We start from the raw sequence: 227,979 nt of genomic DNA on the forward strand, positions 1-227,979 counted from the left end.
GAATATGTTTCCTACCGGAGTTCAATGTTAAATTTGAAATACAATCTGAGGCAAAGAGAACCAGCTTCCCTCACAAGCCTTAAGCGAGCCCTTTGTGCTTGCCAGCCTTCATTGAGTGCACGGGTTGCCCTAGTGATGAATGTCCTGCTTTGTGTGGTCTCAGCATTTTTTCCTGGAGAGGCTGTTTTAATGAGAAGGTGAATAGAGGGGGCTTCTTTTGAAACGAGGATAAGAGGAGGGCCACTTCTGAAAATGCAAGCATAATGGTGCCATTCCTTATCCCAGAGATCTGACAATCCCCAGAGCCTGCCTCTTCCCCCCTCCCCCTCTCTCTTTCTCACACTTCTCTTCTTTTGGCTAACTAATGTTTTGGATTAGTCTACGGTCTCAATCCCCTGGAATTTTCTTTTGAGAAGAAAGAGTAACCAACCAATCAGATCTCATCTTGTCACTCTGGCTTCATCTTCTTTCCTCCAAAAAGGGACTATTCTTGGTGTTTCAGAGAAGGACATACCCGTGCTCCTCTCTCCTACCTATTTAAAAATGCTACACTTTTTATGGATTTACCCACACACTGAGAATAATGCTGCAGCCTGTTTGAACACTCTTTCCCTTCAGGATCCATTATACAGGGCAGGAGGGGGAGGAAACCATGTAATTGCTATATTTTAGGACTCACTTGGGGCTGGCTTTGATTGAACACACAGTAAACTCTACTCTCGATTATTCATGTTAATGAAAGGAATAGTAATTCAGACCATTCACATTGTTTCTGAATTTGAAATATGTTGTGTGAGTTGTTTTTTTTCTTGTTTGAAAGCAGTAGTCAGTGGTTTACTTAGAAAAACAGTGAAATTTTTTGTGTTACCAGTGTTTTTGGTAGGCAAAATTATGAGAGACACAATTCTCCTCCTCCCTCCCCCCACCTCACCTGCCAAAAACTCCTCCTGCCTTCACATTATATGCTCCTTTTTCTTTCCCCTAGGAAACTAGTGACTGGGTGGGGTTTACTTGACAGGTAACCAACAAAGGAGCATACTGTCAGATATTCACATTTAAATAGGAGTCAAATTCAAAAAGGTAAGGAACCAAAAATGAATATTTGTATAATATTCAGTATTTGAAGAAATAAAGTTCCAGGATGGTAGGCATTTATTATTATTATTATTATTTTAATGGTATGTGTTCTTATTTGTGTAGTTTACTACTATATCCCCCATGTTTAGAACAGTGCCAGGAATATAACATGTAGGAATTTCTGTGGACCAAATGAATGATAAAACCTTATGCTTTTCAAGACACTTTTTTTCATATAATTTTTTGTATTCCTACAATGTTTATAGAGACATTATAATTGTTATTATTAAAATAACGAATTCTTGGTATATACCCCCTTTTTGTTAATGCATACGTGACTAATTCCTTGTGTATTTTAAATGGAATATAGAAAAGAGCAAATAATTTTTTCATAGATAGTCTCATTGAACTTTTGTTTTGCACTTTGCCAGTTTGTCAAAGTTTTCATCATGTTTATGGGAGACAGCTTTTCTTTGGGGATAAGTGGCAAAATAGTAGACTGCTCATGGGCTGCTTCTATCACTCGACCAAATCTGTGACATGTGTGTGTGTGTGTGTGTGATAAATCATACAAAGCAATAGGAATCTCACCTCAGCTATGCTCACTCCAGCCTGTTCTTTTAATAAATAGAGTTAAACAAGACCTTTGAGCTCTGTGCTGTTAGTTGAGAAGAAACCAGAAAAAGGTCAAAACAGAATGTCTCAGAGAAAGATGAAATGGCAGTAGAATATTCAGGTTGATAGCTTCTGATGCCACCTATGAGGTAGAACTTGATTTGGGATTGGAAGCTCTCTGTGTGTGTATATTATGCTAGGGAAGTGAGCTCATTGCTTGGCTCTACAGTCAAACCAGGGTTGAGTACCAGCTTTCTCACCAGCTTTAGATATGGAGCAATCTGTTTAGGCACTCTTTGGCTTCTGCTTCCTCATCTTGAAAGTGATGATAGTAATAGTATCCACTTTATTGGAGGAGTTAAGTTTTTAAAAGTTTGCAGAGGACTTAACATCACACCTTGCACACACACAATGGTTGACTCTGATGAACACTCTGAGTACCTCCTGTAAGACAAGAATTATGCTAGAGACATACAGACCTGAAGATGACAGCAGAGTAGGCAGACACACGACTCCTAGCGCACACCACCAAACTGGATTACAAACTAATTTATGAACAATCAGTGTGAAAAACCAAATCTGGACTACAAGGACAGCTCTCAAAAATGAAGGAGCAAACCATGTTTCATAGGACATACTCAAGCTCACTCCATGCTTCCTGGTGCTTTAGCACAAGGGAATGCCCCCCCCCCTTTTTTTGTATTTTTTCTTTTATTTATTTATTTTTTGTATATTTCTGAGGATGGGGATGGGGAGGCAAGCAGACAGACTCCTGCATGCGCCTGACTGGGATCCACCTGGCATGCCTACCGGGGGGAATGCTCTGCCCATCTGGGATGTTGCTCTGTTACAACTGGAGTCATTCTGGCAACTAGGGCGGAGGCCATGGGGCCATCCTTAGTGCCCAGGGTGTATTTGCTCCGGTGGAGCCTTGGCTGTGGGCAAGAGGAGAGGGACCGGGAGGGGGGAGAGGGGGAGGGGTGGAGAGGTAGATGGGCGCTTCTCCTGTGTGCTCTGGCCGGGAATCGAACCCGGGAATCCTGCACACCAGGCCAATGACTCCGACGGGTCTACCATATCATGCTTTTTACTTAAAAAAAAAATTTACATTTCTTTTGAAAGCTGATGAACAGGAGACACCTAATCTACCTTCTTTATTAGATCTAGCTAATAACACTGTTCTGTCTTTTGTCCAAATAGCTCCAGATATATGGAAAAGATTTATATAGGCGGATGGGGATCCTCAAACCCCTCAGCGAGATCTTCTGAGAATGGCTTTTAAGATACCTAGAGGCAGAAAAAGCCCAATAGAGATCAGGGGGAACTACCAGCTTTTAGGATACACCCTTAAAGGCTCCAACACCCCAAAGGGGTCTCATAGGATGCCATCTGGGTCCTGCTTCAATAGTGGAAAGAAAGGTCATTGAGCTAAAGCCTGCCAGGCTTACACACCTCTGCTGTGAGGAAACAGGGACACTGGAAGGTGGGCTTCCCCCTCGCTCCTCTAAGGGAGGGTTCAGTCTCTTCCAGGCCTGCTCCAGCCACCTATGACCTAACCTTGCCCAGAATGCTGGGGTTTGCCACTGAAGGCTGAAGGTGCCCAGGGCCGTCGACCCCATCTACGACACTGTGGACGAGCCTAGGGTACTTCTTCCAAGAAGCAGGTAAACTGATCTCATTTGCACAAGGGCCACTTAACTATGTTTTGCCTGAATAGTCAGGTTCTTTATTCTTCCCTCAAAGATCTCTGTTGTGGGTGTTGATAGTCCTATTTTCTGCTGCTTTGCTTAATATATAGTGTTTCCTTTATTCCTCCTACCTCAATGCCCCACTCATATTTCAGGCTGGGACCTACTCTTAATTTAGAGCTCTCTTTCCTCCTTTTGCCAACTTGTATTATGAATTTACCTTTGCCACCCAGCTTAGTGTATCCCAAGGTTCTCTTTACCAGGCCACAGTCACAGAGCTCCAGGGAAAAGCAACCTGGTCTCAACTCTCCAGGCAGAGGAGAACAGAAGCTCCATATCCACGCATGCTGCAAATGGCTTTTTCCAGTCTACCTGAATCATTACCAGCTAGAAGCAGTGGTCATTGGGACTTGGACATGAGCTGCAAAGTATAGAATGGTGACAACAATTCCAGTGCCATACGGACTTTTCCTGTGGGGAACTTTCCTGGACTCCTGCTCCCTGTGACAACTCCTAACAGACTGAACTGTGGTTGGGTTGCATTTTTCAGGGATTTGGCATGGTGAGGGGGCCAACTTGGACTTGGGGAACATGTTAAGGACACTACTCATTTATGGATTCTTGCTGTATTGACCAAGAGTTTGCTTAAAGGCTTTTAATCACTGTAAAAAAAATAGAGGACTGGATGAAGAAGATGGGGCACATATACACCATGGTATATTATTCAGCTAGGAGAAATGGTGACATTGGATCACTTATAGCGGAATGGTAGAGTCTTGGTAGCATTGTGCGGAGTGAAATGAGCGAATCAGAAAAAAACAGGAACTGCAGGATACCATACATTAGTGGGACATAAAAGCGAGACTGAGAGGCATGAACAGGAGTGTGGTGGCTAAGGGGGGTGGGGGGAGGGAAGGAGGGAGAGGGGGAGGGGAGGGGGAGGGGTACAGAGAGAACTGGATGGAGGGTGGCAGAGGACGATCTCTCTTTGGGTGATGGGTATGCAACATAACTAAATGACAAGATAACCTGGAAATGTTTTCTTTGAATGTATGTACCCTGATTTATTGATGTCACCCCATTAAAAAAAACAAAAAAAAAAACAAAAAAAACAAAAAAAAAAAATGAAGGAGCAAAGAAGAAGCCACAACAAACCTGGTAGGGAGCGCCTAAATATCCCCTGCTTACAGGAGCGGGGGTGGTGGTGGTGAGGCTGAGAGCCCAGAAGGGATCTAACTCCAAGGAAAAGAGCAGTAAATACTGCTCACAGCCAGTTGCCTGGCGACCAGAGAATGAGGTGTGTTGAAAGGGTGGGATTGTCTTCCAAAAAGAAAGGGGAGAGAGAGAGAGACAGATGGTGAGGGACAGAGGAATGCAGGGGGCGACCTGAAAAGCTGTCTGATCCAGGGCTGGAAGTGGCCATAGCTGGAGGAGGGGTTGATCTTTTCACAAAAAAAAGTCAAAGTGCTTCCAGGTCACAGATCTCTAGCCATCTCTCCAGCTCTAATCAGTGCAACAAGAAACAGCTGAAAACAAGAAGTGGGGAGGAGGGCCAGTAACTCAGATCTTCATGGAGATCAGAGATACACCTCCCCCAACTGAAGCTGAGAACACAACCCACCCCCAAAGATATTAACTGGCAGAAGAGGACTTCAGAGTCTCAGGTTACACCCACTGCATTCCTGGATACAGTTTCAAATAAGCCCCTTGCTGAGATCAGCAAACAAGATAATCACCTGTTAAGAAAACAAATAAATCAAGACATCAAAGTGGCCCAAATCCGAAATTGGATTACAAATAATAGCTGATGCCAACCCAAGAAGCTAGAAATAACATAATTGAAAACTGGAGGCAGACAACACCAAGCCTAGACTCAACCAGCTCTATAAACAAAACACCCAAACACACAGATATAAGAAGAAGACAGAGAAGTGCAATCCAAATGAAACAACAAGAAAAACATCAAGGAAATGAACTGAGTGATAAGGAAATAACCAAACTTCCAGATGTGGAGTTCAAAATAATGATTGTAAGGATGCTTCGGGATCTTAGAACAACAATGGATGGTCATTATGAACACCTAAATAAAGAAATAGCAAGTATAAAAAAGGATATTGAAATATTAAAAAAGAATCAGTCAGATATGACAAATACAATATCAGAAATGAAGACCACAATGGAAGGAATTAAAAACAGGATGGATACAGCTGAGGATCGAATCATTGAGTGGGAGGACAAGTGGAATGAAGGCATGAAAGCAGGGAAGAAAAAAGAAAAGAGATTAAAAAAAATCTGAGGAAACTCTTAGAGAGCTCTGTGACAACATAAAGAGAAATAACACCTGCATCATAGGGGTGCCTGAAGAAGAAGAGAAAGAACAAGGGATAGAGACTTTGTTTAATCATATCATAGCTGAAAACTTCCCTGAATTAATGCAAGAGAAACTCTCACAAGTTCAAGAAGCACAGAGAACTCCATTAAAGAGAAACCCAAAGAAACCTACACCAAGACACATCATAATTAAAATATCAAAGCTAAGTGATAAACAGAAAATATTAAATGCTGCTAGAGAAAAAATGACTATCACTTATAAAGGAGCCCTCATAAGGATGACATCAGATTTCTCAATGGAAACACTTGAGGCCAGAAAGAAATGGCAAGAAATATTCAAAGTAATGCAGAACAAGAACCTACAACCAAGACTACTTTATTCAGCAAGGATATCGTTTAAAATTGAAGGAGAAATGAAAAGCTTCCCAGACCAAAAAAAAACCTCAAGGAATTCATTACAACCAAACCAATGCTACAGGAAATGTTAAGGGGCATGGTGTAAACAGATCAAAGTGGGAAAAGAATATAGCAAAAGAGGAATACAGCCTTAAAGAATAAAATGGCAATAAACAACTACATATCAATAATAACCTTAAATGTAAGTGGATTAAATGATTCAATCAAAAGACATAGGGTAGCTGCATGGATAAGAAAACAGGACCCGTACTTATGCTGTCTAAAAGAGACACACCTGAAAACAAAAAATGCACATAGACGGAAGGTAAAAGGATGGAAAAAAAACATTTCATGCAAATGGAAATAAAAAAAAAACCTGGGGTAGATATACTTATATCAGACAAAATGGACTTTAAAACAAAGGCTATAGTAAGAGATAAAGAAGGACACTACATAATGATAAAGGGAGCAATCCAACAGGAAGATATAACTATTATAAATATCTACACACCTAATATAGGAGCACCCAAATATATAAAGCAGATTTTGATGGATATAAAGGGCGAGATCAACATCAATACTATAATAGTAGGGGATTTCAATACCCCACTAACATCACTAGATAGATTCTCAAGAAAGAAAATTAACAAAGAAACAGCAGACTTAAAGGACACAATAGATCAACTCGATTTAATAGATATCTTCAGGACCTTTCACGCTAAAGCAGCAGAATATACATTGTTTTCAAGTGCTCATGGTACATTCTCTAGGATAGACCACAAGTTATGGCACAAAAGTGGTCTCAACAAATTTAAGAAGATTGAAATTATATCAAGCACTTTCTCTGATCACAATGGCATGAAACTAGAAGTCAACCACAACTGAAAAACTCAAAAATTCTCAAACACATGGAAACTAAATAGCAGGTTGTTAAATAATTAATGGATTAAGAATGAGATCAAAGAACAAATAAAAAATTTCTAGAAATGAATGATAATTAGCATACAACAACTCAAAATTTATGAGACACAGCGAAAGCAGTACTGAGAGGGTAGTTCATAGCACTACAGGCACACTTTAAGAAGCTAGAAAAAGCTCAAATAAACAATCCAGCATCTAAAAGAACTAGAAAAAGAACAGCATGTAAAGCCCAAATGTAGTAACAGGAAGGAAATAATAAAGATCAGAGAAGAAATAAATGACATAGAGGCTAAAGAAACAATACAGAGGATCAATGAAACTAGAAGCAGGTTCATTGAAAAGGTAAACAAGATTGATGAACCTTTAACTAGACTCACCAAGAAAAAAAGAGAGAGGACTCAAATAAATAAAATCAGAAATGAGAGTGAGGAAATAATAACTGACACAACAGAAATACAAAGGATTGTAAGAAAATACTATGAAGAACTGTATGCCAAAAAACTAGACAACCTAGATGAAATGGACAAATTCCTTGAAACATACAATCTCCAAAAATCAATCTGGAAGAATCAGAAAACCTAAACAGACTGATTACACCAAATGAGATCAAAACAGTTATCAAAAAACTCCCAACAAAGAAAAGTCCTGGGCCAGATAGCTTCACAAGTGAATTCTACCAAATATTCAAAGAAGAACTCCTATCCTTCTCAAGCTATTTCAAAAAATTCAAGAGGAAGGAAGATTTCCAAGCTCCTTTTATGAGGCAAGCATAATTCTGATTCCAAAACCAGGCAAAGACAATACAAAGAAAGAAAATTATAGGCCAGTATCCCTGATGAATATAGATGCTAAAATCCTCAACAAAATATTAGCAAACTGGACCCAACAATATATGGAAAAAATCATACACCATGATCAAGTGGGATATAGTCTGGGGAGGCAAAGCTGGTACAATATTTGCAAATCAATCAATGTAATTCATCACATAAACAAAAGGAAGGAGGACAACCACATTATAATTTTAATAGATGCAGAGAAAACATTTGATAAAATTCAGCACCCATTCATGATCAAAACTCTCAACAAAGTGGGAATACAGGGAACATACCTCAACATGAAAAAAGCCATCTATGACAAACCCACAGCCAACATCATACTCAATGGGCAAAAATTAAAAGCAATACCCTTAAGATCATGAACAAGCAGGGGTGCCTCCTTTCACCACTCTTATTTAACATAGTCCTGGAAGTCCTAGCCACAGCAATCAGACAAGAAAAAGAAATAAAAGGCATTCAAGTTTGAAAAAAAGAGAAAAAAAGAAGTAAAACTATCATTATTTGCAGATGATATGATATTGTATATAGAAAACCCTAAAGTATCAGTCAAAAAACTACTGGACCTGGTAAATAAATTCAGCAAAATGGCAGGATATAAAATTAATACTCACAAATCAGGCATTTTTATATGCAAGCAATGAACAGTCAGAAAGAGAAATTAAAGAAACAATCCCCTTCACTATTATAACCAAAAAAAATAAAGTACCTAGAAGTAAATTTAACCAAGGAGACTAAAGACTTGTACTCAGAAAATTATAAAACATTCATAAAAGAAATCAAGGAAGATACAAACAAATGGAAGCATATACCATGCTCATGGTTAGGAAGAATAAACATCATTAAAATGTCTATATTACCCAAAGCAATTTATAAATTCAATGCAATACCAATTAAAATATCAATGACATACTTTAAAGATATAGATAACATATTCCAAAAATTTAAATGGAACCAAAAGAGAACACAAATAGCCTCAGCAATCTTAAAAAAGAAGAATAAAGGGGGAGGTATCACACTTCCAGATATCAAGTTATACTACAAGGCCATTGTACTCAAAACAGTCTGGTACTGGCATAAGAACAGGCATATAGGTCAATGGAACAGAACGAAGGACCCAGAAATAAACCCACAGCTCTATGGACAACTGATATTTGACAAAGGAGGCAAGGGCATACAATGGAGTAAAGACAGCCTCTTTAATAAATGGTGTTGGGAAAACTGGACAGCTTCCTGCATAAAAATGAAACTAGACCACCAACTTACACCATTCACAAAAATAAACTCAAAATGGATAAAAGACTTAAATGTAAGCTGTGAAACCATAAGCAAATGGGACTCTATGAAACTAAAAAGCTTTTGTACAGCCAAAACAATAAGAACAGAATAAAAAGACAAACTACACAATGGGAGAACATATTTGACCGTATGTCTGATAAGGGGTTAATAACCAAAATTTATAAGGAACTTGTAAATCTCAACACCAGAAAGACAAACAATCCAATCCAAAAATGGGCAAAAGAAATAAATAGACACTTCTCCAAAGAGGACATACAGATGGCCAATAGGCATATGAAAAAACGCTCAACATCACTAATCATTAGAGAAATGCAAATTAAAACCACAATGAGATATCATCTCACACCAGTCAGAATGGTGCTCATCAACAAAACAACACAGAATAAGTGCTGGCGAGGATGTGGGGAAAAGGGAACTCTCCTGCACTGCTGGTGGGAATGCAGACTGGTGCAGCCTCTGTGGAAAATAGTATGGAGATTCCTCAAAAAAATTGAAAATCGAACTGCCTTTTGACCTAGCTATACCACTTTTAGGAATATACCCCAAGAACACCATAGAACTGTTCCAGAAGGAGAAATGCACCCCCATGTTCATGGCAGCATTGTTCACAATAGCGAAGATCTGGAAATAGTCCAAGTGTCTATCAGAGGACGAGTGGATTAAAAAGCTTTGGTACATATATACTATGGAATACTACTCTGCCATAAGAAATGATGACATCGGATCATTTACAATAACATGGATGGACCTTGATAACATTATACGGAGTGAAATAAGTAAATCAGAAAAAACTAAGAACTATATGAACCCATACATAGATGGGACATAAAAATGAGACTCAGAAACATGGACAAGAATGTGATGGTTAACAGGGGGTGGGGAGGTGGGGAGGGGGCGAGGAAAGAGAGAGAGGGGTTGGGGGAGGGGAGGGGCACAAAGAAAACCAGATAGAAGGTGACGGAAGACAATTTGACTTGGATGAGGGGTATGCAGCATAATCAAATGTCAAAATAATCTGGAGATGTTTTTTTTTAACACATGTACCCTGATTTATCAATGTCACTGCATTAAAATTAATAAAAATAATATAAAAAAGGAATTATGCTAGAAAATTTTTTATTTTATTTATTTATTTATTTATTTATTTATTTATTTATTTATTTATTTATTTATTTTGTTGAGAGTAGGGGAGACAGTGACGCAGACTTCCATATGTGCCCTGACTGGGATCCACCTGGCAACCCCACTGGGGCTGATGCTCAAATACCACGTGCTCCAATGGAGCTGTCCTCAGCACCCAAGGCCACACTTAAACCAATTGAGTCACCTGCTGCGGGAGGGAAGAGGGACAGAAGGGGGAGAAGGAATCAGGAAGAAGCAGATGGTTGCTTCTCCTGTGTGCCCTGACTCGGAATCAAACTCAGGATATTTATACGCCAGGCTGACACTCTATCCACTGAGCCACTGGCCAGGGCTTCCAGAGAATTCTTGCATACTCTGTAATTTAATCCCTATAGCAATACACTCTACCCAATGAGAAAACTGAGGCATGTAGAAATTACATAACACGCTCAAAGTTACACAGCCATTGGGCCACTGGGCATTTGTACTTGTGTCCATTTCTTCACATTATTTCATGTGGTTTTCTTGGGATTTCAGTGACCAAACAGCTTGAATCCATTTCACAGCTCTGATCCCTAATAATAAATACCTCTTCTTAAGTTTTGGGGGAGGTAAATCAAAGGGAGAGGTCTCTGGACATCTCTCTTCCTTAGTGTTGTTTTAAATAGTGTGCGTCTCTGTCCTGGGGCTTGGCAAAGCTGAAACGACACTTCCTGAGAAGAAGCTTGCCCTGACCATCCTGTCTGGGGCTGTGATTCAGCCGTGCCACAGCCCCTATCACAGCAGTGTCACAAATTGAAAATGTATGTGTACTCATTTGTGTCCTTGTCCATTACTTCCACTGCACGGGAAGGGAGGGATTATGCTGTGCTCATTGCCATATCTTCAGCCCATGACACAGTGCTCAGACGTGAGGGGGGCACAATGCTCAGATATGAGGGGTGCACAGTGTTCAGACGTGAGGTTTGCACAGTGCTCAGACATGAGGGGGGCACAATGCTCAGATATGAGGGGTGCACAGTGTTCAGACGTGAGGGGGGCACAGTGCTCAGACGTGAGGGGGGCAGAATGCTCAGATATGAGGGGTGCACTGTGCTCAGATGTGAGGGGGCAGAATGCTCAGATATGAGGGGTGCACTGTGCTCGGACATGAGGGGGGCACAGTGTTCAGACGTGAGGGGGACACTGTGCTCAGACGTGAGGGGGGCACAATGCTCAGATATGAGGGGTGCACTGTGCTCAGACGTGAGGGGGCAGAATGCTCAGATATGAGGGGTGCACTGTGCTCGGACGTGAGGGGGGCACAGTGTTCAGACGTGAGGGGGACACTGTGCTCAGATGTGAGGGGAGCACAATGCTCAGATATGAGGGGTGCACTGTGCTCAGACGTGAGGGTGCACAATGCTCAGATATGAGGGGTGCACTGTGCTCAGACGTGAGGGGGGCACAATGCTCAGATATGAGGGGTGCACTGTGCTCAGACGTGAGGGGGGCACAGTGCTCAGATGTGAGGGGGGCACAATGCTCAGACATGAGGGGGGTACAGTGCTCAGATGTGAGGGGTGCACTGTGCTCAGACGTGAGGGGGGCACAGTGCTCAGACATGAGGGGGGCACAATGCTCAGACATGAGGGGGGCACAGTGCTCAGATGTGAGGGGTGCACTGTGCTCAGACATGAGGGGGGCACAGTGCTCAGACGTGAGGGGTCACTGTGCTCAGACGTGAAGGCGGCACTGTGCTCAGACATGAGGGGTGCACTGTGCTCAGACGTGAGGGGTGCACTGTGTTCAGACGTGAGGGGTGCACTGTGTTCAGACGTGAGGGGGGCACAATCAATACAATAAATATTCAACTGATTTACAAATGAAGAAGTACAACTCTAGTGAGAAGGCTGTAGTCCTGGAAGGCAAGCATTGTATTGGAGCAAAATATTGCCAGGTTTTCAGTAATAGAAGGTGGGTGTGGGAAATAAAAGATGCTTAGATCCTCTGCCAGTAGGTCCCTGTCATGCACTTTTGATGTCAGGAGGGAGATGTCCTGGTTCTTTTGCCAGGGAATGGGGCCTTGAAGTGCAGCCCCAGGCTAACTATGTCCCCACTCAGCTCCCGCTTCATGCTCATTAGCTCCACTTCAGAGCCGGCCATAGGGAAAGATTAATTTAGTGGCCAAGCTTAATAAATAGATGCTCTGGCCTTACATTCATGCCCTGCTCTCAGAGGCTGAGAGCTCACTGCAGTGCCAGTTTCAAGATGTCAAGGGCGAGCAGCTGGGCTTGGGGGAAGTGCAGAGATATTTCTGCTGAGTCTTTGTTCCCCAGCCCACCTTGCAGTCACCCAACCTGCTGCCACACAGGAAGAGCCTTCAACATCCATTTCTCCTGAAACCTATAAACCACACTCTGGACCGGGTCGCCTTGCCAGGCATTGCCACACGTACGGTAAGGCCTCCAAGCACAGCAGGCCATGCTTGCCGAAGATGTGTTGTCAGGAAATTTTAATTTCGTCACCATGTACACATTTTTTTGGTCACTGCATAGCATCGATGTACGTAATCTGTTCCTTCTGCAAAACCTTGGCAGAGTTCCCATTATGGAGGAAGCTGGTTTCCGGGCAGTCATCTCCAGAGAAAACTATGTGTGAGGTGCTAGAAGGTAAACAGCACCGTATCCGCAGGGGCTGAGGTGACCTGAATAAGTTCCAGGGCAAAGCCACATAGTGCAGAACCATGGCGGTATGTGAAGGTGCCCATGTCTCTGTGTGACTGTAATGTATAATTAATACCGAGCTAAAATAAAACTCCTGGGTGAAAACAGGCTGGCAGGCCGAACAGGCTGAGGAGTATTAACCGCTAAGAGACAGCTTGTTCGTCACAACCCTAGCGCCCCAGTGCTTGTCCTTTCGATGGCTGTGTGCCTATGTTTTGTTCCTTTTGGCTGTTAGTATTTTAGCCTTGAGGAATAAAGGCTTTGTAGCTTATCCACATCTCCCCCTACCCCTGCATCCCAGGAAGAAATCTTTGTGTCATTTAATCCTGTCCTTGGGCCACTTAAGGACAGTACTGTTTTTCCAGATAATTAATTTCTGTCAACTGGGGAGACTCACAAAACAGGGCATATGCATCCCTTTCCTGGTGCGGTCTTTCTCTCTCCATGGGCACTGATTTTGAAACCAAAAAAGTGCATTGACTGAGAGGACTTCTGGCTCATGCTCACAGGTACTGCTCACAACACCCTTCATGTGCTTTTTGACCTTGAAGAGAGGCGACCTTGATTGATAATGAAAGTTTGGTTTTTGGAGCAGCTTTTAAAAATAAGTTCATTCTTATTTTTCAAGCCCAGAGTGCACGTTAGCCTCTGCATTATGATTTGTGCTTAATGTACATTACTGAAAAAATTAGTGAAAAGATGGTTTTTTACTCCTCCAATTGACTGAAACTCACTGACAGGCTTGAGCTAAACTACCATCTGGCAAGACATAACCTCTGAACTCCCACTTTACTGTTCTCTACACACAGACCCTCTGTTCCTGCTTTTAGATGGGTGCTCTACCTTTTCCTGCTAATGGTTATAGAGTAGTACAAATTCTGCGTGCATGTCTTTCTTCACCCCTCAATCTTGCTATTCCCCATTTGGGCAATGATCTTATTCCTCATTAGTTTTAATAGCCTCTAGCTCCTGGTTTCAAAGGAAGTTTTCCAGTAAACTCCCAGAGCATCTTCTAACAGGAGTGGTACACACTAGTCAGGGCATCTTAGCTTCTCCTCTTCGAAGTCCTATGAGATGGGACAGAGAGACATCTAATTAACTCTCAGTATCAGCAGTAGCAAGTATTAGCAAGTAATTTTCATCCTCTCTTGTCTGTGTTCTGCCTTTATCACTGTGATCTTGAGCAAGCTATTAAATCAGAACCTTAGGCTCCCCATTTGTAAATGGGGAGACAGAAGCAAAGTTTAATCCCTGAGTGTTGGAGTGGCAGAGTGCCCAATACAGATGAAAATCTTCAGTTTATTTTCTTTTATGTCCTCGCTGAAGTAGGAAAACCAATACTGAAGGTGCAAAAATATGCATTCTGGAATTGATTAGAGCATATATTTAACTCACAGGAATGTCCACTTGACAAAGTTGGTTGGAATCCTACATCAAGCCTGATGGTATTAAATTTTTGATTTTGACAATAGAATTCTTTCCATATTTTAATGAAAACAAATGTTCTGAACACATTCAAGGCGTCTACGGCCATACCACCCTGAATGCGCCCAATCTCGTCTGAACACATTCAAAGAGCTCCTTTTTTTAAAAAAAATTTTATTTAATTAATTGTGTTTACATAGATTCTAGGGTCACCCCGAATGCATTCCCCCACCCCCTTATTCCCCTCAACATCTCTCTTGCCCCCTCAAAGAGCTCCTTAAAAAAATTTTATGTAATAATAATAGAAAATAAAGTACTAAAATACTATCACAAAGTATTATCATTGGCTAAGTATGGTTATTATAATTTTTAACTCACTTATAAAATTTAGCAAATTAAATGATAAATGATAATGGGCCAAGAGTGTCTATGAAAATAGTTTTAGGATAATAATATGGTTGGATGGAAGAGCTGGAGTTGGTCTTGCCATTGTGCTTGCATAGTGTAATGCCAGTGGCCGAAGCCAGGCAGGTCCACATTGGTTTCGGGCAGATGGTAGAGAAACTGCAGAGCCGGAAAGCGTTGAGCCACTCCTGTTTAATAGAGTCTTGCAATGGCAGACAAGCAAACAGGAAGGGAAAACCACTTCTCAGGCAAATGAACAGCAAAGTGGCCCTTCACAGTGGCAGGCAGGCAATCCGCAATCTGCACCCTGAAGACAAGCACCCACAGCCTTACATAGACTGTACACACATTGTGTTGCCATGTGCTCACACACTCATCAGGCAAAGTGCTTGCAGCTGTTAAACCAGCGAGTAAGCCTAACATTTCTCTTCCCCCCAATCCACTCCTTTAGGGTTGCTTGCCTCACAATCTACACAACAGGTATCTTCCACAGTAGTTCCTGTGCGAGAAGTGAGGTAGATTACATAAACAGACTTCAGAAACAGCACAAGTTATACAATAAGTACAATAATTACAAAGGCACCCTTCACAAAGTCTCCCTGAGCACTCTTCCCAAGGAGTTAACTGGAGACCCAGCTCTATTCCCCTACCCTACGGGAGGTGGAAGGGCCTATATAGTCCAGGGCTGTGTCCACTGAAGAAAATGTCCTTGGTGTGTCTCTGCAACTGGATGGGAGCAGCTTCCTAGTGTAGGAGGGCCTCCACAGGTGCCATACCCTCCTCCATCAAGGTCTCTTATAGTACTGTCCATAAGAAGTGTGTCCATCCAGCAAAGGAGCTGGTGCACCCTCTGGTTGCAGTCCAAGAGTCCATTACACCACTCAGTGATCAGTCCAAAATAGCCCAGCTGTCTGTGCAAATCACCAAGGTAAAGGCCCATTACAGGCAACTAGCCACACAGCTCTTTATTAAAGGACCTCAGTGCCTTTCCATAGTGCTCTGTCCATTGCCACAAGCCCCATTTAAACCCCTCAGAGGTCCAAGCTTACAGGATCTGGTGGAGTCAAACACATTCAAGGCCTGTGCCGCCCTGACAGTTCTTTTAGCTGCTGCTGCTGCAAAAAAGCACCTATTCTAATGCCAATACCTGCTGCACATTAGAAGGCTATCAGTGGATTGCCAATTTCACATGGGCTCTTCAGCCCCTGGCCCATCCCTGTTGGACTGTCCCTCAACCTTCCCCTTATTCAAACTGGATAATGGGTCTTGGAGATCATCCTCTCCCTCATCTGTCTCAATCAAGTAATCCTGCAACTGTGAAACTCGAACACCAGCCATTTTATTCACAACTGCCAGTGTCGCCCACTGTCCTCGCTTTTTCAGTAGCTAGAACCTCTGTTGTGGCTCAAGCTGTTGCCAAAACTGTAACAGGACTTTATTAACCTTCCATCCAGTTTCTCTCTATCTGCCCTGGCCACAATCAAATCTACCCACATCTGTTTTGGGGTAACCTTTACAGGCTAATTTTTTTTGTTAGTCGTGTGTGTGGGGAGGGCGGGCGGAGCATGGGCAGCAGCCCGCACAGCGTTATGATTCCATGCTGTCCCCAGTGCCCCCATATTTGCTACCATCTGTGTAATTGTGTTGATGGGCTGCCCCACATAGGGGCCCCAGATAGCCACTAGTGACCCAAAAAGTTCTGATGGGGGGCTGCAGAGAATAAGGTCTCTCATCTCTGCTATAAACACTTCCCCATCTGGCCCACGGGACCTCGGGTTGAAAGCAGCATTCTTCATACCTAGTTCCTGAAGGACCTGAGGCAGCTTCGTATATGTCTGCCACCGACTCACTGCCCCTGCAAGACTCCAGCATTCTGCCAGACTGTACAGATAGCAGCCATCACTCATTCTTATAGGGTATGGTTTCCTGGGTCATCATGGCAGTTCTGAAGATGCTGCCTCAAGAAGGAGTATGTGGTAATGGTGGCCAATTTCTCCATCTCTATCCTGGAGAACATGATGCCATCCACCCCTATATCCCACAACCGCAGCAAACAGGCTGCCAGGGGCTCAGTGGGTTTCTGTTTGAATTGCACCCCAACTCCATCAGCTCTGCCTAGTTGTAGGGCAGGACCACAGAGTGCTCCTCTACCTGTGGAGGGGGTTGTGCCTGTCCCTGAGGTGCTCTTGGCTGCTGGGTTTTTACCTTCTGGGTGACCACCGGCCAGGCTCTGAGTCTATGGATGGCAGTTTCAGCCTGAGCCTCCTCCTCAGAGAAGTCAGAAACAACTACAGTGTATCCATAAAGTCATGGTGCACTTTTGACTGGTCATAGGAAAGAACAAAAGATGATAGAAATGTGAAATCTGCACCAAATAAAAGGAAAACTCTCCCAGTTTCATACCTATTCAGTGCAGTTCGATGTGGGCTCACACACAGATTTTTTAGCGCTCCTTAGGTAGCTATCCCGTATAGCCTCTACAGACTAGTCACTGACTGATGGCCTACCAGAACGGGGTTTCTCCACCAAACCGCCAGTTTCCTTCAACTGCTTATCCCACCGAGTAATGTTATTCCTATGTGGTGGTGCTTCATTATAAACGCACTGATATTCACATTGCACTTTGGTCATGGATTCGAATTTAGCGAGCCACAGAACACACTGAACTTTCCTCTGTACCATCCACATCTCGACTGGCATGGCCGTGGGCTGCTCTGCTGTATACACGGTGTTATGTCATCATCTGCGCATGTGCACATGCTGTCACATCATCCTACAGAAACTGGGAGGGTTTTCCTTTTATTTGGTGCAGATTTCACATTTCTATCGTCTTTTGTTGCTTTCCTGTGACAGGACAAAAGTGCACCATGACTTTACGGACACACTGTACAACTGCTGACTCATAGTCACTCTGCCAGCACGGATGCAGCTCCGTCTTCATCACCTACTTTAGCTCCTGTGGCTGCTGGCTCTTGGCCTGAAGCTGAGATTTGAGCTCTTGAATCCACAGTTGTTTCTGTAACAACTGTCACTGCCAATGTTCAGCTTCTAGAGCAAACTGGAGCTCACAAACCCATAATTCCTTCCTCATTGTTTCAGTTCCAGGTGCCGTTGGTGCTCAGCCTGCATCTCACATTGCAGCTTTTGAGAGTGATTGGCCTCCTTTTCCAGTGCTAATTCCAGGTCATGCTGTCACTGGTTCTCAGCCTGTAGCCTGACCTGCAGTTTTTGAATCTGCAACTCTTTCTCCTGTGACTCTTTCAGCTCATGCTGTTGTTGGCCTTGAGTCTGCAGCTCATTCTAGATGTCTCGAACTCAGACTATCTCTTGCACAGAGGTCTCGATTTCTTCCCACAGGGCTTTAAAAAACACCCAGCCTACTGTCCCCAAAATGACAGCCATGAGAACAGCCGCTCCTCTACCCTACCCTTCAAGGTGTCAGCGGCTCCATACAGATCTTATCCAAGCCGTGCCCACTATGCAAGACGTAATGCCGGTGGCCAAGGCCAGGCAAGTCCACACTGGATTTAGGCAGACAGTAGAGAAACTGTGGAGCCAGAAAGTGTTGGGCTATTCCTGTTTAATAGAGTCTTGTAGTGACAGATGAACAAACAGGTAGGGAAAACTATTTCTCAGGCAAACAAAGAGCAAAATGGCCCCTCACGGTGGTAGGCAGGCAATCCACAATCCAGCATCCGTAATCCGCCATCTGCTCTGAGGACAAGCAACCGTAGCCTTACATAGACTATACACACATGGTGCTGCCACATGCTCATACACTAATCAGGCAAAGTGCTTGTAACTGGTAAACCAGCGAGCAAGTCTAACACAGCTGTTTTCCCCATACATAGCAAGCCTACTGTCTTTGACATTATGTTTGCATAGCAAACCCAGACTGCATATTTATCAGTGATGACTTTGATGTTGATGAAAATATAGGGCTCTTTTTAAAGCTTCATGTGCATAGCAAGCCCAATATCATTATTTAATCGTATGCTTATTGGGGGCTTTAAGTGTATTGTTAGTCAGTGGTAGGGCTGCAGTTCATGTTTGCCACCACTGTAGATAAATTCTCTCCAAAATATATTTAGAGTTTCTGTTTTCAGTTTAATTTGCTTAAAATATAATGTTAAGATTAGACACATGCAGAATTCAAATGTTGCCTACTTCACTCACCACTAATTTCCAGACTTGAAATGATTTTTCTCTTTGCAGAAACAAGGTGTTTGAAAAAGTTGAGAATTGCAAATGTGATATCAGAGTTGTGCACAGGCTGTGATTTCTTTCCTAAGACACAAGATGTTTGCAGGATCTGTGATGTTTGCTCACTTTAAGTTTGGATACTTGAATAATCCAAGGCTTTTCTAATTCTGTATTGAAGAGACAGTAAAATTATATTATTTTTCCTGTTTTATGAATGACACCATTAGCATTTCAAAGGAGCAGTCATGTTCATCAGGGAATAAGGTTAGATCTTGCTTTTAGGTAGAATTCCTATATGATTTGATTTAAGGTTACTCTATCCCCCATATATTTTCATTTGGTTATCCACAGTGCCTGAAACCCTAAGATATCTCACATCTTAGCGTAAAATATGAAAATGAAAATGTAATCTGGAGAAGTGGCAACGTCTACACTAATTTCGCAGATTCAGATTTATATGGCTTGGACTCCATGTGACTATCCTGGGAACGACATCTACATTTAACTCTATGGGCATAGTAATTAAAACTTTGTATAAATAAAAATGACTGATAGCACAGACTACTCTTCAGTACTTGTAATATGGTTATTGATTTTATCCATTTAGTTGACCAATCATATTAATCAATTATTACTGTCTGTAAAAGTGGAAGATTTAAATATCAACACTAAAGTATAATTTGTATTTTTTACACTAAACATTAGCTGTTACAACTTTTACTGATCACTTCTCTTGATCTGTGCATAAATAGTCACCAAGAGACTTCGTTTTCAGAGTAAAAAACCTTCCGAAACATTTACATGGAAGATAGTGAAAGTAGCTTAGAGGAGGCTATCTTTCTTGGGTTTTCACTCAGATTATGGAGGAAGCAATGCAGAAAAGATGGGAATTAACTAGAAAAAAGGGCAGGCACAACTTGCCAGGCGCTTGCTGTGACCTAGGGACTGCATTCAGTGCTTTCCTTCGTTGTTTGTTAGTGGGGGACTGCATGTGATATGATAACTTACATTTGTTCTTCTCTGAGGCTGTCATGTCTTAGGTCAGTTAGGTCCTTGCACATTGTTCTCAGGTTGAAATTCTCACATTAGATTCATTGTAATCATTTTGGGTTTCCATGAAAAGTAAGGCCTAAGACAAGGACTTGAGCTCAGGCTGTTTATTTGGGTGATGATTCCAGGAAACAGACATAAAGGAGTGAGAAGAGTGGAAGCCAGCATGAGGATGTAATATCCAGGGCATTGCTATAGGCAACGAGGGCTCGATTCTGCTGACTTGATGGGACATGCTCAGGCTGCTCCTGAGGATAGAAGGCTGGGGCATCCACTTAGTGGCTTTTGTACCTCACTGGCTGAGGATCCCAGAGGGTGTTTCCTCTCCTGCTCTTCTAGACCAGACTATGCCTGTCTGTGGGCTGAATGGGTACCTGCTGAGTCAGAGAAGATCCTGAGAAGAAAGCAGAAAGGCATGCTGATTATATCTGAGGTGGGACGCAGAGAGAGGGTTTAGTCTGAGCTTTCATGTGTTGTCTACTGCAGAGGTCTTAAAATCAGAGGACACTGTGACATGGTGTACCTAAGGAGTCTGCTGTAATGCTTGCTCTGGTTTCTGCAGCACTCCTCTTGCCCATTCATTCATTCATTCATTCATCTATCTATTCAACCAAATGCACTGTTTTAGCACTAATTTATCCAAAGTTATATGCTAAGCTCCAGGGATGCAATGGGAAAGCAACACATAATCCTCATCTTGAAGAAGCATATATTTTATTGAGGAAACAAAAGCTCATAAAAATTAGCAAGAGTCAATAGAGAGTTTATAAAAGCAACAAACAGGGACATTTAAATTTGTCTTGGAAGAGGTAAGAATCTGCTTCTTTAAGAAGCAAAATTTAGGGCCCTGACCGGTTGGCTCAGTGGTATAGTGTCGCCCTGGTGTGGGGAAGTCTTGGGTTCGATTCCCATCCAGGACACACAGGAGAAGCACCCATATGCTTCTCCACCCTTCCCCCTGCTGATTTCTAAAAGTAACTCACTCCTGAAGATGGGTAACACCCAGGGCATAGATGCATCACTATAAGTGACTCAACTTTCCTTTTAATGGTTTAAAATCAGAGTTTAGACTAAATCAGAAATCTCTTAAATGCTTACAGATGGATGACTGATAAAAATGTTAGAAGTGGATTTGGTGGAAATCTCTCTAAGAAGTACTGAGGACTGGGGCAAATTGAAGAAAATATGCCTTGTCTAAAAAGAAAAGCTAATGTTCAGTCCCAGGTGAGTTTCCCTGCAAAAAAGAGGACCCAGTATTACAAAAACTTCCTTCATTAAAAAAAAGTTTTTTTTTAATTTATTTACTTATTTATTTTTAATGTGAACTGACCTGGTTTTTGAATTTTAAAAAAAGATTATTTTTCTTTTTTTGCTCTGGCCGGTTGGCTTACCTGTAGAGCACTGGCCCGGCATGTGGAAGTCCTGGGTTCAATTCCTGGCCAGGGCACACAGGAGAAGCGCCCATCTGCTTCTCTACCCCTCCTCCTCTCTTTCCTCTCTATCTCTCTCTTCCCCTCCTGCACCCAAGGCTCCATTGGAGCAAAGTTGGCCTGGATGCTGAGGATGGCTCCACGGCCTCCACGTCAGGTGCTAGAATGGCTCTGGTTGCAGCGGAGCAACACCCCAGAGGGGCCGAGCATCGCCCCCTGGTGGGCGTGCCAGGTGGATCCCGGTGGGGTGCATGGGGCACATGCAGAAGTCTCTTTGTCTGCCTCTCCTGCGCTTCTCACTTTGGAAAAATACAAAAAAAAAAAAAAAAAAGGGAGGAGGAGGAGGAGGAGGAGAAGGAGAAGGAGGACAAGGAAGACAAGGAGGACAAGGAGAAGAAGGATAATAATAATAATAATAATAATAATAATAATAATGGGAGGAGGAGGAGAAGGAAGAAGGAAGAAGGAAGAAGGAAGAAAGAAGAAAGAAGAAAGAAGAAAGAAGAAAGAAGAAGAGGAATTTAAGGTGATTTTCAAAACCTGGAAGGTAGACAATTAGACCTTACTGTGACTGGCCTGAATGGTGGTCAGTAAAAGTTAGCTGAACTGGTTGAAATTCTGACAGTTTTACCTGTTGAAATTTAGTCTTTAGCAATTTCAAAGTATTCATTAAATGTTAGAATTAGTTTTCTGCCACACTATGAATATTTGGCAGTGAAATTACTAGTTAAGGTACCATTTCCATACTATGGCTACCTTTTCTCAATTGCCATTTTATTTTTTTGAACCTGAAAAAAATTGTGAATAACATCCCCTGAGTTGTTGATTGTTGAACTTTTAAGCAACTTTGAAGCAAGCAAATGCCAAAAAGAAAACCCTTCAAGGAGGCAGGGATTAATTAGGGGCTGCAAACTGTCTGTGCTTAGTAAGGTTCCATAAGTTTCTTGCTGTTTGAGTTGGTTTTCTAGGTTTTCCTGCATTGGGGTTTAAACCAGAAGCAGTTCTGGCTGCGGGTGTCATGTTATAGAATGCCCAGGTGTGCTCTCCACAGTGCAGTCTCAAATGGAGCCTGTTTAGCATTGCTGGCTGCTGAGAGCCGTTTAAGCCTGCATGTGAGGTGTCAATTTCTGCCTACTGTGGGGAATTCTTCCCGAATGGTCCTTGCCTGGCATCTTGCCCCAACTAAAATGATGTAGTACAGTCCTTTTAATCTGGGCATGGGGCCAGCATGACAGGAACATAGTTCTCATGTGGCAGAGAGAGATGGACGGCACGGGGTGTACATTATCTCTCCAGTCACTTACAGATTCTAAAATGGCAGGATTATACTAAAGAGTGAACATTAGTGTTAATGATCTTCCCTTGTGCCTTCATATGGAGAGAAGATTCCCTGATATACATGGAGAAATCCATTCATCACTTAGGTTGTCTTTTCAAAAATATAAATTAAGTTCCCACAATGTGCTAAGCACTGATGTGAGCTGGCATATGGTGGTGAACAAGAAGGACATACAAGGTCCACAGAAATGACATACTCCTGGGGGAAGATGTAAAAGAAACAAACAAGCAAATAAGCAAGAAAATGGCCAGATGGAAAGTCCTCTTTAGAGAAGAAAAGTAGGGTGATGTGATGGGGAGTTTCATGGTGGATTTTTTAAGGGCTGGCTTGTGTGGACAGTTGGACCCAATTAGTGGAGCTGCAGAATGGTGGGGGCATGAGAGTGAAAGTCTAGGTGATGATGGATAAGCTACATTAGTGACAATGTCATTACTATGATGTGGACATCATCTATTGGGAGAATGTGAGTAATCAGCCTGCTTGGACAGGGTGATCAATAGGGTATGAGAGCAAAGGAAAGAGCAAAAAGTACTTTTGAATTGGAAGTATAAGCCTCTGAGTGGCACCAAAGTCCTGTGGTGTTTCAAGCCAGAGGGGCAGTCCCACTTGCTGGTAAGAGGCCAGGGTAAACTTCTTCCCATAAGGGATACCGTGTTGTGTGGGTTGGAACACAAGTTGCCAGTGCTGAGCCTCACTGGGGTGACTGGGTGACAGACTGAGAGGCTCTCTAATTCAGGTGTCTGACTCCTCTTCACATAGTCTGTTATCATCCTTTCTTCGAGGGTCTATTCTCATTGCACTTGCTGCATGCATTACTCCGTCCTTGAGGGAAGATTCATGAGTCAAGAGATGCCTGATTTTCCCACTCTATATATACACCGGCTATGAACTGCAGACACATAAACCAGCTTTCTGTCACCTCACATGGTACAGCAGCAAGCAAATTGTGAATATTGTTATTTAAAAAGTATATTATTAGATGACATCAGAGTAATGGCACGGTAGGAAGCAATACCAATAAATCTCCCCCAAAACTCAACAAGATCTTCAACCAGAAACAGAAAAACCTATCCTTGGAGCCTCCAGATGTTTTGCAATACACCTGAAGGTATGGTCGAGCGAAAAATTGGCTAAATATATAATCAAACCCTGAAGGAAATAGGGAGGAAGAAATGCTCTGCCTTTATCACTAACCTAAATAGGGCTGCCTTCACTGAGAACTGAGAGTATAGAAACTAAGGCAGGCAAAGGGGGTGAATAAATCCAGGCTGCGGCACAAACGGCCGAACCAGGCTGTGGCACGGAGATCCAAGCCGAGGAAAAACTGTGCTTGTGGCAACCCAGTCAATACAAGCTAACACTTGCACCAAACCCAGACAAAGAAAGACAAGTAGGGCAGCCATTTTCCCCGATCTCCTGGTCGGCACGTGCAGATAGTGGGCGAGAGATTCCTTCGAAAGCCCCGGGAGTGGGCGCCCGTGTTATCCCACAGAGAGGCAGAGTCAGAGGCCTTTGTGTGGGCTGAAAGCGGAATCTCCGGGCCACCCCAGAGCCCTGAAAAAGCCACGCACGGGGAGGGAGTGAAAGCCAATTCCAACGCTGGAACTTTTCCGTGCAGGCGGGGGTTTCACTCAGAGTGTGAGACTGCCGGCCTGATATCCTGGTCTGTGCGTGCAGATAGTGAGCAAGAGTTTCCTCCAAACACCCCGGGAGTGGGCACCCGCCTGTGTTACTGGACAGATTGGCAGAGCCAGAGGTCTTTGAGTGGGCAGAAGCCCCTCCTGATTATGCTAGCAGCTCTGACTGACTGAGCCTTACCCAGAGCCCTGTGCTGAGTGGGAATAGAGCAGGGAGTTGCCAGCTCTTTGAGCCACTTACTATCCAGGCAGAGGCAGCAGCAAACCAATAGCCTGGATTATCAGGCTACTAATTGAGGAAGGAAAGACTAGGAGAGAGGCTCCAGGAACACAGACTCTCTCACTGTTGGAGCCTATAAATGCTAATGAGCCTCGACTGCCAACGAGACTGAAGCATAATACATGACATCACCATAGAGACTTATCAACTGCAAACCTCTACCTGAGCGTGCCAAAGGGGCAGAACCCGGGGTACAGAATCACCAACCAGGGAGAGAGATAGAAAAGAAAAAGCAAAAAGATAACCTCTCAAAATCAGGAATAATCCGCAGACTTTATAACCTATCCCATTTTATTATATTTGTTCATTTGTTTCTCTTATCTTTATCTTTGATTTTTTTTTTCCTCCTCCAATTTGGTGGTTTAACTCTCTGCCGGTGTTACTCTCTCCTCTCCTTGAACTACACTACCCATAAGTGTTACATCTCCCATTATCTCTTCTTTCCTCTTCCTTTCTCTCTATGAGGGTTGCACTCCAAAACACTTAACTCTCTCTCTCTCTCTTTTTTCTTTTTTCTTCTTTTAGTGGTTCTCTCTTTTTTTCTCTCTCTCTCTTTATTTCTCCCTCTATATTAATTTCTTCCTTTCTCCTTTACGTCTCCTCTCATTCAAACCTCAATAACGAACAAATTATCTTATCTGGGACTCAAACTTATGCTTGTGGCATTTTGGGGGATTTTTACTTCACCTTTTTAACTCACTAGCAGTGCTCCCATCCATGGCTCTCCATTTTATTTAGTTCTTGTTCCACTAAATACAATAGTAATTTTTTAATTTGTCCCCCCATTTTCCTGTTTCCCTCTTATTCCTCTCATCATAACTCTTACTCAACCAACACCTAAAAGCAAATCATTTTATTCTTGACCCGAATTTTTTTATTATTTGCTTTTTGTAGGTCCATACCCCCCCTTTTTTTTATTTTTTGCTCCTTTACTACTTCTCCCCAATTCAGGCCCTCCATTACAGGCATTGTTTGTTCTATTTAGTACAATATAATTCACAGTTCACCACAAGATTTTCTCAAGAAAGAAGGGAGAGGAAAGGAGAGGAAAAAAGGAGGGGGGGAATAATTTCCTTTTTTAAAATTTTTATTTTATTCTATTTTTCTTTATTTCATTATTAATTTTTTTTAAAAAAATAAACAGCTTTTCAATTTTTTATTTTTTTAACTTTTTATTCTTTATTAAATCTAATTAATACTGTCAACAAAACCACCCTCAGATGCCGTTAAGGAAGAGAAAATCAAATATCATGGATACAAAAGAAAGAGAGGTAACACAGAGAGATGAGGAAAAATCTATGGAGAAAAAATTTAATATATTGGAAATCTTGGAGCTAAATGACAGAGAATTTAAAATACAAATCCTAAAAATACTCTGAGATATACAAGAAAACACAGAAAGGTGATTTAGGGAGCTCAGAAAACAACTCAATGAACACAAAGAATATATTTCCAAGGAAATTGAAATTATAAAAACAAATCAAACAGAGAGGAAAAACTCAATTCACGAGCTGAAAAACGAGGTAACAAGCTTAACTAATAGAACAGGCCAGATAGAAGGTAGGATTAGTGAAATAGAAGACAAGCAACTTGAGGCACAACAGAGAGAAGAACAAAGAGACTCAAAAATATAAAAAAATGAGATGACCCTACAGGAACTATCTGACTCCATCAAAAAGAATAACATAAGAATAATAGGTATATCAGAGGGAGAAGAGAGAGAAAATGGAATGGAGAACATACTCAAACAAATAATAGATGAGAACTTCCCAAGCCTGTGGAAAGAACTAAAGCCTCAAATTCAAGAAGCAAACAGAACTCCGAGTTTTCTTAACCCCAACAAACCTACTCCAAGGCACATCATAATAAAATTGGCACAAACCAACGGCAAAGAAAAAATTCTCAAGGCAGCCAGGGAAAAGAAGAATACAACATATAAAGGAAGGCCCATTAGATTATCATCCGATTTCTCAACAGAAACTCTACAAGCTAGAAGAGAGTGGACCCCAATATTTAAAGTCCTGAAAGAGAGGAACTTTTAGCCACGAATACTATACCCATCAAAGCTACCTTTCCAATATGAATGAGAAATAAAAACATTCACAGATACAGAAAAGATGAGGGAATTTATCATCAGAAAACCCCCACTCCAGGAATTACTAAAGAGGGTTCTCCAATCAGATACAAAGAACAAAAACAAAAACAAAAAACAAAGCCACAAGTAAAAGCTCCAAGAAGAACACAATAAAACCAAATTTAAACTGTGACAACAACAAAAAGAAAGGAGGGGGGGAAAGGATGGAGATTAACAGTAGCAAAGGACGATGGAGTACAAAAGTACCCACAAAATAGTGCACTACAATGAACAGAGTACTGAAAAGTAACCACCATTGAAAAAACCACCACAGAAGCACATGAGATAAAAAAGATAGCAACAGAGGAAAGATGTATGGAATACAACCAAATAAAAATAGAAGATAGAAAAACGAAAGGGAAGGATCAAACAAGACACAAAACTAACAGAAAGCAATCTATAAAATGGCAATAGGGAACTCACAAGTGTCAATAATTACACTAAATGTAAACGGATTAAACTCACCAATAAAAAGGCACAGAGTAGCAGAATGGATTAAAAAAGAAAATCCAACTGTATGCTGCCTACAAGAAACTCATCTAAGTAACAAGGATAAAAACAAATTCAAAGTGAAAGGCTGGAAAACAATACTCCAAGCAAATAACATCCAAAAAAAAGCAGGCGTAGCAATACTCATATCTGATAATGCTGACTACAAGAAAGCAAAAGTACTCAGAGACAAAAATGGCCATTTCATAATGGCTAAGGGGACACTGAATCAAGAAGACATAACAATTCTTAATATATATGCACCAAACCAAGGAGCACCAAAATATATAAGACAGCTACTTATTGACCTTAAAACAAAAACTGACAAAAATACAATCATACTTGGAGTTTCAATACACCGCTGATGGCTCTAGATCAGTCATCCAAACAGAGAATCAATAAAGATATATTGGCCTTAAACAAAACACTAGAGCACCTGGATATGATAGACATCTACAGGACATTTCATCCCAAAGTGACAGAGTATACATTTTTCTTCAGTGTGCATGGATCATTCTCAAGAATTGACCATATGTTGGGCCACAAAAACAACATCAGCAAATTCAGAAAAATCGAAGTTGTACCAAGCATATTTTCTGATCACAAAGCCTTGAAACTAGAATTCAATTGCAAAAAAGAGGAAAAAACCCCCACAAAAATGTGGAAACTAAACAATATACTTTTAAAACATGAATGGGTCAAAGAAGAAATAAAGTGCAGAGATCAAAAGATATATAGAGACTGATGAAAATGACAATATGACATATGAGAATCTATGGGATGCACCAAAAGCAGTGATAATAGGGAAGATCATATCACTTCAGGCCTATATAAACTAACAAGAGAGAGCCCAAGTGAACTTCTTAACTTCACACCTTAAGGAACTGGAAAAAGAAGAACAAAGACAACCCAAAACCAGCCGAAGAAAGGAGATAATAAAAATCAGAGCAGAAATAAATGAAATAGAGAACAGAAAAACTATAGAAAAATTAATAGAAGAAGGAGCCAGTTCTTTGAAAAGATCAACAAAATTGACAAACCCTTGGCAAGACTTATCAAGGAAAAAAGAGAAAGAACTCATATAAACAAAATCCAAAATGAAAGAGGAGAAATCACCACAAACATCATAGATATACAAAGAATTATTGTAGAATACTACGAAAAACTTTATGCCACTAAATTCAACAATCTAGAAGACATGGATAAATTCCTAGAACAATACAACCTTCCTAGACTGAATCAAGAAGAAGCAGAAAACCTAAACAGACCAATTAGTAGGGAAGAAATAGAAAAAACTATTAAAAACCTCCCCAAAAATAAAAGTCCAGGCTCAGACGGTTATACTAGCGAATTCTATCAAACATTCAAAGAAGACTTGGGTTCCTGTTCTACTCAAAGTCTTCCAAAAAATTGAAGAAGAAGCAATACTTCCAAACACATTTTATGAGGTCAACATAACCCTCATACAGAAACCAGGCAAGGACAGCACAGAAAAAGAAAACTACAGACCAATATCTCTAATGAATACAGATGCTAGAATACTAAACAAAATATTGGCAAATCAAATACAACAACATATTAAAAAAATAATACATCATGATTAAATGGGATTCATCCCAGAATCTCAAGGATGGTTCAACATACGTAAAGCGGTTAATGTAGTACATCATATCAACAAAATAAGAACAAAAACCACATGATCTTATCAATAGATGCAGAAAAGGCATTCAATAAAATACAACACAATTTTATGTTTAAGACTCTCAACAAAATGAGTATAGAATATCTCAACATGATAAAGGCCATATATGATAAACCATCAGCTAACATCATATTAAATGGCACAAAACTGAAGGCTTTCCGCCTTAAATCAGGAAAAAGACAGGGTTGTCCACTCTCTCCACTCTTATTTAATGTGGTGCTAGAGGTTCTAGCCAGAGCAATGAGACAAGACAAAGAAATAAAAGGCATCCAGATCAGAAAAGAAGAAGTATAGGTATCACTTTTTGCAGATGATATGATCCTATACATTGAAAACCCCAAAGAATCTACAAAAAGACTACTAGAAACAATAAGCCAATACAGTATGGTCACAGGATACAAAATTAACATACAAAACTCCATAGCCTTTCTATATGCCAACAATGAAACATTTGAGAACGAACTCAAAAAAATAATCCCCTTCACGATTGCAACAACAAAAAATAAAATACCTAGGAATAAATATATCAAAGAATGTAAAGGACTTATATAATGAAAACTACAAACCATTGTTAAGGGAAATCGAAAAAGATACAATGAGATGGAACAATATTCCTTGCTCTTGAATAGGAAGAAAAAATATTATCAAGATGGCCATATTACCCAAAGCAATATACAAATTTAATGCAATTCCCATCAAAATTCCAATGACATTTTTTTAAAGAACTGGAACAAGGAATCATCAGATTTATATGGAATTATAAAAAACCCCAAATAAGCAAAGCAATCCTAAAGAAAAAGAATGAAGCTGGGGGCATTACAATACCTGACTTCAAACTATATTATGAAGCTACGACAATCAAAACAGCATGGTATTTGCAGAAAATTAGACATTCAGACCAATGGAACAGAATAGAAAGTCCAGAAATAAAACCACATATATATGGTCAAATAATTTTTGATAAAGGGGCCAACAACACACAATGGAGAAAAGAAAGCCTCTTCAACAAATGGTGCTGGGAAAACTGGAAAGCCACATGCAAAAGAATGAAACTGGACTACAGTTTGTCCCCTTGTACTAAAATTAATTCAAAATGGATCAAAGACCTAAATATAAGACCTGAAACAATAAAGTACATAGAAGAAAACATAGGTTCTAAACTCATGGACCTGGGTTTTAAAGAGCATTTTATGAATTTGACTCCAAAGGCAAGAGAAGTGAAGGCAAAGATAAATGAATGGGACTAAATCAGACTAAGAAGTTTTTGCTCAGCAAGAGAAACTGACAACAAAATAAACAGACAGTCAACTAAATGGGAAATGATATTTTCAGACAACAGCTAAGATAAGGGCCTAATATCCTAAATATACAAAGAACTCATAAAACTCAACAACAAACAAACAAACAATCCAATAAAAAAATGGGAAGAGGACATGAACAGACACTTCTCCCAGGAAGAAATACAAATGGCCAACAGATATATGAAAAGATGTTCATCTTCATTAGTTATTAGAGAAATGCAAATCAAAACTGCAATGAGATACCACCTCACACCTGTTAGATTAGCTATTATTATCAAGACAGGTAGTAGTAAATGTTGGAGAGGCTGTGGAGAAAAAGAAACCCTCATACAGTGTTGGTGGGAATGTAAAGGAGTACAATCATTATGGAAATATGGTGGTTCCTCAAAAAACTGCAAATAGAACTACCTTATGACCCAGCAATCCCTCTACTGGGTATATACCCCCGAAACTCAGAAACATTGATACGTAAAGACACATGCAGCCCCATGTTCATTGCAGCATTGTTCACAGTGGTCAAGACATGGAAACAACCAAAAAGCCCTTCAATAGAAGACTGGATAAAGAAGATGTGGCACATATACACTATGGAATACTACTCAGCCATAAGAAATGATGACATCGGATCATTTACAACAAAATGGTGGGATCTTGATAACATAATATGGAGTGAAATAAGTAAATCAGAAAAAACCAAGAACTGCATTATTCCATACGTAGGTGGGACATAAAAACGAGACTAAGAGACATTGATAAGAGTGTGTTGGTTATGGGGGGGGAGAGTAAAAGGGGGAAGGAGAGGGAGGGGCACAAAGAAAACTAGATAGAAGATGATGGAGGACAATCTGACTTTGGGTGATGGGTATGCAACATAATTGATTGACAAGATAACCTGGACATGTTTTCTTTGAACATATGTACCCTGATTTATTGATGTCACCCTAGTAAAATTAATAATAATTAAAAAAAAAAGCAAATAGCTTCTCATAGTTAACAAAAATTACACTAAATAAGTCATTAGAAGTTAAATGGGATGACGTCAGAGTAATGGCGGAGTAGGAAGCGATACCGATAAATCTCCCCCAAAACTCAACAAGATCTTCAACCAGAAACAGAAAAACCTATACTTGGAGCTTCCAGATTCTTCGCAATACACCCAAAGGTATGATTGAGTGAAAAATTGGCTAAATATATAACCAAACCCCGAAGGAAATAGGGAGTAAGAAATGCTCCGTCTTCCTCACTAACCTAAACAGGGCGGCTTTCTCTGGTAATTGTGAATATAGAAACTGAGGCGGGCAAAGGGGGTGAATAGATCCAGGCCCCCGCAGCAAAAACGGCCGAACCAGGCTGTGGCTCAGAGATCCAAGCCGAGGAAAATCTGATCCTGTGGCAACCCGGGCAATACAAGCTAACACTCGCGCCAAACCCAAACAAAGAAAGACAAGCGGAGCGGCCATTTTACCCGGTCTCCTGGTCGGTGCGCAGTTAGTGGAAGAGAGATTTCTTCCTAAGCCGCGGAAGTGGGTGCCCGTGTTGCCCCACGGAGAGGCAGGGTCAGAGGCCTTTCTGTGGGCTGAGGGCAGAGTCTCTGGGCAGCCCCAGCGCCCTGGGAAAGCCACACACGGGAGGGAGTGAGAACTAATCCCAACGGTGGAGATTTTCCGTGCTGGAGGCTGTTTCACTCAGAGGGAACCACGGCCGGCCTCATATCCTGGTTTGCGCGCGCAGATAAGGAGTGAGCGATTCCTCCGAGTGCCTCGGCAGTGCGCGCCCGTGTTATCGCAGAGAGGGGCAGAGTCAGGGGCCTTTGTGTGGGCCAAAGCGGAGTCTCGGGCCGCCCCAGCGCCTTGCAAGAGCCGCACACGGGGACGGAGCGAGACTCAATTCCAACGCTGCAACTTTTCCCTGCGGTTGGGGGTTTCACTCAGAGCGTGAGACTGCTGGCCGGATATCCTGGTTGCAGACAGTGAGTGAGAGTTTCCTCCAAGCGCCCCGGAAGTGGGCGCCCGCTTGTGTTACCGGATAGAGTGGCAGAGCCAGAGGTCTTCGAGTGGGCGGAAAGCCCACCTGATTATGCTAGCAGCTCTGACTGACTGAGCCTTACCCAGAGCCCTGTGCTGAGTGGAAATAGAGTGGGGAGTTGCCAGCAATTTGAGCCTCTTACTATCCAGGCAGAGGCAGCAGCAACCCCATACCTGGACTATCAGGCTACTAATTGAGGAAGGAAAGACTAGGAGAAAGGCTCCAGGAACACAGACTCTCTCACTGTCGGAGCCTATAAATGCTAATGAGCCTCGACTCCCAACGAGAATAAAGCATAATACATGACATTGCCATAGAGACTTATCAACTGCAAACCTCTACCTGAGCGTGCCAAAGGAGCAGAACCCAGGGTACAGAGTCACCGACCAGGAAGAGGGAGAGAAAAGAAAAAGCAAGAAGATAACCTCTCAAAATCAAGAATAATCTGCAGACTATATAACCTATCCCATTTTATTATATTTGTTCATTTGTTTCTCTTATCTTCATTCTTGATACTTTTTTTTCCTCCTCCAATTTGGCCGATTAACTCTCTACCGGTCTTACTCTCTCCTCTCCTTGAACTACACTACCCATAAGTGTTACATCTCCCATTATCATTTCTCTTCTCTTCATTTCTCTCTATGAGGGTTGCACTCCAAAACCCTTAACTCTCTCTCTCTCTCTCCTTTCTTTTTTCTTCTTTTAGTGGTTCCCTCTTTTTTTCTCTCTCTCTCTTTCTTTTCTCCCTCTATAGTAGTTTCTTCCTTTCTCCTTTACATCTCCTCTCATTCAAACCTCAATAACAAACAAATTATCTTATCTGGGACTCAAACCTATGTTTGTGGCATTTTGGGGGGTTTTTACTTCACCTTTTTAACTCACTAGCAGTGCTCCCATCCCTGGCTCTCCATATTATCTAGTTCTTGTTCCACTAAATACAATAGTAAGTTTTTAATTTGTCCCCCCATTTTTCCATTTTCCTCTTATTCCTCTCATCATAACTCTTAGAAAACCAACACCTAAAAGCAAATCATTTTATTCTTGACCCAAATTTTTTCCTTATTTGCTTTTTGTGGGTCCATACGCTCTTGTTTTTTTTTTTTTTTTTTTTTTTTTTTTTTTTTTTTTTTTTCTTTCTCTCTTTTTTGCCCCTTTATTACTTTTCCCCAATTCAGGCCCTCCATCACAGGTATTGTTTGTTATAACTCACAGTCCACCACAAGATTGTCTCAAGAAAGAGGGGAGAGGAAAGGAGAGGAAAAAAAGAGGGGGGGAATAATTTCCTTTTTTAAAAATTTTTATTTTATTTGATTTTTCTTTATTTCATTATTAATTTTTTTTAAAAAAAACAACTCTTTTCGATTTGTTATTTTTTTATTTTTTTTTAACTTTTTATTCTTTATTAAATCTCATTAATACTATCAACAAAACCACCCTCAGTTGCCATTAAGGAAGAGAAAATCGAATATCATGGATACAAAAGAAAGAGAGGTAACACAGCTAGATGAGGAAAAATCTATGGAGAAAAAATTTAATATATTGGAAACCTTGGAGCTAAATGACAGAGAATTCAAGATAGAAATCCTAAAAATCCTCCGAGATATACAAGAAAACACAGAAAGGCAATATAGGGAAATCAGAAAACAACTCCATGAACACAAAGAATATATGTCCAAGGAAATTGGAACTATAAAAACAAATCAAACAGAGATGAAAAACTCAATTCACGAGCTGAAAAACGAAGTAACAAGCTTAGCTAATAGAACAGGTCAGATAGAAGAGAGGATTAGTGAAATAGAAGACAAGCAACTTGAGGCACAACAGAGAGAAGAAGAAAGAGACTCAAAAATTAAAAAAAATGAGATAGCCCTACAAGAATTATCTGACTCCATCAAAAAGAATAACATAAGAATAATAGGTATATCAGAGGGAGAAGAGAGAGAAAATGGAATGGAGAACATACTTAAACAAATAATTGATGAGAACTTCCCAAGCCTGTGGAAAGAACTAAAGCCTCAAGTTCAAGAAGCAAACAGAACTCCAAGTTTTCTTAACCCCAACAAACCTACTCCAAGGCATATCATAATGAAATTGACACAAACCAACAGCAAAGAAAAAATTCTCAAGGCAGCCAGGGAAAAGAAGAATACAACATATAAAGGAAGGCCCATTAGATTATCATCAGATTTCTCAGCAGAAACTCTACAAGCTAGAAGAGAGTGGACCCCAATATTTAAAGTCCTGAAAGAGAGGAACTTTCAGCCACGAATACTATACCCATCAAAGCTATCCTTCAAATACGAAGGGGAAATAAAAACATTCACAGATACAGAAAAGATGAGGGAATTTATCATCAGAAAACCCCCACTCCAGGAATTACTAAAGGGGGTTCTCCAATCAGATACAAAGAACAAAAAAAAACAGAGCCACAAGTAAAAGCTCCAAGAAGAACACAATAAAACCAAATTGAAACTGTGACAACAACAAAAAGAAAGAGGGGGAGAAGACGGAGATTAACAGTAGCAAAGGACGATGGAGTGCAAAAGTACTAACAAAATAGTTCACTACAATGAACAGGATAGGGACCCTTTTCATTACTCAAAGGTAACCACCATTGAAAAAACCACCACAGAAGCACATGAGATAAAAAAGATAGCAACAGAGGAAAGATGTATGGAATACAACCAAATAAAAACAAAAGATAGAAAAACGAAAGAGAAGGATCAAACAAGACACAAAACTAACAGAAAGCAAGATATAAAATGGCAATAGGGAACTCACAAGTATCAATAATTACACTAAATGTAAATGGATTAAACTCACCAATAAAAAGGCACAGAGTAGCAGAATGGATTAAAAAAGAAAATCCAACTGTATGCTGCCTACAGGAAACTCATCTAAGTAACAAGGATAAAAACAAATTCAAAGTGAAAGGCTGGAAAACAATACTCCAAGCAAATAACATCCAAAAAAAAGCAGGTGTAGCAATACTCATATCGGATAATGCTGACTACAAGACAGGAAAAGTACTTAGAGACAAAAATGGCCATTTCATAATGGCTAAGGGGACACTGAATCAAGAAGACATAACAATTCTTAATATATATGCACCAAACCAAGGAGCACCAAAATATATAAGACAGCTACTTATTGATCTTAAAACAAAAACTGACAAAAATACAATCATACTTGGAGACCTCAATACACCACTGACGGCTCTAGATCGGTCATCCAAACAGAGAATCAACAAAGATATAGTGGCCTTAAACAAAACACTAGAGCACCTGGATATGATAGACATCTACAGGACATTTCATCCCAAAGTGACTGAGTATACATTTTTCTCCAGTGTACATGGATCATTCTCAAGAATTGACCATATGTTGGGCCACAAAAACAATATCAGCAAATTCAGAAAAATTGAAGTTGTACCAAGCATATTTTCTGATCATAAAGCCTTGAAACTAGAATTCAACTGCAAAAAAGAGGAAAAAAATCCCACAAAAATGTGGAAACTAAACAACATACTTTTAAAAAATGAATGGGTCAAAGAAGAAATAAGTGCAGAGATCAAAAGATATATACAGACTAATGAAAATGACAATACGACATATCAGAATCTATGGGATGCAGCAAAAGCAGTGATAAGAGGGAAGTTCATATCGCTTCAGGCATATATGAACAAACAAGAGAGAGCCCAAGTGAACCACTTAACTTCCCACCTTAAGGAACTAGAAAAAGAAGAACAAAGACAACCCAAAACCAGCCGAAGAAAGGAGATAATAAAAATCAGAGCAGAAATAAATGAATTAGAGAACAGAAAAACTATAGAAAAAATTAATAGAACAAGGAGCTGGTTCTTTGAAAAGATCAACAAAATTGACAAACCCTTGGCAAGACTTACCAAGGAAAAAAGAGAAAGAACTCATATAAACAAAATCCAAAATGAAAGAGGAGAAATCACCACGGACACCGTAGCTATACAAAGAATTATTGTAGAATACTATGAAAAACTTTATGCCACTAAATTCAACAACCTAGAAGAAATGGATAAATTCCTAGAACAATACAACCTTCCTAGACTGAGTCAAGAAGAAGCAGAAAGCCTAAACAGACCTATCAGTAGAGAAGAAATAGAAAAAACCATTAAAAACCTCCCCAAAAATAAAAGTCCAGGCCCTGACGGCTCTACCAGCGAATTTTATCAAACATTCAAAGAAGACTTGGTTCCTATTCTACTCAAAGTCTTCCAAAAAATTGAAGAAGAAGCAATACTTCCAAACACATTTTATGAGGCCAACATAACCCTCATACCAAAACCAGGCAAGGATGGCACAAAAAAAGAAAACTACAGACCAATATCTCTAATGAATACAGATGCTAAAATACTAAACAAAATACTAGCAAATCGAATACAACAACATATTAAAAAAATAATACATCATGATCAAGTGGGATTCATCCCAGAATCTCAAGGATGGTTCAACATACGTAAAACGGTTAATGTAATACACCATATCAACAAAACAAAGAACAAAAACTACATGATCTTATCAATAGACGCAGAAAAGGCTTTCGATAAAATACAACACAATTTTATGTTTAAGACTCTCAACAAAATGGGTATAGAAGGAAAATATCTCAACATGATAAAGGCCATATATGATAAACCATCAGCTAACATCATATTAAATGGCACTAAACTGAAGGCTTTCCCCCTTAAATCAGGAACAAGACAGGGTTGTCCACTCTCTCCACTCTTATTTAATGTGGTACTAGAGGTTCTAGCCAGAGCAATCAGACAAGACAAAGAAATAAAAGGCATCCATATCGGAAAAGAAGAAGTAAAGGTATCACTTTTTGCAGATGATATGATCCTATACATCGAAAACCCCAAAGAATCCACAAAAAGACTACTAGAAACAATAAGCCAATACAGTAAGGTCGCAGGATACAAAATTAACATACAGAAGTCAATAGCCTTTCTATATGCCAACAATGAAACAACTGAGAAGGAACTCAAAAGAATAATCCCCTTCACGATTGCAACAAAAAAAATAAAATACTTAGGAATAAACATAACAAAGAATGTAAAGGACTTATATAATGAAAACTATAAACCATTGTTAAGGGAAATCGAAAAAGATATAATGAGATGGAAGAATATACCTTGTTCTTGGCTAGGAAGAATAAATATAATCAAGATGGCTATATTACCCAAAGCAATATACAAATTTAATGCAATTCCCATCAAAATTCCAATGACATTTTTTAAAGAAATAGAGCAAAAAATCATCAGATTTATATGGAACTATAAAAAACCCCGAATAGCCAAAGCAATCCTAAAGAAAAAGAATGAAGCTGGGGGCATAACAATACCTGACTTCAAACTCTATTATAGGGCCACGACAATCAAAACAGCATGGTATTGGCAGAAAAATAGACACTCAGACCAATGGAACAGAATAGAAAGTCCAGAAATAAAACCACATATATATAGTCAAATAATTTTTGATAAAGGGGCCAACAACACACAATGGAGAAAAGAAAGCCTCTTCAATAAATGGTGCTGGGAAAACTGGAAAGCCACATGCAAAAGAATGAAACTGGACTACAGTCTCTCCCCCTGTACAAAAATTAACTCAAAATGGATCAAAGATCTAAACATAAGACCTGAAACAATTAAGTACATAGAAGAAGACATAGGTACTCAACTCATGGACCTGGGTTTTAAAGAGCATTTTATGAATTTGACTCCAATGGCAAGAGAAGTGAAGGCAAAAATTAATGAATGGGACTACATCAGACTAAGAAGTTTTTGCTCAGCAAGGGAAACTGATAACAAAATAAACAGAAAGCCAACTAAATGGGAAATGATATTTTCAAACAACAGCTCAGATAAGGGCCTAATATCCAAAATATACAAAGAACTCATAAAACTCAACAACAAACAAACAAACAATCCAATAAAAAAATGGGAAGAGGATATGAATAGACACTTCTCACAGGAAGAAATACAAATGGCCAACAGATATATGAAAAGATGCTCATCTTCTTTAGCTATTAGAGAAATGCAAATCAAAACGGCAATGAGATACCACCTCACACCTGTTCGATTAGCTGTTATTAGCAAGTCAGGTAATAGCAAATGTTGGAGAGGCTGTGGAGAAAAAGGAACCCTCATACACTGTTGGTGGGAATGTAAAGTAGTACAACCATTATGGAAGAAAGTATGGTGGTTCCTCAAAAAACTGAAAATAGAACTACCTTATGACCCAGCAATCCCTCTACTGGGTATATATCCCCAAAACTCAGAAACATTGATACGTAAAGACACATGCAGCCCCATGTTTATTGCAGCATTGTTCACAGTGGCCAGGACATGGAAACAACCAAAAAGCCCATCAATAGATGACTGGATAAAGAAGATGTGGCACATATACACTATGGAATACTACTCAGCCATAAGAAATGATGACATCGGAACATTTACAGCAAAATGGTGGGATCTTGATAACATGATACGAAGCGAAATAAGTAAATCAGAAAAAAACAGGAACTGTATTATTCCATACGTAGGTGGGACATAATAGTGAAACTAAGAGACATTGATAAGAGTGTGGTGGTTACGGGGGGGAGGGGGGAATGGGAGAGGGATAGGGGGTGGGAGGGGCACAAAGAAAACAAGATAGAAGGTGACAGAGGACAATCTGACTTTGGGTGGTGGGTATGCAACATAATTGAATGACAAGATAACCTGGACTTGTTATCTTTGAATATATGTATCCTGATTTATTGATGTCACCCCATTAAAAAAATAAAATTATAAAAAAAAAAAAAAAAAAAAAAAAAAAGAAGTTAAATGGATGTATAGGTTTTACCTCCAGTGCTCAGAGGAAAGGAGAATGTTGAATGTTGAATAAATACTTTCTAAATAAAAAAACAAAACAAAACAAAAACTCTCATTAGGATTGTGTAATTTTTCATTTCTCTTGGAAATATTTCCTCATATTTTTGTTTATATATTTTCAAACTATTTTGTGAGGTGCCTATAGGTTCAGGATTATGATTATTTCTAGTAAATTTCTTTTATCATTAGGAAATGTTCTGCATTTCTTGTGTAATGCTTTTAAAAAAACTTTAAAACTCTTTTCTGATATTAAGAATGCAACTTATTTTTAGGAAGTCTTTTGTTAGAACATCTTTCTATATAACTTTAGTTTCTGTTTTTGGAGAATCTTAAGGTTAGATGTTTTTCTTGTTATCATAGCTTGATTTTTAATAAACTCATAATAGTTTCAGTATTTTATTGTAACTAATTTGCTTGGTTTGTTCTGCCATCTTAAATTGTGCTTTCTAGTTATTATACTTTTTTCTTACTTTGCTTTTTCTTCTTTTCTACATCTATTAATGAATAAAGTTTTCTTTATTCCTCTGTTCTAGGTTTACAATAATGGACTCTGTTTGTACTCTTTCAGAATTTGTCCCTACATTTTAAATATGAAGGTTTAGCAAAATATAAGTCTTATCAAACTCTCTGGCAAACTCTTTGCCTTTATATCATTCAATAATAGCATTATTAAATATACTACTGTTGATTACTTCCTCTTATATCCAATGCTGATGTTGCTTGTTTATTTTAGTTCTATTTTTTAAATTTGGCTTCTCTGAGAAGCAAAAGCCAAGGCCGGATTAGGTGTGCAAGAAATTAATTGTAGGAAATAAAAATAAAGAGGGTGGGAACAAGAATAGACAGGGAGAGACTTCAGACCATCATGCAAGGCAGACAGCTGTGAAGGGAGAGAAGAAGTATTTGATAGGAAGAAATGTAGACTGCATCTCGGTCTATTTTGATGAGGAGTTCCTAAACAAAAGTTACCCATTAGAAGAACTGCATGTTGAGAGGGAATGACCTGACTCTAGTACTCCTGGGACTGGGGAGTATTCAGAGTAAACACAGTCTGAATCCAGAGGTTCAGTAGCTGGGAGTATTGGTCAATTAAGCTCTCCTCAACAGAATATCTTAAAGGGAGATAAGAGTAGCACACCTCCATGGGAATATTGGGCAGATATTCACAAATTTGTTTTCTACATTGCTAATTCTTTCTTCAGTTCTGTTTGATTTGCCATTAACCGTTGAATTTTATGGTCAATGATTAAAATTTTTTTTTAGGGGTTATTTTTGGTTGGTTGGTTTTTTGCTTTCAAATCTGTTGGTTTCCTTTTATCAGTGTCTAAGTCTTTTCTTGTAGTTTCTATACCTTTTAAATCTCACATTATTTTAATCATGCTTATTTTATAATCTCTTCTGTCTGCCTCTCACTCATCTTGGATACTTCCCTAACATGGGTCATACTTGGGAACTCGTCTTCTGTTGCTACTGTTCTTTTCTGAGGGAACCCAGGGCAGACTAATTTGCTGCTGCCTGATTCTCTAGAGATATTTTGGCTCATGATACACTTACCTTAATTCTCAGCTTGGAAATTCTTATATTACTCAGTATAGGAAAGTCTTACGGTTTGAATGGAACTCCAAATGCATGTGTGGGACAATCTTGGGTATTTGACTTCTTATGGGATATTTCTTTCTCTTGCTTATAACAAGATTTTTCTATAATTCTATTGGAAGATGGGCTGAGTTTTTTTAGTCTTTCTTCTACTGAGAATGCAGATCTTTAGGGGCCCAGGTTTATACAAGACCTCAGTTCTGATTTCTGTTTCACATTGTCCTACCCCTGTATGTGAATTACAGTCAACTGCCAGAGCCATCGGTCCCATTCCCAGGTCCATCTGCTTCCCATACCCTTGCTGTGTCAGCTTATACTTTACTATTTTGATTTTATGTTTCACCTTTGTTTCTTGGATTTGGGGGATATCTCTAACTCTCATAAGATTTTAGCCATCATTTAAAAAAGATTTTTATTTGACTTTTCGAGTCCTTGTAGCATGATAATTTTTATGCCATTCATTCCTCTGGGTTGCTATCTCTTTAACCTGACTTATTTTCTACTCTGTCACAGGGTGAATTCTCCAGAAGCAGATGCTGAGGTAGAGTTTGGCATCCAGGCTGTTTAATTGGGAGTTAATCTGTGAAAGAAAGCGGGGAGCAGGATTGGGCACCGGAAGTCCTTCCGTCGGCAATGTGGGCCTGACAAGCCTCGGCCAGCCCTGTGGGGAGCTCTGGGGTGAAACTGCTTGTCAGCGGAGCCAGAATGGCGGGGCCTCTCCACCCCTGCTTCCCTGCTCAGTCACCAGGTGCACACATCCTTGGAAAGGGAATGGCCATGAGGAGGGGTGCTGCCGTTCAAGCGCATCCTGAAAGTGCTGACAGCTGGAGCTGCCTACTGACCACACTTTCCCACAGCTGGACAGCACGTTCTTTCTTGAAGGGGTTCTGGATAGCACAGTTTTGCATCTGCCACACACTCTGGGAATGTATAATATTCCATATGTCTCGCTATTTTCTTTTTCCTTCTCTAAAGAATGTAAGCTCTGTGTCAATGCTGAGCCTGGTCTGGCAGACACCAGAACCGATCTCTGTGAGCGGAGGGGAATGAGCTAGGATTACTGGGGCAGGCCTAGACTGTGATGTGTCTTGAAGAGCAGGGGGAGAGTTTGGATTGATTAGCTGGGGCAGTAGTCTCTTACTGCTGTTATAACAAATGACCATCCACTTAATGGCTTACAATAGCACACATTTGTTATGTCATGGTGTTGTAGGTCAGAAATCTGGTGTCTTTGCTCTGAAATCAAGGTTGAGATCAAGGTGTTGGCAGGGCTGGAGGCCTTGGAGGAGAATCTGTCCCTAGCTCATTCAGATTATTAGCAGAATTCCTTTTCCTGCGACCACAGGGCTGGTCTGTTTTCTTGCCTGTGACAGCTGATACTGTCTCTAAGCTCCTTCAGGCTACCTGCATTCCTTGTCATCTGACCTTCATATCTGAAACAATAACATTGGGTCCTTCTCAAGTTGTGAGTCTCTCTGACTCTCTGTTCTGCTGTATTTCTTGTTTCCAGCCTGAGAAGATCCTCTGTTTTTAAGAGCTCCTGTGATTAGACTGGGCCTACCTGGATAACCCAGGAGAACCTCCCTATTTTAAGATCTGTAGCCTTAGTTATATATGCCAAGTCTCTTATGTCATATAACACGGCGTGTCGCAGATATCTGATGTGGACAACTTTGGGAAACGTTATGCTCCCCACCACTGCTGGGGAGCAGAGGTTTTAGAAGTAGGTCCTGCCATGATAAAAGTGGCATTTTAGGAAGATCTTTCAGCAGTCAGGTAGAGAACGAATAAGTCTAGGGAGACAGTGAGAAAGGATGATGATCTAATAGGACAAGAAGCCATGAGGGCAATGATAGTAAGAATCGGGAACATGTAGACGTCAATGAAAGCGTGTAGGAACAGCTGACCAGGTCAGCTGCCGTATGTGTGGGAGGTGGGAGGTGTGGTGGATTACACAAAATGTTGTATGTGAATGGTGGTGAGCCTGGTGTTGAGCAGATCGGGTTCAATATTCTCAGCATTGTGTAAAGCTGCATAATCCAGACCATCACAAATTTAGGAGAGTTTCTCTACACAGAGACAGGATTTCATGGGCTATGACTGTACATACATATATTGGTTTTCATTTTTGACCTGAAAACAGTCATTTAGAAATTTTGAACAATAAGATACCAATTACCTACTTATCAGATATTATATCTAATTATCAAATGATTATATTATTATCCTATAGAAACATAAGTGCAGATCATCCAAAATAAATTTCTAAATTCTAAATTACATACCTTTGACTCAAGAATACAGTTTATAATTCTAGGCAGCATACATATCTTCCACAGTGTGCTTTAACTAGGTTGATATAAAAATAAGTCTATATTGTCTCAGTATGAGTAAAATGGTGACTGGGGGATTTCCTTCCAAATCACATTAAAGGGAAATCAGCTTAAATATCAATTTTTCAGGAGAAAACATACATAGAGCTAATAGAGAAACAAAGATGAGTCACTGAAGGGTGTAAGATGAGCCTTTCCAGGTATTACCTCAGTTGTCACCTGCTTTCACCAAAAATCCCAGGCAGAACTAGAAAAAAAGCAATACAGAGAACAAGTGATATCCCCTAACAGAAAGGTCATGTTTCTTTGTTTTCAGTACTGAATTCTCCAGAGTATCTGGCATGAGCTGGTTCTTGGCAGCTTGCACGACCGGGGATTCTTCTTTTAACACCTGCAGGCCTTAACCTTCATGTCACTCAAGTTCCTCTTGTAGAAGGGACAGAGCAGTCTGAAGCAGAGAATGGATTGAAAAAGGGTAGGACATATTTGGGGGAGTTGGATCAACCAGAGTGTCTAACTACAGAAATCATGTGCTTCTCAGTATATGGTGGATTTGCTCTGCTTTCATTCACTGTTGCTTCTTTATCTCACCTGGAAATGCCAATTTTTATCCTATTAGTGGCTTTCCATGGGGGTGACCAGATAGGTTTTATGGTTTCTAAAATGACAACAAGCAACTTTGCCTACATTTATGGGCAGAAAGAACTTGTTTTGTGACTGAGACTGCAAGAGTTTGGGAAGGTGAGGGGAAAGAGAGCAGAGGCACAGCTAGCTCGGCCAGGGCAGAGGGGACGTACTATTTGGTGAGGGCTGGGTATAATCCAGGCACACCGTCCTCCTGATACATGTACGCACAATGCTGCAGTCTGTGCAGACGTGGGCCTTTCCCGGGAGCTTCTTCAAAACTCTAAACGTTATGGAGCAGTAGAGTTCAGACAGAGAATTTAAAAAAGCAAGGTAAATGGGAAGCAAGGTAAATCCTATCTGAAAACAGTTCCTAAAGCATTCACTAGTGGGACAAGGGCAAGGGATGAAAAAGAAAAACTTCTAAAAACAGTTTTCCTTTTCTGAGGGCATCAAATTAAAGAGATAGTGAGGCTTCAGGCAGTGGGGAGAAGGAATGTTACATATTGAACATAAGTGGTGCAAAAGGCTTTAGAAGAATATGAGCCTTGTTTGCATATTTTCTGGAAATGTATCAAGGAGAGTGAGTGCATCTCTATGTGTAAAAACTTCAACCAAAATAGATTATCTGAGTGAAGGAGGTATTAAGGGAGTTGGCTTGCCTATTGACATTTAACTCTTATAGAGGAAAATATACATTGGCAAGAGCTTTGGGGAAAGAAGTGTATCTGATTTTCAACCACAAGAAAAGGCAACAGATTCAAAGCCAAGGACTATTCCTGGATTGAACTTTCATAGCGCCTGAATTTAGCCAGCTGGAGAAATGATTTTATTCCCCTTAGAAAAAATTATTTAAGCTTTCCCAAGGCAAGCTTCTCATTTTGGTTTTAAATCAGGACTTTACTGTAAAGTAGGCTTTCTATGAATTTGTCTAAGTAGCCTCCATTTTTCAGCACTTCATGTGGGTCAAGGGGGTGAACTTGTCCCTCTGCACTTAGCAAATGGTGTTCCTGTCTTAGCAAGTAGTGAGGGGAATTTTGACAAAGATGTGAATGATAGTGCCCTAGATCTATATAAATCATCAGGAATGTAGCTCAAAAACTGAACGCTGAGTAAAAACGCGAGTGGTAGAAGAATATGTACAGTGTGTTATTTCTGGGTCCATATATAAGCATGAAAAATTTGAAAAAATTATGTATATTGCGCTACTGGTTGCCTGGTGTGGGGGAGTTGCTGGTGGGGCCGAGAATACAGAGGAGACCTGAGAAACGAGGTTGGTGGTTGTCAAGGAGAACTTTATTCCTTCCATCCCCCCTTCCTCACGCCTTTCCTTCTTAAGATAATGCAAGCTAAGTTGCTTGTGCAGTTTTATTTAAAATTACCCACACTGAAAAAGATATTGGAGCAATTGATTCTCTATAAAAAGTTATTAATCCTGGGATGGATTGTAGGAATACAGATATTATTTTTTCTGTGTTTTAGGAAAATAAAAGATTATTTACTGAATATTAGTTGGGTAGATAGATAGATAGCTTAATGTGTGATGTATTAAAAAGCCAGTATTAACACTGGCCTTCTATTTCCCTACCAGGTAGTCCTCAGCAGCAAACAGGAAAAGAAAGGAATGAGAAAAATGATCCAATTTATATTTAATATTCCATACTCAGGGCAAGAATAAGGACATGGAAACACTTGGGAGAGAAGATTAAAGGTGAGAAGAAAAGACATAAGGGATGAATGGTGCAGGAGGAGACAAAGTGGAGAGAGTGATGGGGGACAGGCGAAGATATACATGTGTCACAAAGCAAGTCAGTTACATTAAAAGTCAAGCCAGTTGGTCAGTATTTTTAAAAACAAATAATGTGATGAAACCCATGGCCTAGAAAATTTGTAGTGTGTGTCAAGTAAATGTCATCCAAATACATTGAGCTAAAGTGTGGAGAAAATGAGTCTGTAATGTCAGCTCGACCTGAAGCCTGTGTATCATACATTTGATGAAAACATTCTTTGGTGCGCCCGCGTTTTCTGTTAAATGAGAGGCTAACAGAGTGTGGGAACATGACCCACCCACAGAGGCTTTGATCTGCAAACATAGCTGTCACCGTTACAGGAACAGATACTTCTTTCTAATTAAAAGGCAGTTTTTGTCTGGAAAGTTCCCCTCTAACAATATGTAGACCAAAGCAAAAAATATTAATAGGACTGGTGTGAGCATGAAGACATGGCCTTTGTAACTGATGGTCTAACTGTCCAGATCTCCTAAGCCAAGGGATATAAGCGAAGCCACGTCAGGGTAAGCCACGGTGGCAGGGAATGCGTATGTGTTGGATCACTTTTTCTCCTTTCTATTTGCATTTCCATGTTCTTCTTCTCTCTGCCTGGGCCGTTTCCATTTAATCTCAGTGCTCCAAATGAAAATAGGCTCACATTTATAGATTTGGAGTCTGTCCTGATCTACTTTCCCCTTCCCTTAACTGGTCATTTACTTTCAGTGATTTATGGAGAGAGAAACGCGGCCCTGGGGCTGAGAAAAGACATATGCCAAAGAAAGGGGAGGAGCTAACAGGTTCTAGTGAGAGAAGTCTCTTCGGTGCTTCAGTACGTCCTGCTGAATACTGAGCCTCAAGTGGGCTACGCACTGGTGACTTTGAGTCCCTCCTTTGCGGTGAGAGCCGAGCTGATGTTTTGCTGACCAGAGCAGACACAGAGCTGCTCGTGGCGAGTAGTAACTGAGCTGAATAAATCAAGCCTGCAGAAACTGACCTGGTTTTTGTTGTTTTTTTTTTTTCCCGTAGAATTTTGTAATCCCCTAATGGAGAGATTTTGAAATAAAAGGGTAAATATGGTTTCCTGAAAACAATTAGAGGCTCTGTGATGCAGTCATCTCTAATAATAAATGTGAATTCTTTGGCAAAAATAAATATGAGATTTTATTGATAAACTGATGTTTGCACAGGAACACTAGACCATATTGACTTGAATAAAACATTACGTGGTTTAATTAAATCATTAAGTCCACCCTCAGTTCCATTTTTCAAAAGACGGTCAATGTAAAAATAAAATGGTTTCTCTTTTTAGCTGCTTCTCTTTTCTCTATAATTCATTAAGATGAGTCTATAGATTGACTTATTGCTCTTCTGCCATAAAGCCCCTTGCTGCCATTTCAGAAACATGGCACTTTAAGCAGGATACAAGGAGGTATTGATCTTAAGGTGACATCTTCCTTCACTTTTCATAAAAGGTGTTTTTTTTTTTTAGAAAAATCTATAAAATGTGTATAGTGCAGAGGTTTAAGTCACAACATTATAATAATGCTACTGAAATAATTGTTAGCTTGTTCCTCTGAACTACGGGGAAAACTTATGAAGGTATGTGAGCAATTTTAAATGTATATAATACTAGTCATCATATACTTTTAAATTAATATTTTTAAAAGTAATATGCAGAGATAGTTTTTAAAATCAGTAATATCAGAAGACTTATAAAGGGAATTACTAATTTTCTGTTTAAACCTACCTATGCTGTAGTTCCCCTCCCCAGAGGTAGCTACCTTTTCTTACACACACACACACACACACACACACACACACACATATACATATGTATACATACATGTTATATATTTATATCTATTTATATTTATAATATATAATATATATATAATGCTGTTTTAGCCTGTATCTTCTAGAAAACAGTTTAACTCAGGGATCAATGTTTTGATACTTTGCTTGGGCAGAATAAGCCCAGGTAGGTGAAGGTAAGGACAAGAGGAAGTGAGGCAGAGAGAGCTACAAAGCCATTTAATACATTACTTCTGCACAGAAATCCAGCCTGATATGGGGCATGGGGAGTTGGAACATCAGTGGGGTGAGGAGCATCTATACAGAGTGTGGCCCAGCATGAGGTCTCTAAGTCTGAGCAGATGAGCTTTCATTCTCCAGGGCAGCTTTTCACTATAGGCTGCTGGAGCCCAGCAGGATGCAGAGGGTAGTGAACTGATGTAGGTTCTCAGAGTCTAAATGGGGTAAGGAAGGCTTCTGTGTGATGAGAAATATTGGAGTAGTTTCCTATGGCTGCTGTAACAAATGACTAAAACCTTGGTGGCTTAAAACAACAGAAATGAATTTTCTCACAGTTCTGGAGGTCAGAAGGCCGAAATCCGTTTCAGTGAGCTGAAATCAAGATGTTGGCAGGACTGCATTCCTTCTACAAGATATAGAGGAGAATCTACTTCTTTGCTTTTTCCAGCTTCCAGAAGCTGCCAACATTTCTTGGCTTATGGCCCTATGTCACCCTGGTCTCTGCTGCCACTGTCATATTTCATTCTCTGATTCTGATCCTTTTGCCTTTCTCTTATAAGGACCTTTGTGATTATTTTGAGCCCACCTGGATAATAGTCGATAATAACTTTCCAGTCTCAAGATTTTAAAAATTAACTATATCTACAAAAGCTTCCTTCCTTTAAAAACAAAACAAAACAAAACAGAACAAAAACTTTATAAGGCAGAATTCACAGGTTCCAGAGTTAGGATATGGATATCTTTTTGGGGAGCCATATTTCAACCTACCACTGACATATACATATACTTATAAATGTGTTTGTGTATACACAGAGGGCCTAGCAGCCGCAACACCCCAGTATCAAAGAGAACAACTAGTAACTAGATCTGGGCTTCAGTTGTAGTTTGAGTTTTCCAGGAGGCCTACCCTGAGACAGACTTTCACACCTGCTTTAGCTGGGCTGCCCAGGGTAGGATGTGATCTTGGGCAAGTTGGCTATGTGTAGCTAAGCCACTCCCTGAAGTGGCTGACAGCTGACAGCTGACAGCTGACAATACTCTTACTTTCAACCAAAAGGAAGCCTTCTTAGAGAAATGGCTGATTTCAGGATGGGGCAGGGAAAATACAACATGAATCTGGAATATCTCATTGCATCAGAAAGTAAAAAGTACTCAAAGTGTGATGTGGACAAGATCAACCAGACACAGAGCTAGTTTGAAGGAACTCCCCTTGACCAAATCTGAGACAATTTAAATATCAAAATAAGTAATGAGAATATGGATTATTGCTCATTGGATAACATCAGAAATCATGAGTTCATACTGACATAAATATATAAATAAGTAAATACGCAAATACATTTAAAAGTTGATGAGGGAGGGATTATTAAAAGTGCCTTTCCACGAATTACATACTTACTAATTATAGGAGATAAAGTATAAAGTTGCAATGGAGAAACTCGGCAAATATCACCTAGTTCAAGTGATCAAAGTGAACATTAGTTATAATGGTGCAAACAGAGATTGCCATTTGGTCAGACACATTAGAATACAACTTTTTGTCTGTGATGTTTTTCATCTAATCATGAGAAAATATAGAGCAACCAAAATTGATGTTAATGCTACCAAATAACTGTCCTGTAATCCTCAAAAAAACCAAGTTCCTGAAAGTAAAAGAATTGTTACAGATAGGAGATGGAGGAAGAGATGTAGCAATTAATGAAACACATGATTCTGAAGTGGATCCTATTATATATATCCTATTATATAATGTCCTATTAAAGGACATTATTGGAACAATTGGTGAAACTCAAATGGGGTCTGAGGATGAGTTGGGGGCAGTATATTAGTGTGAATGTCTTCAGTTTGATGGTTACATTGCAGTTGTGTAGTGAATGTCCTTGTTTGTAGGAAATGCATATGAACATATGTGAGTGTGATAGTGCATCATGGCAGTGACTTGTTCTCATATGATTCAGAAATAAATTTCTTTGTACCTTATTTGTAAATTTTTTGGTAAATTTTAGATTGTTTAAAAGAATTAAAGTTACCCCTGACTTTGCCAAGCAGCTCATTTGCATTGCTTCTAGACTGGTTGTTAGTCCTCTCTTGGGCAAAAGGGCAGGGGGAAGGAAGCTGATGGTAAGTGTAAATAAAGGGATAAAAACATAAGGGGAATATGATGGCACTGAAATCCCACTCATCCCGAGAACTTTCTCCCAAGATCGAGAATTTTCATTCAGCTCCACTCCTCTCTCATTTCAGCTCCGATCGCCCTTACCACTGCAACAACAGGCCACTGATCTGCTGTCGGTCATTTTATCCCCAGCGCCCGGCACACGGGAGGCTCGACTGCCATTGAAAGAATTAATTAAAGGTGCCCGCTGGAATGAAGTCAGCAATGCAGTCTTAGAAATAAATTAGTTCAACCTTCATTTAACATTCCCCATTAGTATGAGAACTAAGCAGCAAAGAATTTTTGTTTATTTTGCTCTCTGTGTGTTATTTTGAAAAGGATGTTTTTATTTATGGCTCCTTCAGCTGTACACATTTTCATGAACAGTGTCCAGAAATGAGCTTCCTGAAGAATTGCTATGTGGCAGGTTCCTGTATCCGGATCTCTTACTCTTACCTGCTTGAGAGAGTTATTATCATCTCTCAAGAATTTTTTTTTTTTTTAATATTTTTCTGAAGCTGGAAACAGGGAGTCAGAAAGACTCCAGCATGCGCCCGACCGGGATCCACCCAGCACACCCACCAGGGGGCCACGCTCTGCCCACCAGGGGGCGATGCTCTGCCCCTCCGGGGCGTCACTCTGTCGCGACCAGAGCCACTCCAGCGTCTAGGACAGAGGCCAAGGAGCCATCCCCAGCACCCGGGCCATCTTTGCTCCAATGGAGCCTCGCTGCGGGAGGGGAAGAGAGAGACAGAGAGGAAGGAGAGGGGGAGGGGTGGAGAAGCAGATGGGCGCCTCTCTTGTGTGCCCTCTCCGGGAATCAAACCCGGGACTTCTGCACGCCAGGCCGACACTCTACCACTGAGCCAACTGGCCAGGGCCAAGAATTTATGGAAGAAGATACTTCTCCAAATTCTCTTCAATGTGTGACTCCAGATTAAAGGACTTTTCTTGAGAGGAAAACTTAATCAGTTTTACCCCTGCCAGAATCTCATTTGCAATGCAAACCTCCTTCATTATAAACCCTGAATTCAAATCCTCATAACTAACACTAAAATTCTAATAACAACTAACTTATTGATTTTTCGTTGCTGATCATTGTGCTAATCCTCATTATGTGGTAGTTTATTACTACTTACAATGGTACTGTAGGACGCATACCTTTTTTGTATACATTTCATAGTTTATAGACAGGTATGATACTGAGTTTCTTCATGATCTCAGCAAGTCTCTTACCTTTCTTATGTCTCTGTGTTCAGTACAAAGCACATACTTGACCATGTGACAAAAGGATGTACTAAATGTCGTTTGCATATGACATAATCGACCTATGATTTTAGGACTTGTTCTTTGAGTTATTTTTATAATGGCAGAGAATTTAAAAAACAATGAACAACATGGTCTTTTGAGAAAATTTTCTGTTGTAAGGGTGCAATTTATGGCATTGGAAAAGAATAAAGCTAATTCAATCATGAAGGTACTTAATCTATTAAAACACCATTAGCATTGCAAATAATCAACTGAGCCACATAGTTGCAGGGTAAAGAAAAAAATGATTTAGCACACAACAGTTCGTTATCCTAACACTGTTTTATGACAGCGTTTTTTATCAGTGGAAAAGTTCTGGGAACTGAAGCGAGTCAGAATCCATTAGCACCCAGTTCTATCTACTCTCATTGAATGTTCACCTTACCAAGAGTATAGGGGTTAGATAGTGTGAAAGAGATGTCATGCAAATTTATCCCATTTTATTTTTGAACTATTATAATTAGTTGAAAGTAATGATGAAAAATTTATGTCATCGCGAAGTTGAGCAGTGGTGCTTTAATAATAGCTAGTCAGGTGAGGTTTGATGCCACTCCATCCAGCAAAATATTTGAGGCCTCAGTGCTTAGCTAGAACAATGCTTACTTTTAACTAAGAATTTGCTATAATTAATTCAGTCATGCGTCCCTTTTCAGTTTACCTCAGTGATGATGTGAAGCCCAAATCCCCGGGGAACTATTATTACTACCTCTCTGTAAGGGGCTCCATATGTTTGCCCCTTGGCTCCTTGTGCTTCCAGACCTCCTTCTCCAGGATCAGAAAACTTCTGCAACCTTTCTTTTTGTTCACTTGTTTTCCTTCTTCCAACAGAAATCCAACGATTCCCGAAGAGGCCTCTTCTTACCTTCTGTATCTCAGTTTAATGGAGAGATCTTCCCTGCCCATCCTATCTGACTAATGTTATCATTCTTCTTCTCTCTTAGAATAAGCTGATTATTTTCTTCCTTGTGCTCATCACTATTTTCAAATTCATACTTATGTAATTCATTTATTTATTGTATTACTAGTTTAATGCTCCACAGGAGGGTCAGCTCCACAGTGAGGACCGAGACCTTATCTATCAAGCAACTGGTCTCCTGGGCCTGACATATATTGAGAATGAGTGAATGATCACAGAAGCTAAAAATTTGAATACATTTTAAAACTGATTTGATCTTTTGACTAAATATATGGATGCTGAGGTCATAATTTTTTACCTGGTGAACTGAGTATTAAGCAATTAGATGAAGGCCTGCTGCTGTTTTTACCAAAGTTTATTAGGAGAAAAAAATCTATACTGGTTTTTCAGGTGGCTACACTTATTTTACTTGATATATGAAGCATTGAAGCTCTGTAGCAGGACACGATGGAGTAATGATCTTACTTGATGTGGTGTGTTTGTTCGTTCTCAGTAAGAAGTTGAAAATTTTACCTCTCTAGAAATGAATGCACCAATTAGCATCCATCACATCTTGAGCTAAATGGTGTCTACACAACACTGCCACTGCATTTGAAACCAAGTTTAAGAGGCTCCTGAAGTAAAAACAACACAGCCATGAACAGAAAGATGGATGCTCTAGGAGAAAAGAGGAATCTCCAATTTTTAAAGATACTTCTTTTTTCAGGATTGTAGTGAAAGAGGAACCTCCAGTCTGGCCTATTGCAATTCAAGGCACATTTTGTGTTCCATTAAAACCCTGTTATGAAATTAAAAAATGTCTGTATACTTCAGTTAGGAATTACTAATAAAGATTTTTCAAAAAAAGATAATCAACACACACATTCCTTTCAAAAGATCAGGAAGATGTTCTCATGAGAATAAGAAAAAAAAACCCTGAAAATATCTTCAGTATATTTTTGTGGAAATCTATCATTAATTAACAGTAAATATAATAATGCTGATAGAACTAGAACTATATATAACTATATAACTCTATTGGTCCAATTAGTGCCAGATTTCACATGTAATTAACACTCCAGAGGAAGGTGAGAAAAAGCTAGAATGAAAAGTGCATATGAAATTAGAGCTAAATTATTGGATCATTTTACCTTATGTTGCTACAAGGAATAGAGTAAAATTCCCTAGCACAAAATTTTAATTTATCTTACAGCATAGAAAAACACAGCATAGATTATTTAAAAATAAAGTCATAGTTATAGTGACTACAATTGAACAGATTCATTGAGCAAAAAATTTTATTTATATCTACAAGTTGAGAAACTGATGAAGCATAAAGGACAAATATGGATAATTAGTTGGAAAGTTGTTTGAGAAGGGGATTTTAGCAAAATAAAGGATTTGGTATGGTTCATTGACATTCACCCAAGAGATTTCCTGCTTCAAGCTCACATTTACCATATAACACTTCATTGCTTTGCTGCTAAATCAACACTGTAGTGAAGATCATGAAAGGTCAAGATTGAATCCACTGTTTTTGAACAATGTCTACCCAAAAGGAGTCTCTTGTTTTATATTTATAATTTTAAGTACAGATTGCTATACTTTTCTCATAATCACAAACTACATTGTAGCTTACTGTATAATATAGAAATCACTTTAAAGTGTGGGGTAATTAATTCCACTCTTCTCTTAAGAGCTCAAGAAAAACAATAATTTCTCAAGAACTATTGCTTGAGTAAATTACTTTTGAAATATAGTTTAGGGCTGGGTCTGCATAGCACAAAAATAAAGGTGAGGAGACTAAATATCTGAAAAGCTGAATGACTTTTTTTGCAGGCAATACAACTAGTTAGAGAGAGCTGGAACAAGTGTCATAGGTTACAGTTTAACAATGATGGGCAGTGGCTGCTTTGGCTGTGAGTAATGAAGTCTTTTGTCTCAGACACAAGAATCTCATTTCTTCTGAAAGCATCCATGGAACTGTGGCAGGCTAAGTTGTATAGTCATTAAGTTTTATAGTCATTAGATGGAAAGTCTTTGGCATCCAAGTCTCTTCCATACCATTAAATTATTTAAATAGGATAAAATCCTAACCATCAATTGCCTAAAGACTTCATTTTTGGGAGAGACAAGATGGTGATGGAGTAGGCAGATGTACCAACTTCCACCTTCCAGAACCAAAGTGGACTACAAACTAATTTTAAGAACCATCATCTGGAAAAACCAATGTTGGAGAAGCCACACTGAGACTGGTAGGAAAAGTGGAAACGCAGAGAGGGCTGCCCAGCTCCCCGGAGCGAACAGCAGCCCGGAGAGACTCATGTGGTGGGAAGTGACTTTAGCAGAGAGAGGAGGGTCCTGAGTCCCAGGAACAAAGCCCCAGCCTGCAGCCTCAGAGTCTAGAAAAGGCGTATGGACAGTATTTAGCTGGAAACAAGACAGGATACTGTTTGTGAAAAAGAGACTGATTTTTCAGACCCAGGATTCTTCTTAAAGGGATTGCACAGAAAACCTCTCTCACCCCAGGGCTCCGGAGGATGGGGAAAGAGGAGAGAACCAGAGTAGCAGGAAGAGAGTGTAATATAGGAGGCACAGGGAGAAACATTTTGAGAGACAGCCACCCTAACCCCTGGGACAAGTCACTTCCCAAATCTGAAGTGAATATTTCCCCTGGAAACAGCATACCAGCAAAGGGAAGCAGGACACCAGCCAAACAAGCTTTCCCGCGGCACTCAGAGCAAAGTCACTTAGAAGGAGGGAGCTTTCGGGACTACAGTAGGGAGTCTTAGGGTCTGAGCTGCAGCGCCTCCACCCACAAGGCTGAGGGCCAGCCTGAGGGCGGGTGATGGTGGGACACAGAAGCGCAATTCTGTTGGCAAGGGCAGAAGCCGGCTGGCCACCACTGAGGCCCAGGTGTGAGCTCAGTCTTGCCCAGCTGGGGAGCAGGGGACATGCAAAAGTGGTCAAGCCCAGTTGTGGGCCACCTGCAATCCAGCCTGCAAGGGAAGGGCAGGAGCCCTGGAAGGGGCAGAGACCCACCCTTGAGCAAGTGCGCAGAAGCACAGCCTTGCCCCGCCCGCAGAACCTAGGCTTGTGGCCTGACTTGGAAGCTGGCTCCTCCTGTGAGGGTGGAGCCAAAAGCCCAGAACAGGTGGAGTCCCACTACTGAGGCTGGGCACGCAGTACTGCCTGGCCTGTGGAGCCAAGGCTTGCAGCCATCCCACAAGCAGGCTCCTCCTGCAGGGGTGGGGTGAAAGCCAAGGCCACAATGGTTTGTACCCCCGAGCACGTGATCAGAGCCACACCTGTGAAGGAGAGGTGGAAACCACAGCAACAGCCCCAGTGGGCAAGCACTGGAAACACCCATACCCGAATGCCCTAGGCAGCAACAGCAGAGGGGATGGCGGGTCTGCAGATAGACCACACCTAGGGAACACAGAGACTACACCCAGTGGACTCCAGTGGCCAAAACCTTCTTTTACATAGACAAAATGAGAAGGTGGAGAAATGCAACACAAATGAATCAAGAGAAATCCCCAGAAAAGGACCTGAATGAGTCAGATATAACCAAATTACCAGATGCAGAGTTTAAAATAATGTTTATTAGGATGCTCAAAGATATTAGAACATCAATAGATGGTCATTACGAACACCTAAATAAACAGATAGCAAATATTAAAAAGGACATTGAAATAATAAAAAAGAATCAGTCAGAAATGAAAAATACAATATCAGAAATGAAGAATGCAATGAACGGAATTAAAAGCAGGATGGATGAAGCTGAGAATCGAATCAGTGAGTTAGAGAACAAGATAAATGAAGGCATGGAAGCAGAGCAGAAAAAAGAAAAGAGACTCAAGAAGTCTGAAGAAACTCTAAGAGAGCTCTGTGACAACATGAAGAGAAATAACATCTGCATCATAGGGGTTCCTGAAGAAGAGAAAGAACAAGGGATAGAGACTTTGTTCAAGCATATCATAGCTGAAAACTTCCCTCAATTAAGGCAGGAAAACATCTCACATGTTCAGGAAGCACAGAGAACTCCATTAAAGAGAAACCCAAAGAAATCTACACCAAGACACATCATAATTAAAATACCAAAGCTAAGTGATAAAGAGAAAATATTAAAAAGCTGCGAGAGAAAAAAAGACTATCACCTACAAAGGAGCCCCCATAAGGATGACTTCCGACTTCTCAACAGAAACACTTGAGGCCAGAAGGGAATACCAAGAAATATTCAAACTAATGCTGAACAAGAGCCTACAACCAAGACTATATCCAGCAAGGCTATTGTTTAAAATTGAAGCTGAAATAAAAAGCTTTCCAGACAAAAAAAAACCCCTCAAGGAATTCACAACAACCAAACCAATGTTGCAAGAAATGCTAAGGGGCCTGTTGTAAACAGATCAAAGGAGAAAAAGAATATAACAAAAGAAGAATACAATTTTAAAGAATAAAATGGCAATAAACAACTACATATCAATAATAACCTTTAACATAAATGGCTTAAACGATCCGATCAAAATACATGGGGTAGCTGCATGATAAGAAAACAGGACCCATCCATATGCTGTCTACAAGAGACATACCTTAAAACAAAAGATGTACATTGACTGAAGATAAAAGGATGGAAAAAATATTTCACGCAAATGGAAATGAAAAAAAAGCTGGGGTAGCAATACTTATATCAGACAAAATGGACTTTAAAACAAAGACAATAGTAAGAGATAAAGAAGGTCACTACATAATGATAAAGGGAGCAATCCAACAGGAAGATATAACTGTTATAAATATCTATGCACCTAATATAGGAGCATCTAAATATATAAAGGAGACTTTGATGGATTTCAAGGGCGATATCAACAGCAATACTATAATAGTAGGGGATTTCAATACCCCACTAACATCACTAGACAGATCCTCAAGAAAGAAAATTAATAAAGAAACAGCAGACTTAAAGGACATACTAGGTCAACTGGATTTAATAGATATCTTCAGAACCTTTCACGCTAAAGCAGCAGAATATACATTCTTTTCAAGTGCTCATGGTACATTCTCTAGGATAGACCACATGTTAGGGCACAAAAGGGGTCTCAACATTTTTAAGAAAATTGAAATCATATCGAGCACTTTCTCTGATCACAATGGCATGAAACTAGAAATCAACCACAACAGAAAAACTGAAAAATGCTCAAACATTTGGAAACTAAATAGCATGATATTAAATAATGAATGGGTTAACAATGAGATAAAAAAAAAAAACATTCCTAGAAATGAATGATAACGAGCATACATCAACTCAAAATTTATGGGACACAGCAAAAACAGTCCTGAGAGGGAAGTTCATAGCATTACAGGCATACCTTAAGAAGCTACAAAAAGCTCAAATAAATAACTTGACCCTGCATCTAAAAGAACTAGAAAAAAAACAGCAAGTAAAGCCCAGAGGTAGTAGATGGAAGGAAATAATAAAGCTCAGAGCAGAAATAAATGAGATAGAGGCTAAAGAAACAATACAGAGGATCAATGAAACTAGGAGCTAGTTCTTTGAAAAAGTGAACAAGATCGATGGACCTTTAACCAGACTGACCAAGAAAGAAAGAGAGAGGACTCAAATTAATAAAATTAGAAATGAGAGTGGAGAAATAACAACTGACACAACAGAAATACAAAATATTGTAAAAAAAATACTATGAAGAACTCTATGCCAAAAAAGTAGACAACCTAGATGAAATGGATACATTTCTTGAAACATACAATCTTCCAATAATTAATCTGGAAGAATCAGAAGGCATAAACAGATCAATTACAACAAATAAGATTGAAACAGTTATCAAAAAAACTCCCAAAAAAGAAAAGTCCTGAGCCTGATGGCTTCACAAGTGAATTCTACCAAATATTCAAAGAAGAACTAACTCCTATCCTTCTCAAGCTATTTCAAAAAATTCAAGAGGAAGGAAGACTTTCAAGTTCCTTTTATGAGGCGAGCATAATTCTGATTCCAAAACCAGGCAAAGACAGCACAAAGAAAGAAAATTATAGGCCAATATTCCTGATGAATTTACATGCTAAAATCCTCAACAAAATATTAGCAAACTGGATCCAGCAATATATATGAAAAAAATCATACACCATGATCAAATGGGATTTATTCTTGGGAGGCAAGGCTGGTACAATATTTGTAAATCAATCAATGTGATTCATCACATAAACAAAAGGAAGGAGAAAAGCCACATTATAATTTCAAGAGAAGGAAGATAGGATAGACCTTTATAGAAAAAGCATTTGATAAAATTCAGCACCCTTTCATGATCAAAACTCAGCAAAGTGGGAATACAGGGAACATACCTCAACATGATAAAAGCCATCTATGACAAACCCATAGCCAACATCATACTCAATGGGCAAAAATTAAAAACAATTCACATAAGATCAGGAACAAGGCAGGGGTGCCCCCTTTCACCACTTTTATTCAAAATAGTTCTGGAAGTCCTAGCCACAATAATCAGAAAAGAAAAAGAAATAAAAGGCATCCAAATTGGAAAAGAAGAAGTAAAACTATCATTATTTGCAGATGATATGATAACTGTACATAGAAAACCCTAAAGTCTCAGTCAAAAAACTACTGGGCCTGATAAATGAATTCTGCAAGGTGGCAGGATATAAAATTAATACTCAGAAATCAGAGGCATTTTTATGCACTAACAATGATTTGTCAGAAAGAGAAATTAAGGAAGCAATCCTCTTCACCATTGCAACCAAAAAAATAATAATAATAATAAAGTACCTAGGAGTACATTTAACCAAGGAGACTAAAGACTTGTACTCGGAAAATTATAAAACATTGATAAAAGAAATCAGGGAAGATACAAACAAGTGGAAGCATATACTGTGCTCATGGTTAGGAATAATAAACATTATTAAAATATCTATATTACCCAAAGCAATTTATAAATTCAATGCAGTGGAGTAGGTTTGTTGGGGTTAAGAAAACTCGGAGTTCTGTTTGCTTCTTGAATTTGAGGCTTTAGTTCTTTCCATAGGCGTGGGAAGTTCTCATCTATTATTTGTTTGAATATGTTCTCCATTCCATTTTCTCTGTCTTCTCCCTCTGATATATCTATTATTCTTATGTTATTCTTTTTGATGGAGTCAGACAATTCCTGTAGGGCTTTCTCATTTTTTTAAATTTTTGAGTCTCTTTCTTCTCTCTGTTGTGCCTCAAGTTGCTTGTCTTCTATTTCACTTATCCTACCTTCTATCTGGCCTGTTCTATTAGCTAAGCTTGTTACCTCGTTTTTTAGCTCGTGAATTGAGTTTTTCCTCTCTGTTTGATTTGTTTTTATAGTTTCAATTTCCTTGGTAATATATTCTTTGTGTTCATTGATTTGTTTTCTGAGCTCCCTAAATTGCCTTTCTGTGTTTTCTTGTATATCTCCGAGTATTTTTAAGATTTCTATTTTAAATTCTCTGTCATTTAGCTCCAAGATTTCCAATATATTAATTTTTTTCTCCATAGCTTTTTCCTCATGTATCTGTGCTACCTCTCTGACTTTTGTATCCATGATATTCTATTTCCTTTTTCTTAATGACATCTGAGGGTGGTTTTGTTGATAGTATTAATGAGAATTAATAAAGAATAAAAAGTTAAAAAAATAAAAATAAAAAAGAATAAAAAAATTTATTATTCCCCCTCCCTTTTTTTCCTCTCCTCTCCTCTCCCCTCCTTTTTGAGAAAATCTTGCGGTGAACTGTGAATTATATTGTGCTAAATAGAACAAAAACTACCTATAATGGAGGGCCTGAGTTGGGGTGAAGTGATAAAGGGGCAAAAAATGGGGTATGGACCCACAAAATACAAAAAAGAAAAAAATTTGGGTCAAGAATAAAATGATTTGCTTTTAGGTGATGGTTGACTAAGAGATATGATGAGAAGAATAAGAGGGAAACAGGAAAAAGGGACAAAAAAATTAAAAAATTACTATTGTATTTAGTGGAGCAAGAACTAGATAAAATGGAGAGCCAGGGTTGGGAGCACTGCTAGTGAGTTAAAAAAGCGAAGTAAAAAAAACCCAAAGCACCATAGAGAAAAATTTGAGTCCCAGATAAAATAATTTGTTCATGATTGAGGATTTAATGAGAAAAAAAGTAAAGGAGAAAAGAAGAAACTAATATAGAGGGAGAAAAAAAAGAAAGAGGAAAACACAAAAAGAAGAAAAAAGAATAAAAGGAAAGAGAGAGAGAGGGTTAAGGGTTTTGGAGTGCAACCCTCATAGAGAGAACAGAAGAAGAAAGAAAAGATAATGGGAGATGTAACACTTATGGGTAGTGTAGTTCCAGGAGAGGAGAGAGTAACACCGGCAGAGAATTAAATGACCAAATTGGAAGAGGAAGAAAATAATCAAGACAAGAAGATAAGAGAAACAAATGAACAAATATAATAAAATGGGATAGGTTATAAAGTCTGTGGATTATTCTTGATTTTGAGAGGTTATCTTCTTGCTTTTTCTTTTCTCTCCTTCTTTCTGGTTCGTGACTCTGTACCCCGGGTTCTGCCCCGTGGCATGCTTAGGTAGAGGTTTGCAGTTGATAAGTCTCTATGGCGATGTCATATATTGGGCTTCAGTCTCGTTGGCAGTTGAGGCTCATTAGCATTTGCAGGCTCCGCCAATGAGAGAGTCCGTGTTCCTGGAGCCTCTCTCCTAGTCTTTCCTTCCTGAATTAGTAGCCTGATGATCCAGCTATGGGGTTGCTGCTGCCTCTGCCTTTGCATTTAGTGTGGAACTTCTGGAGGCTCCAAGGATAGATTTTTCTGTTTCTGGTTGAAGATCTTGATGAATTTTGGGGAAGATTTATCGGTATCACTCCTTACTGCACCATTTCTCTGATGTCACTTTAAATTCAATGCAATACCAATTAAAATACCAATGACTTACTTCAAAAATATAGAACTCATATTCCAAAAATTTATATAGAACCAAAAGAGAACACGAATAGCCTCAGCAATCTTGAAAAGGAAGAATAAAGGGGGAGGTATCACACTTCTGGATTTCAAGTTATACTACAAGGCCATTGTACTCAAAACATCCTGGTACTGGCATAAGAACAAGAATATAGATCAATGGAACAGAACTGAGAACCCAGAAATAAACCCACACTTTTATGGACAACTGATATTTGACAAAGGAGGTAAGAGCATACATTGGAATAAAGACAGCCTCTTTAACAAATGGTGTTGGGAAAATTGGACAGCTACCTGCAAAAAAAATGAAACTAGACCACCAACTTACACCATTCACAAAAATGAACTCGAAATGGATAAAAGACTTAAATGTAAGGCGTGAAACCATAAGCATCTTAGAAGAAAACATAGGCAGTAAGCTCTCGGACATCTCTCGCAGCAATATATTTGCCAATTTATGTCCACGGGCAAGTGAAGTAAAAGACAGGATAAACAAATGGGACTTTATAAAACTAAAAAGCTTTTGCACAGCTAAAGACAATAAGAACAGAATAAAAAGACAAACTACACAATGGGAGAATATATTTGACAATGAGTCTGATAAGGGGTTAATAACCAAAATTTATAAAAACTTGTAAAACTCAATACCAGGAAGACAAACAATCCAATCAAAAAATGGGCAAAAGAGGCCCTGACCGGTTGGCTCAGCGGTAGAGCATTGGCCTGGCATGCGGGGGACCCGGGTTCGATTCCCGGCCAGGACATATAGGAGAAGCGCCCATTTGCTTCTCCACCCCCCCCTCCTTCCTCTCTGTCTCTCTCTTCCCCTCCCGCAGCCAAGGCTCCATTGGAGCAAAGATGGCCCCGGGCGCTGGGGATGGCTCCTTGGCCTCTGCCCCAGGCGCTAGAGTGGCTCTGGTCGCGGCAGAGTGATGCCCCGGAGGGGCAGAGCATTGCCCCCTGGTGGGCAGAGCGTTGCCCCTGGTGGCTGTGCCGGGTGGATCCCGGTCGGGCGCATGCGGGAGTCTGTCTGACTGTCCCCGTTTCCAGCTTCAGAAAAATACAAAAAAAAAAAAAAAAAAAAAAAAATGGGCAAAAGAAATGAATAGACACTTCGCCAAAGAGGACATACAGATGGCCAATAGGTATATGAAAAATGCTCAACATCACTATTCATTAGAGAAATGCAAATTAAAACCACAATGAGATACCATCTCACACCAGTCAGAATGGCGCTCATCAACAAAACAACACAGAATAAGTGCTGGCGAGGATGTGGAGAAAAGGGAATCCTCCTGCACTGCTGGTGGGAATGCAGACTGGTGCAGCCACTGTGGAAAACAGTATGGAGATTCCTCAAAAAATTGAAAATCGAACTGCCTTTTGACCCAGCTAGCCCATTTTTAGGAATATTCCCACAAAAACACCATAGCACTGTTTGAAAAGAAGAAATGCATCCTCATGTTTATGGCAGCATTGTTCACAATAGCGAAGATCTGGAAACAGCCCAAGTGTCTGTCAGAGGACGAGGACGAGTGGATTAAAAAGCTTTGGTAAATATATACTATGGAATACTACTCAGCCATAAGAAATGATGACATCGGATCATTTACAACAACATAGATGGACCTTGATAACATTATACTGAGCGAAATAAGTAAATCAGAAAAAACTAAGAACTATATGATTCCATACATAGGTGGGATATAAAAATGAGACTCAGAGACAGGGACAAGAGTGTGAGAGTTACAGCGTGGGGGGGAGGAGAGGGAGGAGGTTGGGGGAGGGGAGGGGCACAAAGAAAACCAGTTAGAAGGTGACGGAATACAATTGGACTTTGGGTGATGGGAATGCAGCATAATCAAATGTCAAAATAACCTAGAGATGTTTTCTCTGAACATATGTACCCTGATTTATCAATGTCACCTCATTGAAATTAATTTTTAAAAAAATAAAAATAAATAAATAAAAATAGTAATAAAACAACAGCCTTTGGAAAATAAAAAGACTTTATTTTTCTGGAAATTCAATTCTTCCTTCCTCTCCTCCACTCCAAACAAACACAGCTTTAGGGCTACAGAGCTCCTGGAACCTATTTTTTTTTTATATTGTAAACCCACCTTCTTGGTCGTGAGTAATTAGCTTCTTTTAATTTGATGAAATTGGTATTGAAAGAGAGAAATCATTCTCTCACGGGACACTGGACCTGAGAACACACAAACTTGAAGCTCTCAGCTAAAGTCATGTTCCTTCATGTGGATGAGAAAGCAGAAAATATGAGTTTGTACAGAATTTATAAGGTGACATCTGTCTCAACCTGCCTGAGACATTGCCTGCTTATATCTGTTGTCTCTGTATAATAATTAATAGTTTCTTTTCTCAAAATGTCCTGATTTGGAAGCAAAATTATGTGGTTACCTTAATCACTCAAGACTCTGATGGCAAATGATAGAAGCTTGACCTGAATAGCAGCTGCCTAGGTATTTGAGTACCATCATCCCATGTAGGAGACACCACTTTCAAGCATTTAGAAAGAGTAGAGGGATGGCATTTATGTACCTATCTGTGGGAGAAAGTGCCTTTGACTGGAAGGCTTCTATATCTCATCTTTGGCAAGGTGGAAGCTCTGTTTTTGAGGTCAGCTCTCCCATAAGTGCTGCTATATAGGCCTTTGCTGTTACTGGTGCTATGCAGAGTAGATCACTCTAACAGATATAATTGCTACAAAGGCCATTTACACTACGCCACCCTCTGGTCATAGACTTTACGAACATGCAGGTTAGGCAATCTTTGCGTGTGGATGCTGACAAGAGGGTATTACTGTCATTGGAATATTTGACTCCCAATCCATGCATTCATTCTCTATATCAAATAAAGTCAGGCTGCAGGGAGAAAGAAGAATGAAGCAGATGGACGACAAGCAGTAGAGCAGAGAGAGATGATACCTTGGGTTTTTGTGCTCCAATCCCTACAGAGGCTATCTCTGAGGCACATTCTTGCTTTTAGTTTCCACAATAAACCATGATTTCCTCATAATTATAATACCTTTATGCTTAAGATATCTCTAAAATCTTTCTGTAATTTACAGTCCTCAAAGCCTTAGTGCAACTCAGAACCTGTTATTTCATTAGCTTTTATATCCTGCTGTGGACGTGTCTTCGAAATAAGCAATTGGGAGGACTAGAATGGAAAAAGACAGTTCCACTATGTTAGCCAAATCTCTATAGAGAAAGCATTTATTCTTGATTTGAGGGTGGGGGAGTTTATTTCAAACCCAGGAAGAAGCTTGAGAGGTGATTTGGAGTCAAGGGATCACAGAGATAATTCTCTCAGGCTGAGTGGGTGAAGCAAAGAAAGAAATAGACTGATTGCTTCTAGTGTGCCCCTTCTACAGGAACAAATTACCATGTCTTTGATGTTTATTAATTTATCTTCACTAAATGTAATTCCTAAGTACAGAAAAGTCCATGGGTTTTCCTTATTGTGTGCTCATTAAGAGAGCAAATGAGGCAGAACAAAAACTGGAGTTACACCAGCACTACTTGGGCCTGCAGGGAACTTCTGAGAACAATTGGGACTTCGTTTAGGGCTTCTAGGAAAGCTGATGGAAAATCTTTCAAGTTTATCAAGGAGTGGGGCTAGAAGCGTCTGACAACTGTAGACTGGTCTTTGAGGTTCTAAATAGGCAATATTATGCTGCGTAGTATTACTCAGAAATGCTTCATAATAGACTCAGAATGCCTGAGACTATATGTGGCCTTCTCTTCTGTTCACTTGAGAAGAAAACCCTGATGGAACTCTCCACCCTCCCCTCTGTAGGTAGTGAGGTGAAGGAGACATGACATATTCCCTCTGAAGCTGCCTACAGAGATAGGTCTGGATATAACCAGCAGACAGTCTTTGCTAATGATACTTATAATCATATTGAGAGTGCATGGAGGCTGCCCACGGGTCCTGTGCTTTACACACACTTTTCACTTAATTTTCATAAACACATGTGATAGATGCTGTACTAATATTCATTTATAGCTGAGGAAGCTAAAATGAGGGGAGTTCAAGTCACTTGCCCCAGGTCACAGACAGATGTGAGAAAGCTACACTTTGACCTCGGAACCTTTGGGCTGCAGAATGTATGCTCTGAACAATTCGTTCTGCCTCTCTTTCATGGTGGTTGGCTGGGTGGAAGCCAGCGCTTGGTCCACAGTAGATGCTCAGTGTGAACATTTATTGACTGACTGACTATTGGGCTCATGGGGGGTGCTTCTTGATTTGCCAAATGGTGGGCTAACTAAACTGTGCTGTCAGACACTGCAGATGTGGGAGGGGGCCCCGCACTGCCCCCCCTGTTTTATCTACTGGAGATGGAAACTGTGTAGGTCCAGGGAAATGTTCTTAATTTTAGAAAATAAGAAGTTCTTTCTGGGTCACTTATCCTGTGAAAACCATATAAAAAGTTTCAAATCCTCTCCACATAAAAATACTCACACACTTTTTTTTTTTTTTGCTTAATGCTGGGATTCTTAGAACATTCTAGGAGTAACAGTAGTTTTTGAGGAGCAACTCTGAATATTGAATGTTGATATCTTTCACTTTCAAGTGAGTTATATGAGTGCTTCATTCAGATAAACTCTTTTTCACATTTTATTGAGGGAGTTGTTTTGTTTTTCTCCTTCAGGGGACAGCTCTGTGCCAGTGTCACCACTGGCTGTGGTCACTAGTTGGCTGTACAATTTCTGCACTCCATGGTGGGGCTCCAGGAACACAGAGCGGCTGCTGGGCAGCGGCCATGTACCATCCAGGTTTCTGACATGCACATTACTGATGAAGCCCCAGCTGAAAGACCTCATTATTATCATGGTAAATACTGGGAGAACAAAGGAACCTTTCTCAGAACAGAGGGCTATCTGTTATTGCTAATTGGTTATTTTTGATTATGGTATTAAGTTGGCCAGAGAATTACAGCATGTCATTTTGGGTATGAGTTCATTTAGACAGCTTCTCTTAATATGGGAACTAAATGGCACATGCTTACACACAAGCCTCCTTTATTTGAGTTGTGAGTGACAGCTGCAAACTGGAGCCGCCTATTTTCAAAATTTTTTATTTACTGATTTTAGAGAGTGAGAAAAAAGGAGAGGGAGAGAAAAAACAAACATCGGTTTGTTGTTCCAGTTATTTATGCAGTGAAAAAATGACTCAAATTTTGATATCTTTTTTACATTTAAGATTCTTTGGAAAAGGATATAATTTGAATTAACATGAAGTCCTTCCATGCAATTGTGGAAATATAAACATGATTTATTGCTAGAATTGATGTGTTTCAGTTCTCAGCCGAAGACTAGAAGGGCTTGGTGACTTTGGGAAGTGGGTGGTTGCGTTCTCTGGGAAAATACGCCATATTCTTGGGCACAATGAGGAGCTGAGGGATGGATGGAAACAATGGTGGCTGGAGATTAGGCTCAGTTTTAGTTCTGCATTAACAACCAATGTGATCTGCAACAGACAACCACCTTCCTGAGCCTCAGCCGTGAAGGAAAGGGGTTGAGTTATAAGATCCTTGTGAGCTCTGAAATACTATGATTTTATGAAACAAGATTTTAATTTTTTTCCTTTTGCGTTGCTGCAGAGCACTTGACTCGGACAGCTGAACTCCCGGAATTGTGTGTTCATGTTCCATTAGTGAGGGCATGGGGCTTCCAAGTGCATCACGTCTTGGATACGGATAGGGATTGTACCCCTGAGAAATGACCTCAATGGTTAGAATTCACTTTTCAATTACTCTGAATGTTATTTTCCATATTAAGAGCAGGACATTTTGGTTTATTTTGTGTTTGCCCCTTACAGAATGATAAATAGGTGAAATGTTCAGGTAATAATAAGACGCAGGCCTTTGCATTTTTCTCCCCTACATTTAGTCTAACTCTTTAGTTGTTTTATTTTTATATTGATAATTAATTATTTTCTTTCATCTGGGAAGTCCTGGAAGTCACTTGAAATAGTTGATTGTAAGATGACCTAACAGAGAGGACCTTGTTTAGCTGAATTATTTATTCATCATTTAAGTGACTTTATTTCCATGATCTTAATTCTCCCAAATAACAGCTTCCCACATCATGGCGTGTAGACATTCTAAGAAGTCCATAGCTAAAAGCACAGAGTGGAACATTTAGAAAAGAATATAAAAGAGAAAATAAAATAAATCAACTTTTATTGTATTTATGCTTTCAAAAGACAGTAGTGTGGGGCGTACTATATTTTGATGCTAACATGTACAGCATAAGGGGGATAAAGCTGAGGGGAAGTATTAATGCTGTTGATGTAAGTTGTATTATTTGAATGTCACATTTGATTGGGTGCTTTAGTTCAAAGACAAAATTTTAATCTTATGACAAAGTTTTACCATATTGGAGAAACATGCATTTGAAACGCTATGTAATAATAAATGTTTTTGTTTACTCCCACAATGATGATTTTGTGGATCTTTTAAGATTAGGGTTCCTTTCACATTCTGGTCTCCTCTAGAGGTCTGTTAATGAAGTCTTGAATAGCTTGATGCAAAGGAAGCCATTTTTTGATAGACATTTTTAGAGCTGTAATCCAGCTGCAGAAATAACAAAGCATGACACGTCACTGAAAAATCATTGCACTCCAAGAAGGTGAAATGTTACAAAATCACTTAATTTACTTTCTAATTGTTTCCCTTGGTTATTTAGCTTGAAATTAATAAGGTAAACAGTGCTCCTTAGGTTTTGGATTGAACAAAAAAATAAAACACCAAATAAGAAATATGCAATTGTAGCTATGAAGTAAAACAGCATTAATATAAATAATAAGATTAGAAGAGGGTACAGTGTTTGTAAATAGTGAATAAAAAACCCATAGGACTTCAAAAATATTAGTTTCTATTTAAATTTAAAGTTTAGTTGATCAAACATATAGCAATCTAATATTGACATTAGGACAAATATTTCTGGGTCAAATTCTTGAAACTACAGCAAACTCTTCAGTTTACTCTCCTTTCCTTTCCTCTTCTTGAATAATGTTAACAAAATGTGTGTATATAACATTTATTCTAAGGGTAGTTAATAGGCTTCTTGTTTGTTTGTTTTTCAATGGTATGGGTCAGGTACGCTTGTGTAATGGGAGTTGTGGAGAGTTAACCAGAATTCTTTCTAAGAGAGTATCCTAGCAACATTAATAAGTTACTGTGCTTTGTGACTATCTAAGAGAGGAACATGATTATATCATTTCCTAAACTCATTTTCTTTGAATGGGGTATCTTGTGAAACCAGAGTTCCATGAACTATGCTTTGTGAAACTCTTGCTCTTATGCTCTGAAATATTTGTGTAGTGATTCCATATTGTTTCCTATTGATAATACCCACTCATGGATTTGACAGTGAGACCAACTATTGAAACTCTTCTCTAGAGAAGCCAGTGGGTTTTATCAAATAGGAGTTAACTTTGTTTCATTGACCTTTGTCCTATGTGCACCAGTCGGAGCTTCACCTTCAAGAGAACCATCTTAATCTGCCACCCAGATTATATAGCACAGCCTAAGGAAGAAGATCTTGGTAAAACATCCAGCAATTTTGTATTCCTTATCACCTCGCTCTAGCTCACCCTTAGGACTGAGTTAAACAAACAGGATTTACGTAACAGAAGAGGTACAGGGATATTCTTTGTCACCTCCCCAAATGGTCACTTGTTGGAGATCCTGAAATTCTACTTTCAGAGTTTTATTTCTTTGGGTTAAAACAGTGTATCTAGCTCTTGCAAGTGTCTCTAGAAATTTTACCATGTCCTCTGTTTTAATAAATTACTGTGAAATTTTTTGGATCCTTTTTATTAGTAGGGAGGAAGTGTCTGTATGAGGTAAGGAATTGATCACCAAGCAGTTGGTGGGCACTGGCTGTCTTAGGGAGTGGAGTTAGGACAGGGAGACTTGAGAAATGCAGGAAGACACTCTAGGTACCAGACAATATTTCCTCTGCTCTATGGTTTTGTCTTTGTTAATTTTATTGTTTTTCCCCCAGAATCATTATGCACCAAGTGCCCATTTGTACGTGTCAAGTTGGATACTGAACATATCAAATTAGATGTTTAAGTCCTATGTCCTTCAATGGCTTATGAAAAAAGCAAAAAAAACTGACCAAATTCAGGTGGACAGATCAATAAGAGCTATGTTAAAGGAGGTGAAACAGCAAATCTGTGAATTAATAAATTACAGTCTTTATAAATTTTTCATGTTGGAGCCTGATTAGGTCACTGCTTTGGGAAAAACTGTGAACTCCTTTTTCATTTGAAAATAATACTTTAAGAAGAGTCATCTTCTATTCATTGAAATAAAAAAATATCCTGGGTAATATTAACTGGAGACTATGCACAAAAAAAGGGAGCGCCTTAATTGAAGATGTGGGGTCGAAGTTGGAAAATAAGAGTAAGTCTTCGCTACAAAGGCCTTTGTCGAGACTGATAAAGAAGAAGAAATATGCAGATCTTGACTTACCGTTGGTTTTCTGTTTTATTTTCTGCACAGAAATAAAAAGTCTTGAACTCTTCAGATGGAGGTTTGAGTTCAATTACTGATTGCTTGAAACTAAGGGTCTTCTCATTCACCCTATATCCTTGCAGATATAAGCCACCTATAGAAGGTGAAAGAAAAAAACAAGTGAGGAGAATAGAGAAATAGTTAAGGTGGAGAAAAGGAATCTAAAAAGGTATCAAGAAAAATATTTGCATCTGAAGGAACCTCTAGTCTAGCAGTTCCGTTTTACAGATGAAGAAACTGAGACTCTAAAAGAGTACAGAGTTTAAAGTCATCCATTAATGATGAATGGCAAAACTGGTGATAAAGTTTAGATTTACTGGTTTTTCTCTTTGTAATTTTCTCAGTATATGTTCAGTGTTGAGTTCTGGTTTTCTGTGGGCCGAAGCTAGCCTCTTTACCTGAGGGACACATTTTGAAATAACTTTTTCAGTATCGAAGACTGACACCTGCAATATCACATTAGAGGAAATCTAATAATATTGACTAGGCAGAATGATTAAGGCATCCTTTCTGAAGAATGGTGAAGACTGCCAGCCGTTTCTAAAATCAACGTAGATTCTCACCTTCTTCGTGCATATTTAATGCAAAGCACATTTAAAAGATGAACCCACAAGGTGATGTGAGGGAGCCAGCTGGAATTAAAACGAGAGTAAATGACTGGTTTTAAAAGATAATTTCCTCCCCATGGTCCTTTGAATCTCTGTTAGTGGTTATATATTGCTTGGCCTGAATTTTCTTTCCATTATTTGGGGGTTTAGGGGAGGCCATCAGTCTAAAAGAAGTTGCTGAATAATCAAAATGCTTGTGTGTGGTTTTTTATGGTATTTTGATGCTGTGAAGGAACCTGGATTTCATGCAGAGAATTCAGGTAACATCATTAGCAGCGATGATGAGATGTTTAAACCTCTCTCTGGCTTTTGCTAACTCTTGTTCTTGTGCCCCACCTCCTGCTAGGAGCTACTTCAGTGCACTGTACTAACTAACGTTCGAGTTGGATTTTTGCTACTCTGCACTATAACTACTTCATGCTCATGTTAATAAGGGACTACCAAGGGATATTTTGATTCTTTTGAATATGGATGGTATCAACATATACTGGCAGGAAGTCTTATATTTTTCTTTTTAAACAGAATGAGTGGCTTTTGGACATTAGACATTGGTGAGGGGAATTGTTTATTCTGTAGGGAGATTTAGATATAATATTAAACAAAAACATTTTTTTTAATTTAAAAAGAGTCAGTTTTAGAACTACTAAAAAACATGCATTTTAGAAATGGCTATATTTTTTTTCTTTAAGTAAACCCCTGTAAAATGGTTTTTACTCAAATAAGAGAGTGACTTCTCTCTTTGTACTACATGTATCAACTTTAGTGTGATATAATTTATGCATCATAAAAACACCCATGTAAAGTATATAGTCAATGATTTTTAGTGTTTTTATAGAGTTTTGTAACCATCTTTATAATCTAATTTTATAACATTTTCATCCTTTCAAAAAGAAACTCCATATCCATAGGTAGTCACACCCCCTTTGCTGCCCATCCTAACCCTAGGCAATCCAAATCCACTTTCTGTTTTTATAGATTTGCTTTTCCTGGGACACTTAATATGAATGAAATTATACAATATGTGATCTCTGTGACTGGCTTCTTTCACTTAGCATGATGTTTATAAGTTTCATCCATGTTGTATCATGTGTCAGGACTTCATTACTTTTTATTGTAGAATGATATTCCATTGTACGTATATGCTACATTTTATTTATCCATTCATTAGTTGATGCACAATTGGGTTTTCTTCCATTTTTCTTTCATGAATAATGTTGTTATGAATATTCATGTACAAGGTTTTGCATAAATACATGTTTTGGGGGTATATACTAGAAATGGAATAAGCAATGAGCTAGACTTTTTAGGACTGTTGGGTACTTAAAGACATATCATTAAGACATTTTGCTGTCTTAATTTTCTGCTCCAAACTATTGTACTATTCTGATTTCTGATGACTTCCTGCTTGTGAGATTTTCTTTTCTCATCTGTTTGAGCAGATATGAGTATCTCCCCTATCCCTACCCTTTCTGAGGATAGAAAATATTATCCAAAATGTATCTGCTACAAACAAGAAGGTTATCTGACCCCTTTTCTAACCAGTTCTAATGTAGAAATGATTGGCAGTAAATACATCCAATTATAACCCAATTATCTCATTTGAGGTGACCTCCTTGGGCTGGTTTCTGTTACTGGGAAGCCGCAGTAAATAGCAAGATGGAACAGTTTTGGACAGAGATTTTTCCAAGAACTGTGCAAGCATTACATGTTCCATTTGTTGCAATAATGTAAAATATATCATTTTGAAAAGTGCTCACAGACCTTGATGTGATTTATTCAAGGACCATAGTTAAAAGTCACAATTTGTTACCTCTAGCTTTTGCAAGAGAGAGAAGGGGGAAAAATCATGTGTGGTGAATGACAAGGGGCTTCAGGCCTGTGAAGAGGCACTTGACTAAAGGGCTTCTGGAATACCCATGTAGGACCTTTTAAATATTAGTAGGCACAGGCCAACCAGTAATCCATGTTGTTAAAGGACCAGCACTTTCCTTGACTGTAAGGACTTCAGGGAATTGTCTAGGACAATTTCTCTAACTCCCACAATACATATTAGAGGCATATTTATTTAGCTGAAAGTAAAATGTGGGATTAGCATCTAATGTGATTTTTATAGGACACCTGGGGCATGTTGCCTCTCAAATCTTGCTCTTTGCCCTCATTTCACTGTTATTTTTTTCCTTCTCTTTCTTGTCCTCAGCATTGTCTCAGCATCTCAGGTGAATATTGCAAGAAAGAGCTCATACTAAAATACTATAGAAATGAGAAATATCAAATAAGTTTTCCCAGATCCCTCATAAAGTACATACATCAATGGAATAAAACAAATTAGAAAAATAAAATAAATAACAATAAAACAGAGAAGCAATGGAGTTGCTACAGACAGTGGCCCATGTCTGTAGGAAGTGGTGGCCATGGAAGCCTGGGTTTTAATGAAAAAGCAACTAGTAAGGTCGGCAGCTTATAATGGTAACCAAAAGGAAAGTCTTTTTTTAAGTACTCTGAGATCTGGAACAGAAACCTGACTGTTTAAACAAGCATATATTCAGACATAGTGTTTTTTTATATTACATGTTCCAACTGTTTTGCCTGTGAGAAGTACAGACCTCTACATGTTTTTGTACATTTAGACCAAAAGTTTTGTGAAATGTTATGGTGTATCATCATGTTTTCTATTCAATTCAATTCTATTGTATTAGATACTGGTCACAACTTACTACATTGATGCATGACTCAGTAATGGGGTCAAAACCTGCAATGTAGTAGAAATGGTAATCAAGGTCCATTTGAAGGTTATGACCCTCACAGGGCTGGAGAACAAGGAAATAGACTAGGGTGGAATATGAAGAACAAACCCCATTAAAATTAATTTTAAAAACCCCATTAAAATTAATTAAAAAAAAAGAACGAAGCAGAACTTGGGCAAAACAAGTAGAGGATAAATTTTAGATTAGACCAACATAAAGGTCATTCACTTGGCATCACCCAGAAGAACTGAAAATGAGTCTCAAGACTCTGTATAATCTTTATGAATACAATAATGAGTCATACTCCAAGTATATAATATGATTAAGATAAATGGAGTATTTTAGTGCCTGTACTGTTCATGGTACCTCATGGCTTCAGCCATTCTCAGTAAATTTCTCTGCTGTCCTTATAATGCCTACAGTTCCTCTGATGAATAGTTGGATTGGGTGGGCCCTGGTTATTGCAGTCAGCGTGCTGCTACCCGGAGCACAGAGACTAGACACGCGGCAGCATTGACTGAGTACTCCTTTAAGAAAGTTAGTTTTCTGTCAGGGAGTGCTACACAAAGCATTGCATCTAAATGTTAGGACACAGATTCAGATAGCATTTGTTCACATTTTGCCTCTATCACTTACTAGCTGGGTGACCACTGGATATCAGTGAACTTTTCTAAGCCTTAGTTTCTCCCTTATGTTGCAATAACCAGTTATTTTGCAGATATTAGTTTTAGATAATGGACATAAGTGCTTATCCAAGTCCTGCATGCATTCACTAATGCATGCTGACTTTCCCACTCTAATACACCTGAGCGGTATGATCTAGTCCTCTGAAAGCAGGTGGCTGATCAGGGCAGTGATTCTTGGTGGACAGTGGTGACAGGGTATATTTACTTTGGGAATTTCCCGAGGGAGATGTGGCTAGGCATTAATCCTATCTTGTGTTTTACTGTGCCAGATCACTGGCTGTGAGTGTGAGGTCATGATTGAAGTTAAAATGTACAAGCAGGTTGAGCAGGACTCTTAGAAAAAGGATGTAAATCTCAGTTTAAAATTAAAATCCAGGAAAGGGTAAAGGTTTCAGAAGAATTTCAGCACAGCCACCTTAAAGCTACAGAAGGGTTAGCCACTGATGAGCCCTAGGGGGGCTTCCATGAGGACCCAGCAGCTGTCAGGGTGGGTGTGCAGGGCTGGCAACGAAGTGCACCTTCTGGAGCGAGATGCACACTCAGGCAAGTGGTAGTTTTTATTCAAGGAAGAGCAGAGTCATAGAAAACTAAACATCACAGGCCTCTCTCTATTTTAGAACATGGCCTAGATATACAATTTCTGTTGGAATTTTACTAAGGAAAATGTTCTTGTAATCTATATTTGAGATAATTTGGGCTAGAAATTGAGGACATGTGGAGATAGAAATATTTAAGATTTAAGACTTGGAAAGAATAAAAAGCTTTGGATTAGATGTTGTTGTTGTTTTTGCACCATAAATAATACATTTTCAAGAAAGGAATTAGGTAACTTGTAGAAATTAGGTACCTAGTAGAAATTAGGTAACTTGTTTTAGCTGGCAAGAGTATGACATGGCCAAAAAGCCAGGCATCGATCTGGTCACCTGCGTTCTGGTTTTACCTTTCAGTTGGCTTTTCAATTTTCTAATCTTCCTCCACTATTAAATGAGAGGATGACAAACTACTCACACCTCATGGAAATACAGGGCAAGTGAGATAATATGGTTCATTCATTTATTTGTTAAACATACTTTATATCTCTAAGCACGTAAACCCTTAGATGAGATAGGATTGCTAAATACAGATAAAAATACAAAGTAGAGGGTGGTAAGTGTCATAAGATAGGTGAGTGTGCAAGTTGAGAAAAGAGAGATGCTCATTTATCTGGGACCATCTGGGATTGCTTTGTAGCAAAGATGGCTAGCATTTGACAGACACTTGAAGCATAGGTGGACTCAGGACAATGTGGGCCAGGGAATCAGTAGGTAGAGAATGTTCCAGGGGAAGGAAAGAACTAGCACAAGCAAAGAGATGGGGTCAAAAAACTGTTCAAAAGATGTGTGTTAAGGAAACAGGACCTGACCACGTTTGGGTGGAGTGAAGGCTGCTTGGACACAAGAGTGGAAGAGACAACCAGAAAGGGGGTTTGGGAATGGAGTCTAAGGCCTCAGAGTGCTCTAACGGCAAGTGGTAGTTTTTATTCAAAAAACCCATCTAAGGTTCTGGAAAGATGTGAGAAATGATAAAAGCTGAAAACTTCCAATTTTTCCCAGTTGTCTATTTTTTGTTGTTGTTGTTGGTATAATGTAAGCTATTTAGGTTTAAATTCTGTCTTTATCATTAACTAGTCAAGGGAAGTGGGCAAATGATTTAACCTTGCTAAGCATTAGTTCTCAAATGTGTAGTTGGAATAATAACCCAGCATATAGCATTGTGGCAGTAATTAAATGAAATATTAAGTAAAAATACTTAACAGAGTGACGAGTATAGAAACTGCACTCACTAAACGATAACACTGCTTTTGCTGATACTATTTTTAGTCCATTTCCTAGTATCTGTTTTCCAGCTCTCCAACCAAGACTTTGTAGGTAGGGTCTCCTTTGACCCTTTAAACCAGCGGAAGTCAACCTGGTCCCTATCGCCCACTAGTGGGTGTTTCAGCTTTCATGGTGGGCGGTAGCAGAGCAACCAAAGTATAAATAAAAAGATAGATTTAACTATAGTAAGTTGTTTTATAAAGAGTTATTCTGCCAAACTTAGTGAAAATCCGACATAAAGTACTTGGTAAGTAATTATTATTATATGCTTTAACTTGCTGTAACTCTGCTTTATAAATTTTATAAAGTAAGGTTACTTCCCTACTTTATAAACCTCCATTACTGTGGAACCGGTGGGCAGTTAGAAAATTTTACTATAATACTAACAGAGATACAAAAGTAGGCGGTAGGTATAAAAAGGTTGGCTAAGGAAAGCCACCTAGTGACCGTCTAGCTATTTTAAACTTTTAGAACCTGCAGTTGTCTCTGGCCCCAGGGGTCTGGCAGCACTTTGTTAAATTTCAGTTTGGAATAATCTGAGCATTCAATCCTACACATTTCCTCCCTAGCTATGGAAACTGCCTCTTGAAAATCAGCGTCATTGATTTGGTAATTAAAATGGTTCAGATTTTGTAATGATACTTTAAAAGTCCCAGGTAATGACTGCTTTGGAGGTTTGTTTTGTTTACTCTATTCCCGGCATCAGGTGCTTGAAGCTGTGGATTTAGAGTTGGATAGGAACAGCCTGTCCTGTAAGTGCTTAGAGATGCCATCTCTCTCTTAGTAGCTGAATAATATTCTGAGTCATGTTTTAACACTCTCTAAATGGGAAGGGTGATTAGGTGGAAGGGGATCATTGGATTGTTCATCCTGAGTGGTGAGAAGTGAACTCTGCTTTCTTTGTACTACTTTTGTACCCTGCAAGAAGGTCAGAAATTGTCACAAGATAGCCATTTCCCACTTGGCATGCCTGTCCAGCTTAATTAAACCTAAGTATTAATGCTAAAAAAAAAGAAATTAAATGTCTGAGATTGCAGAATGTTCACTACCGCTAATTATTTAAAGTTATTCATTGGAAAAGTCCAACTGCAAATAAAATATCAATACTTCCTTTTCTCAAAATTACAAAAAGGCTAGATAATCTTTCTTGTAGAAATCAAGCACAATTAGGCCTATTGTCTCAGTGGTAGAGCATTGGCCTGGAGTGTGGAAGTCATGGGTTTGATTCCCAGTCAGGACATACAGGAGAAGCAACCATCTGCTTCTCTCCTCCTCCTCCTCCTCCTCCTCCTCCTCCTCCTCCTCCTCCTCCTCCTCCTCCCTCTCCTCCTCCTCTTTCTCTTCTTTCTTCTTTTCTCTCTCTCTCTCTTCTTCTCCTGCAGCTATGGCTCAAATGGTTCGAGCAAGTGACCCCAGATGCTGAGGATGGCTCCATGGCCTTACTTCAGGTACCAGAATGGCTTGTTTGCTGAGCAACAGAGCATGGCCGCAGATGGGCAGAGCATCGCCTGGTAGGTAGCTTGCTGGGTGGATCCTGGTCAGGCGCATGCAGGAGTCTGTCTCTCTGCTTCCCTACCTCCCACTTAATAATAATAAAAAAATCAGGCACAATTATTTTATTATTAAATTATATTGTTTATAATAACTTATTTTGTATATATGTATTTAATGTATACTATTTAATAAATATACACATTATATATAAATAATAATAAATATAGTAATGAATATATATTTTATATAAATATAACAAATGTATATATTATGTATAATAATATATAATAATTGTATATTTATAGTATATGTAAGTAATATATAATAAATGTATATAGACGTGTGTGTGTGTGTGTATAATAGAGAGCTTTTTATGTGGAGCTGAAGTCACTCTATTGACAATTTCTCATTTGATTTCAACAATAGTACTGTGAAATAGATAGCTGTTTTCATTTTATAAGTGAGAAAAGTAAGTTTTAGGAAGTTAAGAAACGTGCCCAGGGAAAATTGACAGTTAATTTCCTTTTTGTTATTCACTTATCCAAGATTAAGGACACAATGAGAAAAGGGTGGAGTCACTGTTGGCACTGTTGTCATTGTCACAATCAGAGTGACAATGACACTCTGATTGTCATTAGTAACCAAAAGAATGAAGAAGTTTATTTTTCACTTTTCCAGGCAGTAAAAGCATGGGATTAAGGGTACCGGCTCTGGAGATTGTTTGACTGTGTTCAGAGCTCACATCATGGCTTACTACATGTAATCTTGTCATATTATGTAGGCTTTCAGCCAGTTTCCTTATCTGTGAAATAGAAATTATAATAGTACCTCTTCTTTGGAGAATAAATGAACAAATTTGGGTAAATTACATAGCACAAGACTTGGTAAAGGCTCCATAAAGTTGTCATCGCTGTTATTATTATAATTACTATTATTTCATGTAAAAGTTTAGTCCGTACCTGAGGCCTGGGTGGAGCGAATGCTAGTGTAGAAGTACAGGCAGCCATCCTTCAGAATGCAATAGTGCTGGACCCACATGTCTGTGCTCCTGTCCAGTTGGTGCAGAAGGCCCAGGCACTCTGGGTTCTTGATAGCCAGGGGTGGGAGGCTACTGTTGTGCAGGGTAACATCTTCCCAGACATGGTTCTGTGGATGTGGCACAGAGGGAACACCTGAGAAATTGTCCTGTGCCAGTGGTCACAGATTCCCTGAGCCGGGACTTCAGCACCATGGCTGTTTGACTTCAGAGCAGCCACCTGCTTCTATTGCCAATGGGCTCTGAATACTTGAGCAACCAGCTAGAAAACCTGAATTTATCCATTGGCCGTGGAAAATCTCTCCCTTTTCACGTCCATCGGTATCCCTTCCCTTTGACTCCTGTTCTATTGTGAGGAAATCAGAGACCATCAGTGATATATAGAAAAAAAAAAAAAAGGAAATAGCAGACTATTTTGAGTGGCGCTCTCCATAGGATATGTTCCAATTTTCTATTCCACTCACTATTGGGATTATCTTCCCAGCCCTGTTCCTGGTAGGTTCACTATGACTAAAAGCACCCCCTGGTCCATGCCGTTCTTTATCTAGAACTTCCATTTGTGCAATGAAACAAGTTAAATTGCCCCAGGCCAGATTGGGCCTTGGGCTCTCATGGTCATTGATGCAGAAGGCCCATGCTAAATCAAGATCCTCTACCCTGGAGGGCACCCTAGGTCCACTGGCCTGAGAGACTGGTTCTTCCTGGGAACTCGACCTGAGGCATAGGACACAGTGCTCTGTCTCTTTATCAGAACTCCCTGCCAGCACCCGGCCAGTTTCTCTTCTTTATTTGGTTTCATTTTTGCTCTTTAATTTTAACAAGGCATTGCAAAAGATTTCAGAATGTAGAGCTGGCTTTGTTCATTGCTGTGAAGTAGGAACCTGCTGCAAGTTTGGTTGTTCTTTTTTTACTCTGCTCCAGACACTGAATGCATTAGCAGAATAGATCCTTCTGAAAAATATCAGTCTCATTAGGATGACGCATTGAAGAGAGGGACGGGTGTAATGAGCATTGTGTTCCAGGTAAAATGAAACACCAGTCCTGCTGTTTGTCTTGTGATGATGCCAGTGGTTTTTCTGAGAGGACAGTTACAGGGCATGGGGCAGTACATTTAAATTCAAATGATGCCAAATTTCTGAAGTATACCAGAGCCAAATATGTATAGAAGATAACTGATAGTAAATGCTTTCAAATATTCTTTTAATTTATTGATTTTAGTGAGAGATGAATGGGGAGAAAGAGAGACAGGAACATCAACTCATTCCTATATATGCCGGGAACAGGAATCGAACCGGCAACCTCTGCGCTTTGGGAAAATGCCCTAACCAATTGAGTTATCCAGCTAAGTCATACTAAATGCCTTTTGCTTGTATGCCATTTTATGAGAAAATGAACATAGTCAAAGGAAATCTATCACTTCATTAGAAATTATATACATAGTATAAAAATTAAGCGCCTCCATACACACACAAATACACACACAGGTGTATTTCTGAGCATTAGCTCAGAAAGAGAAATATAAAATACCTTAGGGGCTGAAGTGATGACTCAGTTTATAGGTCAAATCTAAGTTAAAAATTATATTCTCCAAGGCTAGGAATCGTGAACTGGCAAGAACAATGAAAGAAAAGTGGCCTGATATGTCTCCATAATAAGGATGTGAACATAAAGCATTGCATTTCTAAACACAAGACACTCATTTTTTAGTAAGCTGCTCAGCCAACAGCACTATCCCAAGCCACCCTGATGTCTTGTACTTGGGAAATGAAAAGAAAACAGCATTGTCTTAACCTCGTGGGGAACTACTGGATGGCTCATTGTGAGAAAGAAATTCCACCTGGCCTGTGACTCCCCACTGAGCTCACGGAGAGAAATGTCATACAAACCTCTGAAAAGGAAAAGAACAGCAGGAACGCAAGCCACCTTGTAGAAGCTGAACAGGAAACCCTGTTGACTTAAAATCCTCTTTCCCAGCTTGTACAGCAGATCTGAGAAGTCCCAGGGATGGCTGCATGGCATCTAACTTGATCCTTGCCCCTCTGAGCAGAAAACCCAAATGAAGGCAGAGTTAACGATCAAAAGCACTTACCTGGTGGACAGGATGGGCTGCTTTGTCCATTGCCTCAAGCCACCTGAAAGACAGTGAAATGAGGGGGGGGGGCTGGATATTCTCCCTGAAGCCCATTATTCAGACAGAACAGTCCCGAGGCTCAGATAGATTTTACTGCTCTAGTTCATGGTTGAAGAACCACTCATCTTAACAAAATTCCTATTACTAGGTGGCAAAATCTTTTTTCCATCAGGCATATTTAAAATAAATTCTTCTTCTTCTTTACTATAGTTTAATTAGTGCCCAAGAGAAAATGCATTTTTTTATTTCACCAAGGTGTGTGAATTTATTAACACCACAAGGCTGATAACAACTAGTGTATAACCGTAAGGCTCTGGCTGTTAAATATGGACAGACTGGTACATAGCCACTGTCAAGTGTTCCTTGGACGTAAGGGCACCATTGGGGCACCAGCAGGGCCTCCACTAGAGAGCGACCTTTCTTAGTCCTGTTTCCTTAGCCATGCACCAGCCTATCCATCCCACCCCAACTTGGCAAGCTTTTAAATTTTCCTTTTAAATTCTTCAACTTCTAATCAAACCATACTGCCTGCTGTTATTTCCAAAGTTTGATTTGTTCCCTCTGCCCTCCTCTATTTCGTTTCTTCTGTCGTATGCTTCTCTGGTCCTATCCCACACCCTGCGTAAAGTCCTCCCTCATCCCCACATCTGGAAACCTCGCCCCTCCCCTCAATTCCCATGCCACCTCTGTCTTCCCCCATAGCACTTCTTCACTTTATTTTGAATTAAAAATATTGAAATAAATGCCCTAAATTCTTAGTTCAGAGCTTTTCGAAAGGTTTAATCATACCAGTCGTCCTAGAGACCTTAAAGCAATCTTAACCATATTAACTGCTGCCCAATAAATTCAGGGCAGGACAAAAATAGGTGTATAGTTGTGAGTATGTGAAACAGATTTTATTTTGTATTTTATTAACTATTATATTATTTTCCATATGAACAAATGTAAACCGCCTTTTGCTTCCCTGTATTTCGTTCGTGAATTGAAATACAATCAAGTTGCTATAACCTTATTTCCTTATTTGTCTTTTAAAGCAACATGCATTTGATACATAATGTTCCCCATGTAGGGACAGTATATTGTTTGCCTAAGATGTTCCAGATGTAAGGCTTTCTTTAAACTTGGAGCTGAGTCCAAATTCTCTTAAAGAAATATTCCATTGACACTAATACCGTTGACCCATTACCTGTTTGTTGTTGTCTCCCTCACCACTACTCCAGTCAACTCTTACCCTAAATTAGCAGTATTTACGTGACTGTTGTCAGCTGACTCACTGAACTGACCAATAATCTCCATTCCTTGAGGATGATACACTGAATAATGATCATGTCACTAAATGCTTTGAGTTTATAGGTTACCCTCTTAGAATGCCTGTACATGTCTACCCTCTGAAGGGGTTGCCTGTTATAGAATGTCAACTGGGTTCTTTCCCCACCAAGTTACATTATTATTGTTTATTTTGCTCACGGCACTGTACTGTTACTTTATTATTGTTTATTTTGCTCACTGCAGTGTACTGTGTTCAACTGTAACCTTACCACATTACTTTTATTCTTGGGACTATCTATCCAATTAGTATAAAACATATAAATTTGGCAACTTTTGAAGAAGCTATATATAAACTGTGGCATTATTGAGCTTTTTAAGAAAAATGTGTAGATCCAAAGTTAATAAGTTAGAAGAACATGCTTCTGTTGTTCAGAAATTTGGTTAGAAATTGGGAAAATACCCTAACCAATTAAAATGGGATGAAAATAAAGAACCAAACTTCTCATATCTACAAAACTACAAGTTATTGACTCCTGCTATAAATGTGCTGTTCCAATCCCAATAATCTATAAGACTGCTGTTCAAGAAGCAGCCCTCTCCCACAGTGAAACTAGTAAGATAAAAGATTAATGAATTACCTTTTCATTTCTTGGTTTGAGGTTGCACAGAAGCAAAAAGTTCTATTTCCAACCTGAGGCACACAGTTAAACACAAATGGTTTTCCCAAACTGCTGTCAATGTCCACTTCTGCACCTTCTAATTTTATTACCTCTAAAGGTGGACATCTTCCTTCATCCTGCAATTAATAAGAAAGAGGTTCAGGGTAGGCTCTGCAACTTAGCAGGAAAGGGAGAAAATGAGAAAGAAAAGGACTGAAGGTTTTTTTTTTAATTGATTGCTTGTTCTGAAATTAAAACAAAACCAAAATGAGTTTTTGTAGATTATGTTTTCCATGATATACTTCATGTAACTCCAAATTTCCAGCTAGCCTCTATTAATATGCATTGCATGTATACCAATTTAGAAAAGTACCATCAATTTTTAATGTTCATTTTTTCTTATCAGAAAAAAATCAAAAGAAATTGAGATTATAAAATATATGTGGTTGGTAGTGACATGAGATCTCTACTTAGTGTCTAATTAACATGTATTTCATGCTCATTGTGTGTCATAGTATGCACTTCTAAATACTTTCCATATATTAATTGATTTACGGATTTCTCCATGTGTAAGACACTTCCATGAATAAGATGCACCTTTATTTTGGAGCCCAAAATTTAAAAAACATGTATTACATAAAGTTATTGAACTCAAGTTTTATTCATCATAAAATTCATACAACTCCTCATCACTGTCAAAACTCCCATCCATTAGCTTATCCTCATCTGTATCTGATGATAAATCACTGTCTTCACATATTGCCTCATCCTCAGTTCCATCTATGGCATTTGAAAGGTCACATTTCTTAAATGACTTGACAATGATCTCAATCTTGATATTATCCCAGGATCTTTTCACCCAGGCACAAACTTTTCCTATAGTTGGTTTCTTCACTCTTCCTGCTGGTGTCAAATTGTCCCCAGAAGACTTCATCCATTGGTTCCATTCATCTGTGATGGTAGCTTTGAAGGGTTTGTTAATGCTGACATCAAGTGGTTGAAGCTGGGATGTCAAGCCTCCAGGCATGACAGCAAATTTTGATTTTTGCTCTGCAGCAATCTTCTTTGTGTTTTTTGTTATGTATGCCCTGAACTAATCAAGCACCAGTAGGGTAGGTTTGCATAAGAGCCTATCTGTCTCCTTCTCCAGACTTCCTCAAACCAGATCTTCATCCCTTCCTGATCCATCCAACCCTTGTCATGAACATGGACAATCACTCCTCAAGGAATGTCTTCTTTTGGCATTATTTTGTGTTTGAAAATCAGCATAGGAGGCAGCTTGGTTCCATCAGCACAGCAAGCTAGAACAACTGTATAATGGTTCCTTTTATATCCACTTGTCTTCCAGTTACAGTTTTCACCCCCTTCTTATCAACAGTTCTGTTATTTAGGACATCAAATTGAAGGCGGACTTCGTTCATATTTGCAATCTGTCCCAACTCAAACTGTTGTGTCTTCTGACATTGAGGGACAAAATGATGAAATTCAAGGACCTTCTGCTCATAGCTTCCAGGCATCTTTTGGGCAAGTCTGGTGAGTTTACACATGCTTAGTCCATTCCGTTTCACGACCTGAAGCATCAATTGTGTTCTCCTTTGAAATCAGTAACTTCTTTTTCATCAGCAATTCTTGCCTCATGCTGAACCATCTTTGTGGACACAGGAATTCTAATTGCCCTTTGCTCTTCAATCCATATCTTCAATTCCCTCTCTAAATCAGGCCATTTTGCTGACTTGCCTCTCATGGCCTTCTTCTGCCGTGGCGTTTTCAGTAGGGTTTCTTCTTCTCGTAGCCAGTCTCAGATTGATTTCTCAGTTGGAGGAGGACCAAACTTACATTTAGTAGCATGATTTCCATTCACTTTTGCAAACTGGATCACTTTTCACTTGAATTCAGCAAAATCTTTTCTGAGCCTTTTCTAGGCAGAACATGGCAAAATGTAACCTATATAATATGCTGGAAACAATGGGAAAACAGTGAGTACAAAGACAACAAGTGTGAAAAAGTGGGAAATGCAAGTAAAAAAACCTACAACCACTGTATTAGATGCACCCAGTTTTTAGACCCCAAAATTTTTGAAAAGGGTGTGTCTTATACATGGGGAAATATAGTATCTTCACAAATGCTCAGGAGCTAGTTACTTTAAAAAAATTTTATGTATTTATTTTTTTTTCTTTTTAAGGAGACGAGAAATAAGAGAGAAAGCGGGTGGGAGCAGGAAGCATCAACTCGTAGTAGTTGTTTCTCGTGTGTGCCATGACTGGGCAAGCCTGGGGTTTCAAACCAGTGACTTCAGCATTCCAGGTCCATGCCTTACCCACAGTGCCACCACAAGATAGGCAGGAGCTAGTTACTTTTGTGTGTGTGTGTGTATGTGTGTGTATTTTCCTGAAGTGAGAAGTGGGGAGGCAGAGAGATAGACTTCCGCATGTGCCCGACTGGGACCCACCCAGCAAGCCCACTAGGGGATGATGCTCTGCCCATCTGAGGCACTGCTCTGTTGCAACTGGCGCCATTCTAGTGCCTGAGGCAGAAGCCATGGAGCCATCCAAAGTGCCGGGGCCAACTTTGCTCCAGTGGAGCCTTGGCTGCTGGAGGGGGTGAGAGAGACAGAGAGGAAGGAGAGGGGGAGGGGTGGAGAAGCAGATGGGCGCCTCTCCTGTGTGCCCTGGCCGGGAATAGAACCCAGGACTTCCACATGCTGGGCCAACGCTCTAACACTGAGCTAAGTGGCCAGGGCCAGGAGCTAGTTACTTTAAACATATCTGTTTTACAAATGGGAGCAGCATAGAGAGAATTAAGAACACTTTTCCTTAAATGATAATAGTTTAAAACTCCATGATAATGTATGTAAGACTAAATCATTTTACATATATTTTGTTATTTATATTTATTTTACAGTAATATCTCAAAACCATCCTGTCTATTATTCATGTCTTTTCTAAAAACAGCTATATTAAGGTATAATTTACATCTCATAAAGTCATTTGTGTCCATCTACATTTCAGCAATTTTAAAAACAAATTTATATAGTTGTGAAACAATTGCCAATAGTATAGTTTTAGCACTTTTTCATCAACCTCTAAATTTTCTTTGGGTCCATGTGCATTCAGTTGCTACCCTTACTTCCCCAATCATAGGCGATTGCAGATCTGTTTTCTGTCCTTATAGAGTTGCCATTTTAGGACATTTCAATAAGTAAAACCATATGCTTTGTGGCCTTTTATAACTGGCTTCTTTCACTTAGTGTAATACTTCCAAGTCTCATTCATGTTGTAGCAGTGATTAGTGCTTCATTTCTTTTTATTGCTGAACTATACAGGGTGGGACAACAGTAGGTTTACATTTATTCATATGAAAAAAAAATAATAATAAAAGAATAAACTCGGTGTTTTGAATACTCACAACTATAAACTGACTTTTGCCCCTCCTTCTATTCTATTATACGCCTATACCTCATTTACTTCATCCCTTTGCAAGTTGACGAAGACTTTTCTTTCTACTTTTGGTCTATTTTGAATAACATTGCAATGCACATTTGTGTACAGGCAGGGGTCCCCAAACTACAGCCCGCGGGCCGCATACGGCCCCCCCCCAGGCCATTTATCCGGCCCCCGCCGCACTTCTGGAAGGGGCACCTCTTTCATTGGTGGTCAGTGAGAGGAGCATAGTTCCCATTGAAATACTGGTCAGTTTGTTGATTTAAATTTACTTGTTCTTTATTTTAAATATTGTATTTGTTCCCGTTTTGTTTTTTACTTTAAAATAAGATATGTGCAGTGTGCATAGGGATTTGTTCATAGTTTTTTTTATAGTCTGGCCCTCCAACAGTCTGAGGGACAGTGAACTAGCCCCCTGTGTAAAAAGTTTGGGGACCCCTAGTACAGGTCTTTGTGTAGCATATGCTTTCTTTCTCTTTGGTAGATTATGAAGAGTGAAATTTCTGGGATAGCTGGTAAATTTAACTCTATAAGAAACTGCTGAGTGTTTTCCACAGTGACTGTCCCATTTTACATTCCCACCAGCAGCGTATGAGTGTCCCAGATTCTCCACACCCTCACCAATACTCTGTATTATTTGTCTTTCTGATAATAGCTATCCTACTGGGTGTGCAGTAGTTTTAACTTGCATATTTCTAATTGTTAATGATTTGGAATCCCATTTAGTGCAGAGATTCTTAACCAATTTTAGAAAATGACTTCCTGGACTTGGCTGGTTGGTTCAGTGGATAGAATGTCAGCCCGGCATGCAGACATACTGGGTTCGACCCTGGTCAGGTCACACAGGAGAAGTGTGCTTCTCTTCCCCTCCCTGTTCCCCTTCTCTCCCTTTTCCCTTCCGCAGCCAGTAGCTCGATTGGTTCAAGCGTTGGCCCCAGTCACTGTGGATAGCTTGGTTGATTTGAGCATCAGCCCCAGACAGAGGTTGCTGGGTGGATCCTGGTTGGGGCATATGTGGGAGTCTGTCTCTCTATCTTCCCTCCTCTCACTTAAAAAAACAAAAACAAAAGCAAAGAAAGTGACTTCCCTTGAGATGCTGATATAAACTATGGATCCCCTCATGCATAAATATATACATATATATATGTGTATGTGTGCATGTAAATACATATGTATGTGTGCTGTACACACATGCAAAAAGTTTCTAGCAACTCATGGTTGAATGGATACAAAGATACTCTTCATCTAATGGTAACATCTCATAGTTGTGTGGCTCTTTAGTTAATAACATATTTTCATGGATTCTACCTTTTGTATTTTTCACAGTAAGGTTTGGAAGCTAATGTTATCCCCATTTTCTAGAGAAAGAAACTGAGGCTCAATGAGATGCCTCCAGGCTACACAGATGGAGGTAGAACATAAACACTGGTCTTTTGGCTCTATCTTCCACACTGCTTCTCTCACATGTCTGCCTTCTTGGGCCACTGCAGTTTGGGAGACTGATGGCTCTTAGAGTCAGCATTTGAAAGCCATTGTAGTCAACATTTTAGAAGTCAGAGTATTTACTGAAGCCATCAACTTTCCTTGAAGAGACAAAGATCTGAAAATTTGATCAGTTTTAGTAAGTTTTAGAAAGTTAGCACATCTTATATAATAATTGTATTTAGCCAATATGATGACATTGGAAACCAAGAGACCATATTTTCATTTGCTTTAATAAGGATAAAGACTTTTCATGACTATAAATAGTGCTTAATTATTTATATCATTTCCCCAAAAGCATCTTAAACTCAAAAATAAAAAGAAAGAAAGAAAGGAAAAGGAAAAGAAAAGAAAAAAAAAGAAAAGAAAAGAAAAGAAGAGGGGAAGCATACATAAATAAAGCCTGCTGAAAATTTTTTTTCTTGTTCATTTTCTAAGAGCCAATACTCATTGAGTCTGCTTGCTTTTGGGCCGATTGTACAGAAAAGATGATATAATAATATGTTGGTCTCTCAGAATCAACCCTATTAGGTCACTCCGAAACTACCAGGTTCTCCCACAACCTTTGCTGTTGTAAAATGAAAGAAAGTACACTCATAGGGCACATGAAACACACCAAGAATAGTATCCAAAGTCACCTTTGAGGCTCTTTCCCCTCTGCTCAAGTTGCAGCTGTGTGAGAAGAATGAATGGCTGGTGAAGAAACTAAATTAAAAAATGAGGGCTATGGTCTCTTACATGGTCTCTATCAAGGCCCAGATTCCATTTTCACTCATCTCCCCTGTGCCTCAATCCCCGTGATGATGGGCTGGCCACGGCTCTAGAGCCTGTGTGGGAGGTGGGGGTGCTCTTGCAGTTGTGCTTACTCAACTTACTCTTTATTTTGGTTTCACCAGCCCAGGCACCTGGAAGCTCCGATCTTGTGGAGATACAGGGGTTGGAAAAGGTTTTCTATTCAGTCTAATTCTAATGCTGCTTGGGCTGTGGTTCCACATTCCCCAATCAAATGTTTTCAAGAGCTAAAAACCAACTAGAATCCTTTTTCTATCTCACAGCCGCGACTTTGGGTTTTCGACTTGTCCTTTAAGCAAAACTTAATCCTCCAGTTTGGAAATAATTCTTAAATAGGCTCTGTTCTATTTCTTCCATCTGGTTCTGCCCAAAGTGTCACTTTTGTCAGTACTGGAAACATTGATGATTTCTTTAAGATCTGGTTTCTCCACAACTTTATATTCTCTTTTCCAAGACTTGAAAAGGTTCTAGCTCTATTTATTATTATTATTATTATTATTATTATTTCTGTGCTAAATCAGAGATCCAGCGGCCTCATGTATGCAGGATTGATTAAAATAACAGGGATGCTGAAGGTATAGCAAGGATTGTTCAGTGAGGTCCAGAAGCTATCTACTGAGAAGAAGGAAACTTGGCTGTCTATGCCAGATGGAAAAGGATAATGTTGACATTGTCTATCATGGAAATAAGATTTCTACAGCAGTAATCCCGAAGGTCACACTGCTCAGCCAAGGGAATGACCAAAACTCAACCCAGAGTGAAATTAAATTCTTTCTTATGAAGAAAAATACACTAGGGACATTTGTGTCTGTCCGCAAGTCGGGCCCTCTGGTAAAATCAAATTACCTACAGGTGCTTTGAGTGACTTGCTTCGGTCAAAATTTTGGTTTGAATGTGCTAAAAATATTTTCTTATTGTGTTTTTTTTATTGTTTCTTTTGTCTAAGAAAAGAGAAAAGGCTGGGACACTATGCCAATATATTTCATTTTATCTGAAGGCACAGTCACGAAAATCTATAAACTGTGGAGGAGGGGAAAAGACATCTTTAGCCATGAGAAATAGCTAATTCTCAGTGGGGAAACCAGAGCCAAGATAAATTTAGAGGGAAAGAAAGCATGTCCTAAAGCAACACACCACATGAAAAGGGGCATAAAATATACATCTAGAGTGCTACATTTAAAGCGAGCAGGTTGAAGCAAAACTGAAGGATGAGTGTCTCTTGAAGCCCAAGTCATGACGCTGAGAGCCCTTTATCTCTGGGCCGCAGTTTGGAAGCACCCTTCCCACCAGTGACGCACAAGCATCACTTCTTGAAAGCTATGAGATGATGGCTGCTGTCCATGTCTTAGCTCATAGAATCAGGAGCGCCGTAGAGCCTGCAAAGGCAAGGAGGGAGAGATACACGGTGCTTTCTCACTCCAGTGACTTGGCTATCTTCATCCTGTGATTAAATAGAAGTCTTGACTCTAGGCACCGCGAGCCCCTCACTACACCCCTTGTGGTTATTACACACAGATATGCGAATATGTGAGCCCCTACTTGTTTATTTTTTTTTATGTTTTCTTTTTTTTCCCCCTCCAGGGAGGCAAGAAAAGATGAGTGAAGGACAAAGAGCACAAGGTAGAGCGCATGCTCGTTAGAGCCGTGCATGTGGGGGGCATGGGTTACCTGTCAGAGCTTCTGGAATTTCACACCTCTCCTTTTGCTTTCATCAAAAAATTGAGACGCTGACGATTTTATTGCCCCCAAAGTTGCAGCGCCTCTCCAGCCTGAACGTGCTACTGTTCTTTCTCTATATTTATAACGCTGCCTGGCTGCCGTCGTGACATCAGCAGAGGCGGCTGGCTGCAAAGTCAGATTTTGTGCTTTTCTCTAAGTTTGTCTGGAGTGGCGAATCGTGTTTTAGGAGTGATGAATACACGCTGGCAGCACCACGCTGTTTCCTGGCACTCGGGAGACTCCGGGCTCCAGTAAGCAGGCAGCTCTGGGGGCTGAAGGGGATCCTCTCACAGACGGGCTTCCTGCTGGAAAGTTAGCCAAGTGGAGGGGTGCCTCTGGGGATGGAGTCGGGGCTGCCCAGCTCCACAGCTCTGGAGAGACCCGTCTGGCCTCAGTCACATGTGTCTCACTTGTCACCATTTTCCTTGGTTCCTAAATTATTCCTTAGAGTACAACAACCACCAAATACTTTCTTCACTACAGAAACATTGTGTAGTAGTAAATGAGTCATACTCATGACCTTGTCCAAGTTGTCAAAAAATTACCAAGTTAACTATAAAATCAAGACATTCTACATCTTAAGCTCTGCAATGTTGTATTTGTCCTACAAGGTGTCTCTCTGAACTCAGTGTATTGCTGGTTTATAGATGGATTAGATGGATTCTATAACCAGATGAGCTGAGTCTGAATTCTCACTGCACACTTATTAGGTCGCTTATGTAACCTTGGGCGAGTTACCTAACCTCTCTGTACCTTAGTTTTCTTACCTGTAAAATAAGGTGGGGTTTTTTTGTTTGTTTTTTGGGGTTTTTTTTTTTTGTGACAGAGACAGAGAGAGGGACAGATAGGGACAGACAGAAAGGAAGGTTGTTCATTGATTGCTTAGTTGTTCATTGATTGCTTTCTCATATGTGCCTTGACTAGGGGGCTACAGCAAACCGAGTGACCCCTTGCCCAAGCCAGAGACCTTGGGCTCAAGCTGGTGAGCTGTGCTCAAACCAGATGAACTCACGCTCAAGCCGGTGACCTCAGGGTTTAAAACCTGGGTCCTCCGCATTCCGGTCTGACACTCTATCCACTGCACCACCACCTGGTTAGTCAGGGTAACTATTTAAACTAAGTTCCTTTATCTGTCTTTTTGTTCCTGCTCCAACAATTTACAGGTTTCACAAACAAGGGAAAAGACTTAATCTCTCAAAATCTCAGTGTCTTTATTTGTAAAAAGGGGGTAACAGCACCTATTTGTGAGGATGAGATCATCTGTGTAATGTGTTCAGCACATAGCTGTTCAATGAAGACTTTCTTTGCCACATCTGGGGTCTACTTTTAGTTTATGTGCAAATAAAGCATCACTATAATGTCTTTCAGACTCAGGGCAGCTGCTCTAGGCTACCCAGCCCTCCTCCCAATAATACCCTGTCTGGGGTGGAGGGAAAAGACAGAAGAGAGGGAGCTCGGTGACTTCACTCTCATACGTTGGATGGGAATTGTGATGATCTGAGTGGTTGAGTGGTTGGCTCAGGTGCCTGGATTCTTGTCATGCAGGTGACAGAGCTCATCAAATGCTCTCTACCCATCACTGAGATTCAGAGGATTCAGTATTCGCCTCTGGCTTCCCCTGGCTGGAGGGTTTCCGCAGCTCAGCTCACGGGTCGGGGCTGCTTGCTTTCGACAGCAAGCACGTACTGCTGGCTCTGCTCCCTCTGGCTGTCGCCCTGACGCTGCCTTTGGACCTCTGCCAAACCCTGCCCCTGCGGGATTAACAGCCAAAGTTTTAAAGGATTGCTGTCCCCTGACCACCCTCTCCCCTTTCGTCTCTCCCACCAGTGTTTACTGAGTGTGTCTGTCCCTTCTGTTGGGCCAGACACTGAGACCCTACAGCTTTAGCTATAGACTGATTTCCTGGATTCACTCCTGACAATCCCTCCCCCTTTCCTGGCCACGTTTTTAGACCATGGGAATTTTCCAAGCCCAGTGTGCCCGTTATCACTCAGGGTCCTTTGACTGGCTCATTCTGCCTCATTATGAAAACGTGACCTGGTTCTCCTGAGGGGGTTGTGTTGTTCTCAGTGGACTCAGATGTTTATCTATACACACTATGGCCTATGCTCCTGCGAAGGAGAGGGAAAGTGGTTCTTTTTCTCCATCTCTTTGCAGATCCCCCACTTTTTTGCTTTTAAAAAGTTGGTATGTGTTATAGAAGAAAGTTTTTGTCCCCCTCCCCAAATTTATCCGTTGAAATCCCAACCCTAATGTGACAGTATTGGGAGAGGATTAGGTCACGGACACTGAACCAACACAATTCATTTTATCTTGTCGTTCAGGCTGAACCCTCTCAAATGGGAAGAGTGGCCCTTCTACCATGTGAGGACACATAGACAAGGTGGAAGGCTATGAATCAGACACCAGATCTGCCTGAGCCTTGATGTTGGACTTCTCAGTTTCCAGAACTGTGAGAAATAATTGTTATTTAAGCCACCAAATCTATGGCATCTTTGTTAAGCAATCTGAATGGACTGCAGCAGGGTGATTAACCTGAAAGAATTTTGTTTTTTCCTTTGAAATATCTCCCCCTCCATCCTTTTTTTTTTTTTTTTTGGTGATGCCAATTTTATTACCACATTTTTCTGAGACATTCAAAGAATTCTGCAGCCATGTTTCTATTAGCTCAAAAAGCTCTAGGGTTGGAAGCTTATTTTTTTCTTATTTTTAAATTGATTTTAATTATTGTGTTTACATAGATTCTAGTGTCCCCCCGTCGTGTTCCCCTCAACATCCTCCTTGCCCCCTTGTCCCCAATGCCCTCCCCGCTTCCCTCTAGGATTTGCTGTCCTGCTCTCTATAATACTGTGTTATGTGTATATAATTTCACCAATCTCTTTCCCTTCTCTGACCCCATCCTCTCATCCCCCGAATCCCCCACCTTTCTATTTCATTCCTCCTGACACTACTGTGTTACAAGGCCTCGGCATCTCACGCCTTTATCGCTCCAGCAGCCTCCTGGCTGAGCTCCTGGCCTGACAACATAGTTTGAACCATCTGATACTGCCCACACAGGGGTTGCTTCCCTGTACTGCCCACGTGCCATTGCCAACATATTGCCTTTCAGCTCCAGATTTATATATACTTATTGCCTGATTGGTGAAAATAGACTGGGGACTTGTTGGGCAGATAAAATATATTATGCTCACTTTGTTAAAGATGGTGCTGCCCACATGGAAGCCCATCTTCCAAGTGATATTAATGTGTGTTGGGGGCGGGCTGTGGGCAGGCAGCATCCTTGTAGCCTGGGCTTGGTTTTAAGACTAAGCCTTGCCCTGGCCGGTTGGCTCAGTGGTAGAGCGTCGGCCTGGCGTGCGGAGGTCCCGGGTTCAATTCCCGGCCAGGGCACACAGGAGAAGCGCCCATCTGCTTCTCCACCCCTCCCCCTCTCCTTCCTCTCTGTCTCTCTCTTCCCCTCCCGCAGCCAAGGCTCCATTGGAGCAAAGATGGCCCAGGCGCTGGGGATGGCGCCTTGGCCTCTGCTCCAGGTGCTAGAGTGGCTTTGGTCGCGACAGAGCGACGCCCCAGAGGGGCAGAGCATCGCCCCCTGGTGGGAAGAGCATCACCCCCTGGTGGGAAGAGTGTTGCCCCTGGTGGGCGTGCCAGGTGGATCCCGGTCGGGCGCATGCGGGAGTCTGTCTGACTGTCTCTCCCTGTTTCTAGCTTCAGAAAAAAAAAAAAAAAAGACTAAGCCTTTCCCACCCTTTTTGATGTGGGCTGGTACAATCCCATCATGCCCCAGATAAGTGACTTTGTATTAGAGACTTCCCTATTTTGTATATTGGATTAAAGGTTTTGATTTCTACACTCTAAAATGGGGGCAGAATAGGAGCTTACTCTCTCGGTTCCTGAGATTAGCATGAGAGAGCAGAGAGAGCACAGCAGAGAGCAGAGAAAGGCCACGTGGAGGAGGCCAGGAGAAGCAGCCAAGATGGTGGAGTGCTGAGGGAGAAGCCAGTTTGTGCAAAGTTTGTTGTGCAGGGAGAAGGAAGGAGATGGGGAACTGTTGGGCAGATAAAATGTATTATGCTCACTTTGTTAAAGATGGCGTTGCCCACGTGGAGGCCATTGCCCAGGTGATATTAATGTGTGTCTCTGTGGGCTGTGGGCAGGCAGAATCCTTGTAGCCTGGGGCTTGGTTTTAAGACTAAGCCTTTCCTACCCTTTTTGATGTGGGGTGGTACAATCCCATCATGCCTCAGATAAGTGACTTTGTATTAGAGACTTCCCTATTTTGTATATTGGATTAAAGGTTTTGATTTCTACACTATAAAATGGGGGCAGAATGGGAGCTTACTCTCTTGGTTCCTGAGATTAGCATGAGAGAGCAGAGAGAGCACAGCAGAGAGCAGAGAAAGGCCATGTGGAGGAGGCCAGGAGAAGCAGCCAAGATCGCGGAGTGTTGAGTGAGAGGCCAGTTAGTGCAGAGTTTGTGCAGGGAGAAGGAAGGAGATGGGGAACAGCGGTGAATAAGTCTGGTGAGCTAGAAACCTTTGATTCTTGGAAACTCGGATAAGTCAGTAGCTTTGTGAGCACTGAATGTGAGTGGGTTTTGGAGCCCAGTGTGTTTTTACTTGCCTGCCGGGTGCAAGCTAGGATTAAAGATGATGGCCCACCAGTTTTTGGCTCCGTTGTTTCTTTACCAACTGTCTGAATCCAATGCGAACCTGCATGGGCCAGGTGGCTGTGGTGATGGTGGCCCTGGCTACTGGCTTTACAGGACTTTTAACATTTTTTTCTCTTTGCCAGCTGGCATGAAGTTACACTTTGACAGTACAGAGCCCCGGAAAGACAGGACAGGAAGAAGGACTCTTCCTCCTGGTTCCTGGGGGTCGGCCCAGAGGAGCCTAGAGCATGTTGCATTTGCCTCCACTCCTTGGCCTCCAGGTCTCCTCCAGTGCTAAGTGCTAGCAGGAAGTGGCCTCCCCAAGGTTTCCCCGCTCTCAGTTTGGGGAGTGGTGGCATACTGGGTAGCCCTAGACAGCCTGCTCTCTCTCCCAAGTTTCTACTCTGCACATCTTTTCCTAACCCCTATGGGGCTGCACATATAGGAAACTTCCCCCTGGCCCAATGCAGACACTATGCTCTTTAGACCTCCCACCTACAGCACTCCCTGACACTCTCTGTACTCCTGACTCACTGCGTACCTGTCCAGCAGTCTTGGATCACCTGCGTGCCAGCAGGTTGTTTGTCCCTGCTTGCGCAAAGACTGTGGGCCAACTCTAGCCCAGCAAAATCCTTCATCATTCTGTGGCTGCAACCAACGTCTCTGATGAGGTCAGAACCTCTACTTTCGAATTTGTGCTTTCTTGGTTGTTCTCCCTCTTTGCTTTAAAATACCATTTAGGCCTGACCAGGCGGTGGTGCAGAGGATAGAGCGTTGGACTGGGATGCGGAAGGACCCAGGTTTGAGACCCCGAGGTCGCCAGCTTGAGTGCGGGCTCATCTGGCTTGAGCAAAAAGCTCACCAGCTTGGACCCAAGGTCGCTGGCTCGAGCAAGGGGTTACTCGGTCTGCTGAAGGCCCACGTTCAAGGCACATATGAGAAAGCAATCAATAAACAACTAAGGTGTCACAACGAAAACCTGATGATTGATGCTTGTCATGTCTCTCCATTCCTGTCGATCTGTCCCTATCTATCCCTCTCTCTGACTTTCTCTGTCCCTGTAAAAAAATAAAATACCATTTAGAATTCTCTTTTTATCTTTATAATTACTTTCTTATCATTGGTTAATAGTTCTTTATATTGAACTTCCTCTGTTTAAATTACTTGTGTATTGGTTAATTTTTTTCTTCCTTCTCTAAATGAGAGGAGGGGAGATAGAGAGACAGACTCCCACATGTGCCTCAGCTGGGATCGCCATCTGGGTCAATGATCTGCCCACCTGGGGCCATGCTCTCAACTGAGCTATTTTTAATGCCTGCGGCAGAGACTCCACAGAGCTATCCTCAGTGCCTTGAGCCAATGAGTCCAAACCAATCAAGCCATGGCTGCGGGAGGAAAAGAGAAAGTCAGAGAGAAGAGGGAGGATAGGGGTAGAGAAGCAGATGATTCTTTCTCCTGTGTGTCCTGACTAGGAATTGATCCCAGGACATCCACATGCTGGGCTGATGCTCTACCACTGAACCAAGTGTCCAGGAACTAATTTTACGTATCAACTTGGTTAAGTTATGGTGCCTATATATTTGGTCAAATACCATTCGAGATGTCACTATGAAGGTAGTTGTTGGGCAGATAAAATATATTATGCTCACTTTGTTAAAGATGGTGCTGCCCACATGGAAGCCGTCACCCAGGTGATGGTATTGGTTGCCCTTCTTGCTTGGGATGGGCATGATTATATTAATGTGTGTTGGGGGCGGGATGTGGGCAGGCAGGATCCTTGTAACCTGGGGCTTGGTTTTAGGACTAAGCCTTTCCCACCCTTTTTGATGTGGGGTGGTGCACTCTCATGAGGAATCCCATTATGCCTCAGATAAGTGACTTTGTATCAGAGACTTCCTTGTTTGTATATTTGATTAAAGGTTTTGGTTTCTACACTATAAGTGGGGCAGACTGAGAGCTTGCTCTCTCTCTCGGTTCCTGAGATTAGCATTAGAGGAGAGAGCAGAGAGGAGAGCAGAGAAGGCCATGTGGAGGAGGCCAGGAGAAGCAGCCAAGATGGTGGAGTGCTAAAGGAGAAGCCAGTTTGTGCAGAGTTTGTGCAGAGAGAAGGAGATGGGGAACAGAGGTGAGTAAGTCTGGTGAGCTAGAAACCTTTGATTCTAGGAAACTCAGATAAGTCAGTAGCTTTGTGAGCACTGAATGTGAGTGGGTTTAGAGCCCAGTATGTGTTTTTACTTGCCCGCTGGGTGCAAGCTAGGATAAAGATGATGGCCCACCAGTTCTTGGCTCCATTGTTTTATTACCCTCTCTCTGAATCCAATGCAAACCTGCATGGCCGGCGGCTGTGATGGTGGCCGTGTGTTGGGCAGATAAAATGTATTACACTCACTTTGTTAAGGATGGCGCTGCTCACGTGGAGGCCGTTGCCCAGGTGATATTAATGTGTGTCTCTGTGGGCTGTGGGCAGGCAGAATCCTTGTAGCCTGGGGCTTGGTTTTGGGATTAAGCCTTTCCTACCCGTTTTGATGTGGGGTGGTACAATCCCATCATGCCCCAGATAAGTGACTTTGTATTAGAAACTTCCCTATTTTGTATATTGGATTAAAGGTTATGAATCTACACTATAAAATGGGGGCAGAACAGGAGCTTGCTCTCTTGGTTCCTGAGATTAGCAGCAGAGAGCAGAGAGCAGAGAGCAGAGAAAGGCCACGTGGAGGAGGCCAGGAGAAGCAGCCAAGATGGTGGAGTGTTGAGTGAGAGGCCAGTTAGTGCAGAGTTTGTGCAGGGAGAAGGAAGGAGATGGGGAAAAGAGGTGAATAAGTCTGGTGAGCTAGAAACCTTTGATTCTAGGAAACTCGGATAAGTCAGTAGCTTTGTGAGCACTGAATTAAGTGGGTTTTGGAGCCCAGTGTGTGTTTTTACTTGCCCGCTGGGTGCAAGCTAGGATTAAAGACAATGGCCCATCAGCTCTTGGCTCCGTTGTTTCTTTACCGACTGTCCGAATCCAGTGTGAACCTGCATGGGCCAGGCGGCTGCGATGGTGGCCCTGGCTGCTGGCTTTTCACCATGGCTACTGGCTTTACAGTAGTTTTTAGTTGTGATTAACATATAAATCAGTAGAATTTGAGTAAAGCAGATGCTCTCTATGATGTGGGTGAGCCTCATTCAGTCAGTTTAAGGCCTTAAGAGAAATAGACTGAGGTCTTTCAGAGGAAGAGGGAATTCCACCTCCAGACTGCCTTTAGACTCCAGCTTCAACATTAACTCTTTACTGGGTCTCCAGCTTGTTGGACTGTCCTGTAGAATTTAGACTTGCCAGCTTTCAAAATTGTATGAGCCAGTTTCTTAAAATCTCTCTCTCTCTCTCTCTCTCTCTCTCTCTCCACACACACACACACACACACACACACACACACACACACACACACCCTATTGGTTTTGTTTTCTCTGGAAAACAGTGATTTCTATCTCCTGCATGGGCCCAGGCTGATAGACTCATGAACATATGAAAACTATCCAATCAAGACTCTCTTGCTGATTCCCAATCCCCTCTATGAACTGATCAAATAGATCCTACCCTATCTATTTGATGTCATTAATAGTTCTCAGTGCCCCAGGAATACACTACTCACTCCTTTTCTATCTGTGCTCAGGTTTCCTTCCTCATTCAGGCCTCCATCTCTTCTTCTTCCATTGGTAGTCCAGCTACCCTTCAAGTCCAACTCAAATTCCTCCTCCCTTGTGAAGTACTTTTTTGTCACAAAAAAGAGAGAATTCTCTCTCTTCCCACAAAGCAGGCCTGTGCAACATAATTGAGTGCTAAATTATATAGTGCTTTCTGTGGTTTGGGGTTTTTTTGCTAACACTTATTGAGACTGAGTGCTTACTATGCACCAGGCAGGGAACTGTGCACTTTCAATCATCTCACGTGGGAGATACTCCATCAAATACTCTCTCTATGGGCCTATGTGTTCCCCCAAGAGTCACCATACAATCAAAAATTTTCTTCACTTTCTGAGAAACCAAATGAGATTAGCAAATAGGGACTATAGTCTATTGTTCTTCAGTAAGACATGATAAGGTCAGGGCACACCCTTTTCAGAAGATAAATGCAGGTCTATAAATGACAGTGAGGACATGTTCCTGTGAGAAATCTCTCTGTGCATTTGAAAATTGTAGTTGCCTGCTAGTTTAATATTTCTAGTAAATAATAAAAAGAAGCCTTTCCACTGAACCTGCCTCCAGTGAGATAACCCATCCTGTGATCCACAGTGGAACCCCAGGGAAGTAATAGAAAGGGTCCAAAAACCATCCCCTCTTTGAGTAGTTGCTGTGTCATGTCCACAGAATTTACTGGAAGAGTCTAGCAAATCCCCTTCGGTCTAATCTCAGGAAAACTTAATGGCTCAGACCTTTGAGAAAAGGAAAAAAAAATCATCAGCATACAGCTAAATATAGTGTAGGTGATGTCTAAATGCCATTTAGCCTTGTGTTGTGTTTTTTTAAAAATGTTTATTGTATTCATTTTAGAGACAGAGAGAGGGAAGGAGAGAGGGAGAGAGAGACGGGAACTTTGATCTGCTTCTTTGTATGTGCCCTGACCGGGGATTGAACCACCAACCTCTGTCCTTCAGGGTGATGTTCTAACCAACTGAGCTATCTGGCAAGGGCTGCCTTGTCTTGAGTAAAGATTAAAATGGCAGGAGATTGTTCTAATTCTTCATGTCTAGAAAAGTCTGCCTTAATACTCCTTGATTTGGGCAAGTGATCTCACTGTTAGGGGTACATTATCTGCATTCAACAAATGAGGAAGTAGGGGCACCTGTGGTTAAGTAATTTAGCCAAGGAAAAACAGCTAATAGGTGGTAAAACCAGGATGTGAACCAAGGCTTACTTAACCACAGCAAAGACTGCCTCTATGAAAGATTTATTTCATACAGGTCAGATATACCACACTGCATGCTTACATTCAGCGTGGAAGGTCAGGGCTGATGGGGGTTTGAATTCAGGCTCGAGTCACCCAGGTCCATCCAGGTACAAGTTAGCAGGGTTGAGGCCTGGATCCCAGTTGTGAGATCCGGAGATGGTGTTCGCAGTCTATTGTTAGATGGACTATTTCGTGTGGGGCTTGAGACCAAGCTCCATCTGAGCAGTCATTGATTTTCCTAGGATAGTAAGCTAAGGCTTTGCTGGATCCAGAGGAAGTACTCACACAATGACCACAGTGAACAATTAGTTATAGAGCCTGGAATGCAGCACCAGTTTCTTCTGGATTAAGTTTCTAGTGTTTTGTTGTATTTCTTCACAGCTATGACATGACCTCTACAGAGACAAGTCTTCCTAGCTCTATGTTTAGAAAACTGTTCCTCTCCTGGGAATATTGTGAAGGCTACTTGCCTGGTGGTTTTGGCCCTCTTTTGGGTTTTGATTCTCAAGGCCCCACCACGATTAAAGACTGGCTCTGGAGGACATGCTACTAAGTACATGACAATGATGACGACGGCCAGAGTCAAAGGGGAGCCTGAATTTGGATTGCAGAAAGATGGTGCTCAGTGCTCTAAATTCCAGTGCTCTGGCCCTGCTCTGCTGCTTAGGGGTACCTTACTCCCTCGATGTTACCCAGGAGTGGAAGAACACTTGTGGGCTACTTAGCTAGATTTAGAGAATGACCATGCAGACTACTTCTACCACTGTTTGCCTTTAATTCAGAGACCTCATTGATCTGTGAATCCTTCCCCCATGCTGACGACAAAGAAAAATAACATAATGGAAGAGGTATTTTAGTCACTGATTAGATGAAGCAGAAGAATTGACTGGGTGTTAATTTTCTCTTCAGTGAAAAAACACTTAATACCTTCATGCTAAATGGTATTTTCCTATGAAATGTTTTAACTCTATGAGCTCTACTTCTATTCTACTCCTACAGATTGAAAAAACAACAACCCAGCTTTATAGCCTAGAGATGCTATTCTTTGGAATTGGAGACTGTGATTTATTGGAAATATAATTGACTGTAACAACAATAAAAATGGTTATTTATAATGTTCTGCCTGTTTAGTTCCAAGGATTGCATTAGTTGCTTTATATATGTTAGTTTATTTAATGCCAACAACATCCCTTTAAGGTCTGTGTAGGTCCTTTTATGACAATTTGAATTATGCAAATATGGAATAGTATTATGCAAATATCAGCACAGAATCAGAAATACTCCCAAACTGAATTAAAAAATCAAAACAGATGGGTCAAGAGAACTCTGTTCACTCTATTGCCAAAAGGCAGCACTTCTTTAGCTGGTAACTAGATGTACCTGCCATTCTCTGTCAAGATAAGTTTCGTATCCCATTGGTTCTTGAGGAAACATTGTTTGCATAAAATGAAATTGTCTTATATTTTAATACCAGAGGGTGCAGTGCAGTACAGTGCATTCTTTGCACATAGTGAGCAATCAGTAAATGATCATTTTGTGGATTTGAACAGGTTAAAAGGGGACTGTGGTCAGAAACAAGCTGGTTCGTCCTTCCCCTTTGGAAATGCTAGCCTGACCACCTGTCCTTTTGTCCTTTCTCATCTTACGTTGTTTCCAGCTAAGGTTGTAAGAGAACTTATTATGTCCAGCTGAGTACCACTAAGTGACTTTAATTTTATCATCTCAGCCTTGCTCTTCGATTCCTTCCTTCTTTTTCTCCCTCTTTCTCTCCTTACTGCCTTCAGCAAAATAGCACACATGTGAGGGCTTTTCATATATAACCTTTTATTTTCAAATAATTGTAGATTCACAGGAGGTTGAAGGTTGCAAAAAAGACTACAGACAGGTCCTATGTACCTTTCGCTCAGCTCCCCGAGTGGTAACATCTTATAGAACCAGAGTAGCCTGTGTGTTTTTGACAGGCAGTACCTCACTGAGTTGAAGTTCTAAGGGAGAAAGTCTATGTTGAGGTGCAGTTACCACCTCGCTGGGCCTCAAACCAGGGCAGGCTCCACGTGTGCCCCGTTGCCAAGTACAGAGCCCTGCAGCAGAGGGATGCAATCCGCATCTTGAAGTTCTTCGTCATTTTGCGTGTGGGTTCCATTTTGTATGTGAAATAGGTGGGACGCTGAGGAATGTGCTGGGGGCTGGGGGCTTTGGCTCCTGGGTGGTTCCACCTCTCTGTCTCTGCGGGACAGCACATTGGCCTCCTGCTCCCTGGCTTCCTCCCAGGACTGGCTTCCTTCCCTGGGGGTGGGCTCCAGAGAGTTCAGCGAGGAGGAAGGCATTTGGTGCCTCTGACCACCTGCACTTGCTCCACGAGTATGCCGGGGGAGTTACTTTGTATGAAATAACAGATACAGAAGACCACGATGAGCCATGACAGAGGTGGCTGAAGAGAGGAGAAAGCTTTTAAACTGCGTTTTGCACAAAGGGCTGACATTTTCCTTTTGTGCTGGGCCACAGAAATTATATTGCCAGTGCTACTTAAAACCATTTTATAGTCCAGTCTCTTATAAGAAAACTAGGCATGGAGATGAATATTTCTCAAATAGGAAGCTTTGACAGAGCACAGGGGAATATTTGTTTGTCAAAGGCAAAAATAGTTCCCACTAAGGCCAGAGCAATCTTCCGAAAGCGCATTCTTATCAACTCAGAGACTGCTCTCAGCCTGCAGTGGTCCGCACTCCCAGAACACATTCCATAGCCCCAGCGTGGCCCTGGGACCTCCATAAATGCCTACCCTCCTCCCATCTTCTGAACGTCAGTGTCCCCAGACCTTGATTCAGATCCATGCCTGATGCCAACTACACACAGTTCGTGCTTTCCCAGCTCTGAGCCCTTGCTTATGCCATGGAATTGGCACCGTGCCCATTTAACCATCTTCGAGGCGGAACTATCGCTTCTCTCCTAAAGCTCACAGACCCCCAGGCCCACCTCATAGCTCAGTCAATTATTTCCTCCACCCACATCATTCTTTCCCTACGTCTTGTGCAGCTAGAACCGTCTTGTGCAGCTAGAACCGTCTTGTGCAGCTAGAACCGTCTTGTGCAGCTAGAACCGTCTTGTTCAGCTAGAACCGTCTTGTGCAGCTAGAACCGTCTTGTTCAGCTAGAACCGTCTTGTGCAGCTAGAACCGTCTTGTGCAGCTAGAACCGTCTTGTACAGCTAGAACCGTCTTGTTCAGCTAGAACCGTCTTGTACAGCTAGAACCGTCTGGTCATTCAGAGGGAAGCTCACTCTCCAGGCAGGATGACCTGAATACCTGCTCTAAGCTAACCTCCATCCCATCCTATCCCATTCCTCTTCTGTTCATTGTATTGATCACTTTTAAAACTAACTTTGCATATTTTTTTTCCGGTTATATGATCATCTCTCCCTATGAGGATAGGGACCTCTTTTGCCTTCTTCACTTCTGTATCCTCAAGCCTAAATTATGTCATGCATATATTTGTTTAATAAAGAAAAGGCCCTTTCTCTCCTCCAGACACTGGAGTGTATTGTATGTCAGATATTGGATACATGGTTTCTCTCTTGTATGCTACTAGCTTCTTGAAGGCGAGGAATGATTCATTCTTATCCCTCACCATTCCTAGGAGAGACCAAGGCTTCAGAAGGTCTTCATTGAATGCAGATAGAAAAAGAAATGGTGTAGAAGTAGAGCACTTCTTTTCTTTTTCAGAACAACTGGACACAGCATTTAGCCAGAGAGATCAAAACTAATTGCAGAACAGTAAGCACATGCTGTTCAGGCATTCACGGTGTCTGTTCCAAGAACCGACTTGGAAAAGATGTAATCAACGAACAGCACACCGTATCCATGTGACCTCTGTGTTCCTCCCAATGCTGTTCTCTTCAGGCAACTGGTTGCCTTGGCGGCCTGTTGGATGAAAAGCTTTCTAAAACAGAGAGCAGGAATGAGGTCTGGTTCTGACGGGAGGGGTCAGAATTGGAGGGCACTTTATGAGCCTCGAGCCTCTGTGTTATTCTTTTAGCAAAGCACTTTGATTTTCATTACCGATAAAAACGGATACCCACAAACCACTTTGGGAATCTAGGGGATGTGAAGTAGGTAGAGTGAGGTATTAATCTAGAGGGTGAGAGGTTTGGGGCAGAAATGAGACCATTAAGTCAAAATGGTGTACATAAAAAGAAAAAAAAAAAAGAGTGATCTGTTTCACTGGTCCTGGGCAAGAACACGAGACCTGCTGACCAGCTCAGCTGGGTTGAGATGAGGTCTCTTAAGCTCTAGGATAAGAGATAGGAGCTGCAAAGTATCTCCCGACACTGGAGAAGAGAGTAATTATGACCCAGGCTGGGGGACTTGGAGGCCAGGCAGGGAGAAAGGGCACGCACCGTTGTGACACGTGTGCACTCAACGCCCTCCTCTCTCCTGCCACAGAGAGTTTCTCACTGGAGATGCTGAGCCTCAGGGCTCAGAACTGGTGCTCCCGCTGCTAAGGTGACAATGAGGGTGGCTCCCTGCCCCTCTCAACTGTGCAAAACCCTGGGATATGGTGCCTCTGTGTTGTGACGATATGTGGTTTCATTCTCAGGGAGAGGTGGAGAGTCAGAGAAGGTGTCTTGGAAGGAAGGGCATATGTGGCACACAGGATGACACAACTCTGTAGACTGTGTGACTCATGAGAATCACACTTGACCCTGAGACATGTCTGCTGGGGCCAGACACCTCCTCAGGAAGCTGAGATTAGCTCTGGGCACTGACAGAAAAAGGTGTGATGAGGTGGATGGCAGAGCTGGCGTGGGGAGGGGACTGTAGGGAAATCTTGCAGGCAAAATCCTGGATGGCTTGGAGGACTGAAGGCTTATGTCAGTCTTCTCCCTGGGATGGAGATGCTATTGTGTGACAGGGCAGCATGCTGGTCTCCTCCCAGATTGCCCCTTCTCTGGGTCTTCAGCGTTCTGGCTAGCGTTTGGGACAGCTCTGGGCTGCAGTGAGAGCACCTTGGGCAGAGGCCACAGCTTGAAATCTGGCCAATAGGAATGCCTCATTGTGATCAGCCAGGTGGGGTCCCGGCCTGCAGGGGACAGGAAGGACCGGAGAAGGGTGCTCAGAGGGGTCTGACAAAACTTCCCCTCCCGTTTCGACTGTGGAGAAAATCATTCTTCTCCTTGTGAAGAGGAAATGCTGCAGAGCCTGGAATCAGACCACAGCACATTCCCCCTTGAAGGCATCCACCTTTGTGCCTGCTGCTATCTCTGACCTTACTTTTGCATTCTTTATGGGAGTACCGAACCAAAGAGCTTGCCTTCGGATTTGTTTAGTCTGGGCTCTGAATTGGTTTTTTCCATTGGCTGGATGTTCCCAGTTGGTGAGTAAATTATTTATTGGTCAAATCAGTCACCTAGTAAAGCAGCACTTGCTTTCTAAGACTGATGACTCCAGTGTGCCAAATAATACCCAGGGGTTCCAGCTTCTGCCAAAACAAAGAATGGTTTAGGAGCTAAGGGAATTTGGCAAGTCCTATAGCCCGACCTCCGTAATATTTCTCCAGAGTATCTCCTTGTCCCAGGTCTGTGCAGCCATCATTCTGCTTGGACAGACCTGCTTTGTGTGGATGCTGTTACAGCAGCTCAGCTGGCCTCCGGCTCTCCCTTTGATCCCCCTCCAAGCTGTTCTCCACTCAGAAGCCAGAGGTGTGGTATTAGCTTCCTATTGCTGTGGTAGTCAACTACCACACAGTTAGTGGTTTAACACAACATAAATTTATTCTCTTACAGTTCTGGAAATCTGAAATCATGTTCGCTGGGCTAAAACTGAGATGCTGACAGGGCTGCATTCCTTCCAGAGGCTGTTTCCCTGCCTTCCCCAGCTTTAGAGGCTGATTTATACCCCGTGGTCATACATTGTTTCAGCCTCTGCTTCCTTGATCACATCTGCTTCTCCAAGGCTGGTTCACTTGCCTCCCTCTTATAGGAATCCTTGTGATGATAGTGAACCCACCTGGGTGATCCAGATAATCTCCCCACTTCATGGAGGAGGTTCTGTTAGTCACTCTACATTCTCACTCTGGGGATTGACTCAAGGACGTAGGCACATTTATGGTCACCAGAGCATCATAAATGAAATTTATCCCTGCTTCCCTTACAGATCAGAGAGAAGTTCTTGATGTGGTCTAGATCAGTGGTTTTCAAATTTTCAACACTTGGAGACTGGTGAAAATAGAAAAATTATTTCTGGGACCACTAAACAAAAATCACCCTGAGCATAAGCAAATTTAACTGAGATTACTGGGTCTTGAAATTTCTGTTGGACAGGTTCGTGGACCAGTGTTGAAAATCACTGGTCTCGGCCCTGGCCGGTTGGCTCAGCGGTAGAGCGTCGGCCTGGCATGCAGGGGACCCGGGTTCGATTCCCAGCCAGGGCACATAGGAGAAGCGCCCATTTGCTTCTCCACCCCCCCCCCCTCCTTCCTCTCTGTCTCTCTCTTCCCCTCCTGCAGCCAAGGCTCCATTGGAGCAAAGATGGCCCCGGTGCTGGAGATAGCTCCTTGGCCTCTGCCCCAGGTGCTAGAATGGCTCTGGTTGCAGCAGAGCGACGCCCCAGAGGGGCAGAGCATCGCCCCCTGGTGGGCAGAGTGTCGCCCCTGGTGGGCGTGCCGGGTGGATCCCGGTCGGGCGCATATGGGAGTCTGTCTGACTGTCTCTCCTCGTTTCCAGCTTCAGAAAAATACAAAAAAAAAAGAAAATCACTGGTCTGGATCTCACTAGCCCAAGATTTGGACTGCCCAAACTCCATGGGTAGTAAATATCTTTATAGGCAGGTAGGAAGATGTAGAGAATGCTAAAAAAAACAAAAGGTTGTCTTAAAATATTGACTGATTGATTGATTACCAAATACCTAGAGGTAGTCTGTCCCCATGGAAGATCTGTCATTTTTAAACAAGAATTACCAATGATATCTCAACCTTCTTTTGTAAAAAATATCCTAGCTGATATGCCCAAGTCATAGATACTCATGGCTTTTTCATTTTAGTGTGAATAACATGTCTGGCACCTACAATATGTAGTCATTTTCTTAAAGACAAGGCCACATAGGTAGAATAAACTAATTATGAACTGGAGATACTGAGGTCTTATGAAGGAGGCTATATTTTTGGCATCTAGAGATATTGGAGGGTAAGAGAGCCAAGTAGAAGAAACAGTGTGAGGAATGGGCCAGGAGTTGGAGGGAAAGGGTGTTTTGAAGTAGCAACAAATGAAATAGACTGGATGGAGCAGAGTGAGGAATGCTATGTACTCACTTATATATGGAAATTGCACTCATGTTGTAGAGACTCTAAATGCCAGGCTGAGGAGTTTGACTTTGTTCTGTGTATACTAAGAAGTTGTTGACATTTTAAAAACAAAATGACATAATTCCTCATTAGTTATAACAAAATATAAAGAAGAGTTAGCATTTTAAAGATGTGACAAATATTTACCATCTGTGTTCCTGAAAGAACCCATTTCTTAACTTCTTTCTGAGAAAGTACTATAAGCTTGTATACAAAGAGTGTATTCCTGGACAAATACAAGGAAAAAAAGACTTTTGTTATCTGAAAGGTTGCTCTTTTATGTTCTACAGAGCTTACAAGAATGTCAACAGAATGATTGTGTATGGTTAAGATGAATGATTTAGATGGAAATTTTACAAAAACCTCCACAAAGAAAAAGCTTTAAAATATGCAACTGTGTTCTAGCTAAAACATAGAATTATGGTAAATTTATCAACTGGTTTCAAATTAGAGCCTATCATTAACTTTAGAGAAGTTGTATTTCATAGAGTTATAGGAGTACGCTGACTTTCTTGCTCAGCCAGTTAGGAGCTGGGTGAGCTTAGGGAAGATGCTTTCCTTTCCAAGCCTTAGTTTTTTTATCTGTAAATGGGCACAAGAGTGTTAACCACTTCAGTGATTTGTTGAAATTAAAATTTTAGTGCTTTAAAGAGTCCTATTTTGTTCATAATAAAACTCAATATATAATTGTCATTTTTACTACAATACTTTCCTCACATTTTAAAATAAAACTTGACAATGAAAAAATAATAATATTTTATATTTTGCTTCCCTATTCCATTAATTTAGTATTTTAAGTTGTATAAGGAATAGATGGTCCTTATTATTCATGGATTCGGTATTTATAGATCTACCTACTTGTTAAAATTTGTTTGTAATCCCAAAACCAAGACTGTAGCACTTTCATGGTCATTAATGAACATGTGTAAAGTTGTAAAAAATTTGAGTTGTCTAATGCCCATATTCTCAGCTGAGGCCACACAAAGCAATGCTCTTATTTTGTAAACAAGTGCCGTTTTCATAGTCTATTTCAGGGGTCTCAAACTCAACTCAGCATGTGGGCCGCAGAGCAAGATCACAGCCGTTGGGCAGGCTGCACTAGGTCTACAAAAGGCAACTGTTACGCAACACTTTTCTCACTGCAGTTGAAAACAAAAAAAAAATCAGTACAACAAGCACAATCGTACATGCAGTTTACTCAGTGTCACAAAACGACCAGAAACTGTAGTTCGCATCACAACTGCTGTTAACTAAGCTAATATCTAGCTAGGATGCTAGAGAAATGAAAAATACAAGTAGGCCCCTAGGCTTACTTAATTTTATCCAAAATATTTTGAACTTCGTGGATTAGTCTGTGGGCCGCACAAAATTGTTCGGCGGGCCGCGAGTTTGAGACCCCCGGTCTATTTAGTACTATGTTCATGTTCTTTGTTGTTTTATGGTTTTGACTGGTGATTTTACTTTTTAAAATGGCCTCCAAACATAGTGTTGAATTGCTGACGTGTTCCTAAATGCAAGAAGACTGGGATAGGCCTCATGGAGAAAAATATCTGTATTACATAAACTTCATTCAAGCATGAGTTATAATGCTGTTAGGCTGTGAATTCAATGTTAATGAATCAACAATGTATATCAAATAAAGTATATTTAAACAGAAACATATACAACAAAGTTATGAACTTATGTGTTGATTGGTTGATGAAAATGTTGTAACCAGAGGCCTATAGGAACCTAACCTTGTGTTTCTCCAAGAGCAAAGATTCAAGTATTCACTACTTCAGCATTTTTAGTTACTTTATAGAATATAACTACTGGGAATAATAAGAATCAAATATACTTTTGAAATTTGTCCTTGTAAAAGTGAGTAGATAGGTGGCATGTTAGTTATTTAATGTTTAATATTTCTGGAAATTTGTTATTTTTTGGTAAATTAAAAACAACAACTTTTTTTCTCTTTTTCTTCTCCAAGTGAGAGGAGGGGAGATAGACAGACAGACTCCCACCTGTGCCTGACCCAGTAGCCCCATCTGGGGCCATGCTCACAACTGAGCTATATTTTTTAGTGCCTGAGGCTGAGGCTCCACAGAACCATACTCAGCACCCTGGCTGATGCACTCAAACCAATAGAGCCATGGCTGTGGGAGGGGAAGAGAGGGAGAGAAGGGAGAGTTGGAGGGGGAGAAGCAGATGGACGCTTCTCCTGTGTGCCCTGACCAGAAATCGAACCTGGGACATCTACATGCCAGGGTGATGCTCTACCACTGGGTCAACTGGCCAGGGCCTATTTTTTGGTAAATCTATGTTGTCCAATTATACTAATTATATTTGATTATGCTTTTATAGCCTTTTATTATAGTTTGCTAATTTTACACTATTAATTTAGTGAAAAAATAATGAAAACAAAATGTCAGAGGCTAATATTTTAATTTTTTTATTCCTTAAATACTTGTTTCAGGCTATTTATAATTCTTAGTAATCCTCAATTCAATTTTTGTTTGTTTAACTTCAATTGGTTGAGCTTTTTGAGTAATAATTGCATTTGTTACTGAAAACTGTGGCATTAATGGAAATCAAGTGCATCTTTTCATTGAAGGAAAAATGTAATTCTTAGTGAAGAAGGAAGGGCTGTGCCCAGGTTCTTACTGTAAAAATTCAGACACAGAAACTCAAGGTCTGTGTGTTCAAAGATTAGCAGGAAAGTCTGGTTCCAACACCATGTTATAATATAGATTTCCTTTCATCTCAGGCAGTTTAATAGTTTATAAAAGACCTGTAGAGATTTTTTTTTTTTTTAGAATTTCTATTTGTTTTAACAATGTTCCTTAAAAAGAAATTATTTTAATGTGTCCAGAGTTATTTTCTAGGTTTCATGTCATTACACTTCTAATTTATTCTTGGCAAACTTAAAGAATTTGTGGACACCACTCTTTATATAATAGCCCACTATGTTCATAAAGACAATTGAATATATTAATTAATAAACTTTGCCATTTAGTCCATGGCCCTGGCTGGTTGGCTCAGCAGTAGAGCGTCAGCCTGGCATGTGGAAGTCCCAGGTTTGATTCTCGGTCAGGGCACATGGGAGAAGTAACCATTTACTTCTCCACCCCTCCCTCTCCATAAAGTATCTTTTGATTCTTTCTCTCTCTCTCTCTTCCTCTTCCTCTCCTGCAGCCATGGCTCGAATGGTTTGAGCAAGTTGGCCCCAGGTGCTGAGGATGGCTCCATGGCCTCGCCTCAGGTACTGAAATAGCTTGGTTGTGACGCAATGGAGCAGTGGCCCCAGATAGGCAAAACTTTGCTGGGTGGATCCTGGTTGGGGCGCATGCAGGAGTCTGTCTTGCTGCCTCCCTGCCTCTCACTTAATTTAAAAAAAACTAAAAAAAAAAAAAAAAGGCCTGGCTGAACAGCTCGGTTAGATCTTTGTCCTGAAGTACAGAGGTTGCCAGTTCGATCCCTGGTCAGGGCACATACAGTAACAGATTAATGTTCCTGTCTGTCTGTCTGTCTGTCTGTCTGTCTCCCTTCCTCTCTCTGAAATCAATAAATGAAAATTTAAAAAATAAACTTTGCCATTTAAACTACTGATTTTTGACAGTTAATTAGAAAAATAAAAAACTAAATTATCCACATGAACTAAGTAAGACTTTGGTGTTTATCCTCTGTACATCTCAGAAACTCAGATGCAAGAGAAATAATAGAACTATTTTTAGACTTTTATCTACAAACACAACAATAAATCAAGCTTTATAAATATTTACTGTATCTCTTAGGCATCATCATGCAGCCTGTATTTCCTTTGTCACGAGTTAGGAAGCTGGACACAAGACTTCACCTCCCAAAAGCAGAGCGTGAGTCCGACACTCTGACATGCTGACTGCAGCCCCACACCGTGAGCTCACTTTCATCATATCACAATGTTAAATTAGCATGTAAAATGTGGGTAAGAGGGTTAAAACTTATATTACCTTATATTTTCAAATATCCTTAGAATACTTTCTAAGGATAGGTGGCAATGCCCATGAAAATCTTTTCCACAACACAGAGGTTTGCTAGTTATGTTTATAAACAAAACAAAACAAAATGCTCACAAGGCAGGTTGGCTGACCTTTTTTGCAATAACAAGTACCTAGCAGATATTTAAAAAAATAAACAGGCTTGATTTGCCCCCTTCAAGATAAAGGTCACATTTTAATGGATAAGAAAGGAACTGCTTTTAAAAGAAACTCATGAAGAAAGCATTTGGGGAATACTGATCTTACTAATAATGACTTAGTTGCCACAAATGGTGAGTTTCACCTATAAAACTCAGATCTCCACATATAAGAAACTTGGAATTAAAAAAAAAAAAACTTCCAAATAAGATATTCTGAATCCATTCGTTAAAAATAGCAAAATGCAACACTGCTGTTAGTTTGCATAAATGAATGACTGACATCAGGGAAGATGGAAATTTACTAGCCAAACTGAAAGGAAAAAGTTTTGCATAATTGGTGGATGGGACTGAAAAATGAGTCGTGATTCAGGAAGTGCAGCCAGTTAGGCAGGCGCTTTTCCGTGTGGATCGCTGCCATCTCTGTAAAGTGCATTTAAGTGATGATAGCCACAAAAACTCTGAGTAAAAACAAACTGAATTCCTGTCTCACAAAGTGTTATATCAAGATTACTTAAAAATAAGGTGTCTCTAATAAGTTGATCTCAACAATATTTTTAAGATGAGAGAAAACATAAAGTATCTTTTGATTCTTTAGTAAATAAGTATTAATATTTATATATTTTTCATTTCATCCTTTTGTATTTTGTGTAAGTTTAATAATGTTAATATATATTATAGAGCAGCATATGAATATAATTTACAAATAAAGTTCCCCATATTAGGGATGTATGTTAAAATTTTTCTGAAAGACTTATGTAATAAATAGCTTCAGAGATTACTGGTCTGAACTACCCATTCTAAAAATAGAAAATTAACATAAATTAGGGGGATTAGATATACTTTTCAACTCTTTAAAAAAATTATTTTCTTAAGGAAGAGTGTTTAAGAAGACTGCCATCTATTATTTGACTATTTAAAAAGAAAAGATTATTTAACACCAGAAAATTAGGAAGGATGTAATTGTAGAAGAAAGGATAAACCATTAAATTGAAAATTTACTTATGAATAATTTATACATTTTCCTTTACTTTGTGTTTCTCTCATGGACTCTTTGAATACCACTATGGAGCTATAGTGATCTGTAAACCCTAATTCTCATAATCACCTTTTTTCCCTCCAAATATAATATGTCACTTTATTTATACTTAAAAAATAATTTATTTCTGAATACTATATGAATGTTTACCTTTTTTGTGACAGTTACCCTCCTTCCTGTCTCCCTGGGCACAGGTCTCAGGCAAAGTATTCTTGTTGCTATCCTTACTGAAACAATGACTTCACAGTGGCCAGAGAGTAAGCATTTTTGCACTTTTCTTTTTAGTTCTGCTTTGTTTTTGAGAGAGAGGGAGACAGGAAAGGAGAGAGATGAGAAGCATCAAGTCATAGTTGCAGCACCTTAGTTGTTCATTGATTCCTTTCGCATATGTGCCTTGACCTGGGGCTACAGCAGAGCGAGTGACCCCTTGCTCAAGCCAGCGACCTTTGGCTGAAGCCAGAGACCTTAGGCTTCAAGCCAGCGACCATGGGGTCATGTCTATGACCCCACACTCAAGCCAGCAAGCCTGCACTCAAGCCAGCGATCTCGGGGTTTTAAACTTGGGACCTCAAGGTCCCAGGCTGATGCTCTATCCACTGTGCCACAACCTGGTCAGGTTTTTTTAGTTTTGCTTTCTAGGTGCTTATGGCCCATTCCAATCCCTTGAATTTTTGGTCTCATACAGGTATGCATTTGGCTCCTCTTCCCTCGGTATATATTTGTCCTACCCACCAACTACTTCTTCCAATTATAAAAATCATTTGAATTCTAAGCTTACCTTTTGTGATACTAGTCATCATTGCATCTGTGGCTCTAATCTTACTGATAAAACTTCATATTCCTGTTTTCTTGATTATTTGTGAAAATGTCAAGTTACCGATTTTCAGATACAACCTCTAAAATCTCATTATTTATTTCCAATAATGAAAGAAACTGTTGATGAAAATTCTGTGCACAATCTTCCAGCAAATTCTCTTTTCATTTGCCATTTAATGTGTATAATTAAAGGAGAGAAAAACTAACAGAACAACATCACAGTGAATTCTCCACAATGTTCTGCATATACATCGTATTTTTTCTCTATCACCAATGCCAGCTCTTAGTCATAGGAAATGAGGTAAATTGAAAGAAATTTTTACAAAAACAAAATCTGTTAAAATTATTCTAGTTTCATCACAATGTCAGCAAAGAAAATATTTACTGTGCTTTCATTTTCAGTGTGTGGCTTAAGCCTGTGCCCTTTGAGAGGTTATGAAACAAAGGTTATCAAATTATGCACATGTGCCAAGATTCTTAAAACACAAGATCATTCAGTAGGAGCACTCAGGGTCATTCCAAGATGAAAATCATGTGTTTTCTGTACCCTACAAATACCCTCTTTTCTATGTTTTAGTCAACAATTTCCTTCCTGCCCTCTCCACATCATTGGATAGTCAACGGGCTTGCCAAGGTGCTTCATGCAGCATTAATTTCCCAGCAGGGACTTCTTCTCTCTGTCTCCCTGCTACCACTTATAAGGAAGTGCATCAGTGGAGACTTGGCCTTCATATTTAAAAGTTGTTGGCTTCTGGTATGCAGCAACAATAAAATGACTAGATCCAGAAAGAGTACAGCATTTTACTTAGCATAGAAATAATTCTTTAAGAAACAACAACAAAAGAGAAATGGAGTTGAGATTGTAGTTGGTTACAGAAGAATTGGCATTCTGAATGTGTATCAAAGAAGACTCATAAAATAGAAAAAACAAGAAAATGAGGTCAGAGTGGGGAAGATAGGAAACCAGCAATTAGGTGGTGAGGGACCATTCCTTCCCTGCCTCCAAGGAATGGAGAGTGGCAAGGCTGCCTTCAGAATGGGTGAGAGATGGAATATATTCTCCCAAGGATATGGAGCTCAACCTTGGAGAGTGTGTCAGGCCATGATCTCAAATGATGACCAAGATCTCTACAAGGCTTCTTAAAGTTTGTCAGGAGAAGTGTGTGTGTGTGTGTGTGTGTGTGTTTAGAATAACATACTTAAATGAATAATTGAAAATACATAGGATTACAAAGGAAACCAATTATATTGAAATAACATTATCAAAATATTAAGGAGAAATTTGTGATAGGTTGACATTTTTAAAAGTACATCAAACAATAGGATCTGGTAATTGCTACCTTAATTTTGAAATAGTGATGAATAGAAATTATATTTTTAAATATGAGCAGTAACTCCAATATGACACAACATATCTGTAATTTCTGTTATTAAAAATTTGCTAGAACTGCTAATTTAATGATGGTTTTCTGCCCTATTTTACAACTGAAGAAATTTTTAAGTTTCAGTTAGAGGTTAATAAAAATAAAGATGTAAATTTTTCCCCATCCAAGTTCAAGGACCTTTTAATATTATACCCTCAGGGGCCTTTGGATTTGGGGGTAAACACTTCCATAGTGAGAGTTGAAAAGATTGGTCAAGGAACTGTAAAGGAAGGTGTCTGCAGTGGGGAGAGGACAAAAGACTGGAAAAACAGTGAAGGATAGCAGCGAAAAGGTTGGAATAGCAAATAAATAAGATATTTCTGAGATATATTTCTGTCCTTGACTCTTTGCACATGACCTGAATTCAAGCTTCTATCTCCTGTCTGAACTAAAGCCAGGTTTCCTAACTCTACAGCCAACCTCCCAGCACCACGCCACTGTCCTAAAGAACAGCTTCTTTTATCTTTCAGTTATGTTTCTGGGTTTCAAATCCACTCAGTGGTTTTTCACTGCCACTCAAATAGGGGTAGAGCTCTTTCTTCTGAATTTAAAATTTGTTAGCATTTAGCTTTGGTCAATCTTTATAATCTAAGTCTCCATTAGTTTTCCCCACGTACCCATGAGGCAGCCACATTGGTCCACTTACGGTTTCTTGGTTGTAGCCTAACACATTCTTGTCCAGACTTTCATCAGGGTGTTGTTTCCATCTGGACTTTTCTTTCCCGTATTACATTATGTGTGCAGATCTACTTACTACCCATGCTGAAAGTAGGAACTCTGACTTAGGCAACTTGGTTTCTAGACAAATGATTAGTTGTGTCCTTTGCACACAAAAGATGATCAATAATGCTTTTTAAATTAATGAACAAGATCACTAAACATGGATTATGAGGGAAATCCCAAAATTATAAATTCTTAAATTCAGGATGGGATTCAAGGTAGTTAGATTGAGCAACAGGTCTGAAAGAGTGGGAGAAAGAATTTTAATATTTGAGTAGAAGAAATAGGAGTTGATCAGTAATAAACTAGAGGCTTTTTTCTCACCCCACCTAATACAAAGGAGGAGGGCATGGTGTTCTGAAGAGACGAGGCTTTGTATATTGGTTGGGAACTATGGTGGAAGGAATGTCAGCACCAGGGAGGGAGGACTAGAGAATATCCCATAGAGTGAAGCAATTTTTGTAAAGGTTCTTTCTTACATAGCTTTGACCCAGGATTACCATTTCCTAACCATTTTTTGCCTTCAATCTGTATGAGATTCTGGGTAGAAAGTCTCATGCTAACCAACTGCAGCTCTCCAGTTCCCATAGCACCCATTACAGAACACGGTAATCTCATGGCTGCTGATGCTATTAGAACTGATGAATTCTCTGTCCCTATAAATTATTCAAAAGCAATTTCACCTTACCAGAAATGAATTTCCATTTCTATGAAAAAGGCAAGTTTTGGTCATTTTCATCTTAAAATAACCTATGATATTTAAGAGTAAATAGATGGATACAAACTATTTTTCAAGATACTTATCCTTTGAAGGCTAAACTGACCTAAATTCATGTCTCTTTACCGATTCAAAAGCAACTTGATATCTGTTAGATGAAAGAGCTGGAGGAGAATTAATATTAAACTGACCTTGAGTTCTCTCAATTTCTGATGAAAAGTTTCAAGTTGCAAATGTCCCTTCAGTGCTTTCAGAACACATTTTTCATAGCTAGAGCAGACAGTCCATTTGTAAGCATTTTATTTAAAAATTTCTTGGGTAGGATTTTATGCAACTCATTCAGTATTATAATTTCCTGCAGTATATATAATAAGCACATCTGACCACCACACAAAATGGCAGTGCCTACAAAGAGATTTAGGGGCCACAGCCTAGTTTGCCATGTCATCATGCTGGGCCGAGGAAACAGGAGATGGCAGGCAGTCCTTGCCACTATGCAATATTTAGGACAAGGATGACTCAGTTTAAATAGAAACATTATCTTTGTTCTGAGGTAAAAGGGCAGATCTGCAAGCAAACACCCTCCTTATAAATGATGATAACAAATGAATCCTAAAGGGAAAAGCGCAGATGGCCCAGGCACTTGATGAATAATTGACCTTAGTTGACCATTCTTAAACTTGGACCCTGAGAATTCCTTGTGACAAACAAATACACAAACTTTGACTGATTCTTCTTTTGCTGATTTAGCAGATATTTTACTGAAATAAAGAGATGCGGCTATTGCAGAGAGAAATAATGTACTCTGAAGCCGTAAAATAATTATCATCCTGATGCAGCATCTGACATTTCGGTTAAAGCATTTGAAGAGTGTGAATAGGGGCTGAATAGTCTTTAAGCAAAGGTTGTTTGGCTTCTGAAAAAAGAAACATCTTTCCAAAGGCCCTGCTTCTGTACCTGCCAATGCTGTTGGTTTTGTTAGGCGTTGTGGCCTACTAGAAAATCTGTGGAAGGAAGAGGTCATAGGCTTTCTTTTCAAATTTTTGATGACAAAAGTATGAAAATAATCAAGCATTAAATGTATCAGGCAACCAAATAATCCTCTGTTTCTTTTTGGGGGCTGGGCTAGTGGAAGAATTAGTTTTAAAAAAAAATACTCAATACCTAATGACACATGGGAAGGGGTGAGTAATAAGTCCAAATTTATTCTTGCTTTTTTGGCCACAGTTTTCTAAACTGAATACAAAGATCCCAGTGGACAGGAGAAATGGACTCATTTTCTTCACATTCCAAATGAACTTGCTGCATTCTCACTGCTGTCTGTGGCAGGATTTAAAAGCGCCTTCTCCCAACCCACCATCTCACAAATGGAACTTTCCCCCCATTGTGTCCCTACAAGGGGATGAGGTGAGAGCTTGATGCTCACATGTGGGGAGAGCACATTACTGCCCACAACATTACACCTTTCATAGGAAAAGTAATACTGCCCTCTTGAAGAATGCCTTTGTTTAGGCAATGTCCTTTGTTTATTCACATCAAGAAAGAGAGGGGCCCTGGCCGGTTGGCTCAGTGGTAGAGCGTCGGCCTGGCGTGCAGAAGTCCTGGGTTCGATTCCCGGCCAGGGCACACAGGAGAGGTGCCCATCTGCTTCTCAACCCCTCCCCCTCTCCTTCCTCTCTGTCTCTCTCTTCCCCTCCTGCAGCTGAGGCTCCATTGGAGCAAAGATGGCCCGGGCACTGGGGATGGCTCCTTGGCCTCTGCCCCAGGCGCTAGAGTGGCTCTGGTTGCAACAGAGCGACGCCCCGGATGGGCAGAGCATCGCCCCCTGGTGGGCGTGCTGGGTGGATCCCGGTCGGGCGCATGCAGGAGTCTGTCTGACTCTCCCTGTTTCCAGCTTCAGAAAAATACAAAAAAAAAAAAAAAAAAAAAAAAAAAAAGAAAGAGAGGTACTCCTTTACGTACTACATGGAAAAGAAGCACAAATTACCAAAGACCTATGTCTCTTTTTATTTTTTTAATAGAGAGAACTATTAAAGATCTCTTTAAAACTCCCTAATGTTTTGCAGGGTTTTGTCATGCGTTAATCTTCTCTTTTTCTCTTAGAGGTGTTTTAGCCTCTTCCAACTCTGAAGAACTGACCCTGTGCTAGGAGAAAGTAGACGGCCAGCCTCTTTGAAGAGCTGAAACACTGGTGAAATGTGAATCCTACAGAGCGTCAGTTAGCAACTTCAGTGCGTATGATATTCAAGCTATGCACGTCTGTGTGTGTGTGCTTATTGAATCCCATATCCCTGAGCCCCATCCCATAAAATCAGCTCTAACAAGTTCTGGTGATCCTAACATGTGGTTCTCAGGCCACAGTTTGAGAAACACTGAGATGGAGATAAGCAGGCAATTTTAAAGCTCTTTTAAGCACTACCTTTAAATACCTACCGTGTGTATTTGTAGCCTTCAGGCTGTCTCTTTAGTCTTTTCTGCTGTCGTGTGCTGCCCACCTGCCCTCCTGGCACTTCCCCACCAACCAGTGCCCCAGGGCTGGGCTCAGTGCCCACCCTCTCCACTGGGAGAGGCACACACCTGCTGTGTTCCGGGTTCCCCCTTTCCCTTCCCTCACTTACACTTCACTTCTTTCTATGTTGCTTTGTGCTACCAGGTGGTATGGAGTACGTAAGAAGCAACCTACTGCTTATGAGGAATGAAATAATTTAAAATAGTTTAACATTTCCTCCTCAGGATTTTTGTATTAGCTGTTTCCTTTACCAAAGTCATTCTTCCAGATCTTTGTTTTAAATATCATCTTCTCAGATAAGCTTCCTTGATCACTCCTTGAAAATAATATCCCAACCCTCCCCGCCACCCCATGTGTTCTCAAATTCAAATACTTAGCAGTATTGAAATTATCTGCTTTCTTCCCTGTTTCTTCCCACAGTAAAGTGGAACTCTCTGCGAGCTATTGGCTTTGTCTAATATTTTTACAGCTCTTTTCCTGGCATATAGTAAGTTTTCAATTAGTGTTTGCCAATAACTGAATAGACATGATTTTTTCCCCAGAAATACCTTTTACAAGTGGCCATGAGCCTGACCAGGTGGTGGCACAGTGGATAGAGCAACAGGCTGGGATGCAGAGGACCCAGGTTGGAAAACCTGAGGTTGCTGGCTTGAGCACGGGCTCATCGGCTTGAGCGTGGGGTCGCTGCCCTGAATGTTGGGTCATAGACACAATGCCATGGTCACTGCCTTGATTGAGCCCAAAGGTTGCTGAAGGTTGAAACCCACGGTCAGTGGCTTGTGCTCAAAGTTACTGGCTTGAGCAAGGGGTCTCTGGCTCTGCTATAGCTCCCCCCACCCCGGTCAAGGCACATATGAGAAAGCAATCAATGAACAACTAAGGTGCGCAATTATGAGTTGATGCTTCTCATCTCTTTCCTTTTCTGTCTGTCTGTCTGTCCCTGTCTGTCTGTCTCTCTCTCACACAAAAAAAAAAAAAGAAAAAAAAAAGGTAGACAAGGCACCATGGCCTTGCTTTCATCCATGGGAGTTCCAATACTGCACAACCCAGGAAGGAAGGTATTCGCGGAAACTGGCTTTCTTCTGCTTCACACCCTGGATATAACTTTGCAACTGGGATTCTGCTGTAGGGGAAAACGCAGAAGGTGATGGGAGAAAGTCAAAATAGGCTAAGAGGTGCACTCTTCCCATTCTAAAATGCCCTTATGTATTAGGACAGAAAGCTCCAACAGGGTATCATCCTAAGAGATGTGGCCATCTCATAGCAGACAACCTTACCATGAACCCTTAATACTCTCCTGACTGAGAACTAGCTGCTTAGTCACTGCGTGGCCCTCTGATGGGAAGTTATCCTTTGCTGGAGATTCATAGCTAGTATAATAGGAGGATTTCAGGTGAACATACGCTACCTGGTTTAAGTGCTGGATATTCTGTTGTCAATTATATAATCTTTAATCTTCATTTCTGTGTTTTGGAAAAAGAGGAGGTTGGTCTCAATTACAATTCAAGCTAGGATCCATGGTGGGTTCTGAAAAACCATCTGTGAGTAAGCTACGCCACCTACTGGGCATCTCTTAAATTACAAAGTAAGGTTCTAATGAATTACAGGGACTTGGAGGTGAACTTATAGGAGAGCTCACTGGAAACTTGAAAATCCCCTATTTTACTGACCACATGTGTATATTGACTTGTTTCACGCTTCTGAATGCCACAAGAATTCTTCCACTGATGGAGTATGCATTTGCTCCATTTCTGTAAAGTCAGCAAACCGTGCTCACAAATCTCACTTAATAGTTTTTTTGTTCACTTCTCTTTTGTTCTGCATCTCTTTCTGGGGCTGACACAGATAGCACGTGAGGAAAAATATGATGGGCAGCCAGAGAAAGCTGACATCTGGAGTAGAAGCAGATAAGAAGAGTGATGTCAAACCCTGAGTTGTGAATCTGGGAAATGGGTCAGAGACTGCGGTTTCTGGGAGCCAGTAGTTTGCGGGTAGGCACAAAATGGACGAAAGCACTGAGAAGGCAGTTGGCACAGTGGAAAGGAAGAACATAGTCTTTTTAGTCAAGGAGAAGTGAGTTTAAATCTGTTCTCACCAGCTACGTGACCACAAGCAGGTTACTTAGAATAGGATAAAAAGGGTCAAGGGGATCGAAACTAGTACTGAAAACGATGTGCTGACCCTGTAATTACTGGTTTACATGCATTACTTCATTCATCCACTTAGCCTTATCAGGTGGATAGATAATATCATGTCCCCTTAAACGTTGGTGGCTCATTGTTTCGGTCATCCTACAGTCTTTTCCTGAATACTCTGGGCATGGCTGTAATCTCAACAACCCCATGGATAGTGGACGCAGACTCCTGATTGCAGTGGGTTAGGAAAGAAAGTGCAGGAAGCTCGTGTTAGACAACTCTTTCCAAGAGTTTGTCTTATAACAGGTAAATAAAGAAAATAAAGATAGTCCCCAAAAATGTGCATTCAAGGCAGTTTCTCCTCCCCCTTCAGAATAGCTGAGACAAATATGCTTTCAGATGGGAAAAAAGATCCATACAAGGCCAGTCACAGCAAGGAAGGGCGACTCTCCCACTAAGGGGCTTATATCCAGTGGGCCATTGCTTCACCGCAGCATTGGACTCCACTGACTACTCTCACCTTTTTGAAACACATTCGTCTCTGTGCTCTGAGAACATAAGACTCCCTTGGTTTTCCTCCTGCCTCATTGGCTATTCCTAGTCAGCCTCTAATGCTGGATCCTCCTCCCAGCACCAGATTTCTGACTGGCTCTATCCTCATCCCATTGACTCTGACGTCAGCTCTCTTCTCCTATAATCTACATTCTTCCTAGGTGACCTCAGGCATAAAGGGCCAATTCTATATGCAAATTGAAACACACACACACACACACACACACACACACACACACCTGAATCTTTTGCCAGTCACTCTCCAGAGCTCCAGCATTCTGTCTTCTCCACACGGTCACCTGGATATCTATAGGCATGGAATCACTTTGGTAATTAGCAGGACCATAGAGGTCATCAGAAATCAACTATATTGATTCTTTAGACCAGGGGTCTCAAACTCGCGGCCCGCGGGCCGCATGCAGCCTGTCGAACAATTTTGTGCGGCCCGCAGACTAATCCACGAAGTTCAAAATATTTTGGATAAAATTAAGTAAGCCTAGGGGCCTACTTGTATTTTTCATTTCTCTAGCATCCTAGCTAGATATTAGCTTAGTTAACAGCAGTTGTGATGCGAACTACAGTTTCTGGTCGTTTTGTGACACTGAGTAAACTGCATGTACGATTGTGCTTGTTGTACTGATTTTTTTTTGTTTTCAACTGCAGTGAGAAAAGTGTTGCATAACAGTTGCCTTTTGTAGACCTAGTGCGGCCCGCCTAACGGCTGTGATCTTGCTCTGCGGCCCACATGCTGAGTTGAGTTTGAGGCCCCTGCTTTAGACTGTTTATGTAAACCTATTCTGTGGGCCTGGTTTTCCTCTGCTTCTGAGTGAATTCTAGGGCAATTCTCAGGAGTTACCCATTTTCTAGTAACTCTTAATTTACTAGAAGACATAGTAGAAACGTATGCTAGTCCCCATACCTGTGCTTTCCCTTTCTGCGGTTTCAGTTAGCTGTGGTCAACTGTGATGCAAAACTATTCAATGAAAAATTACAGAAATAAACAATTCATAAATTTTAAATTGTGGGCGGGCTGTTCTGAGTGATGAAATCTTATGCTGTTCTGCTCCATCTGGCCCAGGACTTGAATCATCTCTCCTATCCACAATGTAAACACTTCCGGCTCTTAGTCACTTAGTAGCTGTCTTGCTTATCAAATTGGCTGTTGCTCTATGGCAGTTCTTGTGTTCAAGTAACCCTTATTTTATTTAGTAATAGCCCCAAAATGCAAGAGGAGTGATGCTGGCAATTTGATATCCCAAAGAGAAACCATCAAGTGCTCCCTTTAAATGAAAAGGTGAAAGTTTAGACTTCATAAAGAAAGAAAGATAGCGAATGCTGAGCTTGCTAAGATTTATCATAAGAATAAATCTTCCAAAAAAAAAGAATAAATCTTCCAGCCACGATATGGGGGAAAAGAAAAAAGAAATTTCTGCCAATTTTGCTATTGCACCTCTACTGCAAAAGTTACAGCCACAGTCCATTCTTAGTGCTTAGTTAAAATGCAAAAGACATTAAATTTATGGGTAAAAATACATGAACCAAAATGTGTTCTGATTGATGGCAGAGTGTTGCACCAGAAAGCACTGAGACTTCAGCAAGGCATCCCCTGAACAAGTGACACCAAGCATTTCCTGTAAGTAAGGGATGGTTACACAGATGGAAGAATAGGTTTAGACTGAAAATATAAAAATTATTGGAGAGGTTGCATATGAGATGAAGAAAATGCTGCTACCTTCCTGGCAGAGTTAAAATAGTTGATTAGGGTTACGTAATATCCTCCATTTCAGGCATTCACCAGGGGACTTGGCAGGAATCCCCTGTGGGTAAGGGGTTCTACTATATTCTAAGATTGGAGACTGTGGAACGAGATTGACCTGCAAAGCCCAGGCTCTATTCTACTCACCCAGGCTTCATTTAGCTTTACAGCTTTTAAAAGTGAATTGTTAGCATTTTGGCATTTTTGCAAAGGGGTATCATTCACTTGCCTTTCATAAGAGAAAATCAGAGATTAACAGGTTTCATTTATAAAAGACATTTAAGACACATGACAAAAATAATTAATCTTATTACATGCTCCGGATTTTACTCTTTGTTCAAAATGAAGTCTCACACATTGTTGTGTGCCATTCAGTCCCTTGGACTCCTACTCCAGCATAGCAAAGTAAATATGCTGCGACGATCAGTGTTGAATAGAGACAGTTATTGAAAGCATAACACTGCTTTTTTCTTTGAGCATCTGTGAAGCCCAGTGTGTGAAGTGTCTCCCAGTCCCTGTTTCTCCCCCACACACCCACATTTGGGTTCTTGCACACATAGGTTCACACAACAAAACAAAAACTGGATTGTTCTGCTACAATGGACAGAGAATATTTCCTTTTGTTTTTTAACCTGGTTGGACATTCAGTCATCCTTTGTAAAGTTCACTTTCTCTGCTGGTACCTATGAGCTAGATATACCCGACTTTTAGGACAAATAGCTTACATATCCATTAATTATTCCTTTTTGTCTGTACCTTTCATGTTTTTCTCTCTGCTTGATTTTACCTTCAACAGCATTCATTCTTAAACTGGTTTCTTACATCTTAAAAATAGCAACAAAAAGAATACTTTCCTCATACCTTCTTTCTTTTCTGCTGATATTAAAATTGTGCTATTGGTAATGACAGACTAGTTAATTAGGACCAACTGTATTACTGACAGACATAGAAAAGCTGAAGTATATATAAATATCTCTTTGATTACATCAGAGAACTTGTAAGACAGTGAAGAATAATGGAGCTAAATAAGTGGAAGATGAGGCCAGCATTGGGATCACTTCCGTTTGAGGAGGCTGAGAAGCTGAACAGAGCTTTAAACAGACTCATGGAATTCAGACCCCATCAATCAGGCTCTGAGTTAGAACCCTGAGGAACAACCCTGGGGTACAGGGTGAACGGCAAAAACCAGTCCTCACAGGTCTGAAGGCTGGCCTTGGAGCTGAGATTAGTGTCTTTATCCTTCAAGCAGAAACCAAATTGCAGACATGGCAGATGAGAGAACCTGACTTTTGGTGAATCCTGATAATGCATGGAGTTTAGTTTCTTTCATAGGCAAGCTTTTCAAAAAACTGTTTACACTTTCCAATGCACATTAATAAACTGTTTCTTTCTCAACTCTCTCTACAAAGCCCAGACTTCTCTTGCCAAAGTTTCCAGTGACTTGCATAATGCAAATGTAACCCAATGAGTGCTTCCTAATGCTCATTATAGTTTGGCCTTTCAGCAGTACTGGGAAACACTGATCACTTTCCTGCTTTAAACTTTTATTTTTGGTCCTGGTCAGTTGGCTCAGTGGTAGAGCATCAGCCTGGTGTGTGGATGTCTTGGGTTCAATTCCCTGTTAGGGCACACAGGAGAAGAGCCCTTCTGCTTCTCCACTTCTCCCCCTTTCTCTTCTCTCTCTCTCTCTCTTTTCCTCCTACAGCCATGGCTCAATTGGAGCAAGTTGGCCTCGGGCACTGAGGATGGCTCCATGGTCTCTTCCTCAAGCTCTAAGAAGAGCTTTGTTGCTAAGCAATGGAGCAATGCCCCGGATGGGAAAAGCATCGCCCCTTAGTGGGCTTGCCAGGTGGATCCCAGTTGGCATGCATTCAGGAGTCTGTCTCTCTGCCTCCCCTCCTCTCACTGAATTTTAAAAAAGAAAAAGAGGAGTGATGTCAGAGAAATGGCGCCATGAGGAGTGCTCCTGATACCTCTTCCTGAAACTTCAACAAATTCAACAACGAGAGACAGAAAAACAACCGCAGGAGCATCTGAAATACACATACATCAAACAAAGGTATGATTGGGTGAAAAGGTAGCTGAATATATAATCCACTCTGAAGGAAATAAGAGAACGGAGTATTCCACTTTCCTCACTGACCTGAGCAAGAGCTGCTTTCACTTGGAACTGAGAGAAAGCAAGGGCTAGGGGCACGGAAAAAGCTGGGCTAGGGCAGAGACATTCAAGCTGAGGAGAGAGTGTGCCCACGGCTCAGCCCACGTGGAGCTAATGCCAGTAACAAACCCTGGCAAAGGTGGGTGAGCATTTGCTTTGTTTACTCCCAGTATCCTGGTAGGTGAGCACGGGCAATGTGCGAGTGGATCCACCTGGTGCTTCGGATGTGGGTGCCCGCATTCCCGGATGGAGGGGCTGGGTTAGAGACTGTCAGTAGTGACCCTCTGTGTGGGCTGTGACCAGAGTTTCTGAATAATCCCGGCTTCTCAAACAATAGCACGCAGGAAGTACATGAAAGCTGGCTTCCCTACACCCAAACCTGTCTGGACGTGGCACTTCTGCCACTCATACGGGCTGACAAAGCACACCCCTGGGGAAGAGAACTGCAGAAGTGGTGGGGGGAAGGGTGTACAGGCAGCTTGCAGACAGCCTCTGGAGAGCAGACCTGCGGAGTGCTGAGGCATACTAGACATGCCCAAAGGCTCATAGAAAGACACCTGAAAGGCAATCGGCTCCCAGACCTGCCTGATTACGCTGGAGGCTCTGGCTGGCAAAGCTTTACCCAGAACCTTGTGTTGAGTGAGATAGAGTGGGGATTTGGCAGCTCTTAGAGCCTCTTGCTCTCCAGGCAGGGGCTGGGGCAACTTCACAGCTGGGTCCGCAGGCTGCTGGTTCAGGAAGGAGAGATTTGGGGACAGGCTCTGGGAGAACGAACTCTTCCATTGTCAGAGCCCGCAAATGCTAACAAGCCCTACCTACCAATGGGACTGAGGCCTAGTTTATGTCATCACCATAGCAACACAACAGCAAATCTCTGCTTAAGAGTGCCACAGGGGCAGAACCTGGGGTACAGCGCCACCAGCCAAAAAGAGAGAGAAGAAAGAAAAAGGAAGAAGATAACTTCTCAAAACCAGGAAAAATCAAGTCTTTATAACTTTTTCCATTTTTCTTCTTGTACTTTTTATCTTTTTTTCCCCTTCCACCTTGGCCATTTTATCCTCCTTCGTTTTATTCTTTTCTTTCCATTTTGAATGTCATTACCCATAGGTGTTACATTTTCCATTCTTTTTATTCTATGAGTGTTACATTCCAAAAAACTTAACTCAATTTTTTTCTCTCTCTCTTTTTGTTTCTTCCTTTCTTTTACACTTTTTCTCTCATTCAAATCTCACCCACAAACAAATTATTTTATTCTGGATTCAAATTTATTTTCCTTGTGGCATTTTGTGTGCTTTTTACTTCACTTTTTATCTCTTTAGCATTTCCCTGAATTCCGGCTCTCCATTCTATAGTTTTTGTGTCACTTCATACAATAGAATTTTCATTTTTCATGGTATTTTTTCTTTTTTCTTTTTCTTTTTTTCTCTTTTCTCTTACAGTATTTCTCTCATTTGACCATCATTTACAAACAAATTATTTTATTCTTGATCCAAATTTTTTCCTTGTGGCATTTTGTGGGTTCATGCCCATTTATTGCCCCTTTGTCACTCCCCACAACCCAGGCCCTCCATTCTACATATTTTTGTTCCACTTAGCACAATAGAATTTTCAGTTTTTCACTGCATTTTCTCAAAAATTTTTTTAATCAACTCTTATTAGTGTTATTAACAATACCACTCTCAAATGCCATTAAAGAAAAAAAAATTGAATATCATGAATTCAAAAGACAGTGATGTAGCTCAGATAGATGAGGAAAAATCTATAGAAAAAATTTCAATAGCTTAAAACCTTGGAGTTAAATGACAGAGAATTTAAAATTGAAGTCTTAAAAATACTCAGGGATATACAAGAAAGTACAGAAAGGCAATTTAGGGAGCTCAAAAAACAGTTCACTGAACAAAAAGAATACTTCACCAAAAAAATTGAAAAGATGAAAATGAATTAAACAGAGATGAAAAACTCAATTCATGAACTGAAAAACGAGGAAACAAGCTTAGCCAATAGAACAGGCCAGATAGAGGAGAGAATTAGTGACATAGAAGACAGGCAACTAGAGGTACTACAGAGATAACAGGAGAGAGACTAATGAATTTAAAAAAATGAAATAGTCCTACAGGAATTGTCTGACTCCATCAGAAAGAGCAACATAAGAATAATGGGTATAACAGAAGGAGAAGAGAGAAAATGGAATGGAGAAAACATTCAAACAAATAATAGATGAGAACTTCCCAAGCCTGTGGAAAGAACTATAGCCTCAAATTCAAGAAGCAAACAGAACACCGAGTTATCTTAACCCTAATGAAATTAGCACAAACCAATGACAAAGAAAAAGTTCTCAAGGCAGCCAGGGAAAAGAAGAATACAACATATAAAGGAAGGCCCATTAGATTATCAACAGATTTCTCAGCAGAAACTCTACAAGCTAGAAGAGAGTGGACCCCAATATTTAAGGTTCTGAAAGAGAGGAACTTCCAGCCAAGAATACTATACCCATCAAAGCTATACTTCAAATATGAAAGAGAAATAAAAACATTCACAGATACAGAAAAGATGAGGGAATTTATCACCAGAAAACCTCCACTTCAGGAATTACTAAAGGAGGTTTTCCGATCAGACACAAAGAACAAAACAAAACAAAACTACAAGTAAAAGCTCCATCAAGATCACAATAAAAACAAGATTAATCTGTGACAAAGAAACAAAAAGGGGAGAGGACAAAGATTAACAGTAGCAAAGGAGGATGGAGTGCAGAAGCACTAATGAGATAATGTACTACAATGAACATGATATGTATGCTTTCCATTACTTAATGGTAACCACCCTTGAAAAAAGCAACACAGAAGTACCTGGCTTGAAAAAACAAGTAACAGAGAAAAGAATTATGGATTACAACCAAACAAAAACAAATGATAGAAAAATAAAAGACAAGAAACAAACAAGATACAAAACTATCAGAAAACAATATATAAAATGGCAATAGGAAACCCTCAGATGTCAATAATTACACTAAACATAAATGGATTAAACTCACCAATGAAAAGACACAGAGTAGCAAAATGAATTAAAAAAGAAAATTCAACTGTATGCTGCCTACAAGAAACACATCTAAGCTACAAGGATAAAAACAAATTCAGAGTGAAAGATTGGAAAACAATACTCCAAGCAAATAACATCAAAAAAAAAAAAAAAAAAAAAAAAAAGAGGTGTAGCAATACTCATATCTAACAATGCTGTCTACAAGACAGCAAAGGTAATCAGAGACAAAAACGGTCATTTCATAATGATAGAGGGGACATTGAAACAAGAAGACATAACACTTCTTAATATATATGCACCAAACCAAGGAGCACTAAAATATATAAGACAGCTACTGACTGACCTAAAAACAAAACCCGACAAAATATTGGTCTCCAATCTTATTTGGAGACCTCAATATACAGCTGAAGGCTCTAGATTGTTCATCCAAACAGAAAATCAATAAAGAAATATTGGACGTAGCCTAACCAGGTGGTGGCGCAATGGATAGAGCATCAGACTGGGATGTGGAGGACCTGGGTTTGAGACCCTGAGCTCACCAGCTTGAGTGTGAGCTCATCCAGTTTGAGCCCAGGGTCACTGGCTCAAGCAAGGGGTCACTTGGTCTGCTGTAGCCCCTGGTCAAGGAACGTATAAGAAATCAATCAATGGACAACTAAGGAACTGCAACGAAGAATTGATATTTCTCACCTCTCTCCCTGTCTGTCTGTCCCTTTCTCTGACTCTCTCTGTCTCTGCAACAACAACAACAAAAAAGAAATACTGGACATAAATGAAACACTAGAACAATTGGACATGATGGACATCTACAGGACATTTCATCCCAAAGTGCCGGAGTATACATTTTTCTCCACTGTACATGGAACATTCTCAAGAATTGACCATATGGTGGGCCACAAAAAATAACATCAACAAATTCAGAATGATTGAAATTATACCAAGCATATTTTCTGATCATAAAGCCTTGAAACTAGAATTCAACTGCAAAAAAGAGGTAAACAAACTCACAAAAATGTGGAAACTAAAAAACATACTTTTAAAAAATAAGTGGATCAAAGAAGAAATAAGCGCAGAGATCAAAAGATACAGGGAAACAAAAATAACAGTACAACATATCAGAATTTCTGGGATACAGCAAAAGCAGTAATAAGAAGGAAGTTCATATCACTACAGGCCTATATGAACAAACAAGAGAGAGCCCAAGTAAACCACGTAATTTCACATCTTAAGGAACTAGAAAAAGAAGAACAAAGACAACTCAAAACCAGCCAAAGAAAGGAGATAATAAAAATCAAAGCAGAAATAAACAAAATAGAGAACAGAAAAACTATAGAAAAAACTAGTAAAACTAGGGGCTGGTTCTTTGAAAAGATCAACAAAATTGACAAACTCTTGGCAAGACTCACCAAGGAAAAAAGAGAAAGGACTCATATAAACAAAATCCAAAATGAATGAGGAGAAATTACCACAGATATCATAGATATACAAAGAATTATTGTAGAATACTATGAAAAACTCTATGTCGCCAAATTTAACAATCTAGAAGAAATGGATAAATTCCTAGAACAATACAATCTTCCTAGACTGAGTCATGAAGAAGCAGAAAAGCTAAACAGACCCATAAGCAGGGAGGAAATAGAAACAACTATTAAAAACCTCCCCCAAAATAAAAATCCATGGCCAGAAGGCTATACTAGTGAATTCTATCAAACATTGAAAGAAGATTTGGTTCCTAGTCTACTTAAAGTCTTTCAAAAAATTGAAGAAGAAGCAATACTGCCAAACACATTTTATGAGTCCAACATAACCCTCATACCAAAATCTGGCAAGAACAACACAAAAAAGAAAACTACAGACCAATATCTCTAATGAATACAGATGCTAAAATACTAAACAAAATACTAGCAAATCGAATACAACACATTAAAAAAATAATACATCATGATCAAGTGGGATTTATCCCAGAATCATAAGGATGGTTTAACATACGTAAAACAGTTCATGTAATACACCATATCAACAAAACAAAGAACAAAAACACTATGATCTTATCAATAGATGCAGAAAAGATATTCAATAAAATACATCATTTTATGTTTAAAACACTTAACAAAATGGGTATAGAGGAAAATATCTCAACATAATAAAGGCCATCTGTGATAAACCATCAGCTAACATCATATTAAATGGCATAAAACTGAGGACTTTTCCTCTAAAATCAAGAACAAGACAAGGTTGTTCACTCTCTCCACTCTTATTCAACGTAGTGCTGGAAGTTCTAGCCAGAGCAATCAGACAGGAAAAAGAAATAAAAGGCATTCATATTGGGGAAAAAAGAAGTAAAGGTTTCACTTTTTGCAGATGATATGATCCTGTACATCGAAAACCCCAAAGACTCCACAAAAAGATTACTAGAAACAATAAACCAGTACAGTAAGGTTGCAGGATATAAAATTAAGATACAAAAGTCCATTGCCTTCCTATATGCCAACAATGAAACATCAGAAAAGAAGCTCAAAAAACAATCCCCTTTATGGTTGTAACAACAACAACAAAAATACCTAGGAGTAAACATAACAAAGAATGTAAAGAATCTATATAATGAAAACTACAAAGCATTGTTAAGAGAAGTCAAAAAAGATATAATGAAATGAAAAAAATTCCTTGTTCTTGGATAGGAAAATAAATATAATCAAAATGACTATATTACCCAAAGCAATATACAAATTTAATGCAATTCCTATCAAAATTCCAATGTCATTTTTTAAAGAAATGGAACAAAAAATCATTAGGTTTATATGGAACTATAAAAAAACCTCAAATAGCCAGAGCAATCCTCAAAAAGAATGAAGCTGGGGGCATTTACAATACCTGACTTCAAATTATATTATAGGGCCACAATAATCAAAACAGCATGGTATTGTCAGAAAAAATAGACACTCAGACTAATGGAACAGAATAGAAACCCCAGAAATAAAAGCACATGTATATGGTCAAATAATTTTTGATAAAGGGGCCAACAACACACAATGGAGAAAAGAAAGCCTCCTCAACAAATGGTGCTGGAAAAACTGGAAAGCCACATGCAAAAGAATGAAACTGGACTACAGTTTGTCCCCGTGTACTAAAATTAATTCAAAATGGATCAAAGATCTAAATATAAGACCTGAAACAATAAAGTAAATAGAAGAAAACATAGGTACTAAACTCATGAACCTTGGTTACAGGGAGCATTTTATGAATTTGACTCCAAGGGCAAGAGAAGTGAAGGCAAAGATAAATGAATGGGACTACATTGGACTAAGAAGCTTTTGCACAGCAAAAGAAACTAACAACAGAACAGACAGCCAACTAAATGGGAGATGATATTTTCAAACAATAGCTCAGATAAGGGCCTAATATCCAAAATATACAAAGAACTCATAACACTCAACAACAAACAAACAATCCAATAAAAAAATGGGAAGAAGACATGAACAGACACTTCTCCCAGGAAGAAATACAAATGGTCAACAGATATATGAAAAGATGCTCATCTTCATTAGTTATTAGAGAAATGCAAATCAAAACTGCAATGAGATACCACCTCACACCTATTAGATTAGCTATTATCGACAAGACAGATAATAACAAGTGTTGGAGAGGATGTGGAGCAAAAGGAACCCTCATCCACTGTTGGTGGGAATGTAAAGTAGTACAACCATTATGGAAGAAAGTATGGTGGTTCCTCAAAAAATTAAAAATAGAACTACCATATGACCCAGCAATCCTTCTACTGGGAATATACCCTCAAAACTCAAAAACAATGGTACATAAAGACACAGGCAGCCCCGTGTTCATCGGAGCATTGTTCACAGTGGCCAAGACATGGAAACAACCAAAAAGCCCTTCAATAGATGACTGGATGAAGAAGATGTGGTACATATATACACTATGGAATACTACTCAGCCATAAGAAATGATGACATTGGATCATTTACAACAACATGGATGGACCTTGATAACATTATACGAAGTGAAATAAGTAAATCAGAAAAAAATAAGAACTATATGATTCCGTACATAGGTGGGACATAAAAATGAGACTCAGGGACATGGACAAGAGTGTGGTGGTTACCGGGGGTGGGGAGGGAATGGGAGGAGGTAGGAGGAGAGGAGGGGCACAAAAAAAACCAGATAGAAGGTGACAGAAGACTATATGACTTTGGGTGATGGGTATGCCACATAATCAAATGTCAAAATAACGTGGAGATGTTTTCTCTGAACCTATGTACCCTGATTGATTAATGTCATCCCATTAAAATAAAAAAAATCAATCAATAAAAAAAGACCTTGTATTTTTGTATTGACTCCATGATACACATTTTTCTATGTTTCATTTATACCTCTTTAGCAACTCTTCTCAGTCACCTTTTCTATTCCTTTCTTCTCTGTCCATCCTCAGGGTTTAAGTTGAGTGCTCTTTCAATTACTTTATAGTCTTTCCTTTAGCTATTATATCAATTTCTGTGGGCTTAAATACTACATATATGCTATAACATATATAGTATACATAATACTACTAATGTCATATACAGAGGTGAGCCAAAGTAGGTTTATAGTTGTATGTGAAAAAGTTTATTCTTGTATTATTCATTTGTTAATTATTGTATTATTATTATTAACTTACATATATGTCTTCACAGTAGTTCAATTTGAACTACTGATCTCACCTTACCCTATACTTTTGTAATCTGCTCCTTTTTTAGTAAATGATACCTTATCCAACCAGTTACTTTTGTTAGAAACTTAAGTCCTGCTTAATTACCCCTTGACTCCCCTTTCTCTACTACACTTAATCTGTCGGCAAGTCATGTTGATCTTAGCTTTTAAATATGACTGGAGATCTGTCCACCTAGCTTCCTTATTCCCGCCCTGGTCAAGGCCATGGTCTCCGGTTGCTTATACTATGGCACTAGCTTCCTAACTGGAATTTTCACTCCACTCTTGCCCCCTCCAGTTTATTATTTACGTAACAGCATAATCTTTGGAAAATTGCCATGCCTAAGACTGTAGTTATAAGAACACCCAAAAATCCAGTCATTGACCCAGGGCCCAAAGTTGCCTGACCCCCTCCTTCCTGCTCTCCCCCTTGGACTATGAATTAGCCACACTGGGCTTTTCCTGAGTTTCTTATATTTTCCAAGCTTTTTTTTTTTTTTTTTTTCTAGTTCAGGATTGGCTATTCAGCGTGGAGAATGACCATCCCAACTTTCTGGCTGGCTAACTTTTCTTCAACCCTCAGGCCTCAGCTGAAATGTTATATTCTCAAAATGGAATTCATTAAATACTCCCTCTTCCCCTAATTTACTCGTGTGTCAGTTGTCAGCCCCTGAGTACAGGCTCTTCAATGACAGATGAAGCTCCTGTCCTGTAAGCATGGTGTTAAGCTTTCTCAGTAGAGGGCGGTAGAGGAACACTTCAGGAGGAAGGAACATTCCTGTTCTTTCTAGGTCTTCTGGATGGGTCTACAGTGTGGGTGAGTAGATACTTGGGGATGCGCTATCCTAGCCCTGCACCCAGAACGTACTATCACTGGAGGCCTTGCAGCCCCAGCGTGGCCTGGGGATTGCTTTCCTATGACCCTTTCCGTATAGACAGCCTGTGTTGCAGCTCTTCTGCCAGCCCTCGTGCCCTGATTCCTCTGCTCACTTCCCCTGTCCCTTAGGTTTGTCTGCCCAAACCACTACCTCTGGACAGAAACGCCCTGCCACACTGGCCTCCCCACTCCTTATATATACCCATGCCTCAGCTACCAGCTTTTAATTTACCTGCCTCATCTGTGCCCCAAGGGGTTGCTTCCTGTTTGCCCTGTGATTTCAGATTAGCTCTGACCCAGCAAAGCAGCAGACTGCTCTGCCATCCCGTGGATTCAACTGCATTTCCCAAAGAGATCTGAATCCTTAACTTTAGAAGGGGATTTCCTCTCTCTTTTCCTTCTCGGATACTCTCCCTTGGTATCATACATTTTTCTTACAGCCTGTAGTTATTCTTTCATCATAGTTTAATAATTATATATAATAAACTTCACTTGTTTAAATCACTTTGCGATTGTATCTCTTGGATCCAGACCGCTACAACTCTACTCTGTAATTTTACTTTTGTACCAACCACAGTTACATATTTATTTGTGAATCCATTTATTTTCATTATTAAGTGAGAGGCATGGAGGCAGAGAGACAGACTCCCACATGTGTCCTGACCAGGATCTACCTGGAAAGCCCCCTTCTGGGGGCCATGCTCTGCCCATCTGGGGCCGCTGCTTTGTTGCTCAGCAACCAGGCTATTTCAAGACTTGTGGCAAGGCCATGGAGCCATCCTCAGCACCTGGGGCCAACTTTGCTCAACCATGGATGTGGGAGGGGGTGAGTGGAGTGAAGGGAAAGGGTGGAGAAGCAGATGGTTGCTTCTCTTGTGTGCCCTGACTGGGAATTGAACTCGGGACTTCCACACACTGGGCCGATGCTCTACTGCTGAGCCAACCGGCCATGGACATTAATACATTTTTTTTAAGAGTGAGGGGAGAGAGAAATACCGATTTGTTGTTCCACTTATTTATGCTGTCATTGGTTGATTCGTGTATGTGCCCTGACCAGGGACTGTATCAGGACAACGTTCTAACCAACTGAGCTACCTTGTCAGGGCCTGAAGCCATTTCTTAATATCAGTCTTTTCTGTGCAACTATAAGCACAAATGGGGCAGGTATAACATTTGTGTGTGTGTGTGTGTGTGTGTGTGTTTCTAGTACTTATCATAATTCCTGGCTCATAAAAAGCACTGTCAATACATACCTGTTGCCTGAATAAATACTGTATGGCTAATACTGCTAACTTATTCTGTTCTGTTCTTACTATACCCCACTAATTCTTCTCAGTCATTTCTATCTATTCTAAAGATTAAGCATAAGGTATTCTGAAATTTGTAGCACCACAAGGGATCTGATTTTGGCCCTTTATAAATATCTCCACCTTAAAACCTGTTGTGGCAATGATGCACAACTACAGTTACTCAAATAGTATTTTCTTAGTGGCATCCAAACTTATCATAACATCCACATTTTTTTTTCAAAGATGACTAGAAGCAGCTTTAAAAAAATCTATTTTAATTCCGACCACTGTACCACCACACAACTAATTTTTCACATAAATTCTACCCTAGGATTCATATTCTCAAATCCCTATAAGGCCTGGTGGGTAAATGACTGGACTTGGTGCAAGGAAATGAGGAGTAGCAGGGATTATGGCAAGTTGGTTAGCACATGCCTCACCTGAATGCATTTGATTAAAAATCTTATAAAAACATTGTGCAGACATAGCATCTGCAGGCAACTGGCCACGACCGCCACCTAGCGAACCCAGACCTAAAACACTGAATCTAGGAGCCATTCTGACTTTCAAGAACGAGAAATTTTATAATATGGGGTGCTTGACATAAGATTGCTTTTATTTTATTTATTTGTTTTGCTGAGGAAGGCCATTAAAGACAAGCTAGCATCTACCACTGTCACTATTTTATAAGAGGAAGCACAAATTATCACCACAAAGTAGAAAGAGTACAATCTCAGGATAAAGAACCATGAAAGATAAATGGGCAAGCTTGCATTATTGTTTTTTTCTTCCGAGTATAGATGGAAATATACTTCTTGTGTGACTCACCCAGGCTATAAAACAGTTCTATCATAATTACCTTGAAAGCTTAAACAAGAGTATACAGTTTCCAGGAACCTACTCAGGAGTTAAGGGAGGAGGAGATGCTTTGTGTGTGTACTTTGGGAAACTCTTCAGGGGCTTCAGAGACATACCCAGATAGGAAACTTCTGCTCTGCTCTGTTTCAATTCTCTGGATACAGAGAACAAAGCTGGGCCATCACGTCTCATCCTGATTACAGAGAATCCTATTTTTCCACCTTGAATGGAGACAAAGTTTTTTCAAAGTAGCTCTATACCTCACTTTGCCATGAAAGGCACACACCTCCTAGTCTATGTCACAAATAATTGATTAACACTCTTGGAACAGAGTCTTCACAGTGATTCAATATACAAAGTTATTCCTCATTTGAAAAAAAAGTATATTGATTTCTTTATTGATATATTTCTTTCCTTGTTCTAGAAAAGAATTAAGGTCACTTATCATATAAAGGAGACACACACACACACACACACACAAGCAAAGTAAAATTAAGAAACTAGGGCAATGTGAAATACAAGCAGGAATAATAACATTGTGTCATAAGTAAGGTAATCAACCCAAGCTCCTGTTTTTAACACTTATTACCAGTGGGTCAGGAATATGTGTTTAGAGTGAAGCCACCAGGGCAGGAGACAGCAGGAAGCAATGAGCCCTTTGTTGGACTGGACAGTTCACATGCTCCCTAGAAGAGGGGGTCACTATTTAGTTCCCCCCGAATGTTAAGGAATTTTTCAAGAGAAACTGGATATCAGAATTTCTATGTGAGAGTGATGTCAGAGAAATGGTGCCGTGAGGAGCGCGATCAACAAATCTCCCAAAAATTTCAACAAGTTCATCAACCAGAGACAGAAAAATCTATCCTTGGAGTGTCTGGGAGTCCCACACACTGAAAACGAAGGTATGATCAAGCAAAAAATTGACTAAATATATAATCAACCCTGAAGGAAATAAGACGGAGAAAGAAACACTCTGCCTTCCTCACTAACCTGAGCAAGGGCTGCTTTCACTTGGAACTGAGATAGAGTTGGTGGGCTAAGGGTGTGGAGAAAGCTAGGCTGCAGCACAGACACCCAAGCCGAGGAAAGAGTGTGCCTGAAGCTAACGCCTGCGCTGGTCCCTGGCAAAGACGGGCGAGCAGCAGCTGCCAGTGGCGAGCGGGGAGTGCACCAAAGCAAACTTCCCTACCCCCGAGCTTCTCTGGACGGGTGGGGCACCTCACCCAGCCATTCAAGCTAACAATCAAGCATCGGGGGAGGGCGTGTGGGCAGCTTGCAGTCCTTCCTGGAGCAGATTGGCGGTTCCAATCGCTGAAATTAGCTTAACCCACAGTCTGCTCACCTCCCAACTGACCTACACAGCTCTGACAAGATCTCTCTCAGTTCAGCAATCTAAGACAAGAGGCATGATATATATATTTTTTTGTATTTTTGTATTTTTCCGAAGCTGGAAACGGGGAGGCAGTCAGACAGACTACCGCATATGCCCAACCGGGATCCACCCGGCATGCCCACCAGGGGGCAATGCTCTGCCCATCTTGGGGCGTGGCTCTGCTGCAATCAGAGCCATTCTAGTGCCTGAGGCAGAGGCCATAGAGCCATCCTCAGCGCCCGGGCAAACTTTGCTCCAGTGGAGCCTTGGCTGCAGGAGGGGAAGAGAGAGAGACAGAGAGGAAAGAGAAGGGGGGGTGGAGAAGCAGATGGGCACTTCTCCTGTGTGCCCTAGCCGGGAATTGAACCTGGGACTCCTGCACATCAGGCCGATGCTCCACCACTGAGCCAAGCGGCCAGGGCCAGGCATGATATTTTTTAGTGCCTCTTGCTAAAGGGATGGGGGCAACTTCTGATTAGCAGAGCTTTCATACTCAGGGATATATGCTAAAAAGAGGGACTTGGCAGATGTTAAGACCTCCTGTACTGCAGGCAGCAACTAGGGCATCTTCTTCCCAACCAAAACAGGTTATAAAGTGCAAAAAGCCTGGGGAGAGTGGTCCCACAGAGTGCTAGGTGTGCTGAAGGCTCTGGAGGCTCATAGAAAGTCACCTTGAGAGTAGTTGGCTCCCAGCCCTGCCTGATTACACTGGCAGCTCTGACTGACAGAGCCTTACCCAGAGCCCTGCATTGAGTGGGGATAGAGTGGGGATTTGCCAGCTCTTTGAGCCTCTTACTCCCCAGGCAGAGGCAGCGGCAGCCTCATCGCTGGATCATCAGGCTGCTAATTCAGGAAGGGGAGACTAGGAGAGAGGCTCCGGGAAAACGGACTCTCTCATTGTCAGAACCTGCAAACACTAACAAGCCTTGACTACCAATGAGACTGAAGCCTAATATATGACATTGCCATAGAGTCTCATCAACTACAAACCTCTACCTAAGCGTGCCACAGAGGCAGAGCCTGGGGTACAGAGTCACTGACCAGGAAGAGGGAGAAGAAAGAAAAAGGAAGAAGTTAACCTCTCAAAATCAATAAAAATCCACAGACTTTATAACTTGTTCCACTATTTTTTTGTTTTGTTTCTTTCATCTTCTTGCCCTTATTATTATTATTATTATTTGTTTTTCCTCCACCTTGGTCCTTTTATTCTCTGCCCATTTTATTCTTTCCTCTTTTTGAACTACACTACCCATAAGTGTTACATTTCCTATTTTTTTCTTTTCTTCTTCCTTTCTCTCCATGAGAGTTGCACTCCAAACCCCTTAACTCTCTTTCTTTTTGTTTTTCTCTTTCTTCTTTTCCTTTTCCCCTTTTTCTTTTTTCTCCCTCTCTATTAGTTTCTTCTTTTCTCCTTTTCTTTTCCTCTCATTCAATCCTCAATCACGAACAAATTATTTTATTTGGGACTCAATTTTTTTTTTTGTGGCACTTTGGGTGATTTTTACTTTTTCTTTTAACTCATTAGCATTCCTTCCAACCCTGGCTCTCCATTCTATCTAGTTTTTGCTCCACTTAATACAATAGTAATTTTTTTTATTTTTCCTGTTTCCCTCTTATCCCTCCCATTATATCCCTTAGTTGACCATCACTTACAAGCAAATCATTTTATACTTGACCCAATTTTTTTCCTTTTTTGCATTTTGTGGGTCCCTACTTCTTTTTTTGCCCCTTGAACAGTTCCCCCCAACTCAGGCCTTCTGTTATAGGCAGTTTTTATTCCACTTAGCATAATATAATTCACAGTTTATCATGATATTTTCCCAAGGAGGAGGGGAGAGAAGAGGAAGAGAATTAAAAAAAGGGGAAATAATAAATTATTATTTTTTTTCAAAAATTTTTTAAACTTTTTATTCTTTATTAATTCTCATTAGTGCTATCAACAAGGACACCCTCAGATGCCATTAAAAAAAAGGAAATCGAATATCATGGATACAAAAGATAAAGATGTAGCACAGATAGATGTGGAAGAATCTATGGAGAAAAAAATTAATATATTGGAAACCTTGGAGCTAAATGACAAAGAATTTAAAATAGAAATCCTAAAAATACACAGAGATATACAAGAAAACACAGAAAGACAATTTAGGGAGCTCAGAAAACAACTCAATGAACACAAAGAATATATTACCAAGGAAATTGAAACTATAAAAAGAAACCAAACAGAGATGAAAAACTCAATTCATGAACTGAAAAATGAGGTAACAAGCTTAGCTAATAGAACAGGCCAGATAGAAGGTAGGATTAGTGACATAGAAGACAAGCAACTTGAGGCACAACAGAGAGAAGAAGAGACTCAAAAATTTAAAAAAATGAGAAAGCCCTACAGGAATTGTTTGACTCCATCAAAAAGAATAACATAAGAATAATAGATATATCAGAGGGAGAAGAGAGAGAAATAGGAATGGAGAATATATTCAAACAATAATAGACGAGAACTTCCCAAGCCTGTGGAAAGAACTAAAGCCTCAAATTCAAGAAGCAAACAGAACACCGAGTTTTCTTAACCACAACAAACCCACTCCAAGGCACATCATAATGAAATTGGCACAAACCAACGACAAAGAAAAAATTCTCAAGGCAGCCAGGGAAAAGAAGAATACAACATATAAAGGAAGGCCTATTAGATTATCATTAGATTTCTCAGCAGAAACTCTACAAGCTAGAAGACCCCAATATTTAAAGTCCTAAAAGGGAGGAACTTTCAGCCAAGAATACTATACCCATCAAAGCTATCCTTCAAATATGAAGGAGAAATAAAAACATTCACAAATACAGAAAAGATGAGGGAATTTATCATAAAAAAACCCCACTCCAGGAAATACTAAAGGGGGTTTTCCAACCAGATACAAAGAACAAAACAAAACAAAACCACAAGTAAAATCTCCATCAAGAACACAATAAAACCAAATTTAAACTGTGACCAAAAAAAAAGGGGGGAGAGGACGGAGATAAACAGTAGCTAAGGACGATGGAGTGCAGAAACATCCATAAGATAGTGCCCTACAATGAATATGGTAGGTACCCTTTTCATTACTTAATGGTAACCACCCTTGAAAAAACCACCACAGAAGCACATAACTTAAAAAAGGTAGTAACAGAAGAAAGAAGTATGGAATACAAACAAAGAAAAACAAATGATACAAAAACACAAAAAAAGAATCAAACAAGATACAAAACTAACACAAAGCAATTTATAAAATGGCAATGGGGAACCCACAAGTGTCAATAATTACACTAAATGTAAATGGATTAAACTCACCAATAAAAAGACACAGAGTAGCAGAATGGATTAAAAAAGAAAATCCAACTGTATGTTCCCTACAAGAAACACATCTAAGCAACAAGGATAAAAACAAATTCAAAGTGAAAGGATGGAAAACAATATTCCAAGCAAATAACATCCAAAAAAAAAAAAAGCAGGTGTAGCAATACTCATATCTAATAATGCTGACTACAAGACAGCAAAAGTACTCAGAGACAAGAATGGTCATTTCATAATAATTAAGGGGACACTGAATCAAGAAGATATAACAATTCTTAATATATATGTACCAAACCAAGGAACACCAAAATATATAAAACAGCTACTTACTGATCTAAAACCAAAAACTGACAAAAATACAATCGTACTTGGAGACCTCAATACACCGCTGATGGTTCTAGATCATTCATCCAAACAGAAAATCAATAAAGATATATTGGCCTTAAACAAACACTAGAGCACCTGGATATGATAGACATCTACAGGACATTTCATCCCAAAGTGACAGAGTATACATTTTTCTCTAGTGTACATGGAACATTCTCAAGAATTGACCATATGTTGGGCCACAAAAATAACATCAGCAAATTCAGAAAAATTGAAATTTTACCAAGCATATTTTCTGATCATAAAGCCTTGAAACTAGAATTTAACTGCAAGAGAAGTGAAGGCAAAGGTAAATGAATGGGACTACATCAGGCTAAGAAGTTTTTGCTCAGCAAGAGAAACTGACAACAAAATAAACAGACAGCCAACTAAATGGGAAATGATATTTTCAAACAACAGCTCAGATAAGGGCCTAATATCCAAAATATACAAAGAACTCATAACACTCAACAACAAACAAACAAACAATCCAATAAAAAAAAGGGAAGAGGACATGAACAGACACTTCTCCCAGGAAGAAATACAAATGGCCAACAGATATATGAAAAGATGCTCATCTTCATTAGTTATTAGAGAAATGCAAATCAAAACTACGAGATACCACCTCACACCTGTTACATTAGCTATTATCAACAGGACAGGTAATAACAAATGTTGGAGAGGCTGTGGAGAAAAAGGAACCCTCATTCACTGTTGGTGGGAATATAAAGTAGTACAACCATTATGGAAAAAAGTATGGTGGTTCCTCAAAAAACTGAAAATAGAACTACCTTATGACCCAGCAATCCTTCTACTGGGTATATACCCCCAAAACTCAGAAACATTGATACATAAAGACACATGTAACCCCATGTTCATTGCAGCATTGTTTACAGTGGCCAGGACATGGAAACAACCAAAAAACCCTTCAATAGAAGACTGGATAAAGAAGATGCGGCACATATACACTATGGAATACTACTCAGCCATAACAAATGATGACATCGGATCATTTACAACAAAATGGTGGGACCTTGATAACATTATACGAAGTGAAATAAGTAAATCAGAAAAAAACAAGAACTGCATGATTCCATACATAGGTGGGACATAAAAACGAGACTAAGAGACATGGACAAGAGTGTGGTTGTTACGGGGGGGAGGGGAGGTAAGGAGGGAAAGGGGAAGGGGGAGGTAGAGGGGCACAAAGAAAATTAGATAGATAGAAGGTGACAGAGGACAATCTGACTCTGGGTGATGGGTATGCAACATAATTGAATGACAAGATAACCTGGACATGTTTTCTTTAAATATATGTACCCTGATTTATTGATGTCACCCCATTAAAATTAATAAAAATTTATTTTTAAAAAAAGAATTTCTATGTGAAAATCAATGTAATGTATGCATCAGATTAAAATAATCAAACACCTTATGGCATAGGGCTAAGAAATCACTTCTGCTGCCAAAACAGGGCCTGCAGGTTGGCTGTCTGAACGGCATACTAGAATCACTTGAAGTGCTTTCCCCAGACCAACAGGACAGGGCTCCAGCCTGGACTTATGGAAGGAGAACCATCTGTCAGGAAGACCAGGTTTGTGTAAGTTGAGAACACTCCCCAGAAGATTTCAGCCTTCACCTATAGTTAGAAGTCACCGTGCTAACAAAACCTGGGAAATGAAACAAGGTGGCTCTTGGGTGATCTAACGTCAGTCACTATAACCCAGGGAGCAGTGCCCAGGCACTGGCAGTCCAGAGAGATGTTACCTGCGCCTTGCCTGAGACCACCTGGATTTCTCTGGGGCACTGCATATGCAGTGAGGTTGTTATTTTCTTGGCTTTGATAAGGGAGTTTTCACAGAGGATCTGAAAATAGGAATAAACGAGATAGAAACTTCTGCCAGCTTTGATTTATGCAGCAGCAGAGAAAATAAATTATACTTCTCTGAACCTCTGAAGAAAAAAAAGTTCTTTAAAAGTCACAGAAGAGAACAACACTGTTTCGAGTATCCTACTGCCTTACAAGACAATATTTTGGTAACGGACTGACTGCACTTCCAACAGTTTCTTGTTCTTAACCACTCCAACCCTTTCACCTCCCCTCGGTTTACCTTCTTATGTCTGTAATAGTGGAGGCAGCCATCATGCTTCAGCACAAACCACCTCTTCCTCCAACCCTTCACAAACCCAGAGTGAGTCCTTTTATGCAGGTAGCCACGGCAGGTGGGCCAAGGTGTATTGGGGCAGCGGCTGATGTCAGATCCCACCACAAGAGTCAAGATGTCTGGGCCTAGAGGGATGAATTTGGGATAATTCAGGGGTTGATTCTTTCAATTGACTGAAAATATTGTTGCTTTTCAGAAAAAAATAAATGGGTGAAAAAGAAGTTACAGTTTCCATAAATGCAATAAATAAAATAGAATCCTACAACTGGACTGAATCAGAGTTCCTTAGTAATTTAACCTGTCGTGCTGATAAAGGAAATGAAAGCTTGGGAGGTAAAGCAACTTCTTTCAGGACCCACAGTTCATAAGGAGCTGGATCAGGTGTGGGACCTGGGTTTCCTGACTTCTGATGCATAACTCTCTCTATTCAACCACCTGGTCTTACTGGGTCTGATCATGAATGACTCACATCTGTCCTTTCTCACTGTCTATAATAATGGCAAGTGAAGTCTTTAACATATTTTGATTTACATCATGAGAAGGAAGATAGGTAATGTTTGGTTTTTCTATCTCACTTTTATTCAGTGAGCCTCCTTGACCTGGCTTAGTTAAAGGGACTAACTGGTCAAAATCAATGATAAATCTTTGAACTTGGAAGTAGACAGAAGTTCCAGGAGAGCTGAGGCACAAGTGTTATTTTTATCCCTTTCTTTTGCCTACCCAACCTCGTGCTGAGGATTGGAGCCTGAGCTTCCAGGGGCTTGTCCTCTACTTCTTAGAGGGCCTTCCTTGAAAACCCGGATCAGTATGGGTGCACACTTGGGGAAATAGTCCCTGTCCTTGATAATATGAGATCGCTGTTTACAACTAGGATTTGATGCTGCTGGCATGGACACAGAATTGCCTCCCACACCCACCTCTTGGTGCCTCGAGAAAATTCTCTGACTGTCTTTTAGACAGATAGCGACCTCACCATGCTTTGAAGACTGCAAATGTGGTATGGCTTCATTTATAATTCCTCTCAGAGGTAGGCCACATCCTTGAAGGGGGACATTCGGCCTAGGCAGCCCTGACTTCATCATGGCAGCACATGACTGTCTATGGAAATGCGGGTCAGTGAGGAGACTCCTCTTATATAAATGACAAGCTCCAACTCAGGGGGATCATTCCTGGCTGAGCCACATGGTTCTGAAAATAAATATTTGTCCCAGAAAGGCTGACACAGTCTTAACTTTAGCAGCATGCAAAGCACCTTGGTAATTAAATAACTGTATGTCAAGATAATTCTTCGTTGCTATGTAAATACATTTTAATTTATTGAACTGCCCTTAAGCTCCTGTCAAAAATACATCCAAAAAAATGAGAAGAAATGATTCAGATTGACTGGCAACCACAAATGTCTTTGTCTTTGGACTTCAGTCCCCAAAGAACTGCACTCCTGGACTAATATGCATCATTGACACACCTGCCAATTTATTTATGTACCACCGCAGGGCTGCCCCCTGAGGTCATTTTCCTTCTGCTTACACAGACTGCGTGTGGGTTTCTCTGATACTGATCAGGCGAAGCTTGAGTTTCAGCCAGCCATAAACATGACTTGGTGCTCCAAACAATTCTCTCTGGGGAAAGGACACAGATGGTCCTGCTGCAGCATGGTGTCATCATATTAAAGGCAGGTCCTCATGTTCAGAGTTAGGACATGATCCTGACACAAGGGGAGTTGCTGAGTTCCAAACAGCTCTTGGGTGATGGTGGTGTTACCCTCTTTGCATATTTCGTCAGGGACCAGGAGGACGCGGGTACTCAAAGAGACTTCAGACTTTAGATGTTATCTCCAAATCAGATTATTTATATAGTTGTCATTGTTGGTGTGTGTGTGTGTGTGTGAAAAGAACTCAATGTAAAGTACAAACAATTAAAACTACCTGGTTTTGTTATTATTTTTCTATTAAATTACTGAGATCCTAAAAATATCGAAATATCCTTGTTCGGTGCTTCTTGAGATAACTGTAGATGCAAATTACCTGGTGTGTCATTCAGCGGGTCTGGGAGGAAGCCTGAGATTTCGTGTTTGTAATGAGCTCTTGGTGATGTCAGACCACAGTTTGAGTGGCAAGTCCCCGGGCATCTCTTACGTGCTGAGAGGCTTTGCTCAGAAACATAGCTTTATTGCTAGCCACCACGCTTCCTTTCCTCAACTATGAGTTAACTTCCCCTCTTCCCCTGTACGCCATTATTTTCAGCCCCAGTAGTTTACAACCACAGCATTGTTAACTTTTCCGTTCCTTACTTCTTTCTCTAAGTAGCTCTCCACCTGGGAGGAAGAACACAGGTAACCACTGCCTTCCTCTATTGGACATCTCAGGAAATTTCCTTGCTCTTTGGGGGTGGCTGGGAGGAAGGATGTGGGAAGATGAATGCCTGAGGTGAAAGAGTCAGGAGAACTATGCCTTTCATGAGATGAGAGTTTGAAAACCATGTCAGGAACAAATACAGTCCTTTAGGTGATGACGTCCTCACAAAGAAAAACTCTCCAGCAAACTCTCATTCCCTAGCACTTTGGCCTAGAATTCTGGAAGGAAGGAGTTGTGGGTGAGCTTATTTACAGCTACGGGAGAGAGAAAAATGGTTTCTTTTTCTAATTCACACTTTGATTCCGGATCTCTTCTCATTATACCACCAATCTTAAATAGTCGCACCTCTGCTGTCAGACAAACTCTACCACCCTCGCAGGTGCAGAAGGGAAATGTGTGAGATGTGTGGGTCCCTCGGAGCTGCTGGGTGGGCTGGCGCTGGGTGCACCTGCCAAGGGTCCAGGCCCCACGGGCACTCCAGCTTGGTGTTTGTAAAGTCTGCTCTTAAGGAAACAAAGGAGCCTTCAGTCTCAAAGGACTTACAGGTTGATTAAGCTTTATTGTTTTCCTTTCCTTTTCTTCTCGTCAGCATTTTTCCTTGACAATTAAATCTTTTATTTGAGTCTGCAAGTAACTAGTTCTATAAAAACCCAAGCTAGACCATCGGAGGGACTTAATTCAATAAAGATTCACAAGGAAACATTGTCATTCTCAGTTTGATACTGAACTCTTTCATAAATCTGTTTTGGATTTCCCATTAGTTAAGGTAATCTGTACAGGTGGGTGGAATTAGTAGTAGTTTTGAATAAAATTATTATTCAATTATTTTCTTTTATATTATCATATTCTATAATATATTACTATATTATTTTATTATTATTATGGAGTAGAATTATTATTTCAATAGAATTATTGAAAACTTGACCTTGTAACTTGTGGTGAGTCCCCTTTCTTTCTTTTTTTTTTGTATTTTTCTGAAGCTGGAAACGGGGAGAGACAGACAGACTCCCGCATGCGCCCGACTGGGATCCACCCGGCACACCCACCAGGGGGTGACGCTCTGCCCACCAGGGGGCAATGCTCTGCCCCTCCAGGGTGTCGCTCTGTTGTGACCAGAGCCACTCTAGCACCTGGAGCAGAGGCCAAGGAGCCATCCCCAGCGCCCGGGCCATCTTTGCTCCAATGGAGCCTTGGCTGTGGGAGGGGAAGAGAGAGACAGAGAGGAAAGAGAGGGGGAGGGGTGGAGAAGCAGATGGGCGCTTCTCCTGTGTGCTCTGGCCGGGAATCGAACCCGGGACTTCTGCACGCCAGGCCGACGCTGTACCACTGAGCCAACCGGCCAGGGCCTAGTCCCCTTTCTAATGTGAGTCTAAGGAGATATGTTAACACATGCCTTGGAACCTGACAGAATAGGCTGTTAATCTTAGGGCTATGACCACTGACCACGCCCCCAGGACACTGGGCTGTGTACTGGTGGTGAGCTTCCTGGGAGAGGGTCACCTGGGAGAATTGAGTAAAGCCACGAATGTGCAGGCCAGCCTCAAGAATTCTGTGTTTAAAAAGTGTCTCTGGTGACTCTGACATTTTGTTCGAGAGTTAATGTTTTGAGAAAAGTGTATCAATATTTAGAAATCTAAATCAGAAAAGCAGCAACCGGTAATATAATAGGATATTACTGAAGTTTAAAAATACACAGGAATGAAATTGTACAGAAATATCTAGCAGTCAAAATGGTATCAGATTTTTAAGGAATTTAGTCAAACAGATACAAAAAGCAAGCAGAAACATTTAGACTTTTTTAAAACAAGTTCTTAATAGATACCTTGTAAATATATAATTCAATACCTCTATACATCAGATAAATTGAACAAAAGGCTCTATTAATGGTTTCATGATTATTGCTTTCTTCAGGTGAGTTGATGACTTTCTCTCCCAAAGAGGATACCAAAAATCTTGTTTCAAATTCTATACATTCCAGAAATGATTTGACCAAATTATAGGCCTGATGATAAAAAAATTTGAATGTAGAAAGCACTGTGTAAATAGGAACCAATTATTTCTTCCCTTTTCCTTTTTTTGGTTTCTTCTCATACACCCACTGCGTCTCAGGAATTCTGTTTTGTCTTTTGATTTTGCCTTCCTTCACCATTACTGCTATGAATTTTAGAATTCTAAAATTGTGTATGGCTAGGTTTCCATTCAGAAGGTATTTTTCTGTTGCTTTTGATCTAGGCTACAGACTGCCCAGCATTTCATAATACTCAGGAAGTTGCACAAAATTGTCTTTGGAAAGAGGCTCTTTTTTGTTTTGTTTTACTTTATTTTATCTCTCTATTCCTAATTTTCCTCAAACATTCTGCTCCCCACAACATGGACTCATAGAATATGTTTGATATAAGACTGTGGGCACATTCTTTCACATGTCATTTTATTTTACATAAATGATATTCTAATATCTCATTTTATTTGTCCTTAAAAAAACCCTCAAAATCATTTTAAAGGATCTATCCATGGTACTGGCTAAAGGCATATCTCTTTTATTGTTTCAAAGTGTGGCATAGAGGTCCAAGTACATATCCATTATTGGTCACTCAAACTCCCTCTAAATATTCTCTACCACACAGAACATTGCATTGAATGTCCTTGTATTAGTCCTTTCAGCAGTTTCTTTGGACTTATAAACCCAGAAGCACAATTTCCCAGGACAAAGGATATATGAGTATTTTACTAGATGTTGCCAGATTCCTCTCTGAAATGCCTAGAGCCCAGCCAGAGTGCAAGAGTATTCTCATTTTGTCATATCCTTATCAAACTGGCTATCATCTGATTTCTAATTTTTCCCTCTAATCTGGTGGATCTAAAGAGTTATCCTGTTTATTTGCATTTCTCTGATCACTAACAAAGTTATTCTCCTACAATTTCTTTTATTGTCCACCCTTGTATACAGCATAAATTATAAGGCATCATGTAGAAAGGTATAAATCTATCTAACTTATAGTTCTCTATAAAAAGATGTACTAAAAATTTTGTCCTTTCCTGATTATTTTGTTGTGCTGCATTTATCATATATCAAGTTTTAATAAATATTTAGGTATTTCTAAGCTATTTAATCCATTCCATCACACTGGCCTATTTCTGTGACAGTAACTAACACCTTTTATTTACTATTATTATGGTTTTATAATACACCTTGATATCTGGTATAAAACCTTCCGTTGCCTTTGCTTGTCCTATTGACAAATGATGTAGCTATTTGTAGGCATGTATTCTTCTACATACATATGAAGATAAGTTTGACAAACTACTCAAATATTTTTAATAAAATTTTATTATTAATTTTATTAATTCTGAAAGAAGTAATGTCTTTACAATGTTTCTTTTCACCTGTACAAATACTATATATCTCCAGTTCCTTATGTCTTCTTTTGTATACTTTGGTGAAGTTGTTCATATGTTTTCATAAAGTTCTTGAACATTCCTAGTTAAATTAATTGTTTTCTACCTTGTAGGTTTTTTGTTTGTTTTGCTGTTGTTAATCATATCTTAGTGTCTTTTTTTTTCTTTTTTGCTTATTACTGGTGTAGGTGAACACTACTGATTTTTATAAGGAGATCTTGGTTTGATCAATGTTTCTCTGATTAGTTCTAAGCATTGGTATATTGATTTTATTATAATTATACAATAGGCAAATAATAATGGTTTTGTATTTTTCTTTTTAGACCATATGCCTTTATTTCTCGTTCTTGTGTAAGTCAGGACCTTTGATATGATCATAAATAGAGTTTGCTAAATTTGGCATTATTCTTCACAATATCAGAAGAAAAGTGTCCAAAGTTTCTCTATTAGTGTATATTTTTATATAATTTTTATTTTTATGGTTAGATTTTTGGTATATGGCCTTTATCAAGTTATGAAAAGAAACTTCTATTCCTACTATTTAAAAAACTTTATACATACATATATTTTGCTGAACTTTATTACATGATTTTTCTTTCTTTTTTTCTTTTTATTTGCTTCTTTTTTAATTTTGATTTTTTTTCTATTGAGATAGTCATGTGATTTTTTCTTTAGTCCATTAATGTGATCAATTGTGTTAAATATTTTCTTATGATAAGCCATTTTTATTTAGGGATTAAACTTAATTATGATGTATATTATGTGTAATTTGAATGAAAAGCTTGATTTAGGTATCTACTATGTGTTCTTAGAATTTGTGCATATATACACTTTATAAGTAAAATGGACATATTTTATTTTTCATCCTATATTTATCTGTTTCTAGAATCAGGGTTATAGTATTTTCATAAAATGAGTTGAGAAGCATTTACTCTTTCCTATTTTCTGGAAAAACTTTATAGAGTAAGTATTATTTATTTTTTGAAAGGTAGATAAATTTTGTCTGGAAGAGTGACTAGTATCCTGGGTTTTAGAATGATGGATGGAATAGAATGGAAATGGGGAAGAGTTGAGGTCTTTTTATTTACTCTCTAAATATCTTTATTATAGTCTGTATACATTTTATATTTATTCTTGCACTTACAGGTGTACTTTGACACCATAAATGCTTTTGGAGAGTATTTTTATTTATCTAGTTTTCAAATTTGTTATATAATTGTTCAAAGTAGTATTTAATTTTTTTAACTTTTCTATTATTTCCTTTTTAATTCTTTCTTTCTTTCTTTATTTATTATAGAGATAGAGAGTGAGTCAGAGAGAGGGATAGACAGGGACAGACAGACAGGAATGGAGAGAGATGAGAAGCATCAATCATTAGTTTTTCATTGAGCGTTGCAACACCTTAGTTGCTCATTGATTGCTTTCTCATATGTGCCTTGACCGTGGGCCTCCAGCAGACCGAGCAACCCCTTGCTGGAGCCAGTGACCTTGGGTTCAAGCTTGTGGACTCCTGCTCAAACCAGATGAGCCCGCGCTCAAGCCGGTGACCTCAGGGTCTCAAACCCGGGTCCTCGGCATCCCAGTCTGATGCTCCATCCACTGCGCCACCGCCTGGTCAGGCTCCTTTTTAATTCTTAATTTTATTTTTTTCTGTTTATTATTTCTTAATTAGTCTTAGAGATGTGAAGAAAATCAAGCCTGAGAAAGGTATAATCATCTTCCTAACCCGGTTGAACTGAAGGGCCACACTGACGTTTCCCTCTGACTGTCTATAACAGGTGCAGCTGCTTGTCTGGCTGTCTGACCCCACCGAGGGCCACCTGGAGGAGGAAAACAGGAGGAAATGGCCCCTCAGCTAGCTGTACCCTACGTGAGGCACTCAGCACTCTTCTACTGGCTGAGATTCCACCCCTCCGAAAAATACAATGACATCGTTTTCTCAAAAATCTCTTACTGTCACACTTTAGAGCCTCAGATCTATAATTTGCCTTTCTGCTTCTGAAGTATTTCCACTGTTGGGTTTGAGCAAAATTGGTGGGGACACAGGATGTTTCCCTGAGAGTCAGAATCTTCTTGGGGAAGGCAAGCCAAGGTGTAGTGGAAGCCAGAATATAACAGCAGATAAATCTATCCTACAAATAACAGTCAGGCTCAGCACAAGCAAGCACGTTAAGTTTAGCTCTTCTCTCAGTATCAGTGTTAGTTCATCATTTTTTAGAAATCTGAAAAGCCTCCATTCAAATTTTAGAAAAGTTTTCTGCTTTCTATTAACTGATAGGGTGAGGCTGAATGGTTCAGTGTTAAAAATAACATTAAGCTCCAGGGAAAATAAAAGAAGTCCTAAGAATGGAAATATTACTAAAATCAGGTTTTATTTAACTAAAAAAAGTGGGAAAATACAGTAATCATTTGTGATAAAGGACTTGGGAACAACAGGTAACTCCTGAAGGAAGAGAGATAAGATTCCCATGTTGTATGGAATACTATTTATTAGTATAATCATTACCACACTACCTTGGTTTCTTATCTGTAGTGCACATAGGATAAGTATTTGTGTAAGACTTAGAAGTAGTTGTGCACGTGCTAACTAAGAGTGAGAGTGTCCTTGGATACTTGCGTCTCATACATGGCAAATCTTACAGGCCTGCCAGTGCTAAGCTAAACTCGTTCTCTAAAAAGGTCCAGGGTAGCTTATTAGAACACAACCTCTGTTTGTGATTTTCTTAGCATGGTCCTCACTGGACACATCTGTTGCTGTTGCTAATCCCCAAGCATAAGGCATCAAGAGAAAGGGTAAGTGGTTCTTATTGCTCAGCAGTGGCACATGTGGCCTATCTCAAAGGCACACATGTTTATATCTGATTGCCTGATAATGTACTTCAGGGGTAGGGGCATGTGCATGCAGCTTTTGTGAAGCGTGGAATAGGACCCCTCACCAAATATCCCCATGCTGGAATACAGCGTTTGCCAGCTGCATGTAGGTAAGTCCGTAGGGAAATAAGGCTTTGTACCATGGCACTAAAGGAAGTACCTTGTTTTACAGAGAAGGAGGTGGTATTCGTCTTTCCACAAAGTTTCATGTGAACAGATACAAGGGAGTGGAACATGTATTGTTCTCTTGGTGGTTATATCCATGTCAGAATGGCTTTAAGGGCACGTTTCAAGTGACCCTCAGAGAATCTATACAAGTTTTAACTTGTAATTTTGTCATTTCCTCTCTTTTAAAAAACCCCAAGTCTCAACTAACAACTGATGGAAAGGAGGGGGAAAAGCAAGAAAAATGAGACAGAAAGGAAGAAAGAAGCATGGATAAAGGAAAAAATGAGAGATTCTTGTAAAGGAAATCATTACAATTCTATTTTTCATGACCAGGAATTTAAGGAAATATTTTGGTATTAAATAAAGCACATTTCGCTTGCTGTCATTTTCTGGTTTCATTTGTGTGGCTGGCCACCAATACAAGAGGAAGGTGGGACAGAAATGTGATTTAATTCCTATGAAAAATCCCATAGGTGTCAAGGCCTGAGAGGGAGCTGCGGGAGAGAGGCGGTCGTGCAGTCTGAGTCGCTTCTCCCACCAGATGGAACTCCTGGTGAATTGCAGCGCTCTGCTTCTCCAGACTCACGCTAGACCAGGGGTCTCAAACTCGCGGCCCGCAGACTAATCCACGAAGTTCAAAATATTTTGGATAAAATTAAGTAAGCCTAGGGGCCTATTTGTATTTTTCATTTCTCTAGCATCCTAGCTAGATATTAGCTTAGTTAACAGCAGTTGTGATGCGAACTACAGTTTCTGGTCGTTTTGTGACACTGAGTAAAAACTGCATGTACGATTGTGCCTGTTGTACTGATTTTTTTTTTTGTTTTCAACTGCAGTGAGAAAAGTGTTGCGTAACAGTTGCCTTTTGTAGACCTAGTGCGGCCCACCAAATGGCTGTGATCTTGCTCTGCGGCCCACATGCTGAGTTGAGTTTGAGACCCCTGCTCTAGACCGTGTAGCTAGCCACCTACCTTTTCTTGCGAGGTGCACAGCTTCTGCATGCTCCACACTGGTGACCTCGGTGCCATTGACAGCCAGCACCACATCTCCAATCTGGAGCCCGGCTTCCTCCGCGGCACTGTCTGTATGTAGACAGACAAGGGTCTTATTGAGGCAGGGTCCCAAATTAAGTGCCCTGCCGTTAGTCCTGTTCTCAAAAAGCTCTTTCTCCAAAGGGCCTTTCTCTCCAACTTTAAACAATGGACCATATCATTAATAAGAAGAAAAATGCTGTCCTCACAGCCTCCCTTTCATTTCCAGGACCCAGTTTCTTTGCACATTCAGCCAGGCGTCTCTGTGGTCCCTTTGCAAGATAATAGCAGCTGCTCAGAAACTCAATCTATTCATCGCCCAGAAAGTTGAACTGCTAGTTCTCATTCCTTCACGGCTGCTAGGTCTCTTTGTAACCCTGAGAAAACCACTTAACCTCAATATCTTCATCTATAAAAAGGAGGGGTGAGGGCAGAGCTTCTCTGCAGAATTGTTGAGAGAACAAGTAATTGAAATACTTATGAAGTTGTGGCAAAAACAGACCTTGGAGCAATCCGAGAGGGGAAGAAAAAAAAGAAAAAGAGCTGCTTTTACTTTCATGGTACAGGCTCCTCTCTGAGGCAGCTCAGAAAGGAAACCAAAACAGCCCAGGCCTGAGGGTTTAGGCTTTGGGGGCTGGGAGGACCCCCTGCCCCTCACAAGGCTATTTATTTTATCCCCTGGTTTTCTGGTATCTGCACTTACTGTAACATACCTAATATTCCCTAGGGATAAAAAGGGGCTTAATAAGCCATTTGAAGGGTAATTCGTTTTTAATAAGGTTTTCCATATATTTAGCCAGAATCCTTTCTGCAGCAGTTTAAATCTATTTTTCTTTTTTCCACTTGGTTTGAACCCTTTTCTTTTCCTCAGCTCTCAGTGCTGGATGCATGTGCTCTGTTCATGGACACGCTAGCACCATGCAGCAATGTCTGGCTGTCGTTCTCTAAAATACCACAAACCTCCTCAACATCTTTTCATCTTAAAGTATGACTTGATTGGTGAGGGAACATGACTGAATATTTTTAGTAATGACCACCATTTGTCTAAGACTGTTTATAATACATAATGGGGAAGGTCTTCACTGCTCAGATAAACAACGGCCAATCAATGTAGAAAGGTAAGTGAAGAATAATATTTAATATTCCCATACATTTACATAATGTCATTCTTGTAATAAAGTCTCATGGTATGATTGATTTTTTTAAATGAATTCTTTCATAGTTTTAAAGGACTCAGAGGACTTATATCAATGCCTTCTAAATTAAATTCTAAAATGATGATATAGGTTCAGAGATGTCAATTTTTTAAATTAATGTTTGTATTCTCTATGGTATAAATATTGTCTTATATATAGTAGTTATTCATTAAAACATATTGAATGGATGATTCAAAAATTATGCCTTCAAGAGGTTTAGAATTTCACTGGGGATGAAAAGACATGCACAATGAAAAAGCAAAGCACCTTGCAATACAGTGAGTGGTAAGTATAACATAAATAACAAAGACTAGATAGGTATTGTGAAACCTTAAAAAAGGAAATTCTCACTCCCACTTGAAGTGGTTTAAAAACGTTTTTCAAGGCAGTAGAACTTGGTCTAACCTTGATGAATAAAATGGATTCTCCACAGTGGGGAGTAATGAGGAGGGCAGGGTGGCAAGGACTGCCGGGTATTCACAAAGCTAATTGCTCTTTTATCTGTACTCACAGTTGGACAGCTTTTCTCAGACTCTCTGGTAATTGTCTAGGCAATAGGATTGACTTATAGCCATTATAATGTAGATAGAAGTGATATATGTCACTTCTAGGCCTGACGGATAGAAAAATCCTATGGACCACCCTTCATACATTTTCCCATCTGCTTGCCAGATGCAGTTAACTTCAAGACCCTGGGGGATGATACACCTAACAACAACAACCACAAAAGTAAACAAAACACCTGAATCTTGAAACAGTATGTCAAAGCCAGCCTCTAACCAAAACATCCACACTGGACTGTTAACATGAATGACTAATGAGCTTTTATTGTCTTAAACTGTTCATATATTTTTTGTTAGCAAAGAAAGCATAACTTTGATCAGCAAGCCAAGAAAGGAAAGTTTTCTGAGCAAAAGTACACGAGTAGAATGTTTGAAGACATGCCAAAGAGGTAGTTTCCTATTCAACTGCAGCATAAATTGCAGGTGGGTAAGGAGCATGGAGGAGAAGATTGAAGCTAGCCAGTGTGTAAGGGTGTTCCAGTGAAGACAAGGAATTTGTACTTGATACTTCAACGGTAGAAAGCCAGTCAGTTTGTGAGCAGCATTTAAATAGATATGCAGTGGTTTTCAAAAGACTAATTTAGAATAGGGAGAGATTAAACTAAGCAGATTAGCAAAGATATTATTATCAGAATTAGTACAGGCTTATAATATGACTCTGGCAACAGGAACTGGAAATGAATGGAAAGTATAAAATGCTATCATAGGACCTAAAATACTTCATTGCACTCATTTGTATATCTGCCTTTCTATACCTAATGGGCTATGAGCACCTCGTGGCAAGTAATATTTGTGTATTTATGTATGTATGTATTCCTCACGTCTAGAATAATCTCTGACACATGACATTGTAGGGTAAATAGATGTGTTTGGTTTTTTTGATAATTTCAAAATAGCCATGAAAAAGAAAATTGAGAATGTTCCTTAGGCTTATTTATTTATTTATTTTCAGCAAGAGAGAGAGAGAGAGAATGAGAGAAAGAGAGAGAGAGAGAAAGAGACAAGAAGGAAGAGAGATGAGAAGCATCAACTCGTAGTTGCGTCACTTTAGTTGTTCATTGATTGCTTCTAATATGTGTCTTGACCAGGGACTCCAACTGAGCCAGTGACCCCTTGCTTAAGCCGGTGACCTGGCACTCAAGCTGGCGAGTCCATGCTCAAACTGCAGAGCTCAGGAGATCCCACATTGAACCTCCATCCATTGTGCCACCACCGGTCAGGCTGACTACTAAACATTTTTTTCAGGTGCTTATTGGCTATGTGTACATTTTCTTTGGAGAAATGTTTATTCAAATCCTTTCGTATTTATCTTTGTATTACTGAGTTATGAGAGTAAAAATGATTCATTGGTAAACAAATTATTTCTGAAGTTTAACCCTTCTTATTTATTCATTTTTAACTTTAGTTATAGAGGGTACTGATTATGTTCCATTTTGCAGTGCAACTTACATATTCTCCCTTTATCTACTAATTATGGTAAGAATTTGAGGCATTAGGACTTCTTGGAGGAGGGAGCTATTTCAAGGTGACCTGTAATATACCACATAGATGGCTGCCCTACTTGTTCTTGGGAGCAGATGAAGTATGTACCCGACATTAAACAGGAAGGATTGAGATGGTAGAAGAACAAGGCCATGATTTTCTAAGTTTGTTTTTTAAAAAGGATACTGACTGCAGAGTTCTGGGTTTATTATAAAAAGTTAAATGATGAGCTACTCCATCCTTTCATGCATATTTACATATAATGCAGAATCTGAAAACCTTATAATTAAAAGGGGGCTTATCTTTTTAATTTTAAAAAATTGTACTATAACAATAGCATTTTAAATTCTAGAGCTTTCAGAAAGATAGGCTTGTTCATAATTTCCTCTATGGTGTGCCCATCTCTAAATGTATAGTTTTCTTTTCAAGTTTACTTGATATCAATGTTGGAACATCTGGTTCTATTGTTTATACCAACAGATCTCACTAGCATTTAGGCTTCCACAGAAAATGTTCATGCAAATGCCAACTGGGTGTGGGCAATTAGCTATGTAGGCTACCAGCACACTCCCTCTCTGTATGCTCATGGATAATCACTTCCATCCCACCTAAACATCTCCCACTTTATCTTTTTATCTTCAGTGTGTAATTAAGCCTCTCTAGTGCATCCAGAACAATGCTTTGTGGTGTGAATGAGATTCACAAAAGTGCTGAAAATATGTGTAATTTTAAAGCCTCTCAACTGCTTATTTAGTAGATTTGACTCAACATGGGTTTCAGAGGTTGCTCTTCAGCACTGAGGGATACATTTAAAAAGAGGGAGGAGCTGCTTAAATCTCTGCTAGGGCAGCACTTTCTGGTATTGAATATAGTCCTAAATTAACTATGTATTGTACCATTTTTGCTACAGTAGACAGGCTTCAGTTTTTCCTACTACAAAACCTCAGGGCCTCCTGAATACAAAGTCATTTGTAATGTAACATTTTTATCTGTTTCACATTTGAATGGATGAGATACAATTAACTATTTCAGTTGTAGAGTTACAAAGGTATCAAACAGTAAAGAAAGCATAACATTTTGTTAAACTGCATTTAGTTATTTTATCTAGAATGACAGGCACAAAAAGTCTGTCAAGGTTTTAGATATTTTGCAAAATTCTGCTAAACTTATACGGTTAGACTTATTTGATTTTTTAGAAAGAGGTATAGTCATTTAATTTTGTTATATATTATTTTATTTCTTTAAGACAAATCTTGCAAAAAAAAAAGAGAGGAGAGTAGGGAAAAGGGAAAAAGAAAAAAGGAAAGAGAAGAGAAAAAATGCCAAGAGGAGGAGGACAGAGAAGACAGGAGTGAGAAGGTATGGCACATCTGTGAATGCATTCTCCATTAGTAAACTAGTGGGCTTGCCAGGTGGATCCCAGTTGGGGCGCATGCGGGAGTCTGTCTCTCTGCCTCCCCTCCGCTCACTGAATAAGCAAAAAAAGAGAACATAGTGAAAAAATCAGGAGCCACTTTATGATAAAAAATGTTGGCCTGTCTTTGTGTATATACAGAAATAATTAATCCCACTATTATTTTTTGTTCTTATTTATTTGAAGGGCACTATGGGCCCAAGTAAGGTCGATCCTAAACAAAATTCGCAAACTTTATTCTTTGTCACTTGAGTTCTATCACCCTGTTTCTTTTCTACCATTTCCCTAATTACTCGCGGTCCCCTCTTCCAGCCGCAATGCCACCAACATTTGGTGAAACTCCCTCCCTTGCCGTTTCCTTAGTAATAGAATTATTTGCTAAATCGTCATTTATATATTTAATTAACTGATTAAACTTTAATTGAAATTCATTCACATCAAAGTAAAAATATATCCATTCATTTGCATTTTAATATCTAATACAGGATTAAAGGATTTTTTTCCTGGATGAAAGAATTTGCAACTTATTAACTTGGCCCTTTGCTTGTCTATAAGTATTTTAGGATCTAACTGAAAAAAAAAAAAGTTACCACAAATGCAAAAATGAAAGCAGCTACTTTACTAGAATTTTAATTGGGATTACAGCTATAGATTAATTTAAGGAAGCACTGACATCTTGAAATATTAAGATTTACAAATGATACACATTTTCCTGCCAATTTAGGTGTACTTAAATTTCTTTCTATATTTTGTTATTTTTAAAGTAGTATTTGTCACACCTTTATTAGGATTATTCCTATTAATTTCTCCCCCCTGCCAGGGCTTTTTATTCTATACCCCGTGAGGAGGTCCTGGGTCTACACTGCCAAAATGCTCCTTCAAGAGAACTTGATGTGAGGGTTATAGTTGAGTGAAAGCCCTCAGCTGCCACCCTTTCTGGTCAATGCTCCTCACATTAAGGATGCATTCACCCCAGGAAGTGACTGCTTTCACCCAGTGCTTGAATCTGGAGAGGGTACTACAACCAGGCTGTTTCTGGCTAATGTGGGACTTCTCTAACGGGCACGCTGCTCTTCGCTTCCTATCAGCTCCACCGCAGTTTGAGGTCCTTCCCACCCAGGCCTGCTTCCCTTCCTCTCGCTTTTCACAGGTGCCAGCCCTGTGTTGCAGTCTGAAGGCTCTTCTGCCTATGTATGCCCTCTTTTGTCTGTCATAGTTATTTCCTCCAATCTTTTGCACATCTATTGTATTAGTGTCTATTGATCAGACTACAGAAACTGAGAAAAAGGAATTCCTTTTATTATCTTAAGGAAATTTGCATTTGTTCTTAATTTACTTATCCTCTTGTAAGTTATGAAAATGTGGAAGGATTGGCCTTTGATTGGAAAAAGAGGAAAGGAGGAACATATAAAAATTTGAGTATATTTGAGGGTATAGAGGTATGATGTCTAATGAATAGAAAACAGAGATGGGATAGAAATGGAGATGGGAGATAGTGAAGAAGATATAGTCCATGCTTGTGAGTCAGGGGCAGGCTCATCAAGGGGAGGAGAGAAACTCTAGATTGGGTAAGAATTCAGAAATTTTGATTATTACACTAGACTGACCTGTGGTTCTATGATTAGTAGATTGTACTGAGCCTTTAATGAGAAAACAACACTACTTTTATTGTCTAAGAGAGACTACAAAAAATTAGGATGCATCCTAGAGCTCACCCAGAGCATGGAAATAAGGGTGTGCAAAGTAAGCTTAATGAATAGTACTGAGAAAAAGCTATTTTATATAATACAGTGATGGAATCCTGCTCAACCATAAACTGTTAGATATTTGAGATAGTCATTTCTACTGTGTAGTTAAGAAGAATTGAGGTGATTTTTTTCATGTATTGAATATTTTTCTTAACAGATGAGTATAAACTAGGTCAATTCAAGTCACAAAAAATTCAAAAGTAATTCTTTGATAAGAATAATTGGATTTTCAAAGAGTGTGATTAGATGGAAGTAATATTACTTCAGGAAGAGACAAAACACCACCTTTGCATGTGCAAGTGATGTTTTGTCTGTGTGCCTGTTGTTTATCACTCATTGGCTCAGAGCGCCACCATGTCAGTGTGATTTGAGATGAGAGGTGCAGAATTCCTTGAGGTCTTATCACATCTTCTCCATCTCTTCTCCATTATGTGGTAGCTTGGGGAAGGTAAAGAAGCATTACTCTATTCTCAGGTTCAGGGTGGGCCAGGTTTCTTACCAACAGTCGGGACAATGCACTTCTCCGCGCACTTTGCTGGTGAAACAGCTCTTAGGGGTCCGCAGAGGACACTGAAACACGAGCGCATTTGAAGCCAGTTCCCTCTGTCTTTATGACTGATGTGTGGTGGGAAAGTTGGAACTGCTGAGATTGTTTTGGATCCCCTTCATTGCTTAAATCACTTTGAGCCAGATTTCTATTGAGTTGCAACAGAGTCCTAACTGATTTAAGCCATAGGGAAATAACTCTGGTTCTGGATGTAGAAATTCTGATATCTAATTCTGGAATTGCCATGATATAGCTATATAACCTTAGGCAAGTTATTTAACCAGTTTGAGCCTTAATATAGTCAACTGTTAAATGGAAGTGGTCATATTAGATTTTAGGTTCCGTTGTATAGATACAGGAGAGAACATATATAAAATGCCCTGCTCATAATAGGTATCCAATGAATGTGAGGTTCTTCTCTGCAACATCACATGGATTTTGTGTTTAAAGTAAATGTAATTATTACTTTGATATTATACATATGTAAACTTTTTCTTTATAAACATCAATGAATGTGAAATAGATATCCAGGTCACTTAATATTTAGGTAATCCCTTCATGCTTAAAGAAGACTAAGCCTCTATAGTATTACACAAAGTCTATGCCACTAATCACCTGGTGTAAGTGATAACCTGTAAGAACTTTCCTTAGGATAGGTCCTAAAATTATAAAACTTAGTCTCTTTGCTGTACCAGAAATATCTCACAATCTATCTAGGTACTCAGTATTTCTTTTCTCTATTTCCATGATCTGAGAACTGATTAGAAAATTCTATTCCTATAAAAAATTGGTGGTTGTCTGGGCATATTTTTTTCTACACTCTGGTGTCACCTATGACTGAAATGATGGTCTAGGAGGCAACAATTCCATCTACCACATCTATCATTCCTGTTAACCAGAGCTGAGTAGACCTCCACTCCTGCACAGATGTGAGAGCTGATTCCCAGTAGAATCACATAGCATACAACAAAGGGTACCTGAATGCTGACAAGCAAAGGAAAGTGAAATGTGACCCTGGGTGATAACGGTGCCAGGGAAGGGATTAGAGCACCAGGACAAAGCAGGAAGGATCATAATCCTGTACAAATTCCTCCCTTCCCCTCTGCCTCATGCGTCCACAGCCCTCAGGTACCTAGGGCGCTCCTGGTCTCTCTGTTGCCTTTTGGATACTGCACAAAGTATTGAGGATAAAATAATGGGTAAGACCCCATTTCTGACGTTGGGAAACTCACAGTCGAAATGGGTACTGTAACATAATTAAGAATCCCCTAGTGGCCCTGAGTCTCCCTCTGTGATCATCTCATTAGGCCTCACCTGATGAACCATGCTAGTTGTGGTCATCCTTATTCTATATTCCTACCAACCTTAGTGTCTGGCTTCAATTTTTTAAAAAAAAAATTATTTAGAAAATTAAATTTAATGGGGTGACATTGATCAATCAGAGTACATAGGTTTCAGGTAAATATTTCTATAGCATTTGAACTATTAATTGTGTTGTACACCCATCACCCAAAGTCAATCCATTATCTGTCCCCTTATATTTGTCACTCTATACTCCCCTCTCCCTCACCACTCCCCCACAATCCCCTCTCCCTGGTAACCACTTAACTTTTATCTATGTCAGTGAGTCTCATTTTTATATCCCACCTAGGTGTGAAATCATATAGTCCTCAGCTTTTTCTGATTTACTTATTTCACTCAGTATAATGTTCTCAAGGTCCATCCATGTTGTCGTAAATGGCAATATGTCATCATTTCTTATGGCTGAGTAGTATTCCATTGTATATGTGTACCACATCTTCTTTATCTAATCCTCTATTAAGGGAAACTTTGGTTGTTTCCATGTCCTGGCTACTGTAAATAATATTGTGATGAACATGGGGTCCATGTATCTTTCTGTAACAATGTTTTTGAGGTTTTTTGGTATATACCCAGTAGAGGGATTGCTGGGTCATAAGGTAGTTCTATTCTTATTTTTTAAGGAACCACCATAATTTCTTCCATAATGAATGTACCATTTTACATTCCCACCAACAGTGAATAAGGGTTCCTTTTTCTCCACAGCCTCTCCAGCACTTCTTATTACCTGTCCTGTTGATAATAACCAATCTAACAGTTTGAGGTGGTAGCTCATTGTAGTTTTGATTTGCAATTCTCAAATAGCTAGTGAAGATGAACATCTTTTCATATATCTATGGGTTATTTGTATGTCTTTTAGGGAAAACTGTTCAGGTCCTCTCCCCATTTTTTAATAGGATTGTTTGCTTGTTTTGTTGCTGAGCTTTGGCAGTTCTTCAAATATTTTGAAAATTAACCCCTTATTGGAGCTGTTGTTTGTAAATATCATCTCCCATTCGGTTGGCCGCCTTTTTGTTTTGTTGTTGGTTTCTTTTGCTGTGTAGAAGAAACTTTTTAGTTTGATATAGTCCCATTCATTTATTTTTGCCTTAATTTCCCTTGCCTTTGGGGTCAAATTCATAAATTGTTCTTTATGGCCAAGGTTCGTGAGTTTACTACCTATGTTTTCTTCTATGTCATTTATTGTTTTATATCTTATATTTAGACCTTTGATCCATTTTGAAATAATTTTTGTGCAGGGGACAAACTGTAGTCAAGTTTCATTCTTTTGAATGTGGCTTTCCAATTTTCCCAGCACCATTTATTGAAGAGGCTTTCTTTTCTCCATTGTGTGTTTTTGCCTCCTTTGTCAAAGATAATTTGTCCATATATCTGTGGTTTTTACAAAATTTAATTTGGCCCTGGCCAGTTGGCTCAGTGGTAGAGTGTCGGCCTGGCATGCAGGAGTCCTGGGTTCGATTCCTGGCCAGGGCACACAGGAGAAGCACCCATCTCCTTCTCCACCCCTCCCCCTCTCCTTCCTCTCTGTCTCTCTCTTCCCCTCTCGCAGTCAAGGCTCCATTTGAGCAAAGTTGGCCTGGGTGCTGAGGATGGCTCTGTGGCCTCTGCCTCGGGCACTAGAGTGGCTCTGGTTGCAACAGAGCGATGCCCCAGATAGGCAGAGCATCGCCTCTGGTTAGCGTGCCGGGTGGATCCCAGTCGGGCACATGCAGGAGTCTATCTGACTGCCTCCTCATTTCTAACTTCAGAAAAATACCAAAATATTTTTTAATATAATTTTTATTTTATTTTTTTATTTAATTTATTCCATTTACATAGATTCTACTGTCGCCCCGAATACATCCCCCCATCCCCCGTATTCCCCTCAACATCTCCCTTGCCCCTATCCCAACCTTGTCCTCCCTCCTTCCCTTCAAGTTTATCCCATCCTATCATCCCCTTACCCTCTGTCCTCTGTTCCTCTGGTCCCTTTGATCCCTCCTCTGTCTCAGTTCCGTTCCTCAGTTCACACTGTTTCTTGGGTTCCTCAAATGAGTGAGGTCATATGATATTTTTCTTTTTCTGCCTGGCTTATTTCACTTAATATAATAGTTTCCAGGTCCATCCATGTTGTTGCAAAAAGTAAGATTTCCTTCTTTCTCATGCCCTATAGTATTCCTTTGTATATATGTACCACTGCTTTTTAATCCACTTGTCCACTGACAGACACTTGGGCTGTTTCCAGATCTTTGCTATTGTGAACAATGCTGCCATAAACATGGGGGTGCATTTCTTTTTTCGAATGAGTGATATGGTGTTCTTGGGATATACAGTGTGTCCATAAAGTCCTGGCACACTTTTGACTGGTCACAGGAAAGCAACAAAGGACAATAGAAATGTGAAATCTGCAGCAAATAAAAGGAAAACTCTCCCAGTTTCATACCTATTCAGTGCATTTCGATGTGGGCTCACGCACAGATTTTTTAGGGCTCCTTAGGTAGCTATCCCGTATAGCCTCTACAGACTTATCACTGACTGATGGCCTACAAGAACGGGGTTTCTCCACCAAACTGCTGGTTTCCTTCAACTGCTTATCCAACCGAGTACTGTTATTTCTATGTGGTGGCACTTTGTTATAAACGCGCCAATATTCATGTTGCACTTTGGTCACAGATTCAGATTTAGCGAGCCACAGAACATAGTGAACTTTCCTCTGTACTGTCCACATCTCACTGGCATGGCCGTGGGCTGCTCCGCTGTATACACGTTGTTACATCATCATCTGCACATGCGCACATGCTGCCACATCATCCTACAGAAACTGGGAGGGTTTTCCTTTTATTTGGTGAAGATTTCACATTTCTATCATCTTTTGTTGCTTTCCTGTGACCAGTCAAAAGTGCACCATGACTTTACTGTATTCCTAAAAGTGGGATGGCTGGGTCAAAAGACAGTTCGATTTTTAATTTTTTGAGTTATCTCCATACTGTTTTCCACAGTGGCTGCACCAGTCTGCATTCCCACCAGCAGTGCAGGAGGGTTCCCCTTTCTCCACACCCTCACCAGCACCTATCATGTGTTGTTGTGTTAATGAGCGCCATTCTAACTGGTGTGAGGTGATATCTCATTGTAGTTATAATTTGCATTTCTCTAATGATTACTGATGTTGAATATTTTTTCATCTCTCTATTGGTCATCTGTATGTCCTCTTTGAAGAAGTGTAAATTCATTTCTTTTGCCCATTTTTGATTGGATTTTTGTCTTCCTGGTGTTGAGTTTTACAAGTTCTTTATAAATTTTGGTTATTAACCCTTTATCAGACATCTTGTCAAATCTGTTCTCCCATTGTGTGGTTTGTCTTTTTTTTTTTTTTGTATTTTTCTGAAGCTGGAAACGGGGAGAGACAGTCAGACAGACTCCCGCATGCGCCCGACTGGGATCCACCCAGCACGCCCACCAGAGGCGATGCTCTGTCCACCAGGGGGCGATGCTCTGCCCCTCCGGGACGTCGCTCTGTTGTGACCAGAGCCACTCCAGCACCTGGGGCAGAGGCCAAGGAGCCATCCCCAGCGCCTGGGCCATCTTTGCTCCAATGGAGCCCTGGCTGCGGGAGGGGAAGAGAGAGACAGAGAGGAAGGAGAGGGGGAGGGGTGGAGAAGCAGATGGGCACTTCTCCTGTGTGCTCTGGCCGGGAATCAAACCCGGAACCTCTTCACGCCAGGCCGACGCTCTACCACTGAGCTAACCGGCCAGGGCCTGGTTTGTCTTTTATTCTGTTCATGTTGTCTTTAGCCATACAAAAGCCTTTTAGTTTGATATAGTCCCATTTGTTTATTCTGTCTTTTATTTCACTTGACCATGGAGATAAATCAGCAAATATATTGCTGCGAGAGATGTCGGTGAGCTTACTGCCTATGTTTTCTTCTAAGATACTTATGGTTTCATGACTTACATTTAAGTCTTTTATCCATTTTGAGTTTATTTTTGTGCATGGTGTAAATTGGTGGTCTAGTTTCATTTTTTTTGCAGGTAGTGGTCCAATTTTCCCAACACCATTTATTAAAGAGACTGTCTTTACTCCATTGTATGCTTTTACTTCCTTTGTCCATAAAGGTGTGGGTTTATTTCTGAGTTCTCTGTTCTGTTCCATTGATCTATATGCCTGTTCTTATGCCAGAACCAAGCTGTTTTGAGTACAATGGCCTTGTAGTATAACTTGATATCAGGAAGTGTGATGCCTCCCACTTTATTCTTCCTTTTCAAGATTGCTGAGGCTATTCATGTTCTTTTTGGTTCTATATAAATTTTTGGAATATGTGTTCAATATCTTTGAAGTATGTCATTGGTATTTTAATTGATATTGCATTGAATTTATAAATTGCTTTGGGTAATATAGACATTTTAATGATGTTTATTCTTCCTATCCATGAACACAGTATATGCTTCCACTTGTTTGTATCTTTCTTGATTTCTTTTATCAATGTTTTATAATTTCCCAGTACAAGTCTTTAATCTCCTGGTTAAATTTACTCCTAGGTACTTTATTTTTTTTGGTCGCAATAGTTAAGGGGATTGTTTTCTTAATTTCTCTTTCTGACGTTTCATTGTTCATCTATAAAAATACCTCTGATTTCTGTGTATTAATTTTATATCCTGCCACCTTGCTAAATTCATTTATCAGGTCCAGTAGTTTTTTGACTGAGATTTTAGGGTTTTCTATATATAATATCATATCATCTGCAAATAATGATAGTTTTACTTCTTCTTTTCCAATTTGGATGCCTTTTATTTCTTCTTCCTGTCTTATTGCTGTGGCTAGGACTTCCAGAACTATGTTAAATAAGAGTGGTGAGAGGGGGCATCCCTGCCTTGTTCCTGATCTTAAGGGGATTGCTTTTAATTTTTGCCTATTGAGTATGATGTTGGCTGTGGGTTTGTCATAGATGGCCTTAATCATGTTGAAGTATGTTCCCTGTATCCCACTTTGCTGAGAGTTTTGATCATAAATGAGTCCTGGATTTTATCAAATGCTTTTTCTGCATCTATTAAAATTATCATGTGGTTTTTCTCCTTCCTTTTATTTATGTGATGAATCATATTGATTGATTTGCAAATATTGTACCAGCCTTGCCTCCCCAGTATAAATCCCACTTGATCATGATGTATGATTTTTTTCAAGTATTGCTGGATCCGGCTTGTTAATATTTTGTTGAGGATTTTAGCATCTAAATTCATCAGGGATATTGCCCTATAATTTTCTCTGTTGTCTCTGCCTGGTTTTGGAATCAGAATTATACTCGCCTCATAAAAGGAGCTCGGAAGTCTTCTTTCCTTTTGAATTTTTTGAAATAGCTTGAGGATAGGAGTTAGTTCTTCTTTGAATATTTGGTAGAATTTACCTGTGAAACCATCTGGCCCAGGGCTTTTTTTTTTTTTGGAGTTTTTGATAACTGTTTTGATCTCATTTGTTGTAACCTGCCCGTTTAGGTTTTCTGATTCTTCCAGATTGATTTTTGGAAGATTATATGTTTCAAGGAATTTGTCCATTTCACTTAGGTTGTCTAATTTTTTGGCATAAAGTTCTTCATAGTGTTTCCTTATAATATTTTGTATTTCTGTTGTGTCAGTTGTAATTTCTCTACTCTCATTTCTAATTTTATTTATTTGAGTCCTCTCTCTTTTTTTCTTGGTGAGTCTGGTTATAGGTTCATTGATCGTGTTTAGCCTTTCAAAGAATCAGCTCTTGGTTTCATTGATCCTCTGTATTGTTTCTTTAGCATCTTAACATTTCTTGCAGCATTGGTTTGTTTGTAATGAATTCCTTGAGGGTTTTTTTGTTTGTTTGTTTGTTTGTTTTTGGTCTGGGAAGCTTTTTATTTCTCTTTTAATTTTAAGCGATAGCCTTGCTGGATAAAGAAGTCTTGGTTGTAGGCTCTTCTTCTGCATTACTTTGAATATTTCTTACCTTTCCCTTCTGGCCTCAAGTGTTTCTGTGAGAAGTCAGATGTCATCCGTATGAGGGCTCCTTTTTAGGTGATAGCGGGGTTTTTTTCTCTAGCAGTTTTTAATATTTTCTCTTTATTTCTAAGCTTTGGTATTTTAATTACGATGTGTCTTTTTGTAGATTTCTTTGGGTTTCTCTTTAATGGAATTTTCTGTGCTTCTTGAACTTGTGTGACTTTTTCCTGCATCAGTTTAGGGAAGTTTTCAGCTATGATTTTATTGAACAAGGTCTCTATCCCTTCTTCTTTCTCTTCTTCTTCAGGAACCCCAATGATGTGGATGTTGTTTCTCTTTATGTTGTCACAGAGCTCTCTTAGAGTTTCCTCAGATATTTTCAGCCTCTTTTCTTTTTGCTGCTCTGCCTTTGTGTTTTTGTTTTTCTTGTCTTCTAAATTGCTGATTTGATTTTCTGCTTCATCCAGCCTGCTTTTAATTGCTTCTAGTGTAGTTTTTATTTCTGATATTGTATTTGTCATTTCTGACTGGTTCTTCTTTATTATTTCAATGTCCTTTTTCATGCTTGTTATCTCTTTATTTATGTGCTCATTGTGTCCATCCATTGTTCTAAGATATTTCAGCATTCAAATAATCATTATTTTAAATTCTGTATTTGGTAGTTTGCTTAGTTCCATCTCACTCAGTTCATTTTCTGGAGGTTTCTCTTGTTGGTTCATTTGGATTGCACTTCTCTGTCTTTGCATTTTGTCTGTGTATATCCTCCTCATTTGGGTGTGTTGTTTGTAGAGCTGGCTAAGTCTAGGGTTGGTGTTGTCTGTTTCCAATTTTCAGTTGTGTTATTTCTAGGTCTTCTTGGGTTGGCATCAGCTGTTGTTTGTAATCTGCTATTGGATTTGGCTTTTCTAGTAGAGAAGTTTTGAAGTCTTCATTTTTTTTTGTTTTCTTCTCAGTTTTCTTAACTTGATAGGAACCTTGTTTACTGATCTCAGCAGGGGGCTTATTCAAAACTGTATCCAGGAATGCAGTGGGTGTGACCTCAGACTCTGAAGGTGTGATCTGCCAGCTTCTCTCTGGGGGTGGGGTGCTTTTTTGCTTCAGTAGGGGGAGGTGTATCTCAGATCTTAATGAAAACCTGAGTTACTGCCCCTCCTCCCCCCTTTCTGTTTTCAGCTGTGTCTTGTTGTGCTGAGTGGAGCTGGGGAGCTTTCTGGTGGTGGGTCATCCGGAACCACTTTAGGCTTGTGCTGTGTGGAGGGATCAACCCTTCCCCCCGCTATGGCCAGCTCCACACTGAATGTGTCAGCTTCTCAGGTCATCCCATGCATTCCTCTGCTCATCACCGTCTGTCTCTCTCTCCTCAATTTCTTTTTGGAAGCCAAGCCAGCCCTCTTAGTACTCCTCATTCCCAGGTCCCCAGGCAAGTGTCTGTGAGCGATATTTTCTGCTCTTCTCCTTGTAATTAGAACCCTTCTGTGCTCTCAGCCTCACCTTCCCTTTGCTCCTGGAAGCAAGGGATCCCCCTCCGCCTCTGCACTCCCTACCAGGCTTAGTATGGCTTATTTGCTTCTTGTTTTTTGAGACCTGTTCTTGTAATCCAAAGTTGGTTTTTCACACTGACTGTTCCTAAATTAATTTGTAATCTAGTTTGGTGGTGTGAGCTGGAAGTCTGTGCGTCTGCCTATTCCACTGCCATCTTGGTATTCAATCCAACAAAGGGTAATACTCATCCAAGAGTCAGGACAACAGGATTCTACTCCCAGTTCTGCCCATATATCTGTGGTTTTAATTCTGGGCTCTCAATTCTGTCCCATTGGTCTGTATGTTTGTTTTTCTGTCAATACCATGCTATTTTGATTATCATGGTTCTGTAGCATAATTTAAAGTCAGGTATTGTGATACCTCCAGCTTCATTCTTTTTTTTCAGGATTGCTTTGACTATTCAGGGTTTTTTGTTTCCCTTGAATATTTTGTTCCCCTGATATTTTGTTCTATTTCTTTAAAAATGTCATTGGGATTTTAATAGATTGCATTGCAATAAATTTCTATATTACTTTGTGTAATATTGTCATTTTAACTATGTTGATTCTTCTGTCCATGAACATGGAATACTTTTCCCTTTGTGTCTTTTTCAGTTCTGTCAATAATGCTTTGTAGTTTTCAGTATATAGGTCTTTCACACCCCCTTTTTTTTTATTCCCAGTTATATTGTTGTTGTTGTTGCAATTGTAAAAGCAATTGTATTTTTTTTTAGTTCATTCCCTGAAGTTTCATTGTTGGCATATATAGGAAAGCTGTAGACATTTTTATATTGATTTTTTTGTCCTGCAACTTTACTGTATTGGTTTATTGTTTCTAATAGATTTTCAGTGGATTTTTTGCAGTTTTCTATATACAGGATCATGTCTTCTGCAAAAAGTGATACCTTCACATCTTTCCTGATATTATAGGCCTTTTGTTTCTTTCTCTTGCATGATTTCTCTGGTTAAAACTTCAGAACTATGTTGAATAAGAATGGAGAAAGTGGGCAGCCTTTTCTTGTACCTAATTTTAGAGAAAAAGTCTTCAGTTCTTCACCATTTAGTATGATATATGGCTGATGGTTTGTCATAATGGCCTATATTATATTGAGGTATTTTCCTTCCATACTCATTTTATGGAGTATTTTAAACATAAGTGTATGTTTTATCTTAAACACCTTTTCTGCATCTATTGATAGGGTCATATGATTTTTGTCCTTTGTTTTGTTGATGTGGTGTATTATGTTGATCAATTTGCATATATTGAACCATGCTTGTGCTCCTGGAATAAATCCCACTCGATTGTGATTTACTCTTTTTAAGATGTATTCAACTTGCTAGCATTTTGTTTAGAATTTTTGTGTCTGTATGTGTTAGAGATATTATCTGTAATTTTCTTTTTTTTGTATTGTCCTTGCCAGGTTTTGGTATCAGCTTTATGTTGGCCTCATAAAATGTGTAAGGGAGTATTGCTTTTTCTATTTCTTTGAAAGATTTTGGGAAGAACAGGTACCAGATCTTCTTTGAATATTTAGTAGAATTCAGTGTAGCTATCTGATCCTGGACTTTTATTTTTAGGGTAATATTTGATTGTTGTTTCTATTTCCTCTTTGCTTATAGATCTATATAGGTTTTCCACTTCATGACTCAGGCTAGGGATATTGTGTAGTTTTAGAAACATCCATTTTTTCTATACTGTTGAATTTGGTGGCATATAATATTTGATAGTATTCTAGTATGATCCTTTGCATATTAATGATGTCTGGTAATTTTTCTCTTTTATTTCAGATTTTGTTTATATGACTCCATTCTCTTTTCACCTTAGTGAGTCTAGCCAAGGGTTTGTGAACTTTTTCAATCTTCTCAAGAGACTAACTGTGTTATATTAATTTTTTTCTATTTTTTTATTCCTTAATCCATTTGGTTCTTCTCTAGTTTTCAGTTTTCTTTCTTCTGCTGACCTTGGGTTGCCTTTGTTATTCTAGTTGCTTAAGATGTGATGTTTGGTTGTTTACTTGGGATTTCTCTTGTTTCTTGATATAAGCCTGTAATGATATAAACTTTCCTCTTATTATTGCTTTCATTGCATCCCAGAAACTTGATATATTGTATTGTCATTTTTGTCTGTATATATCTTTAGATCTCTGCTTTTATTTCTTCTTTGATCCAGTAATATTTTTTTAGAGGTATGTTGTTTAATTTCCACATCTTGTGGGTCTCTATATATTTTTTGCACTTGAATTCTAATTTCAAAACCTTATGGTCAGAAAATATACTTGATATAATTTCAGACTTCCTGAATTTGTTGATGTTAGTTTTGTGGACCATATGTTGAACCACAGTATTATGGACTAGAATATTCCATGCACACTGGAGAACAATGTATAATTCGATATTCTGGGATGAAATGTCAGATAAATGTCTATTATATCCATCTGATCCAGTGTGTCATTTAAGGTTGATATTTCTTTATTGATTTTCTGTTTGGATTATCTATCTAAACCATCAATGGTGTGTTGAGTTCTCCAAATATGATTGTGTTTTTGTTTGCTTCAATTTTTAGGTCAGTTAATAAATGTGTAATATATTTTGGTGCTCCCTCATTCAGTACATATATATTAAGAAGTGCTATGTCTTCTTGATACAATGTCCCCCTTTTCATTATGTAATGTCTATCTTTCTCTCTAGTTAACCTTGTTTTCTTGAAGTCAGCTTGTCAGATACAAGTATGGCTACCCCTGCTTTTCTTTGGATATTATTTGCTTGTAGAGCAGTTTTCCAACCTTTCACTTTGAATCTACTTTTGTCCTTGAAGTTTAGATGTCTCTTGAAGGCAGTATATGGTTGGGTTTTCCTTTTTGATCCAATTTGCTACTCTGTGCCGCTTTATTGGTGAGGTCAGTTCATTTACATTTAGGCTAACTATTGACAATTGAGAATTTCCTATAGCCATTTTATGTTTTGTTTTCTGGTAGCTTGTGTCTTGTTTGGGTCTTCTCTCTTCTGTTTCTGTCAGTTATTTTTATTTGGTGATATTCCATACTTCTTTTTCTTGTTTATCATTTTTTTAAACTTTGTATAACAGTAGTGGCTTATTTTGTGAGTGGTTGCCATTGGTTATTAAGGATAAAATGTTCATATGTACAAGAGTACTTTGTCTTATGAGTGCTTCTGTACTCCATCCTCCTTTGCTACTCCTTTCCCTTTTTATGTCATTGTGTTTCAGATTATTTTTGTTTTTATTGTTACCTTGTTGTAGCTTTTACTTGTAGTTTTGATTTGTTTTGTTCTTTGTGTCTGGTGGAATAACCCCATTCAGTATTTCCTGTAGTGAGGGTTTTCTGATGACAAATTCTGTCAGCTTCTATATGTCTGAAAAAGTTTTTATTTCTTCATATTTGAAGGATAACTTTGATGGATATAGTATTCTTGGCTGGTAATTTCTCTCTTTCTATACTTTGAGAATAGAGTCTACTCTATTCTAACTTGTAGGGTTTCTGCTGAGAAATGTGATAACCTAATGGGCCTTCCTTTATATATTATGTTCTTCTTTTCCCTAGTTGCCTTGAAGATTCTTTCTTTGTCATTGATTTTTTACAATTTTATTATGATATGCCTTGGAGAAGGTCTGTTTCAGTTGAAGTAACTTGGCATTCCGTTCACTACTTGTATGCGAGAACTTGTAACTTTTTTCACAGGCTTGGGAAGTTCTCATCAATTATTTTTTGAAAAGTCTCTCTATTCCTTTATTTCTCTCTTCTTCTTCTGTTATACCCATTATTCATATTTTTCTCTTTTCGGTGGAGATAGTTCTTTTAGAGCTCTATCATTTTTTTAAAATTTATGAGTCTCTCTCTTTTTCTCTCTGTAGCATCTCTAGTTGCCTATCTTTGATACCACTCATTCTTTTCTCAATCAGGCCTGTTCTATTAGCTAAACATCCTAACTCATTTTTCAATTCAGTATTGAGTTTTTTATTTCTGTTTTTAAAGTTTTAATCTTCTTTGTGAAGTACTCATTTTGTTCATTAATTTGTTTTTTTGAGCTTATTAAATTGCATACCAGTGTTTTCTCACATCTCACTATTTTCTGAAATTCAATTTCTAATTCTCTATCATTTAACTTCAAGTTTTCCATGTGATTGAGAGTGCTTCCTGGGGATTTTAAATTTTCTTTGTAAACTACATCTCTTTCTTGTGTAGCCATGATATTTATTTTATTTTTTCTTGATGGAATTTGAGAGTGGTATTGTTAAGAAATCTAACAAAAACTAGTAAAAAAATTAAAAATATTAAAAAATACAACAAAAATTAAAAATTTTTTAAAAAGTAAAAGATAAAAACCACAAAGAGCATTATCAAAAAAGAAATACAATACAAACAAAACACCCACAAGAAAATAAGAATAAAAAATATAAAAATTTAAAAAAAATGAAATTCAAAAGAAATAAAAGATTCCAGCTTTGAGAGTTTCTTTCTGTTTTCTTCCAGAAGTTGGCACTGTACAAGTTTTAGTTCTGTAGAAATTCTTTGGCTAAACTCCACTGAGATGTTGTTGTCACAATGATGTAGGAAGGGCTTCAGTGATGTTGGTGGTTAGGGCATGTTGTAAGGGATTTATGGCTTTAGCAATGGCAATCTCAGGCCTCAGTAGCTCCTCCCCATGTCTCAACAGACCAGGGGACCAGACACGGAGCTTCTCTGTTCTTCAAGGGAGAAAGTGGCTCTGGAGAGCTAGCTGTGGGGTAAGTCTCTGCCACTCTGTACCCATGAGGAGATGGAAGCTGGATCTTGGAGGCTGGGGACTGCACTTTGTTTTTCTCTGTCTCTGTGTTGAGTAGGGGCTGCAGGTAGACTGTGGGAACACTGGCCATGACTCCTGCTGCTGCTTTGGTTAAGTATCTCCCTCTCTGCTCCTCGATCTTATCATTCCTTTTGGCAGAAAGGAGACCCATAACTCTGGGTTTCTTTCCTTTCCAGAAATGACCATGATTGTGTCTAATCTTCTGCTCCCCTCTTCTCAATCCTTCCCATTTTTGGTGATTCCACACACGGATATTTTCAGGCACACCTGTGAGCCCAGCTGGGATTCTTTTGCTGCATTATAGCTGCTCAATTTCTTGAAATTTCAAAGGGAGAGATCAAGGGTATCTCTCACACCACCATTACTGTGACCTATCCCCAATGTTTTTAAAGCATCTATCTCAGATTATTCTCCTGTTATCAATCAAGGAGCATAGGATCCAACTTCTATTAGGCATCTACTAATCCTTAATTTGCTTGTTAGAAAATAAGGAGATTTGAGATGCTGTAGTAAAACATTTAGGAGGAATAGAACTCTTCCCAGAAACTATTAAGAACTAATAAATTGGCAACAGATCATTCTCATCTCCAGAAAACTTGAACCCCATCTCCATAAATGCAGGTAGGGTTGTTTTTTGGAAGGGAGACCAAGGCCCTATGTATACCAGAGGAGTATGTTCCATTAGGAAAGTACATCTTATAAAAAACATCTGATCAAAATGTGGGAACTTGCTCATCATCATGAGTTTTTGATAGACTGAGATTTAGAGATTATGTCTATTACACATGTGTGCTTTACAGAATTATGATACCAAAGGCTATTTAGTAGTCTGATTTGAATTAAAGCTGCTATTGTGAGACAACTTACTAGCATCCACTTCTGTTACCATGATTGGTTTGGAGAACTGAATTCGGAAGCCCCAGGGATAATCGCCAATTCCTTTGAAGAGCCTCACGGTTCGCTCCCGAACTATAGAGGAAGCAAAGAGGGTATTCTTTTGAGTTAATCTTTAGGTACTATAAATATAATTATAAAAATAGCTAGAGTTTATTGTTTATTGTATGCCAGGCCTAATAAAAATGTCCTAAGTACTTTATAAGTATTGTCCAATTTAATATTCTGATTAGCCTATTATTATTATTTATTTATTTGTCTGTTTGGAGAAGAAAAAACTGAGGTGCAGAGAGATTAAACAACTCACCTGAGTCACATAGTGAGTACAGGGCACTGTTGACTATTCTGAGGCAGTGTGACTCCCAAAAGGCAGCTGAGCCTTACAGGTCTGAATCACTCGGACCAATAAATAATGGGGCACAATTTCAAGGTTACACATAGAAATAAAAAGACAGAATTCTCAGCTATATATTTAGGTCTTATAGAAATCCAGAAAAACCTGAACAAACTGAACTTCTCAGAAAAAAAAAAAAAAAACAGAAATAGCTGCACCTTTCAGAAATTGTAACTGTAAAGTTGTGCTAGAGTGAAAGTGGAGAGTTTCAGAGAATACATGGTGTTTTACATGGTCCAATGATTTTAATTGATGTGGTTCAGCCATGTCTGATCTGCTTTTCCATGTATCTCCTCTTTCTTTCTCCTGCTGCCTATAGTCTTTTCTCTGTGTGTGTGTTTATATATGTATGTGTATGTATGTATGTGTGTGCCTGTGTGTATTTTTCCCCAATGATTTTGGCTTATTCATAACTTTGGCTCACCCATGGCCCTTTTGACATTACCTCAAGACATTTCAGCTTCTGTGCCCACTACCAAGGGCATTTCCTAGTTTAATTTTTGAAAGAGGAAATATCACAGGTCAAACTATCTCTGCTCATAATTCTCTGGGCTGTTCCTCTTCAGAGGTGAGGAAAGGGCATGATATTGAGGCAGAAAACATGTCTTTGCAAGACTGTTCCTTTTATGGAAGGACATTGTACATAAAGGGAGATGTGAACATCATAGGCATTTTGACTTTTACAGTATATTTCATCTTGTTTTTTATTTAGAAAAACAATTTATGCCTGAATTGTGCTAGATTACAAAACTAAAGTAAATTATTGGAAGGGTTTAGTTATATCAGAAGGATCCATTTTAAAATGCTGACAAAGTTATCCAAAGAAAAATTATAACAAAAGTTTTCAAAATACTGAGTAGTAGGTTGTATTTAAAGTCAAGTTCAAGAGAAAGAAATACTAATGTAATACTGAGAAAATTAATCTGTCCCAACAATTAGATTGGTCAAAATTTTCCTTCTATTTGTTAATGAATATCTTTAAATGATAAAGAAGAAGTCATAATAAAGTATAATAATGAATAAACATCCTGAGCCTCAGAAGTGAATTATTAGTAATAGCCCTATCATTAGATCTCTGGGAAAAATGAGGTAATTAATTATAAAATAAGAATGGTGATCTATTAATAAAGCTAGGGTAAATTAATACCTTAAAATGATAATTTAATAGAATACCCTTACATTAAAAATAGGAAGGTGCTGGACTTATGCACAGCTGTGTGGAGGCTGGGAACAGCTGGGAGATGAGTTCCCAGTTAGGAGCACAGTCCTTCATAAGATGGCTCTCATTTCAGACACCATCTACAAGGGACTTTAAACAATTCTCATATCTGACAAGCTAGCAACAAATTCAGGGGTTCTCATTACCCCTTTAGCCATTTGACCACACCAGCTCTTCTCTGGAGATTTCTAGTGTTCCCCAGAGGGAGAACAAGTCAGATTTAAGAAGTGCAGACCACCCAATGTCATGTGAATAGGACAACAGGCTCCTTCTGGTTCTTCCTTGGCTGGTGAAGATGGCAGCGGAGTAGGCAGATGCACAGACTCCCAGCTCACCCCACCAAACTGGATTAAAAATTAATTTAGGAATCATCAGCGTGAAAAACCAATGTGGGACTACAAGAACAGCTCTCAAAAACCAAGGAACAAAGAATAAGCCACAATGAACCTGGTAGGGAGTGCCGAGGAGCAGTGAGTCTCCCCTGCTTACAGGAACGGAGGGTGAGTAAGGCTGAGAGCCCAGAAGGGCTCTCACTCCAAGGAAAAGAGCAGAAAATATTGCTCACAGTCACTTGCCTGGGGACCTGGGAATGACATGTGTTGAAAGGGCTGGCTAGTCTTCCAAAAGGAAAGAGGAGAGAGAGAGACAGACAGTAAGGAGAAAAGAAATGCATGGATGACCTGAGAAGCTGACTCATTCAGTGCTGGAGGCGGCCATAGCTGGGAGAGGGGTTGATTCTTCCACATAATACAAGACTAAAGTAGTTTCAGGTGACCCATCTCCAGATATTTCTCCAGCTCCAATCAGTGCAACAAGACACAGTTGAAAACAAGAAGTGGGGAGGAGGGACAGTAACTCAGGTCTTCATATGGAGATCTGAGATACACCTCCCCATACTGAAGCTGAGAAAACACCCCAACCCCAGAGAGAGTAACTGGCACATCAGGCCTTCAGAGACTCAGGTTACACTGACCTCATTCATGAATACAGTTTCAAATAAGCCCCCTGCTGAGATCAGTAAACAAGACTACCACGTTTTAAGAAAACTGAGAAGAAAACAAACAAATCAAGACTTCAAAGTGGCTCTACTAGAAAAGCCAGATCCGACAGTGGATTACAAATAACAGCTGATGCCAACCCAAGAAGACCTAGAAATAACACAACTGAAAATTGGAGGCAGGCAACACCAAGCCTACACTCAACCAGCTCTACAAAAAATAAACCCAAATACATAGACATAATGAGAAGACAGGAAGTGGAATCCAAATGAAACCACAAGAGAAACCTCCAGGAAATGAACTGAGTGATATGGAAATAACCAAACTTCTGGATGCAGAGTTTAAAATAATGATTGTTAGGATGCTTATGATCATTATGAACACCTAAATAAAGAAATAGCAAGTATAAAAAAGGACATTGAAGTATTAAAAAAGAATCAGTCGGAGATGACAAATACAATACCAGAAATGAAGACCACAATGGAAAGAATTAAAAACAGGATGGATGAAGCTGAGGAATTGATCAGCAACTTAGAGGACAAGTTGAACAAAGGCATGGAAGCAGAGCAGAAAAAAGAAAAGAGACATAAAAAGTCTGAGGAAACTAAGAGAGTTCTGTGACAACACGAAGAGAAATAACATCCACATCGTAAGGGTTCCTGAAGAAGAAGAGAAAAAACAAGGTATAGAGACTTTGTTCAATCATATCATAGCTAAAAATTTCCCTAATTAATGCAGAAAAAACTCTCACAAGTTCAAGAAGCACAAAGAACTCCATTAAAGAGAAACCCAAAGAAATCTACACCAAGACACATCATAATTAAAATACCAAAGCTAAGTGATAAAGAGAAAATATTAAAAGCTGCTAGAGAAAAAAAGGCTATCACTTACAAAGGAGCCCCCATAAGGATGACATCCGATTTCTCAACAGAAACACTTGAGGCCAGAAGGGAATGGCAAGAAATATTCAAAGTAATGCAGAACAAGAACCTACAACCAAGACTACTTTATCTGGCAAGGCTATCATTTAAAATTGAAGAAGTAAAAAGCTTCCCAGGCAAAAAAACCCCCTCAAGGAATATATTACAACCAAACCAATGCTGCAGGAAATGTTAAGGGGCCTGTTATAAACAGATCAAAGTGGGAAAAGAATATAGCAAAAGAAAAATACAGCTTTAAAGAATAAAATGGCAATAAACAAATACATATCAATAATAACCTTAAATGTAAATGGATTAAATGCTCCAAACAAAAGACATAGAGTAGCTGTATGGTTATAAAAACAGTACCCGTACATATGCTGTCTACAAGAGACACACTTTAAAACAAAAGATGCACATAGATTGAAGTTAAAAGGATTAAAAAAATATTTCATGCAACAGGAAATGCAAAAAAAGCTGGGCTAGCATTACTTATATCAGACAAAATGGACTTTAAAACAAAGGCTATAGTAAGAGATAAAGAAGGCCACTACCTAATGATAAAAGGAGCAATCCAACAGGAAGATATAAACATTATAAATATCTATGCATCTAATATAGGAACACCTAAATATATAAAGCAGACTTTGATGAATATAAAGCGTGAGATTAACAGCAATACTATAATAGTAGGGAATTTTAATACCCCACTAACATCAGTAGATAGATCCTAAAGAAAGAAAATTAACAAAGAAACAGCAGATTTAAAGGACACATTATATCAACTGGATTTAATAGATATCTTCAGAACCTTTCACCATAAAGCAGCAGAATATATATTCTTTTCAAGTGCTCATGGTACATTCTCTAGGATAGACCACATGTTAGGGCACAAAAGCGGTCTGAACAAATTTAAGAAGATTGAAATCATATCAAGCATTTTCTTTGATCACAATGGCATGAAACTAGAAATCAACCACAACAGAAAATCTCAAAAATTCTCAAACACATGGAAACTAAATAGCAGGTTGTTAAATAACAAATGGATTAAGAATGAGATCAAAGGAGGATGACGTCAGAGTAATGGCTGAGTAGGAAGCGATACCGATAAATCTCCCCCAAAACTCAACAAGATCTTCAACCAGAAACAGAAAAACCTATACTTGGAGCTTCCAGATTCTTCGCAATACACCCAAAGGTATGATTGAGTGAAAAATTGGCTAAATATATAACCAAACCCCGAAGGAAATAGGGAGTAAGAAATGCTCCGCCTTCCTCACTAACCTAAACAGGGCGGCTTTCTCTGGTAACTGTGAATATAGAAACTGAGGCGGGCAAAGGGGGTGAATAGATCCAGGCCGCCGCAGCAAAAACGGCCGAACCAGGCTGTGGCTCAGAGATCCAAGCCGAGGAAAATCTGATCCTGTGGCAACCCGGGCAATACAAGCTAACACTCGCGCCAAACCCAAACAAAGAAAGACAAGCGGAGCGGCCATTTTACCCGGTCTCCTGGTCGGTGCGCAGTTAGTGGAAGAGAGATTTCTTCCTAAGCCGCGGAAGTGGGTGCCCGTGTTGCCCCACGGAGAGGCAGGGTCAGAGGCCTTTCTGTGGGCTGAGGGCAGAGTCTCTGGGCAGCCCCAGCGCCCTGGGAAAGCCACGCACGGGAGGGAGTGAGAACTACTTCCAACGGTGGAGATTTTCCGTGCTGGTGAGGGTTTTACTCAGAGGGAACCGCGGCCGGCCTCATATCCTGGTGTGCGCGCGCAGATAAGGAGTGAGCGATTCCTCCGAGTGCCTCGGCAGTGCGCGCCCGTGTTATCGCACAGAGGGGCAGAGTCAGGGGCCTTTGTGTGGGCCAAAGCGGAATCTCGGGCCGCCCCAGCGCTTTGCAAAAGCCGCACACGGGGACGGAGCGATACTCAATTCCAACGCTGCAACTTTTCCCTGCGGTTGGGGGTTTCACTCAGAGCGTGAGACTGCTGGCCGGATATCCTGGTTGCAGACAGTGAGTGAGAGTTTCCTCCAAGCGCCCCGGAAGTGGGCGCCCGCTTGTGTTACCGGACAGAGTGGCAGAGCCAGTGGTCTTTGAGTGGGCGGAAAGCTCTGACTTGCTAGCAGCTCTGACTGACTGAGCCTTACCCAGAGCCCTGTGCTGAGTGGAAATAGAGTGGGGAGTTGCCAGCAATTTGAGCCTCTTACTATCCAGGCAGAGGCAGCAGCAACCCCATACCTGGACTATCAGGCTACTAATTGAGGAAGGAAAGACTAGGAGAAAGGCTCCAGGAACACGGACTCTCTCACTGTCGGAGCCTATAAATGCTAATGAGCCTCAACTCCCAACGAGAATAAAGCATAATACATGACATTGCCATAGAGACTTATCAACTGCAAACCTCTACCTGAGCGTGCCAAAGGGGCAGAACCCGGGGTACAGAGTCACCGACCAGGAAGAGGGAGAGAAAAGAAAAAGCAAGAAGATAACCTCTCAAAATCAAGAATAATCTGCAGACTTTATAACCTATCCCATTTTATTATATTTGTTCGTTTGTTTCTCTTATCTTCATTCTTGAGACTTTTTTTTCCTCCTCCAATTTGGCCGATTAACTCTCTACCGGTCTTACTCTCTCCTCTCCTTGAACTACACTACCCATAAGTGTTACATCTCCCATTATCATTTCTCTTCTCTTCCTTTCTCTCTATGAGGGTTGCACTCCAAAACCCTTAACTCTTTCTCTCTCTCTCCTTTCTTTTTTCTTCTTTTAGTGGTTCCCTCTTTTTTTCTCTCTCTCTCTTTCTTTTCTCCCTCTATATTAGTTTCTTCCTTTCTCCTTTACATCTCCTCTCATTCAAACCTCAATAACAAACAAATTATCTTATCTGGGACTCAAACCTATGTTTGTGGCATTTTGGGGGGTTTTTACTTCACCTTTTTAACTCACTAGCAGTGCTCCCATCCCTGGCTCTCCATATTACCTAGTTCTTGTTCCACTAAATACAATAGTAAGTTTTTAATTTGTCCCCCCATTTTTCCATTTTCCTCTTATTCCTCTCATCATAACTCTTAGAAAACCAACACCTAAAAGCAAATCATTTTATTCTTGACCCAAATTTTTTCCTTATTTGCTTTTTGTGGGTCCATACGCTCTTTTTTTTTTTCTTTTTTCTTTTTTTTTTTTTTTCTTTTCCTTTTTTTTTTTTTTTTTTTTCTTTCTCTCTTTTTTGCCCCTTTATTACTTTTCCCCAATTCAGGCCCTCCATCACAGGCATTGTTTGTTATAACTCACAGTCCACCACAAGATTTTCTCAAGAAAGAGGGGAGAGGAGAGGAGAGGAAAAAAAGAGGGGGGGAATAATTTCCTTTTTTTAAAAATTTTTATTTTATTTTATTTTTCTTTATTTCATTATTAATTTTTTTTAAAAAAAACAACTCTTTTCGATTTGTTATTTTTTTATTTTTTTTTTAACTTTTTATTCTTTATTAAATCTCATTAATACTATCAACAAAACCACCCTCAGATGCCATTAAGGAAGAGAAAATCGAATATCATGGATACAAAAGAAAGAGAGGTAACACAGCTAGATGAGGAAATATCTATGGAGAAAAAATTTAATATATTGGAAACCTTGGAGCTAAATGACAGAGAATTCAAGATAGAAATCCTAAAAATCCTCCGAGATATACAAGAAAACACAGAAAGGCAATATAGGGAGCTCAGAAAACAACTCCATGAACACAAAGAATATATGTCCAAGGAAATTGAAACTATAAAAACAAATCAAACAGAGATGAAAAACTCAATTAACGAGCTGAAAAACGAAGTAACAAGCTTAGCTAATAGAACAGGTCAGATAGAAGAGAGGATTAGTGAAATAGAAGACAAGCAACTTGAGGCACAACAGAGAGAAGAAGAAAGAGACTCAAAAAAAAAAAAAATGAGATAGCCCTACAAGAATTATCTGACTCCATCAAAAAGAATAACATAAGAATAATAGGTATATCAGAGGGAGAAGAGAGAGAAAATGGAATGGAGAACATACTTAAACAAATAATTGATGAGAACTTCCCAAGCCTGTGGAAAGAACTAAAGCCTCAAGTTCAAGAAGCAAACAGAACTCCAAGTTTTCTTAACCCCAACAAACCTACTCCAAGGCATATCATAATGAAATTGACACAAACCAACAGCAAAGAAAAAATTCTCAAGGCAGCCAGGGAAAAGAAGAATACAACATATAAAGGAAGGCCCATTAGATTATCATCAGATTTCTCAGCAGAAACTCTACAAGCTAGAAGAGAGTGGACCCCAATATTTAAAGTCCTGAAAGAGAGAAACTTTCAGCCACGAATACTATACACATCAAAGCTATCCTTCAAATACGAAGGAGAAATAAAAACATTCACAGATACAGAAAAGATGAGGGAATTTATCATCAGAAAACCCCCACTCCAGGAATTACTAAAGGGGGTTCTCCAATCAGATACAAAGAACAAAAAAAAAAACAGAGCCACAAGTAAAAGCTCCAAGAAGAACACAATAAAACCAAATTTAAACTGTGACAACAAAAAGAAAGAGGGGGAGAAGACGGAGATTAACAGTAGCAAAGGACGATGGAGTGCAAAAGTACTCACAAAATAGTTCGCTACAATGAACAGGGTAGGGACCCTTTTCATTACTCAAAGGTAACCACCATTGAAAAAACCACCACAGAAGCACATGAGATAAAAAAGATAGCAACAGAGGAAAATGTATGGAATACAACCAAATAAAAACAAAAGATAGAAAAACGAAAGAGAAGGATCAAACAAGACACAAAACTAACAGAAAGCAAGATATAAAATGGCAATAGGGAACTCACAAGTATCAATAATTACACTAAATGTAAATGGATTAAACTCACCAATAAAAAGGCACAGAGTAGCAGAATGGATTAAAAAAGAAAATCCAACTGTATGCTGCCTACAGGAAACTCATCTAAGTAACAAGGATAAAAACAAATTCAAAGTGAAAGGCTGGAAAACAATACTCCAAGCAAATAACATCCAAAAAAAAGCAGGTGTAGCAATACTCATATCGGATAATGCTGACTACAAGACAGGAAAAGTACTTAGAGACAAAAATGGCCATTTCATAATGGCTAAGGGGACACTGAATCAAGAAGACATAACAATTCTTAATATATATGCACCAAACCAAGGAGCACCAAAATATATAAGACAGCTACTTATTGATCTTAAAACAAAAACTGACAAAAATACAATCATACTTGGAGACCTCAATACACCGCTGACGGTTCTAGATCGGTCATCCAAACAGAGAATCAACAAAGACATAGTGGCCTTAAACAAAACACTAGAGCACCTGGATATGATAGACATCTACAGGACATTTCATCCCAAAGTGACTGAGTATACATTTTTCTCCAGTGTACATGGATCATTCTCAAGAATTGACCATATGTTGGGCCACAAAAACAATATCAGCAAATTCAGAAAAATTGAAGTTGTACCAAGCATATTTTCTGATCATAAAGCCTTGAAACTAGAATTCAACTGCAAAAAAGAGGAAAAAAATCCCACAAAAATGTGGAAACTAAACAACATACTTTTAAAAAATGAATGGGTCAAAGAAGAAATAAGTGCAGAGATCAAAAGATATATACAGACTAATGAAAATGACAATACGACATATCAGAATCTATGGGATGCAGCAAAAGCAGTGATAAGAGGGAAGTTCATATCACTTCAGGCATATATGAACAAACAAGAGAGAGCCCAAGTGAACCACTTAACTTCCCACCTTAAGGAACTAGAAAAAGAAGAACAAAGACAACCCAAAACCAGCCGAAGAAAGGAGATAATAAAAATCAGAGCAGAAATAAATGAATTAGAGAACAGAAAAACTATAGAAAAAATTAATAGAACAAGGAGCTGGTTCTTTGAAAAGATCAACAAAATTGACAAACCCTTGGCAAGACTTACCAAGGAAAAAAGAGAAAGAACTCATATAAACAAAATCCAAAATGAAAGAGGAGAAATCACCACGGACACCGTAGCTATACAAAGAATTATTGTAGAATACTATGAAAAACTTTATGCCACTAAATTCAACAACCTAGAAGAAATGGATAAATTCCTAGAACAATACAACCTTCCTAGACTGAGTCAAGAAGAAGCAGAAAGCCTAAACAGACCTATCAGTAGAGAAGAAATAGAAAAAACCATTAAAAGCCTCCCCAAAAATAAAAGTCCAGGCCCTGACGGCTATACCAGCGAATTTTATCAAACATTCAAAGAAGACTTGGTTCCTATTCTACTCAAAGTCTTCCAAAAAATTGAAGAAGAAGCAATACTTCCAAACACATTTTATGAGGCCAACATAACCCTCATACCAAAACCAGGCAAGGATGGCACAAAAAAAGAAAACTACAGACCAATATCTCTAATGAATACAGATGCTAAAATACTAAACAAAATACTAGCAAATCGAATACAACAACATATTAAAAAAATAATACATCATGATCAAGTGGGATTCATCCCAGAATCTCAAGGATGGTTCAACATACGTAAAACGGTTAATGTAATACACCATATCAACAAAACAAAAAACAAAAACCACATGATCTTATCAATAGACGCAGAAAAGGCTTTCGATAAAATACAACACATTTTATGTTTAAGACTCTCAACAAAATGGGTATAGAAGGAAAATATCTCAACATGATAAAGGCCATATATGATAAACCATCAGCTAACATCATATTAAATGGCACTAAACTGAAGGCTTTCCCCCTTAAATCAGGAACAAGACAGGGTTGTCCACTCTGTCCACTCTTATTTAATGTGGTACTAGATGTTCTAGCCAGAGCAATCAGACAAGACAAAGAAATAAAAGGCATCCATATCGGAAAAGAAGAAGTAAAGGTATCACTTTTTGCAGATGATATGATCCTATACATCGAAAACCCCAAAGAATCCACAAAAAGACTACTAGAAACAATAAGCCAATACAGTAAGGTCGCAGGATACAAAATTAACATACAGAAGTCAATAGCCTTTCTATATGCCAACAATGAAACAACTGAGAAGGAACTCAAAAGAATAATCCCCTTCACGATTGCAACAAAAAAAATAAAATACTTAGGAATAAACATAACAAAGAATGTAAAGGACTTATATAATGAAAACTATAAACCATTGTTAAGGGAAATCGAAAAAGATATAATGAGATGGAAGAATATACCTTGTTCTTGGCTAGGAAGAATAAATATAATCAAGATGGCTATATTACCCAAAGCAATATACAAATTTAATGCAATTCCCATCAAAATTCCAATGACATTTTTTAAAGAAATAGAGCAAAAAATCATCAGATTTATATGGAACTATAAAAAACCCCGAATAGCCAAAGCAATCCTAAAGAAAAAGAATGAAGCTGGGGGCATAACAATACCTGACTTCAAACTCTATTATAGGGCCACGACAATCAAAACAGCATGGTATTGGCAGAAAAATAGACACTCAGACCAATGGAACAGAATAGAAAGTCCAGAAATAAAACCACATATATATAGTCAAATAATTTTTGATAAAGGGGCCAAGAACACACAATGGAGAAAAGAAAGCCTCTTCAATAAATGGTGCTGGGAAAACTGGAAAGCCACATGCAAAAGAATGAAACTGGACTACAGTCTTTCCCCCTGTACAAAAATTAACTCAAAATGGATCAAAGATCTAAACATAAGACCTGAAACAATTAAGTACATAGAAGAAGACATAGGTACTCAACTCATGGACCTGGGTTTTAAAGAGCATTTTATGAATTTGACTCCAATGGCAAGAGAAGTGAAGGCAAAAATTAATGAATGGGACTACATCAGACTAAGAAGTTTTTGCTCAGCAAGGGAAACTGATAACAAAATAAACAGAAAGCCAACTAAATGGGAAATGATATTTTCAAACAACAGCTCAGATAAGGGCCTAATATCCAAAATATACAAAGAACTCATAAAACTCAACAACAAACAAACAAACAATCCAATAAAAAAATGGGAAGAGGATATGAACAGACACTTCTCCCAGGAAGAAATACAAATGGCCAACAGATATATGAAAAGATGCTCATCTTCTTTAGCTATTAGAGAAATGCAAATCAAAACGGCAATGAGATACCACCTCACACCTGTTCGATTAGCTGTTATTAGCAAGTCAGGTAATAGCAAATGTTGGAGAGGCTGTGGAGAAAAAGGAACCCTCATACACTGTTGGTGGGAATGTAAAGTAGTACAACCATTATGGAAGAAAGTATGGTGGTTCCTCAAAAAACTGAAAATAGAACTACCTTATGACCCAGCAATCCCTCTACTGGGTATATATCCCCAAAACTCAGAAACATTGATACGTAAAGACACATGCAGCCCCATGTTTATTGCAGCATTGTTCACAGTGGCCAGGACATGGAAACAACCAAAAAGCCCATCAATAGATGACTGGATAAAGAAGATGTGGCACATATACACTATGGAATACTACTCAGCCATAAGAAATGATGACTTCGGAACATTTACAGCAAAATGGTGGGATCTTGATAACATGATACGAAGCGAAATAAGTAAATCAGAAAAAAACAGGAACTGTATTATTCCATACGTAGGTGGGACATAATAGTGAAACTAATAGACATTGATAAGAGTGTGGTGGTTACGGGGGGGAGGGGGGAATGGGAGAGGGATAGGGGGTGGGAGGGGCACAAAGAAAACAAGATAGAAGGTGACAGAGGATAATCTGACTTTGGGTGGTGGGTATGTAACATAATTGAACGACAAGATAACCTGGACTTGTTATCTTTGAATATATGTATCCTGATTTATTGATGTCACCCCATTAAAAAAATAAAATTATAAAAAAAAAAAAAGAATGAGATCAAAGAAGAAATTAAAAAATTCCTAGAAACAAATGATAATGAAAATACAACAACTCAAAATTTATGGGACACAGCAAAAGCAGTACTGAGAGGGAAGTTCATAGCACTACAGGCATACGTTAAGAAGTGAGAAAAAGCTCAAACAAACAACATAACCCTGCATATAATAAAACTAGAAAAATAACAGCAAGTAAAGCCCAGATGTAGTAGAAGGAAGGAAATAATAAAGATCAGAGTGGAAATAAATGACATAGAGGCTAAAGAAACAATACATAGGTTAAATGAAACCAGGAGCTGGTTCTTTGAAAAGGTAAACAAGATCGATAAACCTTTAACTAGACTCACCAAGAAAAAAAGACAGAGGACTCAAATAAATAAAATTAGAAATGAGAGTGGAGATATAACAACTGACACAACAGAAATACAAAATATTGTAAGAAAATACTATGAAGAACTTTATGTCAAAAAACTAGACAACCTAGATGAAATGGACAAATTACTTGAAACATACAATCTTCCAAAAATCAATCTCGAAGAACCAGATAACCTAAACAAATCAATTACAACAAATGAGATAAAAACAATTATCAAAAAACTCCCAACAAAGAAAAGTCCTGGGCCTGATGGCTTCACAAGTGAATTCTACCAAATATTCAAAGAACTAACTCTTATCCTTCTCAAGCTATTTCAAAAAATTAAAGAGGAAGGAAGACTTCCAAGTTCCTTTTATGAGGCGAGCATAATTCTGATTCCAAAACCAGGCAAAGACAACACAAAGAAAGAAAATTATAGGCCAATATCCCTGATGAATAGAGATGCTAAAATCGTCAACAAAATATTAGCAAACCGGATCCAGCAATATATGGAAAAAATCATACACCATGATCAAGTGGGATATATTCTGGGGAGGTAAGGCTGGTACAATATTCACAAATCAATCAATGTGATTCATCACATAAATAAAAGGAAGGAGAAAAACCACATGATAATTTCAATAGATGCAGAAAAAGCATTTAATAAACCCAGCACCCATTCATGATCAAAACTCTCAGCAAAGTGGAAATACAGGGAACATATCAACATGATAAAAGCCATCTATTACAAACCTACAGCCAACATCATACTCAATGGGCTAAAATTAAAAGTAATCCCCTTAAGATTAGGAACAAGGCAGGGGTGCCCCCTTTCACCACTCTTATTAAACATAGTACTGGAAGTCCTAGCCACAGCAATCAGACAAGAAGAAGAAATAAAAGGCACCCAAATTGGAAAAGAAGAAGTAAAACTGTCATTTTTTGCAGATGATATGATGTTGTATATAGAAAACCCTAAAGTCGCAGTCAAAAAACTACTATACCTGATATTTGAATTCAGTAAAGTGGCAGGATATAAAATTAATGCTCAGAAATCAGAGGCATTTTTTTAATTTTTTTAAAATTTATTTATTCATTTTTTAGAGAGGGGAGAAAGAGGGAGAGAGAGGAGAGAGAGACAGAGAGAGAGAGAAGGGGGGAGGAGCTGGAAGCATCAACTCCCATATGTGCCTTGACCAGGCAAGCCCAGGGTTTTGAACCGGCGACCTCAGCATTTCCAGGTCGACGCTTTATCCACTGTGCCACCACAGGTCAGGCTAATCAGAGGCATTTTTATACACCAACAATGAACTGTCAGAAAGAGAAATTAAGGAAACAATCCCCTTCACTATTGCAACCAAAAAAATAAAGTACTTAGGAGTAAATTTAACCAAGGAGATTAAAGACTTGTACTTGGAAATTTTAAAACATTGATAGAAGAAATCAGAGAAGATTCAAACAAGTGGAAGCATATACCATGCTCATGGTTAGGAAGAATAAACATCATTAAAATGTCTATATTACCCAAAGCAATTTATAAATTCAATGCAATATCAATTAAAATACCAATCACTTACTTCTAAGATATAGAACACATATTCCAAAAATTTATATGGATCCAAAAAATAACACAAATAGCCACAGCAGTCTTGAAAAGGAAGAATAAAGTGGGAGGTATCACAGTTCCCAACATCAAGTTATACTACAAGGCCATTGTACTCAAAACAGCCTGGTACTGGCATAAGAACAGGCATATAGATCAATGGAACAGAACAGAGAACCCAGAAATAAACCCACACCTTTATGGACAACTGATATTTGACAAAAGAGGTAAGAGCATACAATGGAGTAAAGACAGCCTCTTTAACAAATGGTGTTGGGAAAATTGGACAGCTACCTGCAAAAAAATGAAACTAGACCACCAACTTACACCATCCACAAAAATAAACTCAAAATGGATAAAAGACTTAAATGGAAGTCGTGAAACCATAAGCATCTTAGAAGAAAACATAGGCAGTAAGCTCACCGACATCTCCTGCAGTAATATATTTGCTGATTTATCTGCATGGGCGAGTGAAATAAAAGACAAGATAAACAAATGGGACTATATCAAAATAAAAAGCTTTTATACAGCTAAAGACAATAAGTACAGAATAAAAAGGTAAACCACATAATAGGAGAACATATTCAACAATACATCTGAGAAGGGGTTAACCAAAATTTATAAAGAACTTGTAAAACTCAACACCAGGAAGACAAACAATCCAATCAAAAAATGGGCAGAAGGAATGAATAGACACTTCTCCAAAGAGGACATACAGATGGCCAATTAGGTATATGAAAAAAAATGCTCAACATCACTAATCATTAGAGAAAGGCAAATTAAAACTACAATGAGATACCTCCTCACACCAGTCAGAATGGCACTCATCAACAAAACAACACAGAATATGTGCTGGTGAGGATGTGGAGAAAAGGGAACCCTCCTGCACTGCTGATGGGAATGCTTACTGGTGCAGCCACTATGGAAAATAGTATGGGGATTCCTCAAAAATTAAAAATCGAACTGCCTTTTGACCCAGCTATTTCACTTTTAGAAATATCCCCTAAGAATAGCACTGTTCTAAAATGAGAGATGCACCCCCTTGTTTATGGCAGCATTGTTCACAATAGCAAAGATCTGGAAACAGCCCAAGTGTCTGTCAGTGAATGAGTGGATTAAAAAGCTTTGGTACATGTATACTATGGAATACTACTCAGCCATAAGAAATGATAACATTGGATCATTTACAATAACATGGATGGACCTTGATAACATTATACTGAATGAAATAAATAAATCAGAAAGAACTAAGAACAATATGATTCCATACATAGATGGGACATAAAAATGAGACTCAGAGACATGGACAAGAATGTGATGGTAACTGGCAGGGGTAGGGAGGGAGGATGGAGAGGGAGAGTTTGGGGGGAGGGGAGGGGCACAAAGAAAACCAGATAGAAGACGACAGAAGACAATTTGACTTTGTTTTAGTGATATGTAACATAATCCAATGTGAAAATATTCTGGAGATGTTGTCTCTGCACATATGTACCCTGATTTATCAATGTCACCCCATTAAAATTAATTAAAAAATAAAAACGTAGTTTAAAACAAACAACAAAAATAAAGAAAATTCTTTCTAATTGGAAATAAATTAAAAAAAAAGAAAGAAAGGAAGGCCCTGGCCGGTGGCTCGGTGAATAGAGTTGGCCCAGCATATTGACATCCCGGATTCAATTCCCAATCAGGGCACACAGGAGAAACGGCCCTCTGCTTTGCTTTCCCCTCCCTTTCCCCCTTCACTCCCTCTTCTCCTTCAGCAGCCAGTGGCTCCATTGGTTCAAGTGTGAGGATAGCTCAGGTGGTTCTAGCATAGCAGCCTTCTGTGCTAAAAGTAGCTTGTTACTTGAGCATCAGCCCCAGGTGGGGTTGCTGGGTAGATCCCTTTTGGGCCACAAGTAGGAGTATATCTCCCCTCCTCTCACTTCAATAAAAAGGAATACATTAGAATTTATGGGTCATATGTTTTGCTGCTTCTTTTCAACTCTTCTTTTGTATTTTTGTTTTTCACTTCTTATTTTTCAGATAGAGTTTTATCTTCCTTTGGGTTGGATATCAAGAACATTTATTTATCGCAGGGTTGCATCACCTCTAGGTACATGTTCAAAGGTTATTAAAAAATAAGTAATACAGACAAAATATGGATAGAACTAGAAGCAATCAAGAGGTCCAAGAAAGTGGTGAGAATTTAAGAGGACCACAAGTGTATTTTGAGTGAGAAAGGACCTTTTCCAACTTCCTACTTGAGGAATTTCCTCCCTGTCATCTTGGACAGATGGTCTAGTTGGGTAAATCCTTAATCTTCAGAAATATATTATTATTATAAATTTACATTATATTTTGCAGAGTTTGTAACAAGATTTGCCATTATTTTATTAAAATTTCTCCAAGATATCCTGGGGGGTAAATCAATACTTTTTAAAAATTAAATTTCCTATAAGAAATGACAGACAGTAAAATATTAGTCAATCTGTACAAATGTGCTTGGATTTGACCAGCTCTTTGGTAAGCCAGGGAATAAAAATATCTGATGAAAAATAAGGAAAAAAAGCATCTTTGTCTTTTTTTTTTTTTTTTTTCATTTTTTTTTTTTTTTCATTTTTCTGAAGCTGGAAACAGGAAGAGACAGTCAGACAGACTCCCGCATGCGCCCGACCGGGATCCACCCGGCACGCCCACCAGGGGCGACGCTCTGCCCACCAGGGGGCGATGCTCTGCCCATCCTGGGCGTCGCCATGTTGCGACCCTCCTGGGTGTCGCCATATTGCGACCAGAGCCACTCTAGCGCCTGGGGCAGAGGCCACAGAGCCATCCCCAGCGCCCGGGCCATCTTTTGCCCCAATGGAGCCTTGGCTGAGGGAGGGGAAGAGAGAGAGACAGAGAGGAAGGCGCGGCAGAGGGGTGGAGAAGCAAATGGGCGCTTCTCCTATGTGCCCTGGCCGGGAATCGAACCCGGGTCCTCCGCACGCCAGGCCAGCATCTTTGTCTTGAACAATTCATTGTAGCCTAATAACAGAAGTTGTTCATTCACAAATATTTACTGAGTACCTATATATTATGTACCTAGTGTTTTCCTAGGTACTAGGACTGTAGAGGTGAAGACAGACAAGCAGAGGCAGATTAAGGTGGATTGAGGCCCCAGTGTAGAAGAAAATATTGGGCCCCTTAAAAAAAAAAAGAGAGAAACAGGGAGAATAAAAATACATGTTAATCATATTTTTAAATAAATAAAAAATATCATGTACTATTAATGTTAAAATTACACATTAGAAACCAAATTTGGTGCCATTAGAAAAAAGTGTAAAGTTGGGGTTTTGCGGGCCCTTCAGAAGTCGGGGCCCAGGGCACACGCCTGGTGTGCCTGTCATTAAATCCGCCTCTGCAGACAAGAGACTTTTTCTCACAGAGTTTACATGATAGACATTGGCTGCAAAAGTTGACAAACATTCAAAGACAAGAAGGATAAAGTTTCCTCGTGTGGATTCCTGAAAGAATGTTAGTCTTTTTAAATGTCTGGAGAAAAAATACTGTTTTTCTGTCATTGAAAACAACATCAGGAAAAGCATACCGAAGTTGCTGTGAAGGTGTTATTGTATTCCAGCCCTAAAAGCCCTAGAGCCCTCTGCTCTAGTCTGTGCTCCTGGGAAGATCTCTGTCGTTTGTTAGTACAATTCCCTTGTGACAGTCATTTTATGTGACTATTATGGACTGCCACTTTACTGGATCTCAGCATAATTTAAGAAACAGAACTGGGAAATACAAAGCTACCGAAATGAATGTGTTAACAGTCTGCAAATAGGCTGGTAGCTAATCGGGGCAAAAAAGAAAATTAGAAAACTTATTTCTGACTTCTGTAGAAATTATTTTTAATATCCCCACTTGTCAAAACTTCTTGCTTTCTCTAGGTTCGCCTCTTGATATTGTCTTTTACTTTTGACATATTGAGTACCCAACAGATATTTTTTTAATAGAGTATTTTTACTGTGTTGATTCAAATTAAATCGTTTGCTGTTTTTTTATATTATATGTGATTATTAATTATGAACAATTCAATAGAGTCTGTAAATGGTGAATTTTAGCACTCTCCTGAGGAAGAAAATGATCAGAATGTTCTAAAACATGTTTCCCTTCTATTCTAAAGATGATTTCCTCATATTCTAAGATTTCTAGTACTGGTTTCCCTTGCCACTGTCTGGTGGATAATTCTACAAGTGCCATAAAGCTGCTGAAAAGCCACAAATAAATGTCATTGTCTTTTCAGAAACTATGTGGGCACATCTTTAAGTAATTAATCCCCTCAAATTGCACTACCTTGGAATCATCTTTTAACCCTTTGAGTTGTGAGTTTTTTTCATGCTTGCTGACCCTGGGAGTGAGTTTTTTATTTTTCAAAAAATGAAATTAGTTACAGTTACAGTTTTATTAACTCAAAATCATGTTTGTTTGATAACCAATTTATGGAAATAAGAAGAACATACATTTGCCTTTTTTAAATATTGCCTTACACATTTTAAAAATAAATCAATCATACTCTGGATGGTCAGGAGGCACGAGGACATACATGAATGTTTGTATTTCTCAAAAGGTTAAATGTAAAAGTTCAAATAAAGGGTAAATATCTCCATAAATGTAAGACCACTCATACATTGGAAATACCCTAACATTTTCTTGTTGCTCAGGCAGTATACTGTTGTAGTGATGCAGACCTTTGTTTATCTATTTTTCCAATTCATAGAAGAGGTCTTTTAGGAGATTACGGATTGGATTTTTTTTAAGGTGTAAAATTTATTCACACAAAATATATGCTAGTAGATATAAATTAGTATTACAATACCTTAAAACGCCAGTAGGTGAATAGATATTTTTCAGTTTTAAAATTATTGATTTGTCTACAAATCACCTTTCCTCCCAATCTCAATCTTCTTTATTAATCTCTTAATATCACATAGTTAAGAACATATGCACTTTATATATGTAACACTTCATGTCTTGGTAACAATAAGAACAACTAGTACATTCATAAAACTCATTTATGACATCTAAACATTTTATACATATAAATTTTATATATATATACTCAAATATGTATATGCATATATTTGTGTATGTACATATATATATAATATATTAAAATTTTTCGTAAAATTGAACAAATTTTTTTTTCTAAAGAAAATGATAGTGAATTAACCAAGTGCTTGTTCTTTTGCTGACCGTAAGGTGTAGATAAGGTGATGGTTTTGATGCCTGTACTAAAAATGTTAAGTACCTCTTTGTAGAATCTATCAAACTCACACTTGTAATTTCTGTGTGTGTGTCTTTAGTAAGTTCCCTGTGCCATTGTAGGCATGATGCTTGTTGAATGCATGATTATAGAATTAATTTAAAACATTATTTGCAACCTGAATCTTTTGTGTGCTTCAGCTAAATTGCTATTAATCAAGGTTATTTATTTATATTGATAGAGTTAGATACTGAATAAAAGTTCTACACTTTAAACCTTGCTGCAAAGATTAGACTAATATAATAATTTCACATGCTGGAATTTGTAATTCTGGCATAAGTATTTTTTTTTGTTTGGTATTTTCCCCAAATTAGAAGTTAGAAGCCAGGAGGCAGTCAGACAGACTCCCGCATATGCCTGACTGGGATCCATGTGGAATGCCCACCAGGGAGTGATGTTCTGCCTGTCTGGGGCATTGCTCTGTTGTGGCCAGAGCCATTTTAGCACCTGAGGTGGTGGCCATGGAGCTGTCCTCAGCGCCCAGGCCAACTTTGCTCCAATGGAACCTTGGCTGAGGGACGAGAAGAGGCAGACAGAGAGGAAGAAGAGGAGGAAGGGTGGAGAAGCAGATGGGTGCTCCTCCTGTGTGCTCTGACCAGGAATCAAACCCAGGACTTCCACACGCTGGGCCGATGCCCTATAGCTGAGCCAACCGGCCAGGGCTGGTATAAGTATTTTTTTTTTCTTTTTTCTTCTTCTTCTTCTTTTTTTTTTTTTTTTTTTTTTGTATTTTTCTGAAGCTGGAAACGGGGAGGCAGTCAGACAGACTCCTGCATGTGCCCGACCGGGATCCACCCGGCATGCCCACCAGGGGGCGATGCTCTACCCATCCGGGGGGTTGCTTTGTTGCGACCAGAGCCATTCTAGTGCCTGGGGCAGAGGCCATGGAGCCATCTCCAGCGCCCGGGCCATCTTTGCTCCAATGGACCTTGGCTGCGGGAGGGGAAGAGAGAGACAGAGAGGAAGGAGAAGGGGAGGGGTGGAGAAGCAGATGGGTGCCTCTCCTGTGTGCCCTGGCCGGGAATCGAACCCGGGACTTCCGCACGCCAGGCCAACGCTCTATCACTGAGTCAACTGGCCAGGGCCGGTATAAGTATTTTTTAAAAACTCATTGAGTTGTTATTGCATTAGGAAAATCACATAGGTTTAGTAAACTAAAAATTAATTTCATAAAAACCATCACAAGCCATTAGAATGTTAATGAAGTCTATAAAAATATTAATATTATTAAATGAAGGTATAATTATTAAACAATTATATTACTAAAAGTAAAATGTAAGCTATAAATGTTACATATCAACCTATATGTAAGATAACATCAAATGCATATTTCATGTATGTTTAAAACAAGACTAGACCCATGTATAATAAAAAGACACAAACAGAACTCAGTTCTTACCAGCAGAAACAAAATTTTATATTTTGGTGTTGGAACAATAAATGATAATTTGTTACTTGTTTATACTCTGCAGTACTTTTTTTTTTATTAAGTGAGAGCAGGAGAGGCACAGAGACAGACTCCCACATGTGCCACAACCGGGATCCACCCAGTGAGCTCCCTACCAGATGATGCTCTGCCCATCTCAGGCCACTGCTCCATTGCTCTACAACCAAGCTATTTTAGTGCCTGAGGTGAGGCCCATGGAGCCATCCTCAGCACCTGGGGCCAACTTGCTGGAACCATTTGAGCCATGGCTGTGGGAGGAGAAGGGAGAGAGAGGAGGGGGAGGGTTGGAGAAGTAGATGGTTGCTTCTCTTGCATGCCCTGACCCAGAATCAAACCCGGGATTTGCACACGCCAGGCTAATGCTCTACCACTGAGCCAACCAGCCAAGGCCTCTGCAGTAAATTTTTGAAAAATAGTATTTTTTACTCATAGAATGAAATAGATGACTTTCCCCCCTTAATCTTAACTCCAATTTTGAAATTATTTTGTGTTTGAATGAGTTCTAAGATCATTTTTATTTTATTAGCTTCAGATTATTTCACAATATGAAGAAATATATGTATAATATGTATGTGTGTGTGTATGTATGTGTGTGTGTGTGTGTGTGTATATATATATATATATATATATATATATATATATATATATATTTGAGCACACATGTCTCTCCAAATGCTACACCCAGTTTGCAAGTTAGCCAACTTCAGAGGCTTGCCTGGAGCCTGGTTACAGATTCTTTAAGACATATATATTCATTTTATCATAATTGTAGAGTTCTTACCAGCTACTGGGCGGGGTTTTTTACTAAGGCATCTGGGACTGTCCTCAGGATTCTGTTCATCTCCTCGAAACACCCATGCAGTTGAATGGAAATTCTCTGTGTAGAAACCTTTTTCCTCAATATCAACTCGAAGGCCCAGATCCACAGAGCAGCCATCTTCTGAGGTGACTGAGGAGCAGAAAGATGATACCAAGAATTAGGGTCTGGCAAGAGCACCATGAGGGCCATTATAGACCTAAAATATTATAAATAAAATAGGTATTGCTTGAGGACCTACACTGTGGGAGTCAGTAGATTACAGACAGCACCATAAATCCTTATGTTGAAGAAAACTATAGAAAAAAATAATTGTTTCTGAGATGTGTGTATTAGTAGTTGGCATCAAGAGAAAGCCTCATAAGACTGAGAATTAGCTTTAGAATTCCTTTCAAAATTCCAAGCACAAGGGGAAAAAATCATAACTGTCTCTCTGTGCTTCAAAGAAAGTACAGTAAAATAAATATATACAGCCCTAGAAAACTCACTCTGGTCTTAACATTTAGAATAAAGTATCTAGGGAAGCATATAAAGTTTTGTCTGACAAGTTTATTCATAGCAGTATAGGGTTTTCTGTGTATTTGGGAGTCTCTTGGATTGTGTGTAAAGCTGTGCAAGTTAAGAAAATGAGATTGCAGTTTTATATTAGCTTCCAAGTGCTTCTTTGTGACCCTCTTCAGGCAGTTCAAACCAAAATAAAGTTATGCCCCCAGTCTTTCTGTCTTTCAACAGTGCACAATTAACAAGCACCATTTCATAAGCGAAATGTAATTTCAAAAGCATAAGTCCATTACATATATTTCTCAACTCCCATGAAGAGGGTGGGATTTGAAGACAACAGATTTCTTCTTAAACAACAACAAAACACTTCACTTTCAATTTCTTTTCACATACCAAAGTCACTCCCATTCCCTTCTCTTACAAATTGTAGGCAAAACCTTTTCTTTTCTCTCCTCACCCTGTCCAGCAGTGCTCAGCTGACCTTCTGCTGAAGGTCATTTTATTCACTCCCTGGAAGAATGGTTCTTCTGTTCTCACTGGTTTTCTCTGGAGAATTGTTCCTAGTAGTTCTTAGCTTTCCCTACATTTACACCTCAGCTTTCCTAGTCCTGGGCTGAAGAGTGTAAATGTTAGTTGGTGTCCTGACTCACAGATAGTGTAACAATAGCTTTCTAGCTCATGTATTTGCTTAACTTGTGTAGAAATGGTTGGGGATGGTATGCTGACAAAGCATAGTTTTTCTGCAGACAGTCAAAAACAATGCTTGTTCTTACAGTTTTTATTTTGTACACAAAATGGGATTTCATTAGTCATTTGACATTCATTCACAGTTTAAACAGTTTCAGGTTCATTCACTCATTTATTAAGTGGAATCGATTTAAAATAATTGTTCTATCCTGAGTGAGGAGCAATTTTAGACACAATGGAGATGAAAAGATTGGTAAAATAGGGATCTGGAGATGAGAGAGTTCAAAGGAAGGAGAGCGGGATTCTGGCTGGAGGAGAAAGGTAGGAGAAAGGAAGAATGTCATTAGACTGGACCCTGAGGAGTGGCCTAAATTTCTACAGGAAGACAGGGCTGTGGACTGTTAGAGAAACAGGATCTAGGTAAGTAGGCTGCAGGGGGGAAACAGGTACCAGAAGAATAGGTCATGTTGATTGAATACATACAAATTTGGAATGTAAATGATATGAGAGATTTTTTTTTTTTTTTTGTATTTTTCTGAAGCTGGAAACGGGGAGAGATAGTCAGACAGACTCCCGCATGCGCCCGACCGGGATCCACCCGGCACGCCCACTAGGGGAGATGCTCTGCCCACCAGGGGGCGATGCTCTGCCCCTCCAGGGCATCGCTCTGCTGCGACCAGAGCCACTCTAGCGCCTGGGGCAGAGGCCAAGGAGCCATCCCCAGCGCCCGGGCCATCCCCGCTCCAATGGAGCCTAGGCTGCGGGAGGGGAAGAGAGAGACAGAGAGGAAGGAGGGGGTGGGTGGAGAAGCAAATGGGCGCTTCTCCTATGTGCCCTGGCCGGGAATTGAACCCGGGTCCCTGCACGCCAGGCCGACGCTCTATCGCTGAGCCAACCGGCCAGGGCCAGATATGAGAGCTTTAAGGGATATCTTTTTTATTAACACAAAATTGATGAACACTTTAGAATAGAATATTTTAACTTAGGATGTGGGATGCTAGTATCCATGTACCATATTTGAAAAATCTTTTAAGGATATTTGCATTTATTTTTTGGAATAATTCTGAGTGTGACATTTGAGTTTATATGGTAGAAAATGTAAACCGAAAATATGATAATAATTTACTGACCCATCTTTTTGAGTGTTAAGCCTATATCCAAGCTGCTTCATACATAGTTGTTTCTAACATTGCAGAAAGGAATTTAAAATATCTCCCTTTATGATTTATTTTTATATCCTTGGCCTTAAATATTTAGTTACATTTTAATATTTATGACTATCATGTACACACATTCCTGGACCCATGGATTTATCTTTATTATTAAATTTTTCTGAACAGTAGCTGTCTATAGTGGATACGTAATCATCCCCCGATTACGTAAAGGTCTGAGGGTGGCCCTATATATTATAGTGATCATTGTTTCTAACAGCATGCATGAAACTGTTCAAACAGCACACTTATCTACAAACAGATTTGCTTATGTGCATGAGTAGTTCTCTGTTCATTCAGTTACTGAGACAGAACTAATCAGCATACACTTACATACACTGAGACATAAAATTTGTGTTAAAATCCAGTGAAGCAGCGAGCCACATGCCTGCTGCACCTTTGAACTACTAGATTTCTCAATAACCATCCTTGTGGAACTTTGAGCCAAACAGAAAACATATCCAAATGTGACTTTGTCACCAAAATTTGGCTTGCCAGATGAGTCTTTTAATAAATAAAACCTTAACACAGAATGAGCTCTTATATATCTTGGTATTACTGAAATTGTATCTGCACTTCTGTGCTTTTGAGAATTTTAAGTGCTTCCCTTTTTCTTGATATTAGAATAAGAAAAAAATAAATAAAATACTTAGCTCAGTTCCAGGTGTCTAGATATTCTCTCTCTTTCATCCCACTGTACCACTTGAGGATCTAAAAAGTGGTATCTGTTGGAGCAGTTCCCTGTTTAGACTTTCCCAGAGAAAGTAACCAAGGTCAGATCTGAATGGTCCAACCAGAGGCAGTGAGCTGTAGTGTTCAAGAGCATAGACTCTGGTCAGGTGGCCTGGGTTTGAAACCCACTCCACCACTAACTATAACCAGGTGACATTGGGCAAGTCACTATCCTCTCCATGACTCAGATTCCTCATTTGGTAAAGTGAAGATGAAAATATAGTATTTAATTCACGGTGCTGTTGAAGAATTGATCAGCTAGCACATTGTAAAGCCTGGCATAGTAGGCACAATGTAACTTTTAGCTCTATTAGAAATTGAGAATGCTTTGCCGTCCTCCTTTCTTCCTTCCCCTCCCTTGCCCTCTCCCTCTTTCTGTCTCCAACTCCCCCCACTGCTTTCTTATTTCCATGCAGACTCATATTTTAAAATACATTTCCATAATATTTTTTTACAGCTGAATGAAATGAGGAAAATGCTATTAATTATCCTAACACAATTAGACCAAAATTGTTGCCATATCTGCTTGTGATACCGGAGTCATTTGAAATTATAAAAATCTCAGCCTGCAGGCCCTGCTGACTTCAGTTTAAAACCTTCAGGTTATTTACCTGGTGTGCCTTAGTCAGCATTCCCCACAGCCTGGATGGATTGATCAACGGTACCCACACGCGTAAATATGTCACTCCTAATGTCTTTTCCAGTTAATACGTAGGAAGTCAAAAATGAGTGAGACTAACGGACTGTAAAGCACCAGCTGTAATGATGCTCGATAAAGCTGTCAGGTTCGAAACCATAGATTAGCAGCACACCCTGACTCTATAAATGAGACAAAATTTAAACCACACATTAAACTGCAGCAGCCCCTTAGTAAAGTGCCATCTGTACTGAAGAGCCACTGAAGAAACACAGCGTGCCTTTTGAGTGTCTGTGGCTCAGCCAGGAAGCTCTCTGAAGCCCATCCTTTTGGGTTTTATGAAGGATTCATCATAAAGGCAGGATTGATTCAACCTTCAACTCCTTGCCCCTCCTTGGAGGTAGGTGGGAGCACTGAAAGTTCCAACCCCTTAATCACATAGTTACCTGGGCAATCAGTCTGACCCTAGTTACCAAGGACTTTCCAAAAGTCACCTCATCAACATAACAAAAGACACCTTTGTTGCTCTTATCACAGGCTCTTCCAAGGGTTTTAGGGGCTGTGAGTCAGGAACCAGTGGACAAACAGCAAATATATATGAGAAATATATTTTGTTCATCTGAATTAGTAAATATATACTTCTTATAAATCACAATATTGCAACAACATGGTCTTTTACTTTTTAAAAAAATGAATTTTGCTCAGGTTTCAGTGTGATTGTTTTTCCTAAACAACTGGTGGGTTTTTGTCAATAATATAAAAATGAAAAATGTCTACTAATTGGGTAAGTATCTTCTAATAATTTTAGCTCTTAGAATTTTAGAACCAGATTAGTAGTTGTATGTACTTGTTGGGCAAATGAGTTTGTAAAATTTGTGTTATTTGAGTTTGTTCACTTTTTGTTTAAAATGGCGCTGGGCAGTGCCAGGTATGTGATCTGTGAAATTGTTAATTACCTTCCTGCTTGGGAAGAGTCATGTTATGCTAATGTCTGCTGGAGAGATTTCTGAGCCAGAAAAGTTTTAAAAAGAAAGGAGAGGAAGGAAGAGAAGGAGAAAGAAGCCAGGATGGCAGGGAAAGAGAGAGAAGCCAGTTTTGCAGAGTAAGAAGCCATGTTGGCAGATGGGGAACCAGAGGTGAGGGGTTTTGGGACTGGTGAGGCCTTTGATTCTAGGAGGAACCGAAGAAGATTCTTCTGGTTGTGGTGCTGGATAATGTGTCAGTAGTTTTGTGAGCTCTGAATAAATGAAGAGGGAAGTGTTTTTCCTGTGTGTTTGCTCATCAGCTGATGTGAGTCTCAAATAAAGGAATGGCCCACCATTTTTTGGCTCCATTGTTCCTTTACCATTTGCCCAAATCTAATGGGAACCTGCATGTGCATGGCCACGACAGCCATGACTACTGGCCGTATAGTACTAAATCTAATGATGCTGACCTCTATTTTTTTAAACCATATTTTTCTTTCAGTTACCATTAATTGTAAGCTGAGGTATAATGCTAATTTAATAGCACCCTTTCAGTAGCAAGGGAAATATTACCTCATTAACATATACATCAAAAGGCCCTGGCCAGTTGGCTCAGTGGTAGAGCATCGACCTGGTATGCAGGAGTCCCGGCTTCGATTCCCGGCTAGGGCACACAGGAGAAGCACCCATCTGCTTCTCCAACCCTCCCCCTCTCCTTCCTCTCTGTCTCTCTCTTCCCCTCCTGCAGCCAAGGCTCCATTGGAGAAAAGTTGGCCCAGGCACTGAGGATGGCTCTGTGGCCTCTGCCTCAGGCACTAGAGTGGTCCTGGTTGCAACAGAGTGACGCCCCAGATGGGCAGAGCATCGCCTCCTGGTGGGCGTGCTGGGTGGATCCCCGTTGGGCACATGCGGGCGTCTGTCTGACTGCCTCCCCGTTTCCAACTTCAGAAAAATACTATATATATATATATATATATATATATATATATACACACACACACACACACACACACACACACACACACACACACCAAAAGATACTTTCTTATTTCAGAAATGTTAAAAGAAGAATAAATTTGTTTCAAAAATGGTAATCTTGTTTTTTACTGTATGCATTCTTTTGTAAGCCAACTCTAATTCTTTAAAGAGGGACACAAGTTTAATTCAGCAAAGAGCCCTATACAGGGGGTCCTTCCGTTAGGACACAGTTTCGTTCCTATGACAGAGACATAACCCGAATTTTTGTGTAGGTCAATACACACCCTAGCCTAAATCACTTATCTATCCTAACACAGTTGTACTATTATAATCTAGAAACGCCCACTAGTGGGTGTTCCAGCTTTCATGGTGGGTGGTAGCAGAGCAACCAAAGTATAAATAAAAAGATAAACTATAATAAGTTGTTTTATAAAGATTTATTCTGTCAAACTTAGTGAAGATTCAACATAAAGTACTTGGTAAGTAATTATTATATGTTTTAACTTGCTGTAACTCTGCTTTATGAATTTTATAAAGTAAAGTTACTTTCCTACTTTATAAATTATCATTACTGTGGAACCGGTGGGCGGTTAGAAAATTTTACTACTAACAGAGATACAAAAGTGGGCGGTAGGTATAAAAAGGTTGACTACTCCTGATCTAGAACATAGAAAGTCAACTAAGCCACAGAAAAAAAATACCGCATATTCTTCCGCCACGTACAACCAAACTAGTTTGCCCACATGGTCCATAAAGCACATCACTAATGGCATAAGCCAAAGCTCTCATGTCTCAGTTTCTTAAAGTTTTTATGGGAGTGAGCAGCATAAAGTCGAACTGTCGTATGTTGAGATTGTTATAAACTGAGGACCTTGTAGTCAGTTATTTCAGTTTCTGAAGAGAAAAGTAGCCTTATTAGCAGTTATATGTTTAGAAGGAGATAATTTACCAAGTTGGAATTCATAGTGGCTAATAAAAGGTTGATTCTTCCAAAAATATCTTTCATATAAAAGCATAATAATTATCACATTGTCATGCTCAAACAACAGGGTTTATATCCGGAGATAAGAGAGAGGGGACCTGGTTAAGTTTTAGTAGTTGTTGCTTTTGCTCTGGTTTTGGAAAAGAAGGTGATTGTCTACTCACTGGATCCTTCAGTGACGTTGCTGGCAAATGAACTTCTCCCTGCAGAGCTGCACCTTTTGCCATCTCTGAATTGTTGCCTCCTCCTAGCCCACTGGTCTGTTGCTTCCTCCTGGGAACCATCACTGGCCCTTGTATCTCTTGGAGCCAATTCCTGGGGTGACTTGGGAAGGCTATTTATTTCCAAATTCTGATCTAGATTAAACCACATTATATATGGAAGTGAGACTATATTTCAAGATAGAATTTTAATTATCCCAATCTTTAAAACAGAATCACTATAGACTAGATTTAGAATAATAATACCATGTTCATGATTCACTTTCGAAACTTGTATTACTTAAAAAAGAAAAGCCATATATTTGAAAAATTGATTTATATATAGAAGGGAGGATCACTATGCATTGCTTCAGTTGGATTCAATTCAATAGCTATTCCTTGGACACTAGCAGTATACACAATACTATATTAATTAGTTACTCTGGAGCAGCAAAGTACAAATAAATTGTTAATTATGTCCCCTGGATTCTCAACAGGAAGACAAGATATTATTGCCTAAATTAGTTGTATTACAATCTATGATAATTAGTTCACTATTGAACTCAAGTTCTTTATGGTTTGACTTCATTAATCACAAAAATTTAAATTTCTTGAGATTTTTCTTGTTGCATATATTGGTTCAAAATGAGAAAGAGAAATGAATCTCTGAGAACCCTCTTTACCCAAGAATGTACAGACCTGATCTGGCAGAGGAAGAACCCAGAACTTAGTTTTGAGGGATTCAGTCTAGTATCCCTTCTTTTTTGCCACTGGCTCTTCTGCCTCCCACATGTCCATGCCCACCCTCTCTTGTTTATGTAGTTCAGAAGTCACAGGTTGTTTACTCTTCACTGTCTTCCAAGTCATATAATCTATAGATTTATATATATATATATATATATTTTTAATTTTTTTAATTTTATTTATTCATTTTTAGAGAGGAGAGAGAGATGGAGAGAGAGGAGAGAGAGAGACAGAGAGAGAAGGGGAAGGAGCTGGAAGCATCAACTCCCATATGTGCCTTGACCAGGCAAGCCCAGGGTTTTGAACCGGCGACCTCAGCATTTCCAGGTCGACGCTTTATCCACTGCGCCACCACAGGTCAGGCCTAGATTTCTATATATTAAAAATCCAGATCTCCAGCTATCTTGAAAGATCACAAAGCCTGGCTGCAGTGGACCTCAGGACGGTGCTCCTCTAGTTCACCAACACATTTGTCACCACTCTTTGTCAGCGGCGACCTCTTTACTCGTTTACGTTACTTCCCTGGCCCCTGTAGGCAGCCGAGGTTGTGGCCTCTAATCTAGTTCATTCTTACAGACACCCACACGGCTGGAGGGAACTGTGTAAATGTTATTGTTCGTGGCTAGACTTTGAGGAGTTGAAGGACCCTTTTGAAAATGCAGACATAAGTTTGTGCCTATCTCAAATTTACAATTTTCTAGTGAAAAGAAAGGTGTTCCAGTTTCTCCTGCAATCTGCACTCTGAAAAAATTAAAAATCTTGGCCTGAGATAGCAATAATATGCTGACAATAGTATTGAATAAACTACAAAAATGCTTATAACTTTGGGAGAGTCAAGGCCATGCAAAATTTATAAATTTAAATATATTTTAATGCAAACATTTACACTTCTGGACCATTTTCCTGCTTTTTTGTTTTTGTATATGAACAGAATTTTGCACAAAGAAACCTGATGTGACTTCCCTGAATTTATTCTTTCATTCAATGAATATTCATTGAGTGTCTCCTCTACAGAACAGGCTCTGTTCTGGCGCTGTGGATATAGCAATGATCACAGCAGAAAAAAACCCATTCCCTCATGACTCCTTTCTAGTGGGAGAAGACAGACCCATCATCACCACAACAAATAAACAAAAAACAGTAAAAACAAAGCATATTAGAATGTGAAGTGCTACGTAGAAAAGTTAAACATGGACAAGAAATAGAGGATGCTTGGGTTGTGACGGATAGGGTTCAGATAGCAATGTTCAGTGGAGTGGTCTGAGAATGCTTCTCTGAGAAGGTGCCATGTGAGCAAAAATTTGGAGAGATGAACAGGAACCATGTGGACATACAGGGGAAAGTGACTCAGTTGGTGGGAGCAGCCCAGGCCAGGGACTGATGGGGGATCTTGTCTGGCAGATTCTAGCAACTCAAGGAAGTCCGTGTGGCTGTAATAGAGTGACGGGGGAAGAGGAGTGAAGGAGTAAGAATTACAGGGACAGCCTTTTGCTGAATCACAATCACATAGGGAATCTGTAGCTGCAATAGTTCACCAAATGTGACAGTTTTAAAGCCTATTGAAATGCAATGTCAGCTTTGGGAAGCTTCTGACTTGAGTTACTGATTTTCTTATGGAAATATGCCTTGCTGGAAGAGTCAGTTCAGGGAGCAACATAACTATGGGGGCAGGAGGCCAGCCTGGGTGAGAAGACTATACATCTAGGCGAGCACGTCTCTGCTCTGGAAGACACAGTGTGCTTATTGCAGGTCAGCTTCTTGCAGACCTGAGTAATTACGGACTGAACCCAATGCTGGGTGGGTTAATGCCATTCATTTGGTACTGGGAAGCAGTCACTCTGACTGGTATATCTTTGCTTTAGCGTGCTCCTATTAAGTAGAGGACTATATAGATTTTGTGTTGTTTTAGGGCATTTATTCTTCAGATGGAAAATTTCACATTTTCACATTTAATGCCAACACTTATGCAATTGATTGTACTTTTTGTATTTTATTTTAACTTCCACATTTTGTTAATTCTATTTAAAAATTGGTAATAGAACAGAAACAAAGAAAAAATAGCTTGATTAAATTCCATCATTTCAAATTCAATTTTTAGACGAGGTAGAAATGGTACTGGAAGTATGAAGTTTTTATATGTTCATGACATAATTTAATATACAATGTGTAATAATGCTAATACTAAATATAAAATATTTTGGACTCATTGAGAAAACAACAAGGACTTTTTATAAAGCAGCCAAAATGATACAGTACAAACCCAAGATTGAAGGCAGACAGGCAGTATTATGTACTTAAGAAAGAGCTTCCAGCTTAGCCCTCCTGAAGTCTGGGGAGTTTCTGGATTCTATCAATGGCTTGAGCATGACCAACCAATGTGCAAGGGAGGTCAGATGTCTGCTTGAGTTCAGAGACCCCATGGACGGCTCAGTCAGGATTAGCTGTGGCCATTTCTGGTTTTTGTCCTTTGCTTTAATTACTATTCCACATGGCCTCCTGAGACACATATACCATATTTTTGCAACACCACAGCAAAGTTTAAAAACTCATTTTATCACAAACACATTTTTCCTATTCTTCTAAACATGCTTAGTTTGCAAGACAGAAAGAAATGGTAGATTATGGAAGAGTGGCAAAAGGCTAATGTCTCCCAGAAAATTGATTTGGCTATACATCAACCTTTTAAAGAGAAATTGATTTCTTTTTTTTACTTTATATTAAACTGTAGCCTTGGTGATTTCGTTATGCACTATTTATGGGTGGGTGATATATGCTTGCCCATATTCATATAACTCTAAAATACTCCATAGATCTTCAATGATAAAGAAAAAAATTCCAAGCAATTAAAAAAAAAGCCCCCACAATAAGACTTTCCAAAGCTCAAATATGTAAAAATAAAGAGATGAAAGATTTTGTGTAGCACACTGTACCTTTCAAAACTTTCTGCTTCTGAGGTGAAAGCAGTATGTCTATTTGGTGATAACAATTTCTCACTGGCTCATTTTTATCTCCTTCAGAATTCACCCTCATTAATGCAATCTGTTGGCACGCTGCAGCTGCCTCCTGTTTCAAACTGGTTGGTCCAGGGTTTATTTCCTCTTGGTCACTGTGTTCGTCCGCGTCACCGGTCCGCGGTTTCTCAATAAGAAACAGATTATCTGTAGCACACACTGCAGAGTTGAGCTGGACAGTGTTTGGTGGAAAATCCTCTTGAAAAAAGACTTCATCGTCATTCTCATTTGTTAGGTCTTCAGAATTTTTGTGGCACATATATCTTACCACCGGCCTTATAAGGAACTTGTTTTTCTCAACATTTCCCAGAAAGCTGGGTGACTTGTCACGGTTTTTCATTTCCATAGGACAATTAGAATCAACCGTGCCTTCTTTACCATTTTGAATACTCAATCTTTGCTCTAACTCATCAGTTATGGAGGTCATGACTGACACTGTTGTATTGCTGGGGGTTGCAGTCTCTGCAGGGCTTGCCGGGGACTTGGTCTGACCCCAGTACGCAGAGCTGTGGCTACTTCTGTTGAGTGGGTTCCCAGCGGCGAGCCTGCCAGGGGCAAGGCTGAGAGTTGGACACAGTGTACTCCTTTTTTCCCATAGCTGCTGTGCATTTGTATGAGTGTCACTATGTAAAGTGGCTTTGTTCAAGTCTCTATTAGTCGCCTCAACTTGCTCTTCCTCATAGTCTGTCATACATTCAGTACAGTGATCAAAGGAAAATGTATCCCCAGGGGTTTCTTTAAGTTCTGAACTTCTGGTAGCCCTGTGGGATGGACAGAATGGGGTGGAAGACTTCACAGTATTTTGACTGCAAAGGAAAGATATAGAATTTGAGTTCTCACAGTATTCTGCAGGTATAATTTTGCTGCCTTTGCAATCAGTGTTGGCTGCCTTTTCTCCTATGTCTTTCGCATTCAGAGAAGATGAAAGCTGAAAGTCAGAGTCTTTGCCATCTTGAACTGAGAAGACGTTAGCAATGGTACTTGGCGAATAATTTATGCCTTCTGTTCTTTGCCGTATATGTGAGTCTGATGCGATATGTTCTGGGATATCAAAGTTGATTTTTCTGTCTCTATCTACATCTTTAAGATCCTCAAAAGGCATTTTACTTGAATTTGTTTCACTTAAACTCGTGGTCTTTAGGGCATCATGGGAGATAGGAAAAACATTTTCGAGAAAAGTCTCAGCTTCAAAGGATTGTTTGTTTTGCAGGGTGTTCTGACTAATTTTAAAGTCCTTCTGTTGAGAGATGGCAGATTGTAACTCACTGTCATCTAAGACTGAAGATACTCTGTCAGGCTCATTCTCCCTCTCGGGGCCGGAGTGTCGGGACAGCACAGCTGTGTCACGATTCTCCTTCCGGCCAGCAAACACAGCAGGGGGAGAGACATGCAAACAATCCGCACTCTGATGCTCGTTTTCAAGCTGCCACTTTTTGGGTAGTCTAATACCAGACGGTGCAAAGGAGCTGGGACGTTCTTTAGTGGTGTGATCAGAGGGAACACTTCCGTATTTAGCTGCTTTCTCCCTTCTTTTAGGATGAGTTATATTGATTACTACATTCTGTTTCTTACCCCTATATTTCACTTTAATTCCTTTTCCTACAATGCCAATGTTCAGTGAGGGGCTCTCAGTCCCGGCAGTTTCTCCTTCATATTCAGACGGAGCCTCCGATTTGAGTGCTATTGATATACTCTTGTATTTAGAAGAGCAGCTTCTAGAAGAGTAAGATCTTTGAATATGTCTGACAGAGTAACACTGGTGACAGTTTGGACATCTCTCTTTTGTTGGGAACTGCATTTCTGTTTTACAGAAATATCTATTCTTGTTTGTTACTTGAACATTCAAATCCCCACATTTTAGTTCTATAATAATTTTGTCATTTGCAGGTTTAAAGCCTTTTCCTGTGGTTGGGAAATCCTGCAGTGTAATTTTTCCTGACAAGGGTTCTTCACAGCCATTAGACATGGCCACTGGTAAGACTTTCTTTGGTTGATGAAAAATGGATGCAGGAGCTTTATCATTTTCAATCTCCCCACTTCTTTTGCTGTCAGACCGAGGTTGCTTTTTATCCTTAGGGAGAGAAGAGGAATTCTGCTTTCCATTCAGAGAAGCCGATGTCTGCTCATCTCTCTTTCCCTTGGCTTTCCCTAATGCCTCAGTTTGATGGAGCACAGCTTCTGAGCTGTCTCCTTTAACTTTCTTTTCAAGATCTTTTATATTTTTTTGGCATGCTTGATTAGCGGACTGAGGATCACCTAAATAGGAAGCAAAACAAAAGTTTCTGTGTCCATTTAGAGAGCAAATGTTCCAAATTCTAGAATGAAACAATACATATCTTTTGTATTTTGAAAAACATTTCTAGTATGTCAAAGTATTGCCCACAAAATTAATTTCTAATAAATATCTTATTTAAATCAATTATCTTAGATTACAAGTATTACTTGGTAATTTTAGGAAGTAAAAATATGATTAAACTTAACTTTAAAACAGACATTTCCAAAATAGGTGAAATGAACATTTCAGACCAAATATATACAAATAAATTTTAAGGGACTTCTTGTTAAAGCGCAGGGTGCCATGGTCAGGTATTTGAACATATCAATGATAATACCAGTTATAATCAAGAAGAATCTAATCTAAGGTGGTACAACAAATAAAAATGTGAATAGAGTGTCGGACTGGGATGCAGAGGACCCAGGTTCGAGACCCCGAGGTCACCAGCTTGAGTGCAGGCTCATCTGGTTTGAGAAAAGCTCACCAGCTTGGACCCAAGGTCGCTGGCTCGAGCAAAGGATTACTCGGTCTGCTGAAGGCTCACGGTCAAGGCACATATGAGAAAGCAATCAATGAACAACTAAGGTGTCACAATGAAAAACTGATGATTGATGCTTCTCATTTCTCTCCATTCCTGTCTGTCTGTCCCTATCTATCTCTCTCTCTGACTCTCTGTCTCTGTAAAAAAATAAATAAAAAATAAAAAATAAAAAATAAAAAATGTGGGTGAAGTGAATGGAAGACACCAAAGTGTGGTTGCTAGATAGCCCATTAAACAGGTTTGCTAGCTCTCTGTGCCGAGGTTACGGGACTTCATACAACAGAGAAGGCGTTCTCGTGTCACCAGGTCTTCTCATTTTTCATAAGCTTACTGGATTCTGGATCTATTATGTGACATTTCCCAATTTCTGGGGCTCGGTTCACAGTTTGAAACACCTTCTATAGATGGAGGCCAATATATTTAAGTACCAGCTCTGGCTGAAGAACTGCTAGCTTGCAACATTTATTCCTCTGCTTTGTGATTTTAGAATATTTTGCTATGAGAAATTTGTGAACTTGAGCATGGGCTACTTGTGTAAAAACAGTGGATAAAACATTAAGACCTCAAATTATATTTAAACTCCATCTGAAAGAGAGTGTGAAGGAAAAGAAAGGAGAATGAGCAACAAGTAAATAATGACGTCAGGTAAATCTATAAACCAGGAGTCCACAGGGTATTTGTAATAAGTTGATTAAGCTAAAAATTAAACATAATTATTTATACATTTATTTGAAATATTCTTAATTTAAATATGATTTTATATATTTATATATTTTTAATATAAAATTTAAAAACATGCATATATAAACACATATAAAGAGTAAATACATAAATTCTTTTCAACGGGAAAAAGAAAAGTATCCCATCAAAATTTGACTAAAGATGAAACAGAAATAGAAAATGCAGAAAAAAATTGCTGTTTCAGAAGCAAATAAATAATCTTAGGTTTAGGAATCATAATGCTCCAACTTCAGGAGAGTTATACAAATTTCTTTTATTATGTATGTATGCATTCATTTAGTTTTTATTCAGAGGGGAGGCAGAGACAGACTCCTGCATGTGTCCCAACGGGGACCCACATGGCAAATCCACTAGGAGGCAATGCTTTATCCATCTGGGGCATTGCTCCATTGCTCAGCAACTGAGTTGTTCTTAGTGCCTGAGGTGGAGGCCATGGTGCTATACTTAGCACCCAGGGCCAACTCATTCCAATGGAGCCATGGCTGTAGGAGGGGAGGAGAGAGAGAGAGAGAGAGAGAGAGAGAGAGAGAGAGAGAGAAGCGAGAGGGAGAGGGGTGAAGAAGCAGATAGGTGCTTCTCCTGTGTGCCCTGATAGGAAATCGAACCCATGACATCCACATGCCAAGCTGATGCTCTACCAATGAGCCAATCAGCAATGACCAGTATACAAATTTCTGATTTGCCACATATGTTCTCCAAGCATGGTGAAGTTCCTTAAGCAATATAACCATTCCCATCTGCCTCTAATCTAGCCTGAGGGAATGGCCTTTTCATTGCAAGTACTGAAACAGTTTCCAGCAGGCCTGGTTATAACCTGAGAGCAATAATGTGTAAGTCGTGGAGACATATCACTCTAAAACCCCTTTACAAGACAGTATGAACATGATAGCAGTATACAGACTGAGAGACTGCCTTCCAGAACTGTAGATTCCAATTTATTCTTTTAAAAACACCCTCATGCCAAGAACAGTTTAGTTTATAGCCCTTTTCAATTTTACAATTTATAAAATAGCAGTTGACTACACTTCAATTTCTGCAAGTAGGAAGATAGAACTGAGATATTGATAGTTACATAATAATGTATGAAACACAGATTTTAAAAATAGGGGTCTTAGTAGCTTTTGTCTGAATAAGTAAATATTTTATTTATTTAAATTTTTATTCACAATACATGTATCATTAATAATTAATGCAGAAGTATATACACAATAACAGTTGATCAAACCTCTAGACCATTTTATAATATTTATATGCATTTATCTTCTTGCTTTTATAAACATTCCTGTGATAAAGAAGAAAGTACATAAGCTGGGTAGTTCATTTTACACATACTTATAAAATAAATGAATTGGACGTACACATTGGGAGATTCAAGAGTTTCCATTTTTTACAGGCTTTTCTTCTTTTTCTCCTCATTTTTGGGAGCTAAGGGTCTTCAGCTTTCACCATCCTTTGAAAGCAAAATATTTGAAATTATATTCCACTCAGAATTTAGTTTTAGTAAAATTGCTGACTAACTCAACTCATTCCAAAGTAATAGCATAGTATCTTTCTCTGCCATTCCACAGTGTTCACCTTTGAAACATACTATCATAATTATACTTTCTTTTTCTATTTAATTTCACCCAAATAGTTAGTGCATTACTTTATGCCACATGGACATTCAAACATGTTTTTTTTCATATGTGTAGGCATGTAGGATACAAATTATAAAATCCTATTCTGTTTAATTGGTTATTTTATATTCCAGTTTTTCTTGGCCTAATAGAAAGATCTAATTTTTTATGAAGTTGAACTAATTTGTTGCCCTGCTAAATTAAATTTGCCTTCATTACGTTATTATATACATTACAGTTAAATATAAGATTAAATATACATGATATATTCTTTGTAGAAGATAAATAACTCTTTACCTTTATTGTGAACGAAAGGGTTATTTTTCCTGTTGATGATGCCTTTGCTAACAGAAAATATTTGTGCAGAGATATTTGAGATCGAACTGTATGCAAAGATGCAAAGAGAGCTTCACTGAAGTAGTGTTTCAAGTGTTTCGGCAGCCTGTGCCTTGAAAGACCTCAGCAGACAAGCTCCACTTCTGTTTTACCCTAACTCAAAGAAAGTTGGTTGGTTTGTGGCCAGTCTTGGCAAAAATGTATCTAAATTCTTCTTAACTCATCTTTCCCTTCAAACTTTCCTACTTTACAATATTGGTGATTTCAAATCATTTTTCTTTCAGATAGTTTGAAAGCCTCATAAGTTTCTGAAAATATTTCCCCTTTTAGATTGCGATTTTTTTTTTTTTAAATTTTTTATTTATTCATTTTAGAGAGGAGAGGGAGAGACAGAGAGAGAGAGAGAGGAGAGAGAGAGAGAGAGAGAAGGGGGAGGAGCTGGAAGCATCAACTCCCATATGTGCCTTGACCAGGCAAGCCCAGGGTTTCGAACCGGCGACCTCAGCATTTCCAGGTTGACGCTTTATCCACTGCGCCACCACAGGTCAGGCTGATTGCGATTTTTATAGAGTGGAATAAACTCTCTTTCGTCATCTTCCAATTATCTTTCCTATTCTCTCCCTCAACAGGCAAAATCAAGTTCCTATGGATAAGAAAGCAATATCCCCTTTTTCTTAGAAGGCCAACATAGGGGTAGAGTTGAGGAGAGGACTACAACATATCTTACTTTTTTTAAAAATCCGTCTTAGACATATTGGATTTTCTAATTTAAAAAATGCTTCAAAAGTGGCCCTAGCCAGTTGGCTCAGTGGTGGAGTGTCAGCCTGGCGTGCAGGAGTCCTGGGTTCGATTCCGGCCAGGGCACACAGGAGAGGCACCCATCTGCTTATCCACCCCTCCCCCTCTCTTTCTTCTCTGTCTCTCTCTTCCCCTCCCGCAGCCAGGGCTCTATTGGAGCAAAGTTGGCCCGGGCGCTGAGGATGGCTCCATGGCCTCTGCCTCAGGTGCTAGAATGGCCCTGGTTGCAACAGAGCAATGCCCCAAATGGGCAGAGCATCGCCCCCTGGTGGACATGCCGGGTGGATCCTGGTCAGCACATGCGGGAGTCTGTCTGACTGCCTCCCCGTTTCCAACTTCAGAAAAATACAAAAAAAAAAAAAAATGCTTCAAAAGCACTTGGCTAGGCTATCGGTTATTTCTAGTCCCATAGAGCTTGAATAGCAAAACGCAGACTGCTGTGCTGTGCTGAATGGAGAGTGCCTCCACCTTTGAGTCAGAAGTTCTGGGTTGTAGTCTGGCTCTACTACTTACTTGGCAGGTTTGGTAATCTGTTAGGCTGAGTTTCCTTTGCCTTTAAGATGGAAACTATAAATTCCAAACATAACTGACAATGCGTAATAAATGACTCCAGTCAAATGACATCATCATTCTTACCTTATGTTAGAATATAACAGATCTATTAGAATATATACATTTATAGCAAAATGGTGGGGTCTTGATAACATTATACGAAGTGAAATAAGTAAATCAGAAAAAACCAGGAACTGCATTATTCCATACGTAGGTGGGACATAAAAGTGAGACTAAGAGACATTGATAAGAGCGTGGTGGTTACGGGGGGAGGAGGGAGAAGGAGAGGGAAAGGGGGAGGGGGAGGGGCACAAATAAAACTAGATAGAAGGTGACAGAGGACAATCCGACTTTGGGTGATGGGTATGCAACATAATTGAACGACAAGATAACCTGGACATATTATCTTTGAATATATGTATCTTGATTTATTGATGTTGCCCCATTAAAAAATAAAATTATTTAAAAAATTAAAAAAAGAACATATACACACATAATTAGAATCTAGCAGTGCCTGACTTTGAAAGAATATTCATCACATCAGAGCTGCAAGTGAATGCTTAGATAAATCTAATCAAACCATCAAACCATTTTTTTTTTTTTACTAAAAATATCTGAAGACGTTTTCAAGATGAACTCATCCAAAGTTCTTTTTGCATAAGGAAAAAAAAAAAAACGATACCAAGAGAGTCCTTGCTTCTTGTTGTACAGTAATTGTGGCAAATTCATGAGTAGAACCCAGGCTATTAGGAGTTAGTCAAGCTCTCTCTTGAATGGATACATGTGGTATAGATGCCCTGGGATTGTTTCTGATCACACAGAACATTTAAATCCATTTGCACTTTGGTTCCTAAAGAGCGTTACAACTTTGATCCAGGAAATTGAAGGAAATGTAGCATCTAGCACTGTGCCTGACATATAGTAGGCATCTCATTTAATACATACTCATGAATAAGTGAATTAGATAGCCCCATTGTTCATCTAATTATGTTTTCAATAATGTGCCCTCTTGTATTTCTAAATGTATTTTTTCCTTTGTCTATGTATAAGTGTTGATAATTAATAAAGATTCTATTTTTTAATACATGTACTGTTCATCTTTTCCCATACTAGTTCTCTCTCTTGCTCTGACTTCCATAAAAGGCACTGAAGTCAGCTGATGGTGGCACCTAGAATAAGTAGCATGAGTCCATTCTGTAGGGGGTGCTACAATTTCTACTTAATTGAATGGTGGCAAATATTTCTTCCTATTTGCCTGTTAAACTTGACATGGCTGTAGCCACACTGTTCATACTAATCCTGAGCAAAATTAGGGGTGGGAGAAGGTTCCTTAGAATCTTAGTCTCCTGTTGCTTTGTGTGGGACTCTCTTCCTCCAAGATAGTCAACCACTTTATTTATTCTCCAGCTTCTCTTTCTTCTTTTAGAAAGAGCCTACTAAAACTTATTTATGGCCCTGGCCATTTGGCTCAGTGGTAGAGTGTCGGCCTGGCATGAGGATGTCCCGGGTTCGATTCCCGGCCAGGGCACACAGGTGAAGCGCCCATCTGCTTTTCCACCCTTCCCTCTCTCCTTTCTTTCTCTCTCTCTCTTCCCCTCCTGCCAAGGCTCCATTGCAGCAAAGTTGGCTCCATTGCCTCTGACCCAGGTACTAGAATGGCTCTAGTTACAATGAAGCAACTCCCCAGATGGGCAGAGCATCGCCCCCTAGTGGGCATGCCGAGTGGATCCCGGCGGGGCGCATGTGGGAATCTGTCTCTCTGTCTCCCTGCTTCTCACTTCAGAAAAAAAAAAATTACAAAAACAGAAACAATAGAAAAGAACTTATTCACAGAGAGAGTGCTTAGGACACCAGCAAAGTAGGGGCACTGAAAAAAGTTTTAGAAGATTAAAGAATTTAATACACTGTATTTCAAAAAGATTAAAAGTGGTCACCTTTGGAAAAAATTAGAATAGTGTTAGATTTCTTCACACATAGTCTAGGATTTTATTTTATTTTTTTAGTCTAGAATTTTAAATTTCTGTCTCTCTTTCTTTCTTTCTTTTTTTTAATTAAGTGAGTGGCAGGGAAGCAGACAGACAGATTCCCAATTGCACCCCAGCTGGGATCCACCCAGCAAGACCCTACCTGGCGAGATTCTCTGCCCATCTGGGGCCAACTGCTCTGTTGCTTGGCAACCGATCCATCTTAGTGCCTGAGTCGAGGCCATCCAGCCATCCTCAGTGCCCAGGGCCAACTTTGCTCGAACCATTCGAGCCATGGCTGCGGGAGGGGGAGAGATAGAGAGATAGATAGAGAGAAAGAGAGAAGGAGGAGGGGAGTAGGGGGAAGGGTGGAGAAGCAGATGGTCGCTTCTCCTGTGTGCACTGACCCGGGATCAAACCCGGAAGCCAGGCCGACGCTCTACCACTGAGCCAACCGGCCAGGGCAGACTTTAAATTTCACATGAAGATACTTTAATCTTTTCAAATCTTTCCTACAACGAGTTAGTAATATTTACCTATTTCCTATCTCTAAAAAAGAGTATTACAAATTTTTCCCTCTTTCAATTTTCTGTCCCTTCTCTTCTTTCTGCATTCTCCATGATGATCTATACAGATGATTCTAAAATTCATAATTCTAGTCCAGACTTCCCCCCTGTCAAAGTCTAGGCTTAAATGTCAACTGAAAAGTTGACTTATCTACTTGGCTGTCTAATCGGAATTTCCTACTTATCATGTCACAAACTGAGCTCTTGATGTCCCCTGTCTTCTCCAACTGTTTACTCCCCAGAATTGTTCTAATCTCAGTTAACAGTTTCCCATCTAACTCACGTCAAGCACCCAAATGCCATCCTTGACTCGGCTCTTTACCTACTGTTCTCATCAAGCCCATCAGCAAGTTTTCCCCTTTTGGTTTTTAAATATCTTATCCTTAATATACCCACTAATGTTTTCTTTATTGCTAGTACCCCATCCTAAGCCTCTCTCTCTACACATATACATCTGTGTGTACAGGTACCTGTATACATATGTAGTCCAGACTTTAAAAACATATATATTTATAATACATTTATATATGTACATTCATTTATATTTTACATCTGGAAAATTGCAATGGTTTCTAACTGATTGTCTTACTTCTATATATCATTTGATTATTTATATAGCAGCAAGACTTTTTAAATATATAAATTAAATCATGTCATTCTCCCTCTCTAACATTCTCTCCTTCCACTTTGAAAAAATATGAAAACTGAAAGCACTTCAGTTTTTCTTTTTACACATATGCATAAAGTATAATTTTATCCACAAACAAAATACATCACCACTAGGCCTTCACATATGCATTAAGGTATCAATTTCACCAGAGTTCCTGGGTTTATATTTTTTATAAAAGTTTATTTGTTCTGTGCAAAATTGGCAATGAAGCTCAGAAAAGTTACCATGATTGCAGTCATACATCAGCCAAATTCTGTTACATTTGAGACCTTTCTATTGAATTTTATAGATTTTATTTCTACCTGAGCTTTGACTCATTACTGTAATTGACAGAATGAGAAAAAATGTAAACAGGAAATACTAACAATATTCCCTGAAGAATTACATACTGATAGTATTATTCTAAGAAAACTGTTAAAACAAAGTTTCTTTTTAAGGTATTAGGAAATTTTACTAGCGCCACTTTTTTGACAAATCACTTAAAAATTCTCTATTGTATTGCTAACCTGAAACATTTTTCTTGAAACATTCAAAGAGAATGTTCTGTTATCAATAAAAAAAGATTAATAAAAGTGTAAATAATGATCACTATTAAAATTCTAGATGAGACTAAATGTGAAATTAATTCAGAAAGTTACATGCTTAACTTTAGGGTAGCACATCATCTGTACTCTATATAATGCCCATTGGCTCCACTTCGTTGTAGAATTTGAAAGCAATTTTGGTTTATTCTTTATAACTGTAGGTTCTTGTTTTTAACACAAAGCCTATGTTCGCTGCACTAAATGTTTAAAAGAAATTTTACACATAAGACAAATTATAAAAAGTTCAATTTTAAAAATATTTGAAAAGAAGAAAATTCCAAAATTCCTCTTTACTTTAGAAAATATGCTTTAACTGTACAAACTTGTCTATTATCATTCTTAATTTTGAATAGCATGTGTTTTAAACTACAGCCTTTTGTCTTTTTTTTTTTAATGGTATGTACAAGCATATGAAGAATTATATTGGAAAACAGCTGGTTCAGAAGTGCCCATATAACATATCAGACTTGCATTATGGGTTGTGAGGATAAAAACTTATCAGACGTGGTTATTGGGCAGTAATTGTTAATAAATAATTTCCTAGAGTCTGGAAACTAAACAGCTTTAATTAAGATCATTTAAGCTATTATAAGTTGTTCTTCACACCTTTACTTCCTTCCCTGGGTTGAAAATATTGAAGACTGTTTTTATATCCTTATTTATATACTTTCATATGGGTAAAATTTTAGAATCTATTAGGTTAAAATTTTAAAAGAGAAACAAGCACATCTCAAGACCCATGAAACCGACTTTTCCCTTCCCTGAGCATACAATGGGCAGGTGTTGAATCTCACAGGGAATATTCATGTCCATCTGCAAAGGAGACTCTCGGTATTCATTGGAGCGTAAATCTGTTCAAGTGTTCAGTTCAGAGGCTAAATATAAAAGTATTTAAATACTAAAATAATTATCTTTAAACATAAGTTTTGTTGGAATGCCATCTCCGTTTGACCCATAATAGATCAAACATAATTTAGTAAATGAGAGTAACCCTTGAAGACCAAGAAGCTCATCTGATGTAAGTTAAATCAGAATCTCTGTAGAAATCAAATGCAGATAGAAAAGAGCATCATGTAGTGCGGAATTTATTATTGTCATTATTACTATTACTAATGTTTTAAAAGCTAGGTAAAAATCTGTATTAGTAACGCAGAAGAAAATTGAGCTCAGTATTTAATAAAGTTTGATACATTAAGTAATACCAATAAAGGGAGGGAAGGATGAACCAAAAATGGAAATCTTTTAACGCTTCCAAAACTGCTTGCCCTGCTTACAGGACAGATAGGTGTGAGGTCATCTCCCGACTCCCTCAGTTCCCATCAGAGGAACCAGAATGCGATGGAGGAATTAAACAAAACAGTGCTGAGATGTGTTTCACTTCTTTCTCCACCATAGCAAGCCTCTGAAAGTGAGCATTTTTTTACTAATGATTTTTTGAAAGGTTTTTCTTGCTTTTACTATGTTAAATGTAAAGGCTCTTCCTGAATGCTTCAGAAATTCTCCCTTTCCTCTCTCACTTTCTTATAGAATGATTTAAGTGAAGGGAGCAACATTATAATTGGGAAAACCCAGTGTACTTCCCACAGAGATAGCCTTAAGAATTTGGTGCTCTGTGCCTGCTATGGGCTGAAGATTCAGAGCCGGACTTAATATAAAATGTAAATATATATAATGCAAACTTGAAGGAATTTACAGTTTAGCACAGGGTTACTCAAATTTGAGAGTACTTAAGAATCACTGAGCCACTTGCTAACAATGTAGATTTTTCGCCTCACTTTAGAGATTCAGATACTAAGGTGAGGCCAAGGAATATACATTTTTAAATAAGCACCCACCTTCCAGTCCCATCACCCACACCAAGAGATTCTGGTTTCAGAGGCACTGTTGAAATAGATACAATTGAGTAGGTGGAATGAAGCGTCCTTCATAAAATCTTCAATAGCTTTCAGATGTTAGGCTAGGGCAGTCTCGAGGAAACTCGCAATGAATTCAGTTTCACTTCAGCTACTTCGTATTTCTCCTCGCCCAGATGGTACAGACTAAGGTTAAAATTTTGTATTTTTATTTTTTGTTTTAAGCACAGATTCTCTTTCTTTCCATATCAGGAAACTCCTAGGAGGAAAAAAAAACTCTAAGAGATAATCACTTTTATTTTCCCTCAACCCAGTATAAATTGTGACTTAGTACACAATTTAGTACCCAAATTGTGTACTAAATCAATATTAAGGCTAACTCCTCAGTATTTTCTTAGATCTGTGCTAAACATGACATGTGCTAAAAGTCAGATTAGTAGGCTAGGACCACTCAAGTAAGATGTCATGTATTTTTCATTGCATGTCTCCTTCATGTTCACGTTTGGCTCTGTCAAAGAGTTCCTAATATTGGGTTTGACTTTGCTTGTAAGAGCTAAAATGGTTGGTAAGTACGTGGAGGACTGCATTGTAGTAGAAGTGTTCAGAAGGAGGATGTTTAGGAAGGGTGAATGAGGCACCTAAACCTTGATCTTCATATTTATAATGGTGCATCCATCGTCTCCTTAGAGCTTCAGTATTTATGGGGCATGGTTCTTCATGAAGCACACCTCGTGTGACTGTCTGCCTGGGACTGAAGCGGACCCCTGGCTGCTCCATGGTTAACCTGACTTGAGCCAACAGAACTCCAAAGGAAATTTAGATAAAACACCCCAGTGTACACAGACTCAGATTACCCTGGGCTCTGAGAAATCACTAGAGATGTGGGCCAAAATATAGGATCCACAAGGGCAGAGATCTTGTCTCCCTTATACTTTGATGTGTTCCTGTTCCATACCTGAGGAAGATCACAGTAGCTGGTAACCATGTGTTGGATGAATGAATGAGTGAGTCCAACTGGCACTATTGCTTCTCAGCTTCAGTCATTTGTGTACTACTTTCATGAGCTTTACTACTCCCATGTAATAGCTGTGCTGTTACTTGTTTAATAGTTTTTAATTCATTAATTTTTTTACTTCAGCTTCATGTTAGACAATAATATATGTGAAATTCTGGGTGGGAATTAATACACATTAAAACAAAAACAAATAATTAAAAAAAAATCTTCATTTTGTACCTCCCAGAACCATTTTGCATATTAGTAGTGGTATGTGTCACTCACTTTAGAAGGGGCAATCATATGTTTGTGTTATTATCATGACATTATTAGACTAGAAAACCCTGAGGAAGTGAATTTTTCTTTGGCCACCTAGAATAAAAACAAGCGAACAAAAAACCCAAACCTGATCTATAGCCACTGCTAAATTCTAAAGAGAGTAAGAAAAATCTCAAGTCAGTATTTAAATTAAATTCAAAATCTCTTTTCCTATCCGGTAAGAAAAAAATTGTTTTTCTCATACTCCCCCCCGCAAATGGCCACACGTTAATTCTACCTCAAATCATTCAGAAGAAAGTAATAAACAGGTTGTATTTCTGTGAAAATGTTGTCATCATCTGCTGTTAACTAAGAGACAACTTTTTATTTTTGCAATGTTAAACTTCGATCTTAAGGTGATTACATTACCCTGACAGACTAAATCTAAGCAAAAATTTTCATTGGGCAGATAATCCGGGCTAACATTCCATCCCATCTCTCAAATTCACTGAGGTCTGGACAGTCCCATGAGGCAAAAGTAACATAACAGTACATTTTGTGCATGTACTGTGTACCTTCAAAAGTCAGATCATATTCAGAAGTTTTATTCTTTTTGCAAAGATAACCAGGAAGCAGTCTCTGAAAGAGGCTTCACAGCTGATGAGAGACTTGAGAATTTGACTCTGTAAATACTGGTATGCCATTTCAAAGATTTATTTGATAATTTGGTTATTGGTTGATTTTCCCCCTAAAGAGAAGACACCAAGACTATTTTATGAGCATCTTGATTGTAGTTTCATCACAGGTTACTACAGATTTGTTTCAGAAGTTAAATAACTTCATATAAAATATTTTAAAGAAGTGAATTGTTAGCAACTGAGGGAATATCTAAAAAATTAAGTAGACAATAGTGATCTCTTTTTATATATACTCAATGATATATAGGCTTTTGATACTTTGCACTCACAGTGCTTACAGTTTAGTTAGGAAAATAAATGTTAAATATATCCCTGGCTATATAATTACAATATTAATAAGTGCTACTTAATTAGGTTGTAATGAGAGTGCATAACAAGAAGACCTAATCTAGTGGAGGCCTCCTTGAGAGAATGACTTCAGGCTGAAACCTGAGTGGGAAGGGAGAACAGAGAGAAGAGCCCAATACAGAAGCCCTGAGAAAACAAGAGCATTGGGGAGAGCTGAAAGGTCAGTGTGGCCAGAGATGGGGGTACAGCTTGAGGAGTGGTTCGACATTAAGGTAATCTGATAGTAACACACACACACACACACACACACACACATACACACCTAATGTTTAAATTCTGGAAGAAGAAAAGGGAGATGAAAAACCACATAATATTTAAATTCTAAGTGAGAATGAGGAAAGGAAGAGTGGCTATCTTACTCCTGATTGTGAGAGGAAACTTTGATTGTAAATACTTATTGCCATCAAAATCTTGGAACATATTATTTAAAAACCAACTGAGAGTAAAATTGCAAATACATCATTTTGCAAAGTTTGATTTGGGATTCTTTATACAAAAAATATTAGCCAGAATATTTGCCTATAAAATTGGTTTAAACCTCAAAGTAATTGCAGTTATTGTTATAGAAAAAATAAATTTAATGCTTTCTTTCTTACGATCAGATCATAATGTCTTGGGTGATATTTTCAAAAATTAAATAAAAATATCTATGTAAGTAAATTAAGGCAAAATTAATGCCCTACTAACTAAACCAGATGAGAAAATCATTTGGTAATTTATTAAAATCAAATATACATTTGGTAGTAAGTTTAATGCTGCAATGGAAACAAAGCAGAATATGGGACCTGAAAACAAAGATTACTGCTTTGAAATGAAACTGATCCTCCATGAATTCAGAATGAATTTCAATTATGCTTAAAAGCCTCGCTTGTCAATTGCATTTCCTTTGCTTTCCAAATGCATACTTTATTTCAAATTAGAATATGGCTGGTGGCTATTCAAATATGCATGTGAGATCTCTCTTAGCTTAAATAAAAGAGGCTACTGAGAATTTTTTTCGATGTATCCATCTTCTCTGATAACAGAGCAATTTACAAACAGCTGTTGGATTTTCTGTAACTGTAAAGAAATGCATTGTTAATTGTTATATAACTTCAAAAATTTTTCTTTTTGCTATTATCCTTTGTTAAGTAACTCATTTAGGGCAACAAGGGTTCAAAACAACATAGAAAACAACATAGAAAAAAAGAAGAAAGGAAATAGAACATATAATCAGCTCACCTGAATAAAGCTTTCATTGATTCCTCAGCTCTGAAGGAGACAGGAATTAAATGCAAATATGTATTTTGAGAGGCAAGAAAATGAAGTAAAGATTTGAGGACCTTGTCTTGTTCTACTTTGGATTTATCTGGGTTGTCTAAATCCAAAATCTGATTATCATATTTAATCTTATGCAGTGTAAGGAATGATCTACCATCCTTTAATCCGTCTATTATTACCCATCTTAATCATTCCTAGCGTCCGTTATTTTCCAATATACTTTTAGTGCACAATGATGCTCCTGCAGATTAGGAGCTTGGATAGGAGCATTTATGAAACACAACTATGGTGTTCACATGGTGCAGATGAAGAGGACGAAACCCAAACAAAAATGAAAACTGAAATGATCTAGTTTGGCTCTTTATCAGCTATTTATCTTCGTGTGGTAGATACAAGGTGTATGGCCAGTAGTCGCTGCCATCACTGCCATGCATGTCCAGGTTCCTGTAAAGCCAGTTGCCATAGCCACCATCACAGCTGCCTGGCCCGTGCAGGTTCGCATTTGATTTGGACAGACAGTAATGAAACAACGGAGCCAAGAACTGGTGGGCCATTAGCTTTAATCCTAGCTTTCACCCAGCGGGCAAGAAACACACACAGTGGGAAAACATTTCCCTTTCTATTCAGGGTTCCCAAAGCCACTGACTTATCTGAGTTTTCTAGAATCAAAGGTTTCTATCTCACCAGTCTTATTCACCTCTGTTCCCATCTCCTTTTCTCTGCACAAACTGGCTTCCCCTTCAGCACTCCGCCATCTTGGCTGCTTCTCCTCTCCTCCACACGGCCTTTCTCTGCTCTCCTTTATAGTGTAGAAATCAAAACCTTTAATCCAATATACAAACAATGAAGTCTCTGATACAAAGTCACTTAGGGTGGGAAAGGCTTAGTCTTAAAACTAAGCCATAGGCTATAATGACCCTGCCTGCTTACAGCCTGTTCTCCACACCCAATGCAAACTTAAGCGAGCAAACCTATATATCGTATTTACAAACTTATTTGACCAACAGTTCCCATTAGATGCGGGCAGACAGTCAAGAAACAGTGGAGCCAAAAAAATGGTGGGCTGGTGAGTAAATACACACAGGGCTCCAAAACCCTGACACATTCTCCAGTTCTACAACCAGGAGAACCTTCTGTTTTTTCCCAGAATCAAAGGCCCCCACCAGTCTCAGTCACCTCTGGTTCCCCACCTGTACACCTTCTCCCTTCTCATTTCTGCACAAACTGGTTTCTCCTTCAGCACCCTGCCATCTTGGCTTCCTTCTTCCCACACAAACTTTGCAAAAACATGGCTTCCTTCTTCTTCTTCTCTCCTTTTAGAACCTTTCTGGTGCCAAAAACCTCCTCCAGCAACATTAGCATAATAATGGCCCTTCCCAAGCAGGATGGTAATCCACAATTTGCAATCAACTGCTCTGCTCTGAGGGTAAGTACACACATGGCTGCCCAGTGCCATTTTTAACAAAAGTGAGCAAACTAAAAAACACAAATTTTACAAACTCATTTGCCCAACACAGGGGCAGAAATATAGTACAGTGGAGGTTGTAGACTTTCATTAGAAAGACTTAAATTTGCATCTCATTTCCATATCCTATGTTGATTTGGGGGAAGTCACCTGACTTCTTAGACACAGTGTGCTTATTTGTTAAACTGAGATAAATGATATAGGCCCTGACCTAGAATTTTTGAAATACTGTGAAATATGTAAATGAAAATATAGTTCAGAAGTTCAGTTTAGAATCTTTAAATAAGCATTTTTATTTAAACTAGTAGCACAATTATTGATCATAATTATTCAGGTGATCCTTAATGAATGTTATTAATGCATAATAAAAATTTAGAAGGTTGGTCTGTGGATTTTTGCAAGAACATAAATACAAGGGGTTGGAAGAAAGAGAAGTGATATGAGTTTAACTGCAGAGGTAAATTGCTATGCTAAGGAAAATGGACTTTATCCTAGTGCACAGAGAAGCATTTCTGAAGAATAGAAGAGAAAGACTAGGTAAGATTGCCCCTCCAGCAAGATCTCCTTGGCTGCAATGTGAAGAATGGATTGGGAGGAAAAAGTTGAAGTAGGGAGACCAATTTAGAAAGCCACCTGAGCTAGAAACCAGGTGAGTCTCTTGAAGTAGAATGATGGTAGTGGAGAGACAGAGACTGAGATTTAAGAAGTATCAAGAAGAAATTAAAGGGATGGGATTTATTTTATTTTTTAGTGAGAGAAACAGAGAGATAGAGACAGACAGAAAGACAGGAAGGGAGAGTGATGAGAAGTGCAGCACTTTAGTTATTCATTGATTGCTACTCATATATGCCTTGACTGGGGGGCTCCAGTTGAACCAGTGGCCCCTTGCTTAAGCCAGCGACCTTAGGCCTAAACCAGTGACCTTGGGCTTCAAGCCAGTGATCTTTAGACTTAAGCCAGTGAGCATGGGGTCATGTCTTTGTTCCAACACTCAGGCCAGTGCCCCGTGCTCAAGCCAGTGACCTCCAGGTTTCAAATCTGGTTCCTCAGCATCCCAGGTCTATGCTCTATTCACTGTACCACCACCTGGTCAGGCAAAAAAGGGATAGTATTTAGAGACTGGTTGGCTGTGGAGTAGGGTAGGGTGAGAGACAAAATAGACAAATTAAAGATAGCAATACCCACTAAGAGACATAGACAGGAGTGTGGTGGTTATGGGGGGTTGGGGGAGGGAAGGAGGCAGAGGGGGAGGGGCACAAAGAAAACTAGATAGAAGGTGATGGAGGACAATCTGACTTTGGATGATGGGTATGCAACAGAATTGAATGACAAGATAACCAGGACATGTTTTCTTTGAATATGTACCCTGATTTATTGATGTCACCCCATTAAAATAAAAATTTATTTATTAAAATAAAAAATAAAAAAGAGACAAAAAAAAAAAGATACCAATACCTAAAGTCCCATGTTGGGCATTTGCAAGACTACTGAAAGAGGGATATAGAATAGGAACATGCTTGGGAGACAAGATAATTTAATTTTATGTATGTAGTGTTTGGCAGGCTCTGAGATTTTCAAGAAAATATGTCTAACAGAGAAGGCGCAACCTGAAAACTGATCAAACTTCAGGGAGCTGAAAGAGGAAATGGAGACTGGGTATACTTTTGTCAGATAGCTCTGGGAAGTATAAAGATGGAAGGATTTGGAGTGAAGTACTTGGGTTCAAGCTTTGGCTCTCCTATTTATTAACAACGTGACTTTAAGAAAGTTAACTCCTCTTAGCCAGTTGTAAAATGGGGGTAATGATATTGATATGCATTTCATAGGGTTAAGGATAAAAACACAGTAGTTGTCAATATTCTACATGTAGAGTCTTATGTAAATAATATTAGTATTATGTAAATAAGCTAGCCAAAGTGTTCTATTTTCTTAGGAGCTGGTAAATATTAGTTTGTTCTTAGAAATGTATTGGAAAGAACAAGCAAAAAGTAACTTTTATGAAGTTTGGAAATCTGAATTTGAATTAAATTTACAATTTATTAGAACCAATTGAATCTTATCTTCTTTCATCCTTAATAGTGCCTCAACACACAAAGTCCTGCCAGCTTCCTGCTCCTGGCTCCAATCCTGTAGAAGCCCTCACTAAGAAGCAGAGCAGTGGTCAGGACCATCTCAGCGCCCCAGGGGTTTGAATTTGCACACATTGTTAGGGCATCTTATTTGGAGTCCCAAATCTTAAAAAATGTTTGGCACTAGAGCATTCAAACTTGTTTCATACCATAAGTAAACCCACAACAAAAGGAAAATAACTCTTAGTGGTAAAGCTATTGGATCAATGGCATTTTATATTTATAAGATATTTTACTGAGGTTTTCAAAACATCACGTGGCTCCAATAGACTACTATATTTTCAGGCTAGAGTAAAATGGGCTGAATAAAATGTAAACAAAAATAAACTTCAGACTAGCTCACTTGTCCACTCACTCTGTTCTAAAATAGTTATAAATACCATTTTCAATTTCTACTACTGGGTGGATTTTCCACTTCACTAAAAATGAAACTACTGCACAAGTGAAGTGACTAGAATGGTTCCAATCCATCAGGGGTGAGACAAGGAGATGGTCAAGGATAGCTCTCATGAACCCAGGAATGGAAAGCCAGGGCATGTTTTAATTCTTTGTTCTGTAGTTTGTCTCTTATCCGACATCTAGTTAGAAAGAAAAATGTTTCCTTTAGCAGATAGATATCTTTTTCTAACTGAAAATCTGTTTTATCTGTTTTATACAGGCATCCCCAAACTACGGCCTGTGGGCCGCAATGCGGCCCCCTGAGGCCATTTATCCAGCCCCCACTGCACTTCTGGAAGGGGCACCTCTTTAATTGGTGGTCAGTGAGAGGAGCACTGTATTTGGCAGCTCTCCAATGGTCTGAGGGACAGTGAACTGGCCCCCTGTGTAAAAAGTTTGGAGACCCCTGAGTGTAGAATATCATTATAATGGAAATTGTGAAAAGAAGAAATATCCATTGTCCAATTCTATGGTGTCCTCTGCTTAGCAGTAAAAGAGAAACAGTATTGTTGAAGGAATAAAGAAAAGTTAAAAGTGCTACCTTCCACCAGAGAGTACAATTATATGTGGACATCCCTTAGTGAAAATAGAATGAGGAACTTGTCTGTTATACCAATTAATATGTTCAAATGTTCATTTCATAGTTGAAAAAATTTTCCTCGAACAATAAAAAATTTCAGGCTTCTGATTATCTACTTTTTTTCCATGTCATCTTTATTACTTGAATAACTTTTGACCATTTCTACTTTGGGCAAATAAGCTGAGTTATTTGAAAATATATTGTATATGATAATAAATAGTACTTCCTCTTTCAGAAGCTATTTTGATTCTGAGTGTCCCAGGAAGAAAAAGGACAAAATGTAGTATAGGAAAAAAAATAATAAAAGAAGAAAATAAATCATTTTTAACATTAATTTTCACAAACAACTCCTTTCCTGTTCTCTCTTGACCAATAAGATTCTTTTCTGAAGATGCAGACTCTTAGCAACATCATTATCCATGTCCTCAAAATAGTTCTCAAAATACACCGTGTGTCTGTCTCTCATCTACTCCTGTGGTGTCAAGACTCCTGAGCATCTGGTCCCCTTATTGAGCACGCTCCCTATCCTCACTGAAGTCTAACTCTCCCGTCCTCCGTTTCCAATCCCCAAGCCTAGATCTTTTACATTTGTGGACAATGCTCTTAATTTTCCACTGTCTCATTTAAAATTTTAGTTAGAAAATTAATTTTAATGGGGTGACATTGATCAATACGAGTATATGTTTCAGGTAAACTAACTTTGCACTTTGAATTATGTTGTCCTAGATATTCTTCTACTAGAGAAAACTGGCCTATTTAAGTGTAGCACCCACAAAAATTTCACTCAACACACAGTATTCCCACCACACACACACACTATTCAGAGCCTAGTAACTGCTTCTCATCCCTAATAAGATTTGCATTGTGGAAGTTTTATTGTAAGTAATTAGTACATTTGTTTTATAAAAAATTTTCACCTACTATTTTGCATATACACATAAGCAACACAGTTCCAGGACCAGTTCTATCTACTGTTCTCATATGAGATTTAATTGCATTTATTTACTTTATTAACAAACTTATACTTTCCTTCCATCTCATGGTCTTACCTCAGTTGTGCTATTCTTTTCTGTCTATACCCATATCCCTTA

At 39.4% G+C, this 227,979-nt stretch overlaps 1 protein-coding gene across 2 annotated transcripts; it reads right to left on the reverse strand.

The window, feature by feature from the left end:
- Positions 1-67,184: 67,184 nt before the first annotated feature.
- On the reverse strand, positions 67,185-222,340 carry LOC136334123 (uncharacterized). 2 transcript variants are annotated; one of them, XM_066273957.1, is made up of 14 exons: positions 222,238-222,340; positions 218,701-218,977; positions 211,138-211,229; positions 206,142-208,478; positions 202,432-202,623; positions 195,539-195,706; positions 173,595-173,696; positions 152,099-152,209; positions 142,285-142,463; positions 82,007-82,164; positions 80,058-80,100; positions 77,892-78,078; positions 69,503-69,638; positions 67,185-67,594 (listed from the first exon to the last, which is right to left on the reverse strand). In XM_066273957.1, exons 3-14 carry the CDS (start codon positions 211,193-211,195, stop codon positions 67,495-67,497), a joined length of 3,771 nt encoding a protein of 1,256 aa, XP_066130054.1. In that variant the 5' UTR covers positions 211,196-211,229; positions 218,701-218,977; positions 222,238-222,340; the 3' UTR covers positions 67,185-67,494. The 2 variants fall into 2 exon arrangements, with proteins under 2 accessions (XP_066130054.1, XP_066130053.1); XM_066273956.1 differs by lacking the exon at positions 218,701-218,977.
- Between the last annotated feature and the right edge of the window lie 5,639 nt (positions 222,341-227,979).

Source organism: Saccopteryx bilineata, chromosome 4, assembly GCF_036850765.1.
Source record: "Saccopteryx bilineata isolate mSacBil1 chromosome 4, mSacBil1_pri_phased_curated, whole genome shotgun sequence".
In the NCBI taxonomy this organism is placed as follows: domain Eukaryota; kingdom Metazoa; phylum Chordata; class Mammalia; order Chiroptera; family Emballonuridae; genus Saccopteryx; species Saccopteryx bilineata.

What these genes read in the sequence shown, in the direction of transcription:
- LOC136334123 (XM_066273956.1), bottom strand. Translation starts at nt 211,195, where the DNA reads ATGAGGAGAAAAAGAAGAAAAGCCTGTAAAAAATGGAAACTCTTGAAT. An exon ending in ACTCTTGAATCTCCCAATGT is followed by an intron (nt 208,479 to 211,137) that starts GTACGTCCAATT and finishes CTTCCTATTTAG; the next exon opens with GTGATCCTCAGTCCGCTAAT. An exon ending in GAAGCAGAAAGTTTTGAAAG is followed by an intron (nt 202,624 to 206,141) that starts GTACAGTGTGCT and finishes GGTTTAATCTAG; the next exon opens with ATCAGAATTTGGAAATAAAT.